General features: G+C 52.9%; 4 protein-coding genes and 1 non-coding gene across 18 annotated transcripts; 2 read left to right on the forward strand and 3 right to left on the reverse strand.

Annotated features, from left to right (window-relative positions):
* The first annotated feature begins 6,182 nt into the window (after positions 1 to 6,182).
* NELFA (negative elongation factor complex member A) lies at positions 6,183 to 25,779 on the forward strand. 2 transcript variants are annotated; one of them, XM_044267940.1, is made up of 11 exons: positions 6,183 to 6,458; positions 17,839 to 18,010; positions 19,368 to 19,529; positions 20,614 to 20,703; positions 22,164 to 22,294; positions 22,389 to 22,458; positions 22,769 to 22,857; positions 23,611 to 23,722; positions 24,408 to 24,685; positions 24,794 to 24,893; positions 25,024 to 25,779. In XM_044267940.1, exons 1-11 carry the CDS (start codon positions 6,249 to 6,251, stop codon positions 25,260 to 25,262), a joined length of 1,653 nt encoding a protein of 550 aa, XP_044123875.1. In that variant the 5' UTR covers positions 6,183 to 6,248; the 3' UTR covers positions 25,263 to 25,779. The 2 variants fall into 2 exon arrangements, with proteins under 2 accessions (XP_044123875.1, XP_044123876.1); XM_044267941.1 differs by having other exon boundaries at positions 25,040 to 25,779.
* Positions 25,780 to 26,226: 447 nt separating this feature from the next.
* Positions 26,227 to 125,497, reverse strand: NSD2 (nuclear receptor binding SET domain protein 2). Of its 3 annotated transcripts, none has more exons than XM_044267938.1 (22): positions 125,444 to 125,497; positions 89,537 to 90,161; positions 86,388 to 86,550; positions 76,685 to 76,851; positions 75,707 to 76,189; positions 66,581 to 66,725; positions 63,740 to 63,858; positions 60,807 to 60,888; positions 59,177 to 59,298; positions 48,561 to 48,692; positions 47,929 to 48,052; positions 46,765 to 46,965; positions 45,462 to 45,641; positions 44,719 to 44,875; positions 44,377 to 44,582; positions 42,959 to 43,062; positions 41,152 to 41,421; positions 40,051 to 40,167; positions 32,102 to 32,243; positions 31,774 to 31,880; positions 30,665 to 30,869; positions 26,227 to 29,777 (listed from the first exon to the last, which is right to left on the reverse strand). In XM_044267938.1, exons 2-22 carry the CDS (start codon positions 90,071 to 90,073, stop codon positions 29,506 to 29,508), a joined length of 4,035 nt encoding a protein of 1,344 aa, XP_044123873.1. In that variant the 5' UTR covers positions 90,074 to 90,161; positions 125,444 to 125,497; the 3' UTR covers positions 26,227 to 29,505. The 3 variants fall into 3 exon arrangements, with proteins under 3 accessions (XP_044123873.1, XP_044123872.1, XP_044123874.1); XM_044267937.1 differs by lacking the exon at positions 125,444 to 125,497 and adding an exon at positions 112,230 to 112,302; XM_044267939.1 differs by lacking the exons at positions 26,227 to 29,777; positions 30,665 to 30,869; positions 31,774 to 31,880; ... (9 more) ...; positions 48,561 to 48,692; positions 125,444 to 125,497 and adding exons at positions 50,648 to 56,597; positions 112,230 to 112,302.
* Positions 32,359 to 32,483, reverse strand: LOC122890817. The gene has a single exon (XR_006381238.1).
* A 13,496-nt stretch (positions 125,498 to 138,993) lies between the features above and the next one.
* On the forward strand, positions 138,994 to 178,889 carry LETM1 (leucine zipper and EF-hand containing transmembrane protein 1). 2 transcript variants are annotated; one of them, XM_044267942.1, is made up of 14 exons: positions 138,994 to 139,240; positions 143,165 to 143,225; positions 150,945 to 151,395; positions 157,469 to 157,612; positions 158,226 to 158,363; positions 159,063 to 159,266; positions 166,114 to 166,233; positions 167,821 to 167,952; positions 168,200 to 168,343; positions 168,954 to 169,088; positions 172,064 to 172,198; positions 173,519 to 173,709; positions 174,670 to 174,808; positions 176,030 to 178,889. In XM_044267942.1, exons 1-14 carry the CDS (start codon positions 139,162 to 139,164, stop codon positions 176,177 to 176,179), a joined length of 2,223 nt encoding a protein of 740 aa, XP_044123877.1. In that variant the 5' UTR covers positions 138,994 to 139,161; the 3' UTR covers positions 176,180 to 178,889. The 2 variants fall into 2 exon arrangements, with proteins under 2 accessions (XP_044123877.1, XP_044123878.1); XM_044267943.1 differs by having other exon boundaries at positions 168,957 to 169,088.
* Positions 178,890 to 182,868: 3,979 nt separating this feature from the next.
* Positions 182,869 to 198,754, reverse strand: FGFR3 (fibroblast growth factor receptor 3). Of its 10 annotated transcripts, none has more exons than XM_044267954.1 (18): positions 198,695 to 198,754; positions 198,114 to 198,324; positions 192,521 to 192,790; positions 192,162 to 192,215; positions 190,217 to 190,386; positions 190,020 to 190,143; positions 189,741 to 189,931; positions 187,744 to 187,888; positions 187,079 to 187,269; positions 186,588 to 186,733; positions 186,064 to 186,185; positions 185,872 to 185,982; positions 185,608 to 185,798; positions 185,401 to 185,523; positions 185,227 to 185,297; positions 184,911 to 185,048; positions 184,695 to 184,800; positions 182,869 to 184,625 (listed from the first exon to the last, which is right to left on the reverse strand). In XM_044267954.1, exons 2-18 carry the CDS (start codon positions 198,220 to 198,222, stop codon positions 184,479 to 184,481), a joined length of 2,409 nt encoding a protein of 802 aa, XP_044123889.1. In that variant the 5' UTR covers positions 198,223 to 198,324; positions 198,695 to 198,754; the 3' UTR covers positions 182,869 to 184,478. The 10 variants fall into 10 exon arrangements, with proteins under 10 accessions (XP_044123889.1, XP_044123887.1, XP_044123885.1 ...); XM_044267952.1 differs by having other exon boundaries at positions 186,588 to 186,736; XM_044267950.1 differs by lacking the exon at positions 187,744 to 187,888 and adding an exon at positions 188,631 to 188,781.
* Between the last annotated feature and the right edge of the window lie 43,279 nt (positions 198,755 to 242,033).

The raw sequence follows: 242,033 nt of genomic DNA on the forward strand, positions 1-242,033 counted from the left end.
CCCTGCCTGTAATGACTTCTCATTAGGTCCAGAATGTCTTAGAGACCAAAGGCCACCAAAGGATGATGTGAGGCTGGCTTGTTAAATACTGAGCTCTGCTTATAGGTATGCCTGAAATATACTTGACACCTGTCAGACTTTAAACCCAGCTACCTTTATGCCTGGACCTGACCATCATCCTTCTGTAGAGCGTAACTGTTCAGAAGCCATTGATCTTGTTTATTCTAGTCAACCAGATTTAAAAGATCCCCCTGTTGAAAAATACAGGCAATAGTCGGTTTGCTGACGGTAATAGTTTCATGAAAAAAAAGGGGGGGAAATAAGAGAAGCTGGGTGTGCCCTAGTGCTCACTTTTGCTTTGCAATTGCCAAAGCCTTAAAAATGAATATTTGTACCAATTCCAAATATGCTTTCTGAGTCCTGCAGGCTCGAGGGGAAATTTGGAAGAAAAGGGGATTATTATCAAGCCATGACTCCCCAGTCAAATGTGGGCCTGAAATTATTACTCTTCTTAAGGCTGGACACCTACCTATGAAGGTAGCTTCAATTCACCTCAAAGGACATCAAAGGATATGACTTAGACTTTAAAGGAAACAATTCACTAGACCATGCAGCTAAGCAGTCTTCTAACAGCCTTAGCTCCAGTAAAGTCTGCAAGTCCAGCCTATTCAGACCAAGAAATGCACAGGACTGGCTTGTTAATAATGAGAGAAAAATCTTTAAACCCCAAAATAACCGATGGAAGATAATACAAGGTTTACACCACACTACTGATTTGGGTAAAAAGGCCACAGAGGTGGAAAAAAAACTTTGCTAAGAGAAACTGTACCTAGATTTGGACTCCCTTGGTCTCTACAAAGTGACAATGGACCGTCTTTTATTACACATTTAAAAGATGGCCCTCCAAAACCGAATAGCCCTTGGTATCTTGACTGGAGTTAAAGGGTCCATAATTAGATGACTGTCTCCTAACAGGACCCAGCAGCTATGCAGCTCTAACTTGTGTCCATGGCTTCTCCCAAGCTGGGTAGGCCAGTGGACTGGTTTTGCCTGGATCCACGAACACATTATTAAAACCATGACCAAGCCGGCCAACCTTCCAAATTTAAACAAATGGTGGACACGTTCTGTGTCTCATTGGTATGACCACCTAACGCCTGTTTTTGTTCCCTCTCTGGGATTGGAGGGTGTTGTCTGGCACCTGGAAGCTCTTAATAAGTACAGTGTCAGAGCCCTAAGTGAAACTCTACAACATAGCTTGGCTTTAGGTGTTTTTTGTTTTTGTTTGTTTGTTTTTAGATTTTATTTATTTATTTGACAGACAGAGATCACAAGTAGGCAGAGAGGCAGGCGGAGAGAGAGAGGAGGAAGCAGGCTCCCTGCTGAACAGAGAGCCCAATGCGGGACTCAATCCCAGGACCCTGGGATCATGACCTGAGCCAAAGGCAGATGTTTTAACCCACTGAGCCACCCAGGCACCCGGCTTTAGGTGTTCTAACAGCTACATAAGATGGAACTCATGTTGGCATAAAAACAGAACGCTGTGTATATGTTCCGGACTATCACAGTGTATTTCCGGATTTCTACCATGAGTACTCAAATTGGTGCTTTAAATGATCCCTCCTCTCTTTCCCTTAATGATGGGTTGAACTTCTGGACTAGAAGAGGATTTTTGTCAACTGCCAAAGGACTCTTATTTGGGTTTTTTCTTTTTGCTACACTAGTCATGTTTGGGGTTTTCTCTCTCCACTTGGTATACCTTCGCTGCCGTAACTTCCGACTAACAGATGATCTCAGAATTCAGCCGCCTCTGCCTTTTGTAACTCCTAGATCTGTGTAAGTCTCAGCTGAGTAATGCTGACCTATAGGTAGGGACCTCTCTACAACCCTATTCAACAGCAAGAAGTTACAGAAGATAAGACCATCCTCCCCTCAGCAACTTTAGATTTAAGGGTCAAAATTGTTCAGGGGGAATAATGTGGAAAACAAAGGTAGAAGAGAAATTAGTAAATTTTCTTACTACCTACAGCCCATGGATAAGTCCTTGAAACAGGCAGAGTGACATTCACCTAGGGACTCAACTGCCTCAATGTTAATACTTTGCTAAGGGTAAAAGGCAATCTTAGCCAGACCCCTAGGATCCTGTGAGTATACTTTATTATTATTTTTTAAAGATTTTGTCAGAGAGTGAGAGAGAAAGTGCACAAGCAGGGGAGCGGCAGGCAGAGGGAGAAGCGGACTCCCTGCCAAGCAACAAGCCCAATGTGGGGCCCAATCCCAGGACCTGGGCTCATGACTTGAGCCGAAGGCAGACGCTTAACCAACTGAGCAACCCAGGTGTCCCTGTAAGTCTACTTTAACATAAAAAATTCCTTTAGAATCTTCCTTTATCTCTAACCTGCCCCAAAATAGGTATTGGCAATCATCCTCCAAGCATATGGCCCAAAGATATGGTAATAAATGATATTTTCCTAGTAATAGTTAACCCTCTCAAAGTCCTGGAAAACTTGCTTCCAAACCCTCCCAACTTGAAAATATATAATGGATCACTCCTCACCACCCCCTTGCAGCTCTTCCCACCCACGGGTCCTGTCCCCATGCTTTAATAAAATCACCTTTTTGGGACGCCTGGGTGGCTCAGTTGGTTAAGCAGCTGCCTTCGGCTCAGGTCATGATCCCAGCGTCCTGGGATCGAGTCCCACATCGGGCTCCTTGCTCGGCGGGGAGCCTGCTTCTCCCTCTGCCTCTGCCTGCCTCTCTGTCTGCCTGTGCTCGCTCTCTCTCCCTCTCTCTCTGACAAATAAATAAATAAAATCTTAAAAAAAAAATAAAATCACCTTTTTGCACCAAAGATGTCTCAAGAATTCCTTCTTGGCTGCCAGCTTCAAAACCTTTCTTTCCTGCATTATAGTGTAAAGATAGATGAATAAATTAGGCTAGAAAGGTGTCCAGAAATAGACCCACATATATACAGACAACAATTAACAAAGGTTCAAAGGTGGTTCATTTGAGAAACAGTGTTTTCAGCAAATGTTGTTGGGACCACTGGATAGCCACATTTAAAAACACATTTAAAAACTTCTGGGCGCCTGCAGTGAACAAAGATTTTCATTTTGGTCAACCAGTAGTTACAATTCAGTCATTACTTGACAAATGAAGTTGCATCCCATTCTGCTCTTTTCCCAATAAATGTGTTGTCATTAAATTTGATATGTAATCAACTGTGACACCCTCTGATTATCGTAATTAAGCCCCAGCACACTTACTTCAGAACCTCACCCATTAGTAACGGGAGGACCTTCTTTGCCAAATTAGACAATGATTTTAAGATTTTATTTATTTTTCAGAGAGAGAGAGAGATCACAAGTAGACAGAGAGGCAGAGAGAGAGGGGGAAGCAGGCTCCCCACTGAGCAGAGAGCAGAGATGCGGCACTCAAACCCAGGACCCTAAGATCATGACCTGAGACGAAGGCAGAAGCTTTAACCCGCTGAGCCACCCAGGCGCCCCTGATTTTTGAGTAGTAGAAGGGATGCTGCACCTGTGTGCGAGTGCACTATTTACAGTGTAAGGATGACAGACATAACACATTTTTTTTAAGGTTTTATTTATTTATTTGACAGAGAGAGATCACAAGCAGGCAGAGAGGCAGGCAGAGAAAGAGGAGGAAGCAGGCTCCCCGCTGAGCAGAGAGTCCGATGCGGGGCTCCATCCCAGGACCCTGAGATCATGACCTGAGCCGAAGGCAGCGGCCTAACCCACTGAGCCACCCAGGCGCCCCGACATAGCACTCTTTTAATTTTCATTGTCAGCACTACTTTCCTTGGCTAGTCTAGACAATCAATGAAACTATCAGTCAAGCCCTGATTTGTAGAATCTGCGATATCCATGGTGTAAACAACCCCATCCTTGCTGCAGGCTGCCATTATTAGGTCAAAGAAATGAGGCTGGGACAAGCCGGGGAGCAGGTCACACAGCATTTCCACCATTCCAAGAGGGCTGATGTGAATACGTCTACAACATGGGTAATGTGAAATGAAGGAGGATATCGCAGGTTTTTTTTTTAAGATTCTTTTTTAAAAGATTTTATTTCTTTGAGATTTGAGAGAGAGCGAGCAGGGGAGGGGCAGAGAGAGAAGCAGACTTCCCAATGAGCAAGGAGCCTGATGTGGCACTTGAACCCAGGACCTGAACCAAAAGCAGATGCTTAACCGACTGACCCCCCCCACCAGGCACTCCTAAGATTTTACTTTTTTAAGTAATCTCTACTCCCAATGTGGGGCTCGAACTCACAACCCCGAGATCAAGAGTCATGTGCTCCACCGACTGAGCCATTTAGACCCCCCTGAGGTAAGAGATGTTGTAAAAGATAAAGTAGTAAGATGAATACAATAAAATGAAGTTTAACTTTTAATAATGCTATGTTTGACACCAAGCTTGTACAATTCCTGAAAATTTAACAGTTGGGTCTTATAAGCCTATACAAGCCAGTCACAGCACACGGCTGGGGGGTGGGTAAGGAGTGCAGTCCCCTAGAGAACCTTTTGGCAGCCCTTTGTAAAAGTACCTGGATGCCCTTTGGTCAATACCTCCACTCCCAGAAAGGCAGCTCCCAGAACCTCACACATCGTCTTGGAGGGACTCCTAGGAGGGTTGTCTGTAGGGTGGGTCTCTGGAAGCAGTGTAAGGGTTTAATCCTAGGGGAATGGATACAAGATCTGGCATAATCTCCTCTCTGCCCATTGAAGGCACATATATACACAACATTTAAGGTTTGTCAATGATACATCAGTAGGTATCCCGAACACACTAGAGTGGGTTGGGGGTGGTGCCTGGGGAGAGAGGTGAGCTACGAGATCTAATCTGAGGGGACTGGACTGCAGACCTCTCCACTGCCCAGGTGCAGAAGGGTGAGGCAGTGGGTGCATCCCCCCTTCCTCCCCATAGTGGTCTTGAACTGGAAAGATGGAACCTATGGGTGTGAAGGGAGTAGGTCTGAAGGGGCGATTTGGACGCCGGCGCTCTTGGAGATGATGGGGGAGGGGCACAAGTATGTGTTGGGGCGGGGAGGTGAGGACCTGGGAAGGGGGTACCGTCCTGACACACCGAGGTGCTCCCTAGGCAGGTCGCCCTTGCTCCTGCTCACAGCCTGCGACCTCCTGCAACCTCCCCTTCTCCGACAGATGCCCCAGCCCTGCCAGGCCATGGTAGACCAGTACCCACTCCTCCCAGTTAGTGACCATAACCAGAGCACCTCCTGGTCCACGGAGACCTCCCGAAGCAGGCGAGGTGGCAGGCCTATTGGGAAGCAGAGGGTTGGCCACGGCGGAGAGTAACCCCCGCAGGCAAAGGGCTCCTGACTCCGCGCTAGGATTTCCTTGATCATTCCCAAAGTGGAATCCTGGCAGGGGAAACTGCCCCCAGTCCGCCGGGAAGGCAGGGCTGATTCTCCCGCACTCCGGGCATCTGCAAAGGGAAGGTCCAAGTCTGGCAGGCTGCCTGACTCCGTCCTCTCCCCGGGCAGCTGCGGGCACCAGCAAACACAGCAGCACCGGGGACCGGAGTCCAGCCAAGCCCCCGCCGCCCAGCGGCCTCTGTGCACCATCCTCACTACCGTACACCGCCCACTCCCTCTGGGCCGCAGAGCCCATTCAGGCCTCTGGGACGGCAGCGAGCACAGGGCACCCCTCACCCGAGGGCATGCGAGCGCCCCGGGCAGCCCCCGGCGGACCGTCCTACGCGTCCTGTGGCCCTTGGAAACCTTCCTTCCGCACCGCCAGCGCGCAGGATGCTCCTTCAGCGGGGGGGCGAGGAGGCCTGGGCCATGCTCCTGGGACCCTGCCTGGGAGCCCGCCTCCGGGCCACATTGGACGCCTGGTCCGCACGGGGACCAGACAGCACCGGCTGCCGGGCGGGCGTCTCGCTGCACGGGCCAACCCCGCAAGTGCGCTCCGCCTCGAAGCCCCGTCCCCCGACCATGCGCTCTTCCGCCACAGGCGCGCGACGCCCCTCTCCTGACGTCATCTCCCCCAGCCGCCGAAGAGCAGGCCGCGGGCGCCGCCATGCTGCGTTACGGCGACCCGCGAGCCCTCCTCGGCGCCGCCGCGGACCGCCTCGCCGAGGCCCCGCCCCCAGGAGACGTCACCGCGGCCGCCCCGCGGGCGCCGCCATGTTGGGGGTCCTCGCCGCGGCCGCGTAGGTGTCTTCATAAGATGCCGGCTCGGCGGCGCCCGGCTTTCTCCCCCCAAAATGGCGTCCATGCGGGAGAGCGACACGGGCCTGTGGCTGCACAACAAGCTGGGGGCCACGGACGAGCTGTGGGCGCCGCCCAGCATCGCGTCCCTCCTCACCGCCGCGGTCATCGACAACATCCGCCTCTGCTTCCACGGCCTCTCCTCGGCCGTGAAGCTCAAACTGCTGCTCGGGACGCTGCACCTCCCGCGCCGCACCGTGGACGAGGTGAGGCGAACGGCGGTGGGAACGCGGGGCCGCCCTTTCCAGGGACCCTAGACCCGGGCCCTGCCCCCTTCTCTCCGACTTTACTTCTTACCCCTTCCAGCCCTCCCCCGGACCTTCACGGTCACCCGGAACCCCGCGATCCTCACGCCCCCCTGCCCACGGACCCTCATTCCCGCCCCGAGACCCTCGTCCCCGACCCTCACGCCCTCCCCTACCCGCACGCCCCCCTGCCCACGGACGCTTATTCCCGCCCCGAGACCCTCATGCCCGACTCTCAAGCCCCCCTGCCCACGGACCCTCACCGCCCCGGGACCCTCGTCCCCGACCCTCACGCCCCCTGCCCACGGACCCTCATTCGGGCCCCGGGACCCTCGTTCCTCGACCCTCACGCCTCCCCCTCTCTCCCGCCCCGGTCAGGCCTGTCTCCCGACCGCCGGCCCCACAGGCCCCGGCCTCCCGGCCCCGGGGGTGCTGGAGGGGAGGAGCTGGAGCCCACCGGCTGGGAGGGGAGGCTGGGAAGCCGCCGGAGGACGTGGGTTCCCCCCGCAACCGGGATCCGGGCCGCGGAGGGCGGCGGGCTCCCGGTTCTGTCCCGGGCACCTCACGAACAGCCGCTCGTTCAGGGCGCTTGTTCACAAATCTTAGGGTTCTTCCCGCGTACGGGTGCTCCACGTCGCTCAAGGGCGTGGGTGTGAGACCGGTCTTGTTTTTCCGAAACGGCACGCTGTGTCGGTTTTCGCGCGAGGTGAACTAGGTTTCAAAATACCGAAGCCGGCGCCGGCTAACGTGGTGCCGCTGCGGTTGTCGGAGGACGCGGCTGCGGTCTGTACCTTCGTGGCTGCTGGTGGAGCCAGCGCACAGGTGCGGGTCTGCAGGGCTGGCGGGGCTGGCGGGGAGGTGCCTGCTGCGCGCGTGCCCGAGGGGCGCGTTCACGCCGCGGCTTTGGCTCCGGGTGCCGCCTGTCTTGTCCTAGGGAGACGGTGGCTTGTGGACTCGCATTTGGGAGTTAGTAAGCACGTACTTGTCTGGGGTTGTGGGATCACGGCACTGTGCCTGGTGTTTTCCAAAGGGGCTCTCCCCCACACTTGCCCGCCTGCTGGGTGCCTGAAGGTGTTTGGTGGGGTTCTCTTGTTCTTTCCCAGAGTAACTGCACCATTTTAAGATTTTTTTTTTTTTTTAAGATTTTTATCTATTTATTTGACAGAGAAAGAGACAGCGAGAGAGGGAACACAAGCAGGGGGAGTGAGAGACGGAGAAGCAGGCCTCCCACCAAGCAGGGAGCCTGATGCGGGGCTCCATCCCTCCTGGGATCATGACCTGAGCCCAAGGCAGACACTTAACGACTGAGCCACTTTTTAAAAGATTTACTTACTTCTTACGGAGCAAGCACGTGAGGAGGGGAAGGGGTAGAGGAGAAACAGACTCCCCACTAAGCAGGAGGCCCCTCTTGGGGCTCCACCACAGGATCCTCGATCAGGATTGGAGCAAAACCAAGAGTTGGTCGCACCTAGGTGCCCCTGCATTTTTTTAAATTGAGAATTAATGAACATACAATGTTATGTTACCTTCAGGCATGCAACATAACGATAATGGGGCTTGCATGTATTGCCTATGATCAGTGCCTATGAAACTGCTGTCTACCATACATGCAGAAATTTTTTTCCCTTGGCACGAGAACTTTCAAGACTTACTGCCTTTTTTTTTTCTTTGAGTTTTTATTTATTTGACAGAGAGAGACACAGCAAGAGAGGGAGTACAAGCAGGGGAAGTGAGAGACGGAGAAGCAGGCTCCTGCAGAGCAGGGAACCTGATTCAAGGCTCAATCCCAGGACCCTGGGATCATGACCTGAGCTGAAGGCAGACATTTAACGACTGAGCCACCCAGGTGCTCCAAGACTTACTTTCTTAGCAACTTTCAAATACGCAGTACAGTATTAAGTACTTTCTCCACATTGGTTGATTTTTATTCGTATCTGCTTTAATAGTAATATGGTTGAGCACCCTTTCATGTATTTATTCACTGATTTTCTGTGAGTTACCTCTTCACATGTTTTGTGGGTTTTTTTTCTGACAGTTTTTTTTCTTTTTAAAAACATAAACACATATATCTATATAGATATAAACGTCAGTTGACAGTCCTTTTTCAGTTATATATTTTATAGCGATTGTTAGTTTTAAGCCTCACGCAGGCTTTTTCACAGAACCTTTGGAGGTGCAGATGCTCTCAGCTGGGACCAGCTGCTGGCAGTCTTGCCTTCTTCTGTGACGGGACTGAGCTTGTCTTGTTGAGGCCTAATGGGAGGGCGTTTCTGCTGTCTTGTTGGAGCAGCTCTGTTCACCTTTCACATTCTTCAGGCCGCCTGGCCTTGATAATTGTGTGAAGCTGGGAGTCCAGTTTCCTTTTCCACATGGATGTCCAGTTAGTCCGGCCCCATTTATTGAAACTGCTGTCACTTCTGTGGGTCTGTGCCTGGGCTCTACTGGGTTCCTTCAGGCTCTCATGTCACTGTGCAGATAACCCTCTAAATCCTGTTGTTGCCACTGTATACTGAAGTCTGGGCAGCTCACAGCAGCCCCTCCCCCACTTCATTCTTCAGGAGTGTCTTTGGCTGTTCTGAGTTGTTTCTACTTGTGTATATATTTAACTTTCACTTCTCAGGTTACACATACATAATGTTGGGATTTTCATTTAGACTGAGTTGAATTTATACTGCATTCTGGGGTGAAATCATCTTAATATTGTATCTGATAATTTATGAATATGGGCATACCTCTCTATTTAGTTTTCCTTTAATATTTGTTATAAAGTTTTACGATTTTCTTTATAGAGGTCTTCCATTTTCTGTTAGATGCGTTATTAGATATTTCACATTTTCATGCTGTTGTAAATGGTATCTGTTCAAATTTAATTTTTTAGATGAATCTGTAGAATAGCTTACTAATTGCACTAATTTTTCTGTTGACTATTTTTTTGTGTACTTACTAGTATCTTTCCCATTACTTTTTTTTCTAAGATTTTATTTATTTATTTGACAGAGAGAGAGATCACAAGTAGGCAGAGAGGCTGGCAGAGAGAGGTGGTGGGAAGCAGGCTGCCCGCCGAGAAGAGAGCCTTATGCAGGGCTCAATCCCAGGACCCTGAGATCATGGACCTGAACGGAAGGCAGAGACCTAACCTGCTGAGCCACCCAGGCTCCCCCTACTTTTTTTATTTATTATTTTTTAAAAATTTTAAAAGATTTTATTTGTTTGTTTGAGAGAGAGACAGTGAGAGACAGCATGAGCCAGGAGAAGATCAGAGGGAGATGCAGACTCCCCATGGAGCTGGGAGCCTGATGTGGGACTCGATCTCAGGACTCCAGGATCATGACCTGAGCTGAAGGCAGTTGCTTAACCAACTGAGCCATGCAGGAGCCCCTGCCCCCTACTTTTTATTTCTTTTTCTTGCCTTACACTGCACTCACCAGGACCCCTCCAATACGTTGTCTTTTTTCTGATTGCACAATGAGAACTTTGATTATTTTGATGATAAATATTATGTTTACTGTTATTTTTGGTAGATAGATTTATCTGGTTAAGGAAATGCTTTTCTATTTCTAGATTTTTTTTATACATTATTTATTTTTTAATCTTTTTCTTTTTTTTAGATTTTTTTTTTTTTAATTCATTTGTCACTTTGACACAGAGAGCACGAGCAGAGGGAGTGGCAGGGTAGAGGGAGAAGCAGACTCCCTGCAGAGAGGGAGCCAGACTTGGGATTCCATCCTACAACCAGGGAATTGTAACCTGAGCTGAAGGCAGACACTTCACCGACTGAGCCACCCAGGTGCCCGCCTCCTAAATTTTTTTTTAATCATGAATTTTTGTAATCATGAATGAGTTTTCTTAAGAGTTCTATTGAGATATAATTTCACTCATTTGAAATGTGTTTTTTAGTATGTTCAGAGTTGTGTAACCATCATCTTAGTCAATTTTAGAACATTTTCATCAGCCCCCAAATAAGCTATTAGCAGTCTCCCCCTCCACCACTATCCCCACCTTCCCCAGCCTGAGGTGACCACTGATCTGCTTTCTGTGTCTGAGGATTTATCTATTTTGGACATTTCGTGTGAATGGAATCATACAATATGTGGTCCTTGTGACTGGCTTCTTTGACTTAGTGTAATACTTTTGGGGTTCACTGATATAGTCTGTTTCTACTTATTTTTTATAACTGACTTATCCTCCACTGCATTGATAGACCACATTTTATTCCTCAAGTATTTGTCAGTTAATAGATATTTGGGTTGTATACACTTTTTGACTCTTACGAATACTGCTGCTGTGAAAGTTCACGAGAAGTGTGTATAGACCTGTATTTCCAGTGTGGACACTGGGTTTTGGTTCTCAGGCATAGGCCTCAGGGAAGAACAGCTTGGCTTGTGTTACTTCTGTCTTGAGGTCTTGCCGCCTGTCTTCCACGGTGGCTTCAGCTTCTTCACAGCTGATACCAGCAGCGATGTTTGAGTTTTCTGGTTTCTCCCATCTTTCCCATCCTTTGTTATCCTGTCTTTTTGATGTAGCCATCCTAGTAGTATGAACATGAATGGGTTTTGAGTTTTAACAGATGGTTAAAATATCCCTTGATGCGTAATTCCCCATATTTATAGAATAGCATTAATTGTAAACCAACTTTGCATCCCTGAGGTACAAACCTAATTTAGTCATTTTATTTTAATACTTACTTGAGAGAGAGTGTGTGTGAGCACACTTGTGAGAGAGGGTGGGAAGGGCAGAGGGAGAGACAGTTTGAAGCCAACTCTGTGCTGAGTGTGGAGCCCAACGTGGGACTTGATCCCAAGACCCCAAGATCATGACCTGAGCTGAAACTAAGAATCAGACCCTCAATAAGCTGTGCCACTTAGGTGCCCCCAATGTAGCCATTTTATTTTGTTGGATTATGTTGTCTTGATAGTTTGTGTAGGAATTTTGTATTTATGTTCATAGGTGAGATTTACCTCTAATTTTACCTTTTTTTTTTTAAGATTTCTTTGTTTTAGAGAGAGAGAGAGCATGACTAGGACGGGCAAAGAGGAAGAGAGAATCTCCAACGGACTCTGTGCTGAGCACAGAGCCCATTGTGGGAGTTCATTTTGTGACCGTGAGATCATGATCTGAGCCAAAACCAGGAGTAGGGTGCTTAACTGACTGTGCCACCGAGGTGCCCCTCTGATTTTCCTTTTCCATATTGTCTTGTTAGATTTTTGGTATGAAGTTATGCTACCCTTATACAAAGGATTGTAGTGTATCTTCTGTTTTCCTTTTCTTTGGAAAGTTTAATAATCAAATTATTACTTCCTAAATATTTGGTAGAATTTAGTAATAAAACCATATGGGGGACCTGGATTTTCTCTGTGGGAGGATTTTTGAGTTTTGATTTTTGGTTTTATAGTCTTTTTTTTTTTTTTTTTTTTAAGATTTAGTTATTTGACAGAGAGAGACACAGCAAGAAAGGGAACACAAGCAGGAGGAGTGGGAGAGGGAGCTCTCCAGTTTCCCGGGATCATAACCTGAACCAAAGGCAGACGCTTAACGACTGAGCCACCTGGGTTTTATAGTCTTCTTTATTTTTGTTTTGTTTTGTTTTTTTTAATATTTTATTTATTTATTTATTTGACAGATCACAAGTAGGCAGAGAGGTAGGCAGAAAGAGAGAGATGGAAGCCAGATCCCTGCTGAGCAGGGAGACCAATGCGGGGCTTCATCCCAGGACCCTGAGATCATGACCTGAGCTGAAGGCAGAGTCTTAATCCACTGAACCATGCAGGCGCCTCTATAGTCTTCTTAAGTAAAGGTCAAATGTTACATATTTTTTTAAAGGATCAGCCATTTCTACTAAAACTTCAAATTTATTAGCATAAAGTGGTTAATATCTCTTTTTTTTTTTTTAAGATTTTTATTTATTTATTTGAGAGAGAGACAGTGAGCGAGAGCACGAGCGAGGAGAAGGTCAGAGAGCTAAGCGGACTCCCCATGGAGCTGGGAGCCCGATGCGGGACTCAATCCCGGGACTCCGGGATCATGACCTGAGCCGAAGGCAGTCGTCCAACCAACTGAGCCACCCAGGCGTCCCATATCTCTTTATTTTTTTAATATGAGAAGCATATGCAGTAATCTTCCCTTTTTCATTTTTCCCTCATTTTTCTTTTTCTTGATTCATCTAACCAGATATTTTCAATTTTCTAAGACTTCAAAGTACCAACTTTTGGCTTTATTGATATTCTGTGTCACGTTATGTATTTGTTTCCTGTTTCACTCCTTTTTCGGACTTTCATTTTTTTCTTCCTTCTACTTTCTTTTTTATTTTGTTCTTTTTTAATCTTTTAGGTTGGATGCAGACCTCATTTTTCAGCTTTTTTTTCCCTAAAATATATGTGTAAAGCCATACATTTTCTTCTAATCCCAACATTAGCTGTATCCCGCAAGTTTTGATAAATAGCATTTTCATTAGTAAGTCACAGTATTTCCTAATTTCTATGATGATATATTCACTGATCCTGTGTGGTTTAGAATTGTTTCTTAGTTTCTGTACATTGGAGAGGGAGAGATTTTAGTTACATTTTTGTGAGTGAATTCTAGCTGTATTGAGTGCTTGTCAGAGAATACAGTCTACTGTATTGTTTGTGTTTCCATAGTCACTAGTGACACTGAGCGTCTTTTGTCAGTCTCGCATTGCAAATCTTTGGTAAAGTATCTGTTCCCATCTTTCAGAGCATATTGCTTTTAATTGATATAAATATATTGTCTTATGTACTTCAGTCAGAGTTTTTAAACAAAACATTATTTTTAAGATTCATCCATGTTGCTCTTCATCTCCTCCAGGAGTTGGCAAACTGGCCGTGACCTGTTCGTAAGGTGTGTGAGCTAAGAACGCTTGCACGTTAGTAAAAGGGTTGCTCAAAGTTGTGTCATTCTGGTTCTTTGGGGTTTTTGTTTTTGTTTTTGTTTTTTTGACATGGCCCACAAGCCCTGAAGTGGTCACTGTCAGGTCCTTCACAGAGAGCTGGGCAGACTCAGCTGGGCAGACTCAGCCCGCTGGGCCCCCATGCTTGGTGTCCCTGTGCACGGCCCCCTCCAGCTCAGGGTGACAGCTGCCTCCAGGCTAGGTATGACTAGCAGTGCCACTCCTTCCCCGCGGGCCACTGCGAGGATTTCTGTGGAATCTGTGCCCAGGGGTGGACATGTTGGGTCATAGGACATATTTGCTTCAGTGGTGAGATTGTCTTGTCCACACCCCCACCTGCAGTGCTTGATGACATTTACATTCTCCTTCCCCCTCTTTTTTCTCCTTCCCTCCACTTTCCTGTTTTTGTGGATCAGATGGTTGAAAAGTGCTGCCTTGTGTTCATTTGAGGCAGCTGTCCCTGTGTTCACTGCCTTCTCAAATTTCTGCCTTGTCCATTGCCTGTTAATAGCAAATGCCTTTGGGTCATCTGGGTGGCTCAGTCGGTGAAGCGTCTGCCTTTGGCTCAAGTCATGATCCCAAGGTCCTGGGATTGAGCCCCGCTTTGGGCTCTCTGCTCAGTGGGGAGCCTGTTTCCCCCTCTGCATACTGCCCCCTGGCTTGTGTTCTCTCTCTCTCTCTCTCTCTGTCAAATAAATAAACAAAATCTTAAAATAGTATCTGTCTCTGTTTCCATTGGGGTTGCCATCTTGTTGATTTGGAGGGACTCTGTATTTGGGATGGTAAACACTGCTGGTTTTGAGCAAACACTACAGATTACATCTGCCATTCTGTTACCTGTCAACTTTTTCATTTGCCCTTTGCTGAACAGAATCTTTCATTTTAACACACAGTAATAAATTTTTGATTTATGGTTTGTGCTTTTGAAGTTTTAAGAAGTCATTAGATGTGCCTCTTTGATTTCTTTTCACTTTGTAGCCCTCCCATTCACTGATGGGTCTGTAATGCATCAGGAGTGCACCTTCAGACATGCTGTGAGATTGGAAGCCAGTTTTGTTTTCCTCTGAGTCTGGGGTCTGTCCCCAGCCATGCGCTTAAATGCAGGCCAACTCTTTCTCGTAGATTGGGGGAGGGGTGTGTGTGCACACACGCACGTGTATACAAATGTGCACACGCATGCGTGAGGGCATGCGATGTTCCAGTAGCCCGTGCCAGGTTGCCCTCTTGGCAAGAACTGGAAGCTCCTTACTTCATCAGGCATCTGTCTCCCCGCAGAAGCCCCCGTGAAAGCCTACCATGAGAACGTGGCTGAAGGGAGGGTTCTTGTCGAAGATTTTAATCTAAAAGTGTCCTAGACTGCTGTTATAAAATATTGTCAGCTGGATGGTTTAAACAGCAGACATTTATTTTCTTAGAATTCGGATGCTGGGAAGTGCAAAGTTTAGGTGCTGGCTAATTAAGTGTCTCGTGTCTGTGTGCTCACAGGATCCCTCTTCTTTGTGGGCACCACCTCCGCTGCGGAGGTCCTGCCCTCAGGACCTTTCCACCTCCCACTCCCACCTCATGGGGGTTAGAGTCTTAGCTTCTAGATTGAGGGGGACCCACACTCAGGTTGTAACAGTAGTCTTTCTGGTTTTAAGCTCCCTGCCTTTTTTCTTTTTTCTTTCTTTTTTTAAACATTTTTATAAAATCTCATCCATTTGGGGGCACCTGGGTGGTTCAGTGGATTAAAGCCTCTGTCTTCAGCTTGGGTCATGATCCCAGGATCCTGGGATCGAGCCCTGCATCAGGCTCTCTGCTCAGCGGGTAGCCTGGTTCCCCCTCTCTCTCTGCCTACTTCTCTGTCTACTTGTGATCTCTGTCCGTCAAATAAATAAATAAAATTAAAAAAAAAAAAAATCTTGGGACGCCTAGGTGGCTCAATAGGTTAGGTGACTGCCTTTGGCTCAGGTCAAGATCCAGGAGTCCCGGGATCGAGTCCCTCATTGGGCTCCCTGCTCAGCAGGAAGTCTGCTTCTCCCTCTGACCCTCCCACTTCTCATGCTCTCTCTCTCTCAAATAAATAAATAAAATCTTAAAAATAACAACAACAAAAAAAATCTTGGGGCACCGGGGTGGCCCATTGGGTTAAGCCTCTGTTTTCAGCTCAGGTCATGATCTCAGGGTCCTGGGATCAACCTCCTCATTGGGCTCTCTGCTCAGCAGGGAACCTGCTTCCCACCCCACCCCACCCCCCACCTGCCTCTCTGCCTCTCTGCCAAATAAATAAAAATCTTTAAAAAAAAATTTTTTTTTAAAATCTCATCCATTTGGTCTCCTGGTTGTTGTACTAGTTTGCTGGGGCTGCTGGAACAGTATCACAAACTAAGTAGCCTAGGACAACCGAAACACTCTGTCACAAGGCTCTGGGTGGTCTCTTCTAACCTGCTGTGGTTTCCACTGGTGTTTGGCAGCTGGTGGGGGCACTGCTCACCTTGTCTTTCTTCATGAGTATCTGGTTCTGTGTCCAGATTTCCCTTCTTGGTAAGGACACTGGTCATGGTGGATAGGACCTATCCCAACAGCTTCATCGTAACTTGCCCACCTGGAAAGGCCCTATTTCTGAACACAGTCTTGTTATGAGGTTCTGGCATATCTTTTTGGAGGAGTACAGTTCAGCTGAGAACACTAGGCTTTCATGAACACATAGGCTTTTCATGGGTTCTCTATTCATCTCGTGCTCACTTGAGAGCACTTTGAGACCAGGTCTTCTTTTGCTTGTGTCTGTCCCTTGAAGCCCCACCTCACTTGGCTCTCCGGAGAGACTCGGGGTCTCTAGGAAGGGTAGATTATTAGAGGGGTCAAGTCGGCTGTGCATCTCGTTTTGGGAGGCTTCCATATTGAGACGCATGTGGTGGCCTCGTTCTTTCCGCTCCCCCACGCAATCTGCCGTAGCTGGCTGGTCTCCAGGCTCGTCTCCTCGAGGAAGCGCCAGCCTGGCTTCCGGGGCCACAGGCCCAGCTGTGTGTCCAGAGGGCTCCAGTCTCCTGGCCCCTGGGCCAGCATTGACCGTCACCCATGTTTTTGATCCTGGTCTCCCTGTGAGGTGTGGACATCACCTTTGTGGCCTCTCCCCTCCTGGCGTTGTCATCTGCGAGTGTGGGTGCTCAGGACTTTGCTCACACAATGTGTTTCCTGTTCTCAGTGCTTTGGGGCTGATCACTGAGGGATGGGGGAGCCCACCATCTTACTGAGCCATTGCAGACACGTTTAGATAGGAATGATCATCTTATATATAACTTCAGTTGCCTGAGATGTTCTTATTCTTAATTTTTTGTAGTAAGGGACAGTCGATAATTGTTTAAATTTTCATTTTGTGCCTTTTGTTTTTGATGTAGAACAGAACTTTTAGCTCAGCTAAAGAAAAGAGGGAAGGTGGTGGATGGGGCCATTATCTAACAAAAAGCCCCCCACCACAAATGTTAAAAAATAAATGTTTACAGTTTTTGCCATGAAAAGAACATATTTCTGCATCTTTCAAGAGATGGCCTTTTAGAACCCCTTTGCTGGTGCCCAGTCCTGGGTGAGGGGGCCAGGAGGCTTCTGCCCTGGTGGGTGGGACCAGAGGCGTGTTTGGGTTAGGGGACTCCATCAGGCCAGGAGTGTCAAGTCTCAATGAGTCTCACGTCTGAGGGATGGAAAGGAGCTCCATCAGGGCCTCTGCCCTGGCCATTCCAGGGGCCAGCACAAATGCAGGGGTGGGAGCCAGGCAGCAGGAGCCCCATGCCGCCTTCTGTCCCTTCCTGGGCCCTCGCCCTGCTGAGCATAGCGAGGCTGCCTGCATCCATACTGCTCTATCGGGACTGGGGGCTGGTCTCCCCATCACCATGGGGCCCCACCAGTAGGTCTCCTAAGCAGGGGTGTTGGTGGCCTGGTGGAGGTTCTGGGTAATGTGTGCTCAAGGGAGGCACGTGCTTGTCTTTGGACAGCATTCCGGTCTCCTGCTCTGCGGGCAGCTGAGGGGCCTGGATGCCACTGGGAGCCACCTCGGAGGCTGCAGGGAGAGGCGGCCGCCCCAGGGCCCAGTGTACGGGCAGCAGTGCAGGCGGGCATCGTGCCCTGCCAGAGGCAGTGGCCGCCCGGGTCAGAGGGAGGGCCATGGGGTGGAGGGCACAGAGGAGGGCGAGCCCACAGGCCCCCACAAGGATGGGACGAGTGTGGAGGCCATTGCTGTAGAGTGTGGACACTGTTTTATGCCCACAGAAGCTACAGCGGGGTGCAAGCAAGGCCCCTCTGTTTAAAAACAAAGGTGCATGCACACTGGCTTCTGCCCAGCTCCGTCCTGCAGTCCTGAGCAAGGCGCTGGCACGTGTCAGTTGCGGGGGTGGGGGAGTCCCGGGAGGGGCGGCATCTCTTGGGGGGCCCCCCTCAGGACTACCGTCTCTCCTTTCTTGGCAGATGAGGGGCGCCCTGGCAGAGATTATCCAGCTGGCTACCCTGGACTCGGACCCCTGGGTTCTCATGGTAGCTGACATCCTGAAGTCCTTTCCCGACACAGGCTCACTTAACCTTGACCTCGAAGAGCAGAATCCCAACGTTCAAGACATTTTAGGAGAACTTAGAGAAAAGGGTATGTGTGTGTGTGTTTTCTGCTGGGAGACAGGGAGACAGGTCTTCCTTTAAACCTCTTTGCTGAAGTGAATTTGGCATCTGGAGTGTTGCATTGTGTGCTTGCGTACCGTGTACATGGTCCACCCTAGACACTGGCCCCCAGCTTCGTACCAGGACAGAGTCTTTGCAAAACAAGCGTGGGGCAGTCTGCAGGCTGCTGCTGCTCACCATGCTTGCCGTATCTGAGATCCGTGACCACTTTCATGGTCATGCGCGCCCTCTCCCTGCTCAGCTCCTTAAGGCCATGGGCTCTGCCCCTTCAGGTCGCAACTCCAGAGCCTAGATCATTCCCTGGCACAGAGTAGATGCTCAGAAACATATGGTGAAGATATTACCAGTTCACTTGTTCTCAAGGGGAGCTGAAACCATTTAGGAAATACTGGCCAACGATCAGGACTGTAGCGGAAGCGGCAGGCTGGTCCTCCCCTGGTTCCTCTCCTCGAGAGAGCTGGATCTGGTGTGCCCTTAGAGATGGGACTCGTGCTACTGCAAGGCCAGTGGCCGGCCCGCCCCCTGCAGGTGGGCCCAACACCCCCTCTCCCCTCCAAAGTGACCGCTCTGTCAGTTTTGATTTCAATGGCCCACACACCCCATGGATGCTGCAGGAGCACCAGGAAGCCAGCCCCACAGGTCTCTGTCCCAGTGCTTAGCTTGCCCAGGGTGCAGGTGAGGTCCGTGTCTACTTGGTGACTTCTCTGGGTGGGAAGGGCTCCTGTGTCTTCAGCTCCTGGTGGGGGGCGCTCCTTGGCTCCTGGGGGACCTGGTCCTACAGGGAGTACCATGAGGGGATGGAGGTGCAGGAAGAGTGGGGGCTGGGTTCAAGCTCCCTCCCCCAGGGTTTCTCCTGAGCTCTGACTGCTGAGTGAGCACCCAGAGCCAGTAGCTGCCTGGGTGCTGCTTCTGAGGGCCAGGCTTCAGCAGGGATGGGGGAGGCTGCTGGCTGGGACCACAGCACACTTTCCCTTCCTACTGCTAGGGGTGTGTCCTGGTACTTCCAATGCCCTCGGGACGCTCACAGCACCCTCCAGAAATGGTTGTGCTGCTGAGAGGCAGGTGGGCCAGGCTGGGCCGGCCGGTTGGGCCATGCGTCTGACCCCTAGTTGCACTGGCGGCCTTGACTGCTGGGTGACGGTGTGGGGTGGAGCCTCCGGGGAGTCCGTGCCCTTGTTTTCTGTTTTGAAAAGCAAGCAGAAGATCCAGGACCATAAACAGGAGACTGCACGTGGGTTCACATTTTCACGTGAGCCGTGTGCCAGCTGTGGCGCGTGGGAGGGGATGCGGCTGCTAATACGTCATGTTGGTTCTGGAACGAGCAGTGAACGAGTGTGAGGCGTCCGCCATGCTGCCCCTGGAGTGCCGGTACCTGAACAAAAGCGCCCTGACCACCCTCGCCGGGCCTCTCACGCCCCCGGTGAAACACTTCCAGTTGAAGAGGAAGCCAAAGAGCGCCACGCTGAGGGCAGAGCTGCTGCAGAAATGTGAGTTCCCCCCGCTCTTGGAGGGACCCACTGGCTCAGTTCACACAGTGTCCTCCTCAGGGCTTGCTCGCTGGAGCTCCTCCAGGCCCGACGACGCCCAAACTGTGCAAGACGGCTGCCCACGCAAAGTGCAGCGTTTAGTGGTTTTTTTGGAAATTTATTTATTGCTCTGCTAAACTGTGTTCTAAAGTCTGCTTTAGAAACTTGAGGGTTTGGGGGTTAAAGTGTCTGTAGTCTTTGTTACAAAATGAAACCTACAAACCGCGCCACGTGGGCAGCAGGAAAGGTGGCCTCATGAGGGCCTTTGGAAAGGCTGGGCCTCCCTCATTTCTGGAGTTGCAGGTGATGCCCCTTTGGCCTTAGAGATGTTTGGCCATTTTACTTAATGTTTCCTCAACTAGCAGTGTATAAAATGTGTGTTGACGATATTTGCCAGAAAAAAAGGCAAGAAAATGGATTCTTTCAGCCAAATTGCAAAACAGATTTTAGTTCACTTTTCTTCTGAGCAGTCAGGGACTTGGTATTAACCATGTACATAAATGCCCCGACTGCCAAGAACCTGGTGTCCTGGGTCCAGGGCTGCTCTGTGGCCTCACAGAGCCAGCAGGGCGTGGCAAGGGTTCAGGCCCCAGTGCTCCCCCACGACCCACACCCACCAGTGGCCCTGGCCTCGCATTTCACCTTCCCCTTCCCTGCCAAGCCATCTCAGGAAAGTCTCGTTTCCTTCCTTGTGTTCACACATCTGTGAGGAGAAACAGCACGCCTTACCGGGTGCTGTGAGGACGCCCCGCCATACCCATAGGGCCTCCTTCCACCCGTTGGGGAGACAGAAGGCCCCTTGGGAGTGCAAGTCTTTCTGCCCCTGGCTCTACTTCCTTGACAGTAGGGTTTTCTCAGCAGAAAACAGGACATTGGAAGTGGGGTGGGGCTGCTTGGGGAATGTGGGAATGCTTGCTTAGGAAGAGAAAGCCCTATGTTTGTAGGAACTCTTCCAGATCTGACTTCTTTGGGAGGTGGAGTCACGGGGGCATCGTGCCTCCACAGTCAAGGGCACGGGCCTGATCTAACGCAACCCTCCTTACAGCCACTGAGACAGCCCAGCAGCTGAAGAGGAGCGCAGGGGTGCCCTTCCATGCCAAAGGCCGGGGCCTGCTCCGGAAGATGGACACCACAAGTAAGGCGGCGCTGCACCCCCGGGCTTGCCGTTGCTTGTCAGAAGGGGCTTGACCTCAGAGACATGCTCTCTCCTTGTCGCAGTGGCACTTAAGTGTCGAGATCTGCGTGGACCCTGAAGGTGCCTTGAGGCATGGTGGTGACAGGACACAGGAGATGAGAGCACTCAGGCTTGAGTTAAGGTTTCCTGTTTGCAGAAGGACCTGGAAGGTTACGTGTGAACGTGCCAAGAGCAGCCAGACTAGAATTTGGGGGAAATGCTGGCTTCTGGCTTGCTCCAGCAAGCCCAGTGCTGCTCTGTGTGGGGGTGGGGGGGGGGGCTGCAGGTGGAGAGTGAAGTGCCCAGGGTAGCGGGTGTCCCTAAGGCGTGTTCTTGGGCTGCACCTCCCTCCTCTGGGGTAGAAACAGCCCTGCACGTTAGTGGAATAGATGTTGTGAGGAGAAAACCAGTTGCCCTGGGGCTTGGCCCCCAGAAGGCACTGGACAGAAAACCCAAAGGGCAAGAGGGCACAACGGCCATTTTCCCGGCCTAGGACCGACCGGACAGCTGGGAAGCTGGGTTACCTGAGAACAAAATGTTGTGCACCTGTTGGAGCCCAAACGGACGCCTCAGGGGTGGGGTCCCCTTCTGTAGGCCCCACCCCAGTGAGGTATCCTGAGGCCAGTGGCATGGTCACTATGCCTTTGACACAGCATCCAGTTCAAGGTCCAACATGCTTCTCTGGTCCTGCTCATGGTGCTGGGAGGGGGCCACGTGTCCCCTGGTCCTGCGTCATGGTGTGAGATCTGAGCGTGGGTCTGGAGGCAGGAGTGGGGAGGCGCCAGATGCCCAGGGACGGGAACAGGCCCTGTTCCGGAGGCACCATCACTGTGTGTCAGGCGACTTTGTTGTGATAGACTGGGGACCAGACTCAGGGGGAGGGTGGGGCACTGGGAGTCTAGCCGAGAACAGGTCTGATCACCGAGAGGTGCAGGAAGGAAGCTAGGCTGAGAGTCCCATCTGTCTGGGCTGTCGAAAGGCTCGGCGTGTTCGGGCAGACGGCTGGAGGTGTGACAGCTTTGTTTCTGTTGGTGGTTTTTGGCAGAAATGCCTAGATGTCATCACTTCCTGTGGCCTGGCTCTTTGACTCGACACCTGAGTGCTTGAGTACCTGGAGGGGAAGCCTTCACTCCCTAAGGCCCGGGGTCGCAGGTGCCCTGTGGGGTCACCTCCACCCACCCTCAGAGACATAGCCAGTCCGTGGGAATTGGGGTCACACCTGCTGAGCATCTGACAGGCTCGCTGGGAGTGAGGAATGCACCAGGCCCGTGAAGTAGGCAGCCAAGTGCCTCCCTCCTATATAGTGTGCAGGTTTTTGTAGAAAAGGGTGGAAGAGACAGGAGATAAGCCAGCCCCCAGAGTCCAGCCTGCAGGGCAGCCCCGGCCCAGGCAGCCACTGACGGGTGCTGTCCTCTCCACAGCCCCACTCAAAGGCATCCCGAAGCAGGCACCCTTCCGAAGCCCCACCACCCCCAGTGTCTTCAGCCCTGCCGGGAACCGGACCCCCATCCCGCCTTCGAGGACTCCTCTGCGGAAGGAGAGGGGTGTGAAGGTGGGCACTTCCCCACGGGCCTCCATGGCCTCACCAGAGTGGCCCAGCGTCCCTCCGGTGGCCGTTAAGGGCGGGCTTCTGTCTGTCTTGGCAGCTGCTCGACATCTCTGAGCTAGATATGGTGGGTGCTGGCCGGGAGGCGAAGAGGAGGAGGAAGACGCTGGGTATGGACATGGGGCTCCCTGCGGGGTCTGGGCGGATTGGGGCCACGCCTCCCAACTGGTCCCTCTTTGGTTTCTCCTGGAGGCCAGAGTTCCTCGTATCCCTGGTGGCTTGTACGGCTCACCAAGGTTGACCGTAACCAGCGTGCCATGACCACACCTGGTACCCATGTCGCAAATGGGCTTCCTGCGTTCTTTGCCCAGAGACTGGGTGTGAAACGCATGCTCGGCCGACACCCCAGGGGCCTGCTAGGCTGGCTCGCAGGGTACTGTGCCGGTGGGGACACTGGCAAGGACTCTGCTTTGTTGACAGATGCGGAGGTGGTGGAAAAGCCAGCCAAGGAGGAGACCATCGTGGAGAACGCCACCCCGGATTATGCAGCTGGCCTGGTGTCCACACAGGTGGGGCTGCAGCACCCTCCCCAGCTGCCCACCTGTCCCCTGGCTCCTCCCACGGCCACCGTGTGTGCTCCCTTTTGTTCCAGTGGTTCCCCACACCACCTGCCCCATGTGGAATGTGTATGTGTGTGCGGGTGAGGGTGCAGGAGGGCGCACTGGCCAGAGGCCCTGACGTGGGCATCACATGAAGGCTGAGTGCATGTATAGTGCGTGTGCTCTCTGGGGGGCTCCTTGGCGAGTCTACTCACTGCTGTGCCTTGGTTTCCCCTCTGCCTGCTGGGGAGGGCAGTGCTGGCCTTGCAGGTGTGAGGGTGGGCGGGCACTGGCCGTTAAGCCTGTGTGTGGGGTGTGAGGCCTGCCTGCCATGGTGGAGATCAGTGGCCAAACACAGCCTGCCGCCCGGAGTCTCGTCCACACAGACTGTACACGTGCAGCTCGTGGGTTCAGGGCCACAGGCAGGGGCTGGAGAAAGGCCCCGAGGCCAGGGTGGCTTCTGGGTAATGGCTTAGTTTCTTCCTGTTGCTAGGCTGTTTTCTCATTTCGTACGAGGGAGTCTTCCCTCTATCATTTGCTTTTCTGGTAAGAAGAGACCTCGAACGACCTCTCCTCAGAGGCAGCTGGTTTGGGAAGCTCCCTAAGCCGCAGGGGGGGCAGCCCAGGCTTGAGGAGAGTGGAACCCGCAGTCCTGCCGCAGGGTTGGGTGTGGAGGTTCACGGTGGAGCCAGTCCAGGAACGACTGTAAACTCTGTGTTCCAGAAACTTGGGTCCTTGAACAGTGAACCCGCGCTGCCCTCCACAAGCTACCTGCCTGCCACACCCAGCGCAGTCCCGGCCTCGTCCTACGTCCCCAGCTCTGAGACTCCGGCAGGTGAGCTCCCCACTGGGGTGCCCACCCCCTGACTTGGATGGGACACAGCAGCAGCTGGCATGGGGCTTCCAGAACATCCATGCTGTGTTCTCCTCGAGCTGTTGCTGGTGCTGACCTGCCAGCATGAGTTTCCGGGAATGAACTCAAAGTTCCCACCTGCTCTACCCTTGCTGGGGGCACACAGGTGGTGGCCTCTGTGCACACAGCACAGTAGGAGCTTTCTGCTGGGGGTGGGGTCCGGGAGGCCTAGCTGACTGCCTCAGGGCCCAGGGGTCCTCTCTGGTCCCAGGATTTCAGAAGGAAAGGTGGACCCAGGGTAATGGCCTCAACTCTGGAGCTCCTGTTCTGCTGGACTTGGCTTGGCCTGCCAGGAGTGTGTACTGGGAGCACAAGTAGCCAGAGGGGGCCGCGGGGTCCAGCAGGCTCTTGGGACCTGAGGCGGCGGCCTGCCTATCTTCCCAGGGCCTGCACATCTCCCCGTGCCGGTCTGGAAAGCCAGAGACCTTTGGCTCCAAGGTGGGGGTTTCCGGCTTCCACTGTGGGGACCCGGAGCCGAGGTCTCTGGGTGAGCAGGGTCAAGTAGTTGGGGCCGGGGAGGTGGAAAAGAATCTAACCCCCTTCCCAAGGTGAGGGGGGACCCTGGCTCTGCCTGCCGGCTCTCCAGCATACCTCACTCTGTTCGCAGCACCGTCCTCTCGGGAAGCAGGTCTGCAGGCCAGCCGGCCGCCTGAGGAGCCCAGCACTCCCAGCCCCGCGCTGCCAGCACAGTTCAAGCAGAGGGCCCCCATGTACAACAGCGGCCCGAGCCCTGCCGCCTCTGCGCCTTCAACGCCCACCTCCCCCCTGACGCCCACCACACCCCCAGCTGTCACCCCGGCCGCCCAGACACCTCCAGTGGCCATGGTGGCCCCGCAGACCCAGCCCCCTGCCCAGCAGCAGCCCAAGAAGAACCTGTCCCTCACGGTACGTGTGCTCTAGGTGCTGGGCAAGAGTCACTGGGAAGGTGGTTTGGGTGCGGGTGAGGGTGCCGGGAGTGCCCACGGACCCACAGCCCTCTCTCCCTGCTCGCAGAGGGAGCAGATGTTCGCCGCACAGGAGATGTTCAAAACAGCCAACAAAGTCACGCGGCCTGAGAAGGCCCTCATCCTGGGCTTCATGGCTGGCTCCCGAGGTGGGTGGGCACGGCTGGCCCCATGGGGTGGGGGAGGAGGGACGAGGGCACTGTGGTGGGAGGGTGGACTCCCTCTCCCTCTCCCCCCGCCCTGTGCCCCCCCGCCCTGTGCCCCCCCCCCGCCCAGCAGCCCCTGCCCTCCACAGAGAACCCATGCCAGGAGCAGGGCGACGTGATCCAGATCAAGCTGAGCGAGCACACAGAGGACCTGCCCAAGTCAGATGGCCAGGGGAGCACCACAATGCTGGTGGACACCGTGTTCGAGATGAACTACGCCACGGGCCAGTGGACACGCTTCAAGAAGTACAAGCCCATGGCCAACGTGTCCTAGAGGCCCCCCGCACACCCACCTTCATCGTGGGGCTCTGAGGGACGGCCGGCAACTACTGCCAAGCCCCAGCCCATGGAAGCTTTTAGGTTCATTTCTTGGGGGTGTTGTGGACTTATTTTTTAAATTTTAATGTGGGTTACCTTTTGTGTGATTTCAGATACTTTTTTGGATTCAATATTACATTTTTGAATGTTAAAGTTAACCAAAAAAGTTATAACTTCCTAATTTTAGCAACAGCTCTGCCTGTTAGACTTTTATCTTTTTTTTTTTTTTTTTTTTTCTTAAATTCCATGGACCATGAGGGAGGGCTCTTCCTTGCTAGCGTGATGCTCTCTCTGCCCCACAAGGTTGAGGTGACCAAAGTGAGGCCCAGTGTAGTTGAGAATGGGGTGGGGACGGCCTGCCACGTACCCAGAGCGGGGGATGCCGGGCCACACGCGCTACGTGCAGGTTTTGTATTTGTCTTTTGTACGGTTGTGAGCACTGAGACCAGTCTTCTGGTTCCTGTTTTCATTGTACAATCTGAGTAATTAAAGTATAGCTTTTCTAAAGAAAGCCCCGCGCCATGTTTCAGGCCAGCTTGTTCTCCCTGCTCCAGGGCTGCAGCCTGCTCGGGGTGGGGGTTGGCAGGGGGGAGGGGGCAGCAGGACGGTCAACCCCCACCACCCGCCAACACAGCCACAGCCAGAGGCTCTCTGTCGGATAAGATGGAGGGCCAGGAGCTGAGAAGAGTCAGCAGCTCCTCTCCTGACCGTGTCACCTTTGATAGCGATTTGTGGTAATTTATTTACCCCATAAAAGGAGAGCCCCGCTTATTGTGTCTGGTATTGGCTGTACCTCCGGAGACCCCATCAGCCTCTCCGTGGCAAGTTGAGAGCCAGATGGCAGTAGGAGGATAGGGGGCAGTGTTGGGGCTGTGACAGATGCTAAAGGAACTAGAAAAGTGGGGGAAAGCCCCAAACTTCAAAATGCATCCCATATAAAATAAGTTCAAGAAAGAAAGCCTTTAAAAAAATTTTTAATACAAAAATACTCATATACAGTTTTTCAAACACAACGTGCCACTTTAAATGCTATTTTCCCCTGACTGGCAGTTCTCACGTCTACAGTTCAGTCTGTTACCCCCCAGAAGGAATTTCAAGTTTTTAAGTCTGTGCAGACCGGTGAGAGCGCCGAGTGTTCCTGAAAGGAGCCTGACCTCATCGTGTAGGAACCAGCGAACACCGACAGGCACACTTCAGTTCGTGTGTAATTTCTGACAGGGCATTTCACATCTCAACAGGGTATGGCGGACACCATGACGCCCATGACAGCAATTCACTCTAGTGACTAACGCCCAACACTGCTGTTCGGAGGATCAAGAATTTGGCAACAGTCATTTGTGTTCATTTTCATCAAACAGGCTTATCTGTAATTCCTGGAAATACGGTAGTTCTGGAAGGTGGGCACTGTACCCCCTGTGGTTTGTACGGCAGGATCAGAACTTGAGAGGCATCTGAGGCGTGGACCTGAGCATGTGGGAGGCCTGGGAGGTGGGGTGTTGCATGCAGTTCCTCGTGGGACAGGGCAGACAGTCTCCCACATGCTATGGGTGCCACACTCGATTCCCCATAGTGGTCGCATGTCATGAGTGCCAGGGTGGACACGTCCCTGGGCCCCACCCCCGGAAACGTGCTGGCGTGACCTCACCTGCCAGGGCTGCAGTGCCAGCCATTCCTGATGCTGGGGAATCAGGAGATGTTGGGGCAATTTTCATTTTGTTTCTGCTTCACGTTCATGACAAAGGACTTAAAGGGGATACTCAGAAAGAACGACTCCCCCCAATTGAGCTCTCCCTCAGGCTCAGTTGAGCGCATCAGCCCCCACAGGAAGCCTTGTACTCAGATTCATAAACCAGTTTTCTAGAGATTTTCAAAGTTAGTGTTATTTGCTCATTAGTTCAACAGTTTTTGGAAAGAGGATAACCATATTTAAAATTTTTCCAGTATTTCCTTCAGAAAGATTGTAGAATTTGAAAATATCAAAGTGACTCAAAAATCACAAGATTTTACTCCCATCAAATCCAAAAATAAGTTAATCTGCTTCCCAAAGTGCACTGCAAGCCCAGTCTGATGGTCTGACTAATGCAGAAGCCCCTTCACTGGTGGGAAAGGACAAGTGAGGCATGTGACCTGCACCCCAGGCCCTAGGCTCTGAAGAGAGGCCCCCATAGCCTCAGGCCCTGGCCCAGAGCCCATGAGTGGAGGAGCACCTCTGGGCCTGTCACTGGAACCTTCCAGGTTGTTCTGGGAATGAGCATAAATCTATAATCAATCCAGTATTTTCTTAGGATGATTTGAGAAAAATTAGAGTTCTAAAAGGAACCCCCCCACACACACTAGTCCCCGTGTCTTACCAAAGCAAGTGCATTTCCAGAGGCCACCTGAGCCACATGTAGGAGTCAGCTGATGACCAAGCTCCCATGTCTCCTGGGTCGCCGTGTATGGCTCCTTTCTCCAGGATGGCAGTAAGGAGAGGTGCCAAAGGGACGGCCACAGTTGGTAAAACCCTGCTCTTAGTGCTGGGGGGACCTGCAGACACCAGGGAGCCTCACCAGCAGCAGATTCTTCCCTGTGCTCAGAGCCTGGCAGAGAGCACCGCACCCAAGAGCTTGTGTCACAGAACCACAGAGAAGCAGTGAACAGGGATCTGGGTTCAAGGACATCCCGCAACTGTACAATGCAGAGATGACAAAAGGAAGGAGCAGGAGACCTCAGGAGTTGTTTTCAGGAAGGGCTGTGTGCATGTCTCTGCACGATACATGTCCTCCTTAGGTTATCTTAAGAAGAAAGAGCCAGAAAAAGCATCTGCTGCTGAACAGTCCCCTCCCATTGCGAGCAGTGCACAGAGACTGCAGGCCCCCATCCTCAGGGTGCTTCAAGAGGAACTTCAAAAGAAAAGCCAACTTTGTATTCCCAGCAGCTTCTCACTTTTCGGGGCTGGACCTTCTACTGAGTGAGAGTTAGTGGCCATCTCCCGGGGGAACTCGGGGCAGACGCCCGCCTGCTGCTGTGCTGGCCATGCAGGCCCGGAGCCCCAGCGCAAGCGTTTTTCCACAGTGTCCTGGCTGAGCACGTTTCCTATGAACAGACCCACAAGTGTGACTCAATGGCAGTAATTAGCTCTAAACCCTGGGTCTCTCCTCAGACCGTGAAAGAACATTTTATCGGAAATGCATGTCTCCCGTGTGCACTGGGTCCCCGGGGTGGGGAGCACCTGCCCTGCTCCCGACAGTCACCTGCGGTGCCACAGGGCGGAACAGAGCTCCTACAGAGCCATCTCCACGAACTCCTCACTTTACACAAACTCACCACGGGGCTACACCCCTACCGAGTGGTGTGCCTTTTGCTGAGACAACTCGGGGCCGCACCAGTAAATACACATTTCAGTCGGCGTTAATTTGTGAAACAAGTTTAGCAAAAATATATTGAGAATAAAAGCCAGAAACTGGTAAAGAAAAGCCAAATGAAAAAATATACAAAGTCTTCCCCTAAACATTGGTAAGAACCGGGTACGTTTAGGAGACAGGCCCGGTCGGGAAAGGCCAGGCGGCACAGACCCCACACTCAGTCCAGATGCGCATTGGAATGAACTACAGGGGCACCTGACACACACACTATGTCACTATCACCGCTCCTGGGGCCGGCTTCTCACTAGGATGGAAAAGAAGCATTTTGAGGAAAAATTTCACATTAGTATAAAAAAAAAAATCATACAGCTGTTTCATAAGAGCAAAATAATGATCAAAGTCATGGTTTCCAGGGAATCCAGGGTCTGAGTCCTCGCCCAGGCCCCACCCTGGTCTCTCCTGAGTGATGAAGACAGGTAAGCAGGCCAAGTAACATTGTTAAGATCAAAGAGATAATAGTGAGCCTTTAGAAAAATACTACTCTCTACGTTTTGGGTGAGATAAAAACATTTCATATGCCAATTAATTTTCAATTATAACTTTAACCTACAAAAATAGAGTGGGAGGAGACCTTGACATTCTCAGAAATTCAAGTGTAGCTGTAATGCTGTGTAGTAAGGCTTGTTTGTCCGGGAACCTTCTGAACCTCGCGGCTCAGATGGGTCATCAGTGCAGATGCAGCGGGCGCTGCTGAGGATGGCTCAGTGGTGGACAGGCGCTCCCCCCCCCCCAGGAGGCCTACGCAGCTGGCGTAGCGGCTTCAAGCTGGGTCCTCTGGGCCAGTCCCCCTCGTGGCCCTCTACCCCTGGATCTGGCCAAGCCGCCGCCTGGCGCTATTTGCCTTCTGTGACCCTCCGCCAGCACCTTCTTTTCTTCCTTTTCCCCTTGGACTTGGTGGGTTCTGGAAAGGGTTTCTCAGTCTTGGCACTTCGAGCCGACTCTGCCCCCAAGTCATGCTCACAGCAGCACGACCGCCCATCCTGGGTGGAGCTGAAGGCCGTCCCCTCCTGGTGTTCCTTGCAAAACGAATTGGGGCAAAAGTGGCAAAACAAAGTGGAAGGTTTGCCACACACGTCACAATGATGCCAAGGGCATTCCCACTTTCCTGCAATGAAACACAACAAATTAGCAGAAGCGACGGAACCCTAACAACGTCTAACATCTTCATGGTTGGAAACCAATTTTAAAACTGTCTGGTGAGACAAACACAGAGTAAGACAAGACACTGCTTCCTATGGAGCTGTGAAAATGTAGAGCGAACGGAAAGTGGGCACTCACAGGTCTGGCAGGCAGGCCTGACAGAGGGCACCCACATCCCCGAATCCTAGGCTGCCACTCTGCACACGTGTGGCCAGCTTCTGTGACCTTGCTGTGGCCTGGACCCATGGTCCTTCTGGCACTCGTGTGTAGGGGTCACTATCACACCTCCAGCAAATAGGTTTCTCTCCCATTTGCCTATGAAATCATGCTTTTCTCTTTTTTTTCTTTTAATTTTTTAAAAGATTTTATTTATTTGCGAGACAGAGCATGAGAAGGGAGAGGATCGGAGGGAGTAGAGAAGGGATAGGGTCAGAGAGAGAAGGAGACTCCCTGCTGAGCGGGACCCTGGGATCATGACCTGAGCCGAAGGCAGTCGCTCAACCAACTGAGCCACCCAGGCAACCCCATGCTTTTCTTTTATACTTAAACATGTGGAACTTTTCTAATTATAACTTCAGTTTCTCTGGCTAAGAGCCTGTTTTTCTTCTAAGATCCCAGTCAATATTTTCACACAGGCACCTGTAATCTCTCTGAAACGAGGCTGAAAGTGCAAGGCAGAGGCCGCTGTTAGACCCTCCTCCCACGCCACCAGCTCCAGCGTGGCCTCTGCACTGGGCGGCTGCAAACCTGGGCTGGGCCTCGTGACCTGAGTCACCAGTGAATCGGTGACCAGGAGAGGAGAGCCAGGGGACCAGGGACCCCCGAAAGCCACCAGGGGACCCGCTCACCCACCGAAGGGCCGCTTGCCCAGGCCCAGGCACGACAGGTGGTAGGCCTTGGTGCAGGACTTGCGGTCACACAGCACCAGCTGGCCACCGTCCCCGCAGCGGAAACACTCGTCCTCGGATTCCTTCTTCCCTTCACCTCTGGTTCTCCGCCTCCTAGTTCTTTTCTTGGTCTTTTTGCCCTTTTCCTCTGAAGAGAGGGATGTTGACGTCTAGAAAAAGAAAAGTGCAGTCTCCTTGAAAGAACTGCATGGACGGAGCCAGAATGAACTGCAAAGTTTTAAGAGTGGACGTGCAGGGGCTCCAGAGGCCTTTGGAGACGCTCTCACACCAAAAGGACAGAAAATGGGGACAGGACACATACCCAGGAAGGCCACCCATCTCGCTAAATGGAAATACAGTTGAGCACAGAAAGTAAAAGCAGCTTTGCCAAAAGTCTCCCACTGCAGTACCTCATAGCAGCCATCCCAACCTACTCCTGCCCCGATGGGGTGCATCCTTGGCTCTTTCTAGTAGTAACTGCATTATGAGTAAGAGGGAATCATTCCCCGGTTGAAGCAGCAGACACTGACACAGACGCCCAGCTCAGGGCCCCATGCCTGGGGTCACCAATACTTTAGGGGCCAGGTGCTGTGTGGCACAACGAGGCAGGGAATCGTGACCCTTCCTGGAATCTCAGAATGGGACCTTACTTGTACCTAAGTTAGGGTGAGGTCACACTGGGGTAGGGGGTACCAAGAGGAAACAGAAGAGACCCAGAACAGGGAACAGGCCCCGTGAAGAACACAGCAAAGGTGAGGAATGCCAAGGGCTGCTGGAAACCACCAGAAACTGGGAGAGCACTGAGAGAGTGCACACTCTGGTTTCAGATTTCTGGCCTCGAGCAGATCCATTCACACCCCAGCCTGTGAGACTTTGCAGCCCTGGCACACTCCCCTGGTAGGCCCTTGGCCTCCCTGCAGCCCGCGGCCATCTGTGCCCATACCCTGTGGGGACCCCCTCCCACCTGTCAGAGCAACAAGTCAACTCAGAAGAAGCCACTTTTCACTAAGAGGGATATGCTCAGACGTCAGAAATGCTGGTGTCCACTGGGGACGATGGGAGCCATGCCTTTACCTTTGGTCTGTCCCCGAGGAACCCGCTACAGTTGGAGGCTCCACACCGACAGACTGTTTTCTCATTACCCAAACAATCCAGGTTGTAGTTGAAGGTCAGCTCTGTCCCTAGGTGGCAAGAGACACACAGCACGGGAAATACTGAGCTCTTTGTCAAGATGAAAGCCTCTGCCAGGTCCACAGAACACACTCCCGTGCCCTCACAGCTCTCCATGTTTGCTCGGTGAGACAGATGCTGGGAACAAAGCCACCTGCAGAGCCTCCACCACCCCAACCCCCGGCGAGCCTCAGGGCTGCTCCAGGACTGCCTTGCCCTGGCCACGACGTACCTGCCGGAATGTCACACACTGCGAACAGGCCCACACGAGTGTCACCGTTCACTGTCCACTTTAGGGTCTCGCAGTTGGGCTGACAGCTGTGGTTCATAAACCGGGAATAGTTTCCTTTGGGGCCAGCGTCAATGATGCGGTCCTGTAAGGTACGACCAGAGAGTCAACAGCACTAGAACACGCAGGCACATGGCGCTCAGCCATCGTGGCCTCATATGAAGGCAACTTTCACTGTTTTAACCCCTGCTGGACAGCAATGTTGTCCTGGAAACCGTGGTCTCCCATGTCCACTCGGACAGGACACCCCCAAACCAGTCCTGTTTCTCTCACTCACAGGGGGCAGGTCAGGACCACATGGAGAGGACCAAGCCCCAGTGAGTGCTGGCTCCCCAATACCACCCATCACATGACAGAGGAGGAGCCAGGAGACACGTGAAGGTCAACATCCACAGACAATGGAAACTCACATTCACTGACAAGAAAAAGAGGAGCCCAGTTCCAAAATGGACAAAGGATATGAACAAGCAACGCCCCAAGATCAAACCCAGACAGACGCAATCTAGAAAGGTGTCCACTTCCTTAAGCAGATGACGGAAGAGCAAACTCCACCACCACCTGATCTCAAGCCGCGAAAGGACCCTTGGCCAAGACACAGGGCCCAGCTCCAGGCCGACAGGGACAGTTTGGAGAAAGCAAGCCGACAACAGTGAAGACACAGGGGCCCACTGCGGCCCTGCCCTGGTGCCAAACTCGCCAGTGTGCCCATGCCCATGAGTACAAGGATGTGTTCATCACTAGCAACAGGGAGAGTGGAGCCTAACAGTCACCGGCCGGCTGCACAAGGGGTCCCCAGGCCACAGGGGGCAGTCGAGGTAAGAAATGTCTTACTGGGCAGGAGGACACTTAAAATTAGGCACATCAAATATGATGGTCATGACACGAAGTGCAAAGTTGTGTCTGAACAGGGCACACAAACGTGTACACACACACACACATATCCGTAGGCCCAGGAGCCCTGTGCTAGGTGCCCCTGCCCGGTGATGCTGCCCCACGGGGTCCCCCTTGTCCAGGCCAGGCTGGCTCTGACACCTCCCGCCTCAGGTACACCCATACCACGTGGGCTTGCTGTGCGGCCTGCTCTTTCCCACCACATAACGGCCCTAGCTCACCGCTGCATCCCATTACCCACCACAGCCCCCCAGGATGACACTGGCAACTACACTCTCACAACCTGTACTGGCAATCCTCCAAACCCTTTCCAGAACACAGTCTGTAATGACAACCAGCAGCAGCCCTGTCCCTAAGGTCCTCCCCAGAGCAACAGGCCCCAGGGGATCCCGTGGGCACTTCAACACCAGCTGAGGGCACGTCCTAGGTGTGTGTGGGTACCTGGGGACGGCCCACCATGTCTTCGCTCTGTTCTCTGTGTCTATGTACCCTGGATACCAGGCCGTTGGTAACCAAATGTCATAGTCTTTCTCCTAGGTCAACACTCAATTTTTAACTTCATAGAACCTTCTCTGAGAACTTCCCCAGTTTTACACAGCTCTTTTTAATCTTTTGTTTTAGGCACTCAGGGTTTCTGACATTGATTTTAAAACTGTGAATATGTGGGTGCCTGGGTGGCTCAGTGGGTTAAGCCACTGCCTTCGGCTCAGGTCATGATCTCAGGGTCCTGGGATCGAGTCCCACATCGGGCTCTCTGCTCAGCAGGGAGCCTGCTTCCTTCTCTCTCTCTGCCTGACTCTCGGCCTACTTGTAATCTCTGTCAAATAATAAATAAAATCTTTAAAAAAAAAAAAAAAGGGCGCCTGGGTGGCTCAGTGGGTTAAGCCGCTGCCTTCGGCTCAGGTCATGATCTCAGGATCCTGGGATTGAGTCCCACATCGGGCTCTCTGCTCAGCAGGGAGCCTGCTTTCTCCTCTCTCTCTCTGCCTGCTTGTGATCTCTGTCAAATAAATCAATAAAAATCTTAAAAAATAATAATAAAATAAAATAAAACTGTGAATATGTGCATTCCCAGTATTTGCGGGTGTGTGGGGGGGGGGACCAGACACCAATGTGCATAGCCTCCCAGCACCCCCTCTAGGAACCGCAGCAGCAGCAAGCATCTGGTCTCCCTCCTGAGCCTCGCTCAGGTCTTCATCAAGCAAGAGGAAGAGGCCTTCTTGTCTGTCTCCTGAGCTGTCGTCAGGAGCTGGTCAACATTTTCTCAGTTCCTTGGCACCCATTGAGTGATTTACCAGAGGCGTGTCTTCCTCTCGTCTGTCCTTGGCTGGGCCCATTGGGCGCCTGGTGGGTGCGCTGCACCTGGTGTGCGGTCCCATGGGCCCCATCATGGTTGCACACAGGACTGCTCTGCTGGGCTGGGGAATCTAGCCTTGTGTGGGAGGGGGGTTTTTGAAAAATACAGGCCGTCACCCATGTGTTTGTAAAAAGTGATTCATGAGCTCTGCTGTTTGCTCTCCCTCATTACCTGTGCTGTGCTGCTCCTTTGAGGCTGAGCTTATCTGTCCAGGGCCCTCTCTCTCAGCCCAGGAGACAGACACACAGCCGGCCAGCTTCCCTGGTCTCTGCCAGCCTCGCACATTGTGGCTGCAGGAAAGCTGCGGCTGGGCGTCCCAGATGCGCTCAGAGGCCTTCCCCCAAACCCCAGGATGTGGCAGGCCGGAGTTCTCCCTTGTCTGAGGGTGCCCTCACCTGGCACCTCTGCCCACAGTTTTATGTTCAACTTTTCAGAGTCTCCTCATTCCTTACGAAAAGCAGAGGGCTTAGCTTTGCTTGGAATGATACACCGGGCACAATTCTAACCCATCAATAGGCTCTATTTACAGAGGTTTTCAGGCTTTCACGATAAAGTAATGGGGTTTTAATTTTAACTCTCATGTTATGTTGAGAACTTTGTTTTTCTGGCCATGATTTATAAACACCCTGGCATTTATATCCACGTGTGGCACCCTTCATCTACTCTGTCCCTGTGGCATCCACGGGGCCACCACTATGGCCAGCGGGCACAGAGCTGGTCCCTTCCCTCTTCTTCCAGCTTCAGTGCCATCACCTTACCGCTCACCCACCTTCATTCTTAGATAAGCTTCAACTGCCATCACCTGAGTCATCAGCTTGAACCCCAGGTCATCAGAGTTCATGACCTTGGCCACTCTTGCTTGTCCCGTCTTTGTTCCCATCAGGAATGACATTGTAGACATCCTTGGCTCCTTGTCCTCACATGGTCCCTTGACTAGAGCTTCTCCACACCTTGGCAAGCCACCTGGAGCTCCTCCTCGGCAGTGTCCTCTTGAGGGCAAGTTCCTGGGTGTCTTCCGCTCAGGCACTGCTCACAAAGGCACTGCTGGGCTGGCGCGTCTGTCTGTCCTCAGTTCTGCTCAAGATGTTCTCAGCATATACTTTCTTTTTTTTTTTTTTTTTTTTTTAAAGATTTTATTTATTTGACAAAGAGAGAAATCACAAGTAGGCAAAGAGGCAGGCAGAGAGAGAAAGGGGAGGAAGCAGGCTCCCCGCGGAGCAGAGAGCCCGACGTGGGTCTCGATCCCAGAACCCTGGGATCATGACCTGAGCCCAAGGCAGAGGCTTTAACCCACTGAGCCACCCAGGCGCCCCCAGCATATACTTTCTGTTGTTGCCCTGGGAGTGAGCAGGCACCGTGTACTCTCAAAACCCTACTTGTGCTCTTTTATGATTCTTATAATGTTGCTGCACTGTGGATCTCCTTCTCCCTCATATATTTTTTCCATTGAATTGCTTTTATGATGTCTCCAAGCCTGCCCCTACTGCCGCCTCCCTGGGCCCTCCTGCACCCCTACAACCATGCCCAGTCACAGGAGGCCCCCTCCCCTGCCACGGCAGGAGAGGTCTAAGGAGCTGTCCTTCGTCACCATGCATGGCCCATGCAGCTATTCTATCCACGACGCTCTCTCCAGAGTCTACCTTATCTGACAAAAGTGTACCAAGAGCAGCCTTCTCTCTCTCTGGGCTAGCGACTGCCAAGTTTTTTCTTTCCTAGTACTCTTACGACTTTTCTGGTTTTCTTTTCTTTTACTTTACATTTTTACTTATTTTAGAGAGAGCGAGTACACAAATGGGAGGGGCAGAAGAAGAGAGGGAAGCTCCAGCAGACTCCCAATTGAGCACGAAGCCTGACACAGGGCTCTATCTAATGACTGTGAAGTCACGACCTGAGCCAAAACCAAGAGTTGAACACTCAACCGACTGAGCCACCCAGGTGCCCCTTTTAAAAGAAATACTTGTGAAGTAATCTCTACCCCCCAACATGGGGCTTGAACTTACAACCCAGAGATTAAGAGCCTCATGTTCTTCCAACTGAGCCAGCCAGGCGCCTCTCTCGTTCATTTTTTTTTTTTTTAAGATTTTATTTATTTAGGGTGCCTGGGTGGCTCAGTGGGTTAAGCCGCTGCCTTCGGCTCGGGTCATGATCTCGGGGTCCTGGGATTGAGTCCTGCATCAGGCTCTCTGCTCAGCAGGGAGCCTGCTTCCCTCTCTCTCTGCCTGCCTCTCTGTCTACTTGTGATCTCTCTCTGTCAAATAAATAAATAAAATCTTTTAAAAAAAAAAAGATATTATTTATTTATTTGACAGAGAGAGAGAGATCACAAGTAGGCAGAGCAGCAGGCAGAGAGAGGAGGGGGAAGCAGGCTCCCCACTGAGCAGAGAGCCCAAGGCGGGGCTCGATCCCAGGACCCTGAGATCATGACCTGGGCTGAAGGCAGAGGCTTAACCCACTGAACCACCCAGGTGCCCCTGGTTCATTTTATTATACAAGTCACAGAGCTTCAAATTGACTCCTGTATTTTAGCAATTTAAATCTTACTCTTATAAATTAGGCCATTTACATTTATTACTATCACCGCCATACATGTATTTTTGTCTCATCCATGCTAATTACTCTTTCCTCTTTTTCTCCTTCCCTCCACCTACTTTTCTACTCATCAATGACATGGAAGTCACACTTTCTGTTTGTATTCATTTAGTAACTTCCTGTGTGCTTTTAACATGTACACTTACTCACCAAAGTACAAGGTTATGAAGTTTAGTTTTCTTCTTTCTGAAGTATGGCTGTTGGCAAGCTGACTGCTCCCAGCTTTGCCAGTGGGGCCAACTGAGGATCAAGGGTTACTGCTCCTGATACTATGAAATGTCTTCTGGCTGCTGTCGCATTTGGGACGACTCCATCTTTTTTTTTTTTTTTTTTAAAGAGAGCAAGCAGGTGCATGTGGGAGCAGAGGGAAGGGTGGAGGGAGAGGAAGAGACTCTCAAGCAGGCTCCATGCCCAGCGTGGAACCCAACACCAGGCTCATGACCCTGACCCTGAGATCATGACCTGGGCCAAAATCCAGAGTCAGACGCTCAAGTGATGAGCCCCCGAGGCACCACTGGGATGGCTGCCCCGTGGAAGGTATTCTCCTTCCCTCTGGGGCTTTCTATCTTTACCATCGTTGCTACCCTACAGGTTTGGGTTTTTGTTTTTGTTTTTTTTTTAACTAACTTACCAAGCATAGATTTATTTTTATTCATTCTATTCGAAATTTGGCCAGTTCCATCAGCTTCCAGAAAATCCTTTTCTCGTGTGACCTTCCCCCCACTCCCGTCTCTGCTTCTGGAGCATCCACTGAACACTGCTATTTTCCACATTTCCTGGCCACTCTGACAAAGCTTTTACCTTTCATCCTCCTGCACTGGGGTCCACAGCCTCTCTGGTGCTGGCTTCCACTCCAGCCACCTCCTGGGCTCATTCCCACCGCTGTGTGTCTATGTTCATGTCTGCGTCCTGCTGTTCTCTCATGATGCCCACACCTCCTTCAATGGCTTCCAACACTCCTAACACTTCCTTTGTATTTTCTTTCAGATGGAAATCCTACTCCTTCCAGTTCTCACTCAAAGCTAAGATTTTCTAAAGGTCTGCTAGGGAGACCTTACTCCACTGTGCTCTGCAAACACTTAGGTATGGCTTGTCTGTGTTGTTTTTATAGCAAGGACACGAGATATGAATGGTTTAAGTGTCTCTTGTGTGTCACAAGTTTTACCTTTGCTCAAGTCAGGCACCCTCAGTGAATTATCATTTCAGAGACCAATTGTGTGTTACATGGTCAACTTCTCATTTCTTACAACACACAAGTAGTTTAAATTTAGACTCCAAAACATGATGAGACACAGGCCTAGGGTTGAGTTTCTAATAAAATGACCTCCCTAGCCACTCCCAAAGGGCAGGGGACAGCAGAGGGAAGCAATTGTGGGCCCCCCTCCCCTGGGACTATGGCCCTCTGCAAGGTCCACACAGGCACCCTGGCCCCAGCTGCAGGCTCTGGTGGTGGTCTCCACACAAGAGTTCAAATTCGAGTCACTGCCTGTTCCATGTCTCGTGGCCCCCAGGATGCTGCGTCTGTGGATCCTTGCCTTCACGGATCTGGCTCTGGCAGGGCCAAACTCTGCCCCTGACCTGCCGTCCTGCACAAGTGGGAGAGCATCAAGGGGGCTGGACAGATGGTCAGCCTTCATCGACGGCTGGTTATTCTTGGTTTTCTGTTTATCTACTGAACTCCTGTTTGCCAGCCTCTGGGGTCTGTAGACCTGCCTCCTAGAGAAGCCTCGTGGATGGAAATGCTGGGCTCCTGACAGGCCCAAGAGAGGAAAAGCAGCCTCCCCTCTAGTCCAGGGCCCTCATCTTTCTAACAATTCTTTTAAGAAATTTCAAACCTACAGGAAAAAACATGGAATACCACCACAGTGACCACGAGGATACCCTTCACTTAGACACATCAACTACAGATCTTTCCACGCTTGCTCTGTCATCTGTTACACAGATTTGTGTGTGCTTACACTGACGTACATGTGCACTCACACTCTTTCCCTCTGTAAGTTACCAACCTTGAAACTGAAACACATCAGCACAATTTTCTCACAAGGAGTCTGTCCAGGCCTCACCACCAGCCTGAGAAACGTGACATCAGGAGCAACAGCGTGTCCACAGCAGGGTTTCCCCATCTCCACAACAGCCTGTCCGGTGCCCCAGCCCCAAGACTTAGGGTCTCGGCAGCAAGCACATTCCTTATTGCAGGGTCTTGGCCCCATGACTGGTCAAGTTGCAGCAAATGACTAGAACGCAGTGCTCCTGGGGCCACAGCCTCCCTGGGGACAACCCTGTGAGGTCTCTGGGGCCACCCAAATTACAACAGGCTGCTCTCCAGACCTCATCATATTGTCTTTTTTTCCTCCATGAGTTATTCAAACCATTTGGTGTGTGATCATTTTCTACCTTGTTTTCAAGTATTCTTTAAAAATAGCCACGACTTCCTGCTAGATTATGAGATTAAGGACAAGCAGCAGCAGAAAAATGCATTGTGTCTGCCTTCCCCTCAACCAACATTCAGGCACCAAGCAGAATGCCCCGGGGTCAGACCAGCCTGCTGATTCACTACCCTGGAAAGGGCCTGTCCCCATTGGGTGCCAGCTGCCAAACTGCACTTTGTCTCACTCACCCCCACTCAGGAAAAAGCCATCTCATCCATCCTCCCTCTAGCACACGTGTGTTCCAGACTGTTTTTACACATCTGGGCTTTAGACAAGCAACCAACAACCAGGAAACCCCACCATGCAACTGAGAACATATGTAACTCTCCTAATCTGGGCTTTTCTCCTCTGTCCACTGACACTCAGCCGACTGTTCAGCACTCTTCACATACCCGTGGGGCACATGAGGCTCCCAGGGCGCACTCACGCAGACAGCCAGCTCCGGCCTTCAGGCTGCCAGAAGACACTGTTCGCTTCAGGAGAAAATGTGCACACACTGGACAAAAGCAACACACGGACAAAATGATATTGTCACCACAAGACAAGGTTGGCCATGAGAAGCGTCAGCACCGGGAACCGTGTTCAGCACACTTCAACGCAAGCTGTGAAGGTCCAGGCAGCACTACCTTGTCTATGGTGAGCATGTAGAAGTGGGTAATGTCGTTCTCGTGTGCGTATTTAATTCTTGCCATGCATTCCTCCTCGTCAATCAGCTCGCCAACATACTCGTTCACAAATTCTCCCTGGAAACCAGAAGAGCGTGATGATGATGAAGAACAGATGAGCCAGATCTCAGTTCCAGAGAGCAGGAGCCCACTGCCGAAGCAACCAGAGCAGGGTGCCACAGGCGCCCTTGCTCCATCAGGGGCAGGCCCTCTCAAAGTCCCAGGTAACCTGAGCCAATGCAAGTGACTTCATACATGCTGTATACAGGCAGTCAAAAAAGAATTCATCCAAGCACCCCTCCCAAAGCAGCAACACCCTAACTCTTGCTTCCTGCAGTGACCTGCCTCTGGGGACACTAGAGTGGGACCCGGAGCTTCCACAGAACTTCGAGCTGCAGTTCCTCCTCTTCCCCGGCAGAATCCACATGACAGGAGTCGAAGAACTGGCTACTAAGGCAGGCAGGAGAACAAGAACGCAGGGATTCTGCATGTTTCAAAGCAGGCTTTTTTGCGCAGGATCTGGCTGAGACCAGACCTCGGGCCTGAGGCTCCTACCCCCAGGCCACAGCCTGGTTCATCTAGACAGAAGCACAACAAGCAACTTCAGTTGTCCCCTACCTAATGCACGCACCTGGTCGGACGGTCTGAGGACAGAGGCAGGTGGACTGTATGTGGCCTCTGGCACTGACAGCCTGGCCCTGCACTGCCCCAGACAGCACAGCCTCCTCCCACCCATTCACTCAGTGACCCTGAGTGTCCTGTCCGCTTATCCAGTGAAGGGCTCCTTCCCAATATTTCATATCCTAAAGCACCCACCAAAATGCCAACAGGAGATGCTGTAAGGGGATTTATGACTTTTACTTGGATAGGCAGCTTTCATGTAACATTTTACAATATTGAATTATAGTAACTCAAATTATAGTAACTCAATTATAGTAACTCAAAACCTTTTTAAAAATAACATTCCTTCATGAGTACAAAAGCACAATAAGCAAATCCAAGTTTAAGCCACCAAATGAATCCGAATTTCTTCAAGGCAAGGGAAAAGGACATGACACTCACCTTTCTAATGTCCCGCTTGGCGACCAGGCCCCACCCTTTGCCGTCTGTTTTGATGATCTTGGTCTCGGGATACTGGCGCTTGGTGAAACACTGGTTCTGGCAGTACTCGCCCGCAGGACACACCTGCGGGTGGCACTCGAACATCAGCATCCTGTTCAAACACTCGGAGTCAAAGCCACAAGGATTCTCATCTGTGGGCTTACAGTTGCACTTCGGAATTTCAGAAATATCAGCCGTATAGATCTGGACTTTCCCATAAGGCTTATTCACCTGCAGGGGAGAAAATTGGCATCTTATGAGCCAATATGTGAAAGAGAACAAGCATCTGACGCCACCTGCCCCCACCTGCCCAGCCTCCCAAAGGTCTGAGCTTCCAAGGCCCAGCAGGGATGGCAGGGGTCACATCCCATCTCCTACAGGTGCAGCTCGCAGCATAGGCCAACCTCTGACGTGGGACTTCTAGGAGGTGGGCTGGATGCAGCCCTCCTCCCACCCCAATTCCACATTCCTCCTCTGCCAGAGAGAGCAGACACTTCTGTAGCCAGGCTGCCATGAGGAAGGACAAGCAGGGCACCTGGCCTTCCAGCAACCTGAACCCGAGGACCTGTAGGCTGGGGACTGAGCACGAGGACACCGTCTCTGGCTTCGTGAACTCGCAGCTTGTCTTGATGGGACAAGAACAACCCAACAAAAACCACAGAGAGAAGTGAAAAGAATCTAAAGCAGAAGCTAACAGTTCCAGGGGAAACGTAGTAGACCCCTCGCTGCTGTGGAGTGACAATGGCACAACACCAAGGAGCAAGCTGGAAATATACCTCAGAACCTAAAAGTCCCACAGGATGCCTGGGCAGCGTTGGTGCTCGAGCCTCTGAATCTGGATAATGGCTCAGGACACAGTCTTGGGGACTGTGGGACCAAGCCCCACACTGGGCTCTGTGCGAGAGTCTCCTTCTCCCTCTCTCCAATCCCCTGCTTACAATGCGAGCACACTCTGTCTTGCCCTCTCTCAAATAAATAAATCTTAAATTTAAAAACAGTATCTAAAAGTCCCAAGCTCTCTGACCCAGTAGCTCTGTTTCTACGAATTCACCAGAGAAAATACTAAGCACAGATCACTACAGAGAACGCTTCCTTTCCACACACAGGGACTGTGGGCCCTGGGCAGCCAGTAGGCAGCCAGCACACACACTGCAGGAGGGTGGCAGGGTACAGTGGCACTGGCTCGACAAGCGCTGAGGAGGAGCACCCTGATCTCTTCCAGAGCCCAGGCTTCCTGCACTCAACACAGGGGCCACCTTCAGGAGCACCCCCACCATCCTTCCTTGACGTCCATACCCTCCGAGATCAGAAGGTCATGTTGTCTCCAGGGCTCCAGGTGACTGAGCCCCATCTCAGCTGAGCACTGGCCCTGGCTGACCATCTCTCATCTGAGCTTGTCCCCAACACCTGGTGATGGCATGCTCCCAGAGGTCGACCTGCCCTCAGCCCCTCCTGCTCCAGGCAGCCTGGCCGGGACCAGCCCTTGCTGGCTATCAGACTGCGACTCATATAAAGGCAAAAGTGAAACTTCCCAAGCAGAGACCCCAGTCACCCCAGCCCTACACCCAGTCACCCTCCCAAGAAAGGACACACACTCAGCAATGAAAGCATCTGCTTCTGCCTGTGACGACTCTGGCAGCCGTCCAGGCCAGGGCCACAGATGCCTGCTCCAGGTGACCCTCTTAGCCACCACAGCCAGAGGACCGAGACTGACGCCTGACAGGCACCCGAAGGCCCCTTAGTGACACCTGAGCCATCTGCACATTACCTTGATGTGCTTGTACGGTGGGGGCTTGCGCTCATTCTCCTGTGTCTCTCTGGCTTCCCTTTGAAGTTTGATTTCACGAAAACGAGCTTCAGCTTCCTGCAGTGCTGAAGAGCCAATGAGACGCGAGTATGAGTGAGAGATTTCATGAGTCAGTTCATCCCTTTACCCTTCCAGCTCTGCATCCCAACGGCTGACTGTGGGCCCCCTCCACCCTGCTAGGCGCAGTGTCCAGCATGCACGGGACTGTGGGCTATGGCAGACTGCTTGGGGCTGGCACTGCCAAAGCTGCAGATGCTGTCAGGTAAAGGGCGTTCAGAGCACGTCCGGCCCAAGAGCCCTGGGTGGTACTATTTTGTGCCACCTGCCCACAAGGCAGGCTCTAGGGCAGGCTTCTCCAGGCTGCTCCAGTTCCCCACCCTCCACTGGGATCTGATGCACCAAGACATCAATCCTGGGAACTCACTATCCGAAAACCGAAAATGAAAACGGAATGTTGCTCCTCTCAAGGAGCACACATGCGCAGAGGAGTGCGCGCCAGGCTCAGGGAGCACAGAGGAAACGAACCACTGAGGTCTGCCTGGAGATCACCATATGTGCTGCGGCCACCCCAACCTGCAGAACCCCAGCATCAAGTCAGGAGATGGTGAGACCCTGACTTCACCACTCGCCAGCTGCCTCTAACACTGGCCACACTGAGCTGCTTCTCAATTTCAACATCTCTCATTTCATGGTGACTATGGATATACTTGCCATGCCTCCCCATGCCCGTTTGTCAGCAGACCTCTATGTGCCCATGGCGTGTGAGAATCTGCAGGCGAGGAGATGGCCCCCATTGCCAGGGCAGCCCACTGAGCCTCCCATGTGTGATCGGCCGGGACAGGCCTGCTTTCCCTGGACCAGCCATGCGTGCAAGCTGAGTTTGTCTTCTGTCTCACTCGCTCCAGTCAAGTGGTCTCATTCCCATCCCGTCTGTCACCTGAATGATACTCTGCTCTTGTCCCATCCCCCACTTTGGCTATGGAATCAGAGGGCAGGCACCTATCCACCTGCCCACATCTGACCCTTCGGGGGCACCTGGTCTAGATGGCAGCCAAGTGTCCTCCACATCTCCATCTTATGCAAAGGCAAGCTATAAGAAATCTCTGTAAATCATTACTAAAACTAACTTCTTAATAATAGCTCCAATGTATTTTAGCAAAATTAATCACTAAGCAATGTCATAATAAAAGTTACTGAGCAGCATATTTTACCTTTGCCTCGACAAATCAGTCTGCAAACCTACTCTTTCCTAACTTAAAGTACAGCTAGAATGCTTAGCCCAGTGTTTTTTATAGAAACCGAACTTTCCAAGAGCAGAAATCAGGATTAGCAAAAGGTACCCCAGAGTGTGGTTTCACTGCATCTGGAAATGTCCGTACCGTTTTTGAAGACTCTTCCGATCCCTCTGACCCCCTGGTAGCGGCTGCCCCGGTCCCCCTCCATGTACGGGAACACTCGCGCCTGATGCGTCCAGTAATAATCTTTAGACCCAAAGAAAAACACAGGGAATTCTCCAATCTCGTGCTTCAGTTTCTGAATATTTGGGGGGACATTTTTGGGATGGCAAACTTCTGCCGGCCACCATCTATTATAAATATTAAAAAGAGGATTCACAGACTCTTCAGACAGAGTGACAATCATTCAGTGCTTTCAGTCCTGCAAAGTGAAAAGAACACAGGTGAACGAGGAGGCGGGCAAGCACGGGGCTCTACTTCTCGCACCTGTAGTTGCCGAGCTTCACCCAGATGATGTCCTGGAAATGCAGCTTCTTCCCGGCCCGGCAGTCATTGCAGAACCAGCTGCCATCAGGCATGTCGATGTTCAGGCAGTCGGGGTGGAAGGCAGCCGGGCAGGACTCGCAACACAGGAGGCTTCCCCCTGTAAGGCAGGGAGAGCTGGCTCAGACCGCCCCCACCCATCCACGGCAGCTCCATGCCTCATGCTAAGAGCAGCGTCATGGCAGCTGGCTGGCTACAAACTCAAAATCACATTTGAGGGGCGCCTGGCTGGCTCAGTAGGTTAAGTCTCTGACTCTGGATTTCGGCTCAGCTCGGGATCCCAGGGTCCTGGGGTCAAGCCCAAGGTCAGGCCTCTGCTTGGGTTGGGAGGGGATCTGCTTGAGATTCCCCCTCCGCTCGTCCCTCCCCCACTCATACATGCATGCACTCTCTTTCTAGTAAATCTTTTTAAAGCCTGTTTTATTACCACCACGAATAATGTCCCCTCAGTCTGTGCACTGGTCACAGTTAATTCAGAAACATCACAGTGTATGAGTGCACATGACAGAGACGTCACAAATGGTAACCCCCAGAGGTGGAGGAGCGCTGAAGCCCCCCTCCACACGCAGTCCCCTGGGATTGGCTGTAGGAGCCGTGTGCTGAGCAGCCAGCCAGGAGAAGCGCCCTTGGCATCCACGCTGAGCCCACAGAGCAAGGCTGCCAGCTGCCGGCAGCACGGCCCTCACCTTTGGAGCACACAAAACACCAGCTCACGTTGACATGAGCGTGATGCCTCTTCCCCTTGCGAGCCGTGAAGTGGCCCGTGCAGATGATGCTGTTGGAAGCGATCACCGAGCAGCCAGCTGCCAGGCAAGCGTCCCCTCCGTGATAGGCGACTGGGCAGCGCACACACCGCATCATTTTCCCTGAAGGCAGACACACGCACTGAAGACATAGCTGTGAACAGGGCCCCTCAAAATGAACATGCCCCGACAGGTTAACAAAATTAATGCTGAAATAAACTTGAAATATTTAATGAAAAAAATAACTCAGATGGGGTTCCTGGGGGGCTCAGTCAGTGAAGCATCTGCCTTGGGCTCAGGTCATGATCCCGGGGTCCTGGGATCGAGCCCTGCATTGGGCTCCCTGCTCAGCGGGGAGCCTGCTTCTCCCTCTGCCTCTGCCACTCCCCCTGTTCGTGTGCTCACACGTGCTCTCTCTCAAAAAAGATAATTAAAAAAATGAAATAACCAGGATGGGAAGAATATCTAATACGTGTCATGAAAACACATTTCTTTAAGGCAAAGATGCATCGAAATGATGTTTAAGGAAACAGCCAAGCACTTAAAAGGCCATATTCTGAAATCAGGTCTTAACTAAGGATTCATGAAGCTGGGCACTGCTGGCACATGGGTCCACAGGCAGCTACCCCGTGCGCTATGGAAAGTACAGCAGCATCTGGCTTCCACCCACCAGATGCCCCAGATGCCCCCAAACCTCCCTCAAGGGCCAAGTCAGCCTTGCCCAAGACCCAGGGGGTCAGGAAGTATAGGTAAGCTGCCACCCTCAAACCTACATGCTAACATGAAATGAGGCAGTAGATACAACTTGATTTTAAAATTTTTTCTTAGGGATGCCTGGGGGGTTCAGTCGGTGAAGAATCTGCCTTTGGCTCAGGTCGTGATCCCAGGGTCCTGGGATGGAGTCTCGCATCAGGCTCCCAGCTCAGCTGGGGGAGTCTGTTTCCCCCTCTGCCCCTCCCCCGTTCGTGCTCTCTCTCAAATAAGTAAATACAATCTTTAAAAAAATTAAATAATTTTCTTACATATTAAAGAGCACTAAAGCCAGAACAAATACAGTCTATCAAAATGGTTGAAAAAGGTCTCTCCCTCCTAAAATTAAGAATCTTTAAGATAACATTTAGGGCAATAAGAAGGGAAAATGCAGGGCAAGGCAGAGACAGCAAGACAACTGCACCAGCCACCAGGCCCACCCCTGGCCCCCGTGAGCACCCTGAGCCCACTCCCACGCTGTAGGGTGCACCTGTACCTTTTGATGGTCTCGGGTTGGAAGGGTTAGAAGCGTGGCAGCTCACACAGCTGTGCAGGGGGCAGCGGAAGCCTCGGCTCTCAAACACGGTTAAAGGGTACTTCCTCACACAAGCTTCATGGTAAAACTTCCCACACTGCGATACGACACAGCGCTTCACATCTGTCTTGCTCTCCTTACACACAAAACATGAGTGAATCCCTAACAAGTGGTTAAAGAAAGGGGCAGAGAAAGAGATGCAAAGAACAAGAATTAAATAGTCGTTCCTAAACCACTCAACTCCAGCAGCTCTGTCAGAGGCAGCCCAGGCTGCCAAGGCCTCTGGCTCTCTTTCTGACCTTGCTGACTAGTCCAAGCATGCTTCAAAAAAGTCCAGCCAACAAGGGTTACCTTGCTGTGAACTTGGCTCCAGCTTCCCCTGGAGGACAAGAAAGTGTGAGGAGGAGGCAGCCTAGGTAGGGACTCCCACTTGAATTAGCCAGAAGCTTGAAAGGAGGCACTCCTCTGAAGATAGGCTATTACTCTTCTTTCTGAGAGCAGCTCACCAAGTATAGTGAAGAATCACTTAGACTCACAGGCTGGCAGAGGCCTCCAGAAGCAGTCACTGTTGTATCTGATGGCCTTGGAGGAACTCTCTGGGAGAGTCTAGGTGTCTTCCTAACTGGGAACATGCTCCCACAAGAGCCAGGAGACCCTCTGGCCACAGACAGAGGGGGCTATATCAGAGTGGCCCGTTTTCCCAGCAGCCCCCAGACCGTGCTGCTGAGGCCTGATGGCCGCTCAGGCAAGAGCCTGGAGCTATTCTTTCTGTTGAAACTGAAGCTCAGGTTCACACTGTATCTCTAAAGCAGCCCGTGTTCTGTGACTGACCAGGTTACCTGTACGAGGAGCGCAGGACCTCTGGTACCATGGCATCCCACGCCAGCCACTTCACAGACTAGCAGGCTCAGGCCAGCCCGTGGGAAGGACAGGGACAGCACAGAGACCAGCAGGGAGGCAGGTGTCCCCCACCAGGCTCTCAGGTCCCACATCAGGACGCACCTGGGGGGGTGGCCCAATGCACTGTGCATAAGAGCCTTGGAGGAAGACTCCACAGCTGGGAGGGGATGCTCCCAGAACTGCCTGTCATGGGAAGTACTGTTTAAAGGCTACAACAGAACTTGCCTGAAGCACATTCACTGCAAGTGAACCTCCCTTCTGGCCTCCGGGAGAGTCCAAGGCAGGCGAGGTGGAAGGCTCCACAGCAGGGCCCTTCACAGAGCACCAGGCTGCCCGTCTTCTCACACAGCTGTGGGGCAGAAAGGGGACAGCAATAAGGCCATGCCCGGCACCCAGATCCTGCAGGATACACTCGAGAGGTTTAGAATCAGACGTGAGAATCAAGAAAACTCCTACACATATCCATCACCATCCACACATATCCATCACCAAACTCCTCCAGGGGCTTCCCCACAGCCTCCATCTCACAGAGCAGTAAGTGACCTGGCCCGTGTCACCACGGGACACGGACCAGGCCCTGGCCAAGGTGCTGGCAGTGACACCTCCAACTTCACACATTTCAAAAAAGCGTGCAACTTTTTGTCTGTTACACAGGTTGGCTGCTAACTCAGTGACAGAAGCACAGAGCCTGTGTGTAGATGCAGGACACTCCCAGGGGCACTTAATCTGGGACTCTGCTGGCAACCGCATGCCTTCAAAACCAAAGTCAGTGTCATGCTGAGTGGGGCTCCAGCAAGAGTGAAGGTGTGGCCTGGGACCAAGTCAAGGGACAAATCAAAAGACCACCTTCCCCTCACCTGACACACATACTCCTTTTTGGCGGTTACTCCTCGCTCAGACTTCTTGGATGAGACGGACACTTCGGTCTGAGTTTCGTCTGCGCTCTCGTACGGGGACTCCAAGGGCTCGTCTCCTGGGCCGTCGGAGACCTGGAGATGAAGGAGGTGGACGACAGTTCACTAGTCACGGAGAGCGGCGGGGGTAGCAGCACACGGCCCGCCCACATCACCTCACACATGGGCCTTCTTGGCACCCATCCCCAATTGCCAGGTACTTGTTGCAAATATAGTGTCAGCTGTTGCTTGTGATGGCAAAACCTGGCCACTTAACTGTATAGAAATTCAGGAATGGACTTTACCCTCCTCGACACTTAGTTAAATTTCTGTAGAAGAGGCACAAAATTTCACTTGTCTCTGCGATCCACAGGAAGGAACTCTGACGAAAACCCAATGTGCTCCAGTGGGTGACCTAAGGTGGGCTATGGAACTGAGAATCTTGACCTTTCTTACCCAACCTCTCAAGTTCCAAACAGTTGGAAATAAGAGAAACAGATTATGACCTAATGAGTGTTTTAAAGGACCAAAGTGCAGCATCAAAGTGTAAGCCTTTGTGCCATCATCCTGTGGTCTCACTGCCACTGTGGTGGAGGCCATTCTGGAAGCGTATCAGGGCACCAGAGTGCTGACCCAAGGTCAGCGCTCCAGAACACGCGTAACTAACAACCAACTGTCCTGCTCTCGCACCCGCCCCCCCCCATTGCCTATTCTCCCCAGAGGGTTCCAAGTGGGAAAAGGCAAGGTAAAACCTGCCAACTCTGTTAATAGGGGAGTCTAAGAGAAAGGTCTGGGAGAAAAATGTGGAATCTTTGAGCAAACCAAAGGACCACCCCCCGGGGTTGTGTTTCACCCATCTCCTTCATCATCAGAAATCACCCAGCCCAGGCTAACCCTCTCCCTCCACAGGGCACATATTTTGCCCGCATTTGAGCAGCAATAATAAATCTCCACATAGAAATCAATAAATCGTTAGTAAGAAAATTTTCTCATATACCATATTCAAATTAAAAAAAAAAAAAACCTAAAACACATTAAGTGTTTGTTTGATGTTAGGTAAATGAATGTTGAAAGCTGAATTTTTCAACACAACAAAAGTATAAACTACGTTTCCTATACAGCTTGATAATCACAATAAGTAATCATGTTATAGGCCTGTTGTTTGCCAATGAATACAAAGCTAGAAACTAAAGTTGGGCCACACTGAAACAAAACAAAACAGAACAAACCCCACCAGCCAATCCACCCAGTTCTGTTGTCTTATCAATGAACATTGCCCAGAGTTAGCTCCCTGATGTGAGGGGAGCAGAAGGAAAACTCCCAGTTAGCACGGACTTAGAGCCTGTATGAACAGGCAGATGTGTGCGGGTCGTGCTGACTCTGACCGGTCGGTGTCTGCAGCTGGGCCAGCTGGTGCGTCGGCCCACTGGCCTCGCTGTTCTCCTGACACATCCCTTAACAACACAGTTTGGAGAAAGTAGGCTCTCAACCTTCATTTCCTCACCTTTTCCAGGAAGATGGAAATAGCGGTGTGAACATACACTACATTACAGGGATCCTCGCACAGCAAGGTGCCCTCCAGGCTGGCCAGAGGGAGCCCCTCCTATCGGCTCACCCCCTACTTCTTTAACACTTAACATTCAGAAAGAAGGTAACTTGGAAAAAAAACTGCATTCAAACCCCAATTCTTATTACCATGTCCCTCAGATTCAGAGTCACAGAGGGGCAGGGGACAGGGGTCTGAGCGCTCTGAGGCAAGATGCCGATGGGCACTGGGGTGGGGCTGGGGGCATCAGGAAGAGCAGCCATGCCTCCTGGCCCAGCCCCACTCAACGAGCAGCCCAAGGCTGACCCGTCTGACGGAGGAACCGAGGCCCAGAGAAAGAGCCTTCAACATGGGCTCAGGGGAGAGAGCCCCGGTTCCCTACCCACCAACCCATGTTCTTCCCTCAATGTGGCTGGAACAAATTGAAAGCTTTAAAAGAAAAAAAGAAAAAAAAAAAAGAAAAACTGCATGGAGAGAAAGACAGAAAACACAGACCAGTCCTGGGTCAAAGAAAGGAACAGCACCTTTTATTTAAGATTTACAGAAAAAGCACGTTTCCACTTGGAGATATTTCCTAAATTAACAAAGTCTGTTTTGAGGAAATCAACACTGAATACATATTTTGAATGGAAATATAAATGTTAAAGACACACATGAGGCTTGTTTCCTGCTTGGGGTCTAAGATACACATACAGAATACAGACCTTACAATATTACAGTCCATGACACAGGTTGCGGCAGATCACGACTTTCGCCCCGCCCAACCCCTTCCCAGCGACCGGACAGACAACTAGCACACAGTCGGAGGGATCCAACGGCTCTGCGCTCAGCACACCACCCGCAAGAGGAGCAAAGTGCGCAGGGCACCACACCGGCGCGCCTCACTCCAGCTGCAGGCTCCACGTGCACCAGGTGACAGTACTTACTCGGAGATGCCGTTTGTGAAAGCGACACATTCACCCGAATGGTCCCAACACAGTCCCAACTCTCAGTCTACGACATCTACAGTCTATTCCATATCCAGTAGGATGCATTTGGAAAAAGAACAATGGAGTAACTGAACGGACACAGACTCTGTCAAGAACTTTCCCGGCGCTTCCCGAATCCACCAAAGCCACGCTGGCAGCACAGATCTCCAAGCAGCTTAGTTCCTGACTTTTCAAAGTTTTCTTGAGTCTGAAAATACTTCCTCTACTCCCCACTTAATATGTGATAGTATCCAATTGCCTATTTGCCTTACAAATACATTACTTTATGGGCAGGGACTGCTGTCTCCTTAACATGTATCACAGGGAGTTTTCAAGATGATATTAATGAACATAAGGTAACCTAGTGAACACATTTGAACCAACTTCTAGCAACAATATAGCCATTTAGGGTGACTTATGTGGATCCCAGTCCTCTCTGCTGTGATGGGAAAGGGGCCCTATGCCTCGGACAGTGGTATACACAGTGATTGTAAAAATTTTTTGACAAAACAAATCCCTTCACAAATTGAATACCACATAATTTTTGAAATACAATTACAGACCTTGAACAATAAATATTTCTATAAACCAACATTATTTTCATGTTTAAGTTACGCTTTTGTCAAGGAAGAAATAACTATAAGCACTTTCACACAGTATTTTGGATTTACACATGATCAATATCCTGTGCCCAACAGATTTAAGGAGCTTAAAATCAAGACTAACCTCAGACAGGTCCTCCAAGTTAACATCACAGTGAAATATTGAGTGGAATTAAAATAATTTTTAAATCAGTCATTCATCACCTAAAACACTACAGTTCAGAATAACGTTTATTAGAGCAACCCTTCTAGATGACATCAACTACAACCGTCCTAGCTGCCCCTAAATTCTAGGGCTAGGTCTGTGTCATTGAACACACAGACCTCCAGCTCACACACCGTCTTTGTGCTTCACCTTCTAACCTGGGTGCTTCTGTGTTGTCCGATAGCCCCGTGAGAGCCAAGTGGCTGACCACAGCCGCAGCATCAGGCCATGTGACTGCTGCTCCAGATTCAAGGCTGGCCCTGATCATGGGTAAAATGAGTCTCTGAAATATCCTATCAACCCAACTTTGCCCCAGCTATGTCCCACAGCAGTGGCCATCCCATAGAGAGTGGGCTGGGGAGGGGCCTGGGCTGGCCTGCTCCAAGAGACAAGTTGTGCTCTCCCTGTGGCCAGGTGAAAACAGGAATGAAGCCCCTGCCTCACGGCTGAGCAAACCCCAACCCCACACCCCCACTGGACTGGGCCACCCCACCCCTACACTTCGGTCATTCCTTAAAGGTACAACATGCCTGAATGGTTAGCACGCTTTAACATCAATATCAGAGTTTTATGCCAAAACTCAACAGCTACACGTAGTCCAGAAAAAGTTATAAAGTCAATATGTTAGTCACAAAGGTCTCTAACATGACGACAAGGCCTGTCAGATTCTTAAACTGACATTGTGGGACGCTGGCCCTTGCTGGTGAAAATGCCTAGAAAGGAGCATGCCCCTCCCCCAGGCAGTATAAGGAGAATGATGAGTATAGTACACACCACCTTCTATCTGCTGAGGATGGCTGATCATCCATCAGCGGCAAGTTGATTAGTGGTAATTTCTAATTCTAGGTAAAACAGCAAAAACTGTACTTAAAGGGATCAAAATCGAGGTCACTGACCAAAAATTCCAAAATGCATAGAAGTCAGTATATTTCTTAAAAAGGAAAAGAAGAGAAAAAGGGAAAAAGAATCTTTAAGAGTCAGTAAGAAGCCAGTAACAGATTAGGGAGCATTTTGTGAACTATTTTCTAACGAGATTCAATTCTTTTAGCAAAAGAGTCTCACTCAGATTCATATTCTGCAAGATAAACAGCAGGCTTCAGCAATCACTCTCTGTTTAGAGATTTTCGAAACCGGAGAGGAAGGTATGGACTGTAAAAAGCCTGTAGAACTACAGCCTGGCACCAAGTATAAAGAGCCCTCACCAGGTCACACACAGATCTACCTGGACCAGAACCACCTTCAAAATGAGTTAATCATCTAAAGGGCTAGACATGATGGAGAAACATTAGGTCAGAAATCAAGCAAGAAAGGAATCCAGTCCACTGGCCAAAGTACAGGTGTCTGCCCTTTCAGACAGGAGCCCAGCCTCCTTGCCAGCTCGGCCCCACACGGGGCCGCTAAATTACCAAGGACGCCCTCGCCGAGCCTCCCCTTTCTGCCAGGCTAACTGAATGGAGGGCTTCATGGAAGTGTGCTCACACTATTACTGAAATGACGCACAGAATCACAGCTCGTCATTGGCCACAGCAGGGCCCCACACCCACTCACGTCAGGCTTTGGCCAAGAACCCTCTTTGAGGGCATTTCTTTATCACTTTAATTTTACACCCATTCGTGGGTGCATTTTTGGTTTTGGTAAACTAGAAGATGCTAATTTACAATCTTACTTTCATTCCTTGTTGGGGACACTGCTAAGACAGACCTTCGGTGGTATTCAAGTCTCTGCCCCTGGGCAAATGCTGGCCCCACTCTGCCCTCAACTCTGGCCAAAGAGATCCCTCGGAACGCTGACCTTGCTGCTAAGTCAGTTCAGGTTCCGTACAGTCTCCTGCATCCTCTCCTCTAGTGCGAGCAAGCAGGTAACACCCCCAACAAAAGAAACCTCTTGAAATGGCACCACCCTTATCACCACTCCTCAAACCCTAGACACCTCATTTTAAACCTTTCTGTGCTTCTGCATGAACTTCCAGAGAAACACTTGGGCTCAGACCCATCTAGAGCTGGGGTAGCCTCACAGAGAACACTAATGGAGCAGGATGAACTTTCTTGGAGGAGGTGAGACAGACGACCCCTCCACGCACACTGCACACACCCGTGGCCTTAGTTCATGAAACTGTGCTTCCGTGCCATGAGAATTGGCCTTGATTTCTTGGTGGTTTTTAGGAGCAACCTCTTAAAAAACACAGGTTATTTTCAGTTGGGAGACAGAGATAGAACAGATACATTGTATAAAGAGAGTACTGATGCTAGTACACCTAGATTCAACACCATCAGAGACAGACATTTAACTTCTGTACCAACTCCAAAGAAAGGCCCCACAGGGGACACAGAAGCCCACAGCAGGTGGGTAAACAGTGCGGGACCCCGACCGCTAATAGGTGCACTTAATGTGCCCCCAACACAGTGGGGAATTTTCAGTTTTAGAACAGTGAAATGTAGATTGTTGTATACTCGGACAAGTTTTCACCCCCTTGTGAAAGGCTCATGTTTTATACTAGAGAGTTCCTTCTTGTTCCTATCTCCCCTCACCAGACACAAATGCGGTGTATGGCAGACAGTTTGCAGCACGTAAATGGAACCGCTACAGTGATTCTATGTCTAAGCCAAAGTCACTTCAACAACAGGCGGTTCAAAGGACAAGACTAGAATGTATCAATGTTATTCTGACCTCCCTAGGAAATGAGGGAATTCATGTTAAATTAGTAGCATAATGAATTTTTGTGCTCTTGGCAGACAAAACTTACTTGTCACTAAGCTCTTTCCAAACAGAAGCCCTTTCCACTCACCTTCAGGAAGCCATGGGTGGGCCCTCTCGGGAGCTCTGCTCATCCACCAGCATTCCCCAGCAAGACCACTGCTGGCATTTGGAGGACAATTCTGCCGCCTGTGGAACTGTCCCTCTCACTACCTGCACCTCACCACCTTCCCAATATCCCCCAGCAGAGGAAGATGCCTCCCCCAGTTGAGAAACACTGCATACTCCCCCATCCTTGTCCCCACCCCATGCCCTCCTATGTACTTCGCTGATGCTAATTTTAGGCTGCCTAGAGGATATACCATACAGCCATTTTGACAGTTCTTCCTACGGAGGAAAGCAACTGCTCTCTGGCTAACTTCTAAGGTGCCTAATGCATGTTGGTAGCTGGCTGGCCGCCCACTCAAAATTCATCATGCTATAGTTTCAAATGAATTCTTGTCAAAAGCCTTACAGGCAAGTCTCTACTTGGGGTGATCGTTTCTTGAACTGGACCACTTACATGACCTTTTTTCACATTTTTAAATAAAATAATTAGTTTTCTGTGACCCCTACATTTACTCCTGAACTTTTTCAAGGTCTTTTAGGAACAGCATGACTTGGGCCACCTCGCAGGCCATGTATCCCACCAGCTCCAAGAAGAGCCACCCAACGAGCCCTCAGCACAGGCCAGACCCTCAAGTGCTACTCAAACCAGCCCAGTGTCTGCCACTTCTAGATTCAGTTTACCCCCACGTGCATAATGCAGTCGAGAGGATCACTTTTCATGCCAAAGCAAAATTTATACTTTTGGATAAAAATGGAATGATGGTGATTTTATTATTTTTATTGTTATAACCATTATTGTCACAACAGTGAACCACTGAGTCCTTGCAAGGCGCCAGGCACCCTAAGTGTTTAACATGCGTTACATTACTTAACGGTTTAGAACACAAGTAGTAGTCAGAAACTTTCATTTAGGGTAGAACACAGCTGAAGAGTCTGCTGGGAATGAACCGGGTGCTGTTAACATGGTAACGTGAACAGCACTCCTTCTGCCTCCACGAGCTAAAGGGCAAGCGAGGCCTGCGTCTCACCATGCAAACATGCGGGCACCCAGGGGTAGGACACCAGGTGGTCACCCAAGACTTAGACATTTAATGGGATGGCTGATGTCCTACAAGAGCGACTGATGAAGTGGTTACTATAAATAACCTGATTGCGGTGCCCCCAAGACACCAATCTCTGAACCAAGAGTGGAGTTAAATGGCTCATATGATACTGTAAATGATATTTTTCCTAAAAATTTGCTGTAACTAGTGTCATAGTAAAACTGCTTAGTAAAAAAAAAAGACAGAATCAAAACTCCTCCTGCCTTTTATGTTGGAAATTAGTTTAATATGTACAGTACTGAGTACATTCCATTGGCAATGGGAATTAGCTGACGAGGACTCCTTTTAGTGTGTGCTGCTTGTTCTGTTTCTGAAGGTGCAGATGCCAGCATTTTTCAATAAAAACTCGGCAAGTCATGAACTAGGAGACAAGTGTGGCCTCTAGCAAGACCAGCCCCTTCGGCGCGGAGTCCTTGTCGCAGGCCCAGGGCAGCCCCCGGTGACGGGCGTCCCTTCAACGTGAAATCTACATGGATCATTGCAATATGAGTGTGTTTCTATTATGAGATGAATGTGATCAGGTAAATGGCCTTGATTAGGTATCTTACCTTGGTCTTAAAATTTGTTATCTGTTTTCTTCATTGTATGTGTTAGTAATACCAGTAAAAACAGATTATCACACATCTTCCATAAAATGACTGTGATAGGAATGTCCCTTAGTGTGTACGACGATACACCACCTGGAGCAGACATCCTGGAATATTACATCATTTTAAGTGCAGTACAGGGCAGCTGAGTTCAAATCCAACTTGGCTGATGTGGGCTCCCATAAAAGCTGTTACCAGTGAAGGCGAAAAAAATAAGAATTTGCTCTACTAAGGGAATAAGAAATGAAGTTACAAAACACTTAAATCACATTAATTCCTTCACAGGCCTTTGTCATGCAAGTGTGTAATTTTAATCTATTCTCTTCATTAGGGTGCTATAGTACCATGTAATACTTATTCCAGTATCAATTTTATTTCTCATATATACCTTTTTTTGAGAAGAATTTAAACCACAGATGACCTAAAATGTCTTGAAATACCAACTCTGTGAAAACTCCTTATTTCAATCAAGGGTGATAAAAAGCAGGACACACAAACATGCAGTGGGCATGTGACCTAAGTAAGGGGCGAGTCTGAAGCCCAAACAGCAGCTCCCAGGGTCACCCAACTCCCACCAGAACAGGATACCAGTGGTTTACAGAACACTGTTTTAGAACCCTACACTCTGCCTCCCGTGCTAAAAGGCACTCAGCATGGTATACGCTGTGAACGCAGACTATAGTTCAGTAGTGGTAACACAGAATAGATAAGGCTTTTCGCTCACCTGAAATGGTTTAATGAACAATATAATTCTATAAAAATGAATGCTAATGAAAGATTTATATAAGCCACTCAAAAGTGGCCTGATAGAAAAGGCCTAGTAACTTGAATGTTTTTACATAAGCAATAGAATGCATACTATGAGATCTATGTATCACCTTCAAAATGCAGGACAGTGTACGATTTTAATGTGTTTAATATATAATATGAACACATTTAGTAAACTATCCAGTTCTGAAGTTCTAAAAAATTAAAAAATCAATGAAGTCTAATGATTATAAGATGTTTCACTGAAGTCTTCCCAAGTTCAGAACAAATGTCTAACCCAGGAAGACCCCAGTCACCCTGGTCTCACTGAACATCAGACCACCAACCCTGACCCACCTGTTCTCACCCCACCCTGGCTGTGTCCGCCCTGGGCTGTGCTGCCCAGAATCCAAACCTTTGGCTGGCACGGTTTCTGACCAGGAATGACAGAAAAGATTTGTTTTCAGCCTCAGAGTTTTTCTTACAACTGTATCTGACAACAGAGTAAGTAAAAACTCAACCAGAAAGTGGATCAAAGTGCAATGACAGAAAAACTCATTAAAAATCTTCTTTAAAAAGCCGACTTTAAGCGAAAGGGTCTATGGACCTGAAACTTTTTACTTTTAGTATTCTTTAGAATTAGAATCTTCATTTTTCAGGATACTAATCATAATTCAGACAAGAAAAAAGGAAAAAGGAAAAAAATTTATATAGAATTTGTCTTTTTCATGTTTCAATAAGCCCCTGGAAGTTCAGTGAAGAATTCATACTGCATTTTCTCGAATGTGCCCAAACATAAGAAATGTTTAATTACCTACACACACCAAACTATAAGAAAGCCCCAGTTCCCACACATGAGCAGCTTCCCACCACCACTGGTGTGAACCCCCAAAGAAAACCCCACTCAGAGCAACTCTCTCTATGTTTATACCACCTCAGATGGCTCAGGTCCCTGGAAGACACCTCATGCAGGAAGGCCCAGCCCGCATCTAGAGTGAGGAAGTAACTGAGGCTGAGACGGCAGAACAGTCAGGCCCCACCAGTGACCGTGGCAGAGACCTGGTCAAAAGTGCCACCTTCTTACCCAATAGGGTGAGGGGTATATCCACTCCCTGCCTTACTGTCTTGTTCAAAAAAAGCCCAAGGTTAGCATCTCCTCATATTCTAAATAAACAGGACTCATGTCTACAATGAGAAAAAGAGGATCACAGGGAACAAATTAGTAAGGAATTAAAACTTGATTATAAACTCCTTGGGTAGTCACTAAAATTGGGAATCCAAAACTCCCCAAAAGTGTCATATTTGCATTCTGAGGCTGTTTTTTTGTTTTTAGAACAGCCAAGACTTTATATCTGGTGATGAAGTCCAGATGTCATGATACAACGAGGGGTATAGCCTCAGGTAGATATTATTCTGCTATATACTGCATATTCTGCAAATGCAGAAAATAGAGGAGTCGTATTACCATGGTGATTCTGACTCACCTCCACACTCAAGCGTCTAAGGGTATGCCAGAATTTAGAGGACTCAAACCATGGAATGCATGAGGACATGCCTCCATGAGCCTAGGAATCCAACACAGCAGGCAAGCTACCTTCCACCCCGCCTGGGGTGAGTGCACAATGACCAGAGTCAGCTCAAGTGACAGTGTCATGTTAGGGCCAGAGTAGACTTGCTGGGATGTGGAAAATTAATTACAGTGTGGGGCTAAATAGAACACATTTTAAACACAGATCTCAAGAACAGTTAAACTACATCCAGACTGAAGTATATACACAGACATTTATACATACGCTGTGTGCATGTGTGTATACCTATGGTGCTCAAATAGACTAAAATAGTGATTTTTTTTCCCATTCCATGACTAATACATAGTTGAAAGAATCTGAAACTCACCTACATTTGTGGAGAGGACACCAGTGTTATGCTTGTTAAGTCTCACTTTTGCTCACACTTCAACTTGGGCAACTAAATGGCCTTCATATGAACACCACGGTCATCACTATCACTAGTATTTTACCTCATTCTCAGTTAAGGATGCAGAAGGAGACGAACTTTTGCTAAAAGGAGTGGAAGACGCGGCTGTAGATGCCCGATTTCGCTTCTTCAGTGGTTTGCATGCATCTGACAGATGTTTCGTTGCTGTAAAACAATTTTGGTTTATAAAGTAAAGTTTGAAATCTTAAACCCTCAATCTCTCTCTTTTTTTTTTTTTAAACCCTCAATCTCTTAACTGCTTCAAAATTACCCCTATAATAAATGAAGTTCTAAGGATAAATTTTCCAGGCTCCTCTGTTATAGTAAAGGCTTAACTTTTTACTGTGAAAAAATCTGAATGGAAACAAAGGCAAATTGTCCAGAGAACTCCAATGTTCCCCTGCCTGGCCAACCCCCAAATCCATCACAACACGGCTCCATCCAAACCTAGCTTCACATCCCCAGAAGCCACATTCTTCTGGAGTAAATTCCAAACATCATTTCACCTGTAAAAAGTTCAGTACATGTCTCTGAAACATAAAGTTTTAAATACAACCACAAGACCACTATGCCATTCTTAAAAGTAACAATCCCTTCATATCCTCAAATGTCCACTCAATGTTTAAACTGCCAACACCAATGCAATCACACGGAGGTTTATTTAACAAGCTTAAGCTTCGGTCCAAGTCCCGACTCCACCGTGTTGGGTATACTTGGGCCCAAGCTTAAGCTTGTTAAATAAACCCTAGTCTGATTGCATCGGTGTTGGCTCCTTGGTGGTCTCTCGGATGCAAAAACTCGGGCACAACATTGCTCACAAATGTCTTTCTTTTCATAGTCCATTTAATTGACTTGAAAACCAACATAGCACCTCATGCAAAATAAGGAAAGCAAATCCATTTCCAACTCTCACTTACTCCTTTCTCCTCTGAATGTTGTTTTCCTAATTAAGAGTTGGTGACAGGAGGGAGGAAAGATGGCATCTGCGTGGTTTCAGCTCAGGTCATGATCTCAGGGTCATGAGATCAAGCCCTGTGCTGGGCTCCTTGCTCAGCGGGGTGGGGCAGGGGTGAGGTCTGCCTGAGGTTCTCTCTCTCTCCCTCGCCCCTGCCCCTCCCCCACCCTCTCTCTTAAGAAAAAACCGGAAAAACAAAGAGTTGGAGATGGTAGGCTCTCTGTAATAAACTGTCAGAAACTTCAAAAAGACAATGAGGAGGGAAAGGGAGCCTACTTCTTTCATTGCTTTGAGTTATTTTTCACAAACACTTGAAGCCAGTTTCTTCAACATGTGAAAGAGAAATAACTAATCCTTACTTTTTACTTTTAGTGAAAATAGATGATCAGATACTCAAAAGTGGTGGAATTTATAGCAGCTACTGGCACCGTCAAGGAAGAAACCTGGATATTTCCGACTTAAATAACTTCTTTAGCGTAATTTTAAACTGAAAATAAAGCCCAGTAGAAACCAAGAGAAAAATAACTTCAATAAAATGTAGCTGGAGCACTGCAACCACTTACACATTCAGGTGCACGAGAACCTTCCTTCCTCCTTACTAGCCGTCAGACCCTTCGGAGGAGATCTAGTGCCCTTCCCCGGCCCAGCTTCCTGTTTGCTGCCAGCCCAGCCCAGGTGCCTGGCAGAGCTGACAAGGAAGAAGCACTAACCACATTACCTGCCTGGCTCTTCAGCGAGGAGGCTGCCTCGGTGGCCTTGCAAGAGCTTGTTCGGGCTGTCTTGTCACTGACCGTCTCTCTCTGTTATTACATAAAAAGAAAAAAGAGAAGAAAAGGAAGGGGAACAAAATCTAATGTGAACTAACACAGGTTGCTGAAACGTTGTACAACAGAAATGTCTTTCTTTGAAATGTGCTCCACATACTCCATGAGCACGGAGCAGGCTCACGCCTCTTCCACAGCTCAAAGGCCCTCCCCAGCGCCTGCCCTGCCATCTGCTGGGATAGAGGGGCTGCAGGGGTAGGGGAGCCAAACAAGCCATGCTGCTCAGACTCTTCATGTGAGCCGCATTTCATACGCTTCTCCAAGTTCCCCTGAATTCAAAGCAGAGTGTGAAGGAGAAAAAAAACCAACCCTTCTGCTCCTGAGGTTGTTCCATCAACCTAAAGTGGCGTCTGAAGTCAATGCCAACATCACTGCTCTAACTCCCTAACTCCCTCCACAGAGGATTTCCAATTCAGAGATAAGGTCCAGACAAACCTCACAAAGATCATCAAGAAAGCACATTTCACAACTGAGAAGAACCACACACACACACACACACACACACACACACACACACAAAGGGAAGAAGGGATCAGGAACATTTCGTTCAGTGCTCAGAATCTGAAGGAGTTGAAAATAACCTCTGGGGCGCCTGGGTGGATCAGTGGGTTAAAGCCTCTGCCTTCGGCTCAGGTCATGATCCCAGGGTCCTGGGATTGAGCCCCACATCGGGCTCTCTGCTCAGCAGGGGGCCTGCTTCCCTTCCTCTCTCTCTCTGCCTGCCTCTCTGTCTACTTGTGATCTCTGTCTGTCAAATAAATAAATAAAATCTTAAAAAAAAAAAAAAGAAAATAACCTCTCCGGGGTGCCTGTGTGGCTCAGTCAGTGAAGCATGTGCCCTCAGCTCAGGTCATGATCCCAGAGTCCTGGGACAGAGCCCCACATCAGGCTCCCTGCTTGACAGGGAGCCTGTTTCTCCCTCTGCCTGCTGCGCCTCCTGCTTGTGCTCTCTCTCTCCTCCTCAAAATAAATACATAAATTTTTTTTAAAAAGAGAAAAAGAAAACCTCTCCTGACAGCCCTGAAGCAGCATGGCCATGCAGCCACCTGCGCCTTCCCAGTCCCCAGGCCGGGCTGCTCCCTGCATGCCAAGCCCACTCCCCAGCCTGCCCAGGGCCGGTGTAAGCAGTCACAAGACTGTGGACAAGGTAACAGAGGCCCAGGAAGTATACAGGATACAGCCTACCTGGATTATAAAAACTCAACCAGAGGGAGACACCACTACTCTTTGTATTATGTACTACTGCCCAAGCTTAGGTAATAAAACATTTCTACCTGGCTACTTAACGTAAATTTTGATATTTCAAATGTCCAGGGCCACAAGTTTTTAAGGTAAATATGAAATACAAGTATGTCAAGGCAGCCGATGTGAGTCTGCCCACCAGCACAGGACTGCCTGACTAGCAGGAGGCAGAGAGGATGCTCCTGGGGGCTGTGAGCCGCCTGGTTACAGTGACACAAGGTCCGTTTTACCTCTCTCCGGACTAGATACTTGACCACTAACCACTTCACCCGACAGGTGCCCTGGAAGAATGTTCTCTTGCCCAGAAAAATAGTGCAGGGCCTGCCTGCTGCCCTGACCTGCAACAATGGCCTTAAAGAAGCAAGATAGCTGATGCGGGGGCCACGTGGTCACACTTCAGCAGCATGTGGAATGGGGTTTTCCATTCTTCCAAATAAAACAGTAAAGAAAGAAATTTCTAGGAGCATCTGGGTGGCTCAGTTGGTTAAGCGTCTGCCTTCAGTTCAGGTCATGATCCCAGGTTCCTGAGACTGAGCCCCACATCGAGCTCCCCACTCAGCGAGAAGCCTGCTTCTCCCTCTCCCATTCCCTCTGCTTGTATTCCATCTCTCACTGTTTTTGTCAAATAAATAAACAAAATCTTAAAAAAAAGAAAAAGGAACTTCTTCATTTAGATTGGGAAAAGAAAGGATGAAGCTTTTCTCAAAACCACGGATACAAGACTACTCTGTATAAACTCAAGCATAAGATACAAAGTCTGTTTCAACTCCAGGTCCATGACTCAACACCACAGGGCCATAAAGCACACTGGAAAGAGCGCACGCTCTCCACTCATATAGTCACCATAAGTGGGTAAGCGGGCTCACCCTCCTCCAGGTGCCAGGCAAACTTCGCCCCTTGATGCCTGCTGGACTGTGCTAGAACTAGAGAGCCCTGGGGCCCTCCTGTCTATGCACATCTATACTCTTTTGTAAGAGTAGAAGAGAATAAGTATATAAGTATATATATAGAGAGAGAAAGAGTATCTCATATATTCTATGCATATCATATCTATACTCTTTTGCTGCATCAAACAGGCCTGCTTAGTAGTCCCATTAGATGAATAATAACATGAATCACTAATAAACTGAATGAATTCATAAAATCTATTTTCAACGCCTTTAATGGATTTTGAAAAACTTTTTTACTGAAGTATAACTTATCCCTAATCCCTAAAAACATCCCTTATTTTGATGTTTTCATGCCAATTATTTACACACTGAATAATAGCCCTATAGACAAGAGCAATCTTTGGTCTATACAATTCCATAAAATCTAAACATCAAGTATTATTCAAAGTGTTTGCATGTTTTTCCTTGACAGCCAAGTACGAGCAGTTTGTGATAAAGTCCATGGCAGATAAGAACTGGCCCTCTGCAGCAGCCTTGTCAAAAGGGTTTCAGGAGAGAAGCAACCGTCTGCCTCTAAACCAGTACCCGCTGAGGAAGGCCCCTAGCCTCTGATCTGCTTCTGCCCAGAAAACTGGCCACTAAGGACTCACACAGCACACGCTCCTCCAGCCCAGGCACACCTGGGGCATAATTACCTTCCGAAGACCATGCTTCTCGGTCCTGAGTCTTTTCCTGGGTGCATCTTCAACTTCAGCCTCTTCAGCAGGGTCCTGTGTCCTCTTTGTATGGTTTCTTTTTTTCCCATTTACATTACCTTGGTATGGGGGATAGGGGAAACTTACATGAAAAACACTCCACAAGCCACCCTCCAAAGCAATGACAGCCCAGCCAGCAAATTGCAAGGGCCCATTTCCTATACCACCAAATACTAGAAAATCCTTATCTAATCTACAGATTATTATATTGGTATTTGTTATAATTACATTTTAATATCCTATAGCACTAAATTTAAATATAACCCACTAATTTCCTAACATTTAAAGACTAGTGGAACTTAAGTGGAACTTTAAAAAGTACAAAGCTTGCTACTTTTTATACATTTCCTGAAAGAAGCATGTTAAGCAGCAACACTCCTTAAGGGTTTCCTACATGTTGTTTAACTATGTCAGTCATTAGTATTTCCAGGAATATCAACTAATCCAAGATTTAAGGTACTGATCTAGAAAACTGAGATGTAAGGTCAGAGTGCAAATTCTAGAGAGGTGTTTAACTCGAACACACCAATGTTTATTCCAAGCACAGATCCAGTATTTCTATCTGCATGCCTATTGTACCAAGATTCAGGGTGTAGCCCTGGACCACTGGGCAGACATCTGGTGGGAGGACAGGGTCATCCTCCAGCCTTACCACCCACAGGGACAGGGGTGTGCAGCCAGGAGGAGTGCCAGATCCTGTGGTGCCTCAGGAGGAGGTGCAGCTAGCCACGCCCTGGTCACTCCATCCAGGGCCTCACCACAGGTGGAGGCCTTATACCACTAGAGCCCTCAGCAGCTGCCCTATGACAGCGTGAGCCGGCCCACAGGCAGCCGCATGGGCCAGCCATGAAGGCCCACTGGGAAGAGGCTTACAGAGCAACGGGGTCTGTGTAGCACTGACCATGCACGGCCAGCACAGGGCACAGCCAGCCTGACCTGCCAGAACACCCTCAACCCAGTTTTCCCAGCTCATCAGTGTGTGTCACTGAACTACAGAGACCTGCGAGAAGCAACTGATACCCTGCACCTCTCCACACAGGTGAGGTGATGTCACAGCCCTTCACATAAGAACTTCCCCTGTGCCCAAAATGAGATAGCAGGCATTCTGTACAGAAGTCAGCAATGTGGGCCTCTGTTTGAATTCCTCACACTGAGGCCACAGACAGCTGATGCCACCAATACAGCCCAATCGTCTTGGTTATTGGCACTGGAGGACCTAAAAGGGAGGCTCGAGGGCCTCTAGGACAGGAACACACCTGACATACACTGAAGCCGGAAACCAACCCTGTCCTCCTGTCAGTTAAGTAGTCGGCAGCAGTCCAAAATGACAAAATGTGACACAGAGTCATAGTCACACTTACTCTTCAAGGGTAGTTCAATCTGGCTTCAGGAAAACCTAACTCATTCTTAAATAAGCCAGTCATTGAAAAGGACCATCCTTCCAGATTTAGTGTGCTGATGAAGAGTCAAGTCAACCTCCGCACAAATCCAGAACATCCTTGCTATTCTAAATTATATTATTTGCAACAAATGCTGAACAAATTCAACAAAATTCAATATTAATATATGAGATAGTTGAGGGGCGCCTGGGTGGCTCAGTGGATTAGGCCGCTGCCTTCGGCTCAGGTCATGATCCCAGTGTCCTGGGATCGAGCCCCGTATTGGGCTCTCTGCTCAGCAGGGAGCCTGCTTCCCCCTCTGTCTCTGCCTGCCTCTCTGCCTACTTGTGATCTCTCTGTCTGTCAAATAAAATAAATAAAATCTTAAAAAAAAAAAAAATATATATATATATATATATATATATATATATATATATATATGAGATATATATATATATATGAGATAGTTGATGTGGAGATCTGGAAAGCCCTAAAATCAAGAGCATCTGTGACCAAAACAAGCAGGCTGTCTAGTGCACGTGTGGATAGAGTCAGATGTGCACATGCTGGTCTAGAAGCATGGCTTGTGTGCACAAGGCAAAATGCAATGACTTCCGGGTCTTGGTCTCCTTTTAGGTGAGTCTTGAAACACTTTACATTTGACCACTCCAAAATTCTTCAGTGATGAACCTTGAGAAATACAGAATTGTCTGTATTTTAAATTGATAACCAAAGATTTTTTTTTTACATTAGAAATGTTGGTTTTCCACGACATGTGTGTCCAAGCATGTACAGATGACAGTCTGACCACTGTCACAGGTTCTTTCCAAGCTTACAGTATTAAGCCTCCCTTCTCTTAAGCAAAGTAGAATTATTTGTTTTTTAAACTGAAGGCCTAAGAAGAACCAGAGGACGGCCATACTTAAAGCCAGTCCATAGTCACCTTCCTCACCCTGTGAGCTCTCAAGCAAATGGGCCAGGAATGCCCTCCCTGCTCCCAGGTCCAAGGCCCCCCACCTGAAGAAGCAAGCCCCTCCTGAGGTGCAGGTCCAGCCCCTGCCGGAAGCGCCGCATCACACCTGCAGTCCTAGCAACTGCCTGGGCTCCCTCCCTTCTTTGTACCCCTGGCCACCCCATCGCTGTGGAGGCTAGAGCACTCATTCCACTTGGGCTCGCAGAGAGAGAATCACACCCAGCAGCTCTCACAACAACGAGGGAGAAAAGGCAGACAGCAGAGATTGCTTTATTGTGACCACATGCGCTCTGGTTGCTGGCACAAGCGCATGGGTCAGAGATGGGGAAAGCAGCCCCACGTCCCTGCAGTCACCGAGCAGAGCTCAGCTGGCTACATGACACACATCTCACAACCAAGCAGAGCACACTAGCACAGTGTTACGTTTACCAGAGTCTTCTTCAGACTGGGAGGAGGCCACCAGGGCGAACTTGGTGTTATAGCGGGCTTTCTGTTTCTCGTTGAGCATGTCCCACTGCGATCCCAGCAGCTCCTCAATCTCCTCGCCTGAGGCATCTGGGTGCTCGGCAACCACCTGCAGACCCAGGAAGAGGGGTCAGAAAGCCTCACACCTACAATGCACTGGGGTTTAGTTTTGCACAAAATCCAATGCACAGCCTTTGGGAACTCTGTGTGGTGTATTTATTCCCACATCATGGAACAATGCCCCAGAAAAGCTTCGAAGAAAATTAGTGATTATCTGATGCTATCACCCATTCAAAGCTCATAAATAAAAACAGTGCTGGTGAGAACAACTCAACTGTATTTATGTCAAGGCAGGAAATGATAAATGGTAAGAGGAAAAAGTACATTTTTCCAAAATCACTAAATTAGTTAGAAGTAAGTTACAATTTTCTAGGCATCCTTAGAAAATCAGTGGTAGGACAAGTGTCACGGAAACACTACCTGTCAACACAGGGGTGAAGTCTTGACCTGGCCTTCTCACTTGCTGTAGTACATACCTTCCATCTCCCAGGTGCACGCTCTAGACGGTACAGATGGCATGCCAAGGGGGGTAGACACAGAAACACACCCCCTGCATGGCCTTCTAGCCATATTGGGGCTGCCAGCATCAGCACCCCGGAAGCATGCTGGAAATGAGGACCTCAGGCCCCACCCCAGACTTGCCAACCAGGACTGTGTATTTTCCTAAACTCTGCATATAAGTCATGGGCCCACAGCCTTAACTGTATACTAACAACCAGAGAAGTTTTAAAATCTCTGCTGTTCAGGTCCCACCCAAGGCCGGTTCCTTCTCTGGGTCTGGCATCAGTGTTTTCAAGACTCTCAGGGACTCTCATGGGCACCCAAGCTTGAGAGCCACCAACAGCAGGGGCACAGAGGTGGACAAATGATGGGCAAGCCAGACCTACCCCAATCCATTTTTATTTGGTCTACGAACTAAGAACTGATTTTGCATTCTTAAATGGTTGGGGGAAAAAAGTCAGAAGAATATGTCCTGGCACATAAAAATGACAGGTAATTCAAGCATCAGCGTTCATATATCAAGTTTTACTGCAACCAGTACCTGGCGCCCCTTTACCTGTTCTACAGGGCAGCTCTCCTGCCACAACAGCAGAGCCAAGGAACAGACACAGGCCTCAACTGCCCAGGAGGCCCTTTCAAAAAACGTTTGCTGCCTGATTCCCAGCACTGACCAGCATGCTCTGGAGCCACACCCCAGGTTCACGTGTGGTTCCCATATGGCAGCTTTGTGAACTCGGGCAAGTGAAGGGGTCTCCCCCTCTGTGATGAGGGGGCAGTAACTCTTCACCTGGCAGGGATAAGGAATCACCAAATTAATCTGCTGGTCACTACTACCACTACTACCATTTGGACCCACACTGGCCCAACCAACAAGGGTAACCTCTGCCCCAAAATGCAAAACCCTACTCACAACATGGTCACTGCAGACGGCTTCCTATGGCCTTCTGTGCCCCCTCCCCGCCACCTCATCAAGTCCTCCCTGCCCTGAGGGACACTGGCACACCGCCAACGCCAACTTCCACCCACTCTCGCATCTCAGCACATGCATTTTCAGATGTGGGTCAACAGCAGCCTAACAATCATGCGGCCCTTCCATGTCCTCACATCCCAAGGATGCCTTCTGCAACTCAAAGAACAGCTCTGAGCTCCAGCGTTCTACTGGGTGTTCTCGGTGTCCCTTGTGAACTGTCACCGTTCCCACTGTGCCCCTGCAGTCTTGGCCCCACATACACCTGCTTCCTCCTCTCATCTTGGGGCCCCCTTGCCTCTCAGTCCAGCAGGGTTCTGTTCTGCCTGCCCATCCTTCATGAGGGTGAGCTCATCAGCCCCAACACTCCAAGCATCAAAGGTCTCAGACCCTCACGCAGCAAAGGTTTCTGTACAGGGCTTCAAAGTTACAGGACAACTGCCTTCTGGAACTCTCCACTTCCAGATTCCTCATGATCAGCACATGCATTCATGGACCCACCACCTTCGGTCACCCAGCCCTGAATACAATGTCCTCAATCAGATGAATCCTAGCCATGCCATGCTCACAGCTGTGTCATCAAACAAGACTTGACTCCTTGAGGCCCCCTTCCCTTTGTACCTAAATCCCTTGCCAGGTCGACCAGCTCCACTCCTGAACATTTGCGTATCCACCCCATCTAGATGACTATGGTTTCACGAACCAGTCTCCTGGCCTTCAGTCCTACCCATCTATCTGCTGACAATCCCATCCTAAAAGGGCTCCCTCCTTGCAACTAGAGGGACCACACCTGGCCTATATGTAGAATAGGGTCCTTGCCACTTGGCAATGTCTTCCACAGCCCCCCCAATAGCCTGGAGCCCTTCCCCTCCCTTTCATCACTCCCTGAACAACTCTGCACTCAGGGGCACAACAACAGGCTCTGCCTCTCCACAGGCCACACTCTCCTGAAACATTTTCTTCCACCAGGCTGACTTTGGCACACCCTTTTAATTTCAGCTACAATGTTGTATTCACTCATTCATTCATTCATTCAAGGAACATTCTGAGCTAGGTACAGGAAATAGAAAGGTCAAAGCAGCCACCATCCTACCCACAGTGCTCACCTTCTGGGGGGCCACCTGCTTATTTTTCATCCCTAGTCATGTACTGTGAACTCCAGCGGGGACAAAGAAGTATGCCCCTCATCATTTTGGGTTAATGAGGCCCTGGCTTCTCCCTGAAGTCTATGGGCCTCATCACTGAAGCAGGGAGTACAAAGACTACAAGTTCTGTGCATGCAGGTGCACACACAAACATGCACAGATATGATTTTTCGGGCCAATTCCCTGTCCTTGCTCCTGCCTGTGTCCTCCCACAGTACAGGAGAGTCACTTTACATCTAAGAGTTCAGGGTAGCTAGCTATAAGACAGGGATAATTTACGCCAACCTCAAAAGGCCTTATGAGAACTGAATAATCTTCTTTCACAGTAACATATAGACAATGTATCTTACAGACAGTAAGCACTCAGTAGTAGCTACCTCCATACTTTTATAAAGATTTATTTATTTGCCGGGTGCCTGGGTGGCTCAATCCGTGAAGCATCTGCCTTTGGCTTAGGTCATGATCCCAGGGTCCTGGGATCAAGTCCCACATCCAGCTCCCTGCTCAGTGGGGAGGAGCCTGCTTCCACCTTTCCCTCTGTCCCTCCCCCTACTTGTGTCCTCTCTCTGTCAAATAAATAAAATCTTAAAAAAAAAATTATTTATTTGAAAGAGAAAGAGAGCATGTGTGCAAGCAGAAGGAGGGGCAGAGGGAGAAGGAGAGAGAATCCTCAAGCAGACTCCCCACTGAGTGCAGAGCCCACCATGGGACTCCATCTCAGGACCCTAAGATCCTGACCGAAGCCAAATCCAGTAATTGGATGCTCAACTGACTGAGCCACCCAGGCGCCCCAACCATTTTTTTTTTTTAAGATTTTGTTTATTTAACAGACAGAGATTACAAGTAGACAGAGAGGCAGGCAGAGAGAGAGAGGAGGAAGCAGGCTCCCTGCTGAGCAGAGAGCCCGATGCGGGACTCGATCCCCGAACCCTGGGATCATGACCTGAGTCGAAGGCAGCGGCTTAACCCCCTGAGCCACCCAGGCGCCCCACCATTTTTTTTTTTTTTAAGATTTTATTTATTTGGGAAAGAGAAAGAGAGAGAGGGAGCATGAGCATAGAAGGTAAGTAAGAAGCAGACTTTCCACTGAGCAAGGAGCCCTATGCGGGACTTGATCCCAGGACCCTGAGATCACAACCTGAGCTGAAGGTAGATGCTTAACCAACTGAGCCACCTAGGTGCCCCAAGTTTTAATAAACTATATCTCAGACACACAAAAAAATATGGAAAACCAAATACCCACAAGTTCACACACTGTGCTGATTAAACTGTTACCAATACAAAGACTTTGTGTGCTCCTCGGAGTTCGACTCCCTGCTCTCAGCCCACCTGTCACCTCACACATCCTTTCAGAGCCTTGTGTGGCTTTTAGACTTCTGAGGCGGCTACAGTACCCTACACCTCACACCTCCACTCCTAGTACTCCTGCCTCCCTATTGAACAGCACTGGCCAGTGCAGCCAATGCACAGTGTAGAAACAAGGGCATACAATTTGTCAGGTCTAAGATTTATATAAGACCTCACCCTGCCCTTTCCTGGATCAACTGCTCCATGAGAAGCCAGCCTCTGTGCTATGAGGACACCCCAGCCACCCAATGGAGAGGACCACACATGAGGCCTCCTACAGGCACTCCTACAGTACAGCACCTTGGAAGAAGATTCTCCAGCCCCAGTCAAGCCTTCAGATGATGCAGCCCCAGCCAACATCTTAACTACGACTTCATGGGACATTGAGTCAGAACCACCCAGCTAAGCTGCTCCCAAGTTCCTGACCCACAGAAACTGTCTGAGAATCCATGTGTGTTGTTGTTTTAAGCCACTAAGTTCTGAGGTCATGTGTCATGCAACACTACATAATTGACACAAACATCTATACAAAGAATGGAGACATATAGCATGGATCAACTCTAATGCACCTGTAAAACTTAGGATCAGAGAAGGTGAAAAAGATTCTTTAAAAATGGGAAACTGGGGGCACCTGGGTGGCTCAGTGGGTTAAAGCCTCTGCCTTCGGTTCAGGTCATGATCCCAGGGTCCTGGGATCGAGCCCCGCATCAGGCTCTCTGCTCAGCGGGGAGCCTGCTTCCTTCTCTCTCTCTCTCTGCCTGCCTCTCTGCCTACTTGTGATCTCTGTCTGTCAAATAAATAAATAAAATCTTAAAAAAAAAAAAAAAGGGAAACGGAGGGGCACCTGGGTGGCTCAGTGGTTAAAGCCTCTGCCTTCAGCTCAGGTCATGATCTCAGGGTCCTGGGATCGAGCCCCACATCAGGCTCTCTGCTCAGTGGGTAGCCTGCTTCCCCCCCTCTCTCTGCCTGCCTCTCTGCCTACTTGTGATCTCTGTCAAATAAATAAATAAATAAAATCTTTAAAAAATAAAAATAAAAATGGGAAACTGAGACCATACACATCAGTAGTCATTGACAACACAACTGATGCTTAAAGCCTTCAGTAAATTCTTCCTCACAGTCGCTTCCTCACTGTGGCTTTTCATCACAGTGGGCCTCCCCTAGCTGACTCCTTGCCTCCAAACAGAGTCTCCCCGACCCCTTACCCCACCCAGGTCCTCATCAGTGGGCCTATATCCCACTGTGGACTTTGTCTTCCAGCAAACTCATTGCCCTGCCTATAGCCCCTCTAACTGTATTCTAGGAACACTACAGAACACACTTGTGAGCTACACATCTGAGCCAAGCCTGATGGACAAAGATGAACAAGCTAAATATGTTAACGAAAACTGCATACATCTCACAAAGCATAACACTTTACTTCATCTGCAAGAAGCTGGACCTCAAAAAAAGAGCCAAGTGGCAGCCAAACGTCCTTGATAGTCACAGTCTTCTATCTAGTGACTCTAGAAAAGGGAGGTCCAGGAAGCAAAGGGAGGTCTCCACCCAAAGCTGTTCCTCAAGGGTTGGGCATTGATTAATCAATTAATAACCAAACAAAAACCATCCTTGGAGTCACCACCATTCCCAAAAGACCCTAGAAAGACCCAGATCATTCTCAACTGGAATCTAGAATTACTTATTACAGAACCAGAACAAACACACTTATAATCACAACAACATAACTGAACCAGTTAAAGAGCATCTTGAGATCATCACTCTTCTGACAACACAAAATCAACTAGCACCTGAGCCCAGCTGGGAGGGAAGGGACCCATGGGCCTCACACAACCCTCCTGCCCTATAGAGACCAGGTCCAAGCAGGGAAGAGCAAGGTAGAGTGCTTGTCTCTAATGCAGAACTGAATTTTAATTGTGCACCCTTCTGTCTGGTTGCTGCTTAGAGTAGGATGCCGATGGCAACAGGCAATAGGCTTTGGAGGGGCACTGAGAGCCGGAGAGCTCCAGAGCAGAGCTACTGCTCCTTGAGGGCAGAACAACTCACTCATGTGTCAGCCTTCAAGTCGCAGCTTGTCAGCAGTGTCTGGACTGACAGGCTTCTGTTTGTTCTTGGCATGTTTCTTAGTACTGGGAAGGCCATCTGAAAGCAATTTGGGTCCCCAAAAGCAAAAAGGATGGTCTTTGTGAAGTGGCTTGAATTCTCAGGCACACATTTTTCTCTCATAATTTCAGATGAGTGGAGACCACGGAGAAAAAGACTAGGAACAACAGGCTGGAACACAGCTGGCTGGCTGCTTCCCAAGTCCCAGAGCATGCAGGTCTGCAGCAACTACAAGAGGAGTCCGACCATCCACACAGTGGTACACATTCCAAGTCTGCCACAGGTGCCCCTGGCCTGCAGCAGGCCCAGTGTGCTAACTGTTCACACTGCTCAGTGCTCTGCACCATTTCAAACCCAGCAATGGTCACAGTTCCTCCACCTTGCCTAGGAAGACTTCTTAGCTCTGAGACCAAAACATACACTCACAGCTACACATCTACTTGTGTGGGTGGATGCAGGTACACAGGTGGGTTGCTACACTTCTCACACTTCATAGGAACATGATGGGATATGCACACCCATCAGCACACTGCTTTTCCCCCTCCCCCAACTTCCAGCGGGTTCACTTCACTCATGCCCAGAATCCTGCTGGAGGAGCACACCACACCTGTTCACTCCTTTCACAGCATCCCGGTTTTCAACACTATGCTATCTCCTTGGGTGCACGGGCCAGTTTTTCTGGGGCAAATACCTGGGCATGACATAATACATAAAAACATGCATTTTCAATTCCACTATATATTGCCGAATTTCTCTTGAAAACAAGTGGAAGAAATGATGGGGGTTCTCACTGCTGTTCCTCATTCCGGAGGTGCTGGCCTGTGTGGCTCACCTGGGGCCGGGGAGCTCCACTCCCATGCAATCATCACCTGCAGCACCCTGGCTGCCAGCAAGGTGGGGCAGCATCTCTTCATGGATGCACTGGTTGTCCACACTTTTCTAGAAATTGCCATTTTCATAGGCTTCAGAATAGTTTGAGCTTTATACACACAGTTCATCCTTTCCCTGAGTTCATGGTGTCCTTGGCACATAAACTTTCACGCTCCTCACCAATCTATGGTCAGTTTGCCTTAACAAATCCTCCCCTCTCCCAAAGCATAAAGCTGTTCCACAGTAACTGAGTTCTGACCAGCTGTCTGGACCCCTTTCCCAACTGCTTCCACACCCTCAAAAACGCTTCAGGGCTCTACTCTGGGTAATGCTCCCGTTCTGAACGCCCATCGCACAAACGTCCCTGTGTCTACTAACAGAACTTCCTATGCGATAGGGCCAACGTTCAGGTGTGGCTTTTTATCATCCAATCAGAAAGGGCAAAGAAATTCCTATTGGGAATTGTATTAGGATTATACATAATTTATAGTTTAAATAAGGAGAACTGACAACTACGACTTCAGAATACTAAACCTTCCAATTAACATATCTGTTTATTTAGGTCCACTAAAATACCAAGTGTTATTTTTCTTCAAAATTATATATATTTTACTTATTTCTTGATACCTTATATTTTGTTGCAGTCATAAATGGTATCTTTCTTTTTTTCCTTTAGATTTTATTTTTAGGGTTGCCTCAGTGGCTCAGTCATTAAGCATCTGCCTTTGGCTAGGGTCATGATCCCAGTGTCCTGGAATCGGGCTTATTCAGTGGGGAGCCTGCCTCTCCCTCTCCAGCTCCCACATGTCTGTATTCCCTCTCTATCTCTATCATAAATAAATAAAACCTTAAAAAAAATTTTATTTTCAAGATTTTCAAGTAATCTTTATACCAATCATGGGACTCAAACTTAGAATCCCCAGATCAAGAATCACATGCTCCACCAACTGAGCCAGTCAGGCATCCCAAATTGTATCTGTCTTAATACGTTTCCTCTTTGTTGCTGTTCTTGTATACTGATCTTACAACCACCAGTCCTAGTGAACTCATTATTTCTAAAGATTTTCTGTAGATTCTCTTAAGTTTTTTACACAGACCTCTGTGTCTGTGTAAACAATGGCAGGTTTATTTCTTCTTTCACAATTATGTCTTTCTCCTTCCTTTCCCTTATCTTACCATACTGGCTAGTATTTTCTTTACAACACTTAACTGGTTAAAGAAAGGCACCTAGTCTTGTTCAGAATTTTATTTTGTTTAACATTTTATTATTTATTTTTAAATCAGAGAGAGAGTGAGCCCAGGCAGTGGGACTGGCAGGCAGAGGGAGAAGCAGGCTCCACTGAGGAAGGATGCTGATGTGGGACTCAATCCCAGGACTCTAACCTGAGCTGAGGGCAGCCACTTAACTGGCTGAGCCACCCAGGCATCCCTTGTTCACAATTTTAAAGAGAACGCTTCTAAAGTTTCATTAATAAGTATGATGCTTATTGAAAGTTCCTGATTAATAACCTTCAACAGATTAAGGAAGTCACCTTCTAATTCTAGCTTGCTAACTCTGTATCAAAGACCAATGAATTTTATCAAATGCCTTTTCTCCATCTACTGAGAGGATCATTTGATCAGTATCAGAGTGAATCACATACCAGATTTTCTCACATTATACCACCTTTACGTTACTGAAAAAAGCCCTACTGACCTCTCACCTCAAGTAATATTGAACCTAACAAAAAAAAAAGCACCTAATCCCTTTAGGTGATTTCTTCAAAATCAAGCTTTACAATGTACTAACAGATGCCGTTTTCTATGACGACAATTAAGGAAAGTGTTCAAATGCTTTCATCGTTGATCTATTCCCTTCCCGGTATCTTCTCGTCCACAATGGGAGAGATGTTTTCATAACCAACAGTGCAGAGGCAGCATCTTTGCCCCAAGGATGACTGTTACCTAATAATCCTATTTATTAGAGCTAAAATCTCGGCAAGGCTCGCTACAGACTGATAATGCTGAGAAACAGAGGAACAGCACTGAAGGGATGTTCCTCCAATTCAGGAACTCCCCCGAATAAATACACAACACCTCAGAAACCATCACAGTACCCACCTCATCCCTGTGCTTCTGACAGAAGACCAAAAACTGGGATGCCGCATCTCCCTTCCTGTTTCGTGGAGTGGAGGCCGTGGTCTTCTTCCTTCCAGGAGGAGACCCTACCCCTCTCTTGGGATCGGCCTCTGCCATCTTCTGAGGAGTACTCTTTACTGTCCCAGGATCACTTTCTTGGTTTTCGGCAGAACCAGACAGCTTGGCTCTTCGCCTTCTCTTGATGGGAATGCTCTCTTCTCTCATGGACTTGGGGTTATCAGCAGCTTTTTCAGTGACCCCTGAGGATTCTACCATTTGTCCCGAAGACTCCACAGCAATGCTTGCCTCCTTAGCCACGTGAGGGTTGAGATGAAGCTGGTCCCCCACATAGAGGAAAGTGAACTTAGCTTTCCGCTCCTCTACTGACATGCTTGCAGCTTCTTCTGCTTGAACGATGCCCATTTCCCACTGGGCCCTCAATTTCCCTGAAATAGGTTTCAACAGCTAAAAGGAAAAACATAAGACATTATAAGTTTCATTATACAAACAAAAAGTTAACACACTTTAAAAAAAAAAAGTACACTTTAATAATTTCAGATAAATTTTAAAATCAAAAACTATAAAAACCAATTAACTTGAAGGTTTTAGACAGAATTCACCCCAATATAGTAGCTACTATTTCTTTAAACTAGAAACCAATTCCAGTCATATTTAACTAATGTAATACATAGATTATATAATATATACATAACACTACATATTTTTATATATATAAAAAGAATAAAAATTATTTTAAAAATTAGCTCTATCATCAAATGAGTAAAACAAATATACCATCTCTAAGGAAACTTGTCTTGTTTTGTAACACAGTGTATTGGGCAAAGTTAAACAATGACAGACATAAGCCATTATAATAAATCAAGCCACCACAATTTCAAAATAAATAAGAATATAAATTAAAGTTTTGGTCTCAAATTGTACTTAAGGAACATCTATCACCTTAATTTTCTCAGCTTTCGTGGGTGCCTGCTTGGCACTTTCCTGGCATAATTTTTCAAACTGTCCTTCTCCTTCAAAAGCTACAAGGCTCTTCTCAAATATCCAAGCTCTTTCTGGGGCATCACCAAAGAACTGTACGTGATACTGGCGTGCACTCTTTTTCTGACCTAGTTTTTAAAATAAAATGTTAGAACTTGAAAGTTAGAATTTTGGATGAAATCAGGCAAGTCTATTAATAATTACTGATAGGAAGTTGGAAGCTGCTTTGAGGTCATTTTATTTGGTGCTGTTTTAGTCTGTTAACCTCTAAAAAAGTCCTACTCTTTTTATCCCCACCATACTCCATGTCAAAGAGAAAGGAAAAGCATTTATGAGGAACTCAGATAAGATTCAAATTATACTAGGAAATAAAGTGGACATTTCCCTTCCAAGATCCACTTAAAAAGATTACCAAATAAAGAAGGCCAAGAGACAACATGAACAAAAGGGCCATTCAACAGAGAGGGGCCTATGCAGCAATGAAGGGATACAGACTGGTGTGTAAGACAGCCTGAATTCAAATTCCAACCCCACCACCTACAGCTGGGCAACCTTGGGCTGGCTACTCATTCACAATGCCTATAGGGGAATTAGGGCACCAAGGATCTCTGAGGACACCCATGAGGCCACAGGGTAGCCCCTCAGATGTCCACTGATGCTCCTCTTAGAATAAAGGAGGAAGCCACTTCCTACAGTGCAGTCAGAAAGGAGGCGGGTGAGGAAAGAGACACTTGACCCCAAAATCCAAGAGAGGAGGTGCCATCCTCGGCTGAGGAAAAGTGAGGTTGAAAACAAGCAAGCTGGTTAAAAGGTCAGATTTCAGTATGCCTGGGTGGCTCAGTCAGTTAAGCATCCAACTCTTGATCTCACCTCAAGTCTTGATCTCAGGACTGTGAGTTCAAGTCCCACACTGAACTTAAAAAAATAAGAGGTCACATTTTTGTGCCAAGTGGAGGGACAATGGGGGATCTCCATGGGAGAACTATCAGCCCCTGCTGCTTCAAAGAGAACGCTGGTCACAAGAAATCCAAGAACACTTCCTAAAGAACAAACACACCCCAGAGGAAAAACCTCTCCATTGAGTTGTTTGTAGATCCTCCCAACTAAGTGGCCAACAGCCAGCTGGAGTGTAAATAAGCTAACAGTCTCTCCAAATACAGGTTGCAGGACCTCTGAGTGATACCCTCTCAAACACAAATGTAGCATCAAGGACCCCCCAGGACCCAGGGAAGCCCCCAGCATAAACAAGTCCAAGATACACAGAAATAAACAGTCTCTGCAAGGCCATACACACAAAACACTAGGAAGAGATGACACCTGACAAAGAAAAACTCTAGTTTGCTATGAAAAGAAAACAAAGAAAAGAGCTACTGGAAACTTTAAAATACAATTATGAAGAAAAAAAAAAAACCAAAACTTGAAATCTTGAAAAAAACAAAAAACAAAAACAAGAAATCTTGGAAGGTCAGTTAAGAAATCTTCCAGAAAGAAGATATATAAGGTGAAAAACATCTACTCCCATAAGAAACCTATAGGATCAAACCAGAAGTACCATACCCAAATAACTGTTCTAGAGACAGAAAGAGAGAACACAGTCTAAGAATTAACCCAAGACCATGTCTCAGAACTAAAACAATCCTAAGTGCCTCATCCAATACCCATACCAATGCACATCTTTCTGACATTTAAGGTGTTGGGGGAGGGGACAAGAGTAGCTTCCATGTTAATGGAATGAAAAGTAGCATAACAAGGTACTTCAAGAGCAACCCTGGATGCTAGAAAGAAATGATGTAATACCTTCAAAATTCTGAAAAGAATTACTTTCAACATAAAATTCTACACTAAGCCAAACCATCAGTCAAGTGTGAAAACGCAGAAGTAGCATCCTCCAAATGACAGGGAATCAAATTTATCTCTCATACACACTTTCTTAGAACCTAAAAATTATACTCCAGCAAAAAAGGAAACTAACCACGAGTGAGCACAATGGGAAGCCACAGAAAACAATGCATGTAACTCAGGAAAGCATCTTTAAAAAGGTCTGAGATTATCACTATGCAAAAGGTTAAGAGTGCCAGCAACACAGATTGAAACAGGAAAAGGGAAGATTCTGGGAGGTCTAGGGGAAGAAAAGATAAAAGAACCCTTCCATACCAAAAGAAAATCTGAACAAGGAAAAGGGTTAAAGATGAGATCCAAGGGGTGCCTGGGTGGCTCAGTTGGTTAAGTGTCTGATTCCTGATTTCAGCTTAGATCATGATCTTGGGGTCCTAGGATCATGCTCCACAGCAAGCTCTGTGCTCTGGACTCAGTGGCTCAGCGGGGTCTGCTTGAGATTCTCTTCCTCCCTCCCCCCAACAGGGACAGAGAAATGAGTATTTGAAAAACAAAAAAAAATTAAAAGTAAGGCTCTATAGCCTTATATAGCAAAGTATATGATTTAAAAAAAAAAAAAAAATAGCAGGGGTGCCTGCCTGGCTCATCAGTGGAGTATGTAATGCTTGATCTCGGGGTCATGGGTGCAAGCCCCACATTGGGTTTAGAGCCTATTAAAGAAAAAGAAAGAAAAAAAGAAAGGCAATAATTAACTCCAAGAAAAACAAGAAGTTGTACAAAAAAGAAAATGCAATTACAGAACACAATTTGCTTTGCACTGAATGATATTTACATAGTCAAAATTATGTAAACATTTATGTTTGATGTAATAAAAACAGTGAGTTAATCTGCCCCCTGGAGTGGCCAATAGGCTAAAAATTAAAACAAACAAACAAAAAACACCAAAGAACCCTGAATTAAATGGAAAGAAAAGAAATAAATGACTGAAAGATCAGTCTTCATTTTCCATAAAAGAAAATCAACAGAAAATATGTAAATGAGAAATCAAAAGATAGTATTTAAAACTACAAGAAAATGTTAGAAGAGTTAAAAATAATTAGCTCTAAGGAGGAGAGTGAACTGTTTTTCACAACTAACCTCTCAGTAGAATTTGGTTTATAAGTGTATATACTTCCTTGATTTTATAATAGGTGAGATTCAAAAATATGTTAAGGGATTTATAACTCCTTCCATTACTTTAATACTTTGAAAAAACTTTCCTTAGTCATGAAAAGGACTAAAGACATGTGTCACAGCATTTGCATAATGCAGAAAATCTGTTATAGTGCATATGATGAAATAATATGAACTTACATTACTTTTTATAAACAGTTAACTACACAGAAAAATGCTCCTTACAGGTCGGGTGAAAAAAAGCAGAGAAGAATACTGTAGTCCGATACCAAGCTTGTAAAATAAATGTACTTAGTTTGGGGTTTTTTTTAATTTTTTTTTAAGATTTTATTTATTTATTTGGCACACAGATCACAAGTAGGCAGAGAGACAGGCAGAAAGAGAGAAGAGGAAGCAGGTTCCCTGCTGAGCAGAGAGCCCAATGCGGGGCTTGATCCCAGGACTCTGGGATCATGACTTGAGCTGAAGGAAGAGGCTTTAACCCACTGAGCCACCCAGGCACCCCAAATGTACTTAGTTTTGAAGTTCTTTCCTGCCTAGACATTTGGTAGTAATATAACCTAATTCTCCCCTATTTTTATGGGTTTCTTTAATCCATATGAATTTCTTTGGTTCAAGTTGAGAGGTGAATATCTCACTATTTTATTTTACCACATAATTAACCAGTTGTCCCACCATTTATTTGTAATTATTTCTTCCTGTGATTTCTGATATTCATCAATTGTGGTTGGTATGAAAACAACTGTCATCAACTCGACCTACTTAAAATTCCTGCTAAGAGAACCACCAACAGCCAGGTACCTAATTTTGCATTACAATCCTTTCCTCCCCATCATGGCCCAGGGGACTTAAGGTGGTCCCTGACCCTCTGGGCCAGACTGAGCCAGAGTCTCTCCAGATTCTATAGAATCTTTAGAGTTAACAGCCGTCACCCGTGCATGCAAAATGGATTCCACCTAGAGCTGAAGCTCTAGGGAGGAAGAGAAGCCATAAAAAATGCAGACAAAGTCCACAGAGGCAAGAATAGAGCACAGGGACAAAATCACAAGGACATGACAGCACAAAGTTCTACAGGAAATAAAGGACAAGCATCACCATGCCTGAATTTCCTGGCTTAGTCCCTGGGGGGCACTGGAGCACCAAAATAGGTAAAGCAGAAACTGACAAAATTGCAAAGAAAAAAAAAGGTACATTCACTATCACAGTGGATGATTTTAACACACCTCTCTTAGTAACTGAGAGAACAAGCAAAAAAGAAAAAAAATCAGTGGAATTATACTATTAAATAACCCAAGATATGAGAAAGCCAGATTACCTATAGTATTTTTAGAAAATGCCGGAATTTGGAAATAAACCAATGAGGGTTCCCTTCCGTAACAGAAAAAGTGACAACAAAATTTTCCACAACAGATAATTACTTGACTCCTGACCCCAATTATCTTACGAGAACAGACGTGTCAAGAAGATCATGAAGCTCCCATTCCAAAAGAATTCCTTTTTCACAGTATAATATCTAAAACATACATTTATCTTCTGTTTCCAACTTAAAGAGTCAGGCCTCAAAGCTGCTCATCCACCTGGATGCCCTTATAAATAGTAGACAAGTTATGCTGCTATATATCACAAAAATGCTACTAAAACTTCTATTAACTTAGCTTTTCAAAGGAAATTTCTCAAAAGAGCCTGGATTGAGTTGCAGCTTATGAGTTGTATTCTCTTCTGCATGTATATTATACTTCAATTCTTAAAATCTGAATGCATTACTAAGATCTAAATTCAAGCATATCTATAAATCCAAGCATGATAAGTGGGGGGGGGGTACACATACACAAAAATAAAGGAAATAAAATTGGGGGTGGGAATACAGGGTAGGGTGAGGGAGCTGCATCTCACAGGAAAAAAAAAAAAAAATACCTGCTTCACAAGACCCATATGCTCACCCAGGTCCATGCCAGAAGCCACCCCTTCTTCAGGTCCTTAGTCCTTCCCCAACAAGGACATCTAAACCCCCAAAGTACACCCATTACTCACCATGTCACTCCCACCATGGAGTTGCTGCCTGCCAAGTGTTCAGGAATCATAAACGGACCCAGAGCTCCACTTGGAGCCAGGTCTCAGTGCTGCCCGGAGTGCTACTTCACACATCCCTGTGAAATCTCTGTCTCCCACAGCGCTGAACACAACTGGTGCCCAGATGTGGGCTTCTACACATCACTGTCTTCTAAAAAGACCCAAGTTTTCTCCAAGAAACTAGCTGATTCCCTGACACAAGCAAAGTATAAAATGAGCATCTTACTGGGCCACATGTAAGAAGTGGTCAAAGGCTGACTGAGACATGTCAAAAGGACACTGCTGAAAGGGACTTAGTGGGACTCCTGCTCGTTAAATATGGGACAATTTGAGCATTAGAAAGAGTAAGGACTAAGAAGCTTGGGTGGTTCAGTCGATTAAGCATCTTCCTTCAGCTCAGGTCATGATCCCAGGGTCCTAGGATGGAGTCCTGCATCAGGCTCCTTGCTCAGCAGGAAGTCTGCTTCTCCCTCTGTCCCTCACCCCACTCATGCTCTCTTTTCTCATAAATAAATGAAAACTTAAAAAAAAAAAAAAAAAGAAAGAAAGAAAAAAAGAAAGGACAGGGAAATGGGGTAACTGCGTGATAGGCATTAAGAAAAGCACTTGATGTAATGAGCACTGGGTGTTATATGCAACTGATGAATCACTAAAAATTCTACCTCTGAAACTAATAATACACTGTATGTTAATTAAACCAAATTTAATTTTTTTTTTTAAAAGATTAAGGACTGGGGTGCCTGGATGGCTCAGTCATTAGGCACCTGCCTCCAGCTCCAGTCATGATTCCAGGGTCCTGGGATGGAGCCCTGCTTCGGGTTCCTTGCTCAGAGGGAAGTCTGCTTCTCCCTCTCCCACTCCCCCTGCTTGTGTTCCCTCTCTCAATCAAACAAATATACAAAAAAAAAAAAAAGAACTATACTATATAACTAAATTTTTGTTTTTTTTTAAGATTTATTTATTTATTTATTTGACAGACAGAGATCACAAGTAGGCAGAGGCAGGCTGGGGTGGGGGGCGGGGGCACGAGCAGGCTCCCTCCTGAGCAGAGGGCCAGATGCGGGGCTCGATCCCAGGACCCTGAGATCATGACCTGAGCTGAATGCAGACACCTAACGACTGAGCCACCCAGGCGCCCCACTATATAACTAAATTTTTAAAAGGAAGCTCATTTTCACAGAAAAATGCCAGTTAAATACGAAACCATGATAAAAATGGACAGTTACCATTTTATAAGCCAATGGATTGTAAAGGAGTGCTAAAATCATGAGGAAAGACTGGCAGGGGAAACTAAGAAACTAATCTCCAAACATAGCCAGAGATTACTCACTAATAACAAAAAAGGTCTGTATTTTCCTTTGGAGTTTTGTTGGCCACCACCTACTGGGAAGTGGGACAGCCCACACCAAGAGCTCCTGATGAAATTCAACCGAGACATGTGTCCTTCTGTCACCCCTCTTCCCCCACATTCTCAGTGTCCTCTGACCCCTTTTCTTTTAGAGGGTCGTGTGAATCTCCTGTCAGCTGGAGTATGCTCATCGTGGTTCCCTTCCTTCTGAACTACTTTTCAAATGCACACTACGAGTCCTCTGAAGTTGATTTGCTTGTGATTACCAGGTACTCCCTCCTCTGCATCCCCAAACAACTCCTAAAGAAACATACTGCAAGAAGGGAGGTATTCAGTGAACTCCTACGTGGTACTCCCGGCTGGTCTTATGGACCAGAGTCTGATCACAAGAGATGAGAGAATGAGTGCTGGGGGCAAGGAGTGCTGGTCTAGACTGCAGGACCCTAAAAAGCCAAGACAGCAGACAGCTAAATGCAATGCAAACACCCTTTTCGACCCAGAGTGATGAAAAAAAAAAGGCACAGAGAAAATACTGAAGATTGCTGGGGAAGTCTAAGCAAGAGCCCTGACAATGAGACAGTGTTTCCCTCATGTGTCTGGGTGCTGAGTTGGGCAGGAACCTGTCCTTGTTCTTAGAAGATCCCTGCTGACACATCTAGGAGTGAGGCTTTGAAACATGGGCAAACAATAAATAAAATCTTTCACAAAGCAAACAAACATGCAGTAAGATGGAACTCAAGTATGAACCCTTGGGACTACTGGGAAAGCCGGGGCATATCTGATGATATAAAGGCACTAAAAATGGGTACAAAATTAGCTAAATTAAATGATCCAACACTAGGATCCTGCAGAGGAAATAAATGGTCAAACTGGAATGCTTTCAGGAAAGAACCCTAGAGGTGACCAGAGGAAAAGGGACAGATACAATAAAAATTCAGGTTTTAAAAGTAAAAAAAGGACAGTAACATGTGCTAACATCTGAATGCTCACTACTTACCATGGAAAGACCTTTTCCAAACAAGTGTTATTATCATCACCCTCCTTTTTCAGATATAGGGAAATTACGGCTTAAGGAAGTTAAGCAGTTCATGACTAGACCAACCAGCTGTGCTAGACCCTGGCAGGCTGACTCCAGAGCCCATGCCTCCACTGGGAGCATAATGCTCTGCTCCAACACTGTAAGCAAGAGTAAGGGCTGGAGAATAAAGGAGGAGGAAGTGAGAGAGAATAAAAATGGTGCTGTGCGCGCAAGTCATTCAGACAGGCTGCTGTAGACTACAGGAATTATTTTGCTCTAAATCAAGAGAAAGATGTAATGAAATTAAAATTAAATAATCCCAGGAGCTGGACCCAACAGACATTCAAAAGACCCCTTCAATCACATAGGTCTGAGATACCAGGAGTGTCATATAAACTAAGTCGAAATCCCTACACATTGAAAATTGCTTGCAATGTGCTAGGTAGACCAGTGGCGTGTGGTCATAAACCCTCCCCCAACCCCTCCCTCTTACCCCCTTACCCCTCACACACCCCCACCCCTGTGACTTCCACTTTGCTTTGCTGTGTGGTTTTACAGAGCTGGGAAGGAACCAGCAACACCTCTGGTGCACACCTGTGTGCCTGCCCAGCCGGTCTCAACTGGTAACTTTTTTCATACTCTACCAAGTCTAGATGCCTCTGGGATGCATCCTGGGGTCCCTGAAGCCTTGTGGGAGGGACTCCCCAATTCTGGCAAGCTGAGGATCCCAAAGGTCCTCCATGGAGTCAGAGCTGAAGCCAACCCAAAGGCTCTTCTAGCCACAAGTCCTGTGCTTTCCCAAGCCTCGAGGCAGAGTCCAACCACCCCGAGGCAGAAGGCTGGGCAGGACTCAGAGGCATTCGGGACTCGAACATGGTCCTCTTCGTCCTGAACACACCTCCTCTCAAGTCTCTTTGCCAGGTGGGCACCCCCACCCCCATCCCCAGCAGCCATATGCTTCAACACAGCAAGCCAAGAGCATCCCAACCTGTAGTAAGAGCAGCAATGCTGCTCCTTTGAGAGCTCAGACCTCCAGCCAAGAACAGGAGGGGACATGAGCTCCCGTACCACTAAGATGCCATAGAAGGCTGAGTGATCAGCAGTACTAAGAGACCGGGAAGCTTGCCAGGCCCAGTCCACAGGTCTAGTCACCACAGTTCTGTAGGGTGCACAAGTCAGTTGGGCACCACCCTGGCTCAGCTCCAACACTGTGTTCACCATTTATCACCTTCCTCAAACTAAATTCAAACTTTATCTGCAAGAAATTTCTAGAAGAATCTTAAACCACCTGAACTCATTTTTTCCTCTAAAAACACACGAGCTTTTGTTTTGTGAGCTCTCCAATTAATATTTAGGTTTGCATCTGCTCTAATCTGTATCAATAACATATTATATTCTTAATGTGTTCTTCAGTTGTTCCATGGACCAATTTATATTCCCAAGTTTCATGATGCCAAAGAAGATCATTTCTAGTTTTTTCCTTCTTCCCACAGGCCTAAAAAATAAACTGGGACATTTTTTTATAACTCAAACTTAATATAAAATACACTGAAATAAGCAATCACTGTTTACCTAAACAGTAATAAATTACCATAAAAACTAAAAAGCAATATAAGGCCAAGACCACTTCTCTACTAATAATAATACAATCAGATAAAGTACATATCCGAGTTGGATATAAAAACAAATGGCAATGTGCTATAAAGCTGCAAAATGAACCACTGTAAATTTAACAACAAAAAAAACCAAAATCTGATTCACATATGAACAAAGGCCTAGAATAGACATTTCTTCAGAGACACACAAATGGCCAATAAGCACAAGTAAAGATGCTCAGCATCACTAATCTTTAGGGAACTGCAAACCAAACTACAAAAAGTAGACAGACAATAGAACAGTGGGTGTCAGGTGCTGGGAGGAGCAGGAAGAGGGAATTATTATTGAATGGACACTGAGGTTCAGATTCACAAGGTGAGTCCTGGGATGGACGGTGGTGACAGCCATTCAACAATGTGAACATATTTAGTACCACTGAGCTGTGCACTTAAAAATGGTCAAGATGGTAGAGTTTATGTTATGTGTACTTTAACACAATTTTTTTAAATAGAAAAAACAAAGAACCATAGTAGGGCTATGGAAGAGTAAGAAAAAAATTTTGGATATTAGAAAGATTAAGTACAGAATGAGAAAGATGAAAAAATAGTCCAAAAACACAATACCTTTAAGTTTGGTATAGTTGTGAAGGAGTGGATCAGCAGAAACCATGCATGGCCACCAGGGGTAACCGGACACTTTAGACCACACCAAATCACCGACATTATATTTCAATAGGTGGTCTTTGTCTCTACCGGTATTTGGACAGGACTCTTTCTTAGGTGCAATCTGAAAATGAACAACAAAAGACATACAACACATCCAATGAGTAGCCCTAAATCCAGCCTTTTATCCAAAGATTAATCAGGCTAGAGGTTTAAAATACACACACACACACATCCGGAAAAAGGAGCATGCTTGCAGGGCACCTGGGTGGCTCAAATGATTTAAGCATCTGCCTTTGGCTCAGGTCATGATCTCAGTGTCCTGGAATGGAGCCCCACATTGGGCTCCCTGCTCAGCAGGGAGCCTTCTTCTCCCTCTCCCTTTGCCCCTTCCTCTCAACTCATCCTCTCAGTCTCTTTCCTCAAATAAATAAATAACTTCTTAAAAAGGAGGGGGGGCTGGGTGGCTCAGTCGGCTAATCTGATCTGCAATCAGCTCAGGTCATGATCCCAAGGTCCTGGTCTGCTTCTCCATCTCCTTCCTGCTCATGCTTTCTCTCAAATAAATAAATAAAATTAAAAAAAAAAAAAAAAGAAAGAAAAGGAGCATGCTTCCCCTGCTATTACTTCAGTAAAATTCTCCCTTGCCCTAACTAGAGAATCAGCATAGTGCCTGGCACACACAGTAGGTACTCAACATTATGATGGAGAGCCCTACGTAAATCTACTTCTCTGGCCTAGTTGATGGTCTTTAACGGTGTTTTATTCACCTGGTCAAAGAATTTTCACGGATTGAATCCATATTCTGACATACCCCCACCCCTGCTCCCCAGCCACACATCTGTCAGTTCTCTGGAGCACATGCATCACCCAACATGGGAGGACCCAGAGTGGCAAGGACATCAGGAGGGCATGGCAGTGAGTCTCGGCTCCATTTGTGATTTGAGTCCTGGGACTCTAAGCCTCAGTTTCTCCACCTCAGAACACATGTCACTTAGGAGACCTGACCAGGGCCACTGCCACCACACGCCCCTCTCAGTTCTGCCCTCCAGTGGGACAAGCAGAGTTGGCTTGACTCCTGGCCTCCTTGTGAGTGTGAACTCCTAAGCTTTCCCCTAAGAGCTCTACATACGTAGGCAAGTTGCTGAACTCGTCTGGGCTTCAGTTTCCTCATCTGTAAACCAAGATCAACAGCTCTGAAATCTCAGTAATTGTTAAAAAGTTCAGCGTGCATGCTGGGAAGGGCTGGCACAGAGTGGCCACATTATGCTGATTCCTCCACAGCATCCCAGCTTTACATTCTGTGCCATCTAAGCCACATGGCAGCCCCATGAAGATGAGTGGTATCACCCCCACTCTGAAGATGGAGAGTCAAAATTCAGGTATCTTGCCCAAGTTTTCACAAAACCAGGCAGCAGAGCTAGGAATCACATGCACTTGGCCTCCTCCCCTATGAAAGAGTGAGGTCCCCCACAACCATGGGCACTTTAAAAACCCACTGCATCAGCCCAGCTCACTAAATTGATCTTTCAAAAAATTCACTGTGGTAGGGCGCCTGGGTGGCTCAGTCAGTGAAGCGTCTTGCCTTCAGCTCAGGTCATGATCCCAGGGTCCTGAGATAGAGTCCCACATCAGGCTCCCTGCTCAGCGGGGAGCCTACTTCTTCCTCTCCCTGCCACTCCCCGTGCTTGTGTGTGCTCTGTCTCCCTCTCTCTCTCTCTCATTCTGTCAAATAAATAAAATCTTTTTAAAAAATAAATAAATAATTCACTGCCGTAATTACATTAGCAACAGCTAAACAGCTCCTGAGCACTTAAAGCACTTTTTTTTTTTTAAAGATTTTATTTATTTATTTGACAAACAGAGACCACAATTAGGCAGAGGCAGGCGGGGGGAGGGAAGCAGGCTCCCCGCTGAGCAGAAAGCCCAATGCGGGGCTCGATCCCAGGACCCCGAGATCACAACCTGAGCCAAAGGCAGAGGCCCAACCCACTAAGCCATCCAGGTGCCCCTTAAAGCACTTTTTTCAAACCCTTCAAACCCTTCATTATTTTAACAATTTTAAGGAAACTATAGCCATTTCCCCTCTTATATGTGAAAACTGTAAATAAAATTCCTCAACTGTAAATTTAAACTAAATATCCCAACCTTGATGATGATTAAATGTTCCAACCCGAACTAGTTTCAGGTTCCCTTTGTCCACACCTGCAAGGAAGCCTGGAGCTTCAACTAAAGACTAGTGGGCACCAGGCAACTTCCAGATTCTGTTCATACAGACTGTATACATACTATCAGCCCCTGGCACCCTCCCTACCTCCTTTTGCCAAGGCCAAAGCTCCGGCTGTATTCTCTGGCCAGCACTGATTTAAGTAGCGGGTCATCCTGAGTGCCACTTTAAGATACAGAGACAAAAACCACTACCTTCCTTCATTTTAAGTCAAGAGGTTTCCACCCAGTGTTGGATAAGTGAACACTTCCTCAGATGTGTTCAAGTGCTGGGCTCTGCATTGGGAACCTAGAATGTGAAAGTGTAGGACATAGCCCCAGCCGCCAAGGAGGTAGACCATGTGCCAGACGCCCTGGTAGAGGAGACAAGTGGACAGTGAACCACATGGAAGAACAGGAGCACTCCTGTTCAACACAGCTTTGCTTCCCACTCCTCAGATGGTATAAACTGAAGAAGCCCCAAGCTAGGTCCCAACACACCTCTGCAATTAGGCTAAAGAATGTCTCTGGAGAGAAGATCCATGGAAACAGCACAGCCTAAAGGTGAAGGGCTGTGGAATTGGCCAGACCCGGGTTTAGAAACTGGTTTTACCTCTCTTTAGTCATTTAATCTTAAACACTTAGTTAACCTCCCCAGGCCTCACAACGGACTCAACAGGCTGCTGTTGAGTCCAATGTCAGGGTGTCCTAAAGTGGGGGCCCAAGCACAGCCCAGGCGCCACGGTCAGCCATGTGCAGACAGGGGAGTTGGAGAGCAGATGCACAGTGGCCTCTCCTCCCCTCTAGCCGACCCCACATGCAGAAGCACCCTCCTGTGGTACCCACGTTCAGGGTAACAGGCTGTTGCACTTGGCCGTACCCTGGCCACAGCGCCTCATGGATACCTTTTTGTCTGAGGGACTTGAGATCTTGGACACCAGTGCTGCTTCAACAAGACCCTGCTCCAGTAAGGAGTCATATTTTATGCTTCTCTTCCTGCTCCTTCTGGCCTTATTTTCTGGTTTTTGTCCATTTTCTTCTGACTGGGACACAGCAGCAGCACTGTCACCACAAATTGAAGATTCAAAGAGAGGTTTCCCATTCATATATGTTTTGGTGATCTTCAGCTTAATTTCCGGAGAGCCATTTTTGATAGGGGTGGTGTTAGGTGGTGTCCCAAGTCCTTTCCCTTCCTGGGACTCAAAACGTAATCTGGCATCATGAGCACCAGGTTCTCCATTAAATACACGCGAAGTTAGGTCTTTCAGCTTCTCAGATGGAATAAAGGGAAGTGCATCATGGCCATTAAACTTTTGCATGACCCCCTCCTGCAGACTGGTAGAGAGGTGGGCTTTGCTGAGGAACACAGAACATTCACGATTCACTTCACAGTTCTGAGTCTTTCCATTTGTATTGCCAAGGATTTCTGGTGCCTGCTTCATCTTTATGCACTTTACAACTTTCTGAACAGAAAGAGGACTTCTTTGATGCTAACTTCCATTCAGCCCAAATTCTTCCGTTCTTAGAACACTACAATATAAGAAAAACACAAATAAAAAGAAACATTATGTTTAAACCTCACAAGCATGCTGACACTGCTACAACTTTGGGTAGTCGTTTGTTTTGAGACAATTTACAATATTTCCATAATCATTTGGGTCACAAACGCAGTTCTGATTTCACAAAAATGAGATAGAATCACAAAATGATAAAGTTGCAAGGAAAGGAACAGGGATCATTTTTAAGGGGGAGAACACAAAAGAACATAAAAACAAGCATGGAGACACGAGTTGTGCCACCACCACTACCCAGCACCGTGGCCATGGACACGCTTCACTTGGCTCAATCGCTGTTGAATGGGGAGATCACCGTTGGTACATGTGCCTGAGGCAGCTCACACAAAGCCAGGCCTTTGGGGGCACCTTCGGGGCTCAGATGGCTCAGCGTCTGCTTTCGGCTCAGCACATGGTCCCAGTTCCTGGGATGGAGCCAGAGTCTGGCTCCCTGCTCAGCAAGGTGCCTGTTTCTCTCTCTGCCTCTCCCCCAACTTGTGTACACACTCGCCAAATAAATAAAATCTTTAAAAACAACAACAAAGACAGGCCTTTGTAAAAGGACAAGAGGGAAGAACACAAAACAAAGTTCCTCTGGTCACAGCTTAGGACTCCCAGGCAGAGGGGTTCAGTGACACACCCAAAGTTACTAATCAGCACAGTTGATAACCAGATCTCCCAAAGGCTGGCACACCATTAGTTCCAGATTGATTCTGGGGCCCCGGGGTGGGGCGGGGAGGGAAAGGGAGGGCGCCTACAAAGTGAGAAAATAGCCCAAGTCAGTTCTGGTTTATGCTGGGGCTAACCTCTGTTGTCCACCCCTTCCTCGCCCAGGCCTTGGGCCCAGGCCCAAAATTAAATGCTATGACAAGAAGTACTGTAGTAATGGCAAATTTTATTTAGCTATCTCCTGAAGATTAACTAGAGAGGTCAACACTGCTGAGTCATAATGTGCACTACTTGCAATGTGCCCTGCCGGCCGCTTAAGGCCTAAGGGCAAAAGGGGGCAGTTTTAGGAAGACCCCTTGGGCTACATGGGATAATCAAGGGCTTTACTGTACAACTTTAGTCCCCACTTGGGGAATAATCCCGTGAAGGCACCAAAACCCAAAGGTCAGCTAGGAACAAGGAACAGGCAGGCACCCATTCCAGCTGTGAATACATTCACCAAGACTGCACTAGGATGGCCACCAAGGAGACCCCTTCCAGAAGGCAGCGCCAGCAGCATCGGACACCAGCGAGAAGCTGAGAGTACAAAGCAGAGAGATGCACACATGTACAGCAGCACTTCTCAGCTGTGAAAGACTCTGCTCCCCAGGGACACTCAGCACTGTCTGGAAACATTTTCTGATTGTTACCTCTGGGGAGCTGCTACTGACATCTACCGGGAAGGGTCAAGAAGCCTGTTACACAGAGGCCAGACCCCACAACAACGAATTACCTGGCTGAAAATGCCAAGAGTACAGAGGCAGAGAAAACTCAAGTGCAGCAAACAGGGCCAGACTGTAGCACCTGCAGTTTCCACACAGAGATCAGTGGAGACACAGGAAGAAAGAGCAAACTCAACAGCCCAAGTTCCAGTTTAGCTTCACACGCACTAGATGACTTCTAGCACCAGAACATGTAAAAGAGCACGTGCTTTCACTCACACAGTATTTTTTTAAGGTAAATTATTCCAGCTCATGTCAGATTAACTGGGCAAAAATATAAAAAACAACTACCTGAAGACACAAAGACCAAAAGCAGGAAGAAAACAAATGGGAGTCAGCTCCTGGAAGAAAGAAGCAATGCCAGAATATCCCGGCTTTCAGTTTTGTTCTTAAAGAAAGTTCAAGGCAATAGGAGCAGTTGTACAAGAAGTAAAACTTCTAAGGGCGCCTGGGTGGTTCAGTCAGCTCAGTGTCTGCCTTTGGCTCAGGTCATGATCCGGGGTCCTGAGACAGAGCCTCATGTCAGGCTCCCTCAGCGGGGAGTCTGCCTCTCCCTCTCCTTTTATGTCCCTGCTCATGTTCTCTCTCCCTTTCTATCTCAAGTAAATAAATAAAATCTTTAACAACAAAATACAACTTCTAACAGAGGACAGCCATTGAAGAGGAGCCCCAAATTCTGCATATAAACCATGTCCAAATTCCAGGCTGACACATATATGTGATAGAGTCTAAGTAGCCCAGTTTATAAAATAACTGAAACAAGACTCCAGCTGCTGGACAAAAAAAAAAAAAACCAAAACACCACTTTAAGATCAAAACCATAATGAGATCCTACCTCACATCCAGTAGGATGGCTACTCTCAAAAAAACCATGAAATAACCAGTGTTGGTGAGGATATGGAGAAATTAGAACCCTGTGCAGTGCTGGTGGGAGTGCAAAATGGTGCAGCTGCCGTGAAAAATAGAATGGAAGTCCCTCACAAAATTAAAAATAGAACTACCCTATTACCCAGCAATTCCACAGCTGGGTATGTACCCCAAAGAACTGAAAGCAGGGTCTCCAAGAAGTGTTTGCACACCCATGTTCACTGTAGCATGATTCAGAGCAGCTAAGACAGGAAAGCACCCAAGTGTCTATCAACCAATGAATGGAGAAGCAAAACAGGGTCCATCCACAGAATGGAATGTTCCTCAGCCTTAAACAGGAAGGGGACTCTGACACTGGCCACCACATGGAGGAACCTAGAGGACACTGTGCTCAGTGGAGGAAGCCAGACACCAAGGCCAAATACTGATGATTCCACTTACATGAGGTCCCTAGAGGAGGCAGACCTATGGAGACAGAAGGTAGATGGTGGGAACCAGGGGCCAGGGTTGGGGGACCGAGGAGGAATAGGAAGTTAGTGTTTGAAAGACGTAAGAGTTTCAGATTCACAAGACAAAGAGTTCTGGGGATAGAAGGTGGGGACAGCAGCATAACAATGTAAATGTACTTAATACCACCTTAGCAATACACTTGAAAATACTTAAGACGGGGCACCTGGGTGGCTCAGTGGTTTAAAGCCTCTGCCTTCAGCTCAGGTCATGACCCCAGGGTCCTGGGATGGAGTCCCACATTGAGCTCTCTGCTCAGTGGGGAACCTGCTTCCCCCTCTCTCTCTGCCTGCCCCTCTGCCTACTTGTTATCTCTGTCTGTCAAATAAACAAAATCTTAAAAAAAAAAAAAATACTTAAAATAAGTTTTACATTACGTGTAGTTTAACAGAATTAAAAAAAAAAAAAAAAAAACACCACCCTTGGGGTGCCTGGGTGGCTCAGTGGGTTAAAGCCTCTGCCTTGGGCTCAGTTCATGATACCAGGGTCCCGGAATCGAGCCCCAAGTTGGGCTCTCTGGTCAGCGGGAAGCCTGCTTCCTCCTCTCTCTCTGCCTGCCTCTCTGCCTACTTGTGATCTCTGTCTGTCAAATAAATAAATAAAATTTTTAAAAAATAAAAATTAAAAAAAAAACCCACCCCCAAGGGGAACCTGACAGAATCCAGAGTGTCTATAGCATATCATTACAATATTCAGGATTCACCAAAAACTACTAAATATATTAAGAAACACAAAAACCATACAACCCATCCCTGAGATGGCCCAAATATTAGAATTCAGCAGATTAGAATTTCAAAGGATGTATTTTAGCCATGCTCAAGAACATAAAGGAAAATATGCTCATAATAAAGTAATAAATTGGAAATAGTAACAAAGAAATCAAAACCATAAAAAAAGAGCCAAATGAAATTCTATAACCTAAAAGTACTATACCTGAAATCAGAAAGTCTTTGGATGGTCATGATAACATATTAGATATGAGTCAGGAAACTTGAAATTAGATTAGTAAAAATATATATATATGTATACACACACACACACACACACACACAGATTGGTAAAAATTCTCTTGTCTAGGGGCACCTGGGTGGCTCAGTGAGTTAAGCCGCTGCCTTCGGCTCAGGTCATGATCTCAGGGTCCTGGGATCGAGTCCCACATCGGGCTCTCTGCTCAGTGGGGAGCCTGCTTTCTCCTCTCTCTCTGCCTGCCTCTCTGCTTGTGATCTCTGTCAAATAAATAAATAAAATCTTAAAAAAAAAATTCTCTTGTCTAGGAGAGAGGGGTCAGGGGTTGGGTGAGCCTGGTGGTAGATATTAAGAAAGCCACGTATACACGGAGCACTGGATGTGGTACATAAACAATGAATCTTGGAACACTGAAAAAAAATTAAATTAAATAAATAAACAAATTCACAACTATAAAAAAAAGAAAAAATTGTCTTGTCTAAAAAACAAAACATGATGAAAGAAAGAAAGAAAGCCTCAACAATCTATAGACCTGTATCAAAAGGTCTGGTTTCCCACTCCCACCCAGAAGGAGATAAGGGAAAGAATCAGACAGAAAAAATACTGAGGAAAAAGGAGCTAGAAATATTCCCAAACTTGGTGAGACATAAATTTACAGATCTAAGAAATGCAGCATGATAAATATAAAAGAACCCACACCCAAGTATACCTCAGTCAAAATGCTGAAAAAGAAAGGTAAAGAGAAAACCTTAATAGCAGTCAAAAGAAAAAAGACCTATTACATATAAAAACAATGATATGGATGATCACTCACTGCTCATAAAAAACAGAGGCCACAAGACAGTGACATGACATGTTTTGAGTAATGGAAGAAAAAAAACCTGTCCATGTGGAACTTGAAATACAGAAAAAATATCCTTCAAGAATGAAGCCAAAGGGCACCTGGGTGGCTCAGTTAAGCATCTGCCTTTGGCTCAGGTCATGATCCCCAGGTCCTAGGACTGAGTCCTGCATCTGGCTCCCTGCTCAGAAGGGAGTCCACTTCTCCCTCTCCCTCTCTCTGCCTCTCTCCCCTGCCCATGCTCTCTCTCTCACTCTATCTCATATAAATAAAACCTTTAAAAAAAGGAAAAGAATGAAGGCAAAATTTTTTTTAAGATTTTATTTATTTATTTGACACACAGAGAGAGAGAGCACAAGATGGGGAGTAGCAGGCAGGAGGGAGAAGCAGGCTCCCCACAGAGCAGGGAGAGCCCAATGTGGGACTTGATCCCAGGACCCCGGGATCATGACTGAGCTGAAGGCAGTCGTTTAATCAACTGAGCCACCCAGGTGCCCAAAATACATTTTTTTAAAGATTGTATTTATTTGAGAGAGACAGAGAGGGCATGAGCAGGGGAAGAGGCCGAGGAAGAGGATGAAGCAGACTCCCTGTTGAGTGGGGAGCCCAACATGGGGTTTTATCCTAGGACCCCAAGATCATGACCTGAGCCAAAGTCAGATGCTTAAATGACTGAGCCACCCAAGCACCCCGGCAAAATGCTATTTTAAAAGAAATACAAACTGGGGCACCTGGGTGGCTCAGTGGGTTAAAGCCTCTGCTTTCGGCTCAGGTCATGATCTTGGGGTCCTGGGATCGAGTCCCGCATCGGGCTCTCTGCTCGGCGGGGAGCCTGCTTCCCTCTCTCTCTGCCTGCCTCTCTACCTACTTGTGATCTCTCTCTGTCAAATAAATAAATAAAATCTTTAAAAAAAAAAAAAAGAAATACAAACTATTTAAAGTTAACAGCAGATCTATACACGACATACTAAAGGAATTTCTTCAGGTTGAAGAGAAATAAGATCAAACTGAAACCTGGATCTTTAAGAAGAAATGGAAGGCACCAGAAATGTTGAATATACTGATTAACATAAAAGACTATTTGTTGGGGCAAATAGTGGCCCAGTGGGTTAAGCCTCTGCCTTCGGTTCAGGTCATGATCTCAGGGTTCTGGGCTCGAGCCCCGCACTGGGTTCTCTACTCAGCAGGGAGACTGCTTCCCCCTCCGCCTGCCTCTCTGTCTACTTGTGATCTGTCAAATAAATAAATAAAATATTTTTTAAAAAAATACTTGTTCTTAAGTTTAAAATTCATGTAACTAAAGCAAAATTTATAAGATTATGGAGACTATAACTTGTTACAATATATATGACAACTGTAGCATGGGAAAGGAAGTAAATCTAGACAGTTGCAAGAATCTTACATTTCAGTAAGTAGTGTAATAACTCTAAGTAGAGCATGATGAGTTACATGTGCAAACCGCAAACCTAGTTAGGGTAGCTGCTAAGAAAATAATGCTAAGGGGCGCCTGGGTGGCTCAGTGGGTTAGGCCTCTGCCTTCAGCTTGGGTTGTGATCGCAGGGTCCTGGGATCGAGGCCCACATCGGGCTCTCTGCTCGGCGGGGAGCCTGCTTCCCCCCTCACTCTGCCTGCCTCTCTGCCAAATACATAAATAAAATCTTAAAAAATAATAATAATGCTAAGAAATAGAGCTACCAGATAAGAGTTTAGCCGCAAGAGTTAAAGCTTGGAGCGTTTCACACAAAAATTCCGGTTTCTAGCTTCTCTTAGAATGTACCCAGGATCACAAGGCTATAAGTCATGGGGCCAGGATTTGATCCCAGGCCCAGGTTCATGTGAATCACAACCTGTGTGTGAACCACACTTTTCAAGATTGGTTGTTCCTGGGGCGCCTGGGTGGCTCAGTGGGTTAAGCCTCTGTCTTCGGTTCAGGTCATGATCTCAGGTTCCTGGGTTCGAGCCCCACATTGGGCTCTCTACTCAGCGGGGAGCCTGCTTCTCCTTCTCTCTCTGCCTGCTTCTCTATTTGTGATCTCTCTCTCTCTGTCAAATAAATAAAAATAAAATCTTAACACCAACAAAAAAAGATTGGTTGTTCCTGTTGGTATTTTCAAGTTTATTTTAAATCCTTAAATATATTAAATATAATTGTCTTAAATAGGTAGACTTTGCAAGTCTGTTTTTACTACTAGGTTTTATTTGTTTTTTTCATTTGTGGTGCTTTTTCTTTGTGTGTTTTGTCTCTTTTCCCTACTAATCTGACTGTGGGCTGCTTATTTCCCTGGATTCTACCTGTGAGAACTCTTTAAGGCATGGGGTGCTCCAGAAATGATTGGCCTCCATAGCAGTGAAAGTCACTGACCACTTAGAAAGATAAAACTAAGAATCTGTTACCAAAGTTACACCAATAAATTAGAAAATCTGACACTTTGTCTAGCATTTCAAGAAAAACACAAAACCTAACCAAGGGGTAGAAAACCTGAAAAGCCCAATAACCACAGAAGAAAAGCCCAGAGAATTTCACTGGCTACTCTTAGCAATTCCTCTTATGCTGGAGAAGGGAGTTAAGTTTTTCTTTTTTCTTTTTTTTTTTTTTTTAAGATTTTATTTTATTTATTTGAGAGAGAGAGACAGTGAGAGAGAGAATGAGCGAGGAGAAGGTCAGAGAGCGAAGCAGACTCCCCATGGAGCTGGGAGCCTGATGTGGGACTCGATCCTGGGACTCCAGGATCACGCCCTGAGCCGGAGGCAGTCGTTTAACCAACTGCGCCACCCAGGCGTCCCGGGAGTTAAGTTTTTCAGTGTAGAAAAGTACAAAGCACAACAGGATAAAATCTATCACTCCAAAATGACAGTATGGGGGCGCCTGGGTGGCTCAGTGGGTTAAAGCCTCTGTCTTCGGCTGGGGTCATGATCCCAGGATCCTAGGATTGAGCCCCGCATTGGGCTCTCTGCTCAGTGGGGAGCCTGCTTCCCTTCCTCTGCCTGCCTCTCTGCCTACTTGTGATCTCTGTCTGTCAAATAAATAAATAAATAAAATGACAGTATGTTAGCATTTTGCCACATTTGCTTCAAGTCTTTTTTATATGGGGGGGGCTTGGGGGGTAGAGAACTCCAGAAAGCAGCAACTACGAATTAAGTATTTAATGCTTACTGTGTGGTCCTCAGACTGCCTACCACCAACAAAATGCCTTTTGCAGCTTGCCGGGGTTTTGTGTTCTCACAACACTGTGAGGCAGGCACTGAGATTCCATTTCACAGGTGCAGGGACTATGACACCCAAGCCATAAAGCTGGAAGGCAGGGGGGCAGCAGCAGTCTAGCCCCAGGTACTGCCTCCCAGAGGTCTGGGTTTGAGGAGTGAACAAATAAAACAAAGATGATGTCAGCCTGCTCTTGAAGCATAAGTTCCATTCAGGCTCCCTCAGAGACAATTCCCATCTCAAATTCACCACGCAGCCCTCCAGTCTATGGTATATATCCACTAACAGAATTGTTTCACAGAGTTTGTGTTTCTATAAATGCTATCATACCACACCTTCACTCCGCAACTTAATCAATCAATGTATCTTTACTTCCCCACATTGATATATATGAGTGGAGCTGTCCTTTCAATTGTTGTGTATTATGCATCACACAAATATATCATTCCTGTTACTCCAAGAACACTGGGGCACCTGGCTGGCTCAGCTGGAGAAGCATGTGACTCTTGACCTTGGGGTCCTGCATTCAATTCCCACACTAGGTATAGAAAACTTAAATTAAAAAATAAATGGGGGCACCTGGGTGGCTCAGTGGGTTAAGCCGCTGCCTTCAGCTAGAGTCATGATCTCCGGGTCCTGGGATCGAGTCCCATATCGGGCTCTCTGCTCAGCAGGGAGCCTGCTTCCCCCTCTCTCTCTGCCTGCCTCTCTGCCTACTTGTGATCTCTGTCTGTCAAATAAATAAATAAACCCTTTAAAAAATAGTAAAATAAAATAAACCAATGAAAAAAACCCTTTAAATTACTCTAAGACAGAAAATAATGCAAAGTTTCTGAAAACTTAGAAGGCCAGGGGCACCTGGGTGGCTCAGTGGGTTGAAGCCTCTGCCTTCTGCTCGGGTCATGATCCCAGGATCCTGGGATCGAGCCCCGCATCAGGCTCTCTGCTCAGCGGGGAGACTGCTTCCTCCTCTCTCTCTGTCTGCCTCTCTGCCTACTTGTGATCTCTGTCTGCCAAATAAATAAATAAATAAATAAAATATTTTTTTTAAAAAAAAGGCGGCTGGCACAACTCTTATACCAAAACCAGAAAAAATGAGTCCAAAAAAGAGTTATGGATCATGAGCACTAAAAATATACTATAAATAATATTACAAAACAGAAGTAAATCATACCCAGATATTACTACACTAAGATAAGATACCAAAGAGGATCTACCCCAAAATTATGATTCAATATCAGGACCTCTATTAATTTTATATCACCATGTTAACACATTACAGGAGATTTCTGATGAAGGTGGTCAAATTCTTTTAAAAGAAAAAAGTTAGCTATGTCACCTAATTCAAAGCAGTTCTCCCGGCCAGAAATGAAAAGGAAACAGCATTTGGCCTCATAGGGCGGAGACTGCCAGGGGCAGAACTCCACACTTCCAGAGCTGGGCTTGGCAGGTGGAATATAGAGCCAAGGTGCGAAGCAAGGACTTGGGCCTCCTGGCTCCCCACACGGCGCCTACAGCGGGTAAGAAGGGCATGGAGAGTGGCCAGCTAGAGTGGCTTGGGGCACAGCATAGACACCACTGCCTCTGCCGTAATCTGGGCTCCAATGCTTACCAACTGTGCAGATGACAACACCCTCTCATCCACACTCCACATGCTGTGGACAGAGGACCAACTAACTTCATAGGGTAGTTCTAAATGTGGAGGAGGAAGAGCAGCCAAAGCAGACCAGAATGTCTGCTATCACAGTGCCTTCACCATCTAAGCCAGTGGCAAGCGCAGGGCAGAGCCCTCAGCAAATACCCACCAGAGAAGACCGGCAAGACAGAATCACTCTTGAGAAATCTGCCTCGAAGGCTGTGATGCCTCAAATCCTGAGCCAAGAAATTGATGTAAAAATCGGTCCAGAATGAGTGATGCTGATAGGGCCCTGCAAAGACAAGCTGGAAACTACTCAGGGGGAGCGTCTACAGCCCAGAGCACGTGTGGAAGACCTCCCTGAAGTGAACTATACGACAGAGATTACACAACACGCAAACCTGTCGCCAACAGGGAGGAAAACCCGAGGAGCTAGGCATAGAGTAATATGGAAGGGTGTCCTTCCACAGAATAAGAAAATGAAATAATTTCTCTCATAATTTGCAGGTTTGGAAAAGAAAAATGGGCAATGAAATTAAAATAGCTGAGTTGAATATAGCAGAATAACCACAGCTACACATAAGTTAATAAATTAGAAGATAAATGTGAACAAATCACCAAGGCATACAGCTGATAAAGAGATGAAAAATATTTAAGAGGGATTAAGAGATACAACATGCATGTTTCATTCTTTCAAAAATTTATAGAGTGCCTATGATGTGCCAAACACTGAAATCTTATGTGCTGGGATTATAGCACTGAACAAAAAAGGATTAAAAACGTTCTGCAATCGTAGTTAGTGCAAAAAGATAAGAATAGGAAATACAAATATACAGACTGGGAAGAAAGATATAAAACTTTTGTTCACAGATAACATGATCATCTCTGCAGAAAATCTCAAAGAATCAGAAAAGTTCCTGAAAGTATTCATAGCAAGGTTATAGGATACCATGCTAATATATAAAAGCTAATCACTTCCCTACACACCAGCAATAAACAAGTAGAATTTGAAATTAAAACCACCACTCACATTAGCACTCCAAAAAATTACATACTCAGAAACAGATCTAACAAAATATGTACAAGCCTATAGAAGAAAAACTACAAAACTCTGATAAATAAAATCAAAGAACCAAATAAATCTACGCTCATGGATAGGAAGACTCAGTATTGGCAAGATATCAGTCCTTCCCAACTTGATCTATAGGTTAAATGCAATCCCACTCAAAATCCCAGTAAGTTCTTTTGTGGATATCGACAAACTGATTCTCAAGTTTATATGGGGAAACAAAAGACTCAGAATAGCCAACAGAGTATTGAAAGAGAGTAACGAAGTTTAAGAACTGACACTACCTGACTTCTAGATTTACTATGAAGAAGGTACGCTAACAAAGGTAGTGTCACATTGGCAAAATAAAAGATAAATGTTCAACAGAATAGATAAACCAGAAATAAACCCTTATAAATACAGTAAATTAATCTTTGACGAAAGAGGAAAGGCAATACAAGAAGCCAAGACAGCCTTTCTACAAATGGGGCTGGAACAACAGGACATCCACACGCCAAAAAAAAAAGTGAATCCAGGGGCGCCTGGGTGGCTCAGTTTATTGGGCATCCAACTCTTGATATCTGCTTAGGTCATGATCTCAGGGTCCTAGGATCAAGTCCTATGTCAGGCTCCATGCTCTGGGAGGAGTCTGCTTGTCTCCCTCTCCCTCTGCCCTCCCCCAATGCCCTCTCTCTCGCTCGCTCTCTCAAATAAATCATTTTAAAAAATGAATCTAGGGACACCTGGGTGGCTCAGTTGATTAAGCTCCTGCCTAACGCTCAGGTCAGGACCCCGGGGTCCCAGGATTGAGTCCTGCATCAGGCTCCTTGCTCAGCGGGGAGCCAGCTTCGCCCTCTGCCTGCTGCTCTCCCGGCTTGTACTTTCTCTTTCTTTCTCTCTCTCTCTCTTTCTGACAAATAAAATCTTTTTAAAAAATGAACCTAGACATGGGGCGCCTGGGTGGCTCAGTGGGTTGAGCCGCTGCCTTCGGCTCGGGTCATGATCTCAGGGTCCTGGGATCGAGCCCCGCATCAGGCTCTCTGCTCAGCAGGGAGCCTGTTTCCCTCTCTCTCTCTCTCTCTCTGCCTGCCCCTCTGCCTACTTGTGATCTCTCTCTGTCTAATAAATAAATAAAATCTTAAAAAAAAAATGAACCTAGATATAGACCTTATAACCTTCACAGAAATTAACCCAAAATGGATCATAGACCTAAATGTGAAATTAAAAACTACAAAATTCCTAGAAGATAACACAAGAGAAAACTTAGATGACTATGAGTATGAGTTTGGCAGTGACATTTCATATATGACACTAAAGGCACAATCCACGAAAGAAATAATTGACGAGCTGTGCTTCATTTAAAAAAGTATCTTCTGGGTGGCGCCTGGGTGGCTCAGTGGGTTAAAGCCTCTTTCGGCTCGGGTCATGATCCCATGGTCGTGGGACCAAGTCCCGTATTGGGCTCCTTGCTCAGTGGAGACTCTGCTTCTCCCTCTACCCTTCCCCCATGCATGTTCTCTCTCTCTCTCTCAAATAAATAAATAAAATCTTTAGAAAAAGAAAGAAAGAAAAAAAAAAAAGCAAAGAAAGGAAGGAAGGAAGAAAGGAGCTATCAAGCCATGAAAAGACATGGAAGAACTTAAAAAGCATACTATTTAAGAAAAGACTACACATTGCATGATTCCAACTCTAGGACCTTCTAGAAAAGGCAAAAGAACAACAGAAACAGTAAAAATATCAGTAGTTGCTAGGAGAGAGGGATGAAAAGGCAGAACACAAAGGATTTTTACAGCAGAGGAACTACTCTGTATGATAATACAATGGTGGATACCTGTCATTACACATTTGTCCAAAACCATAGAATATACAACAACAAGTGAACCCTGATGTAAACTATGAACTTTGGGGATTATGCCATATCTCATAAGTTGTACAAAGGTACCACTCTGGGGGAGAATGTTGAACACAGGAACAGTAAGCTTATGTGGGGGCAGAGGATATACAGGAAATCTCTGAACCTTCCCCTCAATCTTGCTGTGAATCTAAAACTGCTCCAAAAAAGTTAATCTTGCCCATCCAAAAGAATTTAAAGCAGAGACTCAAACAGATATTTGTACTACAACAAAGACAGCAGTATTATTCATAATACCTAAAAGATGGAAGCAATCTAAGTGTCCATCAACAGAGGAATGGACCAACAAAATATAGTATATACATACAAAAGAAATTACAGCCTTAGAGAGTAATAAATTCCTACATGCTACAACATGGATGGACCTTGAAAACATTATGCTAGGTGAAAGAAGCCAGTTGCAAAAGGACACATACTGTATGATTCCACCTATATGAAGTACCTAGAGTAATCAAGTTCATAAAGACAAAAAGTAGAATGCTGGTTGTAAGAAAACGGGAGGAGGAATGGGGAGTTAGTGTTTAATGAGGACAGAATTTCAGTTTGGGAAGATGAAAAGGTTCTGCAGATGGATGGTGGTAGTGCTTACACAGTAGTGTAAATGTACTTAATACCACTGAACAGCAGACCTAAAAATGGTTAAAACTGTAAATTTTATGTTATGTATATGTTGCCATCAATAAAAGAAATGATACTCTGCCCCCAGGGAGCTTTTATTCCAATGGAGTTCTAGGAAAGACTAAGGAGGATGGGGGAAAGGCAATTTCAAAGGCATACTGATGGAAATTTTTCCAGAGATGAAACGAAATCATGTATTCAGATTCAAAGAGCACCCAGGGTTCTGAGCAAGATAAATTTAAAAATATTTAGATACATCATATTGAAACTAAAGAACATGAAGGATAAAAAGAAAATCTTAAAATCCATAAAGAATAAGTTAACTGCCAGACTTCAGCATGACAAACAGTAGCTCAGACATCTGTTTGCCTCAACAGAGGCAAACATGGTGGACTCTTTAAGTGTTAAGGGAAAATAATTTCCCATTGAAATTATCGTTTAAGGGTGCCTGGGTGGCCCAGTTGTCTGCCTTCTGCTAGGTCACAATCCCAGAGTCCTAGGATTGAGCCCCGCATCGGGCTCCCTGCTTGGCGAGAAGCCTGCTTCTCCCTCTCCCTCTGCCCCTGCTCATGTTCCCTCTATCTCTCTCTCTAATAAATAAATAAATATATATATATATTTTTTTTTTTAATTAAAAAAAAAAGGAAATTATAGGGACGCCTGGGTGGCTCAGTCATTAAGCGTCTGCCTTTGGCTCGGGTCATGATCCCAGAGTCCTGGGATCGAGCCCCGCATCAGGTTCCCTGTTCGGCGGGAAACCTGCTTCTCCCTCTCCCTCTGCCCCTGCTTGTGTTCCCTCTCTAGCTGTGTTTCTGTCAACTAAATAAATAAAACCTTTAAAAAAATTTACAATTAAAAAAAGAAATTATCATTCAAATGTGAGGTCAAATATATTTTCAGATACACCAGGACAAAGGGGGTTTAATATACAGATCCCTTTCACAAAAGAAATGCTGAAAGCAGCACAGGAGCAGGAACATAAACCCAGAAGTACAAGATGAAAAAAGTACGGAGAGTGGTCATTCTAAAAACAATTTTTATATAAAGAATGTGAGGCTCCCTTTCTCACATTTATCTGTACTCCTTCTAGAAATCCCAATTAAAATAACAGTAAAGGAATTACAAAACCAGTGTGAATCCACAGGAACAAAGGCAACAGAGGAGCACATGGAGTTGGAGAGCTCATGGGAGGAACCAAAGCGGTCTCAGAGGCGTGCTGTGCTGAGAGGGAGCTCTCTTGGTCAAAAACATTCTCCATGTCAAAATGTCTTTTAATAATGGAATGTAGCATGAGATCACTGTAAGAAGGAAAGAAAACACCAAAACAGTGAAAAATGAAAAAGATGGAGGTTAAAACAAAAATTAGCAGCAGAGAGCTACCCGTGGGCTTTCCAAGGGGAGCAAGTGTGGAGAGCTTAAGCGTCATATCTCTGCTGTTTGTAATAAACTCTAAAGAATTATGTAATTAACTCTTTACATTTCACAGAATACATTTAACATGACCTGACAGACTGGACAGCTGGGACGGCTGGGCACCCCTTCAGGGACACATGGAATAGAGGAGGGGTCGCCGGTGTGAAGGAAGGGGCACCGCTCTCAGAAAAGGGGGGAAGGTTACGCAGAAAACAACAATCACCATTCAAAACTATTTACTGAATACCAGACCAGCAGCAGCAAATAAAGCACATTCCTTATTCTTGTGGAGCTAATATTCTAGAGGAGAGAGAGATCTCACAATACAGACATACAAGTTAGGGAAAAGAGGAAGGAGAAAGATTGGGGGAAGGGCAGAAGATGGCAGGAAGAATGGCTAAGCAATCACCAAAGCTCATTTCCGCCCCGGCCCCCCCACCATGCCCACTCCCAATTGCTTGCATGTGCGGCTGCAGCCGGCTCTGTTCATTCTGTGAATCAAACTGAGCAGAGAGCCACAGTAGAGAGGTCTTAATGCTGGGGCAGCAGTGAGGCCTCAGGACAGTCACCAGAACCAAGCCAGAAGAGGGACCAAGCTCTTGAGTCACTCATCTAAGGGCAGAAGAGAGACTTAGATGGAAAACCCAAGTATATAAATAAGATTTGCATGGACAGGGACGCCTGGGTGGCTCAGTTGGTTGGACAACTGCCTTCGGCTCAGGTCACGATCCCGGAGTCCCGGGATCGAGTCCCGCATCGGGCTCCCAACTCCACGGGGAGTCTGTTTCTCTCTCTGACCTTCTCCTCGCTCATGTTCTCTCTCACTGTCTCTCTCTCGAATAAATAAATAAATAAATGTCTTTGGAAAAAAAAAAAAAAAAGATTTGCATGGACATATGCACCTCCCTCAATGTTCCCTTGTCTTCTAACATGTCGTACTCACCCACCTGGAATGTGTTTTGGTCCTGCCTTCACTGGATGACAAGACCTCCAACCAACCTCCTATCAAAGAACTCTATGTGAAGAACAATGAAATCAGAACAGTTCACCATAAAGCAACAGTTGAGGGCACCAGCCACTCCATGACTCCATCATAAGAATTCCCTTATGAAAGAGATTATACAGAATTCAGAATCTAGAATATACAGGAAAAGTTTTGTTTCTCCTGCAGAAATGCATGTAGGACAGTAAGGACTTTAAAAATGACCTGTTTCTTGTTTTGTTTTGGTTGCAAAAAAAGCTTAGAGCCAGAGGCAGGTCTCTGTATTAGCCTTGGGCCTATCCGTCGCTGCTGCTTCTCTCCTTATGGTATCTTCCCTGGTCGCATTACTGGTTTTTACTCTATATATTCTAAATGTAATAGGTCAAATCTTTGAGCCCCTCATACACTGCTAGTGGGGATGAAAAATGGCATAGCTGCTGCAGAAAACAGTCCAGCAGATCCTCAAAAAGTTAAACATACGGTTCCCATGCCCCAGCAATTCCAATCCTAGGTATCTACCCAAGAGAGAATTGAAAACATATATTCAAGAGCGCCTGGGTGGCTCAGTGGGTTAAGCGGCTGCCTTCGGCTCAGGTCATGATCTCAGGGTCCTGGGATCGAGTACCGCATCGGGCTCTCTGCTCAGCAGGGAGCCTGCTTCCCTCTCTCTCTCTCTGCCTGCCTCTCTGCCTACTTGTAATCTCTCTCTGTCAAATAAATAAATAAAATCTTTAAAAAAAAAAGAAAGAAAGAAAACATATTCATACAAAAACTTGTACAGGAATTTTCATAGCAGGTGCGCCTGGTGGCTCAGTTGGTGAAGCATCTGCCTTCAACTCAGGTCATGATCCTGGGGTCCTGGGATCGAGCCCCGCGTTGGGCTCCCTGCTCAGCAGAGAGCCTACTTCTCCCTCTCCCTTTCCTCCTGACTCATGCTCTAATCTTAATAAATAAATATTATTTATTAAATAATAAATAAAATCTTAAAAAAGAAATCTTCACAGCAGCACCCCTCATAAAAGCAAAAAACCACCCAAATATCCAACAACTGATAAACTGATAAAAGAAATGTGCTCTGCCCATACATTGTTAATACTTAGCCACAAAAAGGAATGAACTCCTGAATGTGGAGTGAGAGAAGCCAGTCACAAAAGGCCACACATGATAGGATTCTATTTCTACGAAATGTCCAGAACAGGCACATCTGCAGAGAAATAAAAGTACAGGAGCCGGGGGATGAGAGGGAACAGGGAGGGACTGCTAATGAGTATGGACCTTCATAGTAGGATGATGAAAATATTCAAGAATTAGACAGTGGTGGGCGCCTGGGTGGCTCAGTGGGTTAAGCTGCTGCCTTCAGCTCAGGTCATGATCTCAGGGTCCTGGGATTGAGTCCCTCATCAGACTCTCTGCTCAGCCGGGACCCTGATTCCCTCTCTCTCTCTCTCTCTCTGCCTGCCTCTCCATCCACTTGTGATCTCCCTCTGTCAAATAAATAAATAAAATCTTAAAAAAAAAAAATTTAAAAAAAAAAAAAAAGAATTAGACAGTGGTGATGGTTGTGTAACACTGAGAACATACTGAGCAAACAAAAAAGCAAAAAAGCTCCACTGAAATATAAACCTTAAAATGGCTTAAATGCTGAATTTTATGGTATGTGAATTTTATCTCAATTTTCTAAATATCAAATTTTTGTTGAATGGGAGAGATTAATTAAACATTAAGTTGTACTGCTCACTTACCTGTAAAATATTTTCCTATTTTCCTTCTAAAATATACTTAAAGCATAAGGATAATTCACTGAATAGAGCAGTGGCATCTGCTACAAAAATCCTAAGTGCAGGGGCGCCTGGGTGGCTCAGTGGGTTAAGCCGCTGCCTTCAGCTCAGGTCATGATCTCAGGGTCCTGGGATTGAGTCCCACATTGGGCTCTCTGCTCAGCAGGGGGCCTGCTTCCCTTCCTCTCTATCTGCCTGCTTCTCTGCCTACTTGTGATCTCTGTCTGTCAAATAAATAAATAAAATATTAAAAAAAAAAAAAAACAAAAAAACCCTAAGTGCAGATAACATGCAGTCCCAGCCCTGCCCCAGCCCCACAAAGACTGGAGTTTAGATTAGGGACAGGGCACATCAGGGGGTCACAACCCAAGGGGGAGGGGCGCTCAAAGCAGCAAGTTTCCATGGAAGTCCAGCAGTGAATTCTAAGAGGCAGCCAGACCTACCAGGACTCAGGGGGAGACCCCTACTGAGACTGACAGTGGGGTCCTGACAGATCAGCCTTCAATAAAGCCCCCCACCCACAGACCTTCCGTCAGCTTCTGGACCTCCATCTTAACAATGGGCCTTCGCTGAAGAGGGCAATCAGGCACTGGAGAAACCTCACCGTGAGAAATAAGAATTTTTTTTTTTTTGAGAAACAAGAATTTTAAAAAGCAAAAGAAAACTAGGAATGCAGAGGAACACACAATGCTGGGAAGGAGAGAAACCTCAATGTACATTCCCTTAGTAGTTAAATCAGACTCACTCCTTCCCACTTAAGTCCACTCTGTCTACCTCCAGCTACACTGTCGCCTCTAAGGAGGTGAGTGAGACAGCTCAGGAATGAAGTGGTAGAGAGATCTGCACACTCTACTTTTTAATTCTGAAGCATGAGAATATATTATCTAAGTTCTTCTTTAAATTTTAAAGGAACACAGTGAAAATGTAAAAATATTTCCAAAATAGTTAAAAATTATAGCACTCTTTATAGTTGCATTCCACAACTGCTGAAGGGACAAAGAGGCAAGACATCCTACAGTCTTGCCAAAAGGAGAAGAGGAAGGACAGAAGGAGGGAGAAGGGAGAAGAAAGGAGAGGGAGCAGCAGGGAAGGAATAGAAGAGGGGAGGGAGGAAAGCAGGCACAGGGAAGAGTAAGGAGGAAAGAAAAGAGGCAGAGAAAGGAAAGGAGAAACATAAGAGAGAAAAAGAAAATCTGAAGATCATCCTGACAATACATCCATGTGATAAGAGTTCCAAAAAGAAACAGAAGACTGGGCGCCTGGGTGGCTCAGTGGGTTAAGCCGCTGCCTTCGGCTCGGGTCATGATCTCAGGGTCCTGGGATCGAGTCCCGCATCGGGCTCTCTGCTCGGCAGGGAGCCTGCTTCCTCCTCTCTCTCTCTGCCTGCCTCTCTGCCTATTTGTGATCTCTCTCTGTCAAATAAATAAATAAAATCTTTAAAAAAAAAAAAGAAAGAAAGAAACAGAAGACTTTAAAAATTATGAAAGACCTCTGAACAGTTTCCCAAAGAAGACATGCAGATGGCCAATAGGTACTTAAAAAGATCCTCAACATCTGTCATCATCAGGGAAATGCAAATCAAATCCACAGTCACCTCACCGCCCCCCACCACTATCAGGATGACCCTCATCAAAGAGACAAGAAACAATAGGAGTTGGCCAGGACCTAGAGAAAAGGGACCCTCGTGCCCTGTTGGTGGGAAGGTAAGTGGGTGCAGCCACTATGGAAACAGTATGGAGGTTCCTCAAAAAACTGGGCAGCTCAGTGGGTTTAGCATCTGACTCTTGGTTTCAGCTCAGGTCATGATCTCATAGGTTGTGAGTTCAAGCCCCTTGTCAGGCTCTATGTTCAGCTGGGACTCTGCCTGGGGATGCTCTTCCTTTGCCCCTCCCCCCACTTATTTGCTCATGCACCTATGTTCTATCTCTCTCAAATAAGTAAATTTTTTTTTAAAAATTAAAAACAGAAATACCATATGATCCACCAACCCCACTTCAAAGCATTTATCTGAGGGACGCCTGGGTGGCTCAGTTGGTTGGACGACTGCCTCCGGCTCAGGGCGTGATCCCGGATTCCCGGGATCGAGTCCCACATCAGGCTCCCAGCTCCATGGGGAGTCTGCTTCGCTCTCTGACCTTCTCCTCGCTCATTCTCTCTCTCACTGTCTCTCTCTCTCAAATAAATAAATAAAATCTTTAAAAAAAAAAAAGCATTTATCTGAAAAAAAAACAAAATTGCTATCTCAAAGAAATATCTGCATCCCTTTGTTTTCTGCAGCATTTTTTTTTTTAGATTTTATTTATTTATTTGTCAGAGAGAGAGACAGCGAGCACAGGCAGACAGAGTGGCAGGCAGAGTCAGAGGGAGAAGCAGGCTCCCCGCAGAGCAAGGAGCCCGATGTGGGACTCGATCCCAGGACGCTGGGATCATGACCTGAGCCGAAGGCAGCCACTTAACCAACTGAGCCACCCAGGCGTCCCTCTGCAGCATTATTTATGCCAAGGCATGAAGACAACCGCTGTGGGAGCCTGGGTGGCTCAATGGGTTAATCTTAGGCCTTTGGCTCAGGTCATGATCTCAGGGTCCTGGGATGGAGCCCCACATGGGACTCTCTGCTCAGGAGGGAGCCTGCTTCCCCCTCTCTCTCTGCCTGCCTCTCTGCTTACTTGTGATCTCTATCCATCAACTAAATAAATAAATTCTTAAAAAAAAAAGACAACCACTCTGTCCTTCAGTGAATGGGTGGATGAAGAAAATACAGCAGATACATGCAATGGAATATTACTTGACCAATTAAAAAAAAAAGAAAAGGGAAAAAAAAAAAAAAAGAAAAGGAAATTCTGCCATTTGCAACCCAGAAGACATTATGCTAACTGAAATAAGCTAGACAGACAAAGGCAAATACTGCACAATCCCACCTATATATAGAATCTAAAGAAGAATAAAAGAAGACAAAATCAAACTCAAAAAAAACGTAGAACAGTAGATGCCAAGGGCTGGAGGAAATGCAAGGACAATGGCCAAAGAACACAAACTTTCATTCATAAGTTCTAAAGATAAAATACACAGCATGGTGACTAGAGTTAATAATACTGTATCATGGGGCGCCTGGGTGGCTCAGTGGGTTAAGCTGTTGCCTTCGGCTCAGGTCATGATCTCAGGGTCCTGGGATCGAGTCCCGCATCGGGCTCTCTGCTCAGCAGGGAGCCTGCTTCCCTCTCTCTCTCTCTGCCTGCCTCTCCATCTACTTGTGATTTCTCTCTGTCAAATAAATAAATAAAATCTTTAAAAATAATAATAATAATAATACTGTATCATACTTGAAATTTGCTAAGAAAGCAAATCTTTTTTAAAGATCTTATTTATTTAGGGGTAGCTCAGTGGGTTAAAGCCTCTGCTTTCGGCTCAGGTCATGATCCCAGGGTCCTGGGATCGAGCCCCACATCGGGCTCTCTGCTCCATGGGGAGCCTGCTTCCTACTCTCTCTCTGCCTTGCCTCTCTGCCTACTTGGGATCTCTCTCTGTCAAATAAATAAATAAAATCTTTTAAAAAAAAAAAGATTTTATTTATTTATTTGACAGAGATTACAAATAGGCAGAGAGGCAGGCTCCCTGCTGAGCAGAAAGCCTAATGCAGGACTCGATCCCAGGACCCTGGGATTATGACCTGAGTCAAAGGAAAAGGCTTTACCCCACTGAGCCACCCAGGCTCCCGCTAAGAAAGCAAATCTTAAGCATACTTACCACACCGAGTTTATACTATACACTTGAAATTGAAATTAATGTAACACCGTATGTAAGCTATACCAGAATTATTTTTTTTTTAAAGGTTACTGGGGCGCCTGGGAAGCTCAGTGGTTAAGTATGTGTCTTCGGCTCAGGTCATGATCCCAAAGTCCTGGGCCCTGCATCGGGCTCCAAGCTCAGCAAGAAGCCTGCTTCTCCCTCTCCCATTCCCCCTGCTTGTGTTCCTCTCTTGCTCTCTATCAAATAAATAAAATATCTTTTAAAAAAATAAAAATAGGGGCGCCTGGGTGGCTCGGTGGGTTAAAGCCTCTGCCTTTGGTCCAGTTGTGATCCCAGGGTCCTGGGATCGAGCACCACATGGGGCTCTCTGCTCAGAGGGGAGCCTGCTTCCCTTCCTCTCTCTCTGCCTGTCTCTCTGCCTACTTGTGATCTCGGTCAAATAAATAAACAAAATCTTTAAAAAATAAATAAATATAAATAAATAAATAAAAGGTTATGGGAGAGTGCCTGGGTGGCTAAGTTGGTTAAGCATCTGCCTTCAACTCAGGTCATGATCCCTGGGTTCTGGGATTGAGACTGAGTTGGGCTCTCTGCTCCCCAGGGAGACTGCTTCTCCCTCTCCCACTGCTTGTGTTCACTCTCTCTCTCATTCTGTCAAATAAATAAAACATTTTAAAAACATAAAAATAAAGATTTTATTTATTTATTGACAGAGAGAGAGAGAACGCATGAAAGTGGGGGGAGGGTCAGGGGGAGAGAGAATCTCAAGCAGACTCCACGCCAAGCACCGAGCCTGATTGGGAGCTCGACCCCAGGACCCTGAGATCATGACCTCAGCAGAAATCAAGAGTGAGACACTTAACTGATTGAGCCACCCAGGCACCACCCCCATTTTTTTTTTTAATCTTGATAATAAGGGTGCTCATGTCCCTGCTCAGTGGGGAGTCTGCTTCTCTCTTTGTGCTCTCTCTCAAATGAAGAAAATCTTAAAGACAAAGATTTTTTTAATTATGAAAGAAATAACTCAAAATGTCCCAGAATCAGAAAGTCGAAAAGACCCATCAAGTGTCAACAATAACAAATGCAAAGGAGACCCACCTGGTTTGGGGTGGGGGTGGGGATACAACAGGTCACATGTGAAGAATCAGAGACCCAGAAAGCACCAGCTTTCCTAAAAGAGAAAATTCACATGGAAAACCCAAAAATACTGAAGCAATGCATTCAAATTTTTGAGAAAATTATTTCGAATCCAAATTATATACCTAGCCAAGCTATCAACCAATATAAAAAATGGTTTTGGCATGCTGTCTCAAAAAATGTTGCCTCCCAAACATTCTAAGACAACCAACAGAAGGTATATCACCAAAACATGAAAGTAAATCACAAGACATGACACCCAGGAAATGGGGGGGTCCACCTCAGAAGGTAAGAATGGACAGCTGTGGGGCGCCCAGATGGTGCAGTCATTTAAGTATCCAACTCTTGGTTCCAGCTCAGGTCTCTACTCAGGGTCAGGAGATCCAGGCCCGCATCAAACTCCATGCTCAACACAGAGTCTGCTTGAGTTTCTTTCTCTTTCTTCCTCTGCCCCTCTCTCCTCTCTCTGTCACTAAAATAAACCAATCTTTTTTAAAAAAAGGAAAAAATAAAAAATAATGTGCAGCTGTGCCACAGGCCTATGGAGGATTCCAGTCTGCAGCAGGAAGACAAACAGCTCCAAGGTCACCAAGAGAAAAACATGCAAGTGACAGAGTGTAACTGACCATCACAAAAGGCTTTTTTTTTTTTTTAAAGATTTTATTTATTTATTTGTCAGAGAGAGAGGGAGAGAGAGCGAGCACAGGCAGACAGAGAGGCAGGCAGAGGCAGAGGGAGAAGCAGGCTCCCTGCCGAGCAAGGAGCCCGATGTGGGACTCGATCCCAGGACGCCGGGATCATGACCTGAGCCGAAGGCAGCTGCTTAACCAACTGAGCCACCCAGGCGTCCCCACAAAAGGCTTTTTAAACGGTTCATGTAGAAAACCTGGGACTGAATTACCAATAGATGCATGGAAAACTAAGCAAACAATAGCATAAAATAACAAGCAAAAAATAATATAATTATTTCCACTAGGAAAACAAGTCATATAAGAAAAAAATATTATCACTCACAGTGTATGATTTAGCTGAACAATCTAATAGCTGGTAAATATTCATTTAAACCAGAAATTGTTATAAAACTGTGGTGGATTAAAGATAGTCAAAAATTCTCTCTCACTCCACCCCAACAAAGAAATGTCTTAGGTTTCCACACTCTTTCTTCTGGCCTGGGCCTGTGACTGCTTTTCCTGAGACAACATGACAAAAGCGATGCCACACCAGGGCCAGCTGATCCCTTGAAAGGACTGGCAGGGCTCACCTCCTTCCACCATGCTGTGAGGAAGCCCAAGCAGCTTCATGGCTTCTGGCGAGAAATGAGGCCTGCAGTCAGCCAACAGCCAATACCAGCATGCCAGCCAAATGAATGAAACAGTCCCTACAGCAGAAACAAGATAACTGTGGCATACTATGTCCGGACTGCAAAACCAGTAAATGCTATATTTTCAGAGAATATATTACATAGAAAGAGAGGACCAAAATACTACAATGTTGGGAAGAAGCAGGGAAGGTAAAGCAGGAGGACAGGGGAATAAGAAAGTTAAATCCTTATCTCCCAATGATGAACATGACACACAATATATATAAATCAGAAAGTTCTCAGGGCACCTGGGGGCTCAGTGGGTTAAAGCCTCTGCCTTCAGCTCAGGTCATGATCTCAGAATTCTGGAATAGAGCCCCCCATCAGGCTCTCTGCTCAGCAGGGAGCCTGCTTCCTCCTCTCTCTCTGCCTGCCTCTCTGCCTACTTGTGGTATCTGTCAAATAAATAAATAAAATCTAAAAAAAAAAAAGAAAGAAAGAAAGTTCTCAAGTCAGGAAAATAAAAAAAGTCATTTTCCTAAAGTATAGATAGATACAAGAAATAGTTAAAAGAATAGGGCAGCTGCCTCGTGGAATACGCAAACAGAGTGAGCAAAGCAGAGGATGGTTATCTTGTTACAACCCTCACAGAACATACTGTTTTTAGGGTAAATGGTTCAATTTGATAAAGGAAAAGATAAATCAAAAATATCCATAAACATTTTGGTTGGTGGGGTTATGATTATGTTTCCATTATCTGTTATCATACAAATTTTTCACAGAATGTATTTTTTTGATAATTAAGGTTTCCATTTTGCCTTAATGATGTCAATAATTTGTACATTCTTGAAAATAAAGATTTCTATAGAATCTAGGCTGGAACTCACAACTCAGTTTCTGTACATCATACTCTGCCCATCACTCCTGTGCCCAAAACTCACAAGCGGAGGGGAGAGGTGAGGTGGTGCCAGGATTTGGGCAGCTACAAATAATCAGCTCCAAGATCTCGGCCCATAGCAGAGAACAAGAAAAGTAGTTGGTGAAGACTAAGGGAAGCAGCAATGGCCTCTACGGGTGAAGGACAGCCCACAAAGAGGGCTCAAACAAGAACAGAAGCCAGGCTTAAGAGACCACCAGCTCCACTCCAACACCAGGGGCACACCTGCTGTGTGAAACCAGTGTTCTTTATGCTTGGCCCCAAGGAGTCACCTTGGGAGTCCTGAAAAGGCAGAATGTAAAGAGCAAATTCCTATTAAAACATATGTTCACTTTTAGGGGCGCCTGGATGGCTCAGTGGGTTAAACCTCTGCCTTCGGCTCAGGTCATCATCTCAGGGTCCTGGGATCGAGCCCCACATCGGGCTCTCTGCTCAGCGGGGAGCCTGCTTCCTCCTCTCTCTCTGCCTACTTGTGATCTCTGTCAACTAAATAAATAAAGTCTTAAAAAAAAAAAAAGTTCACTTTTAATGGGCCATCAAGACACAGATATCCTCTATCTCAGAAGTTTATCAACCAACAAAAATAATCAGTGGCCCTCTCCAAAGGAAGTAGAGAGGGTAATGATCAATGAGGTCTTCTGTTACTCTTTCTTCAGAACCAGGAGGTCACCTGCAATGACACTGCACTCTCCCATGCCAGGGGCCTGACAGTGGGGCACTGGGTGCCACCCTGCTTCAGCCTGTTACCGATATAATCTGCTAATTCACACAGATCCCTAAAGCAGCCAGGAGCATTCTGGTATATGAGAAATGCACAGGAGCTTCGCCTCCAAAGGTAGGACAAACAAGAATCACTATAATTTTTTTTTTTCTCAAAGAAGTTATAAGCAGTTGAATTTAAAAAAAAAAAAATACCCTTTTCTACAAATTTCAGAACTACACAGAAAGAACCCAATAAACTGTTAGCATGATGCATAATCCCAACTCATGTTCCACAGATAAAGTATTCAATTTCAAATACAGAACAAGAGAGAAAGACCTAACATTCAGCTTTCATTCTGGGTACTGCTGCTGCCAACAAAACACACCTTTTCCTCCCACCTGAGGAAGACCAGGCTGTCTGAAGTCAGACAGCTCCTCCGTGTTCTCAAGCCAGCTCATGCCTCCACCTCAGACCATTACATGGAAGAATCTGAAGAGATGAGAGTAAAGGCCTCATCACCAGACCCCAGACAGTGCTCAGCAACACCCCAGTCACACTGACCAAAACCAGAGCACTTCTAAGTCAGTCGCAGGCTCTCCTTATCACCCATGTATCCAAAGTGTGCTGCAGCTCTCTGATCTGGCCACAGGGACAGCAGTCAGTGCCCATACCTCAACAGGCAATAGTCCGTTCAGCTCAAATACACTGGGCACTTATATACGCAACATGATTCTAGGGTTACAGAAGGGAACTAGAGACTAGTGTCCTGCCTCAAGAAGCTTCCACTTAAGAGGGGAGGCCAGGGACGCCTGGGTGGCTCAGTTGGTTGAGCAGCTGCCTTCGGCTCAGGTCATGATCCCAGCGTCCTGGGATCGAGTCCCGCATCGGGCTCCTTGCTCAGCGGGGAGCCTGCTTCTCCCTCTGCCTCTGCCTGCCATTCTGTCTGCCTGTGCTTGCTCGCTCTCCCTCTCTCTCTCTCTGATAAATAAATAAAATCTTTAAAAAAAAAATTAAAAAAAAGAGGGGAGGCCAGATGGGGTACAATAAACAAGGTAATGGCTATTGTGGATAAAAACAGTCAGAGGGAATCAAGGGAGCACACACGGAGCAAGTTGAAATGGGGGAGCAATGCGGGCTTCACTGAGAAACTGACATTTGAACAAAGAAGTAAAAAAAAAATTTTAAGATTCCTAATAGGTTTTCCTCTGTTTCTGAGCCCTGAAACTGAAGTAAATATAAATGCTTACAAAAGAATATTTTGTCTAGACAGTGAATAGTATAGCCATCCAGCGTTGTCAGACAAAAACACAGGGGCCATCCCTAACATCTCTCCCCTCACCATCTCCCACATCCCTAAAAACAAGCTTTATCAGTTTTATTCCAGCCAGAATCCTTCCTACCTAAGCCTACCTACTTCCCTCCACATCCACAGTCTCAGTGTTAGCCTGCCACCACCATCCTTCACCAGACTAACACCACAAACTCCTAACTGGCTTATCGATCAGCAAACTCAGAGGCAGTTCTTCTCAAAGTAGAATGCGTCAGAATCACATGAAAAGTTCATTTGCACACAGACTGCTGGACCCCACTCCAGAGCTTATGACTCAGTAGGTCAAGGGTAGGCCTGAAAATCTGCATTTCTAACAAGTTCCCAGGTGATTGATGCTGCCAGTCTGGGAACCAGATGTTGAGACCCACTGGACTAGGCTGTGCAGCAGTAACAAGCCCCAAAGCAGTCACTTGTTCTTGGCTCCACTCAAAGGTTTCTTTCTTGTGTACAGCATGTATCTATCTGCTTCTACAGTTAGAATCAGGAAAAGAAAATGCAACAAAGCATGGGGCACCTGGGTGGCTCAGTATTGGGCCTCTACCTTCAGCTCAGGTCATGATCTCAGGGTCCTGGGATCCAGCCCCGAGTCAGGCTCTCTGCTTGGTGGGGAGCCTGCTTCCCCCCACCCCTGCCTCTCTGCCTACTTGTGATCTCTCTCTCTCTGTTAAATAAATAAAATCTTTTAAAATTTTTCTTTAAAAAAAAAAAAAAGAAAATACAACAAAGCATAATCTCTCAGATCTTCCAATCGAAGTGAAAGGTCACTTTTCATTGTCCAAAGCAAATTACATAGCCATATCACAATCGAGGGGACAAAACTGCTCAATCCTACAAGGCCCCCAAACAAAGGTAACCGGAAAACTCCCAGTGCAGACAAACACTAGTAACCGCAGCGTGGTCTCCTGTACCCTACTCTTCACTCTTCCCTAACCCTCTCATTACCAACTCTACAGAAAACTCTGAGAAAGGCACTTCCCAAAACAAACAGATGCTTATCTCACACACACAGCCCACCTTTCCTTAAAACCCTTCAAGGGCTTCACATCTTAGGGTGAAAATCCTTAATACAGCCCCAAAACATCTGCACCCTCCCCTCTACAGTCTTGTTTGGCACACAGTTCCCTTCACCCTCTGCTCTAGCCAAACTGGTCCCCTTTCTGCTTCTATCCCAGGGTCTTTTTTTTTTTTTTTAAAGATTTTATTTATTTATTTGACAGAGATCACAAGTAGGCAGAGGCAGGCAGAGAGAGAGGAAGGGAAGCAGGCTCCCTGCTGAGCAGAGAGCCCGATGCAGGGCTTGATCCCAGGATCCTGGGATCATGACCTGAGCTGAAGGCAGAGGCTTTAACACACTGAGCCACCAAGGCACCCTTATCCCAGGGTCTTTGCAGAGACTGCTCCCTCCTCCAGAATACTCGTGCCTACCTCTACCAAGTGTACCGAGTCCCCAGTTACATACAATCACCCTGCAGATGCTACTAGATGCATTCAACATTTCCTTCGTGACTTTTTTTTCCCCTTTTTGTTATGGAGCATTCCAAATACACATAAAGGTAGACAGAATAAGTACAGTCCCGTGTACCCATCAACCTAGGCCAGTCCTGATCCAGCCACACACTTACTACCCCCTCTTCATAGAATGGTGAAGCAAATCCCAGATGTTGTATCATTTCATAGGTAAGTAGCTGTATATGTCTCTAAAAGTTACAAATTCTTTTCTTTCTTTCTTTCTTCTTCTTTTTTTTTTTTTTTAAATAAGCTCTACTACACCCACGTGGGGCTTGAACTCAGGATGCAGAGATCAAGAGTCCCATGCTCCACCGTCTGAGCCAGCCAGGCACCCCTCAAATTCTTTTAACATAACAGAACATTAGGGGCGCCTGGGTGGCTCAGTGGGTTAAGCCACTGCCTTCGGCTCAGGTCATGATCTCAAGGTCCTGGGATCGAGTCCCGCATCGGGCTCTCTGCTCAGCAGGGAACCTGCTTCCTCCTCTCTCTCTGCCTGCCTCTCTGCCTACTTGTGATCTCTCTCTGTCAAATAAATAAATAAAATCTTAAAAAAAAAAAAAAAGCATAAAAAAAAAAAAAAAACATAACAGAACATTATGGCAGCTAAGAAAAAAAAGAAATTCCTTGAGGTGCCTATTGGCTCAGTCGTTAAACATCTGCCTTCGGCTCAGGTCATGATCCCCGGGTCCTGAGACTGAGCCCCACATCAGGCTCCCTGCCCAGTGGGAAGCCTGCTTCTCCCTCTCCCACTCCCCCTGCTTGTATGCCCTGTGTCTCTCTCTCTCTCTCTGTCAAATAAATAAAGTCTTTAAAAAAATTCCTTAATGACAAATCTAGTCAGTGTTCCAATTCCTAAGTGTCTCAAATATCAAAGGCGATGTTTAGCCATGTCTCTAACTGACCTGTCTGGGACACAACTAAGCCCTCCACAGTACAATTTTGTTCCCTGTTGAAGAGATCAGGTTACTGGACTTGTAGGTTTCCCAAGTTTTGAGTTCTGCTGATGACGATCCTGTGGTATAGTATAACGTGTTCCTTTCCCCATTACTTCCCATAAATTGGTTGTTGGACATAGAACCTTGATCAGAATGAGGTCCAGAATAGTCCAAGACTATTTCACAGGATTTTCAAAGACATGATCTTTGTCCACTGTCTCCGTGGTTTCATCCCCCTCACCAGTCTGTAAACTCCATGGGATAAAGGACATGGACTCTGGCTCATCACTGGAACCCAGCCGACACTCAGTGAATGAAGAAATGTTAGAAAGAAGTACACCACCATACCGACTAACAAAAACATAATAGCCCACCTTCCTAAACATGTATAGATAGCCTTATGTTAAAATGTCCCCTGAGAGGCAGAACAAGTAAGTTCCCAGAGTACAGAATCAAAGGTCAGGCCTTGCAGGAGTTCTAATCACTTACAGTCTTGTGACTTTGGGTCATTACTTAATATCTTTGGGATTCAGTTCCCTGCTGTGAGGATTCAATAAGAGGTAAAGAATATTCAAGGCTCAAAGCCATAGAGAGAAAAGCTTTACCCAGATGGCACCAACTCCAAATCTTTCAGGGGAAGCAAAACAGAAACCTCTTATTTCTAACATATATTTGAATTCTTTAAACCTAGGAATTCACATTTTTATGGAACAAAACACTTTAGGAAAACAGAAGACTCAAAACCTATCTCTGCTTCTTAATAGAGTACTTCTGTGCACTATTCAAAGACCAGAAGACAAGTCAGAAGGCCCTCTCCTTTAACAGCTCACAACCCAGAACAGAGGGAGGGGCAAAACTCACATCATGTACTGTCATGACAGGGTCCAACACTCCTAAAAAAAAGACAAACTTGGGAGGAAAAAAACAAACAAACAAACCAAAAACCCCATATCAAGTGCTCTGGGTGCAGGGTGGGCAACACCAGTGGCAATGAAAGGCTGGGCCATGAGAGGAGCACAGCAGCGCCAAACGGGATAAGCGAGGAACAAGCAACAGCACAAAGACCCATAGGACAGAGCCCAGCTCATCACCACAGAGCCACAGCAGCCAGACAATGAGATCTCAGTACAGCCACAAAGGAATAACCAACAAAGATGCCAGAAAAACATGCAGGGGCCACACGCTACACTCAAGGGCTAGAACTTCCTCTACGGAGGGAACAGTAAGGCACCAAGGACACATTATTGACTGATTGGTAAGATAAGAACTTCCGTTTGGAAGGAACAGATAGATGAGAAACTAGGCCCACCTTCTCTTTGACTAGTTCACAGGGAGATAAAAATGGTGCCTGATCCACCCAATCTTTCAAATTATGAATACCAGAATCACCTGGGCCAAATCTGATCTGTTTTCTTATTTTGAGCCCTATGCTTACCAGAGCCCATCAATGTCACTTCAGCCCCACTTCTTGCATCTACCCACTCTTTCTACTCCTACCTCCTGTGTCTTGGAGGGCCATCATTCTCAAGCACTGGGCCATGAGCTTCCTCTCTGACATGTGTTACCTGCCCACGGCCCTCTGCCTTTCCAACTTCACAGCAAGGCACATGCTCACATCACTCCCCTTCACACACACGCTTGAGACATATTATATCCCCGACATCAAAGAACTGAGGGTCCATTCACTCAAACAATCACTGATAGTCACTGAGGCACTGTTCCAGGCACTTGGGGGTATGACAGTAATCAAAGCCAGAAGGAAAAGAAGTCCTCACCCTTACAGACATCTCAATGTAGTCAGGTAGATGAAAAAAGAAATAAAACACACAAAATGTCAAAGGATAAGTGCTATGGAGGAAAAGCTAAAGCAGATGGGGAGTGCCAGGTGGCAACAGGGTCTTTTAAATCAGTGGTCAGGGAAAGTGCCTGGGAAGAAGTATGAGCAAAGACCTAAAAGCAGGCAAGGAGCAAACAATACAGGTGTCCAGGGAAGAACACTCCAGGCAGAAGAAACAGCAAGTGCAGCAGTCTGAGGCCTGAAGCATGGCTATGGTCCTTGAGATGGGCAAGAAGCCAGGGTGCCTGCAGTAGAGTGAGAATGGACAGTGGGCAAAGGTGGGTGAAGCAACCACAAATTGCTCAAGGTATAATTATGAGAGCCTCTCAAAACAGACAAAGACTTGGGTGGTTTTCTAGGAGTGAGGTCCAAGCTGAGAGTTGACTGAGAGGCAGTTAACAGGAAAAGCCAACTGGGCCACATATACCTGGCGGGGGGGAGGGGGGGCGGTGATGTGTTGGGGGAAAGGGGTAGCAAACACTGATCATGCAAACGTCCAAAAGTACAGCAGCAAGTGAAGGGCTAAAGGGAGAAATAGGAAGTGTTAGTTAGAAAACCAGGGGGACATTGGTCTTGAACCCCGAAGTGCAATGGAGATCCCTGAAAAATGGGGCCTCACATGATCACGTATGCATTTTGGAAAGTCCTGGCAGGATGTAGAGATCTGACTGAGGGTAGTAAAACTGGAGTCAGAAACACACTTTCTAATCTGTTGGCCACCAGCATATAGCAGCAAAAACATACGTAAAAAATTAACTGAAACCTGAAAACACTGCTGATATAAATACATCCTTTAACAGGATAACAGACTTAATTCGTATCATCAACTCTTTCAAAGACAGCTTAAAAATGCAGGTCCCAACTCCTTCCAGTAACAAACATTGTTTCTCTATATACCTGCCAGGGAAGTCTCACTACTGAGGTTTTTGAGCTATAAACCAGCACTCAGCTTAACCAACACTTTGCAAACTCTATACTTGTCTGTTTTGTTGAAACCATTTAAGTATTACAGAAATAAGATGGTTTTGAGAATTATATCTGGAAGGCAGACTCAAGGACAAAACTACTTTGTGGTCTGTCTTAATTCTTTTACCTAGCAATCCAAATTTCATCAAATCAATCAGCTCCTTCAAAAGCTATACTGCAACCAAGAGACAAATGCAAAATGCTGACAAGTCCCTGGGGTAACCAATGTTAAGTCTTTTTCTCCCCCAAGAGCTTCATGTAAACAACCATTCCTGATAAAGAAATTAACAAATCATATAAAGACAGTGTGTGAAGTACCAGCCTAAGCCTTCTTTCACATAGCCTCTAGCTTTTGTATTTCATACACTTTATATTCTTTTTACCTTGCCCAGCAATACAGAAAGATACAGTAAAAACATTGCTGCTTACTTAATTTTGGTGGTTGGGACAGGTCTGTTCTACTACTCATTATACTTACACATTTGCAATGTTTCATCATTAACTTTTTTTTTTTTTAAGATTTTATATATTTGACAGAGAGAAATCACAAGTAGGCAGAGAGGCAGGCAGAGAGAGAGAGGGGAGGAAGCAGGCTCCCCGCGGAGCAGAGAGCCCGATGCCAGGGTCGATCCCAGGGCCCTGGGATCATGACCAGAGCCGAAGGCAGAGGCCCTAACCCACTGAGCCACCCAGGCGCCCCTCATCATTAACTCTTTATTTAACATTTGAGTTAGCTATGATGAGGAAAGGAAAAGGGAACAGCACTGCTTGGCAAACATGGTCTTGGCTCCCCAATTAAAGCAGGATGATTGAGACGCCTGGGTGGCCTCAGTCAGTTAAGCATCTGCCTTCAACTGGGGTCATGATCCCAGGGTCCTGGGATAGTGTCCTGCATCGGGCTCCTTGCTTGGCAGGGAGCCTGCTTGTCCCTCTGCCTTCCACTCCCCCTGCTTGTGTGCGAGCTCCCTCTGACAAATAAAATCCTAATAAAAAATAAAAAATAAAAATAAAGCAGGGTGACCTTAGGCCAGCCCCTTATTTTCCATACTCAGCTTCTTCCAGAGGATCCCTTTCTGCTCCAATATGACTTACAAAAAGGCAAACAGGCCAGATGCTGACATTAAAACAGGTTGTTTATCGTAAGTCATATGCCCATTTATTCAGCATTTACTGAGTGCCTGTCATGAGAAGGTACCAACAGAGCCTGGGCTACCCAAGGCTAGGGGAGTCTTATCTCCCAATGGTTCACCCAACAGAGAGAAAGGTCACATATGGCCATTAAAAGGCTGTACTCCAAAACACGGAGAAGCAGTGCTCCACATCCACCAACAGTCACGCAAAAGGTTTGAAGTCAGGACAGGGCACTACATATTTGGGGACCAAAGACACAGTTACTAAAGTCCACCAGAAGAGAAGAGTGAGGCTCAGGAAACTAAGATGCTTACCCAAAACTGCATACACTCTCAGGCAAGCGGGAGCAACAGCAACAACTGTGTATACCAGAAGATGGGAGTGTAAAGCTCGTATTTTCAGTTCCCGCTGGTTAAAGTGTTGACTTAGAAAGGTTATTTGCCCCAATTGAAAAGGGGCAGAGTGATAAACTTCAGCATCATCTTAGCACATTCTTTTACATGCTCTTGGTGGCAAAAAACCCTATCTCAGACGGCTCACATTTTATTGGCATCCATCCTCTCCCAGCACTCCTCAGGAAGTCTATCCCACCTACTCTTACATGTTTTACACTGAAGCGTCAAGCCATAAAAAAGGAAGTAACTAATTAGTTTACATTCCGCTATAGGAGTAAACTTGTAAAAGCTGGGACTACTTAGGGGAGGAAAGGACATCCGAGTAGGTGGGAGGCCCAACCCACTCTTCCTTCACTACAGTCACAGAGCCTCTCCTTTCTGACATCTAGTTCCTGCAGTTCCGACTTACTCTTCATTGGGCTCCTCACAGTTCAGCAGGTACTCTCTGTTTTAACAGTTCCACATAAATTACTTGCCAAAAAAGTGTAAGCTGCTGCAGCGGGTGACCTGCTCACCTTACTGTTGCACTCTAATGTTTCCACGAATGGCACGCACATACACGAATACACAGCCCCTCATTCTTCAAAATTCGGTTATAAATTGAACACTCCCTGCTGCAGTCTGGGGCCAGCCTAATTGGGGGGAATGCAGGGGGGTGGGGGGGCGTATTTTGTACCGAACAGATCAGAGCTCTACACAAAAGCTCTCACAAACTCACAACCACGCAGTAAGCCCTCACTTCACCAACCACTAGCCCCAAACTGAAGGCTGCTGGGCGTCTGAGAAAATGGAAGAAAAGGAAAGGAAATGACTCAAAGTAATCGTGCTTCAGGCATGAGTCCTGCTCACTTCCAGCGGATAGCTGAGATCTGAACTATGGCCGGCTGTGGGGAGAAGAGCACACGCCAGGCACACGAGGAGAGGGCGGTGCGCGCAGGGCTCGCTCCCCGCGCCTTATTGTCTGGAGTCGAGCTTCTCCAGGAGTGTTGCTCTCTTCCCACCTCAATATGGAACTAGGACATTTCAAACATTTGAAGAAAGGAAAGTGAAGGTCCCAGCCGCATAAATGGGGCGGCTTCTTACCTAACATCTCCATAACCTTATTTAAAAATACAGAAAACGCAGTAAGGAGCGTGGGTGCTGTGGGTGCGCGGTGGCTCCGGGACAGATTTCAGCTGTTGGGCGATGAAGGCGCCTCGGTGTGTAACTCATTTAAAAGTCGGGCCCGGAAAACCCAAGCGTGGGCTGTCAGCGATGCACAAGTTAGCTAACCGAGCCCCGAGTCCACGCCTTAGGAGCCGACCTCTCTCCCCAGGTGCGGCTAGCCCAGCACGCACCCCCCGGGGCCGACGGGCGGCGGAAGGGCGGCCGCGATACTAAGTTTCCACCCGAATGTCAAAGCCGTGGCCACTCCCGTCCTGAGCGTGGAGCGGGAGCTGGCCGACCCCGCGGCGGGCCCACAGCCGTTTCCCCGAAACTCAAGCTCCGCATTCTGGAAATGCCGAGGTTCCCAACCGCCCTTCTCGTGAGTGGGGCCGAGCCAGCCGTGCGGCTGGGAGGACGCGTCTATGCGCGTCCTGAGGCCTCGGGACTCCGCGGCGGCGCCGGGGGCCGGGGCAGCGCGCGCCCACAGCCCCGGGCGGGGTCTCCACGCCCGGCCCGCGCCTCCACCTGCCAAGGCCCGGCCCGGCTCCCGGGCGCCCGCGCTGACCAACGGCCCGCGTCCCTGAGTGTCACCCGCGGACCCACCGCAGACAAAAAAAAGCGCCTCAGCGCCGACCCAGCGCGCCCCTCCCACCGCCGGCCACGGCCCGGGCCCGCGCCTCACAAAGGCCGGCCCGGCTCGCTCGGCGCCGCCGCAAACAAAGGCCGCCCGGCCCGCAGGCCGGCACAGGTGCAGCCGCCGGCGGCCGGGCCCAACATGGCCGCGGCCGCCCGACGCCCGGCCCCGTTAGCCGCGGCGGCCCCCGCCCCGCCGGCCTCTCTGGTCCTCCTGCCCCCCCCCCACGCCCGGCCCCGCGAGCCCTCGGCCCGGCGGCCCCTCAGCGCCTCAGCCCCTCGGGCCCCCCGGACCCCCGGGCCCCTCAGCCCCTCAGGCCCGCGGCGGCGGTTGGGCCGGCGGCTCCAGTGACCTGTTGTGCGTCGCATCCTCCGGCGGCGGCTCTCCCGGCGCGGCGGCTCCGGCGGCGGCGGGCCGGGGAGGGGGCCGGGGCCGCGGGGGAGGGAGGGCCGAGGGAGGGGAGGGGGCGGCGGCGGCGGCGGGCGCAGCGCGGCCAGGCCGAGGCTCTCCGCGCGCGGCGCCGACCCCGCCCCCGCGCCTCCCGCCCGCCGCCGCCGCCGCCGGGCCGCCGCCGCCTCGCAGAAGCCGCGGGAAAGTGCGCGCAGCTGATTGGCTGCCGCGCTCGCGGGGCTGCGGCCGGGCTTTTCAAATCCGCGCCGGGCGGGGCGCCCGGGCGGGCGGGGCGCGGGGCAGGAGGGGAGCGGGCGCGGGGTGCGGGGGTGCGACCGGGCGGGCTGGGGGGGCGGTGGCGCGGGGCTGGGGCCGCGGGACCCCGCGAGCCGCCTCAGACCAGCATGAGGCGCGCGTCCCGCTCCCGCTACTCAGCCGGGCGCGTGCCTGGCGGCGGCTAAACCCAAACCCCGGAGCCGGGAGCCCGAGGCCGGAGCCGGCGGGAGCGAGGTGACGTCACGGCCGCGCGCCCAATCGGCGCCCGCAAGCCGGCCCCGCGCGATCGCGGCCCTAGCCGGGACGCGCGGCGGCTGATCGGGGATGTGGGACCCCGGTGCCGCTCGCTCCCCGCCCCCGGCGTGTCCTGCGCTCACACGTGCCCTTCGGACAGCAGTTCAGTGGCCAGTGGCCGGCGCGTGCGGCAGCGCGGGGTCATCGCACGAGGGCCGCCACCCCCGCACCCGGGGGTCACCCACGCCCTTACCTCGAGGACAGTAAGAAGGCGCCCAGGACAGGAAGCGCGGTGGCGCGGGGAAGGCAGAGGTCCAGTTCCAACTGCCCCTGCACATGGAAAGCAAGCTGGACGCCCCTGAGGAGCCCCTACACACACACACACAGACGCCTGCGCTCCTGGAACCTGCATTACAGACTTGACTTAGAGGGTCCCGAACAATGAGACCTAGCGTGGAAAACAGGCCGGAGGACAACCGGCCAGCACGATGGTGTTGGAGGCTTCCTGCAGAGTATCTGCAGGGTGTGGATTCAACCATCGCCCTCACCCCCCAGACTGAAGTCTGGTCTGGAGCTAGGTGGAGTGGGGGGATCTGTTGTCAGCTAGGAGATGTGACATTCCAGTGAGGCTGCCGTGGGGCAAAGGGGCTACCAGGAGCCCCTCCAGGAATGCCAGCCTGTAGTCAGAGACCATTTTCCAGAAGATCTCTCTGATTGTGAGGAGGATAGTGAGCTGGTAGGGTGACACAGAGATGGGCCACTCAGATCCCCTAACAGTCTTCCTGCTAAACCTCCAGCTACCACCTTCTATAGGCAGCCTCAGCTGCAAAGAGCCATCTCACCATGGGTCTCCCTTCTCAGGGCAGCCACATCCAGTGACTGAGGGGAGGGAGTTACAAAGGCATGCTCAGTTCCTCTATAGGACTCTGGAAGGAGACACTACAGAGAAGGCAGCACTTCAAACTCAGCATCTTGACCCAGCCACAAGCTGCTTCCCACCAGACCAGGAACTGGCACAGGGCAAGTTGGGACAGGGATGAGACCCTCCATAGTGTCTCAACTGAAAGAAATTATGGAACTGCTCACTTTCAGCCAAGAACACTACATGAGATCCTAATGCGTGCAGTGCCTTAGCAGGGTGCTGGAGATCCTGAGAAACCAGAAGAAACCCTTCCACCAGAAGTCACTGCCAGAACTCACCAGGAGCTCCTGGAAAGATTGCATTTTGCCATATTATCCCTCTGGCTGAGGGAAGAGGCTCCCAGACCTGGATCCTGCTGAGGCACAAACTTGAAAACGGCACTTTTTAAATCCTGCAGTACAGGACAAATACCACCATATCTCCTCTAATTTCACAGATTTGAAATTAAATCTCCTCTTCTGGAAAAAAAAAATACATTTAGAATAGTGTGATTGATATGCAAATTTATTCAAAGCATGCAAATGCATGTTTAGATTTTCCTGAAGAAAGTTATTTGGGACTGGCTGGTCTTTTCCCGCCCAGTGCAAGCTTTGCCTGGCTGTCTCATAGAGGTCCTGAGCCCTTTTCAGCAAGTCTGGCCAGTAGGACAGCCCCCCAGCCCTGCACACTCCAGGGGCCTTGCCCTGTGGGGACCGTATTTCCAGTGACTGGGACCCCCACAGGTGCTCACATATGAGGCTCCCAAAGGTGGGCTGTTGTCCCTGTGGCAATGATTTCAGTGCATACAGAGCTTGGAAATTCGTAGAGTCTGGGTAGTTCCCTGGCACTGCAGGCTGAGAAAGCATGTTCTTGAGAAACAGGTCTCGAGCAGGTGGGCGATGGCCCTGAGAGGCAAAGCCCCAAGCCTGGTGGGCTCAGAGGGATCCTGGCCACCCAAAGATGGCAGCAGCCAAGACTGAACCTTGCTTGGGTTTCTTTGAGACTCCTGTCATTTCTCTGGATGAAAATTCTGGACTCAAAGGCAGGTGATTACAGATGATGGACGGCTACCCTGCTCTGGCCTCTTGAGGGGTTCAGCTGCCCTCTGTCTCAGCTCCTACAGCAGCACCCCCCTCCCCCAGCTTTCAGGCCAAGGCCAAGCTTAGGCAAGGCCTTTAGGACCAGAGGACTCCAGGCCTGGTTGCTGGACCTGGGCCAAGCCCCACAGCAACAGAACAAAAGATCAAGATTCATGGGGAGTCCCCTGGTCTCAAGGTCTTGCAGTGGGTCGCGTTAACCACCCACTCTGGGCATACAGCTCTGGAAGACACAATACAAGCTCCCCTCCTTGTCCCCAGGGCGGCCTTGGCCCAAGCATGCTCTGCCTCCCTGCTCCTCCTTGCCACAGGTACTGCAGCTCATGGCTTGACCTCCCTGTAAGAGCTCCTGCCAAAGGTAAGGCCCAGACCCCTTAGCCGAAGGAGCCCCATCCCCTGCCAGGGCCAGGGTCCCTGAGGGGCCAGGCTCATTGCTGTTTCCATGGGGATGCATGCACTCTGACCCCAGCCTTTCTCCATCCCTGGGCAAATAAAGAGGGCTTCCAAGTGGAAACTGGCAGTCTTAAGCCACCCCTCCTCCCATGCCCCAGGTGGCCCCTGCCTCCAAGGAGGGGAAGGAATAAAGGCCCTTCCCCCAGCCCAGGCAGAGCAGTAGGGGTGGAGGGCCTCCCCCAGCCCTCCTTCCCAGAAGCCCCTTCCCCAGCCAGCACACTCTGCTTTCCAGACTGGAAACTTGCCTTTTCCAAGGCCTGGCTCTGCCTCAACTCCCAGGCCACTTCGGGCCACAGGGGCAACCACAGGAGCAGGAACTGCAGCCACCAGGAGCCAGCAGGCAGCACTGCAAGGATCCTTAGGGTCACGTGGGCCAACTCTCCATGAAGTGGGAGTCCCTGTCAGGCAGGGAAGATGGGCATGCAGACTGAAACCTGCCTGAGGAGACTCCACCCCACTTGCCCCCAAAAGCTGCTTCCTGGAGATCTCACCTGAGCTAGCCTACAAGCCCCCCCAACCCCCCAGGAATTCCACTTCCTAAATCCCCTCTAATCCAGCCTCTCTCCAGTAGGAGGCAGCTTTCTCCCCCTCCAGTCCATTCTCTACATCAGAATTTTTCTAAACCACAAAACTGACCGTGTCACCCAACTATTTAAAATCATGCTAAGTCTCCCCAGTGCCCCTTACACAAAACCCACTCCTCAGCCAGCCTTGTGTTGGACGTCCAGCTCTGCCTCTCCAACCCAGCCCTCCCCCCAGAGCTCCTAGTCTGAAGCTGACTCCCCTTTGGATGGCAACCCTTGGACAGCCACACACATCCACCCTGTGCAGGTATCAAATTGAACTTCTCCCTGTGTCCCCATGCCAGATCTTACCTGCAATAGCACTTTCTCTAGAAGCCTCCTCTGACTCCTCCCAGGCTGGCTGCGTCCTCTTGGAGGGTATGCACAGCCCTGTGTTTATCTCCAGGAGGCACTGCTGCCTGGGGCTGGACAGCCAGTCTTCTAGTCCTGGTCCCCCTTGAACAGGTTCCTTAGGGCCCCACTAAAATACCATAGAACAACATAAAGTTATTGTTTCACAGTTTTGAAGGCTGGAAGCCTGAAGCTGAGGCCTATGTAAGGCCATGCTTCCTCTGAGGCTCTCAGGGAGCATCTTCCCAGGCTCTTCCCAGCTTCTGGTGATGGTGGGCAAGCCTTGGTGTTCCTGGGTTCCTATCAGCAACACTGCACTCCCAGGCTCTGTCTCACATGGTCTCATTTCCTTTGTGTCCACCTATTTTGTCGTCTTTTTTTTTTTTTAAGATTTTAATTATTTATTTGACAGATATCTCAAGTAGGCAAAGAGGCAGGCAGAGAGAGAGGAGGAAGCAGGCTCCCTGCTGAGCAGAGAGCCCCATGTGGGGCTCCATCCCAGGACCCTGGGATCATGACCTGAGCCAAGGCAGAGGCTTTAACTCACTGAGTCACCCAGGCGCCCCTCTTTCTTTCTTTTTTTTTTTAAAAAAAAAAAACGTTAAGTAATCTCTACACCTGAAGTGGGGCTCAATCTTACAATTTTGAAAGCAAGCGTCGCTTGTTCCACCAACTGAGCCAGCCAGGGGCGCCTATTTTCCCTTCTCCTAAGGACGCCAGTCCTAAGTCCGCTTAAGGACTTCTTAATTTGATTACATCTGCAAAGACCCTGTTTCCAAATAAGGTCGCATTCACAGTTAGGGGAGTTAGGCCTTGAACGTATCTTTTGGGGAACAAAGTCCAACCTACATCTCCCTTACTAACTGCACGACCTTGGGCAGGGTGTGAGGCTTCCGTGTGCACAGTGTGGCAGTAGTGCCGTACCCGCTGCAGGAATGGCTGGGAGTTAGGAATGGCCGCTTCCCTAAGGGCACGTGGTCCCATTTGCCCCGCTGCCCTCCCTCGAGAAAGCGCGGGACACGCCTGGCCCGGGTGATGGCCCGGGCAGTCGCCGCGTGGGCTGCGGAACCGGAGCGGCGCTGGTGCAGCGGGGCAGGAGAGCTCGCACGTTCCGGCCGAAGGATAAGGATGCGGCGCCCGGGCTGCGGAGGTTAGGAACCTGCCCCAGCGGGGTACGCAGAGCTCCCGCCGTCCTGGTCCCGCCCCACAAATCCCGCCCGCCCCATTGGCCACGCGCCGCGAGGCCCCGCCCCCGCCCGGCCCGGCCAGTGGCCCGCTACCCGGCTCCTCTTCCTGCCTCTGACCCTCCGCCGCCGGGGTGCCGCCGGCTCAGTGAGTCTCGAGGCTTCCGCCGAGGGAATCGAGGGCAGCGATGAGAAGACGGGCGACCTTCGCCGTGCCGCGCCCACCCCTGCACCGTCCTCGTCCGCGGGGACTGCCCCAGGTGGAGGACCACCAGTCAGGGCGCCCTGGCCAGCGCTGCCCACCCACTCAGGTTTTCGCTGAAGAAACATTGTTTTGTGCTAAAATTGCGCTTCTTTTTTCTAATTATGAAGACTGCAGAAAATTAAAACCCAAACATATTAGGGTGCCTGGGTGGCTCAATCGATAAGCGTCTGCCTTTCGCTCAGGTCATGATCCCAAGGTCGTGGGATCCAGCCCCATGTCAGGCTCCCTGGCCTGCTTTTCCCTTTCCCACTGCCCCAGCTTGTCTTCCCTCTCTCGCTGTCTTTGCGTGTCAAATAAAATCTTTAAAAAGAAAAAAATCCAGGGACGCCTGGGTGGCTCAGTTGGTTGGACGACTGCCTTCGGCTCAGGGCGTGATCCTGGAGTCCCGGAATCGAGTCCCGCATCAGGCTCCCAGCTCCATAGGGAGTCTGCTTCGCTCTCTGACCTTCTCCTTGCTCGTGCTCTCTCTCACTGTCTCTCTCTCTCAAATAAAAAGAAAAAAATCCAAAACATCAAAGAGAAGAAAATGAAAGTTCTTTTCAGGCTCTGGGCCTGCCACTAGGTGTAAGAACTGGTAAAATCTTGGGGAACTCTTTGGGGCACTTCTGTTTTGGACTAGTGACCACATTCCCCAGCCTGAGTTGGGGACTGACTAGAGACAGCAGAAGCAGCCGCTCACAGCCAGCCTAGTGGGCAGCCACACAGACACAGAACCTGGCCTCTCTTTCCCTCACTCCTGCCCCCAGCCAGATGGACTTTTATTTTTTTATTGTAATAAGTTTGCTTTTTAAAAGATTTTGTTTGGGGCACCTGGGTGGCTCAGTGGGTTGAGCCTCTGCCTTTGGCTCGGGTCATGATCCCGGGGTCCTGGAATCGAGCCCCGCGTCGGGCTCTCTGCTTGGCAGGGAGCCTGCTTCCCTTCCTCTCTCTCTGCCTGCCTCTCTGCCTACTTGTGTTCTCTATCAAGTAAATAAATAAAAATCTTAAAAAAAAATAAAGGGACGCCTGGGTGGCTCAGTTGGTTAAGTAGCTGCCTTCGGCTCAGGTCATGATCCCAGCGTCCTGGGATCGAGTCCCATATGGGGCTCCTTGCTCGGCAGGGAGCCTGCTTCTCCCTCTGCCTCTGCCTGCCTCTCTGTCTGCCTGTGCTCGCTCTCTCTCTCTCTCTCTCTGACAAATGAATGGATGGAATCTTAAAAATATATATATATATAAAATAAAATAAAAAATAAATAAATAAAAGATTTTGTTTATTTGTCAGAGAGAGAGAGAGAGCGCGCACAAGCAGGGGGAGCAGCAGGCAGAGGAGAAGCAGGCAGAGGGAGAAGCTCAGCGGGGAGCCTGATGCAGGACTCAATCTCAGGACCCTGGGATCATGACCTGAGCTGAAGGCAGACGCTTCACCGACTGAGCCACCCAGGCGTGTCTGTAATAAGTTTATATTTACAGAAAAGATGCACAGATAACAGTTGCCCACCTGTTTCCCCTAGTCTCATCAGCTCACATTTCCATGGTAGCTTTGTCAAAACTAAGAAACCCAGCATCAGACCATTAACACTAAATTCTAGGCTTGATTCAGAGCTCACCAGTTTTGCCACAAATGTGGAAACATTTGTCTTCTTTTTTTTAAGATTTTTTATTTATTTATTTGACAGAGAGAGATCACAAGTAGGCAGAGAGACAGGCAGAGACAGAGAGGGGAGCAGGCTCCCTGCTGAGCAGAGAGCCCGATGTGGGGCTCGATCCCAGGACACGGAGATCATGACCTGAGCCGAAGGCAGCAGCTTAATCCACTGAGCCACCCAGGCGCCCCAACATTTGTCTTTTTAAAAAAGCAAATTGGAGGGCGCCTGGGTGGCTCAGTGGGTTAAAGCCTCTGCCTTCGGCTCAGGTCATGATCTCAGGGTCCTGGCATCGAGCCCCGCATCGGGCTCTCTGTTCAGCAGGAAGCCTGCTTCCCCCTCTCTCTCTGCCTGCCTCTTTACCTACTTGTGATCTCTGTCTGTCAAATAAATAAATAAAATATTAAAAAAAAAAAAAGCAAATTGGATTGAGGCTAGTACAGAGAATCCTGTAGTAGATGGGCCCTCCCACTGTCAACAACAATTAACATGGGCAAAACAGATGACGCAGCTGTTTTCAGGTGTGACAAAACAGGAAAGGCAGGACTGCAGTCTCCAGTGAAGGGAAATTCACAAGGTACTCCTTGCCCACCCAACTCTGTACTTGTGGCAGTCCCCCACCATGGCACAGGGAGATGAGGTCCAGCCAGGGGACACCATATGACTGATCTCAGGGGCCAGTGCTGCTGTTGGAATCTGTGGAGAGGGCACTGGAGGACAGGCAAGTGTGTCAAGGGGAGTCTAAGATGTCCCACTGTCCTTGGGACACCAAGAATGGGACTGCACATACTTGGGGTGAGGCCCCCAGACTTCCCAGACAACTGTCGTGGGAGCTCTGGGCTAGCTAGAGTGGACACCTCGCTCAAGCCCATGAATCCCTCTGACATGAAACTGAGACACTAGGATACATCCCCTTGGAATTGGAGCTTCCACCTACAGCAAAACATTCTCTGGACACATCTTGTCTGTTACCCAAAAACTAAGTGGTTCAAAACAAACAGAAAAGGGAGATGCAGACTCCCTGCTGAGCAGGGAGCCTGATGAGGGGCTCGATCCCAGGACCCTAGGACCACCACATGCAGTTGCTTTGGTCAGGAATTGGGAAAGGGTGAGACCGCTAGTTCTGTCCTTGCAGACAAGATGATGCCCACAGCTGCCATCATTCAAACCTTGGCTGGGGCTGCAGATAGGCTATGGGGATAGCTTTACTAGGGTGGTGCTGCAGATAGGCTATGGGGATAGCTTTACTCGGGTGGTGCTGGCCATTGGCAGGAGGCTTCAGGTCCTCCCCACGTGGGCCTTCTCTCAGGCTGCTTGAGTATCCTCCCAACACAGGGGCTGACTTTCCCAGAATGGGAATCTGGAGAGAAGAAGGCAGAAGCCACAGAGTGTTTAGTGATCTGAAAGCACACATGGTCATTGTCAAAGGAAGATAACAGAATCTAGAGACTATAGCATATCATCCACAACCATCAGTGAGCAACAAAGTCACTGAGCATGCAAAGAAAAAAGGAGATGTGGCCATTATCAAGGTAAAATAACAATTAATAGAAACCAACCATTGGGGTGCCTAGGTGGCTCAGTGGGTTAAAGCCTCTGCCTTCGGCTTAGGTCATGATCCCAGGGTCCTGGGATCAAGCCCTGCATTGGGCTCTCTGCTCAGTGGGGAGCCTGCTTCTTCTTCTCTCTCTGCGTGCCTGTGATCTCTGTCAAATAAATAAATAAGGGGCGCCTGGCTGGCTCAGTGGGTTAAGCCTCTGCCTTCGGCTCGGGTCATGATCTCAGGGTCCTGGGATCCAGCCCCGCATCGGGCTCTCTGCTCAGCAGAGAGCCTGCTTCCTCCTCTCTCTCTCTCTCTCTCTGCCTGCCTCTCTGCCTGCTTGTGATCTCTGTCTGTCAAATAAATAAATAAAATCTTAAAAATAAATAAATAAACTCTTAAAAAAAGAAAAGAAAGAACCAACCATAAGCCCAGTTTTAGATATGGCAGAGAAAAACCTTAAGGCAGGTGTTTAAAGATATTCAATAAAGGAAAATATGATCTAATGAATGAAGAGAAACCTCTATGGAAAAAATAGAAGCTGTTAAAAACCACCAACTGAGGGGCTCAGTTGGCTAAGCGTCTAACTTCAGCTCAGGTCATGATTCCAGGGTTCTGGGATAGAGTCCTATGTCAGGCTCCCCCTGCTTCTCCCCCTGCTTGCTCTCTCTCTAATGAATAAATAAAATCTTAAAAATAATAAAACCTTTAATTTTAAAGGTTTACAAAAATATACCTTGGCAGTCACACTGACTCAGCAATCCAGCTTCTAGGGATCTGTCCTTGGGTTTGTTATAATAAAGTTCAGTTTTATATACAGAAACCCCTTCAAATAACAGTGGCTGAGAAAAGATGGATGTTTTCTCGATCTTAGGTAGAACAAGTCCAAGGTCGGCAGTCCAGGGTCTGTCCTTTCCATCCCATCACCCACAGTGCTTGGCAGGCAGAAGGAAGCAGAAGGGTCAAGGGAAGCTGCTGAATGGAGCATTTTCCAGGAAACCCAGAAACCTAAGAATGGGTGTCGCTGTGGGGAGTGAGTAAGCTTAGTCTCAGCCCCATAGACACCATTCCTGTGTACTCAAAAACCCAAATGAAAGTCTCTTCCATACTCTAGTCCGGGCCATCACCTTGGTTGTGTATGTTGTTCCAACAAGATAGGGCTGGAGGCTAGTTACCTGCTCCTTCTGCTGTGTATGCCTGCCTTTCAGTTGAAGGAAGGCATTCCTTTTCCCATGGTGCTCAAAGGTGTCCTGGCTCTTCCACCTCAAGGGCTTTGCCCTTCAGCTTCACTTCAGGCCCTTCTCCTGGGCTCACATCCTTGCACTTGCCATAGCCAATAAATGCAAGACACCCACCACCCACTGTGAACATCCCTCTTTTGCTAGCTCACTTGCTGTGGTACCTGACTCCCATGGTAGCTGACTCCCAACGCCCTTCAGGACCCGCAGCCCCACAGGCCAGTGGTTCTGCCACTTTCCACTATCCCAAGCTGCTCCCACCTTTTCCTCACTTCCCCTCATCCCATGTTTAAATTTCCCAGTCAAACCTTACAGCCACTCTTTTGCACACATCTTAAACTCTACAGTCCCTCTCTTCCTTCATCACCCTTCTGGGCAAAACTCCAACCCAGTGCAATCCAATTTCACCTGCTCTGAGCCTGATCCTGGCCACAGGAGGGCAAACAGCTGGGTCTTCCTCTGCTACCCTGATTTCTAACCTGATCCTCTAACCCAGTGTCTAACATGACCTCCCCCCAACCAGATCCCTAACCTGACTCCTGACCTCATCCTCAACCGATTCTCTAACCTCCCTAGCTCGGGCATTTGTGCTGTGTATCCCACCTTGTTTCTTGGGACTCTTGTCACTTGTGTAAACATGGAGCGACTATGGAAGATTATGTTCAATTTGTGGGGAACAGAGAGAAAAGAAAAAGGCCTGTAAGAAAAGAGAAGAAAGACATAAAAACAGCAGAGTCTGTGATACAAAAACAGACCCATTGCCAGGATTCTGTGCACTTGGACTGTTGCATGAGTAGGCGGGGAGCAAGAAGGCAGCCACTAATGTGGCATTAAGGATATGGATGGCAAGCTGGCAGGTTGCCAGGTTTCTACTTGTTTGTTTTTTTAAAATTTTATTTATTTATTTGACAGAGAGATCACAAGTAGGCAGAGAGGCAGACAAAGAGAGGGGGAAGCAGGCTCCCCGCTGAGCAGAGAGCCCAATGTGGGGCTCAATCCCAGGACCCTGAGATCAGGACCCGAGCTAAAGGCAGTGGCTTAACCCACTGAGCCACCCAGGCGCCCCTACTTGTTTTTTTAATTATTATTATTTTTTAAAGATTTTATTTATTTATTCGACAGACAGAGATCATAAGTAGGCAAAGAGGCAGGCAGAGACAGAGGGAGGAAGCAGGCTCCCTGCCAAGCAGAGAGCCCGACATGGGGCTCAATCCCAGGACCCTGAGATCATGACCCGAGCCGAAGGCAGAGGCTTCAACCCACTGAGCCACCCAGGTGCCCCTAATTATTATTTTTATTATTAAGTAAGCTCTATGCCCAATGTAGGACTTGGACTTCTGACCCCAACATCAAGCCCTGCATGCTCTATGGATTGAGCCAGGCAGGTATCCCTCTACTTGTTTCTTTATATGCCTTTTATTTTTTTATTTTTTAAGACATTATTTATTTATTTGACACAGAGAGAGAGACCACAAGTAGGCAGAGGCAGGCAGAGAGAGAAGGGGAAGCAGGCTCCCTGCTGAGCAGAGAGCCCAATGCGGGGCTTGATCCCCGGACCCCGAGATCATGACCAGAGCCCAAGACAGAGGCCTAACCCACTGAGCTACCCAGGCACCCCTACGCCTTTTATTTTTAAAGATTTTATTTATTTGAGAGAGAGTGAGCGAGTGCACAAAAAGGGGTGAGAGGCAAAGGGAGAAGCAGATTCCCCACCAAGCAGGGAGCCCGATGAGAGGCTCCCATCCCATGACCCTGGGACCATGACCTCAGCTGAAGGCAGTCGCTTAACCGACTGAGCCACCTAGGCGCCCCTTTATATTTATTTTTATAAACTTAAAATGCTTATAATAAGCACATGTTCTTTAGCTAATAAGAAAAACCAATAATGGGGATTGCCTGGGGAGTTCAGTTGGTTAAGCCTCTACCTTCTAGGTTCAGGTCCTAATCTCAGGGTCCTGGGATGGAGGCCTGCATTGGGTTCCCTGCTCATCAGGGAGCCTGCATCTCCCTCTCCCTCTGCGTCTTGCCTGACTTGACTCTCAAATAAATAAAATCTTTGAAAAAGAAAGAAAGTCCAATAAGGGTATTGTTAAAGATGACTTTCCCTAAAACTCCACCCTAGCAGTGGAGCTGCAGAAATCATCCCAGGTGGGTGTTTACAAGCGCCCCCTCTATAGACTCTATTTTTGCTTCTCTCTCTCATGCAACCTACGTGGGCCACAGGAGAATGCTCACTTGCCAAGGGCAAGTGAGCATTGTTGCCGTATTTCCTCACACTTGGCCCCTTGGGCAGTACAGAGGCAGATGGGGCCATCCCCCCATCCTCTGTCCTTCAAAGTCCTGCAGACACTTACAGCATTGTTAGGGACCAGCTTTGATTCTCATCCACTCTGTGGGGCTCCCTACCTGCCCGTTGATGGCTTTGGAACACAGCCTTCAGGAGCTGAGGGTCAATGTCAGTTACTAGTATTAGCAAAAGCCTTCTCCTACACTTTGGACATTGGAAGGCCAGTCCTATCTGATCCTGAGCACCTTTGCCCTGATTCAGACCTGACCCTGGGGTCCATGGACAAGAACTGTCCTTCGTTATCCCACCATTGCCTCCTGAGGGATGTATAGGATAGGGTCCAGGCTTTATGGGCTTTTGACCTTGGAGGCCTGTTTCAGGCATCAACGTACTTAGATTAACTCTGTGTATGATGTCCGTAGCGCTCACTGCCCAGTGCCAACATAAGCACTTCGTCTGGTCTCCCAAATGCCCTGCACTAACTAGCTCCCTTTTCTCCCACCTGAGAGGTGGGAGAAAATGGAGCATCTGACAGTCCCGAAAAAGAAAACCACTGCAGGCAGGCAACTTTCTCCTGATGGTGAGGGCCGAGCCCCCCAAGAGCCATGCAATTAAACCAAGTTCAGTCTCTCAACAGCGGGGAGCCTGCTAAGATTAAGGCTTCCACACTCCTGCAGCCCAGAGAACAGTTTTGCACGGAGTAAGTACTGCCGGACCTCCCCTAAGCGGTACCCTAGGATTTACATCCGCGAACAAGAAACAGGCACGTGAGGCCAAAGGGAGGTAAAAGGCCTTCCAGGCTAAGCGTGGGATGGGGCAAGGAGGGGAGCGAGTCTCGAGGAGGAGCCTGCTGCTGCCCGGCTGGCGTGCAGGCTGCCAGGAGTTCCCTGCTGGGGGGGGGGGGACCACTTCCACTGAACCCCAGGACCCGCTCACCCCATCTCTCCCTGCCTGCTTTCCCTGCATCACCTCCTCCGCCCCGTACGACCATGGCGAACAGAACCCCATCTTAGGAAAGGGGAGCTTGAGCTAAAAGGTCCGCTCTGGGTGGAAGGTCTTCTGGAGCAGGTGTTTGAGCTCAGCTGGGAGGGTCAACCCGCGAGCTGGGGGCCCTAGGCCCGGCCCCAGGGAGGGCCCCTCGGGGCTACGCGCGCCGGCCGGGGACTAGACCGACAGCGAGCACCCGCTCCGCCACCCAAACCGGCGAACTGCGTCGCTCCATATGGCCCTCCCCCGAGCTCCCGCAGCAGCACACACCGCCACCCTCCGCCGGCACCGACCCGGAAGGGCCCAGCGCTCATGCGCGGCCGGCGCGACGGGCCCCAGAATTCCGCGCGGTCTCAGGGTCCGGCCGTCGCGGGGCACGCCGGGACCCGCAGTCCGCGGCGGCGCGAGCCCGCCCTGCACCTGGCAGGCGGCGGGCACCCGAGGGGCCCAATGGGAGCGGCGGCCCGGCCGCCCCGCCCCGCGCCGCCGGACGCTGTGCCGGGACATGGCTGCCGCCGGTGCCGGGTCCTTGAGTTGAGCGCCCGCCGCCGGGAGCCAACCGTTGCCTTCAACCGTCCGCGCGGGCGGGCCGAGGCGCCGGCGGGCGGGCGAGCAGCCGCAGCCGCCGCGCAGGAGGAGGAGGCAGCAGCAGGAGGCCCGAGCGGCCGCTGCGGCTGGGCACATGGCGTCCATCTTACTGAGGAGCTGCTGCGGCCGGGCGCCCTCTCGCCTCCCGCCGCCCCGCACCGCCGCCCCAAGGGGTAAGAAGCCGGCGCTCTGCCGACAGCGCGGGGCCTGGAGCCGGGGCCGGCGGGGTCGGGTGGGCCGGGCGGCGGCGGGGCACGGGGCCGGGCGGGGCCGAGGCCTAGGGCCGGGGGCCAGGGGCCGGCGGCGTCGGGAGGACGGGAGCCGAGGGCCGGGAGTCCGGGCGGACGGTCTCGGGCCTCGAGGCTCGGGCCTCAGCTGCCTCGCGGAAGCACAGCGCTGGCCGGCGCTCTGGTGGGTCGCTGGGTTGGGGCGCTCGGACCTTGGGCTGGGGCTGGGGTCACGCGGGGCTGGGACCTTGCGCCGCCTCGCCCCTCTGCCCCGCCCTGGCCAGCCAGGTGTCGGGGTGTGGGAGCCGCGCGCGGGGCGGCGGCCTGTGACTCACTCGCGCCGTGACCTTAGCCGCCCGGCTGCTGGCGGCGGCGTCCTGAGCGGGGTTCGGAAAGTTTTTTGAAGGGAGCGCGCTAACGGCCAGTCCTAGGACGGTCTGGGCGCTCTTGTCGTGGTTAAGCTTGGTGGAACGCGGAGTTCACTCTCCGGGGAAGTCGTGCCCTTGCGACACGTTTAGGACTCCTTGAGATGAGATGGCCAGGGTCTGCGGGCTTGTAGGACATCCCCAGCGCCGGTATTCTAGTCCCGTTACGTGTTTGTAGAGGGGACCCCTGGCCTTGCTCGGGATGGCCCCAGGCAGGTCCCCTGGTATCCCCAGCCTCTGTGATCCTGCTGTCCACATAGAGATCACACCTAACTCGGGGCTCTTAGGGGTCCGTCCATATGTCAGTAGCCCAGACTCCCTTTCTGATTCTTTTTACATTAACCTGAGTTTGTTCCTTATCTGTTAAGATTAGGACTTCCCTTACAAGTATTAGAGGCTCAAGTGAAATATATTTGAAAGTACTTTAGGATTCACAAAAGCACACCCAAGAAACGTAATTCTTATAATTTTTAACAGTAATGACTCGGGTCCTGTTGGCTGCTTAGAACTTTGGAGCCATGGGAAAGGCACTGAGCAGCGGGAGTTGACGGTGTGAATGGTCTGGGTGTCCAGGTCCCTCTGCTGTTAGAGTTCTCCTTGTATCTCTTCCCTGTTAAGCATGGTAATAAAAATACCTTGGCCACTTCAGGTTTCTGTAGCACGTTCACAGTTTAAAAGTGAGCAGAATTTGTTTTTGTGGTTGTGTCATTCTGGGAATACAGATGTTTCTTGTAGTTAGCACTGTTCTTTATTATACAAGAAGGGGCTGAGAGTGGCTTGGACATTAGGTATGCTGTAGGACCAACAGGGAATTCAGAGCCTGGGAGACCCACAGCTGGACTCCAAATCCAGTCTTGAACCTTCCAGAACATTCCTGGCTGGGCGCAGTGGCCCTTTTCTGCAGCAAGTTTCCCCTGTATTAACTTTTTCTATCAGTGTGGCTCATTGTCACAATTAGTGAACCAACATTGGTACATTGTTATTAACTGAGCTCCATACTGTATTCAGATTTCTTTTATTCTGTCTCACACTTTTTAAAATTTTATTTTAAAGATTTTATTTATTTATTTGAGGGAGACACAGAGAGCATGAGTGAGGAGAAGGTCAGAGGGAGAAGCAGACTCCCTGAGGAGCTGGGAGCCAGATGCGGGACTCGATCCCTGGACTCCGAGATCCTGACCTGAGCTGAAGGCAGTTGCTTAACTAGCTGAGCCACTCAGGTGCCCTCTGTTCCACACTTTATTCTGATTTTTTTACTTTGTTATTTACATACTTTCTATTCACCTTTGTTTTTTATTAGTACCTTTCCTTTATTGTGCACATATTTTATTTCTGATGTCTTGCTGCACCCCAGGACCTTACCCAGGATACCACATTACAGGTTGTAGTTATTTCTCTTTAGTCTTGGCTGTGACACATTTCTCAGGATTTTCTTGACAGTTTTGAGGACTGTTCAGCTCTGTTGTAGAATCCCAACCTTCACGGAGGGGAGAGGGTCTGGGAATTGACATTGATTTCCAGTGGCCTAGGGTGTGATCAGTCATGTCTAGGTAATGAAGAAAAGAATTCTTGACTAAGGGGGCTTGGGGAGCATTGGACTTAATGGCATCTGTAGATTCCAAGCCCACAGGGACACAGACTCCTGCACTCAGAAGTCTTCTACACCATGCACCATGTGCCTCCCCATCTGGCTGGTCCTCAGGTCCTTTATAATAAACTGTAATAGTAGAGAATTTTCCTGAGTTCTGTGTTGTTGCAGAGAATTAATAAAACTTAGAGTGGTGGTGGGAACCCTCCTATTTGTAATTGGCAGAGGTGTGGGTGACCTGAGGACCCTATTTGTAACTGGTGTCTGAAGCTGAGCAGTGTTGTGGGACTGAAGCCTTAATAACCGTGGGGGTGCACTAACTCCAGGTAGGGTCAGACAGAACCAACTAGTAGGCTCTCCAGTTAGGGCCAGAGAGTTGGAGAATTGGTTGTGGGGACAGGGATTAAAGGGACTTATAGAAGGAGGAAATGGCCCCTCTATAGCTGGTATCCCCGAGTCCTCCCCCTGGATCCCTCAGGAGCAGGCTCCTTGGAGGGCTGGGGAAACCTTCAGTGTGTGGAGATTGTGGGAAGGGGCCACGTAGGACAGGGGATGTGCAGTTCACATAATACAGTGATGGGAGGGCAGGCCAAGGAGCTCTGGGAGCTGTGACAGCTTGTCTCCTTGCTGGGGGGAGGCGGGTGCGGGGCTGGGAGCCATGGTTGAGCCATGTTCTTGAGGTGTGGGGCTGGCTCAGGTCTGGCACACTTCTGTTTGGTCCTCAGCTGGAGTAAGAAGGGCTTCGTGTTACTAAAAATGTAGTGTTTGAAGTATAAAAGATTATGAATTGTGGTAACCACTTGGGAGCCCAGAGCCCAGCTTAAACAAGACTGTCACCTATATGCTACAAGGTCCCGAATTTGATGGGAATAGCCTTCTACACAGAAGTTGCCTGTGATAACACTGGGTTTCTCTTGGGATACGTAAAGTGACAAGTAGAAGTCTTTGTCTCCAGAGGGTCTGCCGGGAGCTGCTTGGGTCTCCCCTGCCTGGTCTGCTCGAAGGGTGTTTTGGGCTGGCACCTGTCCCCTGTTGTGCCCATCTTCTCTCCCTTCTCACTCTGGTTCCCAGACTAAACCCTCAACACCCCGCACCAGCTCTGTGTACTCCTGCTGCCTCAGGGTCTTAGGGTGCCAGCCTGCCTTTCCAGCCTTGTGGCCTGGCACCCTGTCAGCATGGTGCCTCTGGCCCCGCGGCCCCCATATTTGTCACATTCCCTCCGTAGGTGGTCTCCACAGCACAGGGCTTGATCCCAGGTAAGCCTGGGCATTGGTCTTGAGAACGAACTCTGAATTTTATGCTTACGGAAACCACACTGAGTTAGAAAAAGTATCAAAAATACACCAAAATCATTAAAGTATGCTGTACACTCACCAGTACTGTTTATCCAAGAAACAGCTTGCTCTTAGCGTCTGTTTTACCAGTAATTCTCATACCCCTCGCCCCCTCCTGTGGGCAGAGAAGGTGTTAGGCTGTTTGCATGGGTCCTTGTTGCTCTGTGGGATGTCTGTGCATTGAGGGTCCCATGCAGCCTGGCATCAGCTGGAGTGAGTCGGGAGTGGTCCTGCCTGGGGAGACTCCCAGGCCTGGGCTCTGTGGACCCTGTGTAAAACCCAGTATCCCTGGTGGGGGTGTTTGAAGCCCAGGGCTGTTTAAGATTCTCCTTCTTTCTAGGGCTACCCCAAGACCCTGTGTTCCTAACTGAACAGACCCTTCAGTTAGCAGAACTCTGAAACCTTCCAACACTCAGAACAGAATTCCAGAGACTTCCTCTGCAAGAGACTCTAAAAGGTGAAATCAGTCTGCAGCCCCTGGTTTGGGATTTACATTCTTGTTTTCTCCTTGTCTTTGTCGTAGGTACTCTGAGAGATCGTGCCTGTCTCAGCTGTGCCAACACCGTGGGGCTGATAAACCACCTGTAAGTCAACAACGTCACTGTGCATCCCTTTAAAGTGGGAGCTTGAAAATGCTTGAGTGCTGTGTGACTCCTGATTTTGGGGGGATGGTATAGTCTACCCTCCTGTTCTTTAACCTCATATGTTACTGGAACTTGGGAAAATAAACATTCATGATCCTAGTACCTGTTGTAAATATTATTACATTTTGGTGAATTTTATTCTGGTCTTTTCTTAATGTGTCTGTTTTTGAAAAGTGTGTACTTACTGTGCACCATGTGCTTTTCCACATTCCCACGGCTGTTTGTCTGTGGGTTTTCATGTACTTGTGCAAGGAGACATAGGCTGCACCAAGACCCTCCCTCGAACCCCATTTGGTCCTTTGTAGAGCATTGTGTTGAGTGACTGTTGGCCGCAGGGCTCTCCCCCACCTGGTGGGGAATATGTGGGATGTGGTGGACTTAGCCCTTCCCTGTGGTGGAACTTTGTGAGGCTGGAGGACTTCCTTGGGGGAGTGGCAGCCATACTTCCCTGTCCACTGTCATATGTGGACTCGAACGTCCCTCAGGGTTCCTGTGCTCTCCCACCCACCATTCCCTCTGCCCGGCATCCCTGAGCATAGTTTCCTTCTGATCAGCTTCCCCACTTATGTGGTTGGATTCCCAGACCTGTCTCTTGACTCCCAGGCCCTTATCCACTTGCCCCAAATACCCAGAGTAGAACCTGTCTCTCCCTTTGGACAGCCGAGATTCTTCCAATCTGGGAGTACAGACATCTTTCCCAATTGCTGTCCAGCTGACACCTTACAACCACAGAGCTATAGGGTCTTCTGAGTTTTCTTATAATTTGAGCTTGTTCATTTATCACTTCATCTTGTCTATAACACTTTTCTGGAGAATGCTTCCTGGAACAGATTTAACTCCCTAAAATAAAAACTATGTAAGTCATACACAAAAACTTGGTTGATGGTGAAGCAAAATTGTGTTTAAACACAGGGGGCTTGAGAGGCTTTTCTTGCATGTGTGAGAGTCTTTGTGGAATGGGGTTGGCACACGTGCAGTGTACGGTGGGGACATGGAAGAGTCTGATTCAGAGCCCCTCCCAGCAGCAATCCTTGCTGGCCCCTGCATGTGGCAAGAGTACTCCCCACCTGGCTCTTGGGTTTGATTTTTTTTAAACAGGATTTTATTTATTAGAGAGAGAGAGAGCGTGTGTGTTCACAAGCAGGGGGAGCTGCAGGGAGAGGGAGAGGGAGAGGCAGACTTCCTGCTGAGCAGGGAGCCAGATGTGGGGCTCAATCCCAGGACCCCAGGATCATGACCTGAGCCAAAGGCAGATGCTTAACTACCTGAGCCACCTAGGCACCCTGATCTTGGGTTTGATTTTAAAGATTTTATTTATTTATTTTAGAGTGGGTGTTGGGGGAGAGGCAGTCCCGAGCAGACTCCCCACTGAGTTCAGAGCACAACATAGGGCTCCCTCCCACATCCCCAGGATCATGGCCTGAGCTGAAATCAAGAGTTAGCTGCTTACCCAACAGAGCCACCCAGGTACCCCTGGGTTTGATTTTAATTAGATTTCTCTTTTGACCAGTGTAAGATGTTGTTGTCATGAGCTCTTTCTTTTTATGATACGGAGCCATTGATGAATGTTCATAGAACATCTTTACTCTTGCCAAAGTGTGCATTTCTAGATTTAATTCTAAAGCAAATTCTGTAATCCACGGGTAACCCTCTCAGGGGCATGGGGCCCAGCGCGAGGCTGGAAGCAGGGGCTGCTGATCCCGGGGTGCAACTCCCGCTTGCCATAAAGCCTTTTAAGACCAGCTCTTGGTTTTTTTCAAGACAACCTAGAAGTCTGGGTTTTTGTGTGAAATGTCTCGTTTCTAGGTACCAGACCTCTAAGGAAGGTTAGAGGACTGCGGTGGGGGCTGGTTCACCTTCATGAACCACTCAGCCAGGGGGGCGGGGTGGTAGTGCTGCCAATCAGTGACCCCAGCTGCCTGCAGAGCCTTCCGTGCCCTTTTCTCTTGCGTGGGACACTTGTGTCTGAGTGGTCTGCACCTGACATTTGCCCTGGTGAGGCCTCCTGCTGGCTTTTATCTGCAGGGGACCAGGCCTGGAACACTTCCTTTCTGGACGGTCCTTCTGGGTTTACTTCTGAATTATTTCAGTTCTAAAGTGGTCTTTTTGGGATTGTAACTGGATTGTCCTCAAAACCATAAAATCAGGGCTCCTGGGGGGCTCAGTCAGTTAAGTGTCTGCCCTCAGCTCAGGTCATCGTCCTAGGGTCCTGGGATTGAGCCCCTCAGTGGGGAGTCTGCTTCTCCCTCTCCCTCTGCTGCTCCCCCGCTAGTGCATGCACTCTCTCTCTCTTTTTCTCAAATGAATAAAATATTTTTAAAAACCCATAAAATTGTTGGGGAATATTAACTTAAAGGTGCCTACAGTTTCTTAGGGGGTTAGCTGTTTTTTTTTAGTAAGACCTTTTCTCTTGTTTCAGGAAGAGGTCGGTCATTTTCTTTATCTGGGCCACACCCGGTGCCTCTAAGAGGATGCCCAGACATGTTGGGTGTGGTGTCCCTGGGTCTTCTTTTTCATTATTTTTCTACGTGATCATTGCTGGCATGTAAGTCACCAGTTTTCTTGTGTCCAGCCTCTTCTCACAGCTCGTTTATCGTGTTCTAGCTCACACGGTACCACCTGTCCTTGGAGGCGTGGTCTCCTGGGGCCCGGTGCCCTGTGCATCTCTCCTTCTGGTGCCCGTGCTTCTGCTTTCCCACTTCCTCAGCCGCCGGGCCTGGCGTCCAAGCAGCTGCGTTGTCACTCCAGCAAACAGTGGAGTGTCTAGTGTTTGGCCTGTGTCATGTTAGATTTTGTTTTTGTACTCTCTGCCCTGTATTTTTATTCCTGTTTTTGTTAGGGATGGATGTTGAATTTTTCAACCACCTTTTAAGAGTCAAATGTACTTGCATTTAAGATTCATATTAAAACATTAAAACTGGGGCATCTGGGTGGCTCAGTGGGTTAAAGCCTCTGCCTTCGGCTCAGGTCATGATCCCAGGGTCCTGGGATCCAGCCTCACATCGGGCTCTCTGCTCAGCGGGGGAGTCTGCTTCCTCCTCTCTCTCTGCCTGCCTCTCTGCCTACTTGTGATCTCTGTCTGTCAAATAAATAAATTTAAAAATCTAAAAAAAATAAAAATAAATAAAACATAAAAACTGGGGCACCGGATGGCTCATTGGTTTAGCCTCTGCCTTTGGCTTGGGTCATGGTCTTGGGGTCCTGGGCTCGAGCCCCGCGTTGGGCTCATTGCTCGGCGGGGAGCCTTCTTCCCCCTCTCTCTCTGCCTGCCTCTCTGCCTGCTTGTGGTCTCTCTCTCTTTCTGTGAAATAAAAACCAAATAAACGAACTTAAAAACTGCATTATTAATACACATTTTTTTACAAGTTAACAATTTGTAGAAAGTTAAGTGCTTTCTTTAGAAAGTTAAGCAATGTGGGGCACCTGCTGGCTCAGTTGGAGTGGGTGACTCTTCTTCTCAAGGTAGTGAGTTCAAGCCCCATGTTGTGTGTAGAGCGTACTTAAAAATAAATTAAAGAAGATTATAGGGAAAAGAAAAAAAAAAGAATGTTGAGCAGTGGGAACCAAAAAGCTGTTCAGATGAACAGCTATACTTCAAATGAGAGGTTACAGGTGAGAATTGAAGTCTTTATCAGTCTCAGCATCCTGGCCATGTTGCTTTTCCTTTTGCTGGTTCAGTATAAGAAATACTGAGCCACACGGTTAAGGACAGGTGACCCTTGAGCAAGGCAGGGAGGTGTCAGGGGCACCAACCCCTGTGCATTCGAAAACACACATACGACTTGACTTCCCCCAGCTGAACAACGGCTAGCCAGCTGTTGACTGGAAGCCTTGCTGAATTCAAACAGTCGATTCTCACTTGTCTCGTCTGTGTAGCATATGCTGCATTCTTATAATAAAGCAGGCTAGACAAAAGAAACCATAAAGAAAGTGCACTTAACAGGGCCATCCCGCATTTGTGGGAAGAGCTCTGTGTATAAGCCCAGCCGCAGAAGTCCACGCGGTCCTGAGGCCAGTGTGGTGGCTACTGTGCTCTCTCTGGTGGTTCTTTTGCGCTCTCAGTCTTAAGCTAAAATGGTCCAGACCCCAAAGGGTGAGCAGGTGGGAAGTTTCTGATCCAAGACAATGTCATGGCCGTTGTCTAGTTGCCCTTGACCTCCTTTATAAAAATAAAGGTAGCAAGGGAGCCCCTAAAATTGGGAATAAGCAAACTAACTCCAGGACCTAGTCCTGGAACTCATTCGGTGGGAAGGCTGGGGCCGCCAGGAGTCTCTTCCCAGAGTCTCGTGCGGTTTGAGTTCTCCTGAGATGGGCTGCAGAAATGCTAAAACACTAAAAGCTGCTTCCCTGGCCCCTGGAGTGCTCCTCCCATGGGGGACACTGGGTGTCACGGGGCCTCCAGGGCTCTGATAGGTGTTGAGATGTTGCCAGTGGTCTCCGGCTCCCTGGTGGAGGGGCCCCTTGTCCTGCAGGCAACCGTGGTTTCACCTCTTGCCTTTGGGCAGAGAGATGTCCTGCACTTTGGAAATCACTCCTCTGGATCCTGGCACCTGTTGCTCTGTTGTTCATCTTTGCTTCCCTTCTTGCTGCTGCTATCACTTTGCCCTTGCCGGCATCATGTCCCTGAAAAATGGAAAGGGGCACGTGGAGATTTGTGATTCTCCCTGTTCAGCTCAAGCCATTGTCTGGGTGAGCTATCCCCTCAGGAACAGGACATGATAGGAGTCGTGTGGCCACAGGAGTCGTGCTGTTGATAAGAGTTAGGGAAGAGCCGCAGGGAGAGCAGGTGTGGGTCCCTTTGCCTGCCACGCTGTAGTTGTGTGGCTGGTGCCACGAGGCACAGGAAATGCTGACACTGTGAATATGTTCTACTGTCAGGCACCACTTAGTTTTTCTCTTCATTTTTTTTTTTTTTAAAGATTTTATTTATTTATTTGACAGACAGAGATCACAGGTAGGCAAAGAGGCAGGCAGAGAGAGAGAGGAGGAAGCAGGCTCGCCGCGGAGCAGAGAGCCCGATGTGGGACCTGAGCCAAAGGCAGAGGCTTTAACGCACTGAGCCACCCAGGCGCCCCTTCTCTTCATTTTTTAAAGATTTTTAAGTCCTCTCTCCACCCAGCGTGGGTCTCAAACTCAAAATCCCGAGATCAAGTCAACCTGTTCTTCTGACTGAACCAGCCAAGGTATTCATAGTTTTTCTCTTCTTGAAGGTGGCAGCAGGGGGCGTGTGTTGAGGTGGATGTGGGCATCAGCATCCTAAAGTAAAATGGGCAGCTTCAATAGGAGCCCCCAAGTTTTTTATTGCCTACAGTCTGTCCTCTAGTGACTGCGAATTTCTTGTTGACACATTGCTTTTTCCTGGAGTGGGTTTTCCCCACTTTGAAAGGGAAGGAAAGGAAAGGAAAAGCAGGACTGGGGTCTGGCTGGTGGGAAACTGGGCCCACGGACCCTGTGTGGGTGAGGAAGGCATGCATTTCTCAAGAGCGAGGCCAAGCCGTGGGCTCTCGAGAGCTGGGGCAGAGCAGGGCACCAGCTGCTCTTGGGGAGGCAGCAGTGCCCAGATTGGGGTTACTCTAAGAAATATTTTTAAAATAACAGATTATGTAATTTTATGCCTTTGGAAAATAGCTAAGCCTTTCTGGCTAGATTGTTAGTAATAGTAGTCTCTAGTGTGTGTGAAGATAGCCAAATCTTGGAGGTCACTGGCCCCAGCTAGATACTCCAGGTGCTTTTCTTCATGCTCTGTTTTCACGAGTCTGTTTCTGCCTGTTGGCTGCCCCTGCAGCTGCTGACATCATGCCTTCTTGTGGCAGCCACTTGCTTCCTTGCTAATTGAGGGTTGGAAAATTGGATAATTAAGTTTGACGGAGATGGGAGGTAAGGTTCATTACTGTGTGTGGGCACTGTCATCACCTACATTAGGAGGTGAGAGTGAGGCAAGAGGGCTCAGGCTGTGGCTGTAGTCCCACAGCCCCGTGTGGCTGAGCAGCTCCTCTGTGCTCCGTGCAGCCTCTCTCTAGCGAGCTGTGATGCAGCAGGGTGGGCTCAAGGCCACTAACCTCCCTGCTCAAGCGTTGACTGTGGGGATATGGGGGTCATGGCACAGGACTGACCCTGCCCTCCGCACACGGGAACAGGGCCTCCAAGCGGGCAGGAGGCCAGCATGGGCTTGATCAGTGTGTGGCTGGTGGTGCCCTGTGCCAGCTGTGCCCACTTGATGCAGGCTGCGAACTGAGATGGGCACGTCTCTGTTTTTCCTTTGGTGTTCCCTGTCTATAAAAGGCGCATCTAGTCTAGACATTCACAGAGCTTCCTTCCAGCCTTGACCGTCTGCTGCTCAGCTGCTTTGATGGGAGGGTAGTCAGCACTGCCACCCTTCTGGTAGGTGTTGCTGTGTGCCAGGCACGGCTCTGGGGACTTTTTGTGTGTGTTACCACAGCTGTTTGCAGAGGAAGCTCCCGAAACACGGAGGGGTTCATTATGTTGCCCAAGGTCTCACAGCAATGAGCAGTGGATTGGAATTTGGACTGGGACAGGCAGCTGTAGAGCTTAGGTCCTCACTGCTGGCGCTGGGCCAGGTGCAGTGTGATGATCTGGCAGCTGGGAAGAAGCTGGGGCATGTTGGTTGTATACACATGCCTCTGAGGTTAAGTTGGAGCCTGTGGCCTCCCAGAAGTGGGTCTGTGCACCAGGAAGGGAGGAGGTCTCCAGTGAGATGGGTGGGGTACATAGACAATTGTAGGGCTCTGAGAATCATGCAGGTAAGTTGCTCCAGCACTGCACTATAATTGAGGCTCTGGGCTGAGCAGCGGGAGCAGCACGGAGAAGAGAGGGTAAGAGTGGGCTCTGGACGTGACTTTTTCAGTTTTTGGCATTTGGCACAAACGTCTTTGTTGGGCCGCACACAGGGTTGGGCCCTGTTGATTCAGGTGTCCTCACTGACTTCAGGACTCGCTCAAGAACTGCAGGTCTCTCTCTCTCTCTTTTTTTTTTTTTAAAGATTTTATTTATTTGACAGATAGAGATCACAAGTAGGCAGAGAGGCAGGCAGAGAGAGAGGAGGAAACAGGCTCCCCGCTGAGCAGAGAGCCTGATGTGGGGCTCGATCCCAGGACCCTGGAATCATGACCCGAGCTGAAGGCAGAGGCTTTAACCCACAGAGCCACCCAGGCACCCCAAGAACTGCAGGTCTTTGTAGAAAGTCCTCTGCTAGGGGAAAGGACACCCCCCCACCCCTGTCCCACCCTGGACTCCCCAATTCTGGGAACCCATCTGGGAAAGCTGCCCTGATGTTGGGTCTGTCTAATCCAAGGGTCTGGCTTGTACTGTTTGTGTCCAGCCTGTCCCTTCACCCCAGACCCTAGCCCATGCCCAGGCTCCTTGGTGTCCTGGTGTCTTCCATGAGCCCATGGGGACTGGCTGCCTTTGGTCTCTCACACAAGCCCCTGCCTTTGGTCTCTCACACAGCTCCTCCTCTTCCTGCTGTGGTTTCCAGGCATGGGGAAGCAGTGGGGAGTCTGTTTCACGAGGTGGGAAGGCTGAGTGTTTGAGCGGTTGTGATAGGGCTCTGGTCTGTGTCGCTCCCGTTGGCATGTGGTGCTGGGAGGTTGTGGACTGTGGCTGGCTCCTCATCACTGTTTTCCTTTCTTCCTTTTCAAGGATCGTGCCATTTCACTGCCGCACTCCTGTCCACCCCGTGCACCTTTGCTTCAAAGCTGATCCCCGTGGCTACTGGACTCTGAGGCCTGAGCGCACGTGCTCAGCAGCCGGAGCACCATGGGCCCTCACCTCTGCCAGTCTGGTCGTCCCAGGGCCACTGTTCCTTCCCTTGCGCTGCTGGCACTCATCGGCCCCGCTGGGCGATGACTCTGTGGTGGAGAAATCCCTCAAGTCCCTAAAGGACAAGAACAAGAAGCTGGAGGAGGGTGGCCCCGTGTACAGCCCCCCGCCAGAGGTGGCCGTGCGGAAGTCCCTGGGGCAGAGGGTCGTGGACGAGCTAAAGCACTATTACCATGGCTTCCGCCTGCTGTGGATTGACACCAAGATCGCAGCGCGTATGCTTTGGCGAATCCTGCACGGCCACAGCCTGACCCGCCGGGAGCGCAGACAGGTAAGGGGCGTGGACAGGTAAGGGGTACACAGGCAGGTAAGGGGCACCAGTGCTCCCGGCAGCTTCCCCTTCTGGGTGCTTCAACGTACATTCTAGGCTTTTTTCTGCCACTTCTGGTGTAAAAAAAAAAAAAAAAAAAAAAGCACAGGAAAAATAACCTGCGAACTTCTCCATAAGATGCCGCTGATGGCAGCACTTCTCCTCTGCCAGAGACTTTTGTGCCTCCATCATCTGCTCCAGAACCTGCCCGCTTTCCCACTCCCTGGCCGTCTGGGTCGGCATTCAGTGCACCGGCTTTCTCTGCCATCCACCAGCTCTTTCTTTGTTAAGATTTTATTTATTAGAGGGGCACCTGGGTGGCTCAGTGGGTTAAGGCTCTGCCTTTGGCTCAGGTCATGATCTCAGGGTCCTGGGATCAAGCCCTGCATCAGGCTCTCTGCCTGCCTCTCTGCCTACTTGTAATTGCTCTCTGCCAAATAAATAAGTAAAATCTTAGGGGCACCTGACTGGCGCAGGGGGTTAAGGCCTCTGCCTTCGGCTCAGGTCATGATCCCAGGGTCCTGGGATCAAGCCCCACAGCCTGCTCAGCAGGGAGTGGCTTCACTTCCTCTCTCTCTGCTTGCCTCTCTGCCTGTTGTGATCTCTGTCTGTCAAATAAATAAATAAATAAATAAAATCTTTAAAAAAAAAACCCAACTAAATAATCTTAAAAAAATTTTACTAGAGAGCTAGACAGAATATGAGTAGGGGGAAGTGCAGAGGTCAGGGGAGAAGCAGATGCATGGGAATAACACGGGACTCCATCCCAGGCCTGGGATCCTGACCTGATCTGGAAGGTAGATCCTTTGCTGACTGAGCCCCCCAGGTGCCCCATGCCATCCCCTGGCTCTTAAAACAAGATTCTTCCTATATTTAAAAAAAAAAAAAAAAAAAAAAAAAAGATTCTTCCTATATATCCAGGAGCCCAGACCTTTTAGATCTCTTATCTTATCTGAAGTAACTGATGGTTACGGTGTTGATTTTTCTTTCTTCTTCCTCTCTTGCTTTTTTTTTTTTTTTTTTTGGTGAGTCCCCAGCTTTATGTTCTCCATACCCTTAGATTCTCCAAGGAGAGGTGCCGCCACGGGTAATCCCTTTAAGTTGACCTTCAGAGGATCTTAGGAACTGGCTATCATGTGTGAGAATTACTTTGGCTTCAGATTTTATACTCGTTCTCAGGAGCTTCATGGAGAACGTGGGTCATTTTAACTGGCTAGAGTGTCCCTTGGGACGCTGTTCTAGGAGGGGGCAGGTTGAGGACTGGAAGAAGGAGCAGTGGCACTGGTATTCCAGAATCATACTGTTAGTGCTCGCTGGGTGTCAAGTACAGTGCACACATTAATGCTTTCTCGGATTTCCTTCTGTTCCACCCCCATCCCATTCTGCCTTGAAAGGTGCATGTGTTTGCTATTTCATTGAAGACACTGAAACTTTAAGAAAAAACAGAGTTGGGTTGCCTGGCCTGGGTGGCTCAGTGGGTTAAAGCCTCTGCCTTCGGGTCAGGTCATGATCCCAGGGTCCTGGGATTGAACCCCACATCAGGCTCTCTGCTTAGTGGGGAGCCTGCTTCCTCCCACCCCTTGCCTGCCTCTCTGCTTACTTGCGATTTCTGTCAAATAAATAAATAAAATCTTTTAAAAAAGGAAAAGAAAAAACAGAGTTGAAACAGATGAGCACATCCCAGGATGAGGTCCCTGTGTGGACATGGGCTTGGCCGGCCGAGGTGGTGTGTCTGTCCATTGCCAGCATTAAGGAGAGGGTCTGTGGAGCAGTGCTATTTTCCCTTGGTTTAGGGCCCTATAGGTACTTTGAATTTGAACAGAACGTTGGCAGTTGTGATAATTAAAGAAAAGTGACTCTTAAGTTATGTTTACAAAGGCAAAGAGATTGTAGAATAATTTGTGTAAGCAGGAGGTACATTTGAAATGTGAATTTAGGTCATGCAGCTGTTGAATGCTTGCTTATCTTGTTAAACAGAGAGTGACAGACCTGTCTGGGGTTCCTGTGTGGCACGAGTATCTGGAAAGTTGTTTTGTGTTCTGACTCTGGGCCCCGTGGGCCTGTGTGTTTGGTGGAAGGAGGGCTTCTGGCCCTCTCACAGGAGCTCTGGCTTACCCGCGAAAATGACTCCGAGTGACAGTGTCAGCAGGAGGGACCACGAGGTAGCAGTGTGTGTCCAGAGCCGCAGTGTGTGTCTGTTGACCATGTGTTGAGCAGCTGTGCGGGCAGAGATGGTGCTGTCTTAGGCCTCTGTTCTTGCTCGGCGAAGTAGCTGCGTGCTCTCTCGGTGCCCCGGGTCCTGGTTTTCCAGCCGGGACAACGTGTGGCTGATATCTGGCAGAGCTCTCTGTGGAGAAGTGCAGCTAGGGCCTGGCTGGTAGGCTCCCGGGGGCTCTGGGGAACTGGGGGCTGTCGGGCAGGCTTGGTTCTCTGCCTCTCCAGTGTGTTCACGGCTCTTCTTCCCAGAGCCTTCTCGCCAAGTGCTGGCTTCAGATGGAGCATGTTGGAGCCCTGATGTTTACCATGCGGCAATGCTCTTAGGCTAACAAACTTGCTGGTCTAGCCATTGATGGCAGACACGTGATCGAGAATTACCGCAGTTTCTCAGCTTTGTTAGACTCTTACCGGTTCCAGCCTCTTGCTCCCTTCAGCTGGTGACCAGGTGTGGCAGGCATGACAGCCTAGTAGCAGTGAGCACACTTGGCCCCCAGCCCTTGGCTTCTAATGGGCCCACAAAGGGGAACTGGGGCTTCTCAGAGACAGAGCTCACCAACGGTGCTACGGGATGAGCCTGTGTCAGAAAGTAAGGAAAAGGGACACCTGGGTGGCTCAGTCGTTAAGCCTATGCCTTTGGCTCAGGTCATGATCCCAGAGTCCTGGGATCAAGCCCCCGCATCAGGCTCTCTGCTCAGTGGGGCCACCCTCGTCTCCAGAGCTCTTCCATCTCACCAAACCGAAATTCTGCCCCTCATGAAACACTAACTCCCCACCCCCGACACCCACCCTCTACTTCCTGTCCCTGTAACCTGGCTCCTCTGAGAGCCTCGGGTAAGTGGGTCACACAGTGTCATCCCTTGGTAACCGGCTCACTTCACTCAGTACCGTGTCCTTGGGGTCCATCCCAGTGGAGGCAGGTGTCAGAGTGTCCTTCCTGTTTAAGGCTGGATTACATTCCATTGTATGGATTGTGTGTCCATTTTGTTTATCCATCTGTCTGTCCATCCGTTCGTCCATCTGTCTGTCCACAGACACTTGGGTGCTTCCATCTTTTGGCTCTTGTAGATAAAAGGACTTTTTGAAATTTCAGTTTCTAGTTGTTGATTGCTAGTACAGTTGACCCTTGAACAACAGAAGTTTGAACTGTGCAGATCCACTTATGTGGATTTTTTAAATAAATGTATAAACATATAAAAAATATATGGACTACTGCAAATGTACTTTCTTTTATCATTCTCTTAGTATTTTCTTTTGTCTGGCTTTATTGTAAGAATACAACAGATGAAATCTACAGCATGGAAAATGCGTGTTCATCAACTGCTCTGTCCTCACTGAGACTTTCTGTCAACAGGAGGCTCCTAGCAGTTACATTTTTGGGGAGTCAAAATGTATACATGGATTTTTGACTGGGTGGGAGATTTGCTGCCCCTAGCCTCTGTGTTGTTCAAGGGTCTACTATATATAGAAGTAAAACTGACTTTTTAAAGATTTATTTATTTGAGAGAGAAAGAACCTGCCTGTGCTCGAGTGTCGGGGGTACACAGAGAGAAACCCAAGCTGACTCCACGCCCGTGCAGAGCCCGAGGGCCTCCATCTCTCCACCCCGAGACCAGGACCTGAGCTGAAACCAAGAGTTGGATGCTCAACCGACTGTGCCACCCAGGCGCCCCGGGGCTACAACCGATTTTTATTTTAGTATATGTGCTGCCGAAGCGAGCACTACAACCGATTTTTATGTATTGATCTTGTCTTACAGATTTATCAAAGTCCGCTGTTCTTTGTTGTGATGGAGTGTTTTGTTTTGGGGAGAGGTGGGATGGGCAGAGTGAGAGAGACTCTCAAGCAGGCTCCTTGCATACTGTGGAGATGGACGTGGGGTTTGATCTCATGGCCCTGAGATCACGACCTGAGTCGAGATCATGAGTCAGCTGCTTATTTGACTGCGCCACCCAGGCCCCTCTACACCTGTTTAGATGATCCTACGGTTTTCCTTTTTTTTTTTTCAGTTTTATTAATTGAATGGTTGAGATTATGAGATTGGATAAAAAAAACAAGACCCAACTCTGTGCAGTCTACAAGACACACCCCTTAAGTGTAAGGACACAGATAAATTCCAGGTGACACAGTGGGGAAGGGAAGTGGTGCTCATGGCAGAAGAGAACCAGCACAGGCATGTGAGCACCATTCTGTGGTAATTGCAAAGCAGAGATGACCAGGGATGGACAAAGTCTTCCTGGTGTCCCATATTCACAATGCTGAAGGGGTGAAGTCACCAGAAGGACAGATTTCCTAAATGTTCATGTACTTAATGACAGAAGTCAGACGCCAAAGAATATATTGTACTGTTCCGTGAATGGGAAATGTCCAAATAAAGCAAATTTATAGAAACGAGTCAATTTACTATTTGCCTCGGGCTAAGGGTAGAAACGGAGCTTGACTACAGACAGACATGGGGAGCTTTACGGCACAACAAACATGTTCCATATCTGTAAATTTACCCAAAAATCATTGAACGACACACTCAGTGGTGAATGTTGTGGAATGCAAATTAAACCTCAGTAGAACAAATAACAAAAAAATTAATGGATGAAGTCAAAAAACACCTTAACTGAAAGGGTCTTTCCTTGGTCTAATTTTGGACCATTTGAGTATAAAAATAAAAACAGTAATGAATTGTAAACAAATGAAAAAACAGGAATCCATGAGTTGGTTTTGACAATAAATAGGAAAGTGAATGTGCGAGGTTTGTAAATGAGATAGGTTCAGGTTGGGGGTCCCTATTCTGTGACCCTCAGAGTAGAGACTGGTCTGGGGAGAAGAGCCTCTGCTGTGTCCTCCTTATACTCAGGACAATCGAGAGGCAGGTGGCTCCTGACGGCTGGGAGGGGTTGCAGCCCTCGGGGAGCCGTGCTCCATTGGGGATGTACCCCTGGAGCCCAGTCAGAAGTGTCAGACAAGGCCAAAATGAAGCCATTTCTAGGAATGACGTTGCTCTTCACAAGCACAGAGCAGGCTGTGACAGTGGAAGTGCACACATATGTGCACAGGGTGCCATTGTTTCCTGGGAGGCTGGAGAGTTGTGAGTGTAGACCGTCGTTGGCTGGTCATGACTGAAGAAAAGGCTGAACTGCCTGGGGGCCTGGCAGGGAGTGTCATCTTGGGTTTCGGGGGGATTTCAGCTTGTGCGTTTCTTTAATGGCTTCATTGGTAGTTGATTTCTGTCGTTGAAACCCTTGGACGCTTGTCTGATCATTGCTGTGTAGTGCAGGCTCAAGTCAGGCTATCTGGAGAAAAACACAACCTGCACTCATTCTGCCACTCTGGTGGGGTGGGTAGCGTGACCACAGCCTTCCCTGGTGGCCCTTGCTGGTGCCAGCAGTGGCAGATCATCAGCCTGCTGCTCCTGTCCCATGGCATTCAAGCCCGTGGGCAGTACCATGGCTGTGCCAGGCCATCTGTGCTGAGCAGGACCCCCCTTCCCCCAGTGGGCAGGGCACAAAGGGATGGGGCGGCTCCTACAGCAAGCTTCCACCCCTCCTTTCTGAAGGCTGTCTTCCCATGGTTTGGTCACGGGAGGAAGAGCCGGCTTTGGGAACATTCGGTAGAGCTGTTTGGAACTTCACGCTCTCGTTGATCCCTGGCAGGCGGTGCCTGTGGTCACGCCTCTGACGGCCGTGTGAGCACTAACGTTGCCTAGAGCTGTTTGGAACTTCACGCTCTCGTTGATCCCTGGCAGGCGGTGCCTGTGGTCACGCCTCTGACGGCCGTGTGAGCACTAACGTTGCCTCACCCTCTGATCCCTTCCGCCTTTGCCCAGTTTCTCCGGATATGCGCTGACCTCTTTCGCCTGGTCCCCTTCCTGGTCTTTGTGGTGGTGCCATTCATGGAGTTCCTGCTTCCTGTCGCTGTGAAGCTCTTCCCCAACATGTTGCCGTCTACGTTTGAGACCCAGTCCATCAAGGTGAGGGTCCATGGGGGCGGTGAACTCGGGGCAGGGCGGCTATGGACGCAGTTACGACCTCTGCACTGTTCGTGGCTGATGCTCAGGTGTTGTGTGTCTCCTTCACTCAGCCAGGCTGCACTGTGAGGAGTCAAGGATGGGTTTCAGAGATGCTTCTCTTTAAACCTGTTTCACATACGGTTTCTCTAGCCCACCTCTTCAGGGCACGGGTTGAGGCTCTTGGTGGGGGTGAGACCCCATGGAGGGCAGGGCCAACCTGCTATAGGCCGGGCTGGCGGCAGCTGCCCCCAGAGCCAGGGACTGGTTTCGTGCCACATGGCCCATGAAGCTTCAGATCGGCGTCATTGGCCGACCCCTGCTGTAAGAGGCCACACAAATATTTTCTAAAACTGTGAACTAGAAAAGAAAGTCTCAGAATGCATAGCACCTGGGTGGGAGTGAGTACTGTTCAGGGAAATGTGGGTGGCCCTGGGTTGAGGAGTAACATGAACTCCGTGCTGGGGTTTCCATTGGAGGAATGGAAGCAACTGGTCTGACTGGTGCTATCCAGAGAAGCCGTGTGGGTGCCAGGGTGCAGGCCAGAGGAGTGAAGCACCCCCTCTTTGACCCTCAGGAGGAGAGGCTGAAGAAGGAGCTGCGGGTCAAGCTGGAGCTGGCCAAGTTCCTCCAGGACACCATTGAGGAGATGGCCCTGAAGAATAAGGCAGCCAAGGGGAATGCCACCAAAGACTTCTCCGTGTTTTTCCAGAAGGTGCCGTGATGCTTCGGGGCCCTGGTGGCCTCAGCCCACCAGTCCCGAATGCTGGTTAGAGCCTCAGGGCTGCTCCCGTCCTACGTGGGGCACGCCTCACTTCCTTTCTTCCCTCTACTCTACCACCCACGGCAAGAGTGGGTCTCCCAGACAGGTGTGGGCTGGTGCCATAGGGGGTTTGACCGGGAGCCCCACCCTGACCCCATACTCAGGGAGTTCAAGCCTGCTGTACTGAGAACTTGAACCTCACTGACATTCGCCATGGTGTCTCCAGACTTTGCAGCAGCCCCAGGGAATGTAGAGTTTGGCAGATGAGGAACTAAGACCCTGCAGCAGTGACGTGCTGGAGGGCCAGGCTGGGGGGTGCCAGCTATATCCACAGTGGGAGCCTCTTGCCAGTCAGCAGCCTTGGCTTGGCTGGCCTGGGCAGGAGCAGGGTGGTCGGCAGCCATGTGCTGCCTCAGGCCTCGTCTGCAGGGAGCTAGCAGCGGCTGTGCTCAGGGCCTGGAGCTCTCCAGGGACTCCTCCCCAGTAGGAGTGTGATGACAGGGTGGACCCAAGGGAGGGCGTGCATGGTCTGGGGCTCTTCACCTTATCCTCCTTTGTTTCTTCACTTGAGGCTTGTGGTCCAAGTCCATGGGTGGCACTGGGGAGCACCTCCCCCCGCCAAAGGGCTCACCCACATGATTGTTCCTGCAGATCCGAGAGACTGGTGAGAGACCCAGCAATGAGGAGATCCTGCGTTTCTCCAAGCTGTTTGAGGATGAGCTGACCCTGGATAACCTGACTCGGCCGCAGCTGGTGGCCCTGTGTAAGCTGCTAGAGCTCCAGTCCATTGGCACCAACAACTTTCTGCGTTTCCAGCTCACCATGAGGCTGCGGTCCATCAAGGCTGACGACAAGGTGAGTGGCCTGAGGTCGTGGCTCTGCCTCTTCTGGCGCCTTCCATGTCCTCACTCTAAAGCTCTGGTGACCCTGTCATTCCCCAGTCATGGCTATTTGCCCCCCGCCGTGCTCTGAGTGCACACACTGAAAGCATGTGCATGTCTGCTGGAATCACGCTGGAACCATCCCGCCAACAGCTAGTCACTTGGCAGGATGTTAGAAGACCTGCCCGTGTCACTGAGTGTTTGCTAGAAGGATGAGTGGCAGCGGTTGCCTAACATTTCGTTATGTGGACACATCAGAATTTATTAACCATCACTTTCGCTAATATTTTGCTATCTGAGACAGCACTGTAATAAACATCTTTTAATATGGATTTTTGTTCCAGATCTTTGATAGTTTTCATAAAAAGAGTGGCCTACAACCAGCTTGCTCCCAGGGCTGTGCTGACTACTGTGTCCTCCTGGTTGGCCTGCCCGCAGCCCAGCGGCTGCCCTGCCCATGGTTCCAGTGCACTTTTTTTGGCGCGAGCTCCTGAAACACCCTTCTTTTTCTCCAGCAGTGCTTGCTGTACAGTGTCTGGCGTCTGATGTCCTCCTAGCTCTCTAGGCACATCTCGGAGGTGTTCAGTCTTTGCTCCAGACCGCTTGTGCTCCACTTTTTTGAATATTCGTCATAGTTCCTGTCTGATTATTCTGATAACTGGATTGTAGGTCTTCATTTGTTTTGTTTCATCTTCTCGGGCTTGTGCATTTGCAGTGTCTAGTTGTTCCTGAATGCAGATATGTCCGTGCGAAGTTTCTGAGCTTCCAGCTGTTGCCGTCATCCTCCCGGAGGGGCCCACCCAAGTCTCTTGAGGGCCCGATCACCTGGGGGTCACTAACTGCAATCAGGGCTGGTCATCCTACAGCCCCACCATGGCCCTTCCCTATAGTGCCACCTGCACAGCAGGGCCCTGGAGGCCCCTCTGCTTTGTGAAGAGTTTCTGCCCAGCTCTTCGCCTTTGTGCTGCTCAGCTGGAGGGCCTAATACCAGGGTTCTTTCCCACCTTCCTTCTCCCTGGGCAGCAGCCCTCAAGGCCTGTCTACCAAGCAACCTTTTGTTTCCAGCTGTCATCTTAGCTTGGTAAGATGTCTCACCTCAGCCTGCACTAAGAGTCAGCAGATGCTGCCACGTCCCCAGGGGTTCACAGATGGAGGGCCCACACCTCCGTGGTTGCCTGGCCTTTCCAGGCACATCATCTCGCTGTCCCTGAGCCCTTGTCGTGTTAGCTTCCTGATGCCACCGGGTGTGTCTTTGTGTGTTTCATCTGGCTTTTCTAGGAGCTCTCAGCAGGGGTGTGGGTCTGGTGATAGTTGGCTCCTCCTTGCAGCTAGAAGTAGCAGAGTATCTGCATTTTTATGAGACTGAAAAGAAACCCTTTCTTTAGCATGGTGCAGATTGTCTCGGAGGGTGCTCTGGACATCCACTCTGGCAGAGCGCGCTGTGGCTGCCATGTGACTTGGGGGGGCCTGCACTATGGTTGCCATGTGACTGGGGGAGCCTGCGCTGTGGCTGCCATGTGACTGGGAGATGCTGTGCTGTGGCTGCCGTGTGGCTGCAGAGGAGCCCACACTGTGGCTGCCTTGTGGCTGTGGGACAGCCTACCATGTGGCTGCCGTGTGGCTGCGGGGGAACCTGCTGTGTGGTTGTGGGGGAGCCTGCAGGGTGTGGCTGCTGTGTGGCTGTGGAGGAGCCCACAGTGTGGCCGTAGGACAGCCTGCGGTGTGGCTGCCCTCAGTCTCTGCCACCCCACCTGGGGAGAGGCAACTCAAGGCTAGGTGGCCTGGGGTTGAGTCCTGCCCACTTGCTTGCTCTGTGACCTTGGACAAGTCATCCCACTGCTCAGTGCCTGTAACGTAGGACAGCGGCTGGACCTCCACCATTGGGAAGGTGGCATGGGGTTCCTTTCCCCTGGGTGTTGATGTTAAGTAACAAACACACAAGAAGTTTGAGAAGACCCTGGGACCTCAGGACCAACCAGGTGGGTCTTGGTACCTCCGGGCTGACAAGATGAAGAGGTGCTGATGTGTGCAGACCTCAGAGTTCTGACAGGGGCACCAGCTGGCTCTGTCGCTGGAGCGTGTCACACTTGATCTCAGGGCTTCAGGTTGGAGCCCCATGTGGGACGTAGAGATGACTTAAAATTAAAATCTTTTGAAAAAAAGTAAACAAAAAAAACCCTAACAGAAGCATGCTCTGTCTGGCCAGAGGACAGGAAAGGAGCTGCTTCAAAGGACTGGGGACTTGGGGCAGTAACTTCTGTAGTTCAGCCAGACCCAAAGGAAGATGCGGTCACCCCCACCATGTGTACTGCTGGCTGAGGGCTGAGACCACCGCCTTTGTGAGGATGTCACAGCCAGGATGATGTCCAGGAAGGCCGGCCAATGGGGCTGAGCCACCCTGCTCACCCGGGCATAGTGTTAGCAGGGAGCAGGGGCCAGGACCTCCTCCACCTGACCGTTCCCAAGGCTCCCCCTGCATCCCACTGGGATGGTGTCCAGAGTCAGCTGGGCTACCTGCTCCTAGCCCAGGAGGCATGGAGAGCCCTGGTGGAAGACCGGAGCTCGAATCCCCATTATCCAGCAGAAACAGAGGTGCATCCCCTGGGACTCAGTGGAGGCTGAATGGGGGCCTGGCAACAATGAGCTGGTACCTAGCTTATTCCAGGCTGTGCCATGGATGTCATTTGTGGGTATAACCGAGAGGTAGCCCAGAGAGGACAGCCATCAAGGGAGCTTATGACTCACATTTGCCCTAGAAATGGAGGCAGAGCCCCCACTGAGGGCCAGATGAGACCTTGACACACCTGGGAACTAGGAAACAGGAGCGAGGGAGGACCTGGGGCTTGGCCTTTAGTCCTCGAATGGGAGGAGTGGCTAGGGCTTTGTGGTTGGAGTGTTTGAAACAGGATTCTTGCATTCCCTCGAAAGCCAGGCCACGGGGGAGACTGAATCCACGTAGGCTTGTTGGTTTGGTCAGTAGATGCCAGACAAACTGCAAAATCTGTCAAAGTTGGTTAGAATGTGACACACCATTCCTGTGCTGGAGTGGTGTCCAAGGGGGCCAGCGAAGATTGAATACCGAGACAAGATCCAGGGTCTTCTATCTGATACCTAAAACGTCTGGGTTTAAAGTGAAAACCACTCCTCGTGGGGCAACTGTTGTCCAACTCCTGATCTCAGCTCAGGTCTTAATGTCAGGGTTCTGAGTTCAAGCCCTACACTGGGATCCATGGGGAACTTTAAAAAAAAGAGAGAGATTAAAATCTTTCCATAAGGGCACCTGGGTGGCTCAGTGGGTTAAGCCGCTGCCTTCAGCTCAGGTCATGATCTCAGGGTCCTGGGATCGAGTCCCACATCGGGCTCTCTGCTCAGCAGGGAGCCTGCTTCCTCATCTCTCTCTCTCTGCCTGCCTCTCTGCCTACTTGTGATCTCTCTCTGTCAAATAAATAAATAAAATCTTTAAAAAAAAAAAAATCTTTCCATAAAAGGAGGGGGTGCCTTGGTGGCTCAGTGGGTTAAGCCTCTGCCTTCAGCTCAGGTCATGATCTTGGGGTCCTGGGATCGAGCCCCACATCAGGCTCTCTGCTCAGCAGGGCCTGACCTGCTATCCCGTAGCCACGTTCAAGAAGAGTCTTAGCAAAGAAAATGGAGATAAACCAAATGGAATTCTTTTTTCATATAAAGATTTTATTTTAGAGTGCAAGCATGAGCAGGGAGGAGCAGAAGGGGAAGGAAAAAGAATCTGAAGCAGATTGTGCCCTGAGCATGGAGCCCAATGTGGGGCTCAGTCCCATGACCACGAAATTATGACCTAAGATGAAACTGTGAGTCAGATGCTCAACAGACTGAGCCACCCACACATCCCACTAAATGGAAATTTAGAAGTGAAAAATAAAATCCAAAATAGGTCCCTTATATAGCAAAAGGGAAAGGACAGAAGACAGGGCCAGTGAACCTTTAAGATCAAACAATAGAAATTACCCATCTGAACATCTGAGAAAACAGTTGAAAAAAATGAGCATTGCGGGGGCGTCAGAGTGGCTCACTCGGTTAAGCAATTGCCTTTGGCTCAGGTCATGGTATCAGGGTCCTGGGATCGAGTTCCACGTCAGGCTCCCTGTTGGGCGGGAAGTCTCCCTCTGCCCCTGCCGTTTCTCCTGCTTGTGTGCTTTCTCTCTCTCTCACAAATGAATAAATATAATCTTTAAAAAAAATGAGTAGGGCTTCAGCCACCCGTGGGGACTAAAGGAAAGCATCTCACATACTTGTCAGAGTTCTGGAAAGAGAGGAGGAAGGGCAGAACCAGGAAAGTGCTGAAAGGTATAACAGTTGAACTGTTTTCAGATTCAGTAAAATACCTGAATCAGCAAATTTTAGAAGCTGAGTGACTGAGGTGGGATCAACCCAAAGAAATCCATAGGAGAACAGTCATTGTCAAATGGAACAACACTGAAGATCGCTGATTTCAACAGCAGCGTTAGAGTGGTGTCTGGCCCACAGGGAAGGTGCTCTGTGGAAACTAGGGGCCGGAAGAAAGTGGAACAATATTGTTCACTTGCTGGAAAAAACCCTGCCAACTCAGAATCCTGTTCCTAGTGAAAATATTCTATAAGGGGGAGCATGTGGATTGACATTCTCAGAAGAAGGAAAACTAAGAGAACTTCACCACCAGCATGTCTGCCCTCAGCCTGGAGGAGGAGCTGTAATCGGAAGGGACATAGTCGACCTTAAATGATGTGGGGGTTAGGGCCTCTGGACCCCGCATCCCCCCAACACAGGGGAAAATCCGCATGTAACTTTTCTTTTTAATTAGTCTCTTTATCCATAACTGCAGTGGTGTTACCGTACAGAAGTTATTTACAAGTGGTGGTAATGTGTTACAAAGTAAATTACCAAGAAGGCAGCAGAAACACACAGTGAATGTGTGTAAAACTGTGTGATGTTTACGAACGCATCTTTTATATGATCCTCAGCTCTGTAGTGTTTCAGGCTGTGTTCTCAGAGAAAGAAAACAAAATGCTCAAAATGGAATTTGACTCCATTAAAAACACAGCTGGAGGGAGCTCCTGCCTCTGTGTCCCTTGGTGGTAGAGAGGCAAGTGGCATAGCCAGGCCACAGTGTGTGACATCTGACCCCCAAAAACTTACCGAAGAGCCGCCTGTGGACCAGAAATCTTACTGATGTCAGAAACAGTTGGCAAAGACCTCTTTTGTGTGTAATGTGTGTTGTGTGCTGTATTACGATAGAGTAAGCTAGACAAAAGAAAATGTTACTAAAATTGTAAGGACGAGAAAGGACATTTCCAGTGCTGTCCTTTGTCGAGAAAACCCAAGTGTGAGTGGACCTGCACAATTTAAGCCCATGTTGGTCACGGGTCAGCTGTGACTGGAGAAGGCCTGGCCCATGAGGAAAAAAGAACATGGCAAGCAAACACAGATAAACCCAGTAGACTTCCTTTCTGTCTACCTTCTACATGAAGTGCAGTGGTCACAGCGGAAACGACGGGGCTGTGCAAGGTGGCTCTCCGTGGAAGGAGGAGTCGTTGAGATGAGTGCATCGTGAGTGGGAGAGGTCAAGGGTGATCTGGGGGCTGAGGTTCCTACATGTCGTCGGGACTGGGACGAGGATGTGGACAGTGAGTGACCTCTGCGCGTGCCCCGTAAGGAGATGGATTCAGAGGCATGGGACACAAGTCCACATGGAACTGTGGAACCCATGGGAAGACGGGGAAATGAAAACAGAGACTCAGCTTTTTCCTAATAACCCCAAACTGAAAACATCCAGCTGCATGTGAGTGGGAGAGCAGTTAAAGCAGGACGGTCTCCGGCACAGGGCTGTCTGCTTACAGATGAGTAGGTTCCGCGGCCTCCTGGATGTCCCGGAAGTTGTGGCAAGCTGCACGTGTGCCGGAAACAAGGAGCAGGGGAGAGGTTGCCAGGGGTTCAGGAGGTGGGAGTGTGTGAAAGCACACAGTCCTCTTGGGGACAGGAGGCTTTCCTGCTTGGTGGTGTGGTGTCGCCATGCAGGCTACGACTGTCAGCATTGTCTGTGCTGCCTTAGTGTTGGCAGAAACCCTGCTGTCACATTTGCATGTTGGTCTCCAGTCCTCTCAGAATGGAAAGCTTACCTCAGAGAAGGTGAGTCACGGTGTTGTCCGCCTCATGGTCATTGGGAGACTCGAGGGGGCCAGCTGAGGGGGCCTCTGGGACGAGGACTCTGGTTCGCTCTTCTCACTTGGGTCGCCATGATGTTGGGCTGAGGCCAGGAGACCTCTTCAAAAGGTTGGCATCAGGGGCGCCTGGGTGGCTCAGTGGGTTAAACCTCTGCCTTCGGCTCGGGTCATGGTCTCAGGGTCCTGGGATCGAGCCCCACATTGGGCTCTCTGCTCAGCAGGGAGTCTGTTTCCCCCTCTCTCTCTCTGCCTGCCTCTCTGCCTACTTGTGATCTCTGTCTGTCAAATAAATAAATAAAATTTAAAAAAAAAATAAAGGTTGGCTTCACTTTGCTCTCCATCCTTTCTTCCCTGTGGCTGGAGGGCCATGGGAGATGAGGAGGAAAGCTGGGGCAACCCTGAGGAAGAGGAGGAAGAGGCCATCAAATGTGGCGAGCAGGGCCTGGGCAGAGGTGAGGTCCTGGCCACTGTGTGCCTCCCAAATCCCCACCTTCTGTCAGATAGTTCTGGTCCCTGCAGACCCCCAGCTGAGGCCCTGGTGGTTCTGGTGCATCTTGCTCTCGGCAAGGCATATCAGGAGCGCATCTGACGGGACACATAACCCTGGAGTGACCTTTCCGCATGGGCTCAGTTGACTTTCCATTATAGCTGATCGCCGAGGAAGGGGTGGACAGCCTGAATGTCAAGGAGTTGCAGTCAGCATGTCGGGCGCGAGGCATGCGGGCCCTCGGGGTCACAGAGGACCGTCTGAGAGACCAGCTGAAGCAGGTATGTGGCTGAAGGGCTTGCCTGTGTCCGGCCAGTGTAGATGGCCTTGTGGTGGAAAGACACCCCCAAACTCCAGGGGCGGCTGGACTTGGACAAGGGTGCACAGTGGCCTGGCTCTTTTGTGTGCTCACGTACCTGTGTGTTCACTCCTGGCTGATATTCCCATCCTGACTGTCCCACTCTGGTCCTGTGTGGACAGATAAGGACTCGGTTAACCTCCCTTAAAATCCCAGTTTGCCTTATAACTTATGAGGTCAGGGCCTTCTGCGTAACTAGGATCCAGGCCAGCCCAGCCTGAGCGTCTCTTGGCTGTGCTGTGCTTTCTCCTTCAGCTCAGAGGGCCCTTGGTCCGCATCCAGAGCCCAGGTCTGCAGCTGGCATCAGTTTGCGTAGGTTAGAGGTTGGAAGGGGACATCCACGGCCCTTGAGCTGTCACATCAGAAGACCTAACACATGGCATGGTCAGTGCCAGCTGCGCCCCCTCTCCACCCCCGACTCGACTCCGTCTGGGGGTTGTCCTCCACGTGTAGACAGAGACGTGTCCACACCTGTTTCTCCTCTTTCAGCACATGCACTTTTGAGCATGTGGTGCCCTAGTGGAAGCTTCCCCAGAGGCTGAGTCCCCCTGTGTTTTCCCCGGGCAGCTTTCCTTGAGCACAGCTGGCCACGTGTGCTTGTGGGCCGCTGTTGCAAGTCCAAGTCTGTGGGTTTCTCTGTTGTGGGTCCTCCGTTTTGTCTCAGCTTCTGTCCTGTGTACAGTTTGTGTGGAAACCCTGTGTTGGTCTGGTCAGTTTGAACGCTGTTTTTCTGTCTCTAACACCCCTCCCAAAGTGCCTAGCCCTCACGGGGCCGGCAGAGCCCTGAGAGCCTTTTGAGACCACAGCTGCTGACCCCGCAGCATCTGTGGCGCTTAGACGTGAAGAGCTTTAGGGGCGGCTTGTGGCGCCGTTGGTGGAGCGGCCGACACCTCAGCTCGTGATCTCAGGGTCATGAAATGGAGTCCCATGTCGGGACTTTGCCCTACCTCATAAAAAAGTAAAATAAAAATTAAGGGGCGCTTGGGTGGCTCAGTGGGTTAAAGCCTCTGCCTTCGGCTCAGGTCATGATCTCAGGGTCCTGGGATCGAGCACCGCATCGGGCTCTCTGCTCAGTGGGTAGCCTGCTTCCCCCTCTCTCTGCCTACTTGTGATCTCTGTCAAATAAATAAAATCTTTTAAAAAATAAAATAAAATAAAAATTTAAAAATTAGTAAATGAAGCAGTTCATTAACAGAGTGTGTGGTCACCACGCTCCATGCTTTCTGAGCCTAGCGGCCAGGCTGCTAGTGCTCGTTCACGACCCTGGGGGCATCTCAGGCTTGGTTGGCTGAGGTGGGCATCAGATCGTAAGAGGCAGGAGTAGGTGGGCCTTGTAGAAACTGAGGAGTCTTGTTTTTGGGGAGCCCTTCCTTGAGTGAGCTAGTGAGTCCATCTACTGCAGTCCCCCTCCGCCATGAAACCGGAAGAGAGAAGATCCCAGGGTCCAGGTCCCAGGAGAGGCTGGTGGGAGGCGGCCAGCAAGTGAGCCTGTCTTTTACCCCATCTGCAGTGGCTGGAGCTGCACCTGCACCAGGAGATCCCGACGTCCCTGCTCATCCTGTCCCGGGCCATGTACCTCCCAGACACCCTCTCACCCGCCGACCAGCTCAAGTCCACGCTGCAGACGCTCCCAGAGATCGTGGTATGTGTGCTAGGAGACTGCATCTGTGGCTTACTCTGGAAGGCGGGGTGCCCTCTCGCTTCTGGGGACGCTCCCGACACTGTCTCATCAGTCCACTCTGATGCCGAAGGTTCCTGTGACAGCACAGAAGGTGCCCCTCAGCTGCCTTGCAGCATGTCCAGCAAATGGGGTTCCCAAGTGGGAGTCTAGGTGCAGGTGGGGGCACCTCAGGACACAGACACCCCCTCATGGTCTCTTTTTTGTGCAGGCGAAGGAGGCCCAGGTGAAGGTGGCCGAAGTGGAGGGCGAGCAGGTGGACAACAAGGCCAAACTGGAGGCCACGCTGCAGGAGGAGGCGGCCATCCGGCGTGAACACTTGGAGAAGGAGCTGCAGCGGCGCCCCGACGTGGCGGTAAGCTACTGCCGGGTCCCTGTGCCTGCCTGGGCAGTGCGGGAGCCACACGGAGCATTGGGACAGGCTACAGGCCATCTGCTCCAGCTTTTCTAGAAGCTGTTTGTGGAACCACATTGAGAGGGTCCCATCTCCTGTCTTCTGCCTGGAGTGCCCAGGGGACGGGATTGGCTGGCTCTCCAGTGGCCCAGGTGCCAGCGCCCAGTGTGGCTGGCTCCACCAATGGGCAGAGGGGCAGCACGGTGCCCACCAGCCCGGGCAGTGGGTGTGTTTGCTCTGGAGGCCATGGGGCAGCTTCGTGCACTTGTCAGGGAAGGACTGAGGATGGACATAGGTGCTGGTGCCATGTTAGACAGGGGCCTCCATGGACCTGGCGAGTGCCCGTGCACAGCTGCGTGAGTTGTGGAATGTGCCCATCAGAGCCTGGCAGGGACACCTTGTGGGAGACAAACCCACCTCCCAACGCTGGCTGCCAGGCTTTCTTGAAAACCTCCACCGGCGCGCGGCCGGCCTGTTGACGACGCGCCCTCGGTCTGTGCTGGTGCCGACGCTCCAGGACAGCAGCTGGGATGCCATTCAGTGCTGAGCTGGCAGTGGCCTTGCATTTCAGAAGGAAGTGGAGCCGGAAGTGGCGGCAGAGGCTGCCCCTGGGAGACCTGCAGCCGAACTGCAGCCCGGAGTGCCTGAGGCTACCCTGCCATCAGAGGCCCTAAAGGACACGGCCCCTGTCCTAGAAGGCTTGAAGGTAACCGTGCATGCAGGCCCAGAAGGCAGGCCATGTTGGAGCCCAACAGGAGGGTGAAGAGGGGGCTGGCTTGTGGGGCGGGGGCTCCAGAGGCACCGTGGCCTGGCTCAGGTTGACAACAGACGGTTGTGGGGGTGTAAGGGGTGAGGCCACAGCTTGGAGATGTTCTCAGGAGGCCCAGGTTGCTGTGCGAATGGCAAGCTATGCTCCCAACTCTGGGCCTGAGTGGCTGGAAGGTGGAGGTGCCCAGTGCTTGGCCCCCTGGACCCTCTGTCCTCCCAGTGGCTACACAGTGGGAAGGAGGGGGAGCTGGTATGATCCCCACCCAGCCTGATGTGCTGGGCACCCTAGCAGGATGCTTCTTTCTAGGGGGTCTGACTGTCCAGGTGGTAGCCCACTTCCCACGTGGGACCCCTTCTGTCTGGAACTGCTAGATGTCAGGTATGGGAAGTCTCTGCAGACAGACGGCAATGTCGGTTTGGCAGCTGGAGTAGGAGAGAGACCAGGGCCGCGGATTCGTGTTGGTGAGGGGTGGGGGGAGTTCAAGTGAGGTCCCAGAGGGGCCGGGATGCAGTGGCCTCCACGTTCGAAGGCCAGAGGAGAGATGAGGTTGTAGAGGGACCACTCGTGCTCCCAGCATGTCTACATGGGGGGAATTGTGTCCAGGGGAGGGTGGGCCTCATCAGGAGCATTGAGGGCTGGGTGGGGGAGGCATGAAGACAGACCCCTAATGGGGAGGGTGAGGTCATCCATGGCTCAGTAGGAGCAGTTGTGGGGCAGAGCTGGAAGGAAAAGCTCCCCTGTGGGTGTCTCTGGGTGGAGCTGCCGGGAGGTGGGGGAACGCCAGCCTTCTCCAGGCCCGTGGAGAAGGAAGGCCCCACTGCAGCAGGCAGCAGGGAGAGCTGGTCTCAGGGAGGATCTAGACTACTGTTGCAAGAAGACTCGGGGTAGCAGATCTGAGCTGGTGCAGCTGGCTAAGATGGTCTGTGGTCCTCAGAGGCCATGTGTTTGGGTGGAGGAAGGTGAGTGAGACAGGCCTACGAGGTGGGAGGCCAGGGCCATTCTGGAAACAGATGTGCTGGTAAGGACACATCGAGGAGGTTGGGAGGAAGAGGGTCCCAGGAATCTGGGACCAAGCTGGGCTCAAGGGATGACTCAGGGAGGGGTCAGGGTCATTTTTAAGGGGGTGGAAGGCTGGGACATGACAGCTGAGCAGAGATGAAGCCCTTCTGGGCCCATGGAATGCAGGTCAGGAAGAAGGGGCACTTGTCATTAAATAGAGCTGGGACAGTGACTGTCTTCATGGAAACAGATGCATCCCCTTTCCAACAGATAATGTGAAAGGGCAGTTAGACCGGTCAGAAGAACTGAGGTTTGGTGAGGATTTCCTAGCAAGAAGTACAAACCTTTACAAAACTGACAGCTACAAGCCTTTGTTCCCTGGAAAGTTACTGTAAGGAGTGAGAAAAGCAAGTGCCTCCATCCCCATTTGCAGTGTGACCTCGTAGGTTTTACCTCTCCTGGCCGTCTGCTGGGGCTGCACAGAGAGCCTGATTAGTTCTCCCTCAGGTAAGGACATTGAGCTTGTGGCTGAAAGCCTAGGGAAAGCCAGATCCATGTGGCTTCACAGGCCAAGTTTCTGGGGAGATCCTTCAGTGCTCCACAGAGTATTCACAGAAAGCCAAAGAGGGGGGCCATTTCCAGCTTCTGAGATGGGCTGATGCCAGTACCAGATCGCTGGGAGAGCACTGCACAGCCCTATCTTTCGGGACGCAGACGTACAAGTTCTGAACCAACTCTTAGCGAATCAGACGCAGCTATTCTGTGAAAAGGCTAATACATCATGATCTCCTGGGGCTTGTCCAGGGAATACAAAACAACAGTCAGTATAACGAGCGTATTGACAGAATGAAGAGAAAAACCACATATGAGCATCTTGATAAATGCAGAAAAAGCACTTCACAGAATCCAGTATCTGTTCCTGATTTAAAAAAAAAAAAATTTCCCAGCGAGCCAGTCGAGGAGAATGCCCTCACCCAACGGGGAGCATCTGTGGAAATAGCTGCAGCTCACTCGGTCCCCGGCATCCGCACTCGCTGCCCCATTCAGCAATGTGCCGAGGTTCTGGCCGGCACGGTTAGAGGAGAGGAATGAGAGCACACAGTCGGAAGAGGGGAGCGAAACTGCCTGTCCGCAGAGGGTGTGAGCAGCCAAAAATGATCGCCGCTTCTCTGGGCCGTTGATGAGCAAGCGACCGGCAGTCTCAGTATGGTGGACGGTCCCTGCAGGGAGCACCTGGGCTGAGTCTGACAGTATCGCAGCTGCGCTGTACCGCCGAATTCTGAGGTGCCGCTGAGGTTCCTTACCTCCAACGGGTGTTCTGCGTTTGTGTGTGCTGGGGTCCTTGTGAGGAGTCCGTTCTGCCGCTGATGCCCATGTCTGGACCCATCAGCATCCCCACAGGCTTGGTGTGGAAGTGGGCAGGCTTGTTCTAGAACATGTGTGCAGACTGAGAGGAGCTAGGATGGCCTGTGGTGGAGGAGCAGGTTTGGTCTGTGTTCTGGCTGGGAAGCTGTCCGGCCCCTGGAGGCCCAGGACAACACAGAGATGGGGAAGGGGGGCTCCCAGTGAGGCAGGGGATGACGTCCTACATGCATGAGCTCATCATGCATGATGTCTGTCTGACCTGCTGGAGGGCAGCTCTGAGCCAGCCTGGGGACAGAAAGGTTTTGGGTGGCCGACAGGTCTCTCTCAGTTGGTGATGGTGTCCCGGGCTTGCGTGCGTGGTGGCACAGGCACATCTGGGCACATGGGGGCAAGGACGGGGACTGTGCTTGTGTCTGCTAGCCTCTGCGTGCACGGCAGGAGCAGACGGTGTGATCAGAAGAGCCACTGAGTACTCTGGAGGTGGGGGGTCAGTAATGATTTTCCTCCAGCTGGGTTTCTGTTAGGACGCTTATGTGTCCTCTGTGCAGGAAGAGGAAATAACGAAAGAGGAGATCGACATACTCAGCAATGCCTGCTCGAAGCTGAAAGAGCAGAAGTCGTCCCTGACCAAGGAGAAGGAAGAGCTGGAGCTGCTCAAGGAGGACGTGCAGGACTACAGCGAGGTGGGCGGCAGTGTCCTGGGGATGTCCTCTGCCCCCTTCTGGAGCAGCTGGTGGTCTCTGTGCAGCTGAGTGCCCGGACTCTGCTCCTGGCATGGGCTGCTTACCCTGGCAGTCCATAGGCCCATGAAGGGACCAGACCAACAGTCTGGTCGCTTGATAAATGAAATCCTCGTTGCAGTCATGTTCCCCTGGTAGACATTTCTTTCTTACACACTAACTTTTTTCATTTACTGATTTATTTGTTGTTTTGAGATTTTTTATTTATTTATTGGACAGAGATCACAAGTAGGCAGAGAGGCAGGTAGGGAGGGGTGGGCGGGGGAGCAGGCTCCCTGCTGAGCAGAGAGCCCGATTCGGGGCTCAATCCCAGGACCCTGGGATCATGATCTGAGCCAAAGGCAAGAGGCTTAATCCACTGAGCTACCCAGGTGCCCTGTTTGTTTTTTAAAGGAAAACCTGTCTGTTTTATAAATGTTACTTCCAAATCTGATTTGAAAGCACTGTTTCAGGGTGCCCAGCTGGCTCAGTTGGGTGTGTGATTCCATCTCAGGGTCGTGAGCTTAAGCCCCATGTGAGCTGTGGAGCCTACTTTAGGAAAGAACTATGTTTTCATAGATCCATTGGGAAAAGATAACTAGTTTTGAGATTGGTGAAAATAATCAGCCATGTTCATGGCAGGCCTGTTGACACAGTGGTTCTCTGTTGGAAATCCGGGGTTCACCAGAAATGCTGAGCCCTTCGCCTCATTCCCAGCCCCACCTTCCATCCTTCCCTGTAGTGTCTGCTTATGAGGACTGTCATGACTTGGGATTTAAGAAGGCATCTTCTATTCCCCAATTTTTTCATCCATCTATTTATTCTTTTAACAAATATAAAGAAAGTTGAGCTTCGCACAGATACTATTTCCTTTGCAACACAGACCATATTTGAGTTTGCAAAAACAAGTGATTTGTATGAAAGGTGCAGACACGATTGTGCAGCTCCATTTGCAACCTGGAACTTATTACCTTTGGGTTAATTTAACTACTTTTACGAGATAAACAGAGTTGTATGGGTCCTTTTTATTTTATTTATTTATTTATTTATTTTTAAAGATTTTATTTATTTATTTGACAGAGATCACAAGTAGGCAGAGAGGCAGGCAAAGAGAGGAGGAAGCAGGCTCCCCGCTGAGCGGAGAGCCCGATGTGGAGCTCGATCCCAGGACCCTGAGATCATGACCCGAGCCGAAGGTAGAGGCTCAACCCACTGAGCCACCCAGGTGCCCCTATTTTATTTTTTTTTTAAAGACAATCTTTTATGACTCCATAATTTTGTTAGGATTTGCAAGAGATCCAGAAGGAGCTTTCGAAGACCGGCGAAGAAATCTATGTAGAGGAGTCGAAAGCCAGCAAGAGGCTGACGAAGAGGGTGCAGCAGATGATCGGACAGATCGATAGCCTGCTCTCACAGCTGGAGGCTGGCCCAGAGGCCGGCAGGCTGGGTCCCACGGCTGAGCAGCCGCCCGCAGGGTGAGCGTGGCCCCGATGCTGGGCACTGGGAGCTGAAGTTGCATTTGTAGGCCCTGGTGTCCAAGCCCTGAGCTTTCACCCCATGGTTCCAGCCAGAAGCCTAGCCCCACCTCCAGCTCCACTTGTTGCTGTTTTACTGAAGGAGATCTTGGGGTCCTCTCTTCTGCTCACACATGCACACACGTACACATGCACACGCACGCATACACACAGGCACACATGTGCACACTTTGGCCAATACCAGGACCACGATTCCCCGCCCCCAGCCCTTACTCTCTAGGCAATATAGGCCACATCTGTCCCCAGACTGCCATCAAGCTGGTCCTTCCAGAATGAGCCTAGGATACAGCTCCCTTGGACCATCCCCTGCCACCTTTCTTCCTGAAGCCCCCTACACACAGGCGCTCAGTGTTGCCGCCACTCTGGAGGTCATCGTGTGAGTGAGGAGCTGTTGGGCTGCTAACCACTGCTCCTATGGGTTGGGCACTGTGCTCTGAGTGACTGCATCTCTAAGAGGGAAGGAGAGCTCTCTGCAGACTTACTGCTGTCCCCAGGTTGGGGGGCCTTCACCCCCAGACGAGGTCCGTGCCCTTCCTGAGTTGACCTGCTGGGCTGTGTTATTGTTTCAGCCCACCTGCCCTCCTCGGACAAGGGCAGCACAGCCATATTCGGCCCCTGCCCCCCAGGCCACTACACACATAGGCTTGAGGACCACTGCCCAGGAACCATGAGGCTCTGTCCTCAGCAGTGGAAGGGCTTCCTGGGGGGCAGCGCCCAGGGAGACCTGGGACCAAAGGAAGAATTCTGGGTTTGTGTCCAAGTTGGGTGGGAATTCCCAAAGGCAGGGGCTGGGGATCTCTGGAGGGAGGGTTGCCTGGGTTAAAGCTAACCCTTAGGAGGCCTGGTGGGGCTGTGGGTGTGGCTGTGCCACAGGCAGGCTCTGTCCCCCCCAACCCCCAGGGAGACTGTCATCAGCATCGCTGAGCTCATCAGTGCCATGAAGCAGATCAAGCACATTCCAGAAAACAAGCTCATCAGCTTGGCCTCTGCGCTGGATGAAAACAAGGATGGCAAGATCAACATCGATGACCTTGTCAAGGTGAGTTCAAGTCAGGGCTGCCTGGCCCAGCCAATGGCTGGGTCTGGGGGAGATATTTTCCACATGTACCCCGTCTCTGTCCTCACTCTAAACCCTTGGCTTAGTCAGGATGTGAACCTAGAGCAGCCCGTCTGCATTTTGACTGGACACTAAGCCTCTTGTGTCCTCTGGTGGGGCTGTGGCACGGTCAGGGGAGTGCGGTAGCTGTGGGGTGTCTAGGGCAGACTCAGAGGGAGGGAATGTGTCAGGCTTCCCTCCGGGCCAGACTTCAGCAGGTGCTGCCTGAACCCTGAGAGGGGCTGAGCGAAGCACTGGGGTCCCTGGGGCCAGGGGTTGGGCAGCTCAGGAGACTGGGAATGGGATTCCACCTTGATGAGAGGGACTCCACGGAGGGCGCACTCTCCTCCTGGCTGTTCGCACGGCTTCTGGTCTCTAGCTGGTTAGTTGTTATCCCCAGGTTCACCAAGCATAGCTGCTAATTGACTGGGTCCTCTTGAAGGACCAGGTGTTACCAGGAGCACATGCTGATGGCTTCACTTTGGCAGCTGCAGAGGCTGGGAGGCCTGTGCCCACACCAGCTGCCCCTTCCTTGGGGCCCCTTCCATGCTGTGGATGGCAACTCGGATGCTCTCTCCCTGCACACCCAGAACCACGGGGGTGAGAGATTCCTGAGGAGTCTCTGTTTAGGGCATGCCCTGACCCTGCAGCCTCATGGTGCCTTCCCCACACTCCCTCCCCCACCCTTGTATCCTCACAGAGCCTGTGTCTCCTGCTCTCTGAGCCCCTCATAGCTTTTTAAAAATATTTTGCTATTTAAAGAAAAAAAAAAAGATTGTATTATTCATTTGACAATGCACAAACGGGGCAGAGCAGAGAGAGAAGCAGGGGCCCCACTGAGCAGGGACCCCGGCATGGGACTTGATCCCAGAACCCCAGGATCAGATCCTGATTTGAAGGCAGATGCTTAATCCCTGACCCACCCTGACCCACCCAGGCGCCCCTGCCTCATAGCTTTAACCTGGCCTCGGGTTTTGGAGCCTGTTGGCCCCCGGGGGTGGATAAGGGTCTGGTACTGCAGAACCAAGGCAGCAGAAGGACCCCCGTGGTCCTCTTGCTGGGATGGAGGAGCTGGGCTCCACCTCCCCTGCATGCTCTGCTGGGAAGGCACTGCGTGGGGGCAGGGTCACCCCTGAGCCCCTCGTCCCTTTCTCGTGTGCATAGGTGATCGAGCTGGTGGATAAAGAGGACATCCACATCTCCACCAGCCAGGTGGCCGAGATCGTGGCCATGTTGGAAAAGGAGGAGAAGGTGGAGGAGAAGGAGAAGGCCAAGGAGAAGGCTGAGAAGGAGGCCGCGGAAGTGAAGAATTAGGGCCTGCCCCCGTCCCGGGCACCTTGGGGCCCCTCCCGCATTGGCCTCCGTCCCGCAGCGCCGGTTGTCGGGCCCTGCTGTGCTAGTGAAGGCTTTGAGGTGATTCTTAATGACAAACCTAATATTTTGTCTGGAATAAATCAGAAACTTCCATAATCAAGTAATTTTTAATTTTCATCATTCCACGAAGATTCATTCAGTCTGGAATCCCAAACCCTTCCAGGGAATCATGTCTGGATTCACAGAGTGGCACGATGCTGCCATGGCCCCAGCCGTGGTAGCCCCAGCCATGGTGGCCACATGTATAGCCCACCGATGGCCGGGGAGTCATGGCTCTACACAGGCTTCCTGGTTCCGGAGGTGGGTCCAGGGCAGGAAGGTGCCTCCCTTCCAGCGTGCGCCGTACCCTGCTGGTGCCTGCCCCAGGAGGAGAAAGGGTCTGCTGTGTGGACGCCCCATGCCTTTGGAGCTTGAGGCATACAGATGGGGAGGACAGAAGCACAACCCACCATGGCTCAAGAGAAGACATGCCTGTTATCTGCGGACCTGGAGTCCTGACCGGCAGCCTACGTAGCAGTGATTCCTGCACATTTCCAGAGTCATCTCTGGCACAACTGGGATACTGTGGCCTCTGGACAAGCACAGATCTGCAACAGGGATGTGGTGCCTTGTGCAGGCCTCCTGTGACATCAGCTCTTGCTTGGTTTAACCTCTGGCGTGGCCCTAACCCTTAACCAGCTGACTAGTACTGGATGTTTGCACACCACTGTGCATCCGCCCTATAACAGCGCGTGAGAGTTATGCTGGGAGAGATGCTCATGAAGCCCTTAGAAAGTAAGGCTTTCTACTCTACTGATCATGGTGTCGTGGCTTTCAGAGAGTGTCTCCCCGTGGGTGACTGAGTGGATCGTGCTGAGCGTTCAGGGATGGTGAGGGGCGCCCTGGACATACACGCCTGCTGTTGCATCGCTCTCAGCCTTTCTGGACCCATCGGCCGGTGGCTGCGCTCCTGCTCCTGGGGTGGGGCATCCTGAGGGGCTTTCAGAAAGGCGGCACCCCTGGAGGGGGGCCAGCCCAGCACTCGGGCTTTGGGATGTCAGGTTCGCCTGACGCACCCCACAGCTGGAGTGGGGCAGCATCCATGGGCTTGATGTCTCGCCACCTCAGCACCCCTGGCAGCTTGGGTAGGGGTGCTCTATGGGGGCTGGGGTTGTGGTCTCAGCTCCGTCAGACCTGTCCTTCAGACACCAGGTCTGTTATGGGCAAGAATGTTTTCTTGGAGGAATGCAGGCATAGGCTTGGAAGACCTAGAAACAGAGTGGCCAGGTGAGCCAGAACAGGAGCATGAGGGCCCAGGAAGGATGGCTTCCAAATTACTTGAAATGTTTTACTCAGCCATTAAAAAGGAAACTTGACAAAATAGGAATAAAATTCTGTATTCTCAAATGTAAACCTTTGTAAAGTAACAGTTGGGTTCTAAAGGGTTTTTATTTCGATTATTTGAGAAGTATATATATTCTAGATGCTTAATTAAACTATTTATGAATTACCTTACACTTCCTTTAGTGGTATGATATTGAGCTGTAGGAAGTGGGTGCACGAGCTTGGGCCGCTCGTGGGCCCTGCGAATGGCGGCTGTCTTTCTAGCAAGCAGTTCTTCGGCACCCAGTCAGCTATGCCCAAATCCTGTTTACACCCTGGCCTGGCGTCCTGAGCAGCCCCACTGTGTGGTCACCACCACGGCCAACCCCTTCGCTGCGCCCCCTGCTGTCTGCATCTTCCAGGGGAGACACTCGCCGCTTCAAACCCCGCCCCGATGCTGCCAGGCTTGCCGAGGGCCAGGGGCCCCTCCAGTGTTGGCCTCGGTGGCAATGGTCCTGCAGTAGGCCCCCCTCAATGCGGGGGATGTTCCTGTCCTGAGCTGTTAGCTGCAGCAGAGAGTTGGGTCCCGGTGCAGGCACAGCAGCGGTAAGTCTAGAAAGCCATTCTGCACAGTGCGGCTTGCAGGGGTGGCTCCCTCGGCCTTCCTGTGTCGCCTCCGGAGGGGCCTGCGGTGTCCACACCCCTTGAGAAGGAAGCAAGAGTTCTTAGCACGGGCTTCATCCTCCACGTTTTAAACACCCGCTCTTGTAGTTGGGATTCGGGAAAATAGTGTGTGGCTTCTAGATCCCTTTTGGAATATTGAAATCCAGACTTTTTAAAAGATGAAGGGCACTTTGTAATTTTTAAAGAATAACCTCCAGGCGGTGGTTCTCACAATGCGGCCCTGGGCCGGCTGCACCTGAGAACCACCACCACCCCACCCCCCAGCTATGTATAAATGTCTTTTTTTTAGAAATAGTGTTTTTATTAAAATGCTAAGTTAATGTTCCTATAATAGCTCCAAGTAGGATTTTTGAACTGTGTGACACATCAGAAGTCAAGGTGGAAGCCATCTGAATCGTTGGAATGTCTGCCTTTGTGACCACTTGGGGGTCCGCTTCTACCTTTGCGGCGGAAGGGGGTGGTCCGTGGCCCGTGGGTGTGGCTGTTCTGCTGGGAGACCAGGTTCCAGATGGACGTCTGCCTGGCGGAACCATGCCCGGGTGGCCTCCACTGCGCACTGGCTTCACGTCCTGTCTGATTGTGCCCCCAGTTGGACCCCCATGCGGCGGGTAGGCGCTCAGTGTGATGTCCGGAGGAGGGTTAATAAAGCACTGTCGCGATGACATGTCCACTGTTCACTGCTTGCTTTGTCCAGACTGGGAAGTAGGCCGCTGCCTGACCGGGCTTTCCCCTGACCCCAGCCCTCAGCGGATGCTGTGGGACCTGGGGAGACAGGACTGGGATCCTGGCTGAAGGATCACCCAGGAGGGCCCAATTCCATTGGGAAAGACTGAGGACTCCTGAGAGTGGGGACGGTGGTGCCCAAAGGTGTGCACTCCGCTGAGGGGGTCCTTGATGCAGGGGCCATCCCTCCACTAGAGGCTGCTCCCCAAGCCTGGACAGGGCCCAGAGAGTTGGCTTAGGGCTGCCTGCACTCTACCCCCAAGTAGAGAGCTGAGAGGGCTGCCAGGCAGACAGGACAGACAAAACGATGCCCCCCACCTCCCAGGTCCCTTCGGTAGACAGGCCACCTCACTCTGAGCTGCGGACCTCCACCGTCTCCAGTGGCCTCACCATGGGCACCAGGCTGCATGGGGCGCTGTGTGGGATCCCTCCACCCTTGCTGAGTCCTGACACCCTTGCCTGCACCCTGCCCAAGGGCCACCCTCACTAGTCTCCCATTTGTCCCTGAGGCTGGCCTTGGCTGTGTTTCCTCTGCCTTGTAGGTCTTGGGAGCTCGGACGCTGCTCTAGAACTGCGTGGGAGGGTTTATTTCTGTGGGTGCAGTTGTGAGTGGGGGACTGGTAGGTCTCCGCTCTTGCCTGCCCCCTGGCCTGGGCCCTGGGCCAATAGCTCCCTCCAGGTTCTTTAAAATGCTCCTGGCAGGCGCCTACATGCCCTCAGGGGAGTCAGGGGCCTGGTCGGGAGCATGTTTCTTGTCTCCACAGTTAAGAAGGCCATGGAAAGACACCAGGGTTCTGGGGATGCTGATGAGGGGTGCTGGGGGTTTGCTTAAGGAGGTGGCTTTAGAGTCCTGGGGACAGGGTACTCCTGACCAGAACGAGGGAAGAGTGAGTGTGAAACATGGAGAATGGGTTGTAACGAAAGATCACGCCCCTGCAGTGGTCCTCTGTCTGGCCAGCCGGCTGGTGCTGGTGCCGGTGCCAACTCTCCCACCAGAAAGTAGAAAGCCACTCCCCAGTCTTCTCAGGAGGAGGTTCCATCCTGGCAAGGTGTTGAGGGAGAATTCCAGCTGGTGGGCCTGAAGAAACGCTGGAATTTAGCGTTGCAGCTTCCCACCCTGGGCACCATTCCCTGGAACAACTGGGGGCGAGGGCTGCTAGTCATGTGCCCCTTGCTGTGCCCCAACCCCCTACAGCGCTCCTGCCCCAGGTACCCACTCAGTAAAGTCTGACGACCCCACAGGAGCACCAGCATATCCAGAAAGCAGGGCCTTCCAATACGACACCGTTGTGCCCCCTAAAAGCTCAGGGAAGGGGGGGGGAAGGCCAGGGGTTCTTCTGGGCTGAAGGCAACCAGATGAGGTCCGGATTTTTTTTTTTTTTTTTTTTTTAGATTTTATTTATTTACTTGACAGAGATCACAAGTATACAGAGAGGCAGGCAGAGAGAGAGAGGGAAGCAGGCTCCCTGCTGAGCAGAGAGCCCGATGTGGGGCTCCATCCCTGGACCTTGGGATCATGAGCTGAGCTGAAGGCAGCGACTTAACCCACTGAGCCACCCAGGTGCCCCTGAGGTCCGGATTTAAAACACCTCTCACTGCATTGCTGTGGGGGCGACTGGAGTCGGCCCACGCGGGCAGCATGCAAGTGTGCTCCGTGTCGGGCTGCGACCCTGCAGACCTTGGCAGCTGCGGCCGAGTGTGTGCGTCCACCCGCCTGGGAGGAGGATGCAGGGTGTACAGCTGGTGTCCAGCCTGGCAGAACAGGTGGGCGGCAGCTGACAGGTCAGGAATAAGATTGCGGGGTCCAGGAAAGGAGCCAACCCCGGCAGCTAGGGGGAAAGGTGAAGGACGGGGCCTGGAGCTCCGAGAACTGGGGAGCTCTCCACCCTTCGAGGGCGGGTGGCTTGTGGACGCCTCTCTCCCTGAAAAGCCACGGAGGCCTGCTCGAGTCTGGGTTGGACCCCATCTGCCCGGGGATTCAGAAGACACCCGGGGACTGGCAGTGGGGCTTGCAGGAGGAGGCGAGCCCGGCCGGGGAGGGAAGGGGTCGCAGGTGCGGCAACACAGGTGTAGCAGAACAGGGGCGGGGCCCTGGAGTGGGTGGGACCGGCAGGTGAGGGGCGGGGTTTGGAGTGGGTGGGACCGGTCGGTGAGGGGCGGGGTCGCGGGGGCAGGTGGGACCTGCAGGTGAGGGGCGGGGAGGCTCCCCGGCCGCGCGGGGGTGCAGGGCTGTCCTTGCCTCCCTGTCCAGTGCCCCAACCTGCCGGCCTGGCCCGTTCGTCTGCCCGCCCGCGTCCCGCCCGGGGTCTCGGTCCGGCGTCCGCAAGACTCGCAGCTCCCGGGAGGCCTAGCCCCCGTTCCCGAGCGCGCCCCCGGAGCCCCGCGGGGCCGCGCGGGCGAGGAGCTGGGGACTTGGTGGGGATGCTTGCGGGCGGCACTAGAGGGCGCTCCCGGCCCGCGCTTCGCCTGCCTCCCCGGTTCCTGCTCCTCACCGCCCCCCACCAGCTTCTCCTACCCCCGCCGTCCCCCTTTGCCCGGCCCCCCTCAGCCGGGTACCCTCTGGGCTCTCCCCACCTCCCCGCCAGCCTGGGGCCAGCAGCACACACTTGCACCCCCATCGGCCCCCATCTCCCCAGAGTGCTGGCGACTCTTAAAACATCGGGTCTCTGGCAGGCTGGACCGGAGGCAGGGAGAGCTTCTGAATGGGGTCGCGGTATGGAGGGGGGAGGGTCACCCACTGGGTTCAGATCCTCCCTTCCAGGGAAGCCCCAGACTTGGAAAGTGAGTTGGACACAGCTACAGCAGAAGCGAATTTCTGAAAAGCCAGAGTTAAAAGTTGACACAGCCAGGTGGCTGGTTAACCCGGAGCGGTCCTCTCCCGTGGGACCAGACCAGGGGTCAGCAGAGCAAGGAGGGAGAGGGGCCCTACACAGCACTGGGCACCAGAGAGGACCTGGGCCAAGTTTGTGCTTGGCTGCCCGTCCCTGAATCCTCTCTAGCCTCACCATCTAGCCTGGGCACTGCCACCTCCTTTAGGAAGGCTTTCCAGACTTACCCCACCGGTTTGGCGTGGGTGGGTGCCCTGATCGGTGTCCCCACTCCCTCAGACTGAGAACTCAGAGCAGAGGGGACCAGATCCTGTCACTGGGTCCTCAGTGTCCCAACTAGCTAAGGGTCAGCATGCAGCCTCTGCCCAAAGTTGCAGAAATGGTGGAACGCAGGGGTGCAGGTGAAGCCCAAGGGTGTGGTACCAGGCCTGGGATGGGGTAAGCATCCAGGGGCTAGAGTGTGGCCCCCAGGGCAGACAGCACTCTCCCTGGGTCTGGCTGAATCAGGGGCCAGGTGAGAGCTTTGCTGACATATGGCTCCATGAGGGGAACCCAGCTAGAAACCAGCTTCTCCCCAGGTAACCGCAGATGCCAGCAGGTGGGGTGTGCAGGAGGGAGGGAAGCCTCGGAAGCCGCTGCAGATGTCTGCACAGGACCCCCAGAGCCTACCTAGATTCCAGGAGCTGGGGGCAGCCAGGGGGCTTGGCAGGACCTGCCTTCCTCCTTGCTCGGCCACACCCCGGGATGCTCTCACTGCCAATCCCCTGGATACCCCCTTGCCACCATTCCCTGCCCTTGAGGACCTCAGACAGTGAAGACCACACATGGCCCTAAGGTTGGACCCCCATGCAGCTGCACACAGCGGACCATCCTTACCCGCGCCTTGGCTTTGCCCAGGATTGTTCTGTCCTAGCCAGGACCTGGGTTTGTGACCCCAGGCAGCCAGTCCCAGTCTGTGCCAGCAGCTGGGACCCCTACATCCTTGGGGTGGGGAGGACAGATGATAGGACCTATCCCAGGTGGACATTAAGGACGCTGAACTGCCTGGGGTTCCAGAGGGCCGGAAACAACAAGGCACAGAACCAGGACAGGAACCAGTTGTCTCCGTTTATTTTCTAGAAAGCACATCTGCCAGTTTGGGCCAACACCTTTGGCTCCCATAAGGCAGGGGAGGTGGGCCCCTGAGAACAAAGACCACCCTGAACCATTGCCCAGTTGGCCAGCTGATGAGCAAAAAACAGGCCCCCAAATTTGGGCCATTAACAGTACAAAAAGTAACAAAACTGAATTCACTGCTTTCTCTTGCAAGCTTTGAAAGGTGGCAGTCCGGGCTATAAAGTCTAGAAGCATTGCGCAAGAAGTGTTAAGTCTACAGCAAATACATCTTGTAAAAACTCAATAAATTATATATATAGATATATATAAACTTGTAACATCTAATAACATTGAAGCCTGCATGCAGGGCTGGCCCCCACCGGAAGCCACCTCCCCACCCGGAGCACATGGCAATTAGAACTTGGAGGAAAATACCAGCTTGCTTTGAAGTCCCAAAAAATAAATCTCCTAAAGAAAAACCCTATAGAAATCTAATTCCCTTGCAAAAGAAGGCCAAAGGAAACAAAACACCTCACTAGAATCACCTCAAACTATGAACAACCCTTGAGGGCACAAAGGAACTCGCTGGGTTTCGGGGGGTGGCAGGCCACACCCAGCACTATCACAACCCCGCGGTCCCTTCTCCACGGTTAATAAGTTAAAACTGAAACCTCTGTGCCATGCGGCTGTCTCAACACTATGAGTGTGGGGCGGGGGGGGCAGGGGTTCTGGGCAATCGATAAATAGCTTTACAAATATACAGGTCCAGGTACAATTTTTAAAACAAAACTGTCAGAAAAGCCGCCCCGTGGTGTGCTGGTGTCTGCTCTTGTCTCAACAGCAAATCCCTCGGGGAGGCTCCCTGGGCCCCCAGGGTCCTGTGCCGACCACACCAGCCTTTCTTCCATATAGATATGCATATATATAGGCATGTATGTATCCGACACACGACTTCTATTTATATAAATGTACACTCATTTCTGGAATGAACCTCTCGGAGAGAAGGTAAAGGCTCCTGCCTTCAGGTACCCGTAATTTAGCCTCCAAGGAGCTGGGTGGGACATGGGGCAGGCTGGGGCGGGGGGGGGGGGGTTGCTCACACGCATCCCCAGGCACAAGGCGGTGCGTGGCGGAGGCCTGCCGCATAGGGGCTACCCCGCAGGCTCAGCCCTAGGGGCCTTGGTCCACACTGCATGCCAGAGCCTGGCCGCCCCCCCCCCACACTGGCCCCTGGGAGGCAACGGATGTGGGGGGAAGGGAGCCTGGGGAAGGGGCCCAGCTCCCTGTCCTGAGGAGCTCCTGGAGGAACCCCTTTACATTCTACATTTGTCCCCCTGGTGCTGCCGGCGCTGGTGGCCAGGAGGTCACTGTACAGCAGAGTGGGCACCCCAGAGATCCCTGTGCGGGGGGCCTCAAGACTCACACACACACACACACACACACACACACACACACACGTGTCTGTCCATTGTCTGTCTGTCCCAGGCTCGGGCCCAGGCGAAGGGGCCCCAGTGGTTGACAGCATGCCACCAGCAGCACAGGGTAGGGGGGGAGCTGGCGTCCACTCTCAACAGTGGTGGGGGCTCGGCCTGCAGGCTGCTGGCCCTTCACGTCCGCAGGCCCCCACTGCTGGTGGGGGCCGGAGGCAGCAGGTCATGGGCAAAAACAGAGTCGTCCCCCGAGGAGCTGGAGCTTGGGGTGTCCTGGCCGCCTGGCGAGTACTGCTCAAAAGGCACAGACAGGTCCAAGTACTCCTGTGGAAGGGTGGTGGTCAATGCCGCGTCCTCCACACAGCACGGGCAGGGGGAGGGGGCGGTACTCACATCTGTGGATGTCACAGTAAGGATACGGTCCAGGTCCTCCACCAACTGCTTGAAGGTGGGCCTCTGGGAGGGCACAGCATGCCAGCATTCCCGCATGATCATGTACCTGCGGCGGGGAGGGGTGGGTGGCAGCTGGGAAAGGCTCCCCACCTGCCCTCAGCCCTGCCTGTGCCCCCTGGGAACCCTGCCAGCTGCAGAGAGAGTGGGGACACTCACAGGTCATGTGTGCAGTTGGCCGGCTTGTCCATGCGGTGACCCTCCTTCAAAAGCTTGAAGAGTTCCTCCACGGGGATGCCGGGGTATGGCGAGCCCCCCAGGGTGAAGATCTCCCAGAGAAGGACCCCAAAGGACCAGCTGGTGGGGAGCACAGGACGGTCAGCCTGCCTCCCTGAGCAGACCCCCAGCGAAGCGCAGGGGCGATGGGCCAGGGCCCAGGAGGCTCCCAATGGTATCCTGCGTCCCCTTGACACAGTCCCACGTCCCCCACAGCTCCCGACCCCTGGCCCTCCTCAGGATCTAGGAGACTACATACACGTCACTCTGGTGGGTGTAGACCCGGTCAAACAAGGCCTCAGGTGCCATCCACTTCACAGGCAGCCGGCCCTGGGCGGGGGAAGGGGGCACGCTGGGTCAGGGGCCCTCCTATGGGCAGGGGGAGCCCTCCCTAGCCTCCAACCGACCGACCCCTGCTTTTAGACGGACTCACGTTGGTGGTCTTCTTGTAGTAGTCCAGGTTGTGCACATCGCGGGCCAGGCCGAAGTCCGCAATCTTCATTACATTGTCCTCGGTCACCAGCACATTGCGGGCGGCCAGGTCCCTGTGGATGCACTGGGGGAGGGTGGGGGGGGTTGAGGCTCCCACGGGGCCCCCACTGGCCGAAGGGCCTGTGCCCACCCTCCCGCCCCTGCTTACCTTCTGGGAGGCCAGGTACTCCATGCCCCGGGCCACCTGGTAGGCGCAGGACACCAGGTCCTTGCAGGTGAGCTGCTCCCCGGGTGGCCCACAGGTGTCGAAGGAGTAGTCCAGGCCCGGGGGCCGCCGTGCCCGCAGGTACTCCCGCAGGTTACCCTTGGCCGCGTACTCCACTAGCACGTACAGGGGCCCTGGGGGCACAGGAGCCTCAGAGAAGGCTCCCCCAACAGGCCGCAAGTCCCCTGCCCCCGCCATGGCACCTACCGCCCTGGGTGCAGGCCCCCAGCAGGTTGATGATGTTCTTGTGGCGGCCGATCATCTTCATCATCTCCATCTCAGATACCAGATCCGATAGGTCCTTATCCGTGGCGTCATCTGTAAAGGAGGGAGACCACCTTAGGGACTGCTGCTCCAGCCCCAACAGGACCCTCCCGCCACAGCCCACCCCTCCCTCACCTTTGAGCATCTTCACTGCCACAGTGACGGGCCGGGCAGCCCTGTCCTTGTCGATGCCAATGGCCTCCGCCATGACCACCTGGCCGAAGCATCCCTCTCCAAGTGGCTTGCCCAGTGTCAGCCTGGCAGCAGAAATAGGAAGCCATGAGCATGCCGCCTGCTCCAGGCTCTGTCCCAGGCCGTTTCGGAGGCTCGGTGCCACTGCCTCCAGGAAGCCCTCCATATGTGCCCCTACAACTTTGCTCGTGAGGATGGAGAACGCTGGCCCTCCAGGCTCTTACTGTGCGGGGCCCTCCAGATGGAGCACTGTGCAGGGGTGCCCCCCGCCTGCAGGGTCCCTGGCCCAGCCTTCTCTGGCCCCAGCACCACGTCCAGTGGTGGCCACCCTATGCAGGGAGCCAATTCCCACTGCCTCTGACTGGAATCCAGTCAGGTTTCTGAGGGAGCCCTCCTCCCCCACCACAAGGCTGCACCCCATATGTGCCCCCAGCCCTGGCACACAAGGTCCCATCGCCACCACTGACCGGGCCCTGGACAGCTCCCACTTGGGGTCAGCAGGCAACTCCAGCTCGGAGACATTGGCCAGCGCGGGGCCTTCCCCTGAGGACAGCCTGGCGATGCGTACCAGGGGTGTGTTGGAGTTCATGGACGAGTTGGACTCCAAGGACACCTGCTTGGGTCGGCAGGGACAGGTTGGTGCCGCAGGGCCAAACCACGGCAGGGTTGGTGGGGGGTTGGGGACAGTTAGGCTGCAGCTCTCTCTGCATGGGCAGGGCTGGCCAGGGCTTGGGGGGAGGGCTGTTCAAGCTCCACATAGTGCTACGTGAAGAAAAAGTGACCCGGGGGATGGCAAAGTCAAGGGTGGGGTTGCCTCAGCCGCCACACACACCCGCGTCCCCACGTGGGCCCCAGTCCCCAGACACCGCAGGGTGCTGAGCTCAGCAGCCCACGAGACGTGGCCATGGAGGGTCTGGGAGGCCAGGCAGATCGGAACCTGGTATCTACTTTCTGTTACCTGTCGCTTGAGTGGGAAGCGGGAGACCTTGTGCACGGCGGGCGAGCCCAGGCCCTTCTTCGGGGGCGTCCGCAGGCGGCAGAGAGTGACGGCCGCCACCACCAGGATGAAGAGGAGGAAGCCCACCCCGTAGCTGAGGACGCCCGCGTACACGCTGCCAGCCTCACCAGCCTCCACCAGCTCCTCCTCAGCTGCAAAGACATGGGTGTTGCAGGCCTGGCCCACCTGCACGGGAGCCCCCACGAGCTGCCCTGGGCCTGAGCCAGAGACACAGTGGGCGTGGGGAAAGGGGCTCAGACCCCAGAGGGGGTGTACCAAGGGCCCTGCGGTCAGAGATGCTGGGTCAGCAGGGGGACGCCCAGGAGCGGAGGAGCCCAGCAGAGCCAGCAACACATACGCCCACCACCCGGGGAGACGCCAATGCTACCACCTAGGCTGTTGGGGACCTGGCTGAGAGCGGGGGGCTCCAGGGGAGGGGCCCTGAGCCAAGACACGGTGTTGTCAGCTCCGTTCCCATGCCCGCCACTGGGCCTGCATGAGCACTCCGTGGAGTAAGCTGGCCACGGGCCGCAGGGTCCCCTGCCTGTCCCTGGCAGCCATGGAGTGTCCCAAGCCAGCGAGCCCAAGAGGACAGGAACAGAGCAAGCAGCAGCAGGAGCCAGTACCTGGAAGCACCACCAGCCACGCAGAGTGATGGGAAAACCCGATAGAATTGCCCGCCAGACACGTGTACTCCCCAGCGTCCTCAAAGGTGACATTGTGCAAGGACAGAACCTCTAGCTCCTTGTCGGTGGTGTTAGCGCCCGCCGTCTACAAAGAGAGAACAGAGCGCGATAGGCGAGCGCCAGCACCTCCCACGGGCACCACGGCCAGAGTCCACGCAGTGATGATCCAGCCAGGCTGCAAGGAAAACGCCGCTGCCACCACCACCACAACCACGGCCACGGCGCCAGGGGTCTTCTGCCTCGTGCGTCCACACAGAGCCCGAAGCCAGTCCCTCCACCGGCGAGTCCTCTGTCCCAGGTGAGCGCCAGGCGTGCGGCCAGCAGCAAGCTGCACCCACGCAGCATGCAAGGTTAGCGTGCACACGGGGCGCGGGTGGGGAGCATGGGTGGGCAGCTGAGTGGATGGACTAACCGATAGACTGACAGGAAGGGCGCAGGTGGGAGAGCCAGGGGCAGAGGTCACGAGAGCAGGCGAGAGAAAGTGGGCAAGAGAGACGCACGTGCACACACACACACATACACACATGCACACACACGCGGGGCGGGGACAGGGCAGAAGCTCACAGAGGGGCACAGCCTCCGCCGGGGCTGATGGCCTCCTGGGGGTGCAGTGGGAGCGCAGACAGGGTCAGCACAGGCCACAGGGGCTTGAAGCACATGGTCACGTGGAGGCCAGTGGCACCCACATCGCAGACGTGGCTGTGTCAGGAGCACAGTGTGAGCCACGGGGCAGGGAGCGAGCAGGATAGGGGCGTGCAGGTGGGCACATGGCCAGGGCGTCGGAGCTGGAGCTCGGCGTGCCAGACAGCGTGGGACAGAGTTGTTACCTGCTTGGGGCCCGTGAACACGCAGCCAAAAGGCCTTCTCAGCCACGCCTATGAAATTGGAGGCTCGACAGAGGTACTCGCCCCCATCACGCTCGGACACATTGGCCAGGCGGAGGCGTGCGTCGGCCTCCACACTCTCACTGATCCAGGACTGCGGGGACAAGAGACCCGGCTTAGGTGCGCCCTCAGCAGCCCGGCCGGGCACAGAGTGGCCATGTGGGCGCAGGGCCCGGAGCAGACCCCGCCACGGGGGTGGCACTCAAGGATTGGAGGGGGTGGGCCAGGCTATGCCAGGCAGGAAGGCTTCCTGGAGGAGGTCATGGAAGCACCTCCCAGTAGTGGGCCGTGGTTTCTCAGGATGTGCCTTCGGCCTGCACCCCCGAACTTCAGCCCAGAGCATGGCCCTCCAGGGCTGGCCCTCCGCCTGCCTACCCCAGTGTCCCGGCGGGGCCTGGCTCTGTTCCGGGGTGTGTTGAGATCTTGCCTGACGGGGCCACCGCGGCCTTTGTGTTCGGGCCTGCACTCCCGCTCCCAGCCCAAGTGCCTGCTCTCCACCCTCACGAGCAAGAGATGTTTCTTTCTGGGCTGACAGTGTCGCAACCATCCCAACTTGGGGCCGTGGGAACAAAGTGGGGGCCGAGGGAAGTAGGTGGACACGAGCTGTGCTCTGTGCATGCAGACGGCGCCGAATCAGGTGCGAGGCATGGTGGCCTGCACCTTGGGTCCCAGAGTGGGCCATGCCCCAAGGGTTCAGCGGCCACCTGCCTGCCAGCCAGAGGGCCTGGAGCTTGAGCCTGGCCCAGGGTGCTATGTGCACGCCCACCTCCAAGGCTGAGGCCAGCCCGTAGAGCAGACCGGGAAACTGAGGACTCACTGCAGGGCCATGCACTGCCTGCCTCATGTGCCGGGACTGGGCCCAGACTCCCAAGCTGACCCCCACCCACCCTACCCCTTCTCCTCCACTGGTCAGATGCCAAGCTCCCCCAACACCCGTGACCCAACGGGCCTCCCTGCTGGGATGCCTTCCGGCCGGCCACAGTGCAGCCCAGGCCCAGCGCCCTGAGCAGGAGCCCGCAGCCCTGCCAACACCCAGCTCGGGGTGGCACTCACCTTGAGCACGGTGACATACGGGGTGCCGTCGGGCCCAACTTTGCTGCCATTCACCTCCACGTGCTTGAGCCACTGGATGTGGGGCTGCGCATCACTGTACACCTTGCAGTGGAACTCCACGTCACTGCCCAGCACAGCCGTCTGGTTGGCAGGCAGCCCGGCCTGCAGGATGGGCCGGTGCGGCGAGCGCTCTGGGGGGTCAGATGGGGCTCAGGGGCGGCCCGGCCCTGAACCACCAGACCCCACCACACCCCGCCCCCCGCCAGCCCAGAGCCTCACCCAGCACGTCCAAGGTGTAGGTCTGCTGGATGCTGCCGAACTTGTTCTGCACAACACACGTATAGTTCCCGCGGTCTGAGGGCACCACGCTCTCCATGACCAGGCTCCACTGCTGGTGTCGTAGCTGTGGGCAGGTGTGCAGGTGAGGAACGGTGGCCCAACCCCCACTGGCCAAAACCACCCACCAGCAGGCCCACCTTGATGCCCCCGATGCGGTGCTCGCCTCGGAACTCCTTGCCGTTCTTCAGCCAGGAGATGGATGGCATGGGGTTGCCGGCGGCCGGGCAGCGGAAACGCACGGTGTTGGCGGCTGGCACCGCTAGCAGCTTCTTCTCCATCCGCTCGGGCCGCGTCCAGTAAGGAGCCCCTGCTGACAGAGGGGCACTTGCCAGCCCAGGGTGGGGGTAGAGGCCCGTCTGACCCCGCCTTCGGAGGCCACCAGGCTGCCCATGCCTCCAGCCTCAGCGTCCCCTCCTGAGCACAGAGCGTCAGACTTTTGAGGCCTGCTGCCTCATCTGGACAAGGCCACCGACAGCCCCAACATCACCTCCTGGCATTCTCAAAGCTGAGACACGCGTCCCTTCCCTGCCCTGGCCACCTCCTCCAAGCACCCTCCCAGCCAAGGGGACCCAAGGGTCCGGAACAGTACACCCTGACTGAGGAGCCTTCAAGACACAGCGGTACCTCCTAGGGGACCACCCACCCGGGGAGGCACATTTGGAGCCAGTCCACTGAGGCACAGACCCGGCAGGCCTCAGAACCAGGTCAGCCCAGGTCACGGAGCCCAGCCGGACCGACAAGCAAGGCCAGGACCTGAAAGCCAGGAAGGTGCAGAGCCCAGATCTCACAGGTGACCAGGTGCCTGCCAGAACCCTGGAGACCCGGAGTCACCCTCTAGAGCACGCTAGGGCCTGATGGGCAGGGGGAGTAGAAATGGTGACACAGCATCTGGGATGCCCTGCCCCTCTCCTGGTTTTCACCACCCCATCCCCACCCTAACTGGTTTCCATCCTTCCTTGTTGCTGGAATGCAGGCTGCCTTCCTGCCATGGGAGGTTGGACCAGCATCCCCTAAGACAGGGAGAGACACCCCTTTTATCTGCACCTCTGCCCTACTGCCTTCAACACAACCACCTGGCAGAGGAGGGCACCAAGGCCCAAGCAGGAAGCCCTCCAGGGACAGAAACCCCCGGGTGACCGGCAGGCTGAGACCATGGCAGCTCAGCGCTGCTAGACAGTGCCTATGGAGAGCAGCCCTGCCAGCAGAGCTGCTGAGCCCACTGGCTAATGGGGGAGGGGGCATCAGCATGGCCTGGCATGGCTGGGGGTGCTGGAGGCTCCAGGTGGGCCTGGAGTTTGGCTCTGAACTACTAGCAGCCAAAGGAAAAAAGGGAAAAGAGAGGAAACCTAGCAGCTTCTTAGGAAGGGCCCTTTCATGCCTCTGCCCTTGTGCACACCCAAGGTGGAGCCAACCTACGGGCCGGGGGCGGGGTGGGGGGGTGGGGGGGGCTGGCCCTCTGCCGGGACCACTCCCCTCCTACATCCCCACCCAGGCCCGCATCCCTGGCTGGCTCCCCCTCACCTCTTGCCACTGGACCCCGCAGGGCCTCCCACCCCTGTTCCACATCTCTTAGCTTCTCAAACTTGGCTCCTCCAAAAACAGACAGCCCACTGCCCCTAACCAGCCCCTCTGTGACAGACAGGCTTAAACCCCCACGTGCTGTCACCCACCCTGCTCCCCACACCTGCAGCCCCCCCCCACCCAGCAGATGCAACAGCCTCCCATTTACATTGAGCACATGTCCAAAGCTTGGTTCCTGGAGTCCACAGCCACCCTCTGCTCCCACCTCCCCTGCCCCTAATGCTCCAGGCCGATGGCCCCACAGCAGCCCTGCCAAAGACACATCTGGCCTGGGCCACCGCACCCAAGGCCTTACAGCCCCCGCGGCTGCCACCTAGAGCTCAGGGCCGCCACACTGAGGGGAACCCACACTCGGCACGGCCCTGAGGTGGTGGGCCCCAGGCCTCAGTCTCCCAACTGCCCGATGACAGTGGAGGGCTTGGCACCTAGGAAGCAGGCCCACCCCTGGGAAGGCAGATCCCCACCCCTGGCCAGCCCTGCATGCCTGCAATCTGGGCTCACCTGTATCCTCAGCCTCGTCCTCCCCATCTTCATCATCTCCGGAGGATGGAGCATCTGAAATTCAGGCAATAGAGTGCGCAGGAGTCAGCCACGACAGGCAAGCACACAGCGCCTACTCCCCGGTGCCTACCACCCCTTCTGAGTCTCTGGGGGGCCTCCTGCTCTACCAACGACCACAAAGATGCTCAATGTGGGGTGCTGTGGGAGCATGGTCCCAACCCCTCACCTCGCAACCACTCACCCATCACATCCCCCACCCCGCCCCGCCATGGCCATAGGGTGAGCCTAGGGGAGCCCACACGAGCCCGCACCCTCCCAAGGCCATGCAGTGAGCCTGGGGGAGCCCGGCAGGCACTCACCCGTCACTCGCACACTGAAGTGGGAGAGCACATGGTGTGTGAGCCGCTGTCGGCAGCTGTAGGCCCCTGAGTCCTCGTGGGAGGCATTGAGCACCTGCAGCCGATGAGGCCCCAGCAAGACGCGATCTGAAGGCACCAGGCCCACGCCATCCTTGACCCAGATGCTGGGCCCTGTGGGACCACCAGCAGGTGCATGGCAGCTCAGCTCCACGGTGTCCCCGCTGCCAAAGACCAGCTGTTCCTGCTGGCCGGGCTCAGGCCCCGGGGCCTCTGTGGAGGAGATGGAGGACCTTAAGGCAGGTGCCCCCAAAACAGGAATCCTGGGCGCCCCCCGCCGAGGCACCACGGCAGGCCCACCGCCCAGACATGCAGCGGAGGCTGTGGCGGGGGCATCTAGGGCCTAGAGGCTCTGCGTCCAGAGCCCATAATCCTGCAAAGGGCTGGGGATGGTGACATCAAGCCCTGCCAATGGGGGGTGCGCCCCGAGGACCCCTAGACCGTGGGGGCACTGATGCGAATGACACATAATGAAGCAGGTTCTGTTGCATTCCCGCCAGATCGTCCTGATGGACACCAAGAATTCCCAGGGCAAAGCATCCTGAAGTGTTACTCTTCCTCTGCTTTTTCCCAACCACTCAGAAATGCAAACTGCACCCTGAGCTCACAGGCCATTCAAAACCAGGCTAGGCAGTCGGCAGGCAGTCCTCCACAGACCTCTGCCTTCTAGCCTGAAATGGAGGCTCAAGGCAGGACAGACAGGATATGGGCAGGGGTCCCACTTAACACCCCCATCTCTCCCCTTGGTGGCAAAAGCACTTCTGGACCAGAGAACAGACCCTCCCCAGTTCGAGAAGGAAGCCGCCATGTCTGGGCAGCATGGGCCGAACCTCCCAGAGCAGCACTTGCTGTGGGCCAGTGACCTCAGGGGCTGGCCCAGGGTGGAGGCGCTCAGGGTCGTGGAACACCCAGACCCTGACTTAGGAGGGAGTGTCATGCATGTGAGCCACAGGTCAGCACTACACTAAACACACAGCAAGAAAAAACTCATACAGAGAGGGTACTGTGTCTAGCCAGCAGTGTCTCATCGGCCAGTGGGTTAAGGGGACCTGGACCCCCCCCCCCAATTTCATGGATAAGGACCCAAGCTGGGAGGAGTGGAAGACTGTCCAGATTCAGCCAGGAGCAGGTCAGAGTGGGAGCCCTGATGCCAGGGCTAAGGGGCCCTGGCCCACCTTACATGCCAATGTTCTGTTGGGGGAGGGGATCCTCGCCAAGGGCAGATATCCACGGGTAAGCCCAGGGGCCTTCCTCCCTCCCCAGAAGCTGCCCAGCTTGCAAAGGGTCGAGGCCTGCCATCCAGGGATACACCACTGGCGGGGCTGACGATCACCCCCAGGCCTCCCTGCCAGGGCCAGACAATGCCCAGTGCAGGCAGGAGGCCCGGGCTTGGGGCCCAGGACAGGGGTGGGTGGTCCCACCGCCGAGGCCTCCTTCCCCAGACCCAGCTGGGTCAGTTACACTGTCACTTGTCATTCTGCCGACGCGTGGCCTAGATTCGAGGGCCCAGCTGCCCACTCTGGCCACACCAGCCCCTGGCTCCCTGGACAGTCCCAAGTCTGCCTACTTACTTCCGGCAGTCCCACCTGTCCAGGCCCTCCTGGAGGGTCTCTGAAGTATCCTCAAGTCTACACCCCTGGGGCCCACAGTCAGGGGACTCCTACTCTAACCTCCAACCCCCCCAGTCCTGACTACTATGTCCTGTGGGGACCACCCAGTGCTGGGAGCTGGCTGAGGCCCCCCAGAAGGCTAAGGACAGACTGGTCCCGGCAGCCTCAGCCCCAGGCCCCGGCCCAAGGGCAACAGTGTGCTTGGTTCTGGTTTGGTCTGGGCAACGTTGGCAGGTCAACTGTCCACACAGCATTTCCTTTAGCCTGGTCCAGCATGGGACTGGGGAGACATGGAGCAGCCCCTAGGCCAGCCATCCGCTGATGGACAGATGCTGCCATCAACTGAGGCCCAGCCCCGGATGTGCCCAGGTGCCAAAGCTGGGGACCCCTGGACCTGGGTAGCCTCCAGGGGATCTGATCCACCAGGCCCATGCCAAGTCGTGACCCAGCAGTGTCGCTGAGTGCATAGGGTCAGGCAGGGGGACAGAGAAGGATAGGCAGGGCCCAAAGCGATGGGCACGGGTGGGCACAAAACCTGTCACCATTGGGCTCTACCCTAGGGAGCAATAGGAGAACATGGTGCTCAGTGCCCACCCCCAGCAGCCCCAGGAGGGAGTCTTTCTCCACTGACACAAAGAGGCTCTGCCCGCAACCACACCAGTGCTGGGGCCCACACATGCTGGAGGCCAAGCCCTGTGTGCCATGGCAGGTACCCACGTGCCAATTAGGGAAGTGGGCCCAGCTAGAATGTCTGCCCCCACCAGCACCCCCACCCCAATGGAGTCTGGGGTGGCACCAGGTACTGTGTGCCAAGGGCAGCCCAAGGGCACAGCTCAAGGGGTACTCTATCCTGGAAAAGCCCAGCTGTGCTTGCAGGCCTATTTCCCAGTCACAGGGTATTCATGATTCTGCTAACTCACTGGCCTTGTGCCTCAACTGTCCACCCCCCACCTCCGGGACACAGGGCAGAAATCCCACTGGAAGGCCAGGGCGGCCACCATAGCGGTGGAAGGGCTGGATCACATGACAACAGGGGTGGGACACCAAAACCATCACCATTGAGGTCACCAGGCCACGTCCAGGGCCGGCCTAGTTGGGAGGGCTGCCGCTGGGCCCCTGACTCTCAACGAGGAGGAAACACTCCTGGATTCAGGTCACTACAGTTGAGTCCTGCCAGTGCACAGGGACAGCACAGGGGCTAGACCACATTCCCTCAGAAAGGCCTTGGGTTGAGGGCAACCCAAAGAACAAATGCAGACCTGATTCAAAGAAGCCATTGGAGCTGGCTGCACCCAAGAAATTTGGGGTTTGGGGTAGAACAAAGAACAAAGGGTTCTGGTTCTGGACGTGTGCTGAAGGTTTCCAACTTCAGAGTATGGGACCTACATGTTTTCAAATAGCCCAAGAGAGACAGCTTGTCTCAAAGGGAACCCGAAGTCAAGGGAGAAAATCTGATCTTCCCCCTTCCCCACCTGGAAACTTTCTGAAAAGTTTTATAACAAAGTTAGAAAAAAAAGGGGGAGATTGGAGGTCAGGCAAGTGAATGTGGGCTTACAGGATGACCCAGCCTGCCCTTTCCACAACTCTGCCATTACCTGTCCTCACAAATAGGGAGGTGACTGGGGCTGGAGGAGGGCACCCAGAGCAGAGCCCCAGCAGGATCTGGAGTCAGGGAGCTCCCATCCCGTCCAGAAAAGACTCCCCTCATTGCTTACTTCAAAGTCACTCAGGCCTGCTGCGGCTCCTGTTCCTCTTTAGTTTTGGTTTTGAAATGGGGCACACCGAGCCCCAGAGTAGCCCCAAGCAGGAGCTGAGGCCCTGGGGGCAGGGGTGTGTCTCTGCTTGGGTCCGGGGCTGAGGTCAGAAGTCCAGCCTCTTGCTGAACCAGGTTAATGAACCACCCAGAGGACTGTGGGGCTCAAAGTCCGGCCCCATGGGGTGGGGGGAGGGGGAGGGCGCAACCAGGGCTTTTCTGGGAAATGCCTGTATGCCCAAAGGACCCCTCCTGACTGGGTGGAGTCAGAGGATAGGTGGAGTGCCCCCCACCCAGGCCCCTACAGGGAATACTGGGCCCTATTTGGAGATGAAGGCTGCCCAGGTCAGGCCAGAGGCCCTCACCTTCCCTACCTCTGCCCCAGCTAACTCTGGCTTCCTGATTCATGTTTCCCAGTAAAATGTCAGCTGGAACCTCTACATTTCACGAGGTCTTTGAATGTTTACAGCCTGGTCCATCTACTTCACGAGCTGGATTAGCTTCGCAGACCTAGCCACTCAATACCTGTCCCACCAGCTCTCCTTCCGGGAGGGGCACAGCTACCTCTAATGGAGGAAAGAGGCCCCGGGCCCCGGGGTCCCTCCTGCCACTGTGTCCCAGGCCCTGCCTCGGGTGCGTTCCCAGAGGGAGGATGGCTCGCCCCCATGCCCGTCCCACGAATGCCTCAGGGGGTCCTGGGAGGGTCTGGAGCCCCGCCTGCCACCCGGTTCTCGAGGCTAGTTGACATTCCTCGGCCGTAGGGAGTAATATCTTTATCTGAATACGAATGCTAATTCGGGGCTCCCCCCGCGACCGCCTATTCGGCGCCCCTGGACGCTGGGGCCGCCTGAGCAGGACGCTAAAAGCGCGCGCTGACCTCGCGACGGCCTCTGTCACGTCGCTGAATGACACACACATTCAAGCGCCGGGACCATTTCATTCATAAAAAAATGACATTGTTCCGGGAGGCTGCAGCCGCCGCCGTAGAAAGGAGCGCGGGGGCGCGGGGAGGGGAGGGCAGCCATCTGCCTCCGTCCTGCCCGCGGCCGCCGCCTCCCTGGCACCGCGCGCCCGCCGCCGCTCAGCTCACACCTCACCGCGAGGCCGGCGCGGCCGCCATCAATGCACGGTCTGTGGCCGCGCCGGGTACAAAGGAGCGGCTGTTCGGGTTCCGCCCGGGTAGGGCGTGAGCTCACCGGGCGAAGGCCTCCCTCCGCGCGGCCCCCGGGATCGCCTGTGCCCCCGGATCGCCTGTGCGCCTGGGACCGGCTGTACCCCCGGGCAGGCCCTCTCCTCCGGGCGCAGCCGGGAGCCTGGCGGTGCGTGCGCGGGGCAGCGCCGCCCGGAGCGCACAGCAGCTCTGCAGGGGGCCGCGCGCGCTGCACCTCGAGGGTCGCGGCGCGTGTGCGGGGCGGGGCCCGGCGCATGGACGCGTTCCCTCCCCTCCTCGGCGCTCCGCGGACTGGCCCCTAGCGGACCCCGACGTCCACCCGACCTTGACTGCCGGCTGGGGTCCGCGATTCCACTGCCCTCGGACCCCCGCCCTCTCCCCGCTCCCCCGCCGGCGCCCTGCCTGGAGGCGGGCGCGCGCCCTCGGGGGGGGGGGGGGCAGACACCTTCAGCCACCGGGCAGGAGAGCAGGGCTGGCGAGCGGAGGCACTAGACCGTGTTGCGTCGTCACGCAGGCCACTGGGGGAGGGGGGCGGGTGGCAGGCTGACGCAGTCACACCCTCCCTACAAAGTGCGGTCTCGCGCTTTAGGCCGAAGTCATGAACCGGGACGGGGGCGGGTTGGGACTGCAGCACCAACAATAGGAACTTTCCGTGAGGGAAGGCCCGCGGAATCGTGGAAACGCAGCCCCGCGCCCTGTCGATGCTGCCCGGGATCAGGCTGCACCCCACTGGGGAACCGCGGGGGTCAGTGGCAGCGAACGCCGCAGTCGCGTCCCGCTCCCCGCCGCGGCTCCGCACTTGGGTAGTAGCCCCGAGGCTCCAGGAGCCCCACAAACTGCCACGCCAGCTTTAGGAGGGCTACAGAAACCCAGGCACCGGTTCCGCAGGGCCAGCCCAGGACGCACCCTCGGGCCCACCCCGATCCGGCGCCCCCACCCACCCAGCAACCCGTTCCTGGGCCCCCGACGCCCCTCTACGGTACCCGTCGGGTGCTCCCTTACCTGCCGCTCTCCGCACGACGCGCGGCTCCATGGCCGGGGGCATAGAGGCGGCGCGGGTCATGACCGCCAGCACCACGCAGATCGCTAGGGCGCGAGCCGCGGCGCCCATAGTGGGGGCGAGGGCGACGACGTCCTCAGGCGGCGCGCGCGGGCGTACTGCCCCCCATGGCCCCGCTCGGGAACCGGCGGGAGGAGGACCCCCCTCGGGAGACTGCAGGAGAAGGCGGCAGTTCGTTACCCGGGAGGAGCCGGGACGCGCAGGGGGGGAAGCGGCGGTGGTTGGGCTCCTGCGCCCCGGCTCCGCCGACCCCCGGCCGCCCCGCCCGCCACCACCGCCCTGGGCTCCCGGGCCGCCGCCTGGCGCCGGCCGCCTCCTCCCCGCCGCGGTCCCTCCCTTCCTCCCCCTTCCCTCCCTGACTTCTGCGGAGCCCTCCCAGGGCGGCGGCGGCGGCAAACTTTCCAGAGCGGGAAGCCTGCGCCCCCGCCGGGCCCCGCCGCAGAGACAGCTCGGGAGATGAGCCCGCCGCGCGCTCTGGCCTCGCCGAGCGCCCGCCTCGACCCCTCCGCGCCCGCGCACCGACCTGGCTGCCGCTGGCGCCCACTCGCCGCGTGCGGCTCTTGCTCCGCTCGTTGCCCGGCGGCCCAGCGCCCGCGTCCCCCGCCTGCAGCGTTGACTGACCGGTGCGTCCGTGCGCCCGGCGGAGCAGGACTGCGCGGCGCCAGCGAGCCGCACCACCGCCGCTGCCGCCACCGTGCACTGAGCCCGGGCGGCCTGGAGCGCGGCAGCCAGTGGGGGCCGGCCCCCAGCCGCCCCGCCCTCTGCCCCGCCCCCGGCCCCACCCCGGCCCGGCCACGCCCGCCTCGACTCGCTGGGCGCGGGACACGCCCCTCCCCTGAGGCGGCCGGGAGGCGGGGCCGCGACTCGCCGGGACCCCGCCCGCGGAGAGGATTAGAGGGGGCGGGGCCGGGTGGGGGCGCCGGGCGGTCTCGGAGGGCGTGGGAGCCGGGGCTGGACGCGCGAGATACCCATTGACCCACCGCGTCGCCCCAATGGACCCGGCGGGCGCGCGGAGGGGCCGAGCGCGGTCCTCCAGTTGCGCGACTCACAGTCCCAATCGCCACCCGACCTCGGATCACCGAACGTGGGGACATGGAAAGGGGGGGGTATCCCGGTGGGTGAAGCCTAGCAGACAGGCTTCACCGAGAAGGAGCTGCTCAAGCTCTAGATTGAGGTGAGCAGCCGGTCCTCAGGTGGACAAGCTCCGGGGCGCATGGAGGCCTGGGAAACTGTGTTGCAAAGGCCCCGGGAGTGAGGGGCCCCTCTGCCTGTCTGCCTGGGACTGGAATACTGGCGGACTGCACCCCAGAAGCTTGGGCCTCGCTGCTGCCTGTAGTTAAGCCGCCCAAGTTACTCCCAGTCCTCCAGGAGAAAACAAGTTTGGAGATGGGGGGCTGGCCAGGCATCAGAATGGAGAGCAGGGCCTGGGGGCTGCAGAGAGGGGACACCAACCCTAGGGCTCTGGGGAAGGATGAGGGTAGTTGATGGCAGAGCTCAGCCTGGCGGAGTTGTGGCAAGTCCTGGGCCCTGCTGGGTGGGACAGGTTTGAAACGAGACCGTCGTGACCTTCACCGGGAAAAGGGCACTTCTCCCTCTTCCAGGCAAACCCCAAGGGGCACCAGAGAAGGGAGGGGAGACACGGGCAGGGCTCTGGCCTGTCCCACCCAAATGCCTCTGGACCTCCTGGCTTCTGGGACTCTGGGTGCTCATCAGGAAAATGGGCCATGAAAGTCCCCCTATGACAGGGCGCTAGCAGCCCCCCCACCCCCGCAGATCCAGGGAATAGCCTGTGCTTTGAAAATGCCTACCTGGAGAAACCCCAGCCTCTGAGGCCAGACTGCGGGACCTAGAAGAGCCCCACCCCCAGGGAGCCCTCCTGCAATCCTAGGTCGCCCACCTGAGCAGTTGGCACCTGTGGGGCATGCTGCTCTTGTTACCTGCTCTCCTGAAGCCTGAGTGCACTGTGCTGGCCCTGAGCCCTCTGTCTGCACCCTTCCAGTGCACAGCTCCAGGTTAGCTCCACCTGGGTCCCCTCCCGGGATACCGTCCCAGGGGCCACAGCAGCATATACGGCTCTAATATACTAGCCAGTTCCTTAACTAATCGGCTACTTTTTAAAAAAGGTTTATTTATTTTATATATATATATATATATATATATATATATATATGAGAGAGAGTGCTCATGACTGGGAGGAGCGGCAGAGAGAGAGAGAGAGACTCTCCAGCAGACAACACCCCCCCCCACCGCTGAGCATGGAGCCCAACTCAGGGCTCAATGTCATGACCCTGAGACCATGACCTGAACTAAAACCAAGAGTCAGACGCTTAAACAACTGAGCTACCAGGTGCCCCTAACAAGTTACTGAATGAATCAATCACTCAATATACAAGGATGGGTGTGGATTGTTGCCCTGTTAACCCTCTTCATCTGTGTGAACTGGATTGGGTTTGTCCTCCAGATTTGCTTATGGACAGAGCAGGCAGAGGGTGCAGGAATCTGCTCAGAGTGCGGCAGGGGAGAAGGATTGGCCGCTGGCACCTGACGGATGGCTTCTCAGGGGACCCTTCTGAGGCCCAGTAAAGGCTCTGGTTGTCCCCTGCAGGTCCCCTCCCAGGATGGCACCCAGAGTTCCCCCCTAGGCCCCTGAGAAAAGCGTCCTGCATCCCTTGGTCTCTGAGTGTGGGCATCCAGCCACCCTCCCTTGAGTAACTTTCCTGCTTTTCTCCTCCTAGGAACGTCTCCATGGCCCAAGTGCCCACAGGGTTTATGGGTCTGTGTTAGTGGTCTCTACGTGCTTCTGTCTGTCCCAATAAGCCTGAGCCCACACAGCATCAGGGGCCCCCGCCTGTCCTACTCATGTGTGGCTTTGGCCACTGGGCAGCACTAGCGAGAGGAGAGGCTTTTGGGGGATGGGCCCTTGTACTTGGGGCCTTTGGGAGGGAGCGTGCCCCTCCTCTTGCTCCAGTGCCAGGCCTGGGTACTTCATGCTCCGTCTTCCTTTCCTAAGGCTGCTGTAACCAATGACCACACACCGGTTGGCTGAAATGTGGTCTCTCATAGTCCTGGAGGCCAGAAGTTGGAAATCAAAGTGTGGGCAGGGTCCTGCTCCCCCTGAGGCTCCGGGAGCTGGGGGGTCCTTCCTGCCTCTTCCTGCCTCTGAGCTCCAGGTGCTCCTGGGCTGGTGGCTGGGTCACTGCTACCCACTCTGTGCCCACTCTTTTCCTCTTCCCATCGTCTTCTGTTCCTTATAGGAACACTTGTCATTGGAGGTAGGACCCGCCCAGATCATCCAAGATCATCCCAAGAGCATAATTTAACAATATCACAAAGAATGAGGTCACATTCTTGGTCTCCAGGGGTCAGCAAGTAGACCTGTGTCTTATACCGCTGTCTACACAGCTTGTGGTCGCTGGTTCCTCCCGTGGCACGCAGTCTGAAGGGCTCCCTTCCTTGTGACCTCTCCACTGGCCTCTCCTGAATGTCTGCCGGCCTCCAGGTCAGAGAACAGGAGGTCCTTGTGGCTCTTGGCAGATTCTGCCAATTTGCTTCCAAAAGGCCCCAGCACTGCCTGTTGCCAGCACTGGGGGAGTCGTCCAGCCCATCCCACCCTCACCATGGGGAGGGCATTGCTGGAAGGCCTTTTTTATTATCACTGACAAAATAATTGTATTGGTCACAACAGTTATTTCCAAGTCAGCGTTTCGCAGGGCCTTACCTTGACACCAGGCCTGGTACTTACAATGCCATCTGGGCTGTGTTTCCCAACATCTCAGCAACACTTTCTAAAAATGAGCCATTAGGGCGCCTGGGTGGCTCAGTGGGTTAAGCCGCTGCCTTCGGCTCAGGTCATGATCTCAGGGTCCTGGGATCGAGTCCCACATCAGGCTCTCTGCTCAGCAGGGAGCCTGCTTCCCTCTCTCTCTCTCTCTGCCTGCCTCTCTGTCTACTTGTGATCTCTGTATGTCAAATAAACAAATAAAATCTTTTAAAATAAATAAATAAATAAAATAAAAATGAGCCATTAGTCGCCACTGTGTCAGCATGGCTCTCCTGATGGAGATTTTCCCCTGGCACCCTTTGCAGGCCTCCTGGACCCCATGAGGGAGGTCCCCTTGGGGCACCTCAGGCCAGGGAGCAGGTGCAGGGGCTTAGAGAGTCTGCAGAGGGTCAGAGTGGGGGTGTAGGGGTCCTAGGGCTGCCCCACTCCCTTCAGGCTTTATGCCTCCCTGTCCACTCCCCCCCACAAGGCCACCCTTCTCCCAAGACCCACACTCATGGGGTCCCCAGTGAAGGTGAGTATAGGAGGCCTTGGGCTGGAGTCGGGGGTTGTTGGGCAGCCTGGCCCAGCCCAGCCTGATTGGTGACTCAGAGCCAGGCTGCCCGGCTTGCTGGGGCCTGTGCAGGTGCAAGCGGGGAGGGATGCTGTGGTGGATGGGGGAGGGGGTGGCTGCACAGTGCCCTGGGTGTGGGGATCATGGCAGGCTGTCAGCCCAGGGCCCTGCAGCCACTCCTTCTCGCCTCCCACTGCCTAGTGCAGACTCCAATCCTGCCTGCTAACCGCTTAGATGGCCATCGAGGCTGCTATTGGAAGCCAGGGTGTGGAGACCCCCTGGTCAGAGCCTCCCACTCCGCTACCCCTGGAATGGAGTGCTTGGCCCAGAGATGCGGCTGTTGATGGAGTCTTTGCTCTGCCCTGCCACCAGGCTGAGTGCTTTGATGGAGGAAACAGGGCCCAAGGGAGCCTCACATCTTGGCCTAGTTCACCTTCTCTGGGAGGCCCTGGGGGACCCCCAGGGCACTGCTTGACCTCCCCCCAGGAGCTCTCCATCTCCGAACACACATCTCCACCTTCTTGGAAACCACTGCTACCGGCCTGCCTACTGACAGTCCCTACCCCTGCGTGTGGGTCCCAGGGATAAGGGGAGTCACCACAGCATGGAGCAGGAGGTGCCTCTCCATAGCGAGCTGGGCTGAGCGGACCTCCTTCCCCCGAAGAAAAGGCCAGAGCTGCTATGGATTATGGGTAATCTCTACCTTTTAAATTTGTACTCAGAAAATTGGAGGAGGATTAAAATAAAAAGCGTGATTGATTTGCCCGTTATAACAGAAATGGAACTCTAAAGAACATGGAGAAGACAAAGTATTCCAAAATCCGTTGGCCAACACTAGCTACTGTACAAGAGCCTTAATTTGAGCTCTGAGCTCCCTGGCAGGCTGAGCAAAGAGGGCAATACCCCATGGGGAGGCTGTCTTCTGGCACATGCTGTAACAGCCCCTGTCCAGACATTCCGGCCTCTTTTCCCCTTGGTTAGCTCTGACCGCTAGCCCTGGAATCCCAAGTTTAGGTTTAGAAAGTGTGGTTGTTCCCAGATGAGCAAGGAAAGGAGACCAAGGCTACCTGTAGTTGCAGGAAAGTGGTGGCAGGGAGCAGGGGAGGGGGCAACGAAAGCTCAACCTTGTGCTGGGCTCCAACCAGGCTGGGGTGAGGGGCCCCCTGCTCCCTACACAGAACTTGACATAGAGGGCTGCTCCAAGGAGCAGGGGGCCAGAAGGGAGCTGGTGTGGGCAGGGAGCCTGGCTGGGCTGAGGAGGGAGGGAAGGGCAGCGGAGAGAAGTGGCAGGAGCTGATCCTGGAGGGGTTAAGGCCTCTGCAGCTCCTGGGGCTGCTGGGGGCCAGGCCGGTAGCCGCTGAGAAGCTCAGAAATCTATTTTTCTAAGCACTTGGCATTTGCCTGAAACCTCAAGTGTATTTTCCCTAAGTTTTATTTTTTCTTTGACCCCAAACTCTGGTAAATTTAAGGGAAATTTAATTATGGTGTTTTGGGTCCATTTACACTTAAACCTTCTCAGCATTTTTTCCAAGACCCTTTTGGAGTTCAGCACGTCTTGGGAGCCTTCTAAATGAGCGTTTTTATTATTATTATTTTTTGAAAAGGCTTCACCACCACCTCCCCCCCAAGCCTTCCTGCCAAGAATAAACAAGCCCGCTCCGCAGGCTCCGGCTGAATTAGGAATCCAGGCCTCAGGGGCCTCTGGGCCAACCCCACGTCACACCCTCCTCCCTCCTGGGCAGCCTCCACCCTCTTCAATGGAATGCCCCTTCCTCTGGGTCCTGTTGGCTCTTCCTGGCGAGTGTCTCCCGCTCTAGGAAGCCCCTTCGAGCTCTGACCTGAGCCTCAGCCGAAGTCCCTCCTCAGGGCCTCGATCCCTGGCCCTTTGCCCCTGCACAGGTCACCCATGGACAAACCTCAGCCGTGCTTCCAGCCGGAGCAGACGAGCTCAGTGTGGCCAGCTGGGTCCAGTGGGCAGGGGAGGCCTCCATCTCTGCCTGCTGGAGGCTATAGACACTAGCCAGTCCAGGCTGGGGCCAGAGGACTCCCAGAACTCTCACTGGGTCAACCTGCATCCTGAGGGACTGGGAACAGGAGGACTCGTGGGTAGTGATGGTGGCTCCTGACAAAGAACCTCACGCCAGCTCCATCATCAGTTCCCCTTTGACAGGTGGGGAAACTGAGGCACAGACACTCAGATGGCACAGCCTGCACAAGCATGCAGTGGTGGGGTGTGGCTGTCCTGCCCTGGGGAGAGTTCTACTGAGCTGGGGAAGGGTGGGTGTTCTCTGCAGCATTCAGGGGGCACACAGAGCAGTCTGGACCCCCCAGCCTCAGGCAAGTGCCCAGCTGCTTGAGGGAGGCCACACCCTCAGGCCCTTCTCCTGGATGCTGGCCTGCAGGGCAGCAGAGAGCTAATTGGAGGAGGCAGCTGTTTGCAGAGTGAACTTGCCGAGGCCAGGCAGAGACTGCTGGCTCTCCAAGCAGCCTTTGTCGGGAGCCCCGCACTCCTTGTGCACCCCCGGCCAGACTCAGGCCCACCAGGAGCCACGAGCCCCGCCCCTGCCCCACCAGCCAGGCCCTCTGCCCAGGAGAATGAGGTGTGGGGACACAACTCCTGCCCCAAGCTTCCCCCATGGCCAGCTCAGAGCCCCGGCTGCTGCCGATGCTGTGGGCAGTAGGTCTGGAAGGTCACAGCGAGCATCTGAGGCAGAATCCTAGAAGGGCCACCGCCCGTGGCTGCCCAGCTCTGTGGGTCGCCGGGCCTCTGTCTCCCACAGAAGAGGCTCTGACAGCATCTGGGGGGAGGCTGGTCAGGAGGAAGGAGGTGGCTCTGGGAAGGTGCTCAGGCAGGACCTGGGGAGGAAGGGGCTGGTGGGGGTCCTGGGCTTCCTGGAGAAGGGGGTCTGGCTCTGGGGATTCTGGGAGGAAAGGCCTAGCTGTCCTCTGCTGACCCAGGGCCCTATGGCCGCGCACACCCACCCTCTGCAGCCCTGGGCAAGGAGAGGTGGGGAGCAGCTTGCCCCACAGGGCCTTCTCCCCCCATCCCGGCCATCTGCTGGGTCTTGAAGGTCAGAGGCTACAGTTCATGTGGGGTCTTGCTTGCCCCCCACAGGATGAGGGCTGCAGCCAGTACACCTGCAGGAAACCTGCTCTGGTCCTATCCTCCCAGGAGACTGGGCCTTCTGTGGGTCCCCCAGGTCCCTAGCTTCTGAAACTGTGCTCCTGGGGAAACCTGGGGGCAGGAGTGAGTGTGCTGTCCTGAGGCCCCAGCCTGGCCTGGGCACAGGCTGAACACAGGCGGAGGACTGTCTCTTGAAGCCAAAGGGTTGCCCAACGCAGTTGGCAACATACCATCTTACAGATGGGGAAACTGAGGCACAGCATCACGAAGCACCTCACAAGGGGCCTATCTCAGCAACTATTTGCTCCCCCAATCCGGGGGAGACCTAGGCTTCAGGTTCCTCTGGGGTTCTCTCAGAGACGGGGTGCCCACACCATGCCACTCCCAGCCTCACTTTGCACCTCTGCCTATAGGCCTGCCCTTCCTGTGGGCCCTGATGGACAGCGAGTCCCCACCTGCCTCCAGCCCGAGGGCCAACTCTGCCCATGCTCACCCACTCCTCCCAGTCCTGGGAGGCCCTGGGGCTGGGCAGGGTTTGTGACCCCCTAATAGAGATGTCTTTGCAAGGCCTCCCAAGGCCTCCCTCCCTGGCCACGCCTGCCTGCCTTCCCCATGGCCCCAGGCTTCTGACAACTTTATTGTCCAGCTGGTCTGCCCAGCAGGCTGGCGGTGTGGTTAGGATAGCCCCCTGGGCCTGGGGGACGCTGACCCCCCACCAAGGCGGAGGGTAGCCATCATGGCAAGGGTGCCTGGGCAGTGGGCAACTGTCCCACACGGAGCTGTGTCCACACTTGTGCTCACACAGGAATTGAACTCAGATCAAACAGGGCTGCTCAAGGGGCCACAGCCAGGGAGGGGTTTCATGGGGCCCCCAGGCTCCGGGTGAAGGCGATGGGAGCCTCTCAGGGAAGTGGGAGGAGGGTCTGCTGCCAGGCCTGCAGGGCCAGAGAAGGCCACATGCAGCCAGGCTGGGGGACCAGGGCGGGGAGCAAGCCCAACTCCCCTCCCTGCCGCCAGGCCTGCTTCGTGGGGCACCACCCCTGTCCCAGCCTCCCATTTTCTGGGCTCAGTGGGTGGGGGCAGGGCGACCAGGAGGACAGGGCTGGAGCCTGTGGCTCCGGGTCCAGTTTATCTGAGGACAGGAGTCTGTGCTGCCTCAGTGCAGATCAAAGGGACTTATCAGGCCAGGGCTGCCTTCCCATGGCCACCCTCCTCTCCCACTCCCCGCAGTCCTTGCCCCAGATATGCTCCTGTGGCCTCTCTGCCCGGCGGGACCCTCCCTCTCGCCTTCCTCCGGGACATCTCCCAAGGCCTGCCCAGCCCCTGTGGCTCCGTGGGCTTAGCCCCAAACCCGTGGCCTCCCGGGACTCTGGTCTGCAGCTGGGCCCCAGCTGATTTCCGGGAAAGAGCAACAGGGAAGCCCTCTGCCAGGTCAGGATCAGAGGGCCACAGGGTTTGGTCTTTGGATGATGTGCTGGTTCATCCTGAGAAAGAAGGGGAGGTGGGCAGGATATAGGGGGGCCCAGAAGCAGCCTTCCTCCTGGGAGGCTTGCCCATCCCCAGCAAGTGAGGCCTAGAACCCTCATGGGGGTTCATGGGGGCACACCTCTGAGACCAGCCCGTGCCTGCATGCACGTGTGTCCCAGGGAGCAGGCCTGCTTCAGCCCGGAGCACGTGGAGCTAGCTGGCTCCTGCTGGCAGGACACCACGGGCCCAGGCACCCATGTTGCTGAGAAGTTCTCCAGGCCTCCACTGCCAGGGCAGCCTGCTGGGCCGGGCCCGGAAAACTGGGTCAGAGCAAGGCTGGGCAGGCTCCCCACACCCGTCCCAGCACGCACCCTGTGAAGGCAGGGGGTTCAGATCCCAGCACTCCCTGGGCCCAGGCCAAGTCTGGGTGCACACGTTTCCATGTGTGCATGGGCGCTCACATGTGCATGCCCGGGGAACATAAGCAGAACCAGAGGCTTCGGCCGACAGCCTCTGCTCAGGGCTCTGGGCCCCCGTCTGGCCCCCCTGGGGACCTGACTTGGCTGAGGGAAACCTTGGGCCAGTGTGCACTCCAGGCTAGTCCAAGTCCCAGGCTAGCCTACTAAAGCTGGGTCCTCTGGTGACCCTGGCCGACCCTGGCCAGCTGGGAAAGGGCTCCCTCTCCCAGCCCTTTGGGTGTTTGGGGTGAAGGAGATGACTGAGCTCAAGTAGACAGATGAGGAATCTGCTTTGATTCAAAGAAGTTTGCCACCTGCCCTGGGCCACACAGCAGATCTAGAACCGCTACTCCTCCTCGGCATGCCTCTGGCCATGACTTTCTGGGTCCTGGTTCCTCTTGGCTCGCTGCCCTCACAGGCACCCTACCCCGACTTGCACTGACCATGTCCCCTCCTCCCCCTCTTGGCTTCTGAGAAACTTCCAGGGGTTCAATAATGGGCCTCATTAGTGCTCAAGGTTTTTCCTTCCTGTGGTAGGGGCCTACAGGCCCAGCCCATAGAGGATGGGGATACAGAGGAGGAAGGCCTGTGGCAGTCCCTCCCCCATGGCTGCCAGGCATCCAGTCCATTCCCCGGCCCATCCCTGGGCTGCTTTCTGCCTTCACATTCAAGAGTGGCTGGGGGACAGAACTCTCCGTGCGAGCAGAAGAGTGGGGCCATTCACAAGACACATCGGGCTGGGGGTCCGTTCCCTAATTCCCGGTCTGGCCATGCTCTCATGCCCCCTTGGTGTGTCCATCCTGCTGGGCAAGGGGAAGCCGCCAGTCTCTGAAACCAGGAGCTGGGCGAGACTTTGCTGTTTCTGTATTCCCACGTCCCCATCCCACCCCAGCCCCATCTGGCACGGGTGGGCACGCACACGAAGCCTGGTGTATTCTCATAAAGAGCTTACAGGTTCTGGGCCCCATGCTGCCATGAGCTCACGGAACTGGTAGCGCCAGAAACCTGGCTGGCTGGGCAGGTGGAGACTGGATGGGGGCGGGCCCACTCTTTGGAGGCCTGCCCACTCAGGCTCTCCCCAACCTGCCCAGCCCTCACCCCTGAAGATGTCCCTCAGAAGTGGGGAGCAAGGCAAGTGAGCCCCCTTTCCTGTGACCCCTCTGCTCTCCTGACATCTGAATGCGCCTGTGCCCTTGGGACTTCTGTATCCACAGCCCTGGCCGCCCAGAGCCTCCACCCGGAACCCCCCATCATTCCCGCCCCAGAAGTGGGCTTAGCCCAGAAGGCACTGGGTGCAGGGGTCCCAGCTCAGCTGGTACTTGCTGGGTGGTCTCTGGCATGTTTGTAAGATGGGGACAGTAAAGTTGCGTCCCCATGGATGAGGCGACTGGACTCTGGACATCAGAGCACATGGGACGGGCAAGGGAGGGACTGACTGCAAACCCTTCATGCAGCTCTGTTCTCTCCAGTCCTGAAAGAGTCAGCCCCCTGAAGTCAGGCCCTGCCCACCGTCCCCCACCAAGACCCCTGAAAAGACCCCTGAGGGGGTGGCCCCAAGGCCCCTCAGCCGCGGGGAGGAGTCACCCACCACCCCCAGCCTAGCTGATGCACAGACTCTGGGCCAGTGAGACCAAGGGGAAGGGCTGCCTGGGGTGGGGTCTTGAGGTCTCAGGGGTGCTAGAGCTGGGTGGGGGTCACCCCCTATGGCCTGTGGGCCACCACGTGCCAGCCTGCTGTGTGGCAGACATCTCTGGTCAATCCCAGCCCTACCCTCCTGCTGTCGCCTGGGACGTGGTCCTCTCCATGCAGCTCGCCCCACCACCAGGTAGCCAAGAGGACTCCCTGAGCCCCCTGAGACCCGGCCCAGGCCCACATTCATGGAGGGGCTCTGTTGTTAATGGAGGGAGCTTCAAGGTGGGATTAGGAGGATTCTGTCCACTGAAAGTCAAGACCTGTGTCCCCAGAAAAAGACTCCGGCTGCCCAGGCTGGGAAGAGCTGTGTTGGACTGCACCGGGGGCTGTTGGGGGCCAGTGTGGTCTTGAGGACAGCTGGCTCAGGCAGGGTGAGCACAGGCTCACTCTCCACTTGGGCGGGACTCCCAGAGGCCCCGGGATGCACACTAGCCCCTGACCATGGCACCCCACATTTGGGCTGTGCATGGTGGCCCGCTGGAGCCAGCGGGGACACATCTGTCCTGCCAGGTGGGCAGGTTTAGGGGCTCTCGAGGAGCACAGTGGCCCATTGACACTAGCCCGAACATAGCTGTCTTCACCAGGGATGCCTGCCAGTCCCCAGGCCCACCGAGCCCCCCACCAGTTCCCCCAAACCCAGGGCCCTGCCCTGTTGAAACGTCTTGCAGGCTGACCTTGGAGAGACACGTGGGAGGCCAGGGGCTAGGGCTTGACTCCCTTCCCACTCTGCACTCAGGAAGGGACTTGTCACAGAGCCCAACACCTGCCATCTCAACTCTGCTGCCGTCTGGACATGGATGGCATCAGCTAGAGCCCTTGGGAACAGGAAACTCACCCCCGCTCAGGACGCCCCTTCCACCTGGGAGGCGGCTTAGGACTCAAGTGAGTCTTGGGCCAAGGAGAGGCAGGTGGGAGAGGCATGTGTTTATGTGGGTATAGGAAGGGCTCTGGGCCCTCCTGGGGGCCTGAGAACTAGCTTTCCCTGATGACCTGGGCCCTATCCACCCCTCGGGCCGGTTTTGGCCAGGGCCAGGGCTGTAGGTGCAGGAAGGGCTTTGGCGAGGCCCCCTACCCCATCTGGGCCCTGGAATAGAGATGGAAGGAAAGCACATCCTTGTCTCTGAGCAGTAGACCCCACACACTCATGCTGTGTGGGTTTGAGCTCTAAGCTGCTGAGAAAACACAGCTTTTTCACCCTAGACTTCCTTAGGCCGAGAAAACAGAAACACTCCAGAAGCTAGGGATGGATGGTCATTGCTTGATCCTGAGCTCCCTGGAAGCCAGGGCAAAGAGAGAAAGCAGGTACTGCTGCTCTCCATGTCCAGGAAAGACCAGCATAGGAGGTTCAGCTTGGGGGACAGCTTGGCATTCTATGCCCCCAGCCTGCAGATATGTCCTGCTGAGAGCCTGGATTTCACTCCAGGCAAGGGAGAGCTGAGGGGCGCCAAGACAGGACATCTGGGGCTCAAGGAGCTGGCCCATGCTGCCTGGGCATAAGGTGGGGCCATGGCTGGAGTAGGACCTCTGGGATGGGCCCAGCCCTGCTGGCTACTGTATCTTTCCAGGGTCACCAACCTCAGACACCTACATGGCTGCTCGAGCCTGACCTTGGGCCCTGCCCCAGGTCCTGCCTCACAGGCCACCAGGGGTCCTGTCCAAGTCTGCACAGGACCACACCACTCTCTACTCAGGAGCCCTGTGGCTCTGGGGCCCCAGGGCCCCTGACTGACTTTCGGCACAGCCAGGGACTCACAGATCAAGCTCTCTAACCACCCCTGTGCTGGCCAGTCCTTGGACCCAGGGCTCATCTCTACCTCGGGGACTTTGCACAAGGCTCCCTCTCTGTGGAGCTCTGCCCCACCCCCTCCCAGTGCCCCACCATAGCCACTCACCGCTCCTTGGGTGCCACTTCCTCCGCAAATCCATCCTTGTCCACTTGCAGCCACGGGCAAGGGCCTCTCAAGACAGCCAACCCCCAGGGGACCTGAAGCCCCAGCTCCAGCCTGGACACAGCCTGGGACCTTGGGGACCTTGAGGCAGCTGGGCAGCGGGGAGGCTTAGGGTGTGCGGGCCCTTGACAGCCACGGCCCAGCCACCACCCCGTTCCTGCCCTGCCCCAGGAGTGTGGAAGATGGAGGCCCGCAGGGGACCTTGAGGGGTGACTTCTTGGTGGCTCACCCCCTACTCTCTAGGCCAGCTGGCCCAGGGCTTCCCCTCCAAAGTGAAGGAGTGAGGGGTCCCTGCCCCCGCAAAGCCAGCAAGGAGCACCCTTCTCAAGAGACTCAGGGTCCGGCCAGACTGCCTGAGCAGGGTGAGAGTGGAGGGGGCCCACTGTGGGCCTGGGTTTCTCTGGATAGTGGGACAGGGTGGGGGGTAGGCCTGGGCCCCCAGCTCTTCCCTTTATTCCCCTTTACTCCCTGCTGTGAAGCGGGCATGCATTCAGTCCACAACTATCTTCCTAGCACCCCCAGTTGCCAGGTCATTCTAAGGGCACTAGGGGCTCCCATGTGCCCCACGCACCAGGTCTTGCCCCCTAGGCCACAGCCCTGGGAGCTCTCAGTAAGCCCAGACCTGGCCCTCAGCACTGCGACACCTCACTTGTCTGGTGTTCCCCGGGTCCTGTCTGGGGGGAGGTGGGCTGCCGTGCCTGCTTGGGGGACATTTCCAGACCTGGCAGGCTGTTGACCCTGGCCAAGGCTGCCCCCCCACCGGCACTCTTTCTCCTCCCAGCCAGGTGCACCCAGGAGACAGGCGGGTGAGCTCATCTTCCCAAGCAGGATGGAAGGAGGTATCCTCATAGGGACACATGCCGCCCATGGGCACTGAGCCAGACCCCCTCCTGTCCCCCAGTTCTCTCCCGAGTGGGGGCCCTGGCACCCAGGGCTTTATGTCTCCCAATCAGCTGCTACCCCCTGGGACTACCCTCCCTGGGCTCAGGTTCCCTGGCATCTTGCCCGACATCCTCCTATCCTGGCCTGAAACAGGGCCACTGACATGGCCACAGAGGGCCACGAAGCCTGGGGTCCTGTCCAGGTGATCTGTCTGGGTGAGGACAGATAACAGTGTGCACAGTGTCAGCCAGTCGCTGGCCTGAGGCTGGCTCCGTGAGCAGAGTGACTCCTTGGTGTCCTTGGATTCCGTGACTTCTTGATGGCTCACCCCCTACTCTCTAGGCCAGCTGGCCCAGGGCTTCCCCTCCAAAGTGAAGGAGTGAGGGATCCCTGACCCTGCAAAGCCAGCGAGGAGCGCCCTTCTCAAGGGACTCAGGTCCCCTTGAGGGTCAAGTTCTTGGGCCATGGGCTGCCTCATGGGATGGGCCTCTACCTTTAGGGGCCCTGTGTGGAAGAACACACCCGCAACCAAGTGTCCTTCATCCCTCCAACGGGGCTGCCATGAAGGTACTGTGCTCTGTCTGGGGTGCGGGAGACCTGTCCTGGCCATGCTTGTGGGCATTAAAACCCTGATGGGTCCATCCATGTGGAGCCCCCGAAGACCAGGCCTGGCGCTGACGGGATCCTGACTCTGTGGGGCTGATGGTGTGGACGGTGAAGAGTGCACAGGGGGAAAGGTAAGGCTGGATGAGAGCTGGTGGCAGGGTGGGCGGGGGGCCACCGGGCAGGGTGAGGGAGGTGGAGAGCAAGCAAGGGTGGGTGAGAGGAGGGAGAGGTCAGCTGGCCCAGCTGTTGGAGGAGGGGCTCAGCCTTCAGTTCCTGCAGGCACTGGGTAGCACCAAGGGCTATAGTATAGGCAGGAGTGTGACATGATCCAATTACAATTTGGCTGTGACAAGAGGGGTAAATGAGAGAGGCTGTGTGGTCACTTGGTCCACCGAGAGGACCCAGGTCTGCCTGTGCCTGCTCTGGACCCAGGAAGGCCTGCACAGGGTCCCCCTAACAGCTGACATTGGGAACACTGGGGGGCGGGTGGGACAGAGGAGGGGGGCTCCTGAGTAAAGGGGCAATGACGGCTCAATCCGGCCCGTCACCGCTCAATGGGCCCTTGTCCCTGGCCATTGAGTGCTGCATTCCCGGCCCCCTGGCGACGGCCTGGCCATGGCCATCTCCGGGGAGGCAGGAATGTGGCGGGCGGGGCTCAGGCTGGGGGTGGGGGCTCCCGTTCTCACGCCCGAGGCCACTCAGGCCGACTCAATTGGAATTTAAATGCTGGCCATTGTTGTCCCCAGAATAGCCAGGAGTCAGCACTGCCCCGGGGCTGGACCAGGCCTGGACTGGAGCAGCAGCCAATCAAGCAGACCAGCCCCTTCTCTCCCGTAGGCAATACCCCAGTCCCTTCCTCCAGGCAGCCCTCCTGGACCCTTCCATTCCTCTCTACTTGAGTCTGACTGACAAAACAGTTAGGGCAGGGGGGTTGCTGGCCTCTGTGGGCCCTTGAGCCTTGGCTAGAGGGAGCACAGAACCCTCAGGGAAGCCTGACCTGGGCAGAGGGAATTCCCAGAGCTGGGGGGGGGGTGCTCAGGATCAGGGGACCCTAAAAAGCAGCAGGTGGGGACCCTGCCTGCCTGCCTTTCAAGGAGCTCAGATCCTCCAGGAGGCTAAGAGTTGACTGTGGGTCCTTGCTGGGACCCCAGAAAGGTACACAGTGAGGGTGGGACTGGGCTCACAAGGGCACAGGGGAACCCATGCAGGCCTGCCACCCCCCAGCACCCAGGCTTGGGGCCTCTGATCCTGTGTCCCCCAGAGGGCCCATGATGCATCGTGGGACAAACCAAATGCCAGACTGAGCCAGCCCCCAGCCTTTGTGGGAGCCCTTAGTGTGACACTTGATTCCTGGGCCTCATTGCCCTGAACCACCCCCACCCAGGGCAGCTCACGGCCCCCAGGCTGGGGAGGCCTGTCCCCTGGTCCCCCCCACCGTCCACTCTGGCCCTAGTCTGTGTGCCCTCCAAGGGCCAGGACAGCTGATGGGAGGGTGCCTGTCTGCCCCCACCCCCAGCCCAGCCCCTTCCCACCACCTCTTCCTCTCGGAGACTTCATTCATTTATTTATTTGCTGAACCTCTGACGTCCCTGAAAGGGGCCTTTGTCCACACAGACAATCAGTGTGGCACAAATGGAAATGGACTTGTGTTTGAGGAAAGTCTAGTGTGTGTTTCTGTGGGGGTGGGGGCTGTGGCCTAGGCTGGAGGTGGGGGAGACAGCCAGCCGGGGGCACCATGAGCATTCCCACCCCAGGCCTCAGACACCCATGGGCAAAGGACACAGACCCAGATCCAGCCCTAGAAGCCCTGTGGGGAAGTCAAGAAGAACAAACTCTTAGCTCTCATGGCCAGCAGTCTTCCTCACAGAAGCAGAGCTGGGGATGGGTAGAGGGGCACCGAGTAAACAGCCTGAGGCCACAGGACCCTGATGTGCAGGGAACAGTGCCTCAGGCCCAGGGAACAGCTTCACAGGATCCCTGAGGGTGGGCCCTGCTGGCAAGTATGAGGGCTTAAGGGGACTGAGGGGGACAGAGGCCAGCCAGGGGGTTGCTGCAAAGCCTTACTAAGGTGAGCCCTGGGGACCTGGCCAAGGGGTATAGGCCAGGTTCTCCACAGGCTGTGAGGGAGGAGGTGAATGCAGGGTCCCAGCGGGAGGGGCGAGGCCTTGGGGAGGGTGAGAGGGGTCAAGTGTGGTAGGTCCCCCTGACAAGCAGCAGCTGCTGCGTCGCTCTGTGGGAGGCTCCCCACACGAGTGACCCCGAGGAGAGCAGGGTTAGAGGGTGGAGGATTCAGGGTTAGGCTGCCGATCCCTCAGGGCGTGAGGTCTGGCAAGGTCAGGACACTCTACCACATCCCTGCCCTGTGCTGCTAATACGTGGCCCAGCCCATCCTAGAGGATCCACCCTGAGCAGGATGGTGGAGGCTGTCCTTTTCCCAGATGGCTTCTTGGTGGAAGTGTTTGTGGCTAGAGGGAGAAACAGCCAGAGCAGCACAGCTCATAGGCTGGATGGGCACCTATTCCCTCCCAAGCCTGGCCAGCACCCTCGGCAAGCCCCTCTGCCCCAGCACCCACCACCTCATCTCAGGCGCTGCTCCAGCCAGCCCCAGCCTCCAACTGAACATGGCCCCTCACGGGCAGGAGAGGCCAAGAGTCAACAGGCATTGGTGTGGCCAGCCGGCCTGGAGGAGTGTGTGGGCCACTGAGCTGGCCGGGTGTCTGTCTGGCGGCCATTTGTCTGTCTTGCCCACTTGAGGTTGGCTGTGCTCACCTGGTTGAGGGAGGTGGGACCCCCGGCATCAGCTGCGGCCCCTGGGACTGCTGTCTCCAAAGTAGGGGCGGGAGGGCCGGGCAGGAAGCCAAGGGAAGAACCTCTCTGTCCAGGGCCAGGCAGGTCATGCGCAGGGTCCCCAGATCCCTATGGAGGGGCTGCCTCATAAGGGGCGCTGAGGGCCTGAGGTGTGGGCAAAGCTCAGGACTCAGGCCTCCACGGGTATGCCAACTGGCAGCTGGGAGCCTATAGGTAGCTCCCTCCGGGGACAAGCTCTGGGGCTATGGGTGCCTCAGTCAGCCCCTCATGGACCAAGTCCCCTGGACCTGAGCGCTCAGCAGTCTGTCCTCACGGGGAGCACCTGCTGACCTGACAAGATGACACATGGGACTGTTGGCCATGCTGACTTGGGCCCCTGCCATCCTGTCTCAGGCCTCAGGCTGCAGAGGCCAGGGTAGAAGGCAGGCACTGTCCCTCGGGTGACCTGCATGGGGCCCCAGGAAGCCCCTGGAATCCCATGAGCCTTCCCCTGCCCAGCCCCCACTGCTCCACCCGAAAGCCCACAGGCACCCTCTGCCATGGCCCAGGGCATGCCTTCCTGAGAGCAAAGCCGTGTGGCTGGGATGTGCTCAGACCAGCACCTGGGGACAGCGTCCAGGTGGGATGGGGTCCTGGGGGATGTTGGAGCTGGACTCAGTGGCCATGGGGGCTGCCCTGGGCCCAAGGGAGCAGGTCTGGAAAGCTGTCGGGGTCCAGGAGTGGCCTTTGGTCAGCCTAGGGTTGGTGTCCAGAAAGTGCCCACTGTGTGTGTGGCCCGGTTAGGGGTATAGAAGACTAGCAGGGGTATGAATGGCCCAGGACTTGCAGGCAAATCCCCAAAATGTGGGGACGAAGTGGCGACAAGGGACAGTCTCCCCAAGCAGAAGGCTTCGCTGGCGCCAAGACCCCAGGGAGAGGCCCGGCTGGGCCCATGGCCATCAGACAGCAGCTTCTGCAGAGACAGCAGTCCTCATCAGCTGGGGGAGGCAGAGAAGGAGGAGGCTGGGCAGCGAGACCAGCCCTGTAGAGCTATGGAGGGCACCCATGAGGTGGCGGGACCTGGTGGCCAGTGGGAGGGCTGTAGATGCAGATGGAAAGCTGTTGTAGAGGACTCGCAGAGAGCTCCAGGCAGTCTGGCCCTGGGGAGGGCTGTGCTTAGGGCTAGAGAACAGGCGGAGCCCTCGGGGGGTTTAAAGCCCCAGAAACATGAGTCCCTCCCATGTCCACCTCACCCCCTTCCTAGAGCCCAGCACCCCACTGCCCATGTCAGCTCTGGGGGATCAGAGCAGATGGGCCCTCCAGGCAGAGACGCATACCTCTAGCCTCCATGGAACCCCCAGGAGGAGCCGCCCTCCCTGGGAACCCCCTCCCCAGCAGGGAGGGCTAGGAGGGGCAGGTTCTGGAGTCAGGGGCTCCCCAGAGCAGGCCCAGCAAGTCTGTGGCCTGAGAAAGGAGATGTGTGTGCTTGGTGAGGAAGCCCAGCTGTTTGGGCAAGGAGGTGCACAGGACCCTGAAGGCCCACAGTGAGAACCCCAGCAGGGAGAGACCCCACAGGCCGAGAACGAGGAGCTGTCCTGTTGTGGTCACCCCCTGGGGACTGTGTGGGCCCAGGGTGCCCAAGGGAGGGTGCTGTGAGAGCGGTAAGCCCACACCCGTGTGCACCACTCTTCCCAGCCCCCGACCTGACCTAGATCTCCTGGCCACCTGAGCAGGAAGGGAGTTGGGATGTGAGATTAAGCCTCCCCCAGCTCGGGTCCTGAAAGACCAAGCCAGGAGGGCCTCCTCCTGTCCTGTTGTCCTGCGTCCTGCCCGCCCCCACCCCCACTGCCCCGCTCACCCGCCCTGGAACCTACCTTATCTGGGGCAGATCGATCGGGGAGGGGCTGGGACAAGGGTCCTGCTAATCTCTCTCTCTCTCTCAGGGGAAGGCCTGCCAGGTTTGCAGCGGGTGGGGGTAGGGGGGTGGGTTGGGTTTCCAGTTGGCCCTGTCCCAGGCGCCGACACCTGCCCTGGGTGCGACGGGCTCATTCTGCTGCTGTCACGGATAGCACCTGTGGCGCTCACCGGCTGTCCCGGGGACAAGGGCTGGCACCAGCTCTGGCCCAGTAGGGGGGTGGGCTCGAAGGGGCAGGCCCCAAGGGAGGGGTAAGTGGAAGCGAGAAGCTGCCCCCCTTCCCATCAGCTTCTCTCGGGGGCTCAAACTGCCCCATGCTCCTGTGTGGCTGCCAGGCACCTCCCTGCCCCCAGAGAGCCAAAAGCCAGTGCCCCAAGGGGACAGCAGGGTGGGGGGACTCCTGGCAGGAGCAAGGGGCAAGCATGGAGCAGACTCGGGGGTCCAAGGGGACCCCCTTCCTCCAAGAACACAAATGGCCCTTGTACCTGACTGGCCTCAAGGCCTGGGTCAGATGAAGTAGCCAGAGCTGAGGAGGCGGAAGTTGGCCAAGGGGGGCTGCCAGCTGCAGTGCAGCCATCGGACCAACACAGGCTTGGCCCCACCCCATCCCAGCCTGGCCCAGCTCCCCGGTCCGGCTCCTGGGACACCCCTCACCCGACCCTGCGGGCAGGGGGCAAGGGCACCTTCCTCCAGCCTTTGTCTTCCACCCTGGGAGATGGGCTGGCCTGTCCCGGGGTCCCTTGCCTTCGCCGGGTCTCTGGGACCATGTGTTGGGGTGCCCACAGGTCTGTAGGACCTGGAGCTGGCTTTGGCCAAACCCTCTGCTGGGCTCCGGCTTTTCCAGTAAACTGGGTCACCACACGGCCTCCAGATCTCTCTGTGCTGACCGTCGGCCTTTTCCCCGGCTGCAACAAATATTCACGGAGCCCTAAGCCTGTGGGGGGCCAGTCCCAAGGCCTGTGCTTGTCCAGGAACCCCATGTCCACACGTATGTGCACAGGTCGGTGGTTCATGTCCGTGTGCATGGACAGTGTGCATGAGGGTCAGGCTGGTCAGGCCCTAGCCTCCGGGTTCCCCTCAGGGGTCAGGTCTGCAGGGTGGGGAGCCCGATGTGCACTGCTGGCCAAGAAGCCCCCTACACTCTTGCTCCCCTCTGGGCACCTGCCCACCAAGGCCCCTGCCCCACTTCCTGTCCTGGGCCCCACAGACACAGTCCCTGACTCTAGGGGCCTGTGGGAGTGGCAGTGGCAGCCAAGGCAGACCCGGAAGTCCCAGCAGACGCTGGGGGCCCTGGCCCTAAAAGCCTCCCCAACTGACAGACTGCAGTCCCAGCCTCTCAGAGGCCCCGCACACCCAGCCTGGCCTCCAAAGCTCAGAGAGTAGCACAGGACAGGCAGCAGTGTGGGGTAAGCCCGTTCCTGGTAAGCCTGACACCAGACCCCCCAGCTGGCCATCTTGGTCTGCCAGTGCCCCGTTTCCCTTCACCAACTGAGTCCTGTGTGCCCCACTCGGCCCCAAGCGCCCCAGTGACCGGAAGCCCTGGGTTGGGAGAGGTCTGGGCTGCCCATCCAGACTGACCTGGGCTCCCTTGGTCGCCTTCAGAGGTTTCTGGAAGATTCCCCTGGTCCTGACACCCACCCTCTAGGGCTCCCTAGGTCCTGCCCCCCTCAGCCCCTCACTTCTCCCCCCCAGGGCCCTGGGCGGCTGCTCTGAATGGGAAGGGCTGAGAGGGAGCCCCCTGTGTCTTAAGCCAGCTGCCAGGACAGGCACCCCTGCCCTCTGCCCCTGCCCCAGCCCCCACCCCTGCGGCGCCCGCCACTTGCCCTCTAGACCCTGGCTCCTGCCTGGCTCCTGGCCCTGGGAGGGTGTCTTGACTTCTGAGTGTGGGCTGTCAGGGGGTTTTGCACAGAGAGGGGGCCTCCTGCATCAGGTGTCTCTCCGTCACAAGGATGTCTCAGAGCTCCACTGGGCAGGTGGACACAGATAGGGGAAGGCCCGTGGGCTCCCCTCTGGAATGGTCCCAAGCCTCCCCTCCCCCCACCCCGCCGCTCCTGCGCCCCCCTGGCGCGGAGCCCAGCAGCCCACGGAGCTCATTAGTGCAGCGGCAGCCCCGCCGAGCTCTCTTTAATTGGGGCCGGCAGGACGTGAGAACCTGGGGACCCTGTGCCCGGGCTGCGGGGGGAGGAGGCACCTCCCTGCGCCGCCTGCAGCGGGCCCAGATTATCTCGGCTCAATGGGCCCAGCGAGTGGTAATTAAAGCTGCCCGCCTGGGCTGCAGCGACAGAGGGAGGCTCTGGTGCCCTGCCCCGTCAGACCGTCAGACTGGCAGTGTGTGCCCTGCGCCCATGAGTCCCAGGAGGCCACCTGCACTCCCCGGCTGGCTCCCCGCTGTACTCACTGGCCTCCAGGACATGCCTCAGCTTCCCCTCCTGAGTGGGAGCATGGGTGAGCGGGCCGTTCCAGGACCCACTGGGGACCCCGCAGGCCTGCTGCCGCCCAGACCCCCACAAGCTGCCCACAGCCCTGCCTCAGTGCCGGACACTGGACCCTACCAGAAGGGCAGCCCCCACAGGGCTCCGGGAGGCTTGGGCTGAGCCTAGTGTGTACAGGGTTGGGTCCCCATGGGCACATCCACAGGGCCTGGTGGCTGCAGGATACCCGTGGCTGTTTGTAGCTCCTGACCACCCGAGCTCCCAGGCCATCCCTTCTGAGCCTCGCAGCCTGGAAGGCCCCAGGCAGAGGGGCCAGACTGGTCCAGGGAAGATGCAGGTGACAATGCAGGGCCACAGCCTCTCCGTTGCCTGACACCCTTCTTGGGATTGCTTCCAGAAGAGCAGCTCCAGAAGTTCCAAATGTCCTCAGGGCAGGGGAGGGCCTGGTACAGGCTGGCCGAGAGGGGTTGGGTGGCCAGGGTGAGTGAGACGCTGGGGGTCCAACCAGGGCAAACACACACTGGGGGATGGTGTCAGAGGCCTTGAGGCCTGGCTTCTGGCATCTGCGGTCATGGGGACGTGGAGGGAATGGGGGTCCTCTGCTGCTGATAGGCTTGTGGTGGGGCCTCAGCCAGTCACCCCCACACCAAACCTGTCATTAGTTGATCGGGTTTCCCGAGGCAAACCCCAGGCTCCATGTGGTTTCTCCAGAGTCATAGGATCTAGCCTGGCCAGTCCTTGTCCTGGCTAGGCTGGTGGGGGCCCCTGGGCAGGGGAGGGTCTCGACTGCCCTTCTTTTGCCTTTCCAGAGGCAAAGAGGTGAGAGGCAGTCACATCCTTCCAAAGCCAACAAAGGCAAGACCCCTGGACTCATCATCCCAGTGAGGCCCAGGACCCAGGGAGCCTCTGTTCTGGGCCCCCAACAGCCAGGGGCTCTCCCTTAAGGCCCAGAGGCCCTGTGCTTGTCTGCAGTTGGTCCTGACCCATCTAGAGCCCAGGGTGGTGATGGGGAGAGGGTGGGGAAGGTACAGGGAGACTCAGGTAGCAGAGTTGCAGGCCCACAAGCAAGGGAGCTTTGTCTCTTTTAGGCAAGATTCCCTGAGCAGATGGGGCAGCCCTGGGGGCCTTCCAGGCTCTGAGAGTCCCTCCTCATGGCAGGGGGCAGGGGTAGCTCCCAGGCACTCCCCCCCCCACCCCTCCACCCCCGCGTATGCTCACACACACCAACACCTGCCGTGTCCTACCTGCCTGCCCAGCCCCACACTCCCCCAAGGCAACTGCCCATGTGAGAACCAGGCCCGTGGAGGAGGGGGGCTGTCAATGTTTTACCACCAAACTTGAGAGGCCATCGTGACTCCAGGGTGGTAGCAGGAGAGGGGCCCACAGGCCTCCTGGGTCTGGTTTGGCCACATTTTTTCTCTCGGGAGACAGGCCTGTTGCTTCCTCTGGAGAAGATATTTACTCTTCCCAGGGTGGGGGCGCACTGCGGAGCCCCGGTGAGCATGTGTGTGCACGCGCGTGTACACATGTGGGGCCTGGTAGCAGGTGGGCATCAACCGGACCCCCAGTCCTGGTGCTGGTCATGCTGGGTCGATGTTGAGGGTCCTTGGGCCAGCGGTTGCCCCCAATAGGCAGGTGGCTAGGTGAGAGTGAGAAGGGGACCGTGGGTGTAGAGTGTGACCCGGATGGCTGGCTCCTTCCCCACCCATCCCTCTGTTTCCCCAGTCAGTCTGGGTCAGGTGTCTGGGGCAAGGTGCGGCAGTCGGGCTGTACTCAGCAACTGTGTCATCCCTGACTCCAGCTGGGGACAGGGGCTACTCCCACCTGTAGTCTCCTTTATGGACCCAGGGCTCAAGGATTATTCTGAGAAAAGAGTGAGCCTCTAGCTGGGTGCTGGGGGAGGGATGCTAACCCACTGGGGGGACCTTTGAGCCAGGGCGTCCAGGAGAAGAAGAAAGTTTTGGAGACCCAGAGGCCTGGAGCTCAGTTTGGGAAAATCCAGGCAGGCTGCTGGGAGGAAAAGATGTTTGGATCAGGGAGAAGGTTAGAAGCTAGGACTGGAGGTGGGCTTGGGAACAGCCCTGCGGTTGTTCTGGGGGTCGCTGTCCGCTGTTCAGAGCCTGAGAGACCCTGTGGCAGGCCAGCAAGCGGCATCCTCAACCCCCATGCGGAGGCCACTTTGGAGCAGAGAGCAGCTGGGGCTTTCCCCAGGTCACCCCCTGGAAGCCGTGGCAAAGAGGTTGGAGGAAGGGGGAATGGGCTTCCACCGGGTAGGGCTCGGGGGCAGGAGGCCGCTGTGCATGCTAGCCATCCGGACCCCACTGGGCAGCGGCCCTCTCGCCGTCTGTGCTGGCCGCCCCTCGGCTCCAGGCAGGGCTAACACCCTGACCCGAGGCCTGACAAAAATGGGGGACTCTTGGCCTCCCCTCCCCCAGCCTCCCGCCCCGCGGTCCGGCCTGTGCGGGGCGGGGTAGGCGGAAGGGGCGCCCCGGGCGCCGCTCAAAGGGCCGCTAATGTGCGCTAATCCCGGCCTTTCAGGCGGCCGGCCGGGCTGTTGGCCCAACAACCCGCGTCTGAAAGGGGAGCGCGGGGCTCGGGGGGGCCGTTGCCCCCGGCCGCCACGCCCCCGACCCCGGCGGCCCCCCGCCCCTAGGACCCCGAGCCCGCAGGACCCCGCGCAGGTGCGCGGGCACCGGCCGTCCCAGCTGGGGAGACTGAGGCCCGGGGCGAAGCCGCTGGGTGGGGCTGGGGTCCAGCCACCCAGTCGGGAGTTGGGGGCGGTGGGGGGCGGGCCGGCCCGGCGAAAGGAGGGCCGGCCCGGCCACCCCCTCCGGCTGCGCGGAGGTTCCCAGGCCTGGTAGGGGCACAGGGGGCCCTCACGTCGCAGACGGGCCGGGCCCCTCCGGAGCGTGACCCCGGCTTTCAGCGCCGCCTCTGGCCCGGCCCCAGCGCCTCGTTAGGGATTTAATTAAGGAGCCGCCGGGGATTTGCATAATCTCCGAGCTGGGCTGGGAAGCCCCGGGAGGGCTGGGCGGGGGAGGAGCTGGTTGAGCAACTATTTGGGCTGGGGTCTCAGGGTCCAGGGCACAGAGGGTCCCTGAGGGGCAGGCTGGAGGCAGGAAGGACCCTTTTGTGTCCAGACCAGCCCTGGAATTCCCCATCGGACTCAAAGGGTCCCTCCCCCACCCCAGCTGACTTAGCTGTAGACTCAGCTGGGCCTGGGGCCCTAGGAACCGGGAGGGGCTCCCCAGGAGGGCCCCCCCACCCCGGGGGCACCACCCTCCTCAGGCAAACAGTGAATGCAAACATTCCAGCCCTAGCCCAGCCCCGGGGAGCAACAGGCCCCACCCCCGCCCTCAGGTTCCCTGGAGGGGAGCAACAGCCCCCCCCCCCCCCCCCCCCCCCCGCAGGTTCCCTGGAGTCTGTCCTGCATCCCGGATGGCAGCTGGGATCAGACCAGAGGGATTCCCAGCCAGAGCAGACTGATGCAGAGGCTGCCCCACCACCCCACAGTCGGTCCTGGTGGGAGGTTTCCCCGAGGCCTGCCAGGCAGTGGGGTAACCCCTAGAGGAGAGGTTCCAGAGGGGCCTGGGAGGCCTGCATTTCCTTGGACCCTTGTCAACCCTGAGGCCCACACTGCAGGGGTGGGTAGGTGGGAGTCTCGATTCCACATCTTCTTGGTCTCTTCTTGGTCTCTGTCTACTGGCAGTACAGATGGGGAGACTGAGGCACGGTCACAGGCCTTGCTTTTTGCGACCGGTGGAGGATGGTGGTACCCCCTGCCCCCATTGCCCACTGGCATCTCTGACAGGGCAAGGCTGTGACAGTGTGGCCTTGGGAGGTGGCCAGGGCTGAGCCAGGAGGCCCTTTCGGCCAGTGCCCCAACACCAGCAGCCCCCCTCCCAGTGCCTGGCACCCGTCTGCCCTGCAGGCATTCCCACAGCCTTCAAAGGGCACCGTGGGGGCCTGAACAGGGCAGGGCCAACGTACGGCCTTTCATCTCCTGGGTGGCGGGCTGGAAGCAGCATGATTCCAGGGGCACAGCCATCTCCCAGGCCCTTTCCCCTGGCCCCCTGGCGGAGACTGGCACCCTAACCCAGCCCAGGTTCTGCCTACCATGTCAGGGAGGGGCCCTAGAGCAGCCTGAGGGTACAGGAGGCTGAGTCCCAGGCCCTGGAATTTCAGCCTTCGCCCAGGATTGACCTTGACCCCCGCTCCTTCCCTAGGCCTGTGCTGCTCTGCCTGGTGCCCTCCCTCCCAAATCCATGTGCCACTCTGCTCCTGCAGTGGCTCCTGTGCCCTGGCCCCTGGTTTCCCGCCTTCTGTGGCTCCATCTACTCCAGCCCCTGGGCCTCCCAGAAGCCCGTACTTCAGGGCCACTCAGGCCTGGCTCCTTCTTATCCTTCAGGTTCAACCCAAGAGTGCGCCCCTTGCGGTGCCCTCCCTGCCTGATGCCTCCAAATTGACCTCGCTCCCTGGATTCCGATATCGGGTCTGTTCTGAATACTGCAATCTGGGTCCAGTTGGGAGGCCAGCCCCACCCCAGCAGGTCTTGTTCACAGGACAAGGTTGAACAAGTTGGCAGGTGTGAGTTACTGGTACCTCAAGGGGCTGGCATCAGTCATTTGTGACTCCCGAGATTCCATGCATCAGCTGAGGAGCCTGGGTTTCTGAATCCACATGGGGAGCGAGGACTGTGAGCCCCTGGCTGAAGCAGAAGAAGCTTCCAACCTGATGGGGACATGGGGGCAGACTCGCCCTGGGCCCAGAGAGGGTTGCCACCCTGACCTCCAGGCCCCATCTTCAGCTGAGGCATCTGGAAAGTCCAGAGGGCACAGGCAAAGCCAATCGCCTGCAACAGAGAAGCCAGAGGCTTGGCTGCCCCAAACAAGCACTTGCTTGCCAGTTGTGGTGCCGGAAGTCTTCCTACCAGGCACTTACCTGGCTAGGGGGCTCAGGCGTGGGGCAGGCAATGCAGCCTTGTCCTCTGGCAGGGGTGTAGAAAGGAGGGAGGGTGGGCCTCGGGTTGCAGCCTCCTCTGCGGTTCATGGGGCTGGGGTGCTCTGGGGAGGCTCTGGAGGAGGCTATGGGCACAGAGGACCTCACGCAGGGGGTGTCCCTGCACGGGCAGGGCTGGGGGGCCACCGGGAGTTTCCTTTGGGAGTCCGTGTGTGGCAAGAACCTGCACTCACACACCCTGAATTTCCACCCACTCACCCTGCCAGGGTCTGTGGGACACTAGCGCCTACCTCCTGGCTGAGGGAGGAGCAGAGATAAGGTTCCTGGTTTCCATTCATTTTCACTTTAATTGTCTAAAAATTATCCTAGGCAGCTCCTAAAGCACCACACGCCCAGCCTCCTGTGACCCTGAGGCTGGGATAGCCGGGAGCCATGGAAGGCTTGGGTGGGGTGGGGGACTCCCTCTGAGGGCTGGCTGGGGCTCCAACCCCCAAAGCAGAGCAGGGCCTGAGCCCACCAGGGGCAGTACAAGGCCTGCGGCTTCCCAAGCGGTCCTTCCCTGCTCCCCAGAATGTCAGTCATCCTCCGGTTGGAAGGAAAGATGGAGCTCTTGGGGATGGAGGTGGCTCACCCAGGAGCCCCACTCGGGGGCTAATGGAGGCTGGCTTTGCGGTGGGGGGGTTTGGAGGGGCCCCGGCAATGTGTGGGGGACCAGGGTGGGGCCACCCAGAGAGCCAGCAGCACAGGCCCCCGCCAGTTTTGGTGCAGGAGTGGGCACCGGCCCCCCGTGGCTGGAGCTGGTCCTTCCTGACGGGCCCTTTTTCCAAGGCCCCGGGGTGCGGCTGGACCCCCCGCCTCTCCGCCTGCCCGGTGCCCAGCCCCGCTGTTGGCGCCTCCCAGCCGGGCGGCCGCAGCCCTGATGTTGCTTTAATAAAACAAAGTTTTTCTTTCGTGCGCAGCCTCCAGTGGTGAAAGGGCCGATTTACGGACACCCACCCCACCCCCGCCCGCGCTGCGGTGGCGCTGGCCTCGGCGGGTAATTTATAGCTTCAACTTCGCACACTCGCGCTGGGCCGGCCCACGGCATGACTGGGGCCATTTATCCCGGGCCCCCCTGGCTGGCCGCGGAGGACGGCCTCTCCCAGGCGCTCACAGGCGCCATTCACAGCCCGGCGGCCACGCTCCCGCCCAGGCCACGTCCCTTATTAAGACTTTTGGAAACTCCGTGGAGCCCCGTGGGTGAAAACAAGCTGGGCTGTTTGTGCCCAGGCCACTGCCCCCAGCTTGGCTGGCCTGTCCACAGGTGAGCGGGCCTGGGGTGGCCACTGCGGGGCAGCCTCTCGTCTCCTGTTCTGTTCGGTGGAAACTCAGTCCCCTCCTGGCAGCACAGGTTGCCCAGAGGAGACCTGGCACAGGCAAGTCCTGGGACCATCGTCTGACTTGGAGGCTCCTGGGCTGAGGGCCGCTTGCCGGAGGCCGGGATGTGGCTTTATTGGGCGGATGCTCATTTACTGGCCTTCCCAGAAACCCCCCACCCCAAGAAGGAAGTGCCTATAAGAAGGCATAGGGGCCTCGAGCTCTCCTGAAGCTCAGCGTTCTGAGGGCAGACGTGCTATATGGAGAGAGGTTGGGGGTTCCCGGGGAGCACGTGCACCCTGATGACTCTGGGGTGTGTGTGGGGGTCTGCTATAGTCACACATGGACAAGCCACATGCCTCAGTGTCGGGCACCTGCCACACACACCCACCCTGGGGACACTTCTGGGCCCAGGCCCAGCTCCAGGCCTGTGGGCACAGAGAGACACCTGTAAGCACAGGAATGTGCTCTCTACGATGTGCCTGCACTTGGATGCAGCCAGTGGGCACCTTGAGAGGGTCTCCTGACCCTAATGGCATCACACCTTGCTCCTGACTCCCGTTCACTGCCCAGCTCAAGCATGGGCTGTTCTGTATCTGACCAGCTCTCAGGCCTGAACCCTGAGTCCTCTGGGAGTCTGTCCACTTTCCAACCACCTGGACACCCCGCGAGACCTTGGCCTCCCTGATGGCTGGCCTCACCCACATTCTGTGGGCCATCACAGGTACCCCTTGCTGGTCTCCCTGGGCCCATCTGGCCCCACAGCATAGACGTGGATGGTGGGCAGGCTATCAGAGCTGAGGCCCAGGAGCGGAGGTGACCCTGCAGAAGGGCCCTGGCCTCTGCCCTTCCCCAGCTGGACACCCCATCCTGAGCCCAGCAGAGAAGCTGGCCCTACCGCACATCCCTCCCCGTGTGCTGGGCTCTGTGACCTCAGCCTCCTGTCCCTGCCCCAGTCCAGAGCAGGACAGAATGCGCAGGTTCAGGCTGCTGAAGTGGGTCCTCCTGCCACAGGCAGTTGGCACTTGGGGGGCAGGGGGTGCCCTATCTGGTGCCCCTGGAGTTGCTTCCTCCAACTGTCACCCTCTGGAACAATGTGCCGGCCCCCTGGGGGGCTGCTCACACCTGGCCCCCACGCTTGATGTTCTCCATGGATTATCCCACGTAGCTGAAAATCTCCATCTGTGGCTCTGCTTCTGTTCTGGGTCCTTGGACACCTGGCCCTCCAGAAAAATGAGGCTCAGGACACCCAGGGCCTCGCCAAGTCCCCACATGGCAAGTCCAAGGTCAGAGTAGATGACAGGCCCAGGCCCAATTCTGCACCTTGGGGTGAGGGATAGGAGGTGTTTTGTGGGGGATGGGGTGGAGGGAATGGAAGAGCTGGCTGGTGGCACCTCTGAGAATGTCAGGGGCTGGGGGCAGGCGACACTGGGTGTGAGGGCCTGAAGGAGGAAACAAGCAGGTGGCCATCCCCTCCATGGTCTCTGCCACAGCTCTGGGGCCCACAGGGGCTCCCCACTGCCCCTCCATGTGAAGAAGAACTCTGCGTAGGAATTGGGGAGGCGTGGCAGAGCCCCTGGTTTCCCACACTGCAGGTGACCCCCCTGCAGGGGTGCAGCTCCTAGTTTGAGTTCAGGACACAGGAAACTTGCAAGCGCAGAGGGGCAGGGATGACAGACCCATGTTCCTAGCTGGCGTCCCACTCCTGCACAGGGCCTCAGTTGCTCCCAGCCGTCTGGCAGGGGACTGGGGCACAGGCTACCTGGGTGGGGGCATTGGGGACCCCGGCCCCTGGCCCTGTTTCTGCTCGTTCTCCATCTTAAAGGGTCAGTGACAGGGGCCTGGGTGGGGGTGGGCGGCCCCAGGGAGAGGGCCCGACAGGGTTAACGAGCTCCCTCCTCTCCCACCCTTAGAGTCCGGTCATTAAAACCCCATCTCCTGCCTGTGTCCCAGCCCTCCCGGGGCCTCCCGGGCCTTTGTCTCACTTTCTAAGGCTCTGACAGGATCGGTCGGGTGGGGGCCCAGGAAGAGAAGAGGGCCTGCAGCATACAAAGCCCCCGGCCCCGGCGCCTCCTCTGCCAGGATGCCAGCCCAGAACCACTCCCAGGATGCCCTCCTCCAGGGGCTGGCACGGGCCGGGCACGGCAGGCGTCCCCCAGGCCCGGCCTGGGATGGACCCGCCCCGGCCGCACCCCACGGCCACCCCTGCGCTGTTCCCAGGCCCTGTGGCAAGGAGCCCCCAGCCCTCCTCACATTTGCCCATGCTCGGCTGCAGGTTGCTAGGAGCTAGGGCTGGGGGTGGGGGCGTGCAGCCGTGCAGCCTGCGGCAGGGCTGGTTGGAGGATCCGGGCAGGGAGGCAAGCGCCCAGCGACAAAGCCCGCCTGTGATTAAGTCATCTGCCCAATGGCACCACACATGCCCCCCCACCCAACTGAGGGCCACTCCTGCCCACACTTGGTGGCCACTGCAGCCCAGCCAGCTTCCTGTCCTGCGGCCAGGCTCGCTGTCCCCCCACCCATGGTCGGGGTGCCTGACTCTGCCTGCCTTACCTTTCTGTGTAGGCTTTAGTTCTGCCCCTGACCCACAGGTGACTAGAGCCAAGGCCCCCTGCCTCAGTGTAGCTATCTGTTCTTCAGGCCGACTGAGCATCTGAAGGCCCTAGTACAAGGGCTGAAGACTGTACACGCCCCAGGGACCTGACCCCCTTCCCAGTCCCCACCCTGATGCCCCAGGAAATGGCCAGAGGGTGGAAGGTGGGCCACCTCATTTAAGGAAAGGAAATAGGGAAGTCCTTGTGCCCCAGCTGCCTTCCCTGCTGTCCCCAGTGTCCGTGCACAGGTCCTCCAGGGACCTCTCTCTCTGAGGGCCTCCTGGGAGGGCTGGTTTTTTCTTGACCCACCTCCTTGAGAAACTATGTCAGCTCCCTCCCTGAGCCCTCACCTAGGGGCCTGCTGCTCCCCGGGGCATTTATGAGGCCCTGGTCCAGCCACAGATAAGACAAGTGGGGAAGGCCCTGGGGGCAGGGGTGGCTCTAGGACCCCTCAGTCATCTCACCCCTAAAGTGGGCAGAGAAGGCTGGGCCCTCAGGGAGGGGCTACGGGTGCATGCCAGTGGTGGTGGCCTCTGGGCCAGGCCTGCCCCGGATGGGTGGGATGACTGCTCAGGCTGAGCCAGGCTGCAGATGGGGTTTCAGGATGGGGCGGGGACTTCCTGGGATTTGCTGTTAATCAGGTCCTGGGGCGGGCAAGTTTATCTGCTTCTCAGTCCCACGCTATCTCTGCTGCAAGGGGAAGGGGACATGGTGGGGCAGTGGGGGGGGGGCGGGGGAGGGAGGGTGCTGGGTCAAGCATAGCTGAAGCACCAAGAGCCTTGATGGGGCCTATCCTTCTTTCTTAGGCCTTGCCCTCCCCAGGGGTGAAAACGCTGGCGTGCTCTTTAGCCAGGAGGTGGTGGTTGGCTCCCTGGGAAGCCCACTTGGGGTCTCAGGGCCCCCTTCTCTCCAGGCAACTGCTCTGTGGCCTGGGGGACCTTGTGGTCATGAATGAGAAGTGCAGAGAGTGTGGAAGAGAAGCAGGGGCCTTCCTGTCCCTCTTCCCAGTGCTCATGAAGGGGTGGGGTTCAACTGGACCCCGGGATTTGCCAGGACCTCACTTCCTATCCTAGGGGCTTGGCTCACTCTGCTCTTCTGGGGACCTGGGCCAAGTCTCAGGACGGGCAGAGGATTCATCCTTGGTTTAAACCCCAAGTTTTCCAGCTCCATCTCAGCAGAGCCCAGGATCTGGGGTTATGAACAGCAGCCCCGCCAGGTACCCATTACATGGCCACCTGGGTGCCTCCAGCAGAACGGAGAGGACCCCAGGTGCCCACCCTCCTCCTGACGCAGCTTTGAGTGCTGCTTGCCAGGGCTGTGGACTACCATGGACCGGGAGCCTGTGGGGCCTGGTCTCCGTGTTCTCAGGTGTGGAAGTAGTCAAGACCCTGGGTCAGGTACCATGTCTGCCCAGGGGACAGAGCATTGAGGCAGAGACCCCTCACCCACCCTGTTGGAAGTGAGAGGGCCTGTCTTGTCTCCTGAGCCTGATGACCACCTCCCATTGCCTGCAGACCCCCGACTGGGGGAGTCTGCAGTCATTTCCTGGTCCTCCCAGCCTCCCTGAGCTGGTTCCACTGGTCTCTGAGCCTGGGAGGACCCAGGAGCAGTGGGGACTGACGCCTGAGGGGAGGGAGCTTTCCTGAGCCAGCGCCCTTGAGGTCCATGTTTGGGGGACACCTTCACCCAGAATCTTTCCTTTACCGCCAGGCACAAAAGCAGCTCTGGGGTGGGCTCTAGCTCAGGGCCTGTGGGGACCATCCAGGTTCTCGCTGTGGCTAGAATCCAGCTGGGCAGCCGTGGCAGAGCCGGAGAAGGGCCCGAAGCAGGCGGGTCCTGAAGAGGACGTCAGCCCTGGCCCGCCGTCTGCTGGCGCGGGTGGAAAGGATGGGGAGGGAGGTGCGCCTCTGCCATGCCTAAATCATGCCTGCTCAGGCCTGTCCGCAACCCTGGGCTGCAGCCTGGAGGGGTGAGGGTAGGTGTGCCTGTGTCACCTCTCTCCCATTCCCGCTCCAGCCTTTGGTGTGGCCCCTATCCCTCTGGGTGGAGGCAGCCCCAGGCTATAGGGGCCCGGAAGGTCAGGCAAACCCTTTTTTCACCCCCAGACCCAGCTGTCTCAAGATAGTCCTTGGCTTCTTCCTTGGGGCCCCCGACTACTGGTATGCAGCAGGCACTTATCGGGTCTGTTGTGGGATTGTCTCTGGCACCGTTTCCTCCTCCTGCCTTCGGGCCCTGCTCTTGGCCTCCTGCCCTGCCTCCCTCAGAACCTGCCCCTTGCCTTCGGCCAAGCTAAAGCCCCCTTGCCCCCACCCGTCTCCCGACACACCACACCCACCTGCCTCAGACTAGGTGCCCACCCACTCTGCCCGATCGCCGGAGGGCCCCTCACTGTAGGTGTGGGAGGTCCTGAGAGCACAGCCTTGCCCCACAGGGCCGGGGCCCGTGTGCTTGGTCAGGACCTGTTTGGTGGACGCATGGATGGATCAGTGACTGGTCTGGTGGCAGGATGGGAGAGGCAGAGTGATGGAACAGGAGCCAGAGGAGTGCACACAGCTGTCTTGAGCCAGCAGGGCCGTGGGTGGTATATGGCCTGCAGGGTGAAGAGATGGCAAAGCTGCTAGCCATACAGGGCTCTGACACTTGGGAGAGGGGCGGGTGGTGAGAGTGTGGAGCGGGTATATGGAGGATAGGGGGTGGAGGGGTGAGGATTTGCGGGGTCAGAGGTTGTGGAGGGGTGAGTATGTGCAATGTGGGTGAGAGTGGAGGAGTGGTGCAGAGGTGAGTATGTGCGGGGTGGAGGGTGGGAGGTGGTGGAGTGGGAGGTGGTGGAGGGATGAGTACGTGTAGGGTGGAGGGTTGGAGGTGGTGGAAGGGTGAGTATGCATAGGGTAGAGAGGGGAGGGATGGTGCAGTGTTGAGTATGTGCAGGACAGAGAATGGAAATGGAAGTCGGTGGCAGCCAGAATCCTGGGAATTGGCTCCCAGAGAGAGTGGAGTTTGAGCACCCAGGAGCCGGTGACCTGGGTGGCGGGAGGCAGCCTGGGTCAACTCTGTGCTAGCATAGAGAGCATGCCCTGGCTGTGGTGCTAGGCAGTCTCACACTGGGAGGTGGCTGCTGGCATTAGCGGTTGGGGGGCTCCGGGGAAGCGCCAGGAAGCCAGACTTTCACCAGCATTGGCCAGGGGCCGGTGAGGCAGGTCTGTGCCCCCCCCTGCTCGGGGCAGGGCTGAGGGCTGCTGGTGGGTGGGGAGGGGTGAGTCAGCAGCCTCGGGCAGCCTGGGAGAAGGAGCACCCACACCTGCCTCGGTGGGCCCAGGGAGCACCTTCACTGTTCCCAGTGGAGGTGAGGCCACAGGATGACATCACGTCTGCCGTGGGTGCCCCGGGGCCTGGCAGCGGGCACAGGAGGTAGGGGTGTTCTGCCCAGCACTGGGCCAAGTCCCCACCTTGACCTTGCCAGCTGCAGTTCATGTAGGGTCACCCTGCGGTCATCGGGAGGGCGGGGTGCTGGGAGGGAAAGGCCCTAGGCCACCATCCTTGGGGCCATCCTGGCCAGGTCTGGGCTGCAGCATCTTGGTCCCTGGCCAAGCCTATCTCTCCACTCCCCACCCCCACAAGACCCCTGGTGGGTCACCTCTGGGATGCTGGCTGTGATGGAAGGTAGGGTGTCCTGGTGGAGTCTCCCCAGAGTACAAGCCCAGGAGACGCCGTCGCTGGGAGGTGCCAGGGTCCCATAGGACCCAGCCACCCTCCACACCTTCCTGGACATCCTGGAAGGGACCCTCTGCTTGGTGCCCATTTTATAGGTAGGGCACCGAGGCCAGGCAACTGTGTGGCTGGGGAGAGCTGGTGGGGCGGATTCTGAACTCCAACCAGGTGCATGGGCGCCCCCAGCCCAGGCCAGCATCCTCGAGCCAGCCTGGAGGGTGAGGGCATCCCCACTGGGGGCCCAGCAGCTGCCCTCCCCAAACCCTCCTGATGCCATTGTGCCTCCTGGGCCCACCCGCTTCCACCACTGGGGTGGGGCCTCAGGCCTGCGTGTGGGCAGAGATGGGAGGCCCCTTACTGTCCTGTCCGTCCTCTGATTACATGTAAGGGGCTGGTGGGTGTCCTGCCTACTCCAGCGGGGCTGGGCTGGGGTGAGGGGTGTAGTGGGGCAGTAGAGCGGGGTGGGGGGGATGCTGGGTAGACACGGGCCGCCAGCTCCACAGGAAGGGCCAGGGAGGCCGAGCAGAGAATCTTATTACCTGGCAGAATTCCTAGCGGCCTCCCTGAGCTCCTGGGGACCTTCCTGTTCCAGTGCCCACCCTGTGCGTGCCCTGCCCTATGGGGCTGGGTCTCCCAGCAGGTGGGACCAGGGCCTCCAGAAGGCCCCCAGGCGTCTCAGAGCTGAGAAGGATGCTGCTCTGGGTCTATTCCTGCCCAGAGGGAGCGGGAGGGGCAGGCAGGAGTCCTAGGACAGCGCCCCAGATTCTGGGAGCCCTGGGACGGAGCTGGGTTCAGCTGTAAGCAAGGGCTCCTCCCATTGCTGCGGAGCTGGCCTTCTCTGGGCAGTGCGGTCAAGACCCTCTGCCAATCACGTCCCTGACACACTGGTCTGCTGCAGGCCCCTGCTCCGAGACCCGGGCTGCCCACCCCAGGGAGCCCCCTGCCTGGAAGGACCCCCTGGGCCAGGGCGCCAACTCTGCCCTCAGGCAGTGCAGTCCAGTAGCCCCGAGCCTCAGTTTCCCCATCTGTAAAATGGAAGTCACCAGCAGTAAGAGAGAGCTCCTCGCCTCTGGGCAGTGAGCCCTGAGCCACAGCAGCACTGTCACCCTGGAGGGGGCCCAGCCCATCCTCCCTTCTCCCCCAACCCCGGGCCAAACACAGAGCAGCCATCATTCGGGTCCCCATCTGGAAACGATTGTGCTCATGGCCCTCAAAGATATAATTAAAATATATTGGGTTTTTATGCTCTTTCCTCGGCTGGGGTGGAATCCAGGCTGGTTATGAAACAGGATTGCGCTTACTTTGGGCACGGGAGCTGCCCGTCTCCATGGCCTCCTCTGTCCAGGCACCAGCAGGCAGGCGGGCTCTGAGGCCTGTGCCCGCTGCCCCTTGTCTCTGTCCTGTTCTGGAGGAGGCATCTCCAGCCTGACTTCCACTGGGAGGTGGTGAGACCGCCCAGCCTCATCCTGCTCCTCCTCCTTGGGAGCTCCTCCCTTCCTGCTCCCAGGTCCTTATCCTCCAGGCCTTGCCTCCCCCAGGAAGCCTCCCTAGCTGGCAGCCATGTTGTGGAATGGGCCCCCCTTTCCCCACAAGGTCCTGTCCATGAGATGCGAGGGTCATCCTGGCCACGAGTGCATACGAAGGGTTTGGGGCTTGAAAGGGACGAGGATGGGTGCCTGCCTGGCAGAGGCCAGCCTCTCCCCCCTGCCAAGCCCCTCCTCCAAACCGCTGGTTCCCTGAACTGATGAGAACCGCCGGCTGAAGCCTCTGAAACTGGCTGCCAAGGGGCAGGGCACTGGGGGGGCCACCGCCTCCTTCAGAAAGCCCTCAGGCTGCTGCTTGGGGCCACTCACCCCTCCCCAGGCTCAGGTTCCCCCGAGGGACCCAGTGTAGCCACAGGCCCTGTCCCCCTCCTACCTCCGGCCTGCCAGCCTTTCCTGGGCTGAGGGCATGGCCGGAGGCTGCCTGGGAACGCCAGGAGGGTCCTGCTCAAAGCGGCAGCTGTCCAGTTGCTGTGCTGGGCTCTGGCCTCCCAGCTCCTCTGGGACCGGGTGTCCTCAGAGAGGGCCCTGCAGAGACAGCAGCCAGGCCCTGGCCGCCAGCCTGCCTCTCCAACCTCAGAATGGGTGACCAGCCGGCCTGGTCACACACCCCCGCTGCCCCCGCAACCTGCCTCCAGCAGGTTTGGGGTGGGGGCACCTGGCCAGCCCTGCTGTGGCCACATGGCCCCACACCCTGCCTCAGAGCCCTGGCCACTCGGAAAATCCCTCCCCCATGGTCCCAGTGGCTGCTGGCCCTTGGGGCCCCCACCAGGTCTCCCCCAAGTATCCCCACTTCCTCCCCACAGGTCACGATCCGGGCCATCCACTCTCTGAAAACCCCTCTCCCTCGCTGGGCCCTCCCCGTGGCCTGCCACTCCTAGCTCCCTGAGGCCAGGGCACCAGCCTCCGTGCCCCACACTCCCTGCCCAAGTCCCTGCACTGTGGGACACTGTCCCTGAGCCTCTGGGCTGCTGGGGGAGCCCAGGGTCTGTGAGCAGAAGTTCTTGGGGGGCACGTTAGCATTCTGGGAGATTTTCTTGGGAGGGGCTCCTCTGAGAAGCCCCCCGGCCCCCCGCAGGTGAGGCCCTGACCAAGTTTGCCAAGTGGGGCTCCATGACAGAGTGGCTCCAAGTGGACAGGCAGAAGGCAGACGGTGCCACACTGGCATGACCAGCAGAATGGCTTGGCCTCACTGCTTACTGTCCCCGTCCCCTCCTGCAGGGGTAGCACAGGGGCCCAGGTCTTAGAATCTGGGGACCCTAGTGTGAAGAGAGTGTTCACAGCCTGGCCAGAGCCCTGTGCCCTGGTCTGGATCCCCTTCTGCTTCCTCCTTCACCTGACCTAAGCCCCTGTCCAGAGTCCTTGCCTACCGGCCTCCCCCTGGGCTGGTGTCCAGCGAGGCCCAGGGCACCTCCTCCAGGAAGCTGACCTTCCTCAGCTGTCCCTGGCAGGAGGGAGGGGCACCTTGGGCCAGACAAGCCTGGGCTCAGGGCAAGAGCTTTCTGAGAATGTGGGGAGGGGGTTCCCAGAAGCGTCCAGAAGGCCTGGCCTGTGGCCCACAGGAGAGCCCCAGCATTTCCTGCTTGGTGGGAGGAGCCCGGGGGAAACGGGAGAGAGAAATGTGTCAACAGCAACAACCATGCCTGCCTGCCCTCCCCTTCCAGGGATCCGGACCAGACAGCGCCCAGCCCTGGGCGTCTTGAGCCTGGGGGTTCCTGAGCCCCTCTACAGCCAGCGCTCCTGTCCACCAGGCCTGCCAGGTGCCAGGCTGTCCTGGGCTCCGTCTGGGCCCTTGCTCATGGTGGTCATGGTCCCTGTGAGAGCAAAGAGACCTGGGAACCCCCGGGCTATTCCAGGAAGCCACTGATGGGGCAGGGTGGGGAGTGGCCATGATGGCTGTGGGACCTCGGGCAAGTCACATGGCCTGTGGGGTGGGGTATGGCCCGCCCTGCTGAGGGAGAGTGGAGTGAGCTCATGCTCCTGGCAGGCGAGCCAGCACCTGGTGTGTAGGGTGCGCTCCCGGAGGGAAACAGTACATGGTGGGCACGTCAGGGCGGGCACAGATCCGGCTGGTGCCTGCCTGGCCCCGGGTGGCCCTGGGGCTGGGTGGAGCCTCCCCAGGGTGACACGGTGATCCCCTAGGCGGCAGAGAGAATGGGTGCGTCGGGCACTGACCAGCATTCAGCCTTTTCTGGGAGAGAGGTCCTCTGCCGGCCATGCCCACCCCCCATCCAGAGCCCCTTCCTCCAGGTAGCCCCTCAGTGCTGCGCTGGCCCATAGTGCTGCACCCCACGAAGAGAAACAGGGAGCAGCATGGCAAGGTCCCCAGTCCTGGGCCTTGTCAGCAGCATGAAGTGCCCAGGGCCTGGATGCCAAGGCCATGGCTCTCAGCTTCCTTTGCCATCCTCCACAGTGACAGCAGCCCCAGAGCCCCCTACCCCACTGCAACTCCCCCCAGGCGGTCTGCTGCCTCATTCAGGACTGGATGCCCACCAGGATCTGGGGAAGCCTGGATGCCCAGGCCACGGGGGCGGGAGGGCCTCTCCCCTGAGAACAAGCCTGGTCTACAGCTTTGAGGGCCCACCTCATGCGGTCAAGACCAGGCTGGAGGCATGAGCCTCGGAGCGGAGCAGACCTGCACGCCGAGCTGGGCAATGGAGGGACTGAGCTGGTGCGGCCTGTCCTGTTGCTGACAGGGGGTAGGGGCAGGAAGGCGTGTGGTGGGGGCGGGGAATCCCGGCCTCAACTCTGCTCTGTGGGTGAGCTGCCTGAGGCCTGGATGCTGGGACATGGGGACACTGGGCTGGCCTGGCCATGTGTTTCTGATTCCTTGAGGCCTCCCCTGTGTGGGACTTGTGCAAGAGGAGCCCCCCACCTCGGGCCTGCCCCATGTCCGGATGGCTTTTGCTGCTGGGCCTGGTGCAGGGTGACACCCCCCAGGCCCAGCCCAGCTGAGGAGGGTTGGTCCTGCACCCTGGTGGGTGGCTACCTTCCAAGTTTGGAGGACCCCAAGGGTTGCTGGCCCATGACCTCTGCAGCCCAGAGAGGATGAGGGAGGGCCCTGCCTGGGGTCCCAAGAGCCAGGCCAGCCCAATCTTCAGCTGCCCCACCCACCTGTCCACTGATGAGCAGCAGGGATGGGGGTCACCTGCATGGTGTGGAAATCTGAGGTCTTGGCAGGACACGGGGGCCAGCCCACGCTGGTCCCCCTCCCATGCTCCCTGCTGCTCTGGGTCGCTGGAGCTCCTGCCTGGCTGGTGTGGAGGTGGTGAGGCCCCTGCCCAGGAAGCTCCATGGAAGTGGCTCAGTGTCTGTGGTGTGTGGGGGGTGGGGCAGAAGAGGCCGTGAAGCAGCCTTGGGATTTTCCTGGCTAGAGGGGGTGCTTGGGAGCCCCCCAGGGGCACTTCTGCCTCTCAGGCCCCTGCTCTCTGCCCCCTTACCCACAGTGCTGCCACCTTCCTCCCACCCTGTTCTTGCTTATTCCTGCACTCTCTGCCCCTCACCCCGCCAGAAGGTGGACTCCATCAGGGTCCGTGCTGGATCCCGAAGGCCGGCCATGGTGCTTGGAACTGGGAAAGCCCTCTGTACATGTTTGTGTGTGCGGACGACATGTAGGGCTCCAGAGCTCTGTGCCCTGGTCTGGATCCCCCTCTGCTTCCTGTAACTTAGGGTGTGAGGTCCCACACCCTAAGGGGGTTGTTGGGGTTGTTAGGGGTCCACCCGCAGCTGCCAGCCCTCCTCCCATCCTCAGCATCAACTTCTGGTCAGCCCTGCCATCAGGGCTTATAACCATGGGCCCCCAAGAGGGCCAGGTGTAGCTTCAGCATCTACACTATTTGGGGCAGGCAGGCAGGCTCTGGGCAGTCCTGAGGTTGGGGGACACCCCAGGCAGAAGCGCTAGGGCCCGTCAGGCTCCCCTGCATGCCATGGGGCCGGGACATTGCCTGTGTGGGACACCCGTGGTTCAGCCCCAGGCCCGGGCCTTGGCAGCTCTCCAGTCCCCACCCGCTAACCGCCCTGCCAGCCTGGCACGCCAGGGGAAGACCGCCCTCTGGTGGGACCCCTTGGGCTGGCTGTAACACCAGCTCTCTCCCGCCTGTGTAGCTTCCAAAGCTTCCAAAGCTTCCAAGCCAAGGCCCTAGGGATGCTGCCTGTGCAGCCAGTCCTGCTGGAGACAGCCCCCAAGGTGGGCCCAGTCCCATCCCATGAGTGGACGGACACTATGCCTTTGGAAACCCACGGGTAGACCGCAGGTCTAGGCCAGAATTGCACAGGTCACTCACCCCTCTGCTGCCCAGCAGAGCCCCCTCCTCCTCAGAGAAGCTGAGTGTCACAGGTCACCTGGTCAAGAGAAGCGTGCTCCCTCCCCCACGGCCCTGCCCACCCCATCTTTGCCCCTGCAGAGTAGACACCTGGGTCAGAGGATGCCAGCCCATCCTCTGATGGTGTGTGTCTGTGGGGGGCATGGGGGGACGACTGGGAAGGGGAAGCGGGCCAGGGCTCCAAAGTTAGAGGTCCCCGCCTCTGGGAACCTGGCCCCCACTGGGCTGGGTACAGCCCCTCACTCTGTCCCTCTCTTCCCACCTGCTGTCTGCAGGAGGTATGGTCCCCTCACCTCATGCCTTGTTCCAGAGCAGGGGGTGCTGGGGGAGCACTCACTCCCTCACCTCACTCTGGCCTTGTGAGGTCTGTCTACAGACACCTGTGAGCCAGACAGCCTGGAGCCCAGGGCCAGGTTGGGGCTGGGCATGTTTCTCTGAGTCCGGCCTACTCCTAAAAGACTGAGGTGGGAGCCAAGAGCCCAGCACACCCTGGGCCCTGGCTGGTGGTGCCAGGGGGCAGGGGACCTTTGCCTCGGCCCCTGGAGCCCCGCTGGACAGGGATGGGGCCAGGGAGGGAAGGGCCAAGTCCCCGCCACAAGCCTCTGCTGGCAGGCCCATCTCAGGCTCGTCCAGACCCTCAGTGGTTGGTGGTGGGCCCCCCAGCTGCTCTGGGCCCAGGTGTGCCTCCTAAGTACCCCCACTGTGGCTGGGCCTGGTCTGCAGTTTGTGGGGGCCTAGGTTGGTACCTGGGGGTCTGCAGGGCAGAGGGTACGTGCAGGGGGCAGGACTGGTGCCCCTGATGGCTGGACAGGGACGACAGGGAGATGACCCCTTGATGCCCCAGGGGAGGGGTCTGGGAGACCCAGCGTGGAGGCCGGGCCCCTGGGACCGGTCACTGCTCAGCTGCAGGACGCTGAGGTTAGCCCAATGGCACCCTCTGCAGGCCGCTGGGCACAATGGCTCTCTCTCAACCTTAACAGCGGTGGGTGGAAAGGGTGAGGGCAGCCCAGGGCTCCTGGGGTCTGGGGTCCTGGGAAGGGAGGCCTCTAGGAACCAGGGCCAGGGTGCGTGGGGCTGTCCCCCACATGCAGCCCTACAGGCAGGTTCTCCACCTCAGGGACACGCCCCACACCCCAGCAGGGCCCCCAAGGCAGCCTCCGCTGAGTCAGGACTCCCTTCTCTGGCTTCAGGCAGCCCTGCTGGCCCTGAGAAGAGCCATCTGCTCTCCAGCGTGTGGTGGCTTGCTGACCTCCACCCTGCCAGGACCTCTCTGAGAGGCCGCGCCCAGGCAGCATCTACACTATCTGGCCTTCTCAGAGTGCAGAGTGTCACAGTGGGGAGGGGGTCAGCCCAAGAAAGGACCTTCTGGGCACCCGCTTGGCCATGTGGAAATCCTTCTTCCCACTGAGGGGCCAAGGAGAGTTTGGGGTTTAGCCTAGGCTGGGGGCAGCTGGGAGTGGAGGCAGCACCTGACTCCAGGGGGGAGGCAATGGCTGAAGAGAGCTACAGTGGCCTGCCAGTGTGGAGGTAGGGGGGGACATCGAGGAAGGCCGGTCCCCCTGCACCCCCATTCTGCTCCTCCCCCATGGGCCCTCTCAGTGGGGTGTGGATGGCCACAGCTCTAGGGAGGACAGGTGGGGCGGGGGGCAGGCCTCCTGCCCGGCAGTCCTGGTCACGGTGAGGGTCGCAGTCCTTGGGCTGCCCTCACAAGATTCTGAGGGCCTGCCTTCAGCGACAGGTCATTAGGTCTCTTGGTTCTGGAGGCTGAAGTTGAGCTGCGGTGGCGGCCCACAGACCTTCTTGCAGTGGCCTCACTTGGAGGCAAGGTCTCTCCCCTCTCCTCCCCACCCTCATGATCACCCTTACCTCACCCCTCACCTGAGGTCCCTCCTCCTGATGACATCTCACTGGGGGTTAAAGAGGGAGTCTCTGCAGACTTGGGGGGCCCTCCTCTCCTGTACTCTAGAAAGGTGGGGGCAGCCATGGGTCTGGGAGACAGCCCCGGGGTGCCCCATCCACGAGGCCTCAGTGGGCATGCTGCCAGCCTGTGGACACTACTTCCCTCCTGCTCAGCACTGGGGATCTGAGGCAGCGTCCCAGGCCAGCCCCCGGGTCCTCATGCCCCCATCCTGGCAGGAGGCCCCAGGATACTGCTGGTGTCCCATGCAGGGAAGGCAAGGGTGTGGAGTTCAGTCCTGCGGCTGTGTGCCTGGCTTGGCCATGTTTACCCGGGGAAGCCCAGTGCCAGGCCTACCCAGCCTTGCCGCCCCGAGTTAGCTCGGGCTCCAGTATAAACACCCATTCAGCTGCACAAGGCCCCTTTGTCCCAAAGAGAGGCTCCTGGCCCAGGATGCTGACCAGCGGCCCGTGTCCTCAGCACGGCCGGCTGCCCCCAGTGGCCTTCTCTGGGCGGACTCCTGGCCAGGCTCCGAGAGGCTCCGTGGAGGACAGGGCCTTGGTGGCCAGCAGGCCGGCTAAGCCCGTTGAAGAGCTGGCTACGACAGAGACTTCGGGGCAGCCCTGACCCTACGAGGAGGAGTGGGAGCCCTGCGGCCGCACAGCCCCTTGCCCCGCGGCTGGAAGGGCCTGTACGTGGGTGAGGCCCCAGATGAGCTGCAGTCCTGAGCCCCAGGTGCCGCGGAGCCTGGAGCAGCGGCGGGAACTCTAGCCCAGGACAGCCAGACATGCTCTTGAGGACATGCCTTCCAGGCCCAAGTGCCCCAGCCTGAACCTTGAGCTGGGAAGCCGTATTGGGGGGTGGCGGCAAGCTGCTTGGAGGCATCACAGGCCCTGAGGGGAGGAAGCTGCTGGCCAGTGTGGCGGGTCAGGCCTGCCCGCCAGGGGCAGCGACGGGTGGCCTCTGCGTGGAAGGGACACTTCTGTGTGAGCATCGTTTCTAGGGTCCCTGGGTAGGGCTAGTGAGGGTGGTTCCCAGACGCCAGGGCCCCCAGACACACCAGGTTTGGGACTGTGTGGGGGGAAAGCCGTTAGAAGTGGCTTTAGAGCAGAGAGCTGGTGGCTGGACAGTGGTATCCTGGGGGCCCGCCCCAGGGCCTGGGCTCCAGCTCAAGGGCCCAGAGCAGGTTCTGGAGCCCAGGAACACTCTGGTGGCCATCTAGAGAAGAAGCCCTATAGGAGGTCCTCAGGGTTGGGAGACATCGTGGACAGGAGACAGGAGGGTGGTGCGGGCAGCAGGGGAGCTCCCCAGTTCCTGCTCCCAGCACTGGGCACTTTCCTTCAGACACTCTGAGAGCAAACATATCCTCCACCTGTGGGGTCCTGGGTGCCCTGGTGGCTGGCCCCACAGTCCCCTCCCACTCTACACTGAGTTGTGGCTTTGGGCCAGCAGCGCCCCCTGGTGGTGGCTGGGAGGGCCCGCTGCCCACCCTGAGGTCCTTCTTGGGGAGGCCAGCTGACAGCAGGAGTCCCAGCGTGGGGCGGTGGCACTGGGGAACTCAGAGGCCTCCTACCTGGGCAGGCCTTGTCTTGGGTCTCTGTGCCAGGTCCCCTGCTCCCTTTTGCTAGCTGTTCCTCCTCGGACCTGGGTGCCAGCCACTCCTTACCCCTTTCCAGGTACTGTTTTCCTCACCTGTGCCTTTTGCGTGCTCCTTGAGGAGGTTCTGCCTGGTTCAGAAACCACCTGTCCCAGAGGTTCACCTTCACCCAGCCATGCCCTCTCTTAGCCCAATCCCCAGTGCCATGCAGTCAGTGAGCAGGAGATGGAGGGAAGGACCATACT

The sequence above is a fragment of the Neovison vison genome, chromosome 11 (genome assembly GCF_020171115.1).
Source record: "Neovison vison isolate M4711 chromosome 11, ASM_NN_V1, whole genome shotgun sequence".
Taxonomy (NCBI): domain Eukaryota; kingdom Metazoa; phylum Chordata; class Mammalia; order Carnivora; family Mustelidae; genus Neogale; species Neogale vison.

Bases quoted from the DNA above. Each gene is read 5' to 3' on its own strand.
- NELFA (XM_044267940.1), top strand. From the start codon at position 6,249: ATGGCGTCCATGCGGGAGAGCGACACGGGCCTGTGGCTGCACAACAAG. The intron at 22,858-23,610 runs GTGGGGCTGCAG...TCTGTGTTCCAG, and splicing joins CTGGCCTGGTGTCCACACAG to AAACTTGGGTCCTTGAACAG. The intron at 24,894-25,023 runs GTGGGTGGGCAC...CCCGCCCAGCAG, and splicing joins CTTCATGGCTGGCTCCCGAG to CCCCTGCCCTCCACAGAGAA.
- NSD2 (XM_044267938.1), bottom strand. From the start codon at position 90,073: ATGAAGCAGGCACCAGAAATCCTTGGCAATACAAATGGAAAGACTCAG. The intron at 86,551-89,536 runs GTATCCATGAGG...GTTCATTTTCAG, and splicing joins CAAGTCCCTCAGACAAAAAG to ATTGCACCTAAGAAAGAGTC. The intron at 60,889-63,739 runs GTAATTATGCCC...ATGTAATAACAG, and splicing joins AGAAGCATGGTCTTCGGAAG to AGAGAGACGGTCAGTGACAA.
- LETM1 (XM_044267942.1), top strand. From the start codon at position 139,162: ATGGCGTCCATCTTACTGAGGAGCTGCTGCGGCCGGGCGCCCTCTCGC. The intron at 167,953-168,199 runs GTATGTGTGCTA...TTTTTTGTGCAG, and splicing joins AGACGCTCCCAGAGATCGTG to GCGAAGGAGGCCCAGGTGAA. The intron at 169,089-172,063 runs GTAACCGTGCAT...TCCTCTGTGCAG, and splicing joins CTGTCCTAGAAGGCTTGAAG to GAAGAGGAAATAACGAAAGA.
- FGFR3 (XM_044267944.1), bottom strand. From the start codon at position 198,222: ATGGGCGCCGCGGCTCGCGCCCTAGCGATCTGCGTGGTGCTGGCGGTC. The intron at 192,216-192,520 runs GTGAGTGCCTGC...CCTGAATTTCAG, and splicing joins CTTCAGTGTGCGAGTGACGG to ATGCTCCATCCTCCGGAGAT. The intron at 185,298-185,400 runs GTGAGTCCGTCT...TCCCCCGCCCAG, and splicing joins ACTACAAGAAGACCACCAAC to GGCCGGCTGCCTGTGAAGTG.